Source organism: Cheilinus undulatus, linkage group 9 (assembly GCF_018320785.1).
Source record: "Cheilinus undulatus linkage group 9, ASM1832078v1, whole genome shotgun sequence".
Lineage (NCBI taxonomy): Eukaryota > Metazoa > Chordata > Actinopteri > Labriformes > Labridae > Cheilinus > Cheilinus undulatus.
Genome location: NC_054873.1, coordinates 16,440,189 through 16,699,460, shown reverse-complemented (window position 1 = coordinate 16,699,460; position 259,272 = coordinate 16,440,189). Strand labels below are relative to the sequence as shown.

The following is a 259,272-nucleotide window of genomic DNA, read 5'->3' as shown; positions in this document are numbered from 1 at the left end:
GAAAGAGGAAATGTGGGATTTTTCTTCCAGTAACGGATTACTTTTATGAAAATGTAACTAATAACAAGATTACTTGATTTGTAAAACTAACACATTATGTTACTCGTTAATCCAAAAAAGTAATCTGAGTACTCTAACGGATTACTCTGTAACGCGTTACCCCCAACACTTGTACTCAGGTCTTGCCTGACCATCAGACTGGGCATGTAGGGCAAGAAAGATTCATCAGTCCAGACCTTTTCACCCCTGGTGATGCCCTCAGAGGTCACCATGAACATTCACAGCACAACCAGAGGCTCATGACAACCCTACTACCTGTTAAAACAGCGCCCTAGGTCATGTTTACTTGCCTCATCCAGCCTGTATGCCACTCTAGAAATGTAGACTTTATTTTTTCAACATTTTTTCACATGAATCTGTGAGTTAATGCAGTCTCAATGTTAGCCCAAACATGCTTGAAAGTTACGCACAATACTGTAAATTGTAAGCCTCATTGTCCTTCATTAATGATTTACGTGCCTGGTGTGACCTGGCAATCCGACACAACTCGTTTTTTTTTTTTTTTATTGACTTGAAATCACAGAGTGTACGCCTGGCCTAACACCAACAGCTGTTTAACTTAGCTTACTTTAGTGAAAAGCAATCACTTGAAATCAACATATTTTCTATTTATGTAATCCTCACTAAAACCAAAGTGTAGAAAGGAGCGTGTTGCGCATACAGACACTATTTGTAAAACCAGTTATATCCTGTCTAGAGTCTTGACAGTGCTGCTGAGATTACTATGCAAAGATTCCAAGAAGTGGCTGCACCTTTAAGCGGGGCGTACACTGTTCAAATTTTATCTGATTCAGACTCTAATTTTGAGGCCCACAACTGACTTGGAAGACTTTCATGGATCATGCATCGATTGTCTACAGTGTGTAGAAGAATATGACAGACGACTACAACTGGTCAGATCGATTTCTGACATGTTTGATATTTTTGTCGTACAACTGCAGAACTACGAGCAGAATCCTCAACTTTGAGATATTTTTTCTTTGACTTCTTCAAAGGAAACTTCAGACATTTTTGTCACAGTCTGTCCTATTTGCAGTGTGATCACTCGGATCTTGCACAACCATCAGACCGTATAGTGTTAGCACATAAATCATGCCAGATGGTTGTGCTTCATAAGTATGAGCTGGCATTTCACCACGAATGTTATAGAGTCAGCTTGAAATCGCACAGTGTATGCAAGACTTAAGTCAGGCATTTGACTTTGCTTTGAAGCAGGGCTGTTTCCCTGTTTGCAATCTTAAAACTAAGTTGAACTAACTAAATGCTAGGTGACAAAAAAAGACAAATTAGGTCTCTCCCTTTCATTCAGTTGTATGTACTGTGATGTGAAACCGTCCCATACATTTTGAAACTAACTACTGATTTCCTTTATCACCTTCCTAAAATCAAGGATCAACCTTTAGGATAATAACCACACATAATCTTTTATTGTTTTATTTCTAAGTCCTATTTCACAAAATAGGCAGTCCACAGACAGACATATGACTGTCCCATTATGAGGTGCATTTCTACCAAGCGGTCGAGTTCAGTTCAGTGTTAAAAGCTGGGAAAGGTACTAAATTAACCAATCAGTACCTTCAGTCTTTTTTTGCAATCTCCTGTTTGAGCACCAAGAGTATATATCCGACCCTAAAGAGTGATGCTAGAGACAGTAATGTCCTCTACCATCTAGCAAGTAAGGGCTGTGGAGACAAAAGCAAGATAAGGGTTTACAGTCCCAGACTGTGCTAAACAATACCGAACCTCTTGGTGGAAACTCACCAAAAGAGACAAAGTAAGCTCTGGTGCTGTGAGGAAGTCATGAAATACTTCCAAAGTTAGCGTGAAAAACGTTCTCTTTGGCTTTTAAAAACCATGTGGGCTGATTTATTTCCAGAGTTGTATTCTAATAACGCCACCAAGACAAAGTTCTCATCTGTTAGACCGTGACACAGTATCAGGTGTGTTCTCTCACTCGTCTCACACCCTACATCGGGCCTCCTGTAGGTACCTGCAATCCCTACCTCTCATAACACATCCATACTCTTCTGAGAAATGTGTTGTAATATATTTATGTTTGACCATATTTATTCTGTAACGTCTGTAGATGTTATTTTAAGGGTACAATGACTACTACCAAAGCAGAGGACGTCGTCAGATGTCTTCGAGTCCTCTGCTTGCTTTGCTAAATGAGGTATTACCCTACTACTGCTTGTATTGAATAACCACTAACCTTGTATGAGGATCTCTCCCATGGTGCTTTCAAACTACTGGAAATACCTCTGATCTTGAGAAGGAAAACACTGGCTTCTGTCTCTTCAGCAGACGTAGGATCTGCCTGGAAAGCATGTTATGGTCCTCTTAATAATGTTGCTGAAAATCTAGCTGCAAGGCTTTGTGAGTCGAACCACAGCATTAGGAAATCTGCTCTTGAGTCGTACTAAACTCATCCTCTTATCGTGACCACTACTACAACTACCAAGCAACCCTAACATGCTCTGATGTTAAGCTTTAACCAAAGTTAGAAGATAGATGCAGGTTTTTTTTGTTCTTCTCGGACGATGCAGCTTCTTTTGATTTAAAGAACGGCTGAAAATAAATAAAAATAAGTCAATGAGCAGCTAGAAAACCTTTGACTGTCATTCATTTTTATGATGGTTAATTGTTCTATGAGGTCTGTATCAGAAAGTTAAAGAATACTTGATGCACTATGTGCCATAAATTTTGTAGAAATGTAATCCTGTTTGTTCTTTTTTGTTGTTTATTTTTTGTAATAACCGTTAAGATTTGTAACTTATGATATATGTGTATTTTTAATATTCATACTTGAATTGTAAACAGTGTGCTAAATATTGAATGGGCATTGGTACTGAACGGAGAAACTGTGTGCTTGTTTGCCAGGCTTTATCCAAAGATGTGTTTTTAAGAATCATATATACCGAACAGTATGTATGTTTGTAGCCTGTACAAAAGAAATGAATGATTGATTCTGGTGCTATGGTTACTAACTGTACCAATACTGTATGTCTTGCTACTCTACTAACACTGTAAAAATAAGTAATAATAATAAAAACGGCTTTTCAGCTGACTCACACAAAGTGGCTCGTGGCTGTTTTATTTCCATTATACACTTGTAAAAAACAAACACTTTTTTGTCCTTATTTTTGTGCAACATTCTTAGTCTTCTGAGGGTCGACCATACTAAATTTCTTTACTTTGCTGCTACAGAGCGCGTCTTAAAATTCAGTGTGTGAATCAGAAGGATAATTAAAGCATTAGTAAAAAGATAACTCCCCATTTACAAAGCATTATTAGAGTGTTTTAATCAGAAGAATGATTATAAAGTCTTCAATGTGGTCTGAAATCAACATCTGATGCAGATCTGGGACTAGGCATCAATTTTCTGTAGTTGTGGTGAAGCTTAAAGTAAACTTCCAGGCATTATTTCTTTTTTCCAAGAGTAGAAAAGTTCATCTGATGAGTCAAGATTACACCATGAACTACTTAAGATACCGCAACTCTACCTGTGCTCTCTTAAACTGTCTAAGCCTGAAAGAAGAGATGAATTCAACTTGATTTTCTCAGAGTAGAGATGAACAACATTTGCCCAAAGACAAAAAATGATGCAGACTCTTCAAAACTAAAAAGCCAAGCTTTGTCAGGTCTGTTCTGAAAACCACTTTTTACCTGTAAACTCCTTATACAGGTGAAGAATTGTTGGTACCCATCTCTATGTAGAATCCTGAAACAGATACTACTGATGCTTTACTGAGCATTCATAAATACTTAAATCATTATTGACTAAGTGTTATGCCATTTATTAACACAGCTAAAGATGATGTTTACATCACTAGTAAGGTGTTTAGGGGTTAAGTATTATTAATGGAATTTAAATAATTAATGATGATTTATAGATAATACCTTGAGAATTTACAAATGTTTTATTAATGCTAAACGTGTGTTGTTATTACAAGTGTTACCCATAAATTAATGTTCTACATCAGGATATGTCTGTTTAAGTTTGATAAACCTTTGATTTGTCAGTAAAAGGATTAAAATTACATCTGCATAGCTTCTTGCTACATCACTAAAAGTAAAAATACCTTAATAAAAAAGGCTTTCCTGCTGCTTCACATTTTCATTTAGGAGAGGTTGGTTGTTACAATCATTATATCTTGCCACCAGAGGGTGCTGTCTTCCAATTTTGGTAATTTCCATAGTTGAGACCAAAGCTCACCTACATAGTCTTCTCTGGAGTCAGACAGCTGAACTTCAGGTGAGAGGACTTTTTGTGTTTCATGTCTCATTGTAAATATTCAGCCCTTCAGTAGTTTTCTCCTACGCTTTTACACACTGGGTTTATAACACAACAATTATTAGAAAAGTGTGAAGTGAAATCTATAGTTTGATTGTTGTTTGTTAGCTAGCGAGTTGTTAGACAGTTGTTAGCCTTGATGCTAGCAAAGAATTCCAGTCAGCGAGTTGTCACATGTGACAGTGTTGCTATAGGCCTATATGCTGGCCTAAAGATGTCCCTGTTCATGAGCCTTGCTCATTTTGTGTTAAGATGCATTTAGTTACGTATTTGTCAATCTGTCAATCCAATTAAAGTTTCGAATTTAGTTCTGCCTCCTTGCCTTTTTATAAGATTTTCCTCATTAAAATAAGGATTGTGACAAACAACCCCTCAGTGTGTGTGACAACCATCCTCGTGATGGGGTTGGTTGTCACAATATGAGTGTATTTGATAGTTAATAACCTTTCTGTCACAATAAGTTGGAAAGCGAGAGGGATACACATTTTAAGCTGACACCTTAAGCTTCAACTTAATGTAGGAATGACTACTGAAAGATATTTGATAACAAGCAATTCACACTAGAGTAAAATTGTGATGGCTAACCCTGTTCTCTCCTACAATTACTTGGTTTATTCCCATAATATGTGGTTTAAAGTAAGCAAAGCTTTTTAATATGTAATCTCCTTCAGTGAGAAGCCATAAAGCTGTTGTTAGCCATGCTATGGTACAGCTTAATGAAAGAGGATGGGCAATTTTGGTTATAAGGAGCAAAGATATTGCTTTCATCATGCAAATGCAAATGATAATGTCATTTAGGACAGTTTCTGTGATGCAGGAATAGCATTATTACACTATATTTACTTAAATATCTTGTTTTTTAATAGTATATAAAAAGATTTTTACAGCAACTGTTAAATCCAATTATATCTCTATTATCTTGATAACATATAACAGTAATGAGAGTTAGTTATAGAAGTGTTTCTGTTTTTTTAAGCTTTCATGGCTGATTTGATCGCGTTTTCCTAATTTTTACAATTTCTTGACATTTGAAATAAATCCAGTGGGGTCCACAATCACACCAGTGTGATGTCATCATCTGCTATTTTTGTCACATGATAGCATGAAAACAAAGCAACATTCTGCATTGCAATCACTTAGTGTGGGAAGTGTGATTTTTAAGCTTTCTTTCATTGTTTGTTTGACATCAATAGGCCAAGTAAAACAGGATATATGATCATTTGAATTTGACATAAATATTAATTTTACATATAGAGGACAGTGGACTATACCATACAGGACTGGTACTTTTTTTTGTTATTTTTTTGTTTTTTGTTTTTTTAATTTCAGCACTTTGTAATTTCTTTTTAAAAAGACAACATATTGTTTTAAATAACAGTTTTTAATTTTTTTTTTTTTTTGGGGGGGGGGGTGTTTTTGGAGGTCGTCTATCTAATACAATAAGAAACTTAAAAAATATATAGTTTTTATTTCATAAAGTTGAGGTTGTACTGAAAATATGATACAAGCATGAGCATGGTATACATTTTCTGAGTTTTCATTATCAGAAGAAAAATATTAACAAATGGCAAAATAGCCGTGGACCTCTAAGGGTTAACTTGAGAGCTGCTTTGAGAGAGGAGGAGGCCTATCACTGGAAGCCAGTGTTCTTAGAGTCAAATTCTCAAGAACATATTTATGCATCTCCTTTGAAAAATTAAAATTCCCCAGATGTTTCCTCTCCAGCTTTTGGCTGGTAACTAAATGCCAATCAACCAATCAAAATTTTTGATTTCATCAACAAAATGTTTTTATTACTCTACTAAAGAGCCTATATTTGTACCAGTAGGTGCTTCAAATCACCATATTATTTGTGTGAATGTTGCATATTTGACACCAGCTGGCCTTTAAAATACTTGTGATGTGTCAAAATGAAACTCATCTGAACATGTGTTACATTTCAAACATATTCTGAGATGCTACAGAGAAATTCAATCCCTTCTCATGAAAAAAGTTCTTCTCTGGGGTCACACTCTGAGCATTCATCATTCTGTAATGTGGTCAAACATCCACGTGATGTAACAATAAGAAAAACACTTATCCCAGTGCCCTGAGGATTATTACCTATATTTAAAAAAAAACTGGTACAACAAATGTTTATGTCTTGAGCAGAGTTTCAAAAGGCTGATGTGTTAATAAAGAAGGGCAGCAGGTCACTTCTGGCTGCTTTCCTGTGCTCCTCACATTGATACTTCATGTGTTTCCACTTAGCAGTGCAGGTTGCATTTCCACAACATGACTCTCTAAAGCTCAGATCCACTTAACAGACACATAAACAGAGCAAATGCCTTTAAATCCATTTCTCACTGAAGTCTACATCTTCTCCAGCCCTGGAAACAGCTGAAACTGTCAACTGCCCAATGACTCATCAAAGTGTTATGTCAAATCAAAGAATGAGCTCATTTCTAAGTAAGCTTTGAAAGCTGCACCCAGAGGTGAAAAGTACCATTTTCCAGGAATTATGTCACCAACTTGAATCGGTCATAAAAGGTGCAGGTACTTCAGGAAAAGGCCAACTGTTTATACCAAAGCCACTTTTCCAGGGCTTTTTGCAGGGAGATAACTTTGTACATTAAGTGAAAACAGATCTGGTGGTCCCTCAAGAGCTGCTTTGATTTCTTGCCAGGAGCCTGCCTTGTTTCCTAAAATCTAATCTAAGGATTTGGAGGAGTCCCGGAGCACGACAACACCCCCCCTCAGAATCAGTTTTCCAGGGAAACATGCGACTCTCGAGGCCGTGGAAACGTTGGCCGTTTTCCTGGCCTTCCTGCTGTAAGCATAAACCAGACATCTTTAATGACTGAGCTGAAAAACACAAACCTGCTCCGAGAATCCTCATAAAAGACGCTAATGATTGATGTTTACCATGAAGAGCAGTCTGCTTTGAGGTTACAGCACAAACATTCCTGTACAATCTGCAGCTGCAACCTGCTCTCAAAGCCCGTATCCACAAACCACCACTCGTCTGGTTCGCGCTGACGCACAAAACAAATGCACTTCGGCTTTCAGGCATATAATTTTGGTCCTGCGTGCTGTGGTTTACATACTGTGGCTTTTCAAATTTTCACAAGATTATACACCAGAGGCTTTTATGTGTCTTTGACAGGTTACAAGGCAAATTCATAGTAAGGATCAAAATGTTATTACAGTACAATCTGCAGCTCTGGTGCAGTTTAAAATGATGTAAACTTACAGTCTTAACATCTAAGACAACACATCAATACTTTATCAATGTTCAGTAATAACATATTTTATATTTTTGATGAATTCTTTTCCATAAAGGTAACAAACTGGTTTCCAAAGGAGCCATATTCTTCCTTAAACTGAACCAACAGTGACCCCTACAGTATCAAATCAAACCTCACACCCTTCATGCTGTGCTTTTTGAACTATTATTTAAACATAAGAACAAAACTGGCTGAAACAAACATCAAGACAAAGACATATATGATAAAAACGGGCATATAATGTCTAAAAGCAAACAAAATAAGGTTTTCACTTGACATTTTAAAGTTAAATTTAGACAAAAATGTGTCTTTTTTCCTAGCATTGAGGACTTAAGACATATTCTGCCCGTAAAAAGTATCTATTGATTTTATTTAAATCAACCACAGTCAATATAATTTGGCTTTTTAGAAGATATTTACAAAAGAGACCTCCTTAACATACTTTTGGAAAGTAATGTCAAATAAATAAAAAATTTGTACTGTGACAATAAGTGACTGCATAAATATTCATAAAGACACCTGTGTCTGGAAGGTCCAGTCACTGGTTAGTCGCTATTCCTGGCTACCATTGCACCATGAAGACAAAAGAACACAAGCAACTCAGAGAAAAGGTTATTAAAACTTACAAGTCAATGGATGGATACAAAAAACATACAGGGCGCTGAACATCCCCCAAAGTTCAGTTAAATCCATCATCAAGAAATGGAAATGGCACATGTGTAAATCCTAGATCTGAAGGAGTTACAAGCTTCAGCAGCTGAGATGGGTGAGAATCTGCATACAATTGTTGAGTTTCTTCACCAGTCAAAGCTTTATGTAGGAGTGGCAAAGAGAAAACCACTGTTGAAGAAAATTTAGATTAAATCTAGACTAGGGTTCACCAAAAGGCGTGTCTGAGGCTCCATGGTCAAGTGGAAGAAAGTTCTTTGGTCTGATGAGATCAAAATGGTGCTTTTTGGCAATCAGACAAGACGCTATGTTTGGCAGACACCAAACACTCCACATCACCACAAACACACCATTCCCACTTTGAAGCACGGTGGTGGCAGCATAGTGCTGTGGGGATGCTTCTTAGTAGGCAGCCTTGGAAGGCTTGTAAAGGTAGATAGTAAAATATACATGATAAAATATAGTAAAATCCTGGAGGACAATCTTATTCAGTCTGTAAGAGAAATATGGCAGAGAAGATTTATTTTCAAGCAAGACACTGTCCTGAAACATACAGCAAAAGCTAAACAGAAATGGTTTAAAGACTAGGTGAATGTTCTGGAGTGGCCCAGTCAAAGCCCAGACCTCAATCCAATAGAGAATTTGTGACTGTACTTGAAAAAGGCTGTTCCCCCACCGAATACCAGACATCCTGACAGAGCTTGAGCAGGTTTGCAGAGAAAAAGGGAGTAAAACCTGATTGAGACCTGTCAACACAGACTCAGTGCTGTGATTGCAGCCAAAGGTTCATCTACTAAATACTGACCTGAACGAGGTGGAAACTTATGCAGTCATTATTTTGCATTGTTTATTTGAATATACTTGGCATGACCTTGTAGGAATCTGTTTTTTGTTTGTTTTTCTCTCAGAAAAGCCACATTATTCTTTCCCATGATTGATTTTTAAAATCAATAAAAGGGTAAACCATCCCAGGGAGTGCATACATTTTATAGGCACTGTACAGCCCCATTGTTTAATTATGACATGGGTATTGGTCAATGAACCCTTTCTCTGTGCCCCTCTGGTAAATCTGCAGGATCGCTGTGTTAAATGAGTTAAAGGAGAGGTGACTCTGATTGGCTGTGTAAATGATTGTCAGTGATTGTATCAATCCAAGAAGTATGATAGCCTCAGACTATCATACATGCAAGGCTCTTCTTCTTTTTATAAACATCTACACTGCCTGAGATAATCAACATAAAATACAATAAAATCAAATAGCAAAGAAAAATAGAATGAAGATTTTTCTAAACAAAACTGTGAAAAAATAAGGCAAAATATATATAGAGAGTACATCTGAGGTGGAGCAGTTATGCAAAGCTTTTTTGGGCTACAGGTTTTTTAACAGCAGAAACATGGTGAAGAGTTCTGTGCTCATCATGATGCATTCTTACTACCTACCAGAAGATGGCGGTAGAGCATCATACACCCATTGGCCGGTTTTCTTTTCTCTCTGTCGAAGCTTATGTATTATCAGCTGTGACCAAAACCCCAAAATGTTGCCTTATGCCGTGTCTCCTGAGTAGTATTTGTTTGGTACTGTATTTGATGAGGCCTTCTACTTTATCTGTTTCAAAACTTTGCATCACAATTTAAGTTTTTGCAGCAGAGGAAGTTTATCTCATGAAATACTTTTCCAGCACCCTCCTTTCAAGCTTTTACTCACTGACATCCATCCTATGGCGGAAAAGTTGCCTTTAACAGTATCAGTTTCATCTTTTTATGCACCATGTCTGCCTGCAAATCCATAAAACCTCATACATGATCACACACTTCTGTCTGCTGCCAGCTGCAGCTATCAGTAGTTGTGGGTTAGAAGCTGCTGGCACTCTGCCTCACAGACGTTACACAGACCCTACTGTCTGCCTGTCTGCCAGTGCTTTTGAAGGAAACCCTGTCAGCTTTGACTTTAACTGGCTGAGACTGAATGAGGTCATTTTTCAGTATTGTGTTACACGTCTAAAGTGTCCACTTTGTAACAGCTGCATTCGATGTGTGGCAGATTGCAGCCTCGGCCCACAGCTGACCACCTATTCTTTGCACACGGCCGACTGATAAGTTATCAGAGACGGGCACAGTCATACTGGAGGAGGTATGAAGGGGGTTCGGGGGTCTGTGTTGGACCCCTGGGGTCCGCATGTATGTGCCAAATAGCCCATATGAGCATGTGTCATGGTGGAAAATGGGCTTGCATTGTTTGATCCATGAATGTGAGACTGTGGCGTAAATCACACTTTATATTGGTCTGTGAACAGACATTTGTAGAGATTTATGACTCCCAGGAGATTACTGCAAAGATTTCATGCAATGCAGTTTGAGATATGAGGAAAAAGCATACAGAGTTCCAGAGTTAAAAAAAAGTCTGATGATGGGGACAAAGACATTAAAAACAATACAAATCTATGCACCTTCAAAGATTTTCAAAAGCCTCAAGATTCAAGACACTTTCTGTTTCAACTGGCATTTTTATTTTTTAACATTTTCATTTTAAGAACTTTAAACACAACTTTTTCATTTTCTTTGAATATTAGCTATTCTAGTCCCTGAACTGTGATGTTATTGTTATCACTGGCCATTTACCACAAGTCATAATATAGTATTGTATCAATCATGTGTTGTCATTGAATCATATTGTATAGTAATTATCATGTCTTGTGTCCTATTATATCATCTCATATTGTCTGGCAATAAATCAGATCTTATCATAATGTGAATTACCCTGAGATTCTCTCTCCTCTGAGATGGCCACTTATTGCTAAGTTATCATTGTCACTATATGGGGCCAGTTGTTATGTATGGAATTGCCTACTGTTGTATTATGCAATGTACATATGTATCATATATTGTTATATATATGGTATGGTATAATTTTGTATGGCATAGTATGGTATGGTATGGTATAGAATGATATGGTATTGTATGGTATGGTATGGTATGGGATGTGATGGCATGGCATGGCATGGTATGGTATGGTATGGTATGGTATGGCATGGTATGGCATGGCATGGCATGGCATGGCATGGTATGGTATGGTATGATATGGCATGGCGTGGTATTTTCTGTTATGTTATGTTATGTTATGTTATGTTATGTTATGTTATGTTATGTTATGGCATGGTTTGTTTTTGTATGGCATGGTATATTATGGCATGGCATGGTATGGTATGGTATGGCATGGCATGGTATATTATGGCATGGCATGGCATGGTATGGCATGGCATGGTATATCATGGCATGGCATGGTATGTTTTGTATCGTATCATGTACTGTATATTGAGTTTTCCACCTTCACAATTTAAGGCTCTTTTATTTCTTTATCATTATGTATTTATTATTCATTTGGACTGTCTATATATCATTTCTTATATCATTGGTTTCTTTCTTTCTTACAAGTCCACATTTCTTGACATTTTCAAAGTGCACTTTCTGTTGCACCAATAAAGCCGTTTTTCCCACAGTAAACAATGCACACTAGTCATAAAACCTGCTTACACTCATTTAGTTAATGCACACAGTTATGAGTAGGAGACACAAAATACTTTCCCATTGTAAACCTTAAAGCTGTAAAGCAGGCTGGAAAAAGTTGCCCCGTGTCAGCACGCTTTGAATGAATGAGGCAAAGGCCAGACTGGGCTCTGGCTGAGAGCTGTGGGTGCTCTTTTGTGTGTGAAACTAGCAGGCAGGACATAGGGTAACATGAGAGAGGGGAAAAAAGCTAATTATTTTTAACAGCTTAACACTCCAATCAAATAGGCTTTCTGAAGATTTTAAACACTGCTGTGGCTCACGTCACCAGAGGATAATAAACCTCTTAACAGAATGTTGTCTTTGTGCCTGCATTTCACACTGACAAGAGGCCTGTGCAACATATCTACAAATGAACATGCACATGGTCATGTGATGACACCAGACAACAGGCTGTGCATGCAAAATAAAATATCCCAAAAAATCTAACCCTTTGTCTTGTGGCTAAAGGATCTCATTCTTAATGTGTGAGAAAATGATGTCTCATGCTGCATGAGTTCAGTGGAAAAGTTTGTGTGAAAAGGCTAGAAGTCATGAGGGAATACTTAATAAAGGAGACTAGGATGGATTGCGACAGTTGTTTTGTTTCAAAACTATGGCGACAAATCAAAATCTGTCAACAGTTTTTATTGTTATAAATAGAAGTGAATCTGCTCTTTTGTCTCAGAAGTCCCAGACTCTCCTTAAAAGCTCTTAAGAGTCAGTAAATGTAGTTTTCGCAAACAAGACGTTTTTAAAGTGTCTCATAAAAGGCTTATTTAATACCTATAAAACCTGGTAAACATGGAGGGATTTCTTGTTTAATGCCATCCTTGATGTTATTTTCATTTTAAAGCCCATTTCACATTAATATGTTTGGGAACAGAGAAGTTCAAATCAGTTGAGACACAGTGGCAAAGGGAGAAAAAAATCATATTCAAAGTTCCTCAGATGAACTCTAATGATGCTTTTCCACCACAGGAACTTCCCCTAAGAACTAGGAACCGTAAGAGGACCTTTGTGTCTTTGGACCCAAGGAACTGGGAATTAAGTTTAGTTCTGGGATAAAACAACCTATCTCCTGAGATGTCCTTGTTTAATAGGCTGCAGTAAGGAACATTTCTGATTGGTAAGTGAACACATCATAAGCAACCAAGTCAAGTTGCCCTGTTAAGATCAAGGTCTGGATAACCTGGATGACTGAAAACCTGCACAGACATTTGATAAGATCTTAAGTATTGGGGGAATTACTCAAAAAAGTAATCACTTACAGCTAAAAGTAACAAGTTACAATACTAGTTACATCACTTTTGCATTACACCTTGTCAACCAAGATCTTCTGTAGCTTCATAATCAATGAATAATACAGTGCTAAACCTTACATATCCCCCCACTTCAGTGCAATATATTGTAATGGCACTATTTCGTGTAAGGATACATAAGTGATGTCAACACAAGAAGTGTCATGTTAGGTCAAGTCATGTCAATAAAGTCGATAAAGATAAACGCTGCTACATAACACTACAATAGAAGGACTTACACAAGCTCCTTTCTTTCTGGTCTTTAAGACAAAAAAGGTGACAGCAAAGTTGTGAAATCAGACCAAAAAAGTACCTTGCAGAAAAATATCTCAATAGCAGGGCCACAGTATAGTTAACACTGCTTCTCCACCATATATGCAGCCATAAGCCTATTTAACACGACCCCAGTGTTGTTCTGGATGTCCTTGCATATTGCCAGGGGCATGGGAAAATAACCTGTTAAAAAACTGACAAAGTCACACCTTCAGGGTGGAGTTAAGGGTGGATGTGGAAAGTAAGCATAGCCTAGGGTACTGTCCCGATGGGTAGTAGGGTTTCCAGGAGCCTCTGGTCATGCTGTGGATGTCTGAAGGGCCCAAAAACTGCCGGTGGTCTCCAGGGGTGTAAAGGCCAGGAAAAAAAGTACTGCAACCATGCTTGACCTTGGCTGACCCCCTCCAAGCCTGGGTTGTGGCACATTCTTAGTGCACTACATGCCTGAAACATGTGCACATGACATGCTGCAAATAATATTGATAAACTACATATTTACTAAATGGATGTCTGATTTGGATCATCTACCTGGGACTTCAGAGGTTGTTGGAAACACAGACAATAATGGGACACAGGAACCATTAAGTCCCTTGAAGAGAAATTCCTGGAAATATAAGTTATGGGTACTTTTGGTTGAAAACCTTAGGTGTGTGGTGATTTGGTGCTCCCTGGACAAAAGCAGCATGGCTCATGTATTTGTTGATTGATTTGTTTAATCCATAAGCACGTAAAGATCTTCAGATGTACTTTAATCTCTATTAAGTAGGGTCCTGTTTCAAGAATAATAATAAAATAAACATAAACCAGCATGCAAGCACAGTGTGTTATTTACTGTAACTATATTTATTGACTAGTTTTCTAGGAGCTGAAGTCAGCACTGATGTTCTCAACAAATATACAAAACAATACCAAATAACCAAAAGTTAACGTCTGCAATCTTATTACAACTTCATGGTGACAACAATGGGAGTGAGAACTATTTCGCCAGCTCACAGAGGCTGCAGAGAGCAAAGAGTGTATCAGTGTGATCTAACAGTGGTAGGTGAGACCATTTGGAAGTGATTTATGTCCTGTTTTGCACTGATCCATAACCCTGCATTTGACAAGGTTAGCTCACATCAATCACTCCTCTGATGGTCCCTGACTCTCACGAACCCATTTTCTTTTCTCTGCACCCCACTAAATAACCAGTTCTGGTTTCTGGTACCCAAGAGACACGTAGACTAGCTCTGCACAGTCAAGAGAAGATATGATCTCTGGACAACAGACAAATGGAAATTCCCAGACGCTCAGACATTCAGTTGCATGCTCTCTATCAGTGTGAATCAATGAAAATAACTTCTGTTGTGATTATCAATCTTTTTTACATGGGGGTGTGATAGTATTTGCACCACAAGAAAGGCTGGGTATTGTCCAGCCTTCAAAAGGCCCTTAAACCACAACAACACCCCCCCCCCCGTAAAACCTGTCCACCCCTCTGTCTACCTGCTTTAATGAAGAGGCAGTCTGGGTGCTGCAGCCTTGTGTTGAGCATGTCTTCCTGTCTGGACCAGTCAGAGTCTGTGTCTGAGTATCTCTTTGTATAAGCTGATTTGCTTGACTCTTTGTGTGCTTTAAACCATTAAAATATACCCACAACGGCACACATATACACAACCAGTCTATAGACTTACAAGAGAGGTACTTACTACCATCACTCTTATGCTAGTGCTACTCAAAGCCTCTCCAAAGGGCCCTTACAATAAAGCTTTTATCTCACTGACAAAGCTCTTCAGCCTCCATTTGCCTTTTAAACATGTTATAATAGAGTGTACTTGTATTCAATTACTTGCAATAATTCAGTGCACATCTTTAGCCATTTACTATGCAGGATTTAGGGTTCAAGCTTGTCTCAAGATTGAATTTTAAGTGAAAAGAACAGATTAGGAGGGCTTCCTAAATGTGCAGTTTAACCCTTATTTTACATGTCTATGTTTGAAGTGGATTCAATGAGTCTGAAAGTTGACGGCTAGCCTATCTGCATTATGCAGCAGGTTTTGTCAGCAGTATGTGATTAATTGACACATGTAGGCTACTGACAAATGTGCAGTAGTTGGTAGTAGTTATGTTTTAGTTACTGGTCAAATAGCAACTGCTTTGGCACTGACATTAATTGACATAAACAGACAGATAGTGAGAAAGCGATGCAGGCATGGTGCATTGTTTTGCTATTTACATTTCCATTGGATAAAACTGTGACAGCAGTTCTGCAAAAAACAGAACATTTTTGTCTGGACACGGGCAAATTGGGTCTTATGGTCACCCTAGGTAATGAAGAATCAAAAAACTTGCAGTTTTAACATGCAAACAATAGCTAGCAATAGCTGGGGTTAACATGCTAACAATAGCTAGCTAACCTACCGAAAAGAATGCTGCTTCTTTTTTTGAACCTTCTTCTTCTTTATTATAAGAGGTAGCCTCACAAAACTGACATTTAGCTGTATAGCTGGAGATATCAGCCTGATAAGGTAGGCTGAGTAAAGTTTCAGCTAATATGTTCAGCTAACAGAATCAGTTAGCTTATAGTGACTTACAGTACTTGCAAGCTGCTCCTGTGTCTGAGCTGAGCCCACTCAGCAGTTATCATTTCTGACTGACAAAACCGACTTGAGGTGAAAGGTTGACATGTTTAATGACTTTCTCCGGTAGCTTATAGTTTTCCCTTTGAGAGGACACAAATTTTAACCTTAGTGAATGTTTTTCCTTGAAATACTCACCATCTTTGGCTTTTAGATGTATCTTGAACAATTTTTAAACAAACAGTTTGTTTAAAAGTAATCTTTTAATAAAGTCTAAAAAAAAAATGAGCTATGTAGCAACTTTCCCAGCTCAAGTTTTAACGTATTGTTTTCAAAGCTCCCTCAAACTCAAGCCTCATGCCGTTGCTCCTGGTATTTATATGGACATCCTTTACACCCTTTAATGATGTGTAATGTGTCTTTGACTAAAGATTCATGAGTTTCTCACATGCCGTGGTGGCAGCAGGATTTCTTGATGCACTTTAGCACTCCATATGGCTCCACAGCTTAACAACGTCCACCATGCAGCTGTTAATGACACATTTATTGGCAGAGAGCTCTGCATCAGAGGCCACTTTCACCAGACTGTCAGTCTGTCAGTTGCCATAAGGACACGTTTTGACTCTGATTAATTGGCTCAGAAGTCTTGTTAGACAAATGATTAGATGTCCTCTAATTAGACACCCATGCTTGGAGGAGTATTAACCCTAGATGACTGATTTAGAGATGGGAATTAGTATATTTCCTATTTAACTGTCACTGATCATATATCATAATAAGATAATGAGTACTTTCAATGCATGAATATGGAAGCCCTATAAGGACATACTGCCATATATTTAATTCACTCCTTTTTCTTATGGTAATGGGTAATGGCTAGTTCTCAGAAGATCTTGTCATATTCCCCATAAAATCTGATGTATGAGATGTACTACTTTATTTAAAATGTTTGCAGTGACCTATAAAGTGATGCAATCAGCATAGCAGTAGAAAGTCAGATCTGTGCAGTCACAGCTATAAATGCAGATGTGATAATCACGCATTGCACACTCCTAACATGACTAGAAATTTGCCTCTTTCATCTGTAAAGCTTGTGATGCACCGTTTGATTGAAAAGATGTTTCCATTAAAGATAACATGTAAGCAACACTGGTATTGATAAATGTTATCAAAAGAGGTCTCAGGGTATAGAAGTAAATCAATTATTCCCAGTACGGGCCATTCAAGAACATAGATTTTTGTCTCCCCTGGGAGAGGCCCTTCCCCAGTTTTGACTTGTAGATAATATCAACAGATGTATGTTGGATCAGAAGCATGGGAGCTGGTGTCCTGGCTAACAGTTACTTCATTTTGGAGAGGAAAAGTGTGTAAGTTGTTATTGGGTTCTGACATTGAAACTATTTACTTTTCACTGCTCATTCTTACCACTTTTTCCCCACTTCTAAACCATGTTTGACACTTTTAACTAATTTTTGCAACCTATTTTTGTCCCTTTAACCCATTTTTGCTGCTTTTTATCTACTTTTTAATTCTCCTTGCCACTATTTTGTCTCATTTTTTCCACTTTTTCCACTTTTAACCCATATCAATCAGGACCACTTTGTAAAAAACACACGATTTATAGCTATAAATATTTCTTTATTAGCTGTTGTTAATAAGCTCTTATGCTGTTTGGCTCTCCGGCTGTTTTGGGATACCCCTGCCCTTCCACAAGCCTACATCGAAGGCATTAAGCAGGAACAGCACAAGTTTCTGCTTTACCTATGCAGATAAGAAAAGCCTGAGGCAGGCTTCAATGACAACAGAATGACACTGATTAAGTCAAAAGCAGAATAAAGGAGGAGCTGGGGTGGAGGACGGTTACAAGGGCCGCTTGCAGAGAGAGCAGCAGGCAAGGGCAGTAACCCTATATAAGGCCGCATCAGAGCGATTAGCCAATAGCATGCTTGGGTCGAATCAGCTGGCCTACACCTACACTCATTATTGCCTCTGTAACCCATTTTTGCCACTCTTTCACCCATTTTCACCCGTTTTTCTGTCAATTTCCCACTTTTAACCCATTTCTGCTCATTTCTACCAATGAGGTTATGTGATCTGCAGGGTTTGTTAGTTTATTTGTTAGTTTGTTAGCAACATAGCTCAAAAAGTTCTGGACAGATTTGGATGAAATTTTCAGGAAATATCAGAAATGGCATAAGGAAGAACTGATTAGATTTTGGGAGTGATCCAGATCACCATCTAGATCCAGGATTTTTTTAAAGGATTCTTCACTATTGGGAGATAGGGCTAATGGCAGAGGTCTGCGCTCTCTGAGTGCTTTTCTAGTTGTAATTATGCAATTATTTTTTTCCTTAAAGTTGTCTCGGCTACTTCTACTTTGTTCTCTGGCAGTTTACATTTGTGCACATCATGGCTTAGCTATGAAGTATAACATTACTTTCCACAGGGTTTAGTCAATGTGCCCATCTGCATTTTTAACATTTTCAATTAGAGGTCATTATTATGCACCTATATTCCAAATTGTATGTTATTTCATTATCTAAAGTTAACAAAGCAGGTTTACTGACGATTTTAAGTAAATTTCTTCTTTAAAAAAAATCCCAGGAAAACCAGCATTGTTAAAGCAAGATAATGAGATAGATAACAGACATGCACCTATCACTGGAAACTGAGTCAAATCAAATTTAAAGATACATTTTCTCTTTGAGCTCCTGTATATTATTATATTGTTTTGTGAAATTATTTCCACAGTCTGAAATACCCTGTCTGCAACAAGTCAAAAACACAATTAAAGTGCCTTTTTGCAAATGCGTCATACTTTGTACCACTTACTTTTCTTCTTAGGCGCTAAATCAGTGAGATCAAAGACAGAAATTGTCTCATAAAGCAGTAATTTCATCTCTTCGTTTTAATTTAAGCTATAATATCTATTTGCTTTGCTAAATTTGTCTCTGTATGTTTGCTTTATGTCTGGGTTGTTCTCTTAACCATTTTGTCTCCATGGTAGCAATAAATAACGTGTAAACACTCCTTTCCCCACTAAGCTCTTATGTATTTTGGAGATAAACTACTTTTGAGTGGCTATTTTCCAAAAATCTAAGCACATTTCAAAGAAATTTGAAAAACCTGAGGCTGCACAGAAAGGCCACTGCAGTGTTGTATTGATGCTTTGTTAGATAGGCAAGGCTAGCCAAAACAAAGCATTGTGTTTTATGCTCTCTGTTGTACCTTTACACCTCTCTCATCTTGAACTATTGTTGCAGGGCCCATCACTGACATGCTGTTATCACTGCAGACACAATAAGGTGCAAAGGATCCTTTTCTCTGGCCTCGGATGGGGACAAAGAATTCAGACAATCCCAATGATGTCTTCTGGGTGTTCCTCAAAGGTATGATAGTTATCTGGGAGAATCATCCTAAATGCTTTGCCTACATCTCAAATCAAAAGCCGTATTGTTCAAAATGCAGAGGGATGCCGTTTTTTCTTCTTCTGCTTTGCCAGGTTGTAATTTGGTGTTGGCACACAAACAGGCTTCATGCTGCAGCGATGTTTGATCTTTGCAGGAACGTTGGTTCTGTGCTCACAAGATGCTTATTACCGCAAAGGTTGGAATTTTTCCTGCATCTGATTTATATCAGGCGCAGGGCCGTGGATGGGTAATTTGACTGATAGAAGCGTTTTTATTACAGAGCTCTGCTTGTGGTGGAAATGATAGACCTGCTTTACTGGATTTGTAGAGTTTACCCCAATTCTTTTCTCCACCGCTGATTCTACAGGAATGTTTGTTGAACACGGAAAACAAAATCAACTGGAATTTAGAGCATTGTCTGACAGGGCCGCCCACAGAATTGGCTGGGCCCCTGAGAAACCCAACGAATGGGCCCGTCCTTGTTGTAAATCACTGATGACAACTATGAATGTGTGTTGGATCAGTATTGGTGGCAGTGTCCTGGCAAACAGTTCCCTTATTGTGGAGCTGAAAAGTGTCTCAAACTGTTTCTGGGTTCTGAGGCTGGAATTAATCAATCATGCTACTTATACTACCAACCTATTTTTCACTAGTACTGTGTGCCACTTTTAACCCTTTTTAGAAGTTTGTTGCTCATTTATGCCACTTTTTGCATAACCCATCAAACCAATTTTTGCCACATTTTACCCATTTTATGTCACTTTTTGTCATTTTTTTCCAAAGCATATTTCTGACACATCTTTTTGGTACTTTTATCCAATTTTTGCTGACTTTGGTCTGATTTTTGCCCCTCTCTGCCCAATTTCATCACATTTTTGCCTCTTAAAACCCATTTTTTCTGCTTTTTACCTATTTTTTCCACTTCTTTTTTTTGCCAGATTTAACATATTTTTGCCTTTTTTAAGCCTTTTTTGAAACGTCTATTTAGCAACTTTTAACTCAATATTGCCTTTTTCTGCCCAGGTTTATCACTTCTTTTTTGCCAGTTTTAACTCATTTTGTCACTTCTTGGCTATTTATGTCACTTTTGTTAGTTTAACCCATTTTTTGCCACTTTTTTTTTGCCACTTTAACACATTTTTGCCAGTTTTTTACCAACTTTTCTTCAGCTTTTTTTTTGTTGCCATTTTAACCCATTTTTTGTCCGTTTTTTTTGTTGTTGCCAATTTATCCTCTTTTGCAGCTTTTTGTCATTGTGTCACTTCTTGCCCATTTTTTGCCATTTTTTAAATAATGCTTTTTTTTTTTTTTTTTTTTACCAATTTTAAGCAACTTTTTTTGGTCACTTTTCACACATTTTTGCCACTTCTTTTTTTACTCTCTAATCTTTTTTTTTTCCCATTTGCCACTTCTTACACATGATTGCCATTTTTTTGTCCCTTTATCCCACTTGTGCAGCTTTTCATCCTTTTTAACTCCTTTGAACCAAGTTTTGCATGTTCTTGCCCATTTTGCAATTTTTTTTCCCTTTATTGTGTTACTTTTATTTTATTTTATTTTATTTTTTTTGGCTTTTGCCACTCATTCATTTTGCCACTTTGCCACTTTATTGCCATTTCCACCCATCTTTTAGCCTGTTTTTGAGCATTTTTCCCCTCTTTTGCTACATTGTTGCCACTTTTTGCACATTTTTTCCTCTTTCCATAAATATTTTAACATTTTTCATTGATGCTTCCACAGTTTCTTTACTTTAATTTCTGGTATCCTGAAGTTTTTGCACATCTGTGAATTCTGTTTCTTTCAATCATTTAGTTCAGTGCATCCCTTCACACTGTCAACATTACCAGTAAAAAGGTAATTCTGTTTTAGGAAAAGGGGATCACATTTTTTAAAAGTATATTTTGTACAACTGCATAAATAAATGGCCTTTATTTTTGTTGCTTTGATAAGAGTGGTTATTATTCAGGTTAAAAATAGAATATGATTATCACAGCTTAACTTTACTATGGACCATGATTTTGCTGACCACCATTGGCCCCCATGTTGGCTGGGACCCAGAAAGCTGTCCCCTTTATCCCCCCTTATGTGCAACCTTGGGTATGGTACAGATTGCCTGGGGGGACTGCAACCTTAGAAATGTAATCTAAGTCCAACTCAGGCCAGAAACCTTCTTGTGCTCTAAGTATTGCTTTGGCATCTTAAATCTGAATCTGGAGGAATTCTGCCTCCCGTAGAAGCCATTGCAGCTAGTTCTGCAAATTTGTGAAACCAGTTTGGTGTTTTGCAGACAGCCACAAAGCTAGCCCACACACTGCATGTGTGATGTGAATAAAAGGATGTGAAAAAGTGTGAGGTATAAAAAGAGGTGCTTGGTTTGATGATGGGAATTTCTGAGTGAACATCAAAAAAGAAATTTGACAACATTATTAATATTGTGCTTTTAGCAAAACCACTCCCAAACCTCTCTTCTTTTTTCCATATTGTGAGACTTTTAAAGATTACTGCTGCAAACAGAGTGGTTTTCAAAGCCGTTAAATGTCAGTTTGATTTTTAAGAGTTGTTTCAAGAATGCTAACAGGTCATAAACTCTGTATTTTCTGACCAATCTGATGAAAAAAGCCTCTTTGCTGCATGGCCAACCTTTGATTTTCTGATTTGGTTTCTACTTTTTCCATACTTGGCAGTCTGTGACAACAAGAAAAGTGTAGCTGGAATGATCTGACATGAGTATAAATACTTTTCATGGGTTATTGCCCCTTTTCCTGGACGCACACACTGCAAGATCAAAAGGGTATATCCTCTAGACTCCAAGAGCCGCTGATTAAACACATTTCACAAGTATTTCCTCTTCCATATCCAGGGCAGATCTGGCAAAGGCATATGAGATGTGTTTCATTAAGTTTTATCATGAAATATAGTCCCTTGTGTGTGTAGGAATACCGTAAGCCTATGTATGTGCACATGTGTCACTATATCTCTATGGTCTATGTATATGCTGCACATTTTTAGCTGCTGAGGGGAAGTAACGTGGCGAGCTGCCAGCTGAATCTCAGTGTTTCTCAAGAAAGACAAATGGCATTGTTCCAGGAGCTGATACCAGCTTTACTGGCAAATCCCCGCCGGCTGGACTGAAATTTCAGGCCTGTAACGCGAGCAGGAGCGGAGCAGGACCCGACAAAAGATGACATTGGCTTGTAAGTTTTAGGCGATGACGCTCAGGGGGAATCCATTATGTGGCTGTCACACAGCATTAGGCCAGACAGCAAACACTTTCATGTGTGGATTACCATTTACCCATCGGAGATAATAGATATTTGCCTTAGCTAATCCATTCCTCTATTGATTTTTTTTCCCTTTAATAACTTCTTGCAAGCAAGCAAATTTTAAGGAGTGCAAGAATGCTGACGCGTAAGAAGCTGGGACAAAAGGATGAGGTTGACACAGATAAGCTGCTTAATGTAGTTTTCCACACAAATTTAGATATAAATGATGAGTTTACACAACCTTTATTAATTTCAGACACTAGATGTCAACAGAGAGAGATAGCTGATTGTTACAGAGAATATTTGTGTTAATTTTAATAGATTAGCATGTACGGTGAGCACTAACAACAGTCGTGCTGCTAAAAATAGTCTTCATTGTGGTCATGTTCACATGGAGAATATAGGTCAGATAGTGAACAGTTGTGAAACAGGAAAAAAGGGGTCAGAAAAAGGTCAGATATTTCTGTCCATTGTTTCTGACACATCAACTATTATTACCAAAAGGCAAAGTCTTATCATAATAGTATTATACATAGTATAGTATATTATTTTACTATAGTATTTACCCTACAGTGTTTTAGTAGATGCTGGTTCTTTGTAGTCTCCCCTCATCCACTTTAGACATGTTTTTTTCCATGTACAGTATTTAATGATCTTGTGTGTTCCTTTTGCATTGTAATGTCATGCTGGGGAAATCTGACATAAGAATTGTACTGATGAATAAAATTAATCTGATAAATACAATTATGATGAAAAACATCTTTAATGAAAAAGTGAAAATAGATTTCTGCAAAGTAATATCAATTAAATACAAATATGTAAAATAAGTGACTGCATAAAATTCACCCATTCAAGTCAGTATTTAACTGCTTTGTAGATTTAGTTTTCATTTTTCTAGAAAACTTAGTTTCTTTTAATTGGTTTAATTATTTTTTTTAGGTAATATGGGATATTTGTCAGGGGAAAGACCCATAAGAGCCAGAAAAAGTAAGTATCATACTATTTTAACCCCTTAAAGCCTGAAAATACAAATTATAGCCAGAAATTTTTTTGGAACTGAAATGTTTATTTCACTTTCTACTGAAATCCAAATAATCCAAATTTTGATAAAATTTTAAATTTTCTGTATCTCATTTGATACATTAGGTGTTTTTGGTAACTGATGATCCACTTGAAGGCATTTTTATCATTTTTCAGATTGTATTTAGAAGTTGTTTTTTTTGTTGTTGTTTTTACTAATTTATGATCATATTGATTAGATAGAGGTATCATAAAAGTATGTATCAAATATGAAACAACAGGATTCAGGGAGTTAAAAAATCAGTTCAAACTGTGGATGTTCAGTGCCCAGAGGTCAGTGCAGCGAGGAGACTCCTGGTTCAAATCTCACTCAGAGGTGGAGTTTGCATATTCTACCTGTGCATCTGTGGTTCTCTCTCGACACTCTGACCAAAAACATGCCTGTGTTGTTAATTGGTGATTCTAAATTGCCCATAGATGTGAGTATGAGCATGCCTGGTTGTTTGTCCTTATATGTGGATACAGGAACATATTTTAACAACATCAGTTTATGATTTTGCTCCTATAAGTGGTTATGCAGGAGTCAATATGTGAGAATATCATTGGATGCAGGAATATAAGGCAGTACTTTCAGTAAGGGATGACCTGATTGCTCAAAATTATTCATGTTAGAGTTTGATCGTTTTTAATGTGGCTCTTAAAGGATAAGGTAGAGTTGACTGAGGTGAGTCAACTCCAACAGATGCCAAAGGAAGAACAATACTGCCAGAGGAAATCCTTTCCCAAAATTCAATGCACACAATGACAGCATACATGGAAAAGCATGTCTTCATTTCTCCAAAAATTTTAGAGTTTAAGGTGTTTCTTTAAGCAACACAAATATAGTAGACACTAATGTTCATTAAATGAAATTAACATGTTGTAACATGCAGGGTTCCTTTGAAAAACCCCAAAATTGGTCTGAGCGGCTTTTAATTCTCTATGAAAATCCTGAACATGTGAGTTATTTAATAAAATATGAATCTGCACAGCAACGTGACATCATAATGACAAATGCACCTAAAGTTGTACAGCACTTTTTTAGTCTTTGCATAACTCAAAGCACTTTTACACTGCAGGTCATTCACACCACAGTCACACACTTACAGACAATGCTGAAGTGCCAATGAGTTTAACTAATCCCACTCAAAATTATTCTTACTCTGCTGAAATAGTAGCAAGAGCAGCTTGAGGTGCAAGGACACTTTGACATGTGCTATAGAAACTCTAACCTCTGACCTTCTGGTTGAGGGACTCTACCACTGGTCCAAAGCCACCTGCATGATATGAAATGACTTTTCCCAGCACCCCAAACTGTGATCGTCATTGAGCAACCCTGTGTTAAATGTTTAATCATTTGATCTTGAAATCAGTGGGCAGAAGAGTCAATGATGGCATAACCGTTACTTCCAGACTGAACCTTATTTCTTTATCAGTGAAATTAATGAACCAACAGCCTCCTCCCTTGTCTTAAAGTTATTTTATTCCAAGAAGACAAGCCTAAAATGTCTACAGATCAATAACTATTAAATAGCATTTTAAACATTACAAATAGAAAAAAATCTTATCAAAATTAAGATCCACCACAATCCTAAATTTCCTAATAAACAGTAGAGATCATGCAATGCTTTTTTCAAATGCCAAAATATTTCTCAAACCAGACCAGTAAAAGGCTGAATTTTTAACACAACTTCAAAACAAATGCAACAAGAAATCCCATTTAGCTCAGAGAAAAATGGGTCAGTTGCTTTCTCTTTTTCCATTTTGATCTTTTACTCCTTTAAACAACAGAACAGCAGTATTAACAGAAGTGGTAACAGCTATTAAAGGTCAACAGCAAATCAATCTGAAGTCCATGTTTGCAGTACTGCTGGCACTTTATGTGTGAACCAGACTTAATAGAGGATAAATGACACAAACATACATGTTATTATGTGCTTTTCTTCATTCAGGCTCAGTAGCAGGGCATCAAGCTAAAGCATGTCTTTTCCTCTAACTTCCTGCCGTGATAAGGGTTGTAGGCACGCTTAGATGTTTTGCATCTGAGGGCCTTTCCTCCTCGGCTTTGGCACCGGTGAAGGCTGTTGTCCCTCAGCAGCGGTGGACAGCTGAGGAGGCTTGTTTTCACTCTGAGCTTCGGGCTGAGAGACATTCTCATAACACTCCCTGACTGAGGGTTCCAGGATCGCGGGTGAATCGTCCTCATTTGGGTGCATGGTCTCGTATTCTGGGCTGATGGAGTCCTGCTCCTGTTTGATCACAGGAAGCATCCTGATTGCACCTGTATCCTCTGGTCTCATTTGGTTTTTCCTGAATTTGTTGCGGCAGCATAACACAGCGATGGTGATGAGCAGAAGCAGAATGAGAGTGGCCCCTGCTCCGAGCACAGCCACCACAACAGCGGGCTTGAAACAGACTAAAGGTGGCGGTGACGGCAAAGGAGCTTTGCAGGTTGGACGGACTATGTCACTCCTCTCTTTGCTGACTTTGTTTTCCACGCTACAAGTGAAGCTCCTCTCTCCTTTTAGCTGAGCCAAGGATATACTCAGGGTTTGTCTTGTCTCACTTGTTAAAGTCTTCTCATCCAGTGTCCATGAGAACACCAAACCCTGAACTTTAGCCACATCACAGTTCAGTTTAACAGCACTAGCCTTGAAGTCACAGCTATAGGTGAGTTTAGGTTTCGGTGCCTTCTCCATCATGCAGAGCTGGCCAGACCATGTTTTAGAAAATGTGCCATTGGGGAGCAACACGTTTGCTTGATACACTCCAGCACTTGATGGTTGCAGGTTCTTCAGGATAAGTGATCCGGTTGGAGTGATGTCTGCTTGTTTTCCAACAGAAACCCTGCCCTGCTGCCTGTAGAAAACAATGGTGCTGTTGTGAGTCCATCTTAGCACATGTGATGTTGTCAGTCCGTTGTAGATAAAAGGAAGAGTCAGGCTCTGTCCGACGGCAGCGTAAAAGTCACAAGTGTCTGTTTTTGCAGCTGAGAGGTTGATGGATCCCAACAGGAAGATGGCACCAAACACAGCAGAAACAATTGCCATAATTAAAAAAGACAACCCAATGTTTCTTCAGACAAATCTCTCCTTTAGCCTTGAGTCTAAACTGACAAGCTGCTTAAGAAGCCGTCCTGCTTCTTTGAGACTAGAGTGTAACTAGCACACTGATGGAGCCCTTCAAGGAGAAGTGAATCTTTAGGAAAAAGGAAACTGTTAGTCAAGAGTCTGCTCTTAGTTCTCTTAACACAGCAAAAATGTCAATTTGTGTAGCAATGCACATGATCCGTGACTAACGTCTTGAGTCACCTCAGTGATGCAAATGGGACCAAATTACAAAACAAGTGTGGTCAAAACAATTCTGAATATATCACATGACCCACATAACAGTTTTTGGCTAAGCCAACGATTGTTATGGTAAAAACATTGATCAAATCAATTAAAGGGATATTTCAGTATTTTTTAAGTCCTTGAGGAAGGACTCACTGGTTGTACCAGCCATGAAGCTAGGCTATACATTTCTCATAGTACATACATTTGAGCCAGCACTGTTTTGTGGCCCATTTTTAACAAAAACTCCCTAAATTCTGTGGAGAAACTGTACGCATCTGTTATGCCGTACAGACTAGCTTCCTGGCCGGTACAACAACAAGTTCTTCTTAGAGGAGCAAGCTCCCTGAAATCACTAAAGGCTAATACCAATACTACTATGGAACTTATACAACTCAACTTCAAAAACACTGAAATACTCCTTTAAGGAATCCACAAAACCATAATGTTACTCTCTGTTCAATGTATGCAGACTGCCTTCAGGCACATATAAAGAGATATCAATTGCAGGCAGAAGTACGCTTGTTTTATTTGGAAGGCATGAAAGAACTAAAAGAGGAATTATGAAACTACACTCACCAGCCAATTTATTAGGTACACCTTGCTACTACCAGGTTGGACAGGTATTCTTCATACTTTAGTTGTGACAAGTGGCTATTTGAGTTACTAAGTATATCTGAGTTACTATTGTCTTTCTATCACCTTGAACCAGTCTGCCCATTCTCCTCTGACCTCTGACATCAATTTCTGCTCACCGGATATTTTCCCCTTTTTCGGAACAAACCCTAGAGATAGTTGTCCGTGAAAATCCCAGTAGATCAGTGGTTTCTAAAATACTCAGACCAGGCCGTCTGGCACCAACAACCAAGCTACGTTCAAAGTCACTTAAATCCCCTTTCCTCCCCATTGAACTTTAGGAAGTCTTCTTGACGATGTCTACATGCCTAAGGGCATTGAGATGCTGCCATGTGATTGGCTGATTTGCTATTGGTGTTAACAAGCAATTGAACAGGTGTACCTAATAAAGTGGCAGTTGAGTGTAGTCTTTTGTCTTAACATTATCCAGTGCTATATATCGTACTAAAAAAGTCTTTTGCACCATGCAGTTGCACAGAAACCTGAACAGGGATCATTGAGGTTTTATGATGACCTCATTTGGCTCTGTGGTTTTTATTCCTGCATGTCTCAAAGTGAAGCATTTCTGATTTTACTTGGTGGATCTGAAGCTGAGTATGCATTTTTCATACCGTCAAATACAATTTTCAACTCAAATTATAATAATCTAGCAAGCTTTCTGTAAATCCCCTGCAGCATTTCCAGTAAAGCAGATCTATTGTTGGGTTACCATTTAGAAATACCCATCATTCCTTTATTTATTGCATCTACAGCCTCTAAAGTATTACCATAACTCTGTTAATGCAAGCTACAATACAGTGACTTCATTTTGCACCCCATGACTATAATTTCATGCAATTAGCAGTGATTCACAAACTTTCTGTAACCCTCAGCACCTTCAAAGACACCCATAGCAAGAAGAACACCTGTTTCTTTTAGTCTAACCATCATTACACGTTTTCCTACCCTGAGGGAATAGTTTGATGTAAAATGTTAGCTTTTCAGAGGGGGCGTACATCGAGTTAAAAGCAATGAATTCCTTGTTACAAGTGCTATAAAGATTATATCTCCAAGAATTTTCCCTGCATGCCAGCTCACTAGGAAGGGCATGAGTGTAGATGTGCATGGAGGCACGCGTGTATTCAACACATAGAAGAAAACTGGAGCAAACAGATGGTATCCTTGTGTTTTATATCACAGCTGACCTGAGCCAAAGAGGAGTCTGTTTCCAGCTCTCCACCTCTGAAATTAGAGTCTGCAGAACTTCACGCTGCACAAGACAAAAGCTGAGGAATGTGTTGTTATTTGTCAGCTGAAAGAGTCACTGGCGCAGCGTTTGAGTTTCCCTGTTTCAGCATCCATTGCAGTTGTGTCAGCACCAAAGTAAAAGATCAGTGCATTACAGAAATCATGTTGCACTGTAACACATTATATAAACATCCATTTGGAATTAACTGGTCTGAGGATCTTAATTAACAAATAACAAACTAACTAAACTGACTAAACAACTGTCATTTATAAATCACTGCCAGTTCAGAGGATAATTGCTCTTAGCGAGACAAAACAGATTTTCACAATTGAGATTAATATTGTGTCTAAGAGCTGTAAACCTTCTTAAATGTTTTTCATGTTACTTGATTTGCAAAAGGTTTGGACAGCCATCTTTCCCTCCTGCTCACCAATACTTGCTGCACAGAAACTCTCATCATGTCGGTCTGTCCCCTAAATGAAGTTGTTGTGCAACCTCTCTCATCATGTCAACTTCAGCCATTGTTTAGTTTATGAATTTATGATAGAACTCTGTGAAGTTCCCATGCTGGTTCTGATCAGGAATTAATTGACACCATAGTACTTCCTCATGCAGATCAGTGGTTTAGTAAATCAGAATCAAATGAGTTGGAAGGGCCTCATACCAGAGTCTTCTTAGGGCCTCACTTTGGCCAGGGGCTTTTTTCCCCTCAAGACATGGGAGAACAATAAAAAAAAGTCCTAGTCATTATTGTTTACTGTGTTTTCTACAACAATCTTTGAGTTTTAATTTCTCTTAATTTTTCTTTTGTCTTTATTGTCCCATACCTTTTTTTAATTCACGTGACATTACTGCAGCACACATATTCTTAATGCCCAGGTTATTTGTAGCATGTGAGCATGGTAAATAGATTAAATTAGTGAAAAGTACAGTAAGTAAATTAATTTAAACATTCTTGTATAAGAGGTGAGGTATTTTACCACAGTCTTCCTACAACATTTGAGTTACTGTGAATAGATTGATTACTTGCAGCTTTTGTGATGTAAAACAGATAGCTTTAGAAGTGTGCTAGGTAGATTAATTTGCTCAAATATGTTTGCGAAGTTGGCATTTTACTGCAGAAAGCCTTCTTATGGCATTTGAGCTGTTGTTGTTTCTAGTAAGTAGGTTAGTGCAAATATGCATATGAAGTGAGGCATTTAACCGCAGTAATTTGAGTTACAGTTAATAGATTAGTGAATGCAAATGTGTATATGAGATGAGGCTTTTACCACAGTGAGCTTTCTTACAGTATTTGAGACACATAAGTATGATATATATTACATTAAGCAGGGCCAAGGTGCTTGTTAAATGAAAGTTCTGTTGTCTGACATTTTTTGTTGTTTTGTCTTTTTTTGTTTGTTTGTTTGTTTTTTTGCACAAGGCATGCTTAAGACCAAGCAAAAATCTCAAGGCACACCATCAACACAAAGAAGCCCCTTTTAAACATGTTACTGGACTTAAATCGTTGTACAGTTGTAGTAATAAGGTATGGTTGTTCAAACACACTGATGTACATATCTTTCCATTTGAACACCCACAAACGCCCTAAAGGCTCAAAGCCACCACTTTAACCTTCATATCAAGTACTTCATTTTAAACCCAGCATGCGGGGTAATAAAAACATACTAATACTTTAACCCTGCTCAGTATGAGGATACATCCTTGTCATATTATCAAGAGGCCCTCATATGAAAGCTAAAACATCCGCTGTCTGCAGCTTGCCAACCTACAAAAGTTTATCCTATTCAGAGTCAAACTATATTTTTGTTTTCTTGTATAAAAATCAGCTTAAATCATCAAAATCACAGGTCAAAAACATGATTACTTCATAGAAGGGGAAATAAATAATGTGTCTTTTGTCTGTGACATGATTGTCTAAATATTACCTATTTGTTGTGCAAGAAAGCCTGGCTTCCTCTGATTTCCTCACACTGAGGGAAAGAGGAACTGAGCTGTAGAGTCTGATGACACCCTGACATGATGTGACAAAGTTTCTGATGTCACGTCGAGATTTTCCGTGTTCAGTACTCCACAGTTTAGTGAAAAGAGCTCAGTTATCCTGGCATTACTGTAAGCAAACGTTGATTTGCTCGAGTGGACCCAGTTGTTAATGATTACTCTGAATGTATTTACTCGATTTATGATGACTGCAATCGTATCCAGCAACAAAGATCTCTCCTTCGGCTCTGTGATTTTATGCAAACAATACTCTGTTTGCCAAACCCTAATCATTTTTTCTTCCTTTTGATCCCTTTCTATAATATGCCCACTTAATTGGCTACAAAGTAAGGTCTGAATAGAGCTGGCCCGGGTTAATTGGCTTCAGTTCCCGGTCCCTCAAGCTTTCAGGCGGGGAGCCCGTCTGCCAAGCTGATGTTTAATTCAGAGGCCCAGATGGTGGCGTAACAGCCTGGCTCTGAGATCCTTGACTCACACCTTCACCAGACGTCGCTGAGGCCCCAGGGTGAAGGGGGCTTTGGGAGACCCTCCTGTTCTCTAAAGTCAATAAAATCGGAGACAGAGATGTCACTCAAAGTGAAGGGCTTTGTGCTGGAGCAGTAGCTTTCTATGAGCCATGATAGTATATAGTAGTTTGTAACAGACCAGTGTATGCTGACAGCAGGAGAAGTTTATGGCACGAACATCCTCTTTACAGAGTACTCTTTATGCCTGTGGCAGGACGGTGGGGCAGAGTCTTTCCTCTTCACCAGCCATCAGAGGGAACAGAGGTGGAGAGGGTTGAGTGTGCGCCTCAATTCCATTTCTGCATTAACTTTTTTCATGCTGGGGAATTCTTCTGTGCACCTGTTGAAGGGAAAGATGAGCATAAAACAACAGTAGATCTTTAAGATGGTACTACAGTTAATATCTGTGCCCTGCTTTGGACAAAATATGATACGCATCAGGTACATGAGGAGATTCTGGACCCTGTCTAAACATGCTTTTAGCTGCCTTTTTTCAGAATCTCACTCCGTCCCTTTCTTCTATGGAGCTTGCTGACATTAGTACAGCTGTGGTGGTGGGTGGAGATCTATAGGTAAAGATACCAGGTGAGCTGCGAGTACTATTATAATGATTAATGGTGACATGACAAGTAGCACAAACTCTGAAGAGTACCCTAACCCTGAATAACCAAATATACATTTTTGAGGGCCTTTATATTGCCCTATAAATGTTCAAAACATGGCAAATGCTTTCATTGATGCCCTCTAAATCAGGAGAGTCAAACTAAGTCACAGTAGGAGCCGGATTCTGAATTTAGGTCTAACCTGAGAGCCCAACAGGGTCAACATAACCATAAACTGGAAACCTCATTTTCACTGGCAATGAATTATGGGGGAAAAAGTCAAAATGATAAGTTTAAAGACTCAAAATCTGAGATAAAGAGTCCAACTTTTTTGTTCAAAAAGTCAAAACATAAAATTTAGAATTGAAATAATTATTTCAAAAGGCAAATTTATGTGATAGAAAGTCAAAATCATACATTTTAAAGGTCAAAATATGAGATAAAATTTAAAATTCTGAATCTAAAAGGTCAAAATGCAAAACAAAATGACAAAATCATAAGTTTACATCTTAATTGTCAAAGCAAAATTTTAAATCTGAAATGAAACACAAATAAATTTCTCTCATTCCTGACTTCTTCATATTTTTATGACTTATTGAGGATATTTTAAATCATCAAGTTTAAATTCATATTTTTATTCTGGAGGAAATCTGCAGACCTCATACCAGTGGGCCAGTTGTAATAGGATCTTGCTGGCTGTGTGTAACCGTACCATGGGCGGTGTTTGGCCCTTGGGTCTTAAGTTTGACAGCCCTGCTTTAAATAGACAAAATATGATAAATTTCTTCTTTGATGCCCCTTCAACAGAAAAAAATGGACATTTGGTACCCTTGTTGGTGTCCTCTAAATGGACAAACTTTTACAGTTTGCCCTCTTTTGTGCCCCTCTGAATGGACAAATATGTCAGGTTCCCAATTTGATGCCCTCTTAATGGACAAGTTTGAAAATTTTCCCTCCTTTGTGCTCTCTGGAGGACCAAAGAATCTGAAATTTGACTTCTTTGGTGTCCTCTTTAAAGCAAAACTTTTGAGAATTTGCCCTCTTTGGTTCCCTCTACAGGGCAAAAGTTTTGATAATTTGCCCTTTTTGGTGCCCTCTAAATGGATAAGATTTAATGATTTTTTCCTTTTAGTGCCCCTTAAATCGAGAGTACCTGGGTGCAGCCGAGGACCTCAACTCCCTACCAAGTCGGACTAGTGCCACCATATCTGATCTTCTAATACCGGAAGTCACTTGAACTGAACATCTTAAAAAAAAAACCCTGTAAAGCCATATAAAGCAGGTGACAGTTTTATTGTTTTCACCCCTGCCCCTCAAACATGAAGTCAACTAGCAGTGGTAGCTAACGGCTAATCAACCATGCTGTTTAACTCATTCATGCTCTGGATGTTCACTATCCAGTGCCTTCAAAGCTGCTTTTCAACAGGAAACAGTGAACTCACAACATCGAGCAGTTCTGTGACTTTTTCAAACCTTGAAAAAGGAGAAGAGGGTGAAACTTCCCACCCTAACAGTGATGCTGGGAATATGCTTGATTGGAAGGCTAAAGGTTCAAACAAAGGTTGCATGTTAACTGGCAAACATAAATACATTAGTATAATGTTAGAGTATTAACCAGATTCATATTTAAATGTAATCTCATCAGCCTACAGCATGAGCACAATAACCATATTAACCTTACATTTACATAATCCTGCATAATCCCTCTCACAGCTCTATCCCATTAACCTTGTAATTTGTTTGGATTCATGCAAATGGACAGAAAGTTCACTCTTTTCGGATCCCGGTCAGTGTATCTAAAGAAAAAGAGTTCCTGTTTAGAAAATAAACATTTCACAGTGCAGCTGAGACTACAAAAATAAGATCTTTTGTTCCTGGCAACCTCTGCAGTTGGATCCTCGCTGACCCCGTGTCATTCTGCCCCGGAGCGCCGTCAGCTAAATCCAATGGGAAATTGTGCATCCCGTGAAACTGTTTACCTCCTCCTTGGGCACCATCCAGGAAAATTTCCTCGTTTTTAAAAAAAAGATTTTCTGTCCATATGTTGGGCCTGGAGTCACGGCAGCCTTATCCTGTTTGACTCATGTTTAAGTCATCTGAGAAGCATCTTTATTTTGCTGTTGTGTCTTTGTTACATCTGTAGATTGGGAGATACTGAAAGCTTCACGCTGTCTAATTTGTTTCAGGAAGTGTATGAGGATTTTTATCACAATGCCTGATGTAAAAATGAGATCTCCATATCTGCATCAAAGGAAGTTATTTGTCAGAGTTTAACTGGAGCGAGGACTCTTCTCACATGTATATCATTTTTATGTCTAATCACATCCTGCGCGGCTCTGTTCTACTTCTCCCAGTCTCCCCTCAGTGACATGAAGGCATGTTTGAATGCTTTCACAGATCATTCGCTGTAAGTTTAAGTCACTCCCACTACTTCCCCAAAATGGCCAAAGAGACAAAAGCCAGACCTTTCCTTTTGACAGAGTTCAAGAGATCACAGTTTATATTTCCTCTTGCATTACACGAGTCTCTAAATTGTCTGGTTTCGGTGGAGCTGGATGCCGTGGAAGGTGGGGGGAGGACACGGCACTTCAAACACAATATAGACTGGGCCTTATCATCGCTGACTGCTGTGGTGCCGCCACTGCCGCTGAGGAGTAGGAAGCTGCTTATATCATCTTTGTTTTGCTCAGGTCCAGCTGTTTTCGCTCGACCGTCGATCGTGGAGGACCTTTGATGTGCAGGGAGGGTAGGCATGCTGGGGAATCACTCTTACACCAATGACCCCAAAACTTACCTCCCATCAACCCTCTGGAGTTCAAGTTTAAACAAATGAGAGGGTTTGTTTTTGTGTTCTTTTTTAACGTCTGCAGGGCATGTGCTCTCTGTTGTCTCTGCAGCCAATGAAAACTGAGAAGGATTTAAAGAGAGATATTTTGTGGCTGACCATAAGCTCCGGACAGCTCTCCGTTAACTCTCTATTAAGATAACGTAGCTGCAAGTTTGGAGGGACAATAAGAAACAGGATTTTTTAGCCCTGCAAAGCCAACTGGGGAAATTTTGTTAAAGCCATATTTGCTGGACAGCTGGAGAGAATGAGCAAACACTTGTTTTCTGAGATTCCAACAAAGATTACAGCATGTGTATTCGCCTGAAGGTTTTCCTGTGGTCTGAACTTTACTTTTATGACTAATGAACAGTTAATCCTTCACAGATGAAGCATCACACTTGTTCCAAGGCCTTTTCTTTTGTTTTCAGTGAGATCACGATGCAGCCAAACAAGAATGCAAGAATAAAGGCCATTCTTCTGCTCACAGTCTTCGACTCTTATTCTTATTCTCTCATGTGTCCTCATTCTTTGTACCTTTATCTTCTAGTTGTGCAAAACCTCACTCAACACTTGTTTAAAAAATGTTTGAAAATGGCTCAAGGTATAAGAGTGCAATGTGAAAGCTGATGGACTATTGTTTTGTTTTTTAATGGTGTTCCACAAGGGTGCATCTATTCATGATTTATATCAAAAATCTCTTTGAACCATCACTGCAGCCCTCCACAGATCTGGGCCTATGGCAGAGGGGTGAGACAGAGTACCTGACCCGCTCGATCGACTGCTTCAAACATCCATTGCATGGTGGATGGGCTTTTTTTTTAATTCTCAGAAGGCTATTGGAGGAATGTTCTGTCACATTCATGACAGGCCAATCAGAGCGACAAGAAAAAATGATGTTGTACACATAATGTTCTCTCAAGCTGATAGGTTACTGCTGCTGTAGATTTTTAACGGTGGAGCTTCTCCGTGAACAAAATTGATGCCAAGGCCAATCAGGAGACGTGCATAAACATGTTCTCTCCCAGGACAATGTTTCGATGCGGCTCCTTGCTCTTGTTTTGAAAAGAAATGTGATAAAGTTCCAATTAAACTGCTGCTACATCTGAGCCAATAGCTACCACAGCAGCAGCCATTGTATACAATTGCACCTCACCTGATCACAAACTCATGTCGAAACAGGCCTTCTGAAGAGCTTAAACATCTTTCCCATCATGAAAAGCATTCTGTGTTGTTTTAATTATCTATGTCATGCAGAAACGTGGCCAAGTTCTGGTCCATTTGACGGTATACTAGAGCTTTTTGCAAGCTAATTCGAACACTGGAGAAAGCCATTGCAAATGGCTTCAAGTACAGCTGAACCCCGCCCATAGCTACTGCCTCATTCTCCCCAAATGATGCTGATTGGTTTAGATAGTGTTTGGTTTGGCACAAACGTTGTGGATTGGAGCTTTTCAAGATGAATTTGCCTGATGGCCTGAGTCTGGAAAATTCATCCGCTTTGCAAGGTAAGAAGCCTCTCCACTGTGCAAAACACACAAAAGCCCACTTGAAGTTTGAATAAAAGGATTCTCTGGTCTGATGAAACCAAGATTGAACTGTTTGGCCTCAATTGCATTATGTCTCGAGGAAACCAAGCACTGCCGTTCACCGGCCCAATAACATCCCAACAGTGAAACATGGCGGTGGCAGCATCATGCTGCAGGGGTGTTTCTCAGCCACAGGGACAGGAATACTGGCTAGCATTGAAGGAAAGTGGAATGGAGTAAAGTACATGGATATCCTCAATTAAAACTCGTTCCACAGGGCTCAGGGTCTCAGAGTGGGCCAAAGCTTCTCCTTCCAACATGATAAAGACCATAAGTTTAGGGACGACTCTGTGAATGTCCTAAAGTGGCCCAGAAAATGGCTGTCCACCAACGGTCCACATCCAACCTGACTGAGCTTGAGGAGATTTTCTTTTTCATAAATTTGCAAAAATATTTAAAAATTCTGGTTTCATTTTGTCATTATGGGGTTCTGAGTGTAGATTAATGAGAATAAAAGAATTTAACCAACTGTAGAATCATAAAATAAAAAAACTGATGGGGGTGTGAATACTTTCTGAATACACTGTTGATAACTAACATTTTAATCCTCTAGTCTTCCTTGAATCTGCTTTTGTTGGTATAGTTTTTATCCCTTGTTTCCTGCCTTTGCAATGTTACTATGTTCGTAAGTCAATAACATATAAACATTAAAGGCCCTCCTTTAGAATACTCATTAAAAAACACTAAATACATACTTTTACACTTGTCAGCCTGCTATGGTTGTCCTCAAGCTATGAATTTTTTAAAATGTCACTGATGGTGCTAAAGCTGGAAGTTTTGGATAAAGGGTGAGGGGTTTATCCTGAAACCTGTGATTAAAAGCTTGTATGTCTACTGAAACTGCTCAGTTTAACAAGCTGAAATACAGTTAGTGGCAGACAGGTCAGCGCATATGCAGCACCGGGTGGTAATTTATTACACAGCTGGAGGTGAGAAACAGCAGTCCAGCTGAGTGAAATGACAAATGGAGGACTTGGTCATGTTGACAACCCAGCAGAACACGCTGTCAGACTTATTTACTGTGAAGGTCTGAAGTCAGGAGAGTGGGAATACTGCTTTGTCAGCAAAATATCTCTGCAAAGCAAAGTTGAAGTAAGTAGTTGCAAGCAGCTTGCAGAGGGAGCAGCAAAGCATAGCCAGGCTAGAGCAGTTTAAACATGGTAGCATGAGTGCAATTAGCCAACAGCTGGCTTAGAGCAAATTAGCTGGCAGTCAGATGATGGGGGCTGATCAGCTGATCTCAGTTATATGGCAGCACTTGACCCTGTGAACTAATGCTATACACTCAATGTATGAGGTCAGGCACTGATGTTGGGTGAGAAGACCTGGTTCACAATCTTATTCCAGTGTATCTCAGAAGTGATTGATAGGTCAGGGCTCTTTGGTGCTAGTCAACTTCTTCCACACCTAGCCTAGCCCAAACCCTGATAAATAGCCCATACCGTTATCCCTCCTACACTAAACTTCACAGTTGGCAGAGAAGCTTGATTCATCCTCATCATCCCGCAGAACTCATTTCCACCGCTTCACAGTCCAGTGTCAGCGAGCTTTACAATGCTCCACCTGATGCTTGGCTTTGGCATTGGCGATGTGAGGCTTGCATGCAGCTGCTCAGCCATTGAAATCCATCCCATAAAGCTCCCGTCCCACAGTTGTGTTAATATTGATGCCAGTGGAAGTTCACAACTCTTCAGCTTTGGAATCAGGAGAGCGTTGTGGTTTTACGTGGTCTTCGGCTGTGTGGCTGAGTTGCTGTTGTTCCTAAACGCTTCCAATTTCTAATAATATAATTTACAGTTGACTGTGGCATATCCAGCATGGCTTGGCTTACAACTCTTAAATTTCAGTATGGAACAATTTTTTCTTCAGTGTCTGTAAGAGTATGAAATTTATAACATCAATGTTTTTATACTAAAATTTAATTTTTGACACAGCATGAACAAAAGCTAAGGACAATTTAGGTCTCCAAAATTGCGGAAACATTTCCATCAAACATTCACTGGAGCTTCAAAAGTCTATAAATGATGGAAAGAAACAATTTGGACATAAGACAAACACAAAAGTAGCAGTAATTTAGCACACTGACACGGTTCTCAACAAAGAGTCTGAGTGGAGTTTCGAGACTTCACAGTCTCCCCGTCTGGCACTGCCATGCTCTGCATCTGTTCAGTCAGCCCATCCATCAGTCTCCATTCCTCTCCTCTGCTTCCGCCTGGCTTAGATTAGCTCACACTGAGACAGGATGCCTTATTCTTCCTTGTCTTTGCAGCCTTTTGATGTGGCTTCATATGTGAGAAAAGATCAAGAGATCAAAACACCGGCTCTCATCCAAAGATAAAGCTGTCGGTCATGTCTGTCAGTTGAATTTGACAGAGCTGCTTTAGGACGCTGATGTTTTTGATCCTGTGATAACGTAGGATGGATTTAGGTTACAACAAAAGACAGTTTGATAGTAGGGTGTGGTCTGGACTCATCAAATCCACATAAACAGCTATTTACATACAAGAAATTCCTCTGAGAAAAGGATAAGCCAAAAGGAAACCGGTGATTGTGAAAGTGATTGTTCTCCTCCCCTTGCTTTGAAGTGCTGAGCTGATGTCTTTAATGTGAGGATGAGGAGGATGGAGCTGCTCCAAAGATAAGTCTGTATTGGGTTAAACATCATTCTGCTCAAAATCAATCTTACTGCTGAGACACTGCCAGGATTCCTCGTCCTTTTATTTTGGAAAATTATAGCTCAGATTAAAACATTTTTATACTCCATACTATCTAAAATAAAGGGGGAAAACAGAGCTTTTTAAAGCTCCTTTTGCACAGCACACTGCATATGTTACACCTTCATTATTCACCGTTCTATATACTATATTATTCAGTGTGATGAAAAAATATTCCCTCCCCTCTTGATTTCGATTTTTTTATATTTGTCAAACTTCCTCAGTTACATTGTATTAAAGATAACCTGTATTGCTACAAAATGCAGTTTTTAAATGATGATTCCATTATTAAGGAAAGAACCCAACCCATCCAAACCTACCTGGCCTTATGTGAAAAAGTTGTCGCCCCTAAACATGATAACTGATTGTACCATCCTTGGCAGCAAAACTGCCACAACTCTGTGGAATAATTTTGTCCCAGTCTTCTACAAAGCATGTAAAGTAAAAAAAAAAAAAGTAAAGTAATAAAATAAGTTCTTTTGTATGACAGGCCACAGTGTTATGAACCACCAAGTAAAATTTCAGCTATACAAAAAATCTCTAAGTTTATAAAGTAAGCATCAAAATCATAACAGGAGGCAGTAAAATCTGCTCTAGGATCTTGTGGGCGTGTCCGTCGAATGATCTGAAGCCACACCCACTCACAAGAAATATGATCCTGTCATTTAGAAAACGATTCTGACCTGAGTGCAGGTGCCTGGCTCTGTGCCAGAGCAGGGACAGAAGTTAGTGATTATGTTTACTGTTTTCTGGCACAAATCCCCCTTTAATGTTATTTTTATTGTCTTTTATTGACCTGTAGGCCCCAGTGGCTGATAGATTTATGAAATTTACTGAACAAAAACATAACATGTTGCTCGGTAACCCTAGCATTGATGATGCTAGTGATGTCATGGGCCATTATGTACCCTGCTCAAATAAAACCAAGCCAGGAGAGAGGTGAAAAACTTTCTTATGGTCTAGTTACACATAGATCTCAGTGTTTTCACATGTTTACAGCAACCTTATTCCAACATATCTACTGTTATATGTTGGAATCATATCATTATCATTATCATAATCATTTTACAAGGACTCTACAGTGACTCTGACTGTGTTTCAAAAGATTCATTTAACCAGGAAAAATAAAACCTCAAATGATTTTTAAGAGGGACACACTGAGCTGAAATCCTCTCTGTTCATCTGTGATACTTTAATGTAGGTTAAACAGCTTTCAGTGCCTGGTATGGTGCCCTGCCTCTGGTAGCAAGCACTGTTTATGAGACATGATGGAGGATTTAATTCAATGCAGGATAAAATCTACTCTATCACTCCCTTATAATCCTCCTGCTCTTCTATTCATGGATTATAGTCAGACTTTACAATCACCCTTGCCAAAAAGTCCTTATATACTGAGGCTTCAGTGTTGTTGGGTGGGTTAAAATAAGACAGAGGAGCCCGTTGGCTGTGTACAAGAAAGAGGATCTTTTGTTGGCCCCTGGCCAAACAGGGAATGGAGTAGTACTTTCCTTTTTCTTCAGAGAGGATGTTAAAAACTGCTTGATTGATCAGCTGCAGTAGGGAAAGAGATAAATAGTCTTGAACTAAAAGACTTATTGGATTTCCTTCTTGCTTTGATAAAACTGATCCCTCAAGAAGAGTCTCAGTGAAGTTTCAATCTATACAGTAAATGGACATTAATTATGATTGATTCATCTGTTATTGATTTTAAAAAAACACAACTTCTGGACATTGGCATGTCAGCAGTAGTCTTTCAGTGCAATACCCAAAACTGGCATCACAGGCAGTTTTGCATTTTTTGTTTCACGTGTAAGATCAAAGAAACCAGACAGCACATGACAATGTTAATCTGGTAAATAGCAAGGCCTCCTATGAGGGGGGATACAGAGGAACAAAGATGCGACAAAGGGCAAAGAAGTGTAAAATAAGTTGCAAAAATGGGAAAAAAATAGCTAGACAGTGGGAAAATATGGGGTAAGGAGGGAAAAAGAAGTGGCAAAAAGTTGCAAGAAACATTGCAAACATCGGGTAAAAGTGGCAAAAATGGGCAAACAGCAGCAAAAAAAGTGGCATCAATGAACAAAAAGTTAAAAAAAAAAAAAAAAACTGGCAAAATATGCCAAAAAGTAGGCAAAAGTTGCAAAAGCATGTTGCGGTATTGGGTCAAAAAGGGCAAAAACTGGGGGAAAAAGTCCCAAAGAAGTGGTTCAAAATGGGCAAAAAGTAGCATAAAATTGGCAAAAAATAGCAAAAGGTGGCTAAAGTAGGTAAAAAGTTGTAAAAACAGCAAAAAATTGGTCAAAAGTTGCAAAAAGATGTGGCAATAATTGATGGAAAAACTGGTTTTAAAGTGCCCAGAATAAATCTCTTTAACATTAGAGCCTATTAATAAATGTAGCACAAAAAGCACGGATATTTGTGTTTAGTAGATTATTTCTTTGTTGTAACAATGCTTCTTGGTAATAAATCTTATACCGTTGGAAAGCCTGTTTATTACCCTTTTAAGTGGTGCCACATTTGTAAGGAACATGCATTTGTGGGATGAGCAGCAGAGCTGAATATGTGGGTTGTGCCCATGAAAAATTTGCCCCCCCCCCAAAAAAAATGCTCAACTGTGGGTCAAAAAAAAAATTTGACCCACATTTGAGCTCCAAAATAAAGTAACTGTTAGCCAGGATGCTAGCACCAATGTTACTGATCCAACACAGATGCACTGATATCATCAATAAATCATAACTGGGGAGGGCCCATTCTCTCAGTTATTCAGGGGCCCAGCTAACTCTGTGGGCAGGCCTGGTAGATCCTGGTAGATAGACAAGAAGTAGACTCACAATTTTAAAAGACCAGTTAAAGCCAGTATTGTAAAGACATTAAAAAATTTAGACTCAAATCTCAATGCCTTGGGGGGGGGGGGGGGGGTAGATAGAGACCATTATTTTGACAGAGCTGCTGGTGCAAAGGTGAAAACCAGACTTTTCCTTGACAGATTTCAGCCTTGTGTTGTGTCAAAGGGGCAGCAGTAAATGAGAGAATTTCAAAGTGTGTTGCACCTACAAATCACAGAGATAGTGGGTGAATAGTAAATCTTGTGGATGGAGTTAAAAACGTGACTCTGTCTGCCCTGTGGAGGAATGCAGCGTTGTCTCTGATAAGAACGAGGTCTAGCCATTAAGCCTGAACACGCCATGGGGGCTGAGGCCTTGGAACCATTGCTGATCTAATGATATGCTGCACTTTTACTTTGCACGTCTGCCAAAAGAGAGGGAGAGATGGAGAGAGAAGGAATGAAAGCAAAATCCCCTGTTTAGAAAAGCATTACCTAGAAGTATCACTTGAGAAACACTGAAAACTTTAGCCAAGGAAAAAAAAATTCTTTAAGAGGCAGAGTTGTTTTAAAATAGCTGCAGACACTTCTCAAAGATCCTCTGTTTATTTTGGAGGACATTTGGATTCGAGTCACAAAAGCATGAGGTCACATCAATCTATAATGAAATTCTTGAAGCAAACTTCCCCTGCCATCTATAGTCAAAACTAATAAATTACAGAAATGAATGAAATCCCTCTGTTATCTGAAATAATAATGAAGTAAAGGCCAGCGATGTGTGCCGTTTGACCTTTCTGTGTATCAGCCCTGGCTGCCAAGCATGGCTTAGCAGCCACAGGTAACGGAGAGTTCAAGTATAATCTGAGGATAGCTGAGGTCTTATAAACTCTCAGCATGCTGTGTTTATGATAACTCTACCGAGAGCCTTGACAAAATATCGCCTATGGTTCAAAAATCAGCCTGGAGCAATTGAAAGTAAATTGATGTTTTTCTTTGGACATTCTCAAAGACTTTACAGCTCTACAGATACTCAAAATGCAATCAAATTTGGCATGTTTGGAAAGGCCTGCAAACTGTTGTCTGATACTACACTGCAAGCTACTGTAATTCCTTTGACTCAAGTTCTCTCAAGACGGTGTCTATGGGAGATTTTTGAGAGTCAGAGTTTGGTATGTAGTGATAAAAATGGTTCTGGAGCAACTAAATCAAACTGGGATTTTAAAGGTTTCCATTTTTGCACAATTTAAAATGCTGCCATCATAAAGAGAATAGAAAAACATTTCTAGGACAGGCAATTCAGCTTTGTGACATCATCCACTGATTTATTAACTTTTGGTATTTTAAAGCCTTAGTTTGGTCTTGGACATATTAGTTTGAAGTAATGATGACTGCACAAAAGGCTGGAGTTGGAAAGGAGTTAGGGTTGGCTAATGTTATTAGGGCTCAGCAGTTCACATCCATGAGTGATTCATTAGCTGGAAGAGGAGCATGGATTGTATAAAATATATAGTCTCACTAACGTCCTTCCATTGGTTTCTGAAGTGGAGCTTTGAAGCCCAGCGATGGTGGTTGACATGTTGGGAACTGTCCCAAAAAACTTTGGGTAAATCTTAACCTGGCACGCAATATAGACAGTTTCATATGTAGATTGCATAGTATATATTTTGCATTCATCTAGGTAACCTTGCAAATATAAAGTGTTTGGAAAGGGCAGGACTTTTCAAATCATTCTCTGAAGGTAATTGTATGAATGTTCTGTCTTTCACATTCATTATGGGTCAAGCAGAGTGAAAAGACAAAATGAGGTAGTATGCATGCTGCTCTGGTATCAACCTGGGCTTGGCAGACTGGCACGTCAGAACCTAGCCCAGCCAAGGCTGATCAGGAGAAGTGCAAAAATATCTTCTCTGCCAAGAAAAGTTTCAACAAGGTTTGATCTTGTTTTAATAAAGGAATGTGCTGCTGTATCTACTGTACTAAAACTACACCTGAGCTAATTGTTAATTGTGGCAATCATTATAAAAAATATATATATATATTTTCTGTCATGAAAGCTTTCAGTGCTGTTCTTTGTCAGTGTGCTGTGTTACTGCCAATTTTGTGTTTGTGAGTTTTTTCCCCCTCATTTATACAGTTGCAGCCTCATTGAATATTTGGGCTTAATATTTCTGCAATTTCGGAGATCTAAATTATCTTAAGCTTATGTTCATGCAGTGTCATAAGTTAGATTTTAGTATTAAATACTATGTTTTTTAAAAAACTTTTTTATATAGAATTTGAAGAAACATTTGCTGAAAACTGAAATTAAAATGCTGTGAGCTAAGAATGGGCATCAGCCAGTTGGCCATGTCGACACAACACTCCCTGTATGGTCAAAAGTATTTGGCTACACCAGTTGATTATTAAATTCAGGTGTTTCATTCAGACTCGTTGCCCTAGGTGTATAAAATCAAGCAACTAGCCATACAGTTTCCATTTGCAAACATTTTTGATACAAAAAGGGTCATTCTGAAGAGCTCAGTGACTTCAAGTGTGGTACTGTGATGGATGCCATTGTTGCAGTAAGACGGTTCATGAAATTTCATCCCTGCTGGATATTCCACAGTCAACTGCAAGTGATACTATGAAATGGAAGTGTTTAGGAACAATAGCAACTCAGCCAGGAAGCAGAAGACCATGTAAAATCACGAAGCGGTGTGTATAAGTCACTAGCCCTCTACTGATTCCATTGCTGATGACTTCTGAACTTCCATCCATCCATTAACTACACTGCTTATCCCGTTCCGGTTTGCAGGGAGCTGGAGCCTATCCCATCTGTCCTTGAACAAGAAGCAGGGTATACCCTAGACTGTTCACCAATCGCAGGGCTGACATACAGAGACAAACAACCAGGCAATCTCTCACCCACATTTACGGCCAATTTAGGGTCACCAATTAACCCAATTAGCACGTCTGGTGGTAACTGGAAGCTGGAGTACCCAGAAAGAACTGTGCATGCACAGGGAGAACATGGAATGGAATGGGTTGGGTTTCCGAGCAGCTGCATTAAAGCCTCTCATCACCAAGTCCAATGCCAAGTGTTGGATAGAGTGCTGATAAGCACACTCACACTGGACTGTGGAGCAGTGGAAACGTGCTCTGTGGGGTGACGAATCATGCTTCTCTGTTTGGCATTCATATAGACAAGTCTGGGTCAATGGTGGGAGATCATTACCTGCCTGATTGCACTGTGCCTACTGTGAAGTTTGGTGGAGGAGGGATAATGGCATGGGGCTGTTTTTCAGGGTTTGGACTAGACCCCCTTATCTCCAGTGAAGGTCAGTCTTAATGCTTCAGTATACTAAGACATTTTAAACAATGCTAAGCTTCCAACTTTGTGGCAATGGTTTGAGGAAATTAATTATCTATTCTAACATGACTGTGCCCCACTGCACAAAACGAGGACTGTAAAGTCATGGTTTGATGAGTTTAATGAGGAAGAACTTGACTTGTTCAAACAACCTCAGTTGAGCAACGGAGATTTTGAGCAAGGCCTTCTCATCCATTATCAGTGCCTAGCCTCATAAAAGCTCTGAATGTATAGGCAAGAAGTGCAACTTCCAAGAGTGGAGGCTGTTAGAGCTGCAAAAGGGGGGTAACTCTATATTAAAATACATGTACTTGAATACGATGTCATCACAATCGCTGTTACCTCCAATTTCTACATAAAGTGACCACGCCACAACCCGCCAGTGAATCGTACAGCTGAGCACATCGCTCCCTCTCTAGTCTATTAGATCAGTTCCACAGCCTGCACTCCAGTCTGGCAGCAGCGTGTCCCAGCACCACTCTGCTCCGCTTTGTTCGAGATACGCTGCAGGTGTATTTTTAGCACTGGCTGCTGCCAAACTGCATCAATTCCCATTGATCAGAAAGCTTGAAACAGAAAGTCACGGGGTAGAATACATGGTTCTTTCAAAATACAACACAATGCACAACCGCTCTGACCGCTGTTTAGGGCTGCGTGGTGCAGCGCTCTAAACACGCTTCCAGTGGGCGAGGTTGCTCACTTTCGGTTCGAGAAAACCTGCGGCACTTTGGTGCACGGCGCAGTCATCCTATGTGGAAATTGTGGGTTAGTGTAACAGGTGGGTTCAGCCTTTTTCAAACAAATCTGAACATCATATTCCCGGCTAGTGCTCACTGCAAACCACCTAAGTTGTCACTCTCACCTTGTAGTCAAGAAAATGTATGTGAAATACCTCCATCCAAAGAGCACAGGAATAACTACGCTCCATCATCCTGTTTTAAATTTTACACAAGATGGAACAGGGATTTAGGTGTTCAGCCTTTAAATGTCAGTCTATAAGCACCAGAAGACTGATGTTGATTTGCCTTGTGTCTCTACTTTAAAATAGAGAGAGCTGATAACTTTTTAAAGTGCTTTCTGTTTGAGACACTCAAGCAGTTAGTGAGGATAATGAGAAGTCCTTGAATGGTTACAAACCACTTTCAAAAAACACTTCCAATTTGGCCAAAATGTCAGCTTTTGCGGCCTCTGTGGGAGACTCAAGTACGAAAAGGGCTATTATTTACATTTCCCCTCCATTCATCTTAAAGTCTTTCTGAGTTTAACAAAAACACTGAGGGTCTGCTTGCTGTACAGTCAGAGCGTTCATTATGAGGATCAATGAAGCCCCAGCAGCTGAAAGCAATAACCCCAGAGTGAATGAAAAACACTGACTAATTTTGTGGCATAATCAGACCCAAAGGGAGTGTTGTTGATTATGTCAGCGCTGACAAACCCTGCTGAGTCTGAACTTTGTTTGGGCAACTTAAAGATTTATGAGCAAGCACATATCTTACACAAGCATATTTAACAGGAGAAGAATGCTCTGTAAGCTGCTTGATTAGCAAGCAGAATCGGCAGGAGGTCTAGAACTCAACACAGCTGCTGCTGGTTTAAGATCCAGTCCCTTATACTTACAAACAGCCCCAACAAACATTACAGAGCATTCCTTTTGGTTTCTTTAAGACTGAGAGCTACTGAATTAAGATTGAGAGCATGTGTGACACCAACTGGACTCTCAGTGCTCTGGTAAAGTCAAAAGTGATCAGGCCCTCAATGCAAGTTTGGCTCTGTGCTGCTTTTCACGTCCATGTTTACAGGTACATCGACTCTGCTCTGACCTTACAGACATTTGGTTAGTAATCCTAGCTCACTTCAGGACTGGGGTCAAGTGGGCAGAAAGGAACAGTCGGGTCAAAGATCAGCCTGTTGATTTCATGCCCTCAATTTAGGCTGTCACACACATTATGACTGCATGGACACAAGCAGAGAGTAAACTCGAAGCAGAGTTCTCTTTGATTCTTTCCTAAGAAAAGCTCAGAGTTGCCTGTTACTTATTACTGATGTAAATGAAGCTTAAGATCAACAGTTTACAAAGGTGCATTTAAGGACAATTGCCACTTGAGAATCTGATCTCAAAATCTGCTACCCAAGCTGTCACATGGTATCTGCATGGAGATGTGTGCAGTATTTTAATGTCTACTGAATCTCTATGTGGACATTAAGAGTTTATGCAATAGTGTCAGGTCAGGTCAGGTATGGGAGCACAAGCTAGGTTGGTACTTCGCTGCGTCAACCTTGGTATTGTACTGCTCTGTCCTCCTGATGGTCATCGGCCCATTCCCCATGCCCCATCTCTCCAGTTATCCTCCCAGCATCAGTCAACGTAGTAAGACTTGTCTGCATGCTCAGATACTGGGAATGCCACACTGTCTTCGCAACAGACCCATCACTCCCTGCAGGAGTCCAAGTCTGCTGTTGATCTCAGCCCCACTGTCAGCTTACTGATGGATTATGCTGTCAAGGTAAGTGAACTGCTCTACAATTTAACAGATACAGATTTGATGGCAGCATCCAAGGCTTTTTTTCGAAGGGGACATATTATGCCAAAATCACTTTTTCAGGCTTTTCTAACAAAAATATGTGCCTCTGGCCTGTCCACAATCCCCTCAAGTACCAGAAAAATCCATTCCCTTCCCTCCACTCCTCCACCTTTCAGAAGATGTGTGCTAAAACAAGCTGTTCTCAGAATTTCCCCTCATGACTCATGAGGGGGGAGTAAGCACCATCCCCAGGTTTGGATGGCCCCACCCGCATGGAACAAAGTTCCAGCCTCATTTCGTGATCTTCCTCTTTACTGCCAGCTGAGATGCTGGATCGCTCAGTGGGTTACCCTGCTGACTTTGGTCTGGGAGATTGCTGGTTCAAATCCCAGTCAGGTCCTTAACTGTGGATAAAAGTGTCTCTAACATCAGGAGTTCCACATCCATTTCCTGAGAGGGGGTGTGGCCATGGGCGGAGTCAGACAGCTGATTAGCATTTAAAGCCACAGACACAGAAACGGCTCGTTCTGAGAAGGGCTGAAACAGAGGGCTCTTTAGACATGCAAAAATCCAATATTGGAGTGTTTTTTTCAGCAACAGGCTCATTTTAGAAGTAGTTAGACGAACAGTGGCTTGCTTAAACTTTGTTAACTTTAGGTAAAGCTAACATATCTATGCTACGTAGTTAATGTTGCTACATAAACCAATGTCGCTAAGTTAGCTTGAGCAATGTGAGCTTTAACAAACATTGCCAAAGTTAATGTAGCTAACATACGTAGATAACGTGGCTACATAGTTTACATAACTAATGTTAGCCTCTTAGCGTTGTTTGTACAGATATCCATATGCTTTGTGAGCTGAGCGTTGGCTATCATAGCTATGTGGCTACAATATCCAGGTAGCTTACACAGCTAACAGAGTTACGCAGGCTATGTTTGCAACATTAGAGTGTTTTTATGGGGGTTTTGCAAGTCAGGTTTTAACCTTTCAACTTTTGGTATCCTAACCTTAGCCTTACCGTAACCCTAAATGGAAGTTTAATCCACTTTTGTTTTGAAAGTTTTGCATGTATTTCCGTTCTGACGGTGATTGTGTCTCACATCAATGGTCGGTGAGATGTGGTGTCCAAGATGTACGGTCTGCAGCCAGACCCTACTCATCTGACCATTTGTTTTCAGTAAGGTTTCTCCACAGTTAAAACTGAATTCAACAAACTACTCAACAGAGATGTTGTCTGTCTTTATTAGGATAAAGATTTAAATTTTGGAGGAACATGCAACTGGACTTCTAGGAGAATCGTTTGGGGTTTCCAAAAATACAATTTAATCACAAATTTTAACAGTAAACTGTAACAAAATTAAGATAACATCTGTCATTAGCTGAATCAACTGTCTCTTGGGTTAAAAAATAAAAGCTAAAAGGACTGAATAAGCCAAAATATACAGATAGCATCACATTAGAACCAGATTTGAGCAGCTCTCCATGGACCCAACCACCCAAAGGCTCCCAACCTCCCACTTTGGCCCACCCTAGACACTTCCTGTTGGACCACTCCTCTACTCTTTAGTTGTGGGGAGCGCTGGATCTCAGCTGAGTCTGGCAGAGTTGTGCTAAGCATTAAGCACCATTGCTTGGCTTGATTGTGGCAAAGCTCTTGCATCTTGAGGGGAAGAGGTGGGTTTGATGCTATCAAGGGTCCTTGTTGGTCAGGGTTAGAGTCGGGGGTTGGTCTGCAACGTGGGCAGCAGCCCTCGGTCTAATGACCCTCTGTTGACTGGTAATTGTTGCCCTGGCTTATGCTAAAGTCTGTGCGTTCCAGGGGCCAGCAGTCATGATCAAAGTTGTTCTTAACCAAGCAATACCTTAATCCCTCCTGTAATAAACAAGGCTTGGTGACAGAAGCCGCTCTGTTTTCACTGTGGATTAAAGCTGCTCCTTTAAGGTCCAGCCTCTTTACTGATATCTTGTGTTATGGTTTTTAGTTGGACAGAACACTGGAATTTTCTCAGCAATCAGCAAATAAGTCCTTGATTTGATCCATGTTGGTCTGCCCCTCATGTCCAAATGATGGATACCTTGATCAGCAGACTCCCTCTCATCACCTGTGATATAGCAGGACTCACCTTATCTGAGTGGGATTACAAGTAGATGAAAGCAGTCTCATAAGAACGTCAGCAAGCTGTTTAGCCATTCCATAGATTCCACTGATACCTGGAGGGGGGAAGGTATGGAGATGTAAGGCTGAGGCATAGAGAAGAAGAGATATTCTGAGTTTAAAAATCATGAAGCATGGCTCTAAAAAACATCAGTTTGTTATACAATAGCTTTAATTTGGACATAAAGAAATAAACCTGCTTTCACCACGGTATCCATCAGTAACACTGTAGATCCATTCCAAAGTCCTGCTCATTACCTTTCCAGGAGAATTTAATATTTTTTAAACAGATACTGTGATATAAATTTTGTCAATATATCAGTTATCCAAGAAAAAACTGTGTCATGGTATAATAATTAACATAGGAGTGGTACTTGAGGGGAATATGGCCAGACCAGGGACACATGTTTTTTGTTAGAAAAGCCTGAAAAAATTATTTTTGCATAATATGTCCCCTTTAAATAGTCAATGGCAGCAGGAGCAAAAGATTTTTTTAGCCTTGTTGTCCTGCATGGTGGCAGGCTGAATCTGCAACTAGAAAGGATGGCTGTGATCAGCCAGGATAGACTTGGACTTTTTTAGGGTCCTAACTTTGAACAATTGAGTTAGGTCAGTTTTAGCACACATTCTTATCCTATCATGTTGTTATGTGTTGTTTCTTATATTGTTAGTTTTATATCAAATTCTACAATATCAGTGGGATTGTTATGTATCCTTTCATATGCAATTCTTATTGCATCATATAGCATCAGATGGTCAAACTGTACTTTATGCAGTTTCTGGAATAAAATGCTCCTAGTGCTCACTTATGCAGAGATGTAAAGCACAGTAAATGCCAGTCAAAAAGTTCCTGGACTTTGGAAAGTACCACCTTCCCAGCAGGGACTTCTGGGATAGGATAATGCTGTGTGATGGAAAACATACACACTCTCACTTCCTCTAAAGGTTCATAGTCCTTGTAGAGCTGGAGGCAGATTGTGTTGTATTGTATAGCTCTCAGATGAGTGTATATCTGTAAAGCAGTAATAATAGGCAGCAGTTTAGTACGTTTAATCCATTCTATTATCTCACTCAGTAAAAAGACTCAACAATGCTGAATCACTGAGGCCCAAAAGATTTCCTTTCCAAAGCATAAACATGTTATTGTGGCAGACAGTGCCTCAACAAACATTCAGTCACTCACTGGCCATCCAGCATGACTGACAGCAGCAGTGTGAGCACAGGCGGCAATTTACGACTTTTGAGTGTCACACAAAAATGTCAGAATGCTGCGAGAATCACCGCAGTGTTTCTCTGTGGAAACATGTGGTTTATCTTTGTCCTATAAACCAAATTTGCCTATGTAAACATAATTTTAATGTCTCCCATGAGACGATAGGATCATCATAAAACATTTTCCAGAGAGAGAGAGAATATGAATGAGAAATAGTCCACATGTATAGATACAGATGTACTGTAGACTGTGTCTGTCTCCATTTCAGCTTCAGCACTGGACACCTGTTTTCACTTAGGTAACATAGCAGTATCCACTTGCTCAGGCCAATAAACAGCTTGAGTGAATTATTGTACAGTAAAAAGCAAAAGTAAGAGCGCAGTCAGCACGCAGTTTTCTGTTTTAGAGTTTAAGAATGTTACAGATTTTCCAGCTCTGTGGTAAAAGATTTAGATTCGTAATTGGTCCAATGGAAAGCCCACTCCCTATATTTAACTCAAACTGTATGAATAACACTGTAGCGAAAAACTAAGGCAGCTTATCTCACTTTTGTATAACAATGTGGCACTGATGTCTTCACCAGTCCAGTTTAGAATATAGGCCACTTTCACTTTGGAATTTAGCAAAAGTACAAAAAATACTCATCAATTCTTTACTTCTCTGTGATCAGATCTGTTTTGGAGAATGGGCAAATTTGAATGTAGTATTAAAACAAACACAGTGGTTCTCAACTGTGTCTCCAACTGTACAATGGTGGGTATTAAAGAAAGACTTCAACTCCTTCCTTTTGTCACAGCCTACCTGCATGAGATTGACTGCCTGGCCATTACACTAATTGGGACTGTAAGGGCATCGTATTCACACAGACATGCATTTTTCATATGGAGTTGCTTGTATCCCCAATCTTATTCTTTCAGTCATTACCCAGAGTTCATGACCATAGGCGAGGGTTGGGAAATAGATCAACCCATAAATTGAGAGCTGTTGAACAGCCCCATACCATTATCCCTCCTCCACCAAACTTCACAGTTGGTGGAGGAGTTGGTGACTACAGAACAGATAAGTGTGATTCATCACTCCACAGAACAAGTTTAAATTGCTCCAAGGTCCAGTGTCGTGGGGCTATACACCACTCCATCTGATGCTTGGCATTTGTCTTGGTGATATGAGGCTTGCATGCAGCTGCTCGCCCATGGAAACCCATTTCATGAAGCTCCTGCTGCACAGCTTTTGTGCTCACATTAATGCCAGTGGAAGATCAGAACACTGTAGGTGCAGAAACAGCAGAGTGTTGGCAACTTTAAGGTGCCATGCACCTTAGCAGTCGCTTTCTTTCGGCGTTGCTATTGTTCCTAAATGCTTCAACTTTCTAATAATATTACTTACGGTTGACTTTGAAATATCCAGCAGGGATCAAATTTCACAAACCGTGTTAATGCAAAGATGGAATCCATCACAATACCATGCTTGAAGTCACTGAGCTCTTCCGAATGACCACTTTTGTATCACAAATGGAGACTGCATGGCAAGGTGCTTGATTTTGTATGTGGTAACAGGTCTGAATGAAACACCTGAATTGAACAGTAAACAGGTGTGGCCAAAAACCTTTGTCCATATAATGTATGTGATCGTAATGATGTGTCTAGTCAGGTATGGGGGGACTTGAAAATATTTTCATGGCATGCCAGATAGTTTGGGAACCACAGTTATAGATGATGTTTCAAAAGAGCAAAACCAATCGACTTTGTAGGGTTGATGTAATCTCTGGTCGAACATTTATCCATACATTCTACTTTGCACACTATTGCTGTGATAACTTGACAATTTTGGTTGTTTTCTTAAGATTTCCCCTTTATTTTGCAACTTTTTTTGGAAAACAAAGCTGAAAAATCAAGTGCAATGATATATATAGATTAGGGTTGTCAAGATTAATTGTAATGAACTCCATTAACGGTTAGTGCATACATTTTTTAACCCCATTTTACTGCATGCTTTGTTGTCGCTTTCAGCACCACAGCTTCAATGATGTAAAACACATTTCCCTTTTTTGTTCCCTAATTTCCTTTTCAGTCCATCACAAATTTCTTTTTCCGTTAAGTTTATGTTATAATCTTTGATCTTTCTATAAAAGCAGGTCTGTATCCAAAGTCAATAACCCTTAGTTTAAGACAATAGAAAAATTCAAAATGACACAAAAACAGTTTAAATGCATAATAATGGAATTTTAAAATGGGATTCAAAAGATGCGATTAATTACAATTATCTACAGAATTCTCTCTAAATTTGTGTGTTTGAAACTCTTCAGAATTTGGGTCATGTTTTTCTATTTATGAGGTGGTGTGTGTTCTGAGGCAAGACCAGCTGAGAACCACTGCTCTAAACAACAAATTTATATCCTTCATATCATTGAGTTCAGATGATTGTAGAAATAAAACAGACTGTCCTCTCTACAACACTTCATTGTTCCATGAGTGTTTCTCTTCTTTTATCCCGTTCTCTCCAGGGCTTGGCCGGTCATATGAAGCCTGAAGCTTATGTTGTTTTTCATCTCATCTCACGAGCCCACTGTCACAACCATCATCGCTCTGACACAAAAGTCACAAACAGCAAGCTCTTGGGTTTATTACTGTCTTTGAGTTCATATGATTTATTATCCAGCTGCCCCCCAAATATGTTCCAACTTGGCAGCAACTTCTGCTGAGGATTAGCAGCAGCCGTGGCTAACAGGGCATTGAATATTTATATACCACTGAGCAACAGCAAACAAAACCCTCTTTTGAGGGTCAGGAGTTTGAGCTGTGAAATCGTTCTATTTATGCTTTTGTGTACATAACTCTTGTGATATTTTCATGCCCAATGAATGCAAATTGTATCTCAATCATGACCCAGCTCAGGGGTTAAGTGGGGGAAAAAAATGCATGGCACAAAGAGCAGAGGGACGGGTCAAACAATCTGGTCCTTTTACATAAAGAGCTTTGAATTAGGGGTGGTCACCCTCTGGTCAGAATGGCCTTTTATATTTACTGCAGCCACTGAGGGCAGTGAAAGAGTGAACAGACTTAGCAGTAAGAGAGCAGTGAACAGCCTCTAGTCCCTAACCTGAAGGTGTGCATATTAACTTTGTCTGGCTAATCCTTATACCATAGAGAATAGAGGAGGATTAAGACTTTAACCCCTTCAGAGAGAAGGTCTCATTCTGCAGGGAGAAGGGCCTTCAGCCAGCGTCTCTCTGCTGGAGCTCCTCTCGGACTCTTTGTCCCGTCACAGAGGCCAGCTGTCAGTGTCCTTGGGATGAAGAGATGAATGAGGAGCCCTTGAGCGGTACGTCTGCTCCCTCTGTTTACTGAGGGGCCTCTTGTGGTGTGAATCATGACTTCAGGGCAGAACAAGGCTTTACACTGATATAAAAAAACATCCAATGACTTTGTCACAACAAGGCAGAACAACTTATTGTTTTCTTATTTCATTGCTTCTAAATTAGCTGTAACTGGCCAAAGCTATGTCCTCAGACTGCTACAGCTATGGTGTTTTAGGGGAATTTTAATCCGATGAAGACAAAAGTTAATGAACAAAGGCGTCCGTACCTAACATTTCTGCATAACATTCAATCACAAAGTATTTGTGTTGTTCTCCCTACAACCCCACCTGCAAAATACAGTCCCTTCATGACAACTTCAGACTTTTCTTGAAACTGTCTTCTATGTACTGCTGTTGAAAGCATTATGCAGTACTTACTATACACTGCATACTTCTTTTGACACTAGTATGTAGAATAAATGCCTGTTGATCATTGTTTTGCTGGATGTTTGGTTTGGCATTGCTGGTTTCCAGTCATGCAAGACAGAGGCAATAGCCAAGCTAATAGCAATGCTGCTATTTTTTCGGAATCAGTGAGACATATTAGTTCGTTAGCATACTGCACATCTGCTGTTTGTTTGCATACTGCATAATACATCATAGGCAAATCGGTCTGTTCTTCTAGAAGAGCAGGAGGCTCCAAATATGGCCATGATATCTTTATTAATTTTAAAAGTGACCATTACTATGTTATGGTCCTAAAGTTTTCAAAGACAGAGAAATTATTGATTTTCATAACTATAATGAGACGAGTCTTGCCATAGTAGCTGCCATATTTCGCAGGTTCAATCGCCCAAACTCTACTTCAGGGAACACCCTACATTCTACATTTCTGGCAAGTTAAGACCAATACACCTCAGCGCTGCCCACCTCTATGACCTCCTCCTAAACACTACTTCCTGTTATGAAAAGTCCACTTCCACATTCACGCTTAAAGCAGTCCCAGGATGCACATGTGCTCAAGTGTTGCTTCCAGTATACATGTTCTGGGACAACTTCTAGCATGAATAGGGAAGCGCAATCTTCAGTGCATTTCTCCCTCATGATGAGAAATTTGAGAATAACAACAAAAGTTGTTTCTCTATTTGGTAAATACACCTTCGTTTTCATTCAGTCCTCAACTCAAAACTAGTAGGAAACAGCGGATGTATAGAGATGGGCAGAGCAGGGTTGCACTGGTTTCTACTCACCATATTGTGTTGTTGTTTTGGTTGAGAGCCCCCTGGTGGACTTGAAAAATATTACCAGCTGTGGATACATATGTACGGAGAAACACAGCCTGTTGCACCAGCTATGCATAAGTTATGACTTAAGTTGTGGTGTAACGTCCACACTAAACTCCATGTTAAAAATAGTTTAGCTGTAAATTAACATGTCCTTTGGTTTTACCACTGTTCATCTTCACTTAACATCTAAACTAACCAAATATTGTCACAGATGTGGTGTTTTCAGCAACACTAGGCCCTAATGACCTTGTATTTATAGTAATATAAGTGCTAATTATGTGGTAATTTCTCAAGAAAAGGGTGATAATTTCTTTGTAATAAGTTACATTTTACCAAATTATAACTCAGAAATATGGTATGTTTAGGAAGTATTTCCCTAGTAATAATAAATCAATTATCATGTTGTTTTTTGTAATATTGTTGCAATCATCTTGTTGTTTGGTGGTATTTTACTCTTAACCAAACCCTAAAAATTGCTTGAAAATATTCGGGAAAGACTCACTTTGATTTAATTAGCCTAAATAAAGAAATTCCCTCAGATTTATCAAGAAATTTATATAATTATCATTTTATTTCTAAGAAATTACTTGGTAAAATACCATCTAATTAGCGGAGAACTGCCACAATATTACAAGGAATTACTTGATAATTAGTACATAATTAGGAGGTAAATATCTCATTCATATCACTGAGTTATTACTCTGTAAAATGCCAACTTATTTGCCATCTTATCTGTTTAAATCCAAGATACAAATGAGTAATTATTATAAATGCTGGATTGTAAAATTCTACATGTTGAATGTTTTTATTAATGGTGATTATTGTTCATACATAAATTCCAAAAGACCTTACAATACACTGAACAAAATGAAGAAATAAGATTAGTAATTATAAAAAGGAAACATAAGAATTTAGATGTTTAATTTTCTATAAAACCATAATGTACATGGATTAAAACATTTTTGCAAGAACAGGGTCCAGTGGAAAAACAGATGGACTCGGGTCGTTGTGACCACCTCCAGAGGAGCCGCTGCAGACACATGAAGTGGAATCTGCCTCCAAGTGGCTTAAAAGGTCTTTACCAACATTCTTTGACTGGAGACAGTTGTAGGGGCAGTAACATTTGGTTTCATAGAGATTTGCTGTACAAAGATAAAGACACAGACATGGTATGACTTTAAGCTGATTGCTAAGTGTCGGTACACCTGCACAGTTTATGAGGGTCTGTGATTAGCAGTGTGTCCTCTCTGGTTGGACTGTAGGTGGTCTGTTCGTCACACCTGCCTCTGAATCCCAGACCTGCCCCTCCACACAGCTGCACCACAGCCCCGTCACTCACTTCACACCATGTCTAAACAGCCTTTCTGCATCACAGGTATTCGCCCCCTTGGGCGGACGTGATGTGGAACCCGCGGGTGCTCCACTGAGTGATCAGCAATCAAAACACTCACTGATAAGGGTCCTCGCTTATTCCTGCGTTGCTGCAGGGTGAGGTCGATCAGTGAACCAGCAGAGCTAATGTGTAATGATTCGCTTCACTGCAGTGCAATCGGTGGTCTTCCCCTCTCCTCGACTCCTACATATCTTGCTTGACTTTTTCTTGTTTCACATCCATCGTGCCACCTGAGACCCCGCATGTGCCCGCATGGTCAGACATCTCCATGTCACCTTCTTAGGTTCAACGTACGGCCACAAAAACACGACCAGGGGAGAAACGTGAGGATTTCTCACAAACAGATGTCTGGAGAAATCCCCCACACAGGCCTTCACAGTCACCCTACAATCATACCACACTGTCAGAGCTCCCATTGATGGTGTAAGCGTGAGATAAGAGTAAAGTGTCTGGGATCGTGGTTGGCGGTAAGAGGAGTGCCCATTTCATTCAGTTGACTCAGCTCTTGCTAAGTGGAGTGAGGAGGAGGAAAGACCTAGACCAGCTGTTTTTCTGATGTTACCATAAAGGTCTGGACCCCGCAGATGATCCTCACCCATCCTGACCTGGAAGTCACTTCTGCTGTCGACAACTTCTCGGGAATGATCATGTTCAATCCTTTCATCTCAGAGTCAGGCTGAGATTGGCAGCACCATCTCATCACAGCCGTCCTCAGGCTTCAGAGTGAATCAGCAACTGTCGCCTGAGGGGCAACGTAAGCCGATCCTGCTTCTTACAGTCAGCTGAGATACAGTACAGTGTCCCATTCATACCTTCATTTGGACCAGAGTTTTTTATTTCTACAGGCAGCAAGGGAAACAAAATATTGACACGGTCAATAAATCAAATGTGTTAATGATGAAAAATGGAAGTGAAGTCTTACGTGCTGCCTGCATCCTGAATGACTGAATAATAAAAGAATCCTGCTCTTGCTAGTGCTAATGCTAAAACTAATACACTGTGCATGTGTGAATGCAAATGTTTGACTTCTTAATTTCAACTTTCCCTACAGTTTTCCCTGCCAGCCCCAAAGTGGATTCCCGTGGGTGAGGAGATATGAGAACGTAGCAGGAAATAATCAAAGCTTAAGAGTGGGAAGGGGTGATTACGTTTATTTCCTGTGACCAGTATAGTTTTTTGTTTTTTGTTTTTTTTTTGCAGATGACGCCACGCAGCAGCGGAAAACTCCCAATGGGGGGCAAGAAGTTATTTCTGCACAGAGAAATGTAAAAAAGCCATGCTTTGAGCTGTTTACAACAACAACAATGCCAAGCATTCAAAGTGTTAAAACAAAAACATTTTTAATTCTTTAGCTACTTTTGTGTCCCAAAAGTAGTGAAATATTCACACAAATATTCTAATATTTTCTTAGCTGGTGTCAGTCCAGTCTCATTCATTGTGACAGGAAATATCCTCCTAAAACCCTGCATCTTTCTATTAGGACATGATGTTTGGACTCCCTGCACCATTAAACTTAATTTTGCTTAAGTTGGACCTATTAGCCTTATTCATGGATACTTTGTCTACTATCCTGTGGTCACAAAGGCCCATTATATTTGTTAATGTACATCAAAGGTTGCCGCCATTCCCCTTGAAATGTTCTACTCTCAGTCTTGACACAAAACAGTTTTATGATTGAAACTTAGTTTAATATGGCATGAAAATTTGACAAATCATATCAATAGTAACAAGCTACAACACTACTAAACAGTAAGTACTCATGTGACACCACCTGACACACTGGTTGTGCCACTTGACATTTCAAATAAACAGGCAAATTGTAAGACATGTTTTTTCTTGATAGAAAGTGGACATATAAAATAAAATCAAAATATTTATGTTAAAATATTTGACATCATTTTTACCACTTGGCAGTGAAAGTTTACCTACCCACCTGTGACTGAAAATAAATGTTTTTATCTTTACTTAAAAAGAATCTATAAACCATCTCACCTTGCCATGAGTGTCAGCTGAAGTCAGATAAATGATAAATTATGTCACAATCTTTTTTATCACGTCCTTTCAAAATAAAAGTCCTGTGATTACAGTTGCACCACCTCGGCATTTAAGAGCTTGCAAATTCAAGGACAAAAGTTTTTTTGAAGATCTTATAAACTTTATATTGGCACAATTAAATCACATTTGTTTCAAAGTTTCAAACATGGAAAGGTTACTTCACACATCTATTTCTCAGGAAAGGTGCGTCAGAGGGTAAGGTATCCAGCAAACATTTCAAAGACAAACACCTGCACACTGTCCAACTTGCAAAAGAAAAGGAGTATGCAAGTTGGACAGTGTGCGGGTGTTTGTCTTTGAAATGTCTGAAAGATTTCAACCAAAAAACCATGCCTAAATATTCTCAAATAATTTTGCACAATTAAAGTGATATTTTCAATAGTGTCAGTAATCTGTTCATTTACTCTGACTGTTATGCCACCTGTTTTTTGTTTTGTTTTGTTTTGTTTTTTTTTTTTTGTTTGTTTTGTTTTTTTTTGTTTTTGTTTAAAACACCAAAAATTTCAGGAATACTGCGGATATATTCAAATAAATTAGGTATCATTAAATTGATAAATACCATGAATCAATCTTTTTTTTTTTCAAAAGGAAGATAGAAGATACAGACTTAACATATGCACCTAATGTCATCGACCCATTTACTGTTGAAAATTTCAACAGTTTAGTTTATTGGAAGATGCCTGCAGAAAACTTCCAAATACTGAAGGGGCATTATTTTTAGTTTTCGAAAAATGTTAAATGGAATATTCACGAAAAGATTTCAGGTAAATTCACAATGAAAATTTCTGAGTGATTCAGAAAATAATCTGCCAAGCACTTTTTTGTTTTCTTTCTGCCGTCAACAACTTAAACTACAGAAAAAATGTAAAACTCGCAGTTTTAAGTTTTCACAACTTAAATGAAGAAATTGTATCAACACAGTTCTTTTGAATCAAATGTATTTACTCTTGAGTTATATTTTATTTTACTCGTACACTTGTGTCAGATTTACTTGATTTGTTTACGTTAAACCTACATATATGCTCCTCGATTGCTGCAATTTTCTCTTATTTCTTTCACATTTTTTAATCTTCAGCATGGTTTAAATTTAAGCGACTAAAAGGGAAAATAACTGATAAGTGCACACTGAACTAGGAAGTCTTCTTCCATCATGTTAAGTATCCCCCTCATGATGTATTGTGGTTGTTAAATAAATTTGAGTATAATCACAAAAATACTTAGAATGATTGAGTACTGTTCACTTAAAACTAAAAATGTGTTCTTTAACTCAGACAAATAGAGCTGAACAAGCTGTTTTGGTAACATTTTGTTTAACAACCTTTAACTCTTCAGTTGTACAGTGAAGGACTAAAAGGGGTGTTCGATCAAGAATGTGCACTTTCAAAGAGTTTAATACATTTTCCTTGAAATGTTTTTCTTGGTGCTCACAGATAGAACGTGTCTAACTGAGTCAGTAACTTCACTCTTGGTGCAAAAGTGTCTAATGTCCAGCGGCATTCTGGGAAAACTCTGCAGATTGAGCAAACACCCAGGCAACCCTGTTGCGCTTTACCTGTCCTCATAGTTCTGCATAAAGAAACTACTCACAATTTCAAATCCAAATAGCCCACAAAAGTTCACAACTGCCACTAGAGCACAAAACTGGATTAGATTCATGCAAAACAGTACTTCAACAAACAGTGAAGACTTTTGGACATTTTTTTCCCCTAGCAAACATTTGCAACCCACTGGAAACAGCTTCTCCATCCACTTTTGGGTCCCAACCCACCAGTTGAGAATCGTTGCGTTACATTTATTCAAATATTTAGACTAAAAAACTTACGAAATTCCAAGTGATTTGATATATTAAAGATGGCTAACCGTGAATGCCCCCCCCCCCCACTGCCTTCCCACTGTTTCCAGTGCAAGTGCTCTCCATTTGTCTCTGTGGATCAAATGTCCCGGCACTGCTCTGTTGATCAGCCAGCCTCCTTATAAGGTCGCAGCAGAGAGTGCAAAGCCTTGAGAGAGAGCTCTTGCAGCCCTTTCCCTTTATTTACACAGACTCTGGGTGCACACAGGCATGGAAAATCCACCCTATCAGACTCTGTTCACAAGCTCCAGGAATATCTTTAATTGTCAAACACTCCTATTGTCACTGCAGTCTTTATTTCCTTCTCTTACACTTTCACCACATGATGGATGTGATTTACACAAAGTTATGTTTCAGCTTTAAACAGGCCATGCAATGTTTAAATTTTTTCATTGCCATGCCATTAAAAAGGCCTGTAAAAGTGAGTGTGTGTGGTTCAGTATTCAAACATGTATGAAAGAGTAAATGTCTGACATCTGGCCAAACACCACTCCTTCTACAAGACTTAGATGACTGATTTGATTCCACATCCCTTAAATTTTACACACTACATCCTCTGAGGTCGTTACAGCACAGATTCAGATTCATATTGTGGTGAACGCAGAGACGACAGAGTCCCTCATAGCATGTGAAACAGGAATTTCCTGCGCTGGAGGGCTGTTAACCTGAATCTTAGGGTTAATCTGTCTGGAAAACGGTAATATGACTTTTTTTTCCTGCTTAGATTTGGACATGTGACTGGTTGAGTAAACATGTATTCAGAGAGGGCCGTGCGTGAACAGTACCTGCATTCAGCTCAGCAGTCTCCCTCATGTCCCTTTAAACCACTTTCTCCAATGCAGACTAACAGAGCCGTGTATTTGAGTTTCATCTGAAGGTTTTCAAGAACATTAAAACAACTTTTGACATAAAAATACCAGGAGTCAGGCTTAACTTGCTGTTTTTCCTCACAGCTGCTACTTAATTTTTTCTTTGTTTTTTACATGCAGACTATACAGATAATCAACATGCTTAAAGACTCATGCATGCTCACTTTATCAGTAAACCACTTATGAAACTGCAGGTAGCGGGACTGTGGGAGGCCTCCCCGTCACTGCAGCTCATGTGCAATCCTTACATTTTAATTATCAGAAGTTCCTGTCTAGGCGGCCCAATTAAAAATGATGTATGGTTTTATGTTGAGACGAGTGCCGACTTTCAGGAAACGCACATCCATCAAGCTAACAACACATTCATTTACCATGTAGGCTGAGGAATGGCTCACTCTGATTGGCTGCTTGAAACTGAAGTAAAGTTGTGGGTATAAGGGTTGTTTTTGTTTTGTAATGAGGCCTCAGGTAGCAGTTAACTATGAGCCTTTTATCAAACAATGATTGACCTTCATAGTTTCTTTTCAGTGTTTCATGCTCCAGTCACTGATGTTGACAACATAATCTTTGGTGTTGTTTAATGTGTCCATGGACTCTTTTACCATTGTATGCAGATTCAGATCCCTTTAGTGAATCATCTGCTCAAGAGGAGTCCCAGCCTTGCACACACTCGGTACATTTACATGCACAGCGAAGTTAAGCTACAGGTAAAATCTCAGTTAGGTCATTTATATGGACTACTGCTAATACTGTGAGAGGTCTGGCTGCAGACAACAAACCTCTTACGCCCCGTCTTGCAGACCGCTACTGTGAGACACTGCCTATGTCAGAATGGAAGTGTCATAATAACTATTCAATTTTATTCACAAAGTTATTCATTAAGTCATCACTTTGCAAACTTTACCGACTAAGCAACATTTCATGAAAACATAAAAACGGTCAGAGGTCTAGTCCAGAATAAGATTATGTAGAGACCCATTTAGCTTTAGCTTTGATAGCTTTAGTTAAAGCTACTGCAGCTATGCTAGTTACAAAGTTAACATTACTACATAGCTACATTAGCTTTAGCTTTACACCTGGTTTCCACATACATATGAGACTGATGTCTGTATATCTTTAAATATACAGATGACACCCTAGTGTCCAACTTGAGGAACTGCACTTTTTACAGATGGATAAAAAACTGATTTTCTACCTGGCACCATTGGGGAAAAATTATGGACTATTTCCACATACAGCGACCAGTAAATCGCTCCCTCTCTAGTCTATCAGAGCAGTTCCACAGCCCGTGCTCCAGTCCGGCAGTGGTGACGGAGTGCCACTCCGCTCCAATTTGTTCGAGATACACTGCAGGTCTATTTTCAGCGCTGGCAAACCGCATCAATATCAGTCAATCAGAAAGCTCCAAACAGGAAGTCACAAGCATAGAATATCCGGTTCTTTCAAAATACAACACAATGCACGGACTCTTGATCGTAAATCGTCACTATATCAACATTATGTCTCATCCTGCAAGAACCACAGATCCTTTGAGCAAACACGAACCTTTTAACTTCCTAATGTACTCACCCAATGGCGGAAGCAATAATATCATGGACTTATACCGGAATGGATGATAAATTAACCCCATAAAGTAAAGTAGTCTGCTGTTGACATACTATTTCTGTGTGAACTTGCGGAGCAGGCTCTAATCACGCTTCCAGTTGGCGAGGTAGCTCGTCTTCGGTCGGAGAAAACCCCTGGCGCTTCGGTGCATGGTGCAGTTGTCCTATGTGGAAATTGCAGGTAATAGTTCTGATAAAACAGGACTAATATTGCATATTGATTGCGTTGGACCAAACCTTGTATCTCCATTTGTCCTGATGTTTTTTCTATTTATTAGTGCTATTGGTCACCCTTTTTTACTGTCAGTGGGTTTTAACCAATTTTAAAGCAATAAAAAGTTTAAAAAGATGCCAACTATGACCATTCAGTGTTAAATTAATTGAAAAATACAGTGTTTTTGTTCATTCCCTGACAGGTGGTGATTTTGTAGATATTAGGGTTTTGGCCCGATGCCAGCGATATGAGGACGTAAGCAAAGAAGTTGGCTAACCAGGGAAGCAGCATATATTTAATATAAAGACATACAAATGGCTTAACAAGCTAAGCTACGGTAAGTTGTTGCAAAAGAGCATGTGTCTTTCTGTGGGAGAGAAAGAGGGAGACTTAAAAGTCAGGATGATTGTATTTACATTGAAAATTCTTCCCACTGAGCTTTGGCCAAGCTTCACTTCATTACTTTCCAGCCAGTAAAGCAGATTTAAACTGACTGACTTGATTCCCAGTACTCCATGTGAGATTTTTTTCTGATCAGATTTAATGAACATCAGAACATTATCAATATTCTAACTAAATCAGTGAAGCCAAACAACCAACATTTTCACATCCCAAAGGTAAATCTTCATGGCTGGGATGTTTGTCTGCATTGTGGAGACTTGGCTAGCCCGCTGAGCTGCAGGACTCAGACATGCAGTTACACAGATAATGAGGGAGCGGAGCCGGACAGGGGACAATCAGACCTGTGTTTGTGTATGTGAGCACATGTCAAACCAGCACTGAGTCCTGCAGACAGGAGTCCAGCAAAACAGGAGCAGAATTCAGAGATCAACACGCCTAAGAGCATGTACATACAAGGGAGAAAAAGTTTCTTTTGCACAAATGTTGTGCATAGTTTAGTAACAGAATGGAAAAAGCTGAACACATCCATTAAAACACCTTGAAGCTGCTTTCCATTAGAAGGAATCTGTCTGCTTTGACTCTGACATTTATAAAGGAGAGTTTACAAGACCCTTGTGAATGCACTCTGATTCGTTAATGTGTGGTAAACCTGTTAGGAAATACATGTATGTGTCTTTGTATGTCTGTTAGCTAGTAAAAAGCAGCAGGCCAGTTAGCCAGCCAGGCAGTGAGCAAGGCCCTGGGGCAGTCTGGGTAATTACTGGCAAGTCATGAAGGCCAAATGGAATGTTTACTCTACCCTGGGGTCAGCAGGCGTTATGAGAACACGCTTCCAAAAGCCTTGACAAGATTTGCAATGGGCCACTTTGTTGTTGCTGTCCCTCTCTAAAAGATAATTAGCTTCTCACCATGGCGAGTTTAAAGGTTTAAAAGCTTTGCTGCACTGTATTCAAACCTTTTTATGGACTGGAAATTAATCCTGAACGCTCCAAAAGCTGTTTTTGTCATGCAGTCACATTTCTTTGACTTAGTTGCCTAAAGCTTCCTGTCATTGCTGTGAAGTATCCTGTGTGTTGTAGTTTCAGAATAATAGGCTGTAAATTGTATTCCAGGGGCAGGACTCAGGTAAACACTCAGGCCATAAACACATTTGTTTGACAATCCCGCCCATGCTCTATGTAAACCTCACAAATCAGCCCGTGAGTATGATCTTTAAGCATAACTGTCAGCTGCTGAGGCTGTGCCCTGGCCCCGGGCTCTTGACCTTTGACTTCTAGGGACTGGGTTCACTGAGTGGTGAACCTCATGGCTCTGACGGCAGACCCTCCACAACTGGTCAGGAACCAGGCAGACGCCCCAAGGGTCAAGGGGAGACATTAGCTTCTGTGCCCACAGACTAAGTCAGGACTGCAAAAAGAAACAAATCAAGTTTTCCCAAGTTCACCACTGATGAACCCTTACAATCATTTTGTAAAGGGGAAAGCGTTTATGTTTGCATGGGAAATTTAGCATGAATGCTATCTCCCAACTAATTTTCAAGATTTAGTCACAAGTAGATACTAACACAGCAGGAGAGCATCAAATATTAAGTATTTCAGTGGACAGAGAGGCAAGAGAATTGTGGTTTGGAAGTTGTTTTAACCGCATTTCTATGATATAAAATGACAAAGTAGCACATTTTACAATAAATGATTTTTACCTGTAGTCATCAAAATAAAATATGGATACACAGATACTTAAGTGAGGAGCACTCTCGTCATACATTTAATCATTTTGTTTCCAAATGGATATACAGTTTGACTTGGAAGAGAAAGCTCTGCTCAAAAGATGCTCCCTGGGTTACTCCCAGGTAGTGCATGGCTAGAAACCCTCATATGGATACATTTATGTCAATGCATATTGATAAAATTAGTTCAAAAGCAATTAATGCATAGTAGCATAAATCTGATTATGAGTGAAACAAGCTTTGTGCTATAAAAGAGGAGGCTGGGGTGGAGGAGGCTCAGCATCAGTATTAATGTAAGCAGGGATTAGCAAGAAGGGTGCCAAATCTAAATACTCTGCTGTTATGAGAGAAAGAGGTGTGGGAGCTAGAAGGTGATAATTGCGATCGGCTGGCCGTCAGCTAGTTTAGTTTATATCAAGGCTTGGAGTCAAGTATAAAATTGCATTAATTGGCTGAATTGACAGACAAGTTGGTGCATTGTAGCAGTTTAGGAGTAGGCTTACCACTCATTTTATCCATTCATTTTCTACACTGCTTTTCCAGTTGAGGGTCGCGGAGCCTATCCCACCTGTTACTGGGTGAGAGGCAGGGTACACCCTGGACTGGTCGCCAGTCAATCACAGGGCTGACATATAGAGACAGACAACCACGCGCACTCACAATCACACCTATGGCCAATTTAGAGTCACCGATGAACCTGATGAGCATGTTTTTGGTGGTGGGAGGAAGCCGGAGTACCCGTAGAGAACCCACGCATGCACGGGGAGAACATGAGAACATGCAAACTTGCACCGCTGTGCTGCCCCCACTCATTTCACTTGTTTTTTATTATCGAAAGTTAGATAGGGGTAGCATTTCCAATGTTGTGACCACTGGTGACGTCACTAAAACTACATCCATGTTTTATAACATCTGTGAACCAGTCTTGGAAAGATACAAACCAACCACTCCATCCCACATGAAGCTGCAGGGGTTAACGTTCATCATCACTTGCATCACTGGATTATAGAAACTCCAACCAGAAATGTGCTAATAATCCTTTATTTAATTTCTATAAATATAGAGCAGGTCAATGTCTCTGGATGTTTATATCACAGTTATCACATGATAAGACCCTGTATGCCCTGCACCTCCTGCCTTTGGAAGAACTCCAACAGAACCTATCCTCCAGTGAATTATGTTATGTGAGTTCTGCGTGATCATCCGCCACATAAAACCTAAAATCAATTCATTGTTAATTAAACTCTGGCAGTAAATAGCTTGTTCCACATGAGCGGGGGACTCATTTGGAGAGTGACAGAATGATCGTGTTCCCTCAGCTGACTTGCTGTTCTTGGCACAGATCAACACATCCCATCCAGGCCAACGTCTGGGCGGTACTAATCATTTTCCCTTTCATTCTGAGCACGAGCTGTGGCCTTCAGCTTCTTTTCAACAGTTTGATGGAGCCAAGAATGTGTTTGATAGCTGGTCTTGTTACAGTGGGAAGTAGCTTTTCTTTCTGTGCCTGCTTTAACAACTTCTTTTTAGTAGCGCCAAAAACTTAACACAGTTTTTAGATTTCTAGTGCTGTTTTTATATTGGGTTTGTGGGAAAGTTTCAGCTTCAAATTGCATTGCCTACCACGTATCTCTCTATCTGCTCACATGATGTAATGATTTGAGTCACTGTTGCCTCTGCAAACAGTAAATAAATATGGGTTAAGTTACCCCCATGATAAGGAAAGATAGCATCTGTTTCCGCCGGGGTAAGGTATAGGGGAAGTGTGATCATACAGTATCAACTGGTTCAGGGGATTTTATGTGAAAGCCTCTCTTGTTGGCTTTTCCTGCTGTCCGAAATCCATGTGACAGAGATCTCTGCAGAGATATCAGCGCTGCTTCCCACCACAACAAAGCAAGCCGGGGCCTCCTGCTTAAAGGCCAGTACTCCAGCAAAAACTCTGCTGGCATATATCCGCTGGAAACGGAGATGAGGAGCATTTCAAGATCCTAAAAGAAAGGAATATATGTCAGCTCAGACTGAACTTCTTCGTGTTTGGGGAGAGTGACCAACCTGGGCTAAATACAGAAGAACAGACTAAAAACAAGAGGAAGAACATTTTAAGTGTGATTTTACAGCCTATAGTCTTATCCTCTGGTATCCTGCTGGTGCTGGTACAGTAGAGACTTGTTCAGCTCAAATCACACCATCAGTGAGAGGAAACGGAACAGTCAGCGTTGTTATAAAAGCCGGCCCTGTTCAGAGCTGTCTGTGTGGTGCTAGAATCTCAGCTCTGCGTCAGGACAGCGCATCTCTCTGGTATGAGGTCGCCTGTGAGATCCGGGGTGTCATAGGGGCAGCTACCTTACTGAGAGATCAGTGATGCATATTCTTGGAAATGAGATATGCAGAGGCATTTTTTATTCCTTATCACACCAGAAATTTGCAAAAATCATTTAGTAAATAGTCTTGGATTACACAAACAGTCCCATACTGAATTTTCTTGACTAGAAAACCTGTTTTCTTTGTAAGAAAAAAATGTATACAATTTCTTTTTTTTAATACAGTGAATTCCACTGCATTAAATTAAAAAGTTTCTCCTTTATCGATGGTGAATGCTTATTGAAAACTCACAGCTATGTGACTACTCTGACATCAATCACCAGAGTGGATGGCAGAAGAACCAGTGTTGTTTAGGCTACTTTGCATTTTGGTCAGTAATTAGGCTGCATTGAAGTTGTACAAGGTATAGCTATCAAATAATGAGACTGTGTTTATGAGGATAAAACCACATGGTTCAAAGTCACACTGATTGTCATATATTAAAGCCAGGCTATTAATTGGAGGCCCTGGGGCCTAATCTGGCCCCCAAGGTCATTTTTAGCAGCCCTTTAAAGATCCAGTATGTAGAATTTCTGCCCCTAAAAATCTATTTTCATTTAAAGTCAACATTCCTATATTTTATACTTTTTAACTGAGGTCTTACAGTATCTCACATATTTCCTAAACCTCCTCCTCTATTCTAGTTTTGAGCATGGTTCCTTTACCACAGGACTCGCTGGTTGTACCTGCCAGTAAGTTAGGCTATACAGCGTAACAGATGGGTACAGTTTCTCCCCGGAACTAAGCGAGTTTTTGTTAAAAATGGGCCACAAAATAATATTGCATCAAATTAATGGTCTATTAACATTTTTTGAAGGGTCAACCTAGAAAGCCTCTGTGTTTTTGTCAATATTTTCCAGTGCAAGAGCATGCAACCAGTAGGCACAGCATGCTGGGAAACCCTCCAATGTGGCTGGATTAAAACAATTCTACAAAGAAGAGTGGGCCAAAATTGCTCCATAGTGATGTGAAAGACTCATAGACATTTATCACAAATGCTTGCTTAGTGTTGCTGCCACTAAAGGTGGAACAGCCAGTTATTAAGTGTAGGGGGCAATGACCTTTCCCCCCAAAATTAGGACAATGGTGAATACTTGTTCACAGCATCACAAAATGTCTCTCAGGCCCTTGCTTCTTCAGGAAGTGGTCCCCATTCCAAACTAATTGAATAGCCCTGTATTAAAGGTTTGGTATTATCACACAACTGCTGCAAGTTTCCCGTGACGTCTTTCGTTCACTGCTAGCGACTGATGGAAGTGCCTGTGTTTTTATAGTGTCTGGCAACTGGGCCTAGTGCCAACTGAGTATGAGCATTAAGAAGAGAAAACGGTATTTGATCCACAGATTTATTTTGGATTGGTTATTGGACCACGAATGTCCATACAATATTTTGTGCAAAAATATACAATAGTTGTTCAACTGTTTTAAAGGATACAGAAAACAAGTTTTCCTATTGGTTGAAGACGCTGCTTTCCAAAGTGGGAGGCACTGCAGGTGCAGGTCATTTGCTATAAATAATAACCTAATTTTTTTAAATAATGTTTTAAATGCTAAAATAATTCTAAGTCCCAGAATCAAATAAACACTATCAGAAGAAATTGTGATGGTTCTACTATTGTGCATCACATTAACCCTTTACAGGGCACTCATTGAAATATTAGAACTTCAGAATTTCAGCCCTAGAATATAATTGTTGTATTAAAGGTAAAATGACACATGGTTCCTTTCCCCATAAAGGGTTAAGATTTCTAGCAAGGCATTTGTAGAGTCACAGAGTTTAGAGATAAATATTTGAGAAGAAAGTATAGTTGGCTTTGCTGATACCTGCTCAAAATATACTAAACGCCTTGGCTTGTTAATGTATTTGTCTGTAAAGGCATTAGCTACATAATTAACAATACAACAAGTGAGATGTAAGACATAAGCCAGTGTAGCTACAATAGCTTTAGCAAAGTCAGTGGGGCTAAAGCAAGGCACCATTCGCTAATGTAGCTTCATTTGCTATAACTACATTAGTTATGTAAATTACCTATGTATATGTAGCTAACATAGTTTTGTTAGCTTAAGGTTTAGTTAAGTAGCTACATAGCTTATGTCATGCACATAGCTTGCATAGCCAATGCAGCTTAGTTAGCAATGGAATATGCTACGTTATCTACATAGCTAGGTTATGTATGCAGCTAACACAGCTTCGTTCCCTATAGCTTTAGGCATTTTAGTTATGTAGCTATGTTTCCTACATACTTGCGTACCTAACATAGTTTCATTAGCTTTAGATTAAGCTAAATAGCTATAAAACTCACTAGTTTATGCAGCTTCTTTGGCATTAGATTAAGCTACATAATCTAATTATGTAGCTTTATTGTCTATGCAGCTAACACGGGTTTGTTTGCTTTAGCTACAATAGTTATGTAGCAACTTTACCTACGTGGCTAACATAGTTGCCTGTAAAGCCTTTTCTACTAATTTTGATGTCTTCAAAATAAATTATCTCTATATGAAGTTAAAAAAAGGAAGTAATGCTTTGAATCTCATCTTATGGTGTATGAGGGTTTTGGTAGTTCCTTAAAGATTTACGTTTCACTTTGGGCCGAAGCATACTCAATATTGGGAAAGGCTGTTTTCGACCATCCACATATGATGAGTTGGGAATAAGAGTTCTTTGTTTTAAGCCTGGTCAGCCTGGATTTGCAGAGATGTGGTAACCTAAATTACAAGGGAGAAATGCTAGAGGCTGAAACAAATCATCCAGTCACATCTGGAAACAGCACCTTACCAAAGACAAACACAATCTATGATGTGACCCACAGTGTTGTACATAAAAAGAATGAGTATGACTCATCACCCAAATCCTTCCTAAATGCAGTCCAAGGATGTTGTGCATCAAGACTAAAACATGATGAGAGGAAACATAAGCAACACAGACACATGCAGAATGAAATACTCCAAAAGAAATATGACCTGAAATCTGGAACCAGGCCTCAGTAGGTATGGTGGTACGGTTAGCTGAAGGCAGAAGGTGTTCTGCCAAGTCTTATTCCGGTAAGACGGTTGTGAGATGATACAACACATTCAGCTCGGACCATCTGCAGAGCTGCTGGACAAACTCAGAATGTGCCAGAGCATGCCAACTGCTTCCTGTTAGCCCCCGGTCCCAGAATGTCAGAGGATGTCATCTGGATCAAAGCAGCGAGCCATCAAGGAGTCATTAGCATTGACATGGAACAAAAATGTAATGCCGGCCTTGATTAAACCATGATGTGTGTTTCTAGTGAGCGGTCAGCGTGAGTGTTTTTGTTAGCTTTATAGTGAAAGCAGACGTTTAAATCCTGACCTCAGACTGTCTGCACAAAATGTGGAACTCCTTCCTGGAAAATGTGTGTAACTTTATTTGGGAGAGGATCAAACCGAGGGTGAGTTTCTTAATGAAAAGCTAATAAATGAATGTGTACTGGAGGAAGTCTCATGTGTCTTCAGTCCACGTTGGGCTCTGATCAGGAATGTTGGTTCACTTCCTTACCTTCTGTATCTGACTGTAATTACAGGCCTGGATGTTTCCTGCTCCAGTTTACAGTGCTAACAGAGAGATAGGGCCTCTCTGTGAGAGAAAAACCTATGCTCACACAGCATTTGTCAGCAGTGCTAATAGCCAACATAAATGTACATTTCTCTGGTAAATTAAGGATTAAAGAATGTATGTTTAATAAGGCTTTACCTTTAGTTTGTTTGCATGTCCCGTCCGCCAGTAGGCCTCAGCACAGAAGAAACAGCACATATTTTTAGTAGTTGTGCTGCATAATTGAATAATGTTGGGTATCAAATGAAAGGCTACAGTCCAGGTGTGTGTAAAAGTAAATGCTAGCACTTTTTTTGCTGGAATGCAAAGACTTGAGAAAACATTTTTTGTGCACCTAGTGAAGGTGGGGGGAATGAAAACAACTTGGAATGAATGCAGGGCCTCAGAGCACCGTGTCCGGCATGTGCTGACGAGAGCCAGAGACCAGACCTAATCCACACGACCGGATCCAACAGACAGAAGCACATGCATACAGGCAGAAAAGTGCCTGCTCATGCACAAACAGGGCAGAAAACTGCTAATGCTGCTCAAATCTTGTTAAAGGGAGTGAGGGGAAATGTGGCACCAGGCTGCCAGGCTCATTTTCTCATCGGTAAACTAGACATTATTCAGTAATATATTAAGCTTACTCTTTATCTCCTTCGTTCAAATTAAAGTTTCAGCAACTTTTTTACACCAGGTCCTCAATAATCTGATATTTGTTCACTCTCAGCACTGAATGAAGTTATTAAACTTTGTTATATTATGCGGAAATTTCAAGTTTTGCTTCAAATACTTGGCAAAGTCCAGTAAGAATCTTAATGCAGTGTTTGTAATATAAAAAGTCACAGCAACTGTTTTGGGAAGTTTTCTCCTTAGTTGTGATAGTCTTTAAAAAATCTTCTTAAAAATGTAGGATATGTGAAGGTGGATCTGAATTTTTGTCTGGCTGCAGACCCCAGATCTTAGACACCCCTTCTTGCAGACCACTGCTGTGAGACACTACATCTGTCAGAATGGAAGGGATGTAATTTGCTGGTACAACTTTTTAGAGTGGGTCTAGCACTAGCAGACCTTACAAAATCTAATTGAGCTAATGGAGCTTTATTTGCTTATAAAAATACATAGGTAATGTAGCTACATTAGTTATGTAGCTATATTATCATTACTATGTATTTTATGTAGCTAACATAGTTTTGTTAGTTTAAGATTTGTCTAAGGAGCTAAGTAGCCTTGGTAACTTACATGGCTCTTATGCAGCTTCGTTATCAATGGATTATGCTACATTACCCACATAGCTGTTACCTATGTAGCCAATTTGACATACCTAACATAGTTTTGTTAGCTTTTGATTTAGCTAAGTAGCTCTACAGCTAACTAGTTTACGCAGATTCTTTGGCACTAGATTAATCGACATAATTTATGTAGCTTCATTATCTATGCAGCTAATGCAGGGTTGTTTGCTTTAGCTAAGTTAGTTATGTAGCTACATTACCTATTGTAGCTAACACAGCTTTGTTTGCTATATAGTTTTGTAGCTACATTACCTACTTAGTTGGTAGCTAAGGTAGTTTTATTAGCTTTATTATGATTGGATTTAGCTACGCTATCTATGAAGGTAATGTAGCTTCATTATATTTAGCCCTTGCTACATTAGTTGCATTAGTGTTTTCATGGAGGATAAGGGTTTTTTTTCTATTAAGGAAACTGTTTAGTCAGCTTTATTGAACATAGTGTTATTGGGTTTTGCAGGTCACTTTTGATATCCTGACCTTTACCTTTACCCTTAAACTTACAAGAACTTTCACCTAATTTTTTTTTAACTTTTAGGGTGTATTTTGGTTCAGACCGAAGCGTCTATCAGTGATATTTTGTTAATGATGTATGTATTTCTATGAAGAAATATCTATCAAAATGTGCAGCAAATACACCAATCATTTCAGCTTGAATGAACAGTCTGACACTTTGTTGTGACAGCAAATCTGGTCCAATTCCTGATGTTCTGAAATGCACCAAAAACGACTGATCCAACCTCAACTCTGCAATTTAGAAAGTTCTCATGGAGACTGACCTGTATTGACAGATATGCAATCTCTACACCGGGGTCGTGAAATTGGCTATGTCAAGTCTTCTGGTTTCCATTTGCAATACTATTGTAGTCAGTGCTGTATTGACTGTATATGTATCAGCAAGCTGTTCACAGCACTAACCAGGCAGAATTTCGTCCCCATTGATGACAAACCAGCTCCCACTGATGGCATTCTTATACACATTTTTTGTTATTGTTTAACCAAACATCTGAACCAAAGTACAGCAAACAATCCATTATCAAGAAAATATTTAAACTTGAGCCACAAATCCACTTGACACTTTATAGTGAAAGCCAATCAGCAGTTACATTTCCTAACAACCTGAAACACATCAGAATGCATCAAACTGACCTTTATTTCAGAAACTGCTCTGAGGTTGTCAAAATTAGATTTGCACATATCAACTGGACATCTTCCATCATACATCACCTCCCTACTGAATAGTCATTATCACACTCATTCAAGAGACTGGATAATGCTTGGAGTCCCAAAAGCAAACACTGAAATTGGGAAAACATCCTTCAGCTTTGTGCAGCCAACACTTGGAACACTGTACAGCAAACATGAAACTTAGTCCAATTGTTGCACAGGTCAATTCAAAACATAAGATAGTATAACTAACTTGACTGTAAGTGTTTTTAACTGCATTCCACTTCCTGTGCTATGTTGTTGTCCTTGTTTGATGTGCATATGTCTATGTTTTTGCAACATTGAATATATGTTCATTGAATCATGTTTTTTAAGACACAAGTAACAGGCTCTCAGAGGCAAAAAGCTGGGTTCCACTGGTCCAGTAGTTGGGTTGCGCCCCATATATGAAGCTTATCTTCAACGCATACGGCACATATTTTCACCTGACTTTTGGCTCCTCTACAGCTTGTCATTCCCCATTCTCATCCCTGGATTTGCTTCACCATCCACTGTTCTGTCCTCTCTGAGTAAAGGCAAAACAACAAAAAAGTAAATTGTTAATCTATCAAGGGGACTTCTGAGATCGGTAAAAAATCTGCATCATAATGCTGCTATTTATGCAAACTTCTGATTGGTTAAATGCAAGTCAATTACCCCCTGAGCCCTATGCTATTTTTCAACCATTTTGTCTTGCCTGGACTTATTGTCTTAAAAAGCTTGTAAAAGACCCTGTGGTGCACAGTCAAGCCCTATACATCTTTTTTTCAGGGCAACCTGGTCTTTCAGAATATGTGTGCTGCAGTAACACCACTTGAATTTAAAAAACTTATGGGGCTATGAAAAGGAAAGAGAAAGTCTCTCTATCGCTCTTTCTCTTATGACCTATTCAGGCTGTCTCCTGCATTAGCTGCCCAGTCAGATATGTGCAGTTTAACATGGCATGATGTGACAACAGAACAGCCTGTCATTGGTTGGTAAAGCCCTTCACAAAGCATTGTATGATATTATATAGTTAGTATGCTAAGCCAGCAGCAGAAATTATCAAAAATAGATTAAAAATAGATAAAAGGATGTTCAATATCAGATTCATAGGTATGGATTTAATTCTTAAAGACCCCAGAAAGTCACTCAAGTTCCAGGCTCGCTATAAAAGCTTCTGTAAGGGCTATGAAGGCATGGATAGCATCACTAGAAAGGCACAATAACAAGCTTCAGTGGGGAAAAGTGAGTAGCTATAAATTATGGTTCAAGGTTATTTAACTTTTGGTAACCTGTGTCTTTTCTTATCATTTACAACAATGTAGGTACTTTGCACACTGAGTCCATTTTTTTCATCCTTATTTTTCACACGTTAAAAAAGAAAATTAAGCCTATTTTGTTCTAATCATGTTTGCACACCAGCGCCAAAATTTTCGCTCATCATGTTTTTTTCGTAACAGGTTCGATTTTACGTGATGGCCTCAGTCCAAGCCATTTAGATGGGAGACAGATGAACGCCTGCTGCTCCCTTCTCTCTCACTCACCCTGACCTGCACCCCCTCTCTCACGGAAACCTCACTTCAAACACTGTAATAAAGGGTGAACCTTTGGATGTTCATTGTTGGGTCGGCAGATATAGATGAATTCCGGCCAGAGAGTCAAGGCCCGGAGAGAGGATTCCCAGTTCTCATGTTTCACTTCGAGTTGCAGGTCATGTGTGTAGTTCTTGGGAAAAAGTAAATGAATAATACGCATGTATACAACATAAATGTACATCATGAAAACACAACAATCGGCAAAATGCCCTTTCAAGCAATCACTACACACTGAAAAGACCAGCTCTTAATGGAATTAGCTAGTGTTAGGAGCATCACTATATCCTAAATATTCACTAAGCAAACTGTACAATAATAATCAGAAAAACATGTAGCTCAACTCACATTGTCTTTATAAATGCATGATAAGGAGAACAAAAAAAAAACCTGCCTGCTCGCGTGGTTCCTGTCACTTGGTTCAGTGCGTACGAAAGTTTCTTAGACTGAGCTTTATTGCAGGGCATACAAAGGAGTCTGTTGGCAGGCTCTCTCAAAAACACAGTGATTTGACCACATATTATGTGGGTGTCAACTATAATATAACAGATAAAGGCTGAAGTTTATTCTCACAGCCACGTAGTAAAGACTGAATTAAAATGTTTCTCTCCATCTCTCTGACCTGGCACAGCTGTGACATACGAGCTGGTGCTGTATGAAGCGTTCTGTCAGGATGGATGGATGCAATGAGTTTTTCAGGAGTGTTGCAGTACAATACAAATTTCCACATTCTGCAAATTTTCGCAGTGAATACAAATAAAACGCAACGGACTCTATGGGCAAGGTTCAAATGGCTAACAATTATCAGTTTATGAATCAGAAAAAAAAAACACATCGGAAAATAACAGACCCAATGTGCAAAGACTAAGAGTGTTTAGGACTATGACTTAATATTTTGCCCTCACACTGCTGAAGTTAGCCACAAGTAAAACCTTTGTTTAACCCATCATCTACAGTTGAGGCTCACGAGAAACAGAGTAACATGCGTCACTCCAGAGGGGGTTATGGACCAAAAAATATAGCATAGAAATTGAGGTGTTTGCAGGAAGTCTTAGAGAAATTGGCATCTGTTCCAGGAGGTAAATACTGTATTCACCCCACAGCGGATGGTTGCCAATGGCGTCCAAGAATGACATAATAACAAATTTACATAGATTTTATTCCTTTTCCATTTCTAACTTTATCCAGAGGGATTATAAGAGAAGTAAGTGGCTTAAAGGCATATTTCCCTATTTTTCTTACATGCTGAAATGTCAGTGGTTTGGAAAGCATTCCAGCAAGGTGAAGCTCTGATGATGACTCATTAATAACTGGAATATCTTTAGTTTTCGCTGAACAAAGTCATAAAACATCCTGTTCGTACCAGATAAGCTACAGACCTCTGCTCCACGCCACACGTCGATTTACACTGTGTCTGGGGCATTTATCAAACCAACTTTTCATATAATGAGACCACGCTCTCACCACAGGCTTTTCAATTTGTTTCTTTTTGATTTGGCTGTCTGGAATAAAATACAGGGCTGCGGTGCATGACCGGCTGAAACCCCACAGGACTCAAGGCCATAAAGCATCCTCTTTCTTCCTGAGAGAAAGCTGCGCTGCGGTATGAGTGGGAGCTCTGGCTGGACCGCAAACACACTGGCTGGCCTTAACTCACGGAGAGCCCCACCCTCAGCCTTCACATGAGCATTTCTGCACAGATGAGAAAGAATTTGGTATGCAGCTATGATACCTTGATGAAGAGTAGAGGATGTATGGCTGGAATCCTTTCGTTACTGTGGATGATAAACAGACTTTCCTGTGATTTCTCACATTGTCTATCATCTGATTCTCTTCCAGACATGTTAAAGCAGCTCCCTCTGTTTCCTTCTACATGATCTACGTAGCCGCGTACCACCTTGTTCCTTAAATGAACCAGTATAAGCCATGTCTTCATGAAAAGTAAGCTGACTCGCCCCATTCTGATCACAGAGCAGTTCATTAAAAGCTTTCCTTCACGTAGATACACAGGGAATTCCTCTCCTCTGAGTTCTGTTGTGACCTAAATAGAAGACCACACCTACGAAAATGGAAACATGAGCTTTTCACAGAGCATGTAGGAAAGTATATTCCTCAAAGTGAAACCATATGACTCAATCCTTGCTGTTTTCAGCTGCAACATCGCCAGTCTGGGGAAAAGGTGTCTTGGAAAACAGAGCTATTCTCGGCATGTAGTCGACTGCAGGTTTATTATGGCGTTCCCTTTTAGGCCCTCTGCTTCTTGGCAGTTATTAAGACCATTTCCCCAGATCCCTGTGTGAGGAGAGATTGGATTTGGGCTACATTATGCCCATTCACAGGCACAGGTTTCTGTGTTTACATAGTTTACATGGACGGTGAAAGATTACTGTCAAACACAATAGAGGGGCAAAGCTTCCATATAAGTTCAGTTATTGCATGACCAGGGCAAGTCTGCAGTATGTGGAGCTGTGCAAAATCAAAATATATCTGCCTGTAAAGAAGCATTTCCACGGTATGGCTGGTAGACGTGTGATTGTTCAAGGGATACTTCTTGAACTCTCTCAAATCTCAGTCAGTCAACAAACATGGCAGACAGGAGGCGGGGAAATTTTTTTTTGACTGTTAGGACATGTTGTGGATTATGTTATTATAAACATAGGCACCTTAACACCACAGTGAATGTGGCAAAATAATCTTCAGGACCCTGAAAGATCAGAATTTTATTAATTCAGAGAACAGCATGATTGTCTTGTAGTGTGCACCCACAGACTATAGAAAACACTGGATGAAGTCTGAGTTAGCCATGTGGTTACTGAAGGAGGCTCTTAGGCCAATCTGCATCAGCTGCCATCTTAAAAAGACCATCCCAAACTATTTTTAGATCAACTGAGAACATTATGGACATGAGCTTGTTTAGTGACTTTCTGGCACATGCAACTGGCACAGCATTGGGCGCTGCCTGGAGTTCAGTGTCTGCAGGGCTTCCTATAAGGGGGGAGCTTCCTGGGACCCAGCCAAATGGGGGGCCCATAGAGGTCAGCAAAATCATGGTCCATCATAAAATAAAGCTGTAGTAACCATGATTCATTTTAACCTGAATAATAACCACTCTTATCAAAGCAGCAAAAAGAAATCAGATTTATTTATAGCCTTTTTCAAGATGTAAACCCTTTTCTCAAAACAGAATTACCTTTTATTGGTGAAGTTAAGAATTTGGATAAGCGTGAAACTATGTCATTTTGAAAGTAATGTCAGACGTTACAATGCCAGGAAATAAAGTTAAAGAAACTGAGGCAACTTTAGTGGGAAAATGATTCAGTTGTTACAAAATGATGCAAAAATTAACCAAAAGTGGCAAAAGTGGGATAAAATTGTCTAGAAAAGTGGCAACACATGGGTATTAAGTGGCAAAAAAGTTGCAAAAAGGGTTCAATTGTGGCAAAAAAGCTATAATCAGTTGAAAGTGGCGAGACAATGGCGCAGTGATGAGTCGTTCATGAACAAGCCGGTTCAAAGAGCCAGCTCTTTTACGTGAATGAAAAGAGCTGGGTCCCGTTTGAGAGCCGTTTAATATTTTTATAACTTATAATTATTTTTATATAGATGGTGTGTGTGTGTCTGTGTGTTATTTGATAGATTAGTAGCGATGATCTTTTATCCTTTACCACAGACATACCATGCATAAAGGATTTGTGTTTGATGGCGTTAATGTTTGATGTCAGGTGTGTCAAACATCCCAACTAGTGAGCAGATTTTTTCTGACCCACAGGTGTTTTGGGGAGACGGTACATTTTAAAAATAATTACATGTATTTTCATCAATTTTAAAAACTGAGCACAGTTGGTGTAAAATACCTGCCCAGATATCAGTCATATGTGATAATATTGCTTAAATTGGTTGGTCAAATGAAGCCAGACTGGTACCTGAATGAAGAGCCATTTGGGAGCCAAAAGAGCTTACTCTTTTGAGAGCTGAGCTGAGCCAAATGAGCCAGATCACTAAAAAGACCTGATATTCCCATCACTACAATAGTGTATATGGGTGTACAGTGGTAAAAATGGGTTGGAAGTGGTAAGAGAAGTTTAAAGGAACTCAAAGTGGGGGAAACTGGTATTAAGTTGAGATAATGGATAAATGGTGGCAGAAAGGGGTAAAGTGGGTTAAAGCAGTGGTGAAATGGGTTATAGTGGCAACAAAGGTGAAAAAAAATTGGTATAAAATGGGTAATAAGTGGCAGAAAGTAGCAAAAGTGTAGTAATGTAGCAAAAAAGAGGCAGTAATGGGTTAAAAGTGGCAAAAAATGTGCAAATTAGTTAATTGTGGCAAAAAAAGATGCATGATTAGGTATAAGTGGCAAAAATGGGTTAATAGTGTCTAAAAAGGGCGTAAGTAGCAGAAATAAAGGCGACAATGGGTTAGAAGTGGGAAAAGGGGCAAAAAGGGTGAAAGAACTAAAAAACTGGCTACAAACGGGTTACAAGAGGCAAAAGTGGTGAAGATGGTTTCATATTGGCACAAAATGCAAAAAATATATATTTCTATTAAGTGGCAAAATGGGTAGAAACAGTGGTGAAAGGGGCTAAAAAGTTGCAGAATTAAATCATTTCAACATTAGAACCCTATAAGAATTTGATGCATTTTTCAGCTCCAACATGAGGGGAATAGCCAGGGGGCTAGTATCACAACACACATGCACTGACATTGTCAATAAATTACAACTGGGGAGGGACCTTCCTCTGGGTTTTTCAGGAGCCCAGCCAATTTTGTGGGCAGGCCTGAGTGTTTGACCAAGGACTCATCCACATGTGACAGCAGAAGCTGGGGTTTGAACCTCCAACCCTCTGACTGAGAGATGATCAACCGGTGTGCATGTAGGGCATGAACTATACTAACCAAAAAAAAAGTATATCTTAATGATTGTTGACACCTCAAATACAACAGTTGTTTATTTCCATGTTTCTTTTTAGGACAGAACTCTCAGTGAGCCAAATGCATAGATTTTTGGCTATTTATTGCTTTTTGAGTCTGGATTAAAGATCGGCATGGTTAGAGTTTAGGTTGGGGGTTGTTGTGGTTATTTCTGTGCTTAAAAATGTTTCCTAATTAGAAGTTACATGTTAATATGTAAACTGGACTGCATGACCAACCCATTCCACATACTCACCGGGTATTTGATGTTTTTGTTATTTTAAGAATGGCTTATATTCGTTTGAAGAGTACAGTGCACATCCTCTGATCAGAGCAGACTTGTGCTTTTATTTATAACACATGCTCTCCCCATTCTTGGGTAAAACTACTTTCCAGGCTGCTGCACCAAAATACCCTCCCTCCCTTTTACACATAGCTGTGAAGAATGAATTTTGCATTCAGTCTTTAAGGTACATCCCTTCTCCATTATTATGCTCATGCTCCAGTGCATTTGGGAACAATTGAGCCTGTAGTTTTTTGTGGCAGTCTCTCATTCATAAGTCTTTTGCCATTACTCATCGGTGGCATTCAATTTGTCAGCGTAGTTCTGCTAGTCATCTATTAATGTCTTCTTGCAGATGCTGTGCAGCCCCCTGAGCAGGGATTGCTTGTTCTCCCTGTTCAAAGCAGACACGGTCCCTTATCACAGCTCGCTGAGCTCACATCTATTAAGATACACCATCTGCACTAAAACATCTCTGTTAGTCTGTCCAGGCTATTCCTTACAGTCCGTCCTCTGGATCTGTGCTGGAAGGATTTATGTGATGTGGAACCAAACTCTGACATGTCAGCCATAGATGCTTTTTATTATTTTGCCCCTCTTTTTGCTCGACATGCATAGCTCATTCAACTTTGAAGACAAAGTGAATAAAAGAGTCTCATGAGTTTGCTTCATACTTGTTCCTTTTCCACTACTCTGTATTCCTGTAAGTTGATTTAACCTCGGTATGCTTGCAGAACAATAGTGGTAGCATGAACTGTGATGCCAGTTTCATGTAAATAAAGTTTTTCTCAAGTATTTTTCCATTATTCACTCTAATTAAACCCTGTTTTTATCCAAAAGAGGCCTATAAGGTGTTAAAGTATTACATTCATTGACTGGAAGAAGTTGACTTTTAAAGTTAAAGCTAAATGTCTGCAGCTACTTCCCCTCAGGGCAGTTCAACTCTGCTGAACATTACACTAGAGCACCGGGAGAAAATGAGTCGTGTTCCAGTCTGTTATTATGGTAATAGCTCAGAAACAATGCCAGACAGATGTCACAGTGAGTGAGACAGTCCATGATGAGTGGACTGCAGTCAGTGTCATGAGTGGTATTGTTTAACAGACGTGAGTCACTCTGCAGACTGGGCTCTCTCATACTCAGCCATCTAGCTGGCTCCTGTAGCCAAACAGGAGATGTCAGCAGCGTGGTTGTTGGCTGGAGGGTAGAGGAGGTGTGTGTGGATGGAAAACAAAGAACAAAAGACAAAGGGAGAAGCAAGGTAATGAACTCAATGTGGTCACTGTCATTTGTTGAAGCTTCCTCATCACGAGACTTCAGGTTGATGAATAAATCACTGCAAAGAACTGTGCCAACATCCAAATGAAGACACAAAATCCCCATAAAGTTAAAACCTTTTAAACGAGCTTCTTTACAACTTAATCGCCTAAGAGCCTCATCTACATATGAGGACAGTGTAATTTAGCTGTCCTACAACATAGTAATCATTTCTGCTATTAGAATTTGCGAGATAATTGTCCAAAACATCCACTAAAGTTTAAGTAACTGGCTTTAATTGATGGAACAATTACAATTAATTTTGAGGATTTTTCATGGAAACTGTTAGGAATTTGTACATTGGGGGTTTTGAGGTAGTTTTGCTTTGCAACTTTTGGGTATGTTCATAGGAATTCTGGAAATTTGTTTGGATGTTTGGGGGAATCTGAACAAATTCAGGCATTTTCATGGAAATGTGGTAAATGTATTTGTAGTTTTTGGAATCTTTGTTTTGAATTTTTTGGGAGGAGTTGCTTTTTTTTTTTTTAGGTATTTTCATTGAAATTTGAGAAATATGTATATATATTTTATTAGAAGTTGAAAGGGGGTAGTCCTTTGAAATTTTCAAGAATTTAATGGGCATTTCAGGGAATATATTTGGATGCAAGTTTTGTTGTGATTTACTAAGAATTTTTGATGGAATTTGCTTAAAATTTGCAGGAATTTGCATTAAAAATTGGAGGATTTTTTTTTATTTGAATGTTTAGTTTTTATGATAAAATTTCACTGACACGTTTGGGGAATAGTGGAAAAATATGTGGGGCCACTTTTTATAGGATACTTTGAAAAATGTTTTCAAGACATTTAAGATAATTTCTTTGATTATTTTCTGGAATTTGTTTGGATATTTTGGGGAATTTGCATTGAATTGTTGAAGTATTGTCATATAATTTTGGGAAACATGTTGAAATATTTTGGAAAGTATTGGAAAATTGGAGTAACCTTCAGGTATTTTCATGGCAATTTGGGAAATTGACTTGGATGTTTGGGGGAATCTGGAAATTTTCAGGAATTTTCTTGGACATATGATTGTGTTTGATCAAATGTTTTGGGAGGGGGTGAAACTTAAAGACATATATATGGAAGTTTGAGAAATGTGTTTGAATTTTTGTCATTGAGGGGTTAACTTTTCAAGTTTTTATGCAAATGTCAAGGAATTTGGATGTTTGGAGGAATTTTTCATCATTTGCAATGTTTTGTTAATTTTATATGTTATTTTAGGGAAATTTTCTTTTCAGTTTTGGGGAGTTTGCTCAAAAAATTCTGGGAATTCACCTGGAATTATTAGAGTGTATGTTTAAATATTCTGAAGAGATTCATTGGGAGTGTTGGGGTAGATTTGATTTGATTTGCTCTGAAACCTTTGGGTATTTCCATGGGAACTTGGGAAATTTGTATTTTTTGCAAATTTTATTGGTAATTTCAAGGGGGTTGAACTTTAAAATTGTATTGATATTTCAAGAAATCTGATTGGATATTTGGGTGAATTTTCTGTCATTTAAAAATGTTTGTGAATTGCACACAACATTTTGGGGGAACTTTGCTTGAAAACTTTCAGTAAATACATCAAATTTCGGGGATATTTTTTAGAGAAATTTTAGGTTGTATGATAAAGTTTTAAAGAAACATTTTGGGAATATTTGAAGAAATTTGGGGACCTCTGGGGGATTCTTAGAAGTGTTAAAGAATTTTTACAGACATTTTAGGTAATTTCTTTGAAATTTTAGGTAACTCTTATGTATTTTGGAAAGGAAAATTTCCAATAAATTCAGAACTTTGGTGGAAGTTTTGTTCATGCTTGGCTTGAGCTGGACCATCAGGAGATTTTAGGACATCATAAAAATGCATTCCAAACCAAAGCTCAGGTCTCAGGAGGTTAATAAGGCATCATTTTATTACATTATGACTCATCTAAATTCTACCCTGCTGCCTTAATCAACCCATGATATCTGTGGTTGCCTTTAGTGAAATACTGAGCACGTATTAAGGGTAATATGTCATAAAGCCAAATTGGAAACACAACAAGGTCTGAGAGTCTGTGCAGATTTATGTCAGGGTCATGCTCAGAGGATTTACACCCTTTTTCCTGAGCGCAAACCACAGCTGAAATGATCCAAACCCTCAAAACAGTCAGTGCCACTTCAATTGATGTAAGAAAGTAGCATGAATTTTATGGAGCTGAATCTTTTAATGTTTTAATGAAGAAGAAGAAAGAAGAAATGAAACTGAGTCATTTCCCTGGATATCTAAATAATCAAGTGGAATAACAAATGATTTTACAGTAGGGACACAACCAGAGGAGGCTCTCTGTGCTGTGTTTTGTGCAGAAGGGGACCCAGAGGTTGATATCTGCTTCATTTTTGTCTTTGTCAGAGCTCACAGCCTATCCACCAGCTGTGTCCAAACGATCCACACCCTCAGTCTGTGTCTGGGAGCTTAGACCGGGGCTGGTGTCAGTGCTGGTGGTGGGTGGTGTGCGAGGGTGTGGGTCAGCTGAACCTTCACTCTCTACGCTACAGTAACTTCTGCTTTTGACATGTGGAGACCCTGAGACCATCCATCCTCCCTCTGACAGCTCAGCTGCTCTCACAGTGATGGTGGACAGACTTGGTGTAAACGTGCAGCTTTCATAACAATGTGACATGAAATGTCTGCTGTCTCTTTAAAATAACACTCATTCTTTAAGGCAAGGAGAGATTAATGCATTAATAGAACAACACTAAGTTCTTTAAACAATAAAATCTATTTTAAAAAGGGCACTGAAATTGTTATATGGCAAGTAAAGGACATATAAATTCAAACTATTTTTAAAATATAAGCCTAAAAATGATTCAGTCTAGCTACTTAGCATTGTCTGAGGCTTTTTTCAATGACTACAGCCAGTGTGCTTTTAGAAGTCTTCACCCTCCATACTCTGTCCTGCATACAAATGATAGCCAGCATGGGAAGGGTCAGCTGCCTGATATGGGAATGGCAGCTGTGCTTGCCTGATCCAGCTCTGAACATACTGGGTGCCCAGGACCAAGAGTGCTGGTCCAGATGCACATGCATCATGGAGGTGGCAGCTGGGAGGATGTTGGAGAGATGGGGCATGGTTCTGGTGCAGGCCTGGAGGAGGCCAGAGTAGTACAGGAACATGGTTAACGCAGCAAAGTGGCGAACAGGCACACGCTCCTCCACCTGACCTGATCATTTGGCTCAGATCATGGAGAAGGCCTGGGTCTTCATTTGGTTCTAATTGACTTGATTAAATCAGTCAAATTTAGTAACGCTTTGACATATGATAGGTGTGTATATTTTGCTCCAGTTGGGCTTTATTTTTTTTTTAATTAATGATCATCTCATACATTTATTTTCTTCAAAATGACATCCTGTTATTCCATCAATAAATGGTTACAAAAAGAAAGAAAGAAAAAAAAAAGATAGAAAAATAGAGAAGGAAACCAGCTCTAAAACTGACTCAAGATATACTCAGGATAAGTATATCTGCCCATAGAATAGGCTGCATGGGCACCTAAAAAAAACACACTAAATGGGCGAGCCCCAGATGTGATTTATGCATTCATTTATTCATGCGTTTACTGATAAAGTAAATGCATGTTTGTTTGAATTGGTGCTAGCATCCTGGCTAACATTTACCTTATTTTTTAGCTGAAAAATGTGTCAATTTATCATTGGGTCCAATGTTAAAATTGTTTAATCTTGCCACTTTTTAACAACTTTTCATCATTTTTGCCACTTTAACATCTTTTGGCCATGTTTAACTTGTTTTTTTGCCCACCAGTTTTTTTTTAGCTACTTTTGACCATTCCTACCACGATTTTCCATTTTTAACATCTTTTTTCCATTTAACTCTATTTTTTTGCCATTAAATTGCCACATTTAACTCAAATGCTCAAATATGCTCTTTATACTTTAACCCATTTTCACTTTTTGCCACTTTCAACCCATTTTTATCCATTTTAACCCAATTTGACAACTTTTATGCCATCATCAACCCATTTTGCTGCTTTTTTTGTCACTTTGAACCCCTTGTTCACATTTTTTTTTGCCACTTTAAATCATTTTACTCCTCCTTTTTGTTGCCCACTTTTGCTTCATTTTTCAATTATTCAGTTATTTTTCACTTAAGCTGTCACAGCTTCTTCTACTTTGTTTTCTGGCATCCTGATGTCTGACATTACTTTTCAAATGGTGTGGTTCAGTGTGCCGATCCACGTTGTTATAGGATAAAAAAGGTAATACTATTATAAAAAAAGGGATTAATATCTGGACAAAGGCTTTATTGTACAGCATTAAGAAATAAAATTCATTTTGTTGCTCTGATAAGAGTGATTATAACTCAGGTTGAAAATTAATAGGGATATCACAGATTAACTTTACAATGGGTCATGATTTTGCTGATGGGGCCCCATATGGCTGGGCTCTTCCCATTTGATGATAATAGCAAATAATTTTAGATTACAAAAGGCTGATTTCTGTTTAATTTTTATCTAATGGTGCAGCTTTGGCTTTGCTTCTCTCTGTTTGTCTTTAAAACAATGCTGCCCAGTCTAAAAATAGGTCTTCTTGTGAAGCGTGTGATAAAATAGTTGATCATTTTTTATGATGTCTATTTTTTTGCAGTGTGATCCTCTCTTGGCTTACTCTCTGGAATAAACCGTTGCCTAATATAACCCAGAACAATACGTTTACTCTGACAATGAATTATGCTCCCAGTTTACCCTATATTTATATCTTCATACTGCACTGATTGGCCCCATTGTCAACCTCGATTGCTGTTTTGCAGGATAATTTGTCTTCATCCAGAAAAGTGCCTGCAGAAAATGTGAACACTTAAATGGACCTGAGTTGTTTTTCACTCTTGTCGGAATAGTTTTAAATCCCATCCCATTATGATGACAGACTATATCCACAGTGATGGAGACAACCCCAACACGCTAACCCTCACCTCACTGACCTGACGCTGTGTGTTGGTGTGTGTGTGTGTGTTTGTGTATACAGTGTCCTAAATGCGGGTTGATCCTGACTGTGTGCTTGGATCACTCCACACTGTGCTGATTATGCAGCAGACAGTGAAGGAGGCTCGGGTTGAAATGATGGATAAGCACTTGGACAAGAGAACGAGTTGACAGGCGGTATAAACACAGTCGATATGCTACACAACTACGCTGGCAACACCTTTTGTTCCCCTGACAGCTCCTCAGACTTTGCTAAAACTGATCTCCAAGTGGCTGCTGCTGCTTTTGAATGAGGGGCTTTAAAACACTCAAGTTCACAGATTTGTTTTGCTTGATCCTGCAGAGCTGAGGCTTGCACCAAGAAACAAATCTAGAGTAAACATTTATGATTTCTTCAACATCACTGTTGTCCGTGCAGAGGAAGAGGAAAACTTTTTACTTTTTCTTTTACATTTTTTAGGACACTTTGACAAGAACTAGAGTATGAACGACCTCAGTATGCCCCGCTATGGAAATCAGACCCAGTGTGTGGTGTAATCTGCATAAAATTAGTTTCTTAAACAGGCTGAATTATGCACACTCAAGCTAAAGTGTTGGTTTGTGCTGAGGGTTTGGAAAGCCTGTCCTTTGTTCCTCTCTACGATGGTTTCCATATGGTTAAAAAAAATTTACACAAGCTCTTTATGCATTCAGTTAAAAGAATACGACACGTCTACAAACAGGAGGGTTTTTATGGTTTCATGATTTGAGATTTTTAATTGTATTTAAGAAAACCAGCAATATGTCACATAAACACGTTTTATATAGAGCTGTCAAATGCATAAAAATTTGAACTGCTATTTATCTTTAAATATCTGTAGCTAAATGTGATTAGTTGCAGCTTTTTAAAAATGCATTTTAAAAAATCACTTATTTTGCATTCAAAACTGTTTATGTGTCATCTTAAGTCTTTCTTCTGTCTTAATCTAAGGCTAATCGACTTCCTGTCTGGATACAGACCTGCTTTTGTCAAAGATTTTAACTAGGGATGTTTGTATGCGTCTAACTGCCTGTTCAGCTAAATGCTCATTTAAATTTCTTTAACCCACTGAGAAGAAAATAATTAGAAAACAGTCACGCTGGCCACGCTGTACAGAGTATGTTAGGCTTATATCATACTCGCTAACATTAGCAGCTTCCTCCACCAGCCTTCATTCCTCTTTGATATGTGGCGTTTTCATTTCAGTTGAGTAGTTATGCATGAGTTCAACCCTCTACAGCCTGTAAGTACCACTTTATTTTTATTTGTTACTTAAAAAAACTCCCATACTAGTTGTTTCTACTACAAGCTAACTGCTAAGCTTCTCATATTTACGTCCAGTGACATGCCGGGGGAAAGTTCAGACAGGAAGGCAGCAGCCATTCACTGAAGCTACAGTGGCCTCTAGTGGTGGGAGGTTTATCACAGTTTAAAAGAGCATTTTAGACCAGGATTTCAAGCCTATATTTATAAATATATATATAAACCTTGTGCTGGCTAATTTGATAAACAAATGTAACCATTTAACTGTGCACATCCCTGATTTTAACATGAACTTAAACATGAAAAGGAATTTGTTATGGATTGAAAACGAAATAAAGGAACAGTAAAAAGATAAATCTTTATTAACACAAGTTGCTGATGACTTAGGAGGCGTCTGACTGCAGGCTGTACATCTCTGATGGCTCCTCTTGTAGACAGTCCGTTTAAGATGCTGTCTCTGTCAGAATGTAAGTACACACTTAAATTTTCAAAATATAATTTGATTAAACTCCAGTTAATGGTAATGGGAAGGGTTAGGATACCAAAAATTAAAATTCTGACCTACCATACCTAGTTACAAAATATTTATTAAATCCTAGGAAACAGTCTTCTTACAGGAAAGCTCTCCATAAAAAGAAAAAAAAACTATAACACAGTAAACATAGCTATGTTAGCTGCGGAGTCTATGTTGATAACATAGCTACATAGCTAAGCTCACAAAGCAATTACATTATCTACATAGCTATGTTATCTTTAGCTGTTAGCTAAACCTAGCTCACATTGCTTGAATACATAGTTACACTGGCTCATACAACTAGCCTAGCAATGTTAGCATTAGCTAAAGCTAATGAAGCTAAAGTGAGCCACTTTTCCTGTAACTAGCTACTTCTAAAACAGGTTTTCATCTAACCACTTTGCCATAAAGCCCAGATCAGTGGAGGGCTGCAGCGATGGTTGTCCATTTGGAACTTTATCTTATCTCCACACAGGATCTCTGTAGCTAAGTCAGAGAGACCATCGGGTTCTTGGTCACCTCTTACTGAAGCTATTACTGTCAGTATTACAGAATATAAAAAAAATCGGAAAAAAAAATTATTTCCACGTATAAAAAAAGAATAGGCTTTGTTCAGGAAAAGGACAGTCATATCCCCTTATGAACTCTTATAGAGGTAAAAATAGCATATTTTAAAAATAAATATATTTTAATGTATTTAAAAGACACATCAGTTCCTAGGTATGATTTAGGGAGGAAATGGGGAACCAGCATTTGACTGATGCATTTCACCAGACGTAAACACTCCATCACTGTTTCCTCTGTCACAATCCTCCATGTGTCGTTTCCCCTGGAAAACATTTATCTAATTTTTCCTCACATGGCAGCTTCTGAAAATGAGTCATAAATATTATAATAGTGTTTGTCTCCAAACGTCACAGAAGACTGAGTGTTAATGGGCCAGTGTGACCCCTGAGTCAGGCTCCGTGTCTGTGTCTGTGACTGTCAGGGCTCCTGCGAGCATGTGTCCCAGTTTTAAGGTGTAAACTGAGGCAAACATGCACTCACAGATGTAGGATCAGAGGTAATGAGTGTTTTCTTGGATATCAGATTAAACTAATCTCCTGCTTGGCACAGGTGTTGGCGTGTTTTCCAAATTTTAAAAGGTTAAGTGTGTTTTTAGAAGTTAATCCCAGAGGAGAGCCCTCTTTTCGGCTAATTAGTCAGATCCATCCCTCAGAGGTCCACGTTTGGCTTATTCCAGATTTAAGGAGTCGAATCTCTCTTGTGACACTTTTAATGAGCACAGTGTACAATGGAAATCACAGTGTGGAAGTGGTAATGATGCACATGGTCCAGCTTTCTTTCTTTGTCGCCCTCCTCATTAAGTCATACTAAGAAGGAGACGAAGATCACCGAAAGAAAAGAAGCTCAAATGAAAGCACAGATACTGTTTCTGATGATTGACAGGCTAGCTGTCTATGTGAGGAGGCCGCTGATGCCATCTCTGATGTGTTTATGTGAACGCAGAAACGGAGACTGACAGAAACCGGTGCAGTGAGATGTGTCAGCCATCTCTGTTCTGGCCTTCTTCAGAATCATGCATCTGGTCATCAGTTTTTTCTTGGCAAAAATTCAACAAGGACATTTTGTTCACAGCTAACAGATATGAGAAATGCACTGGAGCATTGTGAAACAACCAGAATGGTTACAAGTAAATTTGTTTTTATATTTTGTGGTTCTGATATGAAGTCAAGCAGAAAGGACATTTCGAACAGGCAAAAACACTAACAGCTGTTGGTTCACATGCCTACAACAGTGGGACCCAAGACCCACAGGAATTCAGAAAATGATCAGTTACTATTAAAAAAAATTAACATTATTTTAATTGTTTCATAGAAAAAAAAGATTATATGTTTTTATATGTCTAGACCCCAGGTTGGGAACCAATGGCTGAAAACATTCCATGTAAGTATTTGATGTCTTGACGTCAAGAAAAGGTACTTCCTGTCAGGATAATTCTGACCTTGAAAGAAATAAGGAACTTCTACTGGCTTGGCAGTACAACATAAGTCCAACCGTGAGAGAAAAAAACTTGCTTTGGATAGAGAATTAAATAAAAACAGCTAAAAAGAACACTAAAAAGCTAAAATGCTTAATATCATAAAGGGCAGATTTACTTTGAGAAGTATCCGGCTGCTGACCACAACAGAGATAGTCTTTTAAGATAGTTTGTCTGCAGGCCTGTATGGGCCTGTTTGGTGTTGAGATAAAGTTAGTGATTATTACCCATCAGGAAATCTATGTTCAGTTTTGTGGAGGAATATAAACAAAGAAGAAATGGTGGGAAAAAGGACAGAAAAAAATGAAATAGCAAGCAGCTGACTTCACATATGTTGTCCTGTAGTTGCTGCCAGTGGGAAGGGCTTAGTTGGATTATCACTTTTTGTTCTTAATGTACTTTCTGACTTTTACAAGTTTGTGTGTGGCCATGCTTTGTGTTTAGTGGTCCACTAAAGAGACTCATCCAGCCTGTTTGTCCTCAGCCCAGAGGGAGTAAAGGTGACACTGTTTAGCTTGTGTTTTATATACTGCTCAACATACTTTCCATTATCATCAGCATCACACCATGAAGGACGAGCAGGCGCTTTTACATGTCGTCTACATGCGGTCTATTTTCATCTTCTTTGTAATGCCTGTTCTGTAACTCTCGCTCATTGGTGCACCATCCACCGCCCTCTCCTCTCACTTTCTCAGCATTCAATCCCTCCGCCTCCACTTGTCTCAGGGTTGTTTTGACATTAACGCTGTTTACCTCCTCCACAGGCACAACCATCTGAGACCGACCCCGACCACATTGTGTTGTCCCCCAGGCACAGACCCGTGTTATTACCATCCAGAGCGGCATTGGTGAAGTGGAAAAGGATTGTCACAACCACAAATACACCAGTTTCACATTATGGGGACTGCGGAGCTATAGAGGGAAGCGCACACAAATCCCTCATCCTGGCTGAGTGCTTGGTCGGTGAAATAAAACAAAAGGCAAACAGCGAGCCCGAGCAAGGGATGGGGCTGCTGATAAAGATCTGTCAATAGAGCATTTTCACAGGACAGGAGGGAGGGAGAGAGGGAGAAATAGTTCATGTGATTTTGGAAAGCGGCGCAGTGATGGAAAAGTTTTCCAGAGTTGTTGAAAGCATCTCTGATTGAAACATGTTCCTCTGAAGCAGGTTGCAAAAGAATTTAGGGAATGAAGCTGCTACCTACAGACTACCTTTCCAAGACCCCATCCCCCCTAAAACATTCCTCCATCAGCCCGTCTGTCTTGAGGTGCAGACAGAAGTGGACTGGTGTAGCCGTCAAGATCATGACCCTCAGGATACAGATCTGCAGGAATATGCAAATGCATTGCAAGAAGAGGCATCTTTCATCAGAGTGCAGAAACCATTGCCTGCCAGTGCTGGTACTAGAACCAGGGCTGTAAATGTGGTTATCTGGCCTTTTCAGCCCTAAAGAAGTCTGTAAAAAAGTACCTAAAGTGTCGTTGAGAAGGCCGTCTGACCTCGTTTCGTTAATGTATTTTTTTCTGGCGGAACAAAGCTGTTGATGGTATTTTACTGGAGCAATATGACCCGGCGCTGAATTCCACAGGCACACATTAAATTACAGCCTAGTGCTGCTGAAAGCTGCGCAGGATTGCAGTTGAAGATGTACAGCCGCTGTTATGAGGGTAACAGATACTATCCATTGGGTCGGCCCTTTTTTTTGCAAATGCTTCCAAGAGGGGATAATGTTGGGAAGGGATTACATACAGCAGAGTAAGAATTTGTACAAATAGCTTCCAGGCAACATCGCTCAACTAGAGCCACTCTCAAGTTGTGTTGAGTGTTTAAAGGTGTGAATTTCTTCATCATTTCAAGCCCTGGAGATGGAATCATGCAACTGTGGGTATATCTAGATGTGAAACACTGCCCGGAGTGAGGCTTCAACAAGAGTATGACTGCTGAAGGAGTGATCCCTCAGGAGGTGTCTATTGCAGTGTGGGGTGCCAAAAAAGCAAAGTGTTAAAGAGCCACCAACAGTGATGCAGAAACCCAACACCAGAGCCAGTGTGCTTGGTCTGATTGGACAAGGTCTGAAAACTCAGACATGGAGAGAGATGGACTATAACAGGAGTGAAAGAGGAGACACGGGAGAAGAGGAAGGAAGACGTTATTGAGAGAAAAGACGGCAGAGAGAAAGCAGAGTTCCTTGTATGTATCCTCTTATCTGGGTAACATAAGGAATCTTAATAGTAGAGCAGGTTGTGTGCTCTGCGCTATCTCACAAGCGACAGAGGACCGGACTGGGGAATGCAGCATGCCTAAAGCAGCTTCATTCCTCCGCTGGGGAATTAATAGCAGAAGTACTGTGATGTCTGGGATGATAGGAAAGGCTGAGGGAGGACACAGATGGAAAAAGAGGTGGAAACTTGCTAACATAAAGGTCTGATCCTTTGACAATTCAAGGAACTACTTTAAAAAACAGCGGGGAAACTTGTATTCAATAACTTCGATGCTGCCTGAACTGTTCAAAAAAGAGAGATAATATTGTTTGACTCTGATGTATTTGTTGGCACAGCCTGGTTGAAGCCTCCCTGTGTTTGTCTTACCCTCAGCTCACTGGTTTTCCTGCCTGGAGGCCTACAAACCTTCCTCAGTCTGTGTACCTGAGACTGGGAGAGCATTGTGTACATCGCAATCCCCTCAGCTGCACATAGGCATTGCCGGCTGAAATTATCCAACTTAAAGGCCTGCAAATTGGCTTAAGATTAAAGTGGTGTTAGTCAGATGCAAATGCACCCAGTCAAGTCTGAGAGGAGTATAGCTGGTATATGAAAAGTTAGGTGCCTAGTTTTGAAAAACTAGACCTTCAGTTCTTCTCACACATGCACAAAACTCCTGAAATTTCCCTAAATTTGTGGGACAAGCTGCATATATGAACACAATCGGCCAAATTTTTTAACCCCAACTTTGTTAGTTGAGATGCCTCAACTTCCCCCCTTTTGCACCTATAACAGCATCCACTCTTCTTGGAAGGCTTTCCACAAGCTTTTGGACTGTTTCTGGGAATTTGTGCCTATTAATTCTGTAGATCATTTGTTAGGTCGGTTACTAATGTTGGACGAGAAGGCCTTGTTTGCAATCTCCATTGCAGTCCATCCCAAAGGTGCCCAGTGGGGTTGAGGTCAGCTATGTTTTTCCACTTTGAACTAATCAAAGCTTTTTTGTCCTTGCTTGGCAGGCATGTTGGAATACAAAAGGGCCTTTCCCAAACTGTTTCCATAAAGTATAGGAAGCATAGCATTGTCCAGAATGTCTTGCTGAAGCATTAAGTTTGTCCTACACAGGTGGTAAGGGGCCTATGTAAAACCCTGAAAAACAGCCCCATACCATTATCCCTCCTCCACAAAACGGCAAAGCTGGCTCAATGCAGTTAGGCAGGTAATGTTCTCCTGACATCTGCCAAACCCACACTCACCCATCTGACTGCCAAACAGAGAAGCTTGATTTATCCCTCCAAAGAACACGTGTCCACTGCTCCACAGTCCAGTGTCGGTGAACTTTACACCACTCCATTCGATGCTTGATATTGGACTTGGTGATGTGTGGCTTGCATGCAGTTGCTTGCCCATTGAAACCCATTTCATGAAGCTCCACCACAGGTACATTAAAAGCAGTGGAAGTTCTGAACTCTTCAGCTATGGAATCAGCGGAGCATTGGCGACTTTTACGCACCATGTACCTCAGCAGTTGTTGACCCACTCTGATTATAAGGCATCTTCTGCTTCGTAGCTGAGGTGCTGTTATTCCTAAATGCTTCCACTTTCAAATAATATCATTCACAGTTTGCGGTGGAATATCCAGCTGGGATGAAATTTCACAAACTATCCTATTGTGAAGGTGGCATCCATCACAGTACCATGCTTGAAGTCCCTGAGCTCCTCAGAACGACCCATTTTGTACCATAAATGGAGATGGCATGGCTAGGTGCTTGATTTTACACACCTGTGGTACGGGGTCTGATTGAAACACCTGAATTCAATCATCAAGAGGCCAGGGATAGCATATGGGATCCGGGTTTGAACAGTAGTAGAAAATAGCCTCTTAGGTGGAGTTTTCATTTCTTACTTTTTATTTATGGGTTCTTCCTGGTACTTCAGCTTCCACCCACTTTCCAAAGGTATGCTTGTTAGATCAACTGATGGCTCTAAATTGCCCATAGATGTGAGTGTGAATGTGAACATGGCTCATTGGGGGCCAGTCCAGGGTGTGAAATGCCCCTAATAACAGCTTAAATTGGTTACAGCCCTGGATACCAAATGGGATAAGCTGTCGTGGATGTATTGAGGGATGAAAAATGCAGATTTGGTTCCATGAGGACCCGGCTGTCAAACCCTGAAGATCAAAAATCTTTGTTTTGTGTGAGTCCTTGAAAATATTTTCTTGTTTGGGAACAACGTCTTTACGATGTGTTTCAGTTCTGGGCAGCAAAAGGGCCTTGGGTAAGATGTTGTCCTGATTTTTTCAAGTGTAACTTTATGAAAAAGAAAGTTACACTTCTGACAAAATATACATTAGATCTGTTAAAATCCTGTTTTATCCCATTTTTCCACCTATTCATAGAAAAGTTTCAACAGTGCTTTCAATAAAGCATAACAATGAATAATCCCCATCCCTCTCCATGATGTATGAATATTGTAAAGGTTTACGTCCTGCAAGATATTTGGAAGTTGAATCAGAATTTTAATCATTTTCATGGATAATCCTTGCTCATAAATCGTTCTTGAGAAGAAAAGCATAAGCATGATTGCAGATGTCAGATACAATAGCAGGAAAATACATCAATTTTGAAAAACTGCTGAAAGGAGCCTCTCCGCAGTGAGCTAAAATGACTTGTGTAATCTCTGTGGAGGGAATAGCTGAAAGGAATCGCCTCTCATTTTGGCAGACACACCTTTTCAATTCATTTACAAGTGTTACGTGTGAATATTGAATCAAATCTCACGTCCGTATGGTGAAAATGAAGCTGGAGCAAAGAGATGGTTAGCTTAGCTTTGCTTAGAAACAAACAGTTCACAGCGGTACAAAAGCTGGAGTGTAGAAATGGCAATTTGCAGGTTTTTGGAGGATTGTGAGACAAGCTTTTTCTTGGCGCGGCCTTAAAGGGTTTCTACAGAGAGGGATTCACATTCAATCCAAGGAGGGGGCAGAGAAAGCATGTATCCTCTCCATGCCTGAAAAGAAAGCATCTTCCAAATGGTTAAAGCATTCCCTTGAACTCACTCCTGCTTTGCTTGCAGGCCGCTGACAATCAATTATAATAGAAGTAAAGCCCAGTAGAGATACAGGGAGTAGATTTCCTGACACTAATATGAGCAGTTGGTTTCTACTTCTACCCTGAAACAATTCCATAATTAGCACACAGGGAGCAAACAAGCCTTCTCTTGTTTCAATGACTGTTGTGTGGTTATTTTGGGAACGCCTGAGCAAGAGCCAGTTAGAGACTACAAAGGCTTAAGTGTAGCATATCAATTATAATGGAGAATGCTTGATTAACAAGCCAAACAGAATACCAGTAGATCCTTTTGTTACTGTGTTAGATCATGAAGAGTCTGTGTCAGCTTCTCTTTGACACAACCCAATCAGAATCTGACTCTCTGTATCTCCAGCTCCTGCTTTAGCTTGTTTGTTTAAGTAACGAGAGCCCATTTGTCAATCCGTGGCAAGCTGTCCAACAACAAATCAAGTCTGAGTAAACCTGGGCCTTTTGGGGCTCCAGGATGACTACTGGTCCCTAATTGGTCACCAGTGTTTGACTATGGCCAGCAGCCAGGTGACTGGTCAAGAGGTCCAGCTGCTCTGTTGACCGGTCCCGCCTTTGCCTTCGGCCATCAGCCCCAGCCTTGGTCACTTGTTTGTTTGTTTTCCTGCCTTTGTTTGGACTGGTGATTTCCTGTGTAAACTCAAAGAAACAAAATCCCTTTGGAAAGAAAGAACCCCCTCTCAGTCTGTTTGAATGCACCTCAATGTCCCTCTTTTTGAGGGAGTAATGTAGCAGCACAAGCAATTAGCACACATCTCAGGCTAAACTGTGTATGGGGTCTGTTTCTAGGGCAGACACCCTCTCCATTTGTGTCTCTTTATCTCTCACATGTTCTTAAATGCAAATACCCTAGTAGGTCTTAGGAAGTTGTAACTTGCATAGTAAAAAAATGGAACCATCTCAGCAAAATTAGCACACATGCTGCAGCTTCATTTTCAAGCAAACATGCAGCGCACATAAAAAGTAGAGCAAACATGAAAGGCTGAGCTACCACTTGATTTAGACCACACTAACACTCCTGTAAATATCCTCACCCAACATGGCAACTGAGGATACATCAACACTGTTTGGTGGTTTTAAGTGTTAAACACAGATTTATCTCCTAGGAAGACTAATCGCAAGCCAAATATCAAAGACTCCTTTCAGCAGAACTTTTCTCCCTGAATCTATGCCACCATCTCTCACGCAACCGGATACATTTACACATCCCTGGAATGAAATATACATGCAAATGGGATTCACTACGGCTACATGTAGAATTCCCACAAGGCTGAAACTGGGTCTTAGAGTCAGTGGCCTGACTTTGGAAAATGCTCCATTACTGTTTCTTCAAACACCAAGGTTTGAGACAGGAAGTGTTTTTAATTATTAACAGACAAGAGCTTCAGCTGATGGTCAGATGTTCTGACTAGAGACAGCGATGCCACCAGTGCCAGCACCACAGCAAAGCTAAACTGGTAAATTACAAAAAACTACACTTTCATGACAACTGTCACTCATTAAACCTCCAGCCTCACTGGTAAAATTACTGCTCATTTCGATTTCAATTTTGACATCTTTTCTAATTTTAATACTTAAGGTGTGGAATTTGTTGTAGGTGTGCTTTTTGATCTTTGAAAAATTTAACCTCATTCACTAAAACTTGCCTTTAGAACCCTGTGCAATAAAAAAGTGACATTTAGCATGTTAAGGAAAAAAATGTCCTCATTAACTTTCATAATAACATCACTTTTTGACCCTTTCACTATCAAAGCATAAAATCATGTTCTATGTTTGTTTATGTTTATTTTTTATCCAATATAAAGCTAAGGCTCCAAATTTAATTTTTTTGCTCTTTTTTATGGCAGATAAATATAAGTTTTGCTTGCTCAAATCAATTGAAATTAAAACTAATTGGTTTAATAAACATGAATGAAGCTGATCAAAAGATTTGAGTCTTTTAAAGTAAAATTGGTTGATTTATATTAGTTGTATGGCAGTTTTTCTGCATGGACAGTTTTGGCACTTAACAAATGGGATTTTTTAAACCAATTGTACAGTGCAAAAAAAATAAACGTAGCAAAATCAGTATTTCTGTGTACAAAAGACATGTTCTGTACTTTATGATATATTTAAAACAATCTCATCTTGCATAAAGCACATGGACATTAAGCAATTTTGTGTATGTTTTTTCCAAAATAAAATCTGTCACAATTTGTGTGAAATATGGAAGTTAAAGAGTTAAATCAATTGACATAATTACATCACTGATTTTTTATAAACATGACTAAAGCTGATAAAAACATCTGAGTCTGTAGAACAATTATTTTGATTTTATGGCAGTTTTTCAGCATGGACAATTTTGGCACTTAACATAACAAATGGGATTTTTTTTTTTCAAATTTTACACTTCATAAAGTAATTTTGCTGTTCATTAATGATGTATCCTGCACTTTGTCACTGATTTTAAAACAACTCATCTAACACAGTATGTGAAAATTAAGTATTTTTAAATAAAAATTGGTCACATTTGGTATGTAATCTGACATTTAAGGGTTAAATCAATTGAAATGATTTAACAAATACATTTCATAAACAGGGTTGAAGCTGATGAAAATATCTGAGGCATTTAAAGTGGGAAAATATTGATTTATTTTAGTTTTATGGCAGTTTTTCTGTTTGGACATTAAACAGTTCATAAGGAACTGTTGATTCTAAGGCTTGAGTGTTAAAAACGTTCAACTAAAATTGTGCTACACCCTGAAAATGAGGATAAATAACATATCAGAGGAGAGAGTTTAACTTTACTTTGTAATGCCTGGACTCGCATAAGTAGCCTATCCTCACCACCGTCTTGTTACTCTTGATAATAAACCAAGTCATTACAGCTGCTTTGGGCATCAAACAGTGTACTTTATTGCTGCTTTTTTATTCTAACACTGAAAAATAAAGTGGAAAATCTCACTTGACACTCAAAAGTTTTTGAGGTACTGTCTTTAAAAAAGATAGTCTTGGGGGCCCTGGGTAGTCAGTCCAAAATTTCTCCAGAGGCACTGCTTGTCAACAGGCAAGGCAGGTGAGGGTGTGGGGCCGCGGCAAGTAGAGGGGCCCCCCAAGGCTGACAGACTACAAAACACATCTGTGGCTCAAAATGTGCAAAGTTTGAAATGACAGTAGGAAACCTCCCTAAGGGGCCCCATCTGACAGCACTCACTTATTTCATTGTAAATGACTGAATGTTGCTAGTTTGGCCTTCACAATGGGGGAGAAACACTTAAATTGCATTATTTCTGCCAGCGTTATACTATGACATTTGTTCTTTGACAAGTTTGTTTTCCTCCATTTCTTTGTCAAGTCCTATTATTTATAACAGTGGTGAATGTTGACTGTAGGGGCTCCCTGGGAACTTTGGCCTGTGGCTTCACCGCACTCCAGAATTGACACAGAATTTCCCCCCTCTGCGATCCTTATGAAGGTCGTGCAAAAAAAGAGTTAATTCGTGGTACCTTGACATGGGTTTACATTTTTAAAATATTAACTCAAAGAAGAAATCATAACATATGGCATTGTTATTTGCACATTAAAATAAAGAGGACAATCTTATCTTTTGGGCAAGTAACCTCTATCACCTTTTCTTTAGAAAAAAAATAATGTGCCAACAAGCTCACCTAAACTAAGTTGTAATTTGAGCTGATTTACTGGAGAGCCTTGAAAACATTTTGGAAGAGTCACATGTCACATTAACAAGAGGAGCCTTGGAAAGCATGCAAAGCATCTTTATGGTCCAAAGTCATGTAAGAGATGCTGCTCTGAGTTTTTACCGGCACTGCCATAAATCTCATTAGATAAGCTGGAGATAAGCTCTGAAAAGAGGCAAGATAAGTGATCGAGAGGGGTTTTAACATTCAGGTCTAGCCAGTCAAACATTTCAGTCCAAGGCAAAAAGGCTTCTCAAAATAATCCGTCTAGAACGGAGACAACCTGGAGTATTTTCTTACAGTCATAAACACAACTCATTTGCTCAAACCTGTCCTCCCCTCAGATTTTGTGCTTTCTCAGATGAAGAACAAAACCATCTTTGGCCCACTTTATCATATGCATACTTATTTTACTCCTTTGGTAGACTTCAGTTTGCATCAATGTTGGTGCCTTAGTGGACAAATTTGTCTTTTTCATTTTGTGAAGATTTTTTCAACAGAAAAAGTAGTTCTAACTGTCTGTTTCAAAGTTGTTCCACCAATATGGCTTCAACTGGAAGAATGGTGTCTAACCCAGAGCGCCCCAGTCACCTGCTTTGAACACTATCTAAGTCACCTTGTCTGCTCCTGTCCTTTTGCAGAAAGTGTGTACATCTTTACAGTGCTAGTTCACACACCAGCCTTCAGCTTAAAGAAGCCAGTTAGTGAGCCTCGTTGCTCTTGGCTGAAGCTGAGAGATGGAAGAGGACAGTAACAGATGAAGCTAAAAAAGAGAAAGGCTAGGCAAGACACTGCAGTGAATGTTGGACATGCTTTGTGAAGAATGATTTGCAAAACAGTGGACTGTTTGTCAAAAGCCACACTGACTATGTTGCTGTTGGAAAGTTGTCTGATGGCAGACAGGGATGTATTTATATCCTTTCAGATATTATTTTTAATTGATTAAGACATAGAATTAAGCCTCAGCTCCTAGACTCTTCTACTGTGAAGTCATGCTGTTGTGACTGATGTGGTCATTGGTTTAGCACTGTCTGTCTGAAATATACAAGGCCTTCCCTGAAAGTGACATTGTCTGCATGGAAGCATATGCTCTAAAACCTTTATATACTCCTCAGCATTGATACTGCCTTTCCAGCTGCCTATATCATCGGCACCAGTGCAACCCCATACCACTGAAAACAAAGCTGGATGGTCCCTCTTCTCTTTGGCCTGCAGAATTTCAAATTTGGGTTCACCTGACCACAGAACAGTTTTCCATTTTGCCTCCATTTTAAATGAGCTTTGGCCCAAAGTAGACAGGGGCATTTGTGAATTGTGTTTACATATGTCTTCTTCTTTGCATGTTACAGCTTTTATTTACATCTGTAGATGGCACGGCGAACTGTGTTGACAGACAACAATTTCTGGAAGTGTTCCTGCACCCATTCAAGGATTTCCAGTATAGAATCATGCATGTTTTAATGAGGGCCCAAAAATCACCAGCAATCAATGTTGACCTTTGGCCTTGTTGAGATTTATCTAGATTCTCTGAGTTTTTTGACGATATTATGTACTATAGATGGTGAGGCTTTACAATTCTGGATAGAGGAACATTTTCCTGAAATTTTTCCACAATTTTTAGACACATTCTTTTGCCGACTTATGAACCTCTGAGACTCTGCCTCTCTACAATGTTTCTTTTACACCCTGTCCTGTTACTGACCTGTAGCCAATTAACCTAATTAGTTGTAGAATGCTCCTCCAGCTGTTTTTCATTGGATATCATTTGCCTTACCAGCCTTTTGTTGGCCTGTCCCAACTTTTTTGAGATTTGTTGCTGCCATCAAATTCAAAATGTACAAATATTTTTCATGATATGTGAAAATGTCTCAGTTTCAACACCTGATATGTTGTTTATGTTGTATTGTGAATAAAATACGGGTTAATGAGATTTGCAAATCATTGCATTCTATTTTTGTTTTTCTCTGCATTGGGGTTACACATAAAAATACACATAGAGATATAGTCCTAACCTTGAATGATGGTTTGTTTTGCTTTTTTATATCAAATACACCCATGAGTATTAATTTGTTTCTGTCTTATAACCAGATCAAAACTCTTCACAGGAGCTTTCAGTGTGGTTTTAAAACATAAAGTAGGAAGAATAAATGACAGGATTAGGAAAAAACAATCCAGACTGAATTAGACACATCACAAGCACAAATAGGATATCTGAAGGTTAGTTTAAGCTAGTCCTTTGTAACTGGTTACCTGTCTGATGTGAGGTAAAATGATGGAGTCAACACTTATCTGAGTCCTCATTAACCCTAGCTTTATTTCTATGACATTTCTATCTGCAGCTCAGATATGATGCACAGCACCAGTTTGCTGTAAAGTGTGATACTAAAAAGTAGCTGACATCCATCTGGTCCACATAAGATCTGGCTCTGCAATGTGTTCTAATTATTTATGCCAAGTTTTTGCAGAATGACTGACAGCTTTGAGCTGACTAAAATGTGTTCTTACTTAAGCTGAATTCACACAGTCTGATCTATGCGACAGTCAACGGGTCATCAGCCAGGTCAACCAAAGATGTAGCGTCTGCTCAAGGAAAAGAGGGAGCCATAAAGGTCAAAGGCAGCACAATCAAATGAACACATTTGTCACATTTAAGCTTCATGTGTCGACTGTTATGTTTTAGAGGCAGATCCTGTTTTAGTAAACATCAGATCCTGATTTGCTGGAGTTATTTTGGGATGCAGTGTCACTCCTAATGTTGAGGAAAAGCCCACTCTGGGTCACAGCAGGTCAGGGAGCTCTTTAAAGGTTCACCTATCAAAAATCTTATCTTAGTTGTATTTTGGCTGTGAGCACATGAGGTCATCTGTGCAACTGATGTAGGACCCATAGGCAGTGTCAGGCATTCAGGGCTGCAATGATGCCGTAAATTAACACAGCTGGTTAAAAAAAAAAACTCTATAGAAAACATGCTTTAACATATCAGGCCTGAACCGGAATCTTTACTTTTGTAGCATGCATCCTGTGCTGATTTATGGGTTGTGGCCACCTTTTAAAATCTTTCATCGTACTAGAACATATTGTCTGACTCAAAAGACAGCAAGGGAATAGCCTCTTTCAGCCTTTACATATAGACTTACCTTTCATGGCCACTATAAATAGGAGTTATGTTACACAGTCTTTGTGGGAGAGAATAAAACACTTTGTGATTTTTTTATATAGATGGCAAGATGAACAAATAGGTTTGCAAGAAAAGATCACATTTCAACACAGAAGACAAATTGCATGTGGAAATGGAGGTGCAAGAGAGGACATCTTTGCATCTGCATCTGTGTAACCTTCAAATATAAAAGACCTTACAAAAATATAAGGAAAAAAATCTGCAAATATTACTAAGTTATCATTAAACATGACATATACAGCTATGTTAGAGGTATTTAAATACAGGAGATAATGAGTTGATTTATCAAGTTTGAAGTTTTTGTATGCTCTGTGTCAGCAGCAAAAAAAACAAACAAACAAACAAAAAAACATGCAATTATAATAATCCCATAAATTAAACCTAGATAAGAATATCTCCCAATATACAATAAATCCAAGACAGTCTGGCTGCAGACCACAGCTCTGAGTCACCCCCTACTTGCAGACCACTACTGTGAGACGCTGCATCTGTCAAAATATAGGCTGAAGCTTTAGAAACAGGGTAAGGGTTAGGGTATGGGTTAGGATACCAAAAGTTAAAAGTCAAAATCTTAAATAAAGCAGACTAAACAGTCTGTTATGGGGAAAAAAGCAGTCCACCATATAAACACTCTAACTATGCTAACATTGCTAAGGCTACAGCTAATGAAGCTATATTAACTATGTAGGCTCTGTAGGAAAAGTAGTTAAGTTACTAACATAGCCAAAACTGAAGCTTACGAAGCTTTGTTAGCTTATGCTATGTTTGGTAAATCTTACATATTCACAATAGCTTTAGCTACAGCTGTGTAGCTACATAGCCCACATAGCAAATGTAGCTGTGTTAGGTTTTGCTACTCTGCTTAAGCTCATTTGCTAAAGCTAACATAGCTACATTGGCTTAAAAAGTAACATTAACTTGCGTAGCTACAAGGGGATGTAACAGTAGCCTATGTATTTGTCCCAAGTATTTTCCTGCCAGCTTTGGCAACAGTAATGTTACAAAGTGTTTGTTAACCACTATTAAACAACCAACAGTCTACGCCTTCTTTTCTTCTTGGTCGTCGTTTGTCAGGGTTGCCAGGTCTGTGTGACAAAACTAGCCCAATGGCCGATAAAAACTAGCCCAAAACCAAGCCCAGTGCTGAAATTCTAAAACTTCTGCCACACTGCATATATTGCGTGATTGCCCACAGACATTCTGCTTCTCTGTGGGTGGCGTGTATGTCTGTGTGCCATATTCCATATTTTCCTGCCTCTCTGCTGGTTGTTGTAGTTGTACTTAAGTGTAAATAGAGTAGTTTGTTCTGCTACAGAAATTAAATACTCATACAAGACATAAAAAATGGGTCTGCTCAACCCGCGGACAAAGAATCTACCCACGGCAGTACGTTAAAAGTAGCCCAATTCCGCGGGTAAACCGCAAACCTGGCAACCCTGCCGTTTGTTTGTGCTCTAAAATGCACATATTTTAATTACAAATTTTTACATAGTATTTATTTTTCATTCTTTGGTGAGAGAAGCTATGTTAGCTTTAGGAAAAGCTAACAGAGCTATAGCTAGCTACTGTGACTAACTTAAGAGCTCTGACTTTATTCAATTTATAAAATGTTGCTTAGTCTGTAGTATTTGCAGTGTGGTTATTTCTTTAGTGTAACTGTCAGCATTTGTTTATGAATACAGTTAAATTTTAATAAAAACATCTTAAAGAGGGCTTTTGTACGGCAAATTAGCCACTTCCATCACAACAGAGGTGCCTCGGTACAGTCTGCAGGGATCACTATAATTGAAGTCTGTTTTATAAGCACTTAAAACTCCTCACAGGAGCTTTAATAGCTGGATATGAGATAAGTAGAACTGTCAATATTTCATGCACATCATGAATATTTAAAGTTATCGGTTCGTACGCAGCCCAGTTAAGGTAAAAGTTCAGTTAAAGGTAAGGACAGCCTGTGAGTAAAGCCAACAGAAGATTAAGTCACTAGTATCCGAGCACTCTACACAAACATTTCTCCTTTAACTCCCCACATAGCTGCAGCAGGAGTTAAACCCACAGGAGCGTTTGTCCACCGTGCTCCGCGGTGCTCGGTCTCTCCAGGATAGGTGGGGGCTGCCTGTTTAAGCCAATAGGCAGGGAGCAACGCTAATGTCATCTCGCTGTGACCGCCGAGAGGAGCACCACAGCGCACCGTGCGCCGCCGCGGAGCTGAGATGTGGTGACAGTGTGTGAGAGAAGTCAGAGCAGCATTCCTCTCCAATGCAGCCAGGAGGATCTGGACTTTAAAAGCTTATCTCATAGCAGCAGCAGCTCTGGGTTCAGCTTTGTGGCTCTCTCTTTGGACTTTTTCATCTTATGCAAATGAGACGCAGCGCGAATCGCTTCTCTCTCTTCAGGAATATTGGATCTGGATACTCTGTTTACAGCCAGTTAACGCTTTGAGGGTGAGTGGGAGCATTTTTATTTTCTTTTTAATTTACTTTATTGATTTTGCTAGTTTATCTGTCGGTTAGCCATTTCTTTTTGATTACTTTATTCTAAAGTTTTGCGGCGCTCATGTGAAATGCGCACTTTTCTTGCTTTGCAATTGCGTTTACACGAGCGTGTGCGAAACAAACACCTAGTCCAACTATGTAACCAAACTTTTGTAAAGTCTACTGAGGTCACTCGCTACTTCTGTCACCCAAGAAAGTCATAAAACTAGCGTTAATTCCTTCCTCCCATCCTGCTGCTTTGCGCTTTTACGCAGCAGTGTGTCCAAAGATTTCACTTTTCCCTGCGCGTGCAGCCACAGTAACCTCGTTTCTTTCTGACACTGAGAGAGAAAAAAAAAAAAAAAGGCTTGGCTCCAGACGTGGGGAAGAGGGTGGAGGTGTGGAGGTGCCCCGGGGCCTCCAGATGTATGGACTCAGCTGTCGCCTGTCACTTTGGTGACAACTGGTCTGCTGCTCCATGCCCGCTGCCTGTCCGCTTCTGCAGGGCTGCATAGCTGTCAGAGAGGCTGTTGAGTGAGGCGGAATGTGCTCACACAGCCCGGCCACGTACAGTATGAAAAGTCACACTCACTTTCTGCATTTCATGGCATGATGGATAAGGTGGGAAAGGCCCGAGAAAAATGTACCATCTGCAGGAAATATGCGTTCAATCAATGTAAGCTTAGTCCTGATATGTTTCATTAAAGCCATCTGTCTTTTTTCTACTAAAGAAACCAACTTTTAAAAGATTTTCTTTCAACAGTGTGTTGCTCCATCCAAACCTAAAACTAAAATAAAACTGAACAATTATTGTGTAGTGGATGATTTTCAGCCTGAGGGAGATTTATTAGGGTGGAGATTTTTCAAACAACGAGCACCCAGCAGGCTGCCTGACTGACTTCATCACCCCTTGTGGATCTCTAAACATGTCATAAAGTGTTTCCTACGGAGAACAATGACACACCCTTGACTTTTAAACATTTCCATCCTCGGCTGTGAAGATTTCTAAGCACGGGAGAGCAGTCCCTGTCATAGAGAGATAATAATTTGCTCTCATTGGAGCTCAGGAGGCATCCACATAGGCTTCTAAGTCCTGTGCATGCTCTCTTGGGGTGGCTGACAGATTGACAGACCTTCAGGGCTCAAACTGGCTGACCTGAAATCTGTCATTCTGGAGACAACTGGCAAAAAAGAGAGAGAAAGCTCTGCTGGATCTGGGGCGTTCGAATTTAAAGTCTGAGAGCCAGGTGAGAAGACTGACTTTGGTGGTTTTATGGCTTTTACTGGAACATATTTGATAGATAAAGCGAGCAAAATGTATTTATGCTGAATCAGAACAAAAGAGGAAGATACACATCAGGCTCTGCACAATGTCAGTGATGCCACTTCAAAGTGAAATGTGTTCACACAGATCTTACTGCTTTTTTTACCAGAGGGTATTTTAAACTCGTTTGTGTTTGTAGCACTGTCAACATTTGGGATTTCAAAAAAAATCTCCTTGGGACAGTCAAGGACAAGAGGAGATGCAGAAGTCCTCTGAGTGGACAGAGTCACAGGGAGGGTGGCGAGCAGAACAAAGGTGGTAGTGTCACCTAGTGGTTAAATGTGAGGTTGACATCTTTGTAGCTCAACAGTGTCAGAGTCACTGAAAAATCTTCCTCAAAATCAACTCTGATTGAAAAAATTAGCTGTATAGACATATTTTCAGTGTGCAGGTGTCTTTATTCATAATCTATTTAATATCTGCCATTAGGAAGAGGTAGTACAAAATGAAGTCATGTGAGGCCAAAGGAGATTTTAGGCCCTTTTTAGGGGAACCCAAGCATGCCCTGATTTCACCTCAGCACCCCTGAAATAAATTAAATTTAACAGAAACTTTGCAGATTTCTAAATATTATTTTTTGCAGAAAAACACAAACATGGCAGCTTAATTTTGTTGAGATAATGCTTGATTATAAACTATTTAATCTATTTCAGTGTCAAGAAAAAGACCCAAATAGTTTTCTTAGCAAAGTAGTAATTTTGAGTAAGTTAGTAATGGTGTGTATTGTTGTTACTTAAATGATGTATTAGTATTAGGGTCAAGGCCGCCCATAAAGGGGGGATAAAGGGGAGAGCTTTCTGAGGCCCAGCCAAATAGGGGGCCAACCCAGGTCAGGAAAATCATGATCCATTGTAAAGTAAATTTGTTATAACCATATTTAACCGGAATAATAGCCACTCATAACAAAGAAACAAAAACAAAATGTATTTATGTATGTACTTAAAACAGACATACCTTTTTATTGGTGATAACAGTGTGGATTGGCACATTGACTAAACCATTTGGAAAGTAATGTCAGACTTCATAGCTAAGCCATGATGTGCACAAATGTCAGGATACAACCGAATAAAGTTGACGTTTTAAGTAAAAAATAACTAAATATTTGCCATATAAAGGTGAAAAGTGGTGAGAAGTTGTTAAAGAGTGTAAAAATGGGTTAAAAGTGGCAAAACATGGCTGAAAGTGTCAGATAATTGGGTAAAGGTGACAAAAAAGGGTGGTGAAAATGGTGGAAAGCAGTTTAAAAAGTAGCAAAAATGTGTTATGAGTTGCAAAAATGGATTAAAGGTTGCAAAATTGGCAAAATAAGTAGTGAATTGTAGTTAAAGAGTGTAAATAATTTTGTTAATATATACTATAAAAAAGATAAAGCAGCAAATAGGGGTTAAAAAGATGTCAAATATGAGGATTAAAAATGGTGAAAAGGGGTTAAAAGTGGCAAAAAAAAAGGCTTAAATTTGAATCATAAATAATTTTAACATAGCAACACCACTGATCCAACACACATGCAGTGATATCATCAAGAAATCACACCAGGGGAGGAGGGCCCTTTCCCTGGGTTTTCAGGGGCCCAGCCAGTTCTGTGGACAGGACTGATTACACAGCAAAATCTGTATAGTTGAGCCAACACTGTCAGAGTTAATACTGACACTTTAGAGTGTCTATATGGACGTGTTGATTCAACCTTTTTAGACAGTTAATAATTTAACACTCATTTTCATTATTAATTGCTTATGGAGTTAAAATTTAACTTTTCTTAACAGTAACCAGTGTTATTTTACTTCAACATTTCTTTGTAGTGTTCTTAATTTAGTCTGTCAGTGGATGCTTTTTAAGTATTAAAGTGTCGTCCTCAAATTAACACTGTAAAGTTTCAAGAGCCATTTTCTATTATTATTTTTATTTTTGTTTTTATTTCTATTATTATGTAATTAAAAATATAATAATAATAATAATAATAATAATAATTATTATTATTATTATTATTATTGTGTGTCTGTGTGTTATTTGATTGATTAGTGGGGATGATCTCCTCACACTGCTCTACCACAGGCATATCATGCATTACTGACTCATGCTTGATGGTGTAATATTCATGTTTTATATCAGGAGTGTCATACAACCCAGCCACAGAGCAGATTTAATCAGACTACAAGGTGTTTTATGGTGACAGTATTTTCTTAACTATTACATTGTTTTTTTCATAAATTATTTTCTTCCAAGCATTATTGGAATAATATACAATCACAAATATCAATCATATGTCATGACATGATTGATAAAGCCTTTATGTGTTGGACACCTGTGGCAAATTAGGTGGTCTCTGGTAAGGAAGAAGCAAAAAGAGACATGCAGAGCTGTGAGACCCCCTTTGATGACAATCAGCACACCACTGTTTCCTGTAGAACACCCCCTACCACAGGTGATAAGTCACTGGCTCAGTGGATGAATTCATTAATGGTGCAGGACTGTCTAACATCAAAAACAATAATAATTCACCAGAAACAATAGTAAAGGAATCTTAGCAGTGATCACTGTACAACAGACAAGACCTTAACACAACTTTGCACATAAAGAGGCAAAAGTTGCAAATAAATACAGGCTATTTAAGGATTAAACCAACCAGGAAGGGTGTAGACTGAAGCTTTGCTATACGCAAAGTTCATGACTTGTAATTGGAACGATTAATACATACGGCAAAATCATGTCTGATACTTTACAGCTGCAGTGATTTAACATTTTGGAGATCTAGTACATGTGAACTGAGCTTATTCTTTTCACAGATCAACTGCAGGTGATATTCCTCTCTGATTTTTAAGGTATTAATAGATCAAAAAGATTTACAGGTTGCGTTTGTGTTCATTTCCAAAAACTTGCAGTGAATCAAAGTAATGATAGAATCAAGTTTGTTCTTGTTTTGAGTTGGGAGGCAGGAAGGACATAAAAAGCTGGCCTTATTGTAAATTTTCTTGGCCAAAACAATGGGAAATGTTGGATCTTCTGGGGCTTGTTTGATGAAAACAACTTCTTGCTTCATAAATTTGGAATATGTTGATTGTTTGATTAGGATCAGGGCCATGCTGCATGAAAACAGATTTGTGTGCCATGTCCTTGGTGCACAGCAGGAGCGCCAGAGGTGAAGACAAATCACAGACATGAAGCCAGTCTCAGACATAAACAGTTGGGTTGATGATGGCCAAAAGGACAGAGAAAAAGTGGTCACCTATGGGTGTGCATAACTGTAGGTGTCAGAAAGTCTATGCATGCATGGCAGACACCCAGCTGTATGTAGGCCCCGGTGCCCGACAGTATACGTTCCCCTGTGTTGATTTAAAGGCCCAGTACCAGTGAAATGTACACAGAGGCCTGTTTGTGCAGAGCTAGAATGAATCACCCTCACGTCCGTGTAAATCGCCTGCAAGCCAAACACTCTGGCAGCCTTTTATCCCCAGACGTGGTATGGGCTCACCACAGCAGGACTAAAAGTGGAGCGGGACAGGCCCCGAGTGTTGTGAGGAGCTGTCAGAGGAGGCCAGTCTTTCACGGAGGAGATGTGGCATGGAGGCTGGTTGCTGTAGACAAACTGCAGAGAGCGGAGCACACTGACTGTAAACTGTTTGTGGTAGGTTGGCAGAAGGTTGGATGAAGTATGACTTGTTTGAATGCCGGTGGTCCTTGAATGTGTGGTCACAGGGTTTTGACTGGTATGGATGGTCAAATTAAGGGCACTGGTACAGTCAGTACGTTTACATGATGTTAAAAGTCTGACTGGACTTTTAAACATGTTAGTCTGTCTGAAAATCATAGACTGAATTTCCCGAGGTCAGACTAACAAGCCTAGATCACGCAGTTAAAGGGTCTATGTATGCACCTCAGTCAGCCTCAAACTGGAATAGGCTACATATGCTGAGCTTTGACCCAGACATCAATGAGCATAAATGTGTAGAAGAAGAGATAATTTTACCCATCCATCCATCTTCTTCCACTTTTCTGGGGTTGGGTTGTGGCAGCAGCAGGCATGGGAAGTCAACACAGATATCCCTCTCCCCAGTTACATTTCCCAGCTCATTGTTGGGGATTCTGAGGCATTCATAGGCCAGATGGGATAATCCCTCTACCATGTTCTGGGTCTGCCCTGGGGTCATCTCCACATTGGAAAGCCCCAGAAGACCTCCACGGGAGGGAACCAAGAAGCATCCTGATCAGATGCCAAAACCATCTCAACTGGCTCTTTTGCATCTAAAAAAAATACGCAAGGGAAAATCTCATGAGAGAATTGTGTTTATGGCTCTAAAAATTAAATTTGAAGAAGACTTGCACTGAAGAATCTAGCAGTGCTACCATGGAAGACACTTAGAGATCTGTGAAGTGGAAACCAGACTTGGAGGTCATTGAGATTTCAAAAGAAACACCTGTCAAAGAAGAGCAAGGAAGAAAGTCTAAACTTGAGTGGGCTGTTTTTCAGACTACTGGCACTTGGGGAAAGCCCTGGAGAACCACACATTTTGGACAGACAAGGAGACATTGCATATGTGGTGTCAGCTGAAGGAATGAAACATTGAAGGGCATGGAGGGAGGGAATATGTAAAAAAGGTACACAGCTGTTGTCTATGGCTTTACTGTTTGTCATACAACCATTTCTGCCTGTTGCTAACCTTTTTGTTATGTAAATGTTTGGTGGATACTGGAAGAAAGTCCAAATAAGGTTATCTAAATTTTGGATGGTTTGATACTTTCTGATAGCTGGTGCTTTAAATCAGAGATTCACAAGTGGTCAAGTCTCAGAACTCATCATCAAAGTCTTAATGAGGACCCATAACTCAGATTTCCAAAAATGTTTTAATGACCTCATAATATTACTGATGGGATAACACATGATTGGCCAAAGAGATGGGACAAAAAATAAACATATCTGAAAAGCATTATTACAGAAACCCTGAAAGGATAAGCTATGCAAGAGTGGTATCAAGCAAAGAGTTAACCTCTTAGAATTCCAGGCAAAATTTGATTTGCAAGAAAGAGCAGAAGTCTATAGAATATTTTATACTAAAGGTACAATCCATTTGGCACCATCATAAATGCCTTATTTTGAAATTGAGGTGAAGCTCATGGACTTCCTGTTTGGATTTGGCCATGGGCCCAGGAGGCTTATTTGTAGGTCTGATGATGACCCACACACAGACCAAAAATCATAAGCCTAGGCTGAATGGTGTGCAGGGGCTTAATATTTAAAGGTAAAATAAAAAATATCAGATGTTCAATTGCAAGAATGGGGTGCTGAAAAGCATTAAAAAGTTATACACCATTATTGGTGTATTTTCACTACAAAAAAAAAAAAAAATGTACAAAAAAGTAGTTTAAGTTTTGGCTCTGGTCACGGCCCTGCCCTGTGGTGAAAATCCACAGTTTGCACAACTTAAGATCCCTGGGTTGTCTACTATGAGCAAAGAAATTCTGGAGTCAATTGAATAAAATACCTTGGACAAGTTCTTTAAAGTATAAAACCTGTGAATCCCCCTAAGAAATGCCGAAATTTGAATTTTGGCTGTTGGTAGTGCACTTCCTGTTCCTGTTTAAGAGGATGGCCCCAAGAGACTTTTTTTTTTTTGTTGTCTAATTATGATACATAGGTGTACTAATTTTCATGAATGTAGCTCTTACCCGGTCCCCTATATCTCAGTTGATGGGCCTGCACAATTCCACCAAAATACAAAAATCACAGTGGGGCACAATTTTTTGTAATGTTCAGTGAGTTTTTTAGCATATGAAAGCCCCCAAATTAGCGATTGTTTGGACAAAAAATGACGCATACGGATACAATAGGGTCCCGTACAGGCTTCCGTATGCCATTTTGCCACAATGTTAACCATTTTTTTGCTTAGTTTCCTGTAACATTTAAGACCCTCTGTACTCTCTTTATCAAATCTCCTTTGCTTTAATGATCCAAAAGTATAAAAGTAGCAAAGATTTAAAAATAATCTTACATAAGTGCATTGGAGAGGAATGAGTCCATCAAATATTGCAGGCAAATTTCAGTAGACTGTCTGAATTGCACATCCTAGTATTATGACAACCTTTGGTTCAGTAGCTAAAAGAGGAGATATAGCTACCACAGTAGAGCTGGATTGATTCTCCCTATGGAACTATAGATAGTTTAACAAAGACAGTTTCATCAAGCTACACCTGAGCATGTAAACGTACTGAGTATGGCTGTGTAGATTAGAACTCTGTCTGTGGGGGAGATTGTTAACTGTGCTTGCCATGCGATTCACATGTAAGAGTCTGGGGGATCTGCCTGCAGCAGTGGCACACATTGGATCCACATGCTAAGCATTATTCTAAAGTGATTAAAGGTAGCTAGTGATTTAGCGCTTCCAGGCACAACTCCATTTATTAGGAGCTGCGGGTCGCTGTTAAGAGGGAAACGGCTTTGGCTCTCACACTGGAGTTTAATGCCCCTGCAGATCTAACCACACTGCGTAATTGTGGGGGTAACCATCAGACCACCATGATGATGAAAGTTGTTCTCGACACACATGGTTCATTATCACCACCATGTATAGGCGCGATGCAGAGTAACCATGCTGCAGTGCTGCAAAAGTGGTAATTATCGGTAAGTCTGTCTTTGATAAAGGGGAAGAACAGATGTAGAGATGCCAAATGTCAGAAACCCCGCTGATGGAGTTTTTTTGGAGAGTTTATCTGACCAAGCCTGACACAAACATGGCTGCCAGCAGGAGGGCCATGTTTTCTCCTCTGTCTTCCAAAAATACAGAGATCCATCCAAGCAATCGCAGGCATCAAGGGCTGGGAGCAAAAGAAAACATATTACCCTGAGATAGTCATTAAAAAGCCAAGCTCATTTCCCCGGCACACAACAGGGGATTCAGTTAAAGCTTTCCGGACCCACGGCTGGAAATATGCAAAACACACATGTCCCCTCCCCTTCCCTGGGCTCTGGTTCCTCCTGCTCCGCTGGCCCTGTCACAGGGGTGGAGTCAGCGAGCGTGGATGATATGGAAAAGGTCAGCAGGGCTTAAAATGGACTCTGCAGGGCAAAGGATTTTTGGACAGACAACAAAGGAATTTCCTGAGCTTTCTCAATAAAGGTTACAGCTGTAGACAGTGGGTGCTGTGTCTATCACTCTCAGTCAGTAGGTTTACATGGAAAAGTTAAATAATTGTTTTAGACTGACTAAATCTGGCTTTTAAAATGTACATAAACATGTTAGACTGATATCAGAATAGAATCTCTTGAAGTCAGACTACAGGCCTTTGCACGCCAAGTCTGTTTTTTTCTGATGGATTTTTTTGGATGCAGAATCTGATTTTTTTTTTAAGTCTTGCGCTGAAAGTTTGCACACCAAGTCTAATGTGTTTATTTTTCCATTCATTGCTAAAGTTCACTCTAACTCTGGGTCCATCCATCCTGACAGAGCCCTCCATATATTTTGCTTATTTGCACAAGCTCATGCATCAAGGTGCTCTTCCAAGATGGGGAGAGAGCACAACCTTTCAATTGAGACTCTTTGTGTTATACAGTAAGTACCAGTTCTGGTCTTTATCTAGCTTGTTCCATGGTTGATATCTACAAAATACATAATGCAGATGGAGAGATTTTCTCTTCTGTGATGTTACTGTGAGTGATGCCACTTTTGCAATGAGATGGTTCATGAAATTTCATCCCTGCTGGATAATCCACAGTCAACTGTTGGTGATAATATTACAAGGTCGAAGCGTTTAGGAACAACAGCAACTCAGCCACGAAGCAGAAGACCATGTAAATTGGCCGTGATCAGCTGACGGCCATCTGAACCTGATTATCGCCTCCCAGCTCTCACAGCAAATCACAGCCCTTTCTTTCAACACAGCGGCCCATTTAAATATGACATACTTCTCACTAATCTTGATGCTGATGCACCACACTGCTGCTGGCAAAGCTAAACCTCCTCCACCCCAGCCTCCTCCTTTAGAGCATAAAGCTTGTTGCACCCTCATATTCAGATTCATGCTACTATGTATTACTTGCTTTTGAACAGATTTTATTCTATTCAGCACCAATGTCATTAATGTATCCATCCATGTGAGGGTTTCTGGCTATGTGCTCCCTGGAAAGTCAAAGCATGCTGTTTGACTAACACAGGGAGCATCTTTTAAGAAGAGCCTTCTCTGCCAAGTAACACTGTATATCCATTTTGCAATAAAATGGTAAAATGTATGTAACAGAAGAGGGTCCATATTCTGATGTAGTCCAGTTAATTGAGTCTCCCACTGTGCATTCATACTGGAGCAAGGACAGTAGACCAGCTCAATTGCCCAATTAAGCTTTAACTGTAGTTTACATAACTGTGCATGTAAATGTATTCGCTCATTGAAATATGATCATTAATCATCAATGTAAATAAGCCTGAATTAGCACAATAGCTAAATTTCAACTGTTATAGTCCATCTTTTGTAATGATAATGCAGCAAAAGGACACATAAAAATAAAAAATAAAGCATTTTATCAGGGTGTGTTGCACACTTTCATTGTTACTATGACTTTCCCTGCAGTCATGATGTTCTGTGGGGGAATTAGGGCTTGATATGGGCTGCTGTGACTCACTGTTGTCCATTTTGAATCACTTCCTTTCAGGCATGTACTAACAGCTTTTCTTACTGCTCCACAATTAGTATCAAACATTATTTAAGTGCTATTTTTAGTCTATTTGATGCTAGAAATGACCTAAAAGTCGAGAGACTGTTGCCTCTTCTCTTACTGCCAGTAATGATCGGTTGAAACTACTTTGAGATTTAAGGTCTATTTTTAAACCTGCTCTCTCTAGAATTCACTTGAGAGGGAATGTTTTATTATCATTTGGAAAACGATCACAGTAAAAGTTTATGTTGTAGGCGAACTTACAGATGGGTCAATATTGACAGAGGCTAACTGAGGACATGTCTTGCAGAGCGGCACCCTGAGGCCCGCTGAGCTGACACAGAAACAGTTCGTTTGGCCACAACAACCTGACGGCAGGTCCTGGTGAGAGGCCGGTTCAAAGAGTCGGGCTTTTGTTTGCTATGCTCGCACCGTCTTCCTGTTAGGGGCTGGGCTCTCAAAGAAAACAAGAGCGGTGGCTCACCAGATGTGTACATCTGTGTGTCCTGTCTGCAGGCAAACATACGGGGAGAAGGTTTTATGATGTTTAAAGGGAATAAAATGTGGGAGAATAAGTTCTCTTGGGTTTTATGAGAGGAGTTATTGTGTGTTCCTTTATACCTGCCTGTGATGATGACTTTAAATGGTTTGGTGTCATTAATGAGCTCAGTATTAACAGCTCCAAGAATAACACACTGAAGCAAACAGACGAATATAAAACAGGCATGAGGGTTCTAAGAATAAGCTCCACCCTGGAGGACTGATATCCTTCATTTGGAGGGTGATAAGAGAGCCATTTGTGTCCTTTTTTCCACTGCACATACATTCTCACACTCACATCCCAGGCACTAATGACCCCATGTCTGGCCTATATATCTGTGCAACAGGGTAAAGACTGCAGATCAGGCCTGACTTAGTTAATACAAACCAATATATCACAGCTGATGTCCTTGACCTAAACATGGCAGCTTTAAATTAAACCTTTTTGGTTAACAGCATCATCTTAAATGTCTATTTCTGCCTCATATTGCATTCATTCACTCACAACAGTCTTAGACTTCAATTTTCAGTGTCAAAGTTGTATCTAGGTTCCTATTACCTTACATATAATATACTGTCATTTAGTCTCTATCTGCATAGCACAAAATCATTACAAATGTTATGACAAGACACTAGAAAGAGCAGGTTTAGGCGATACTCTTTGTTACATTTATTACAAAGACTGGACAATAATCCAACATGACCCACTATCAACTCTTCATTGAGCAATCGCAACTCAAATTCCCTAAACTTTAAACAAAATCCAATGTATTTAACAATGAATGCTTAATTTTGTGACCAAAGGAAGAGACAGAACAAGCCCATCATTATAGAAGCCCTTAACTGGTATGCATGCACAGATTGTATTTTATTTCTGATTATAAGGGGTGAATTTTGGATGTTTTCTAGAAATTCTGTGAAACTAAAACATTTAAGCAAGAAAGCTAGTTTTGTGTTCCTCAGAAAAGGAGTTAAATAGGTTTAGATCTCCAGAAAATTACTAAAATCTATTCGTTATCATGGGAAAACAGAGTAAAATCACATGTATGAATGTATTTTGGCTTTGGCCCATCATAGGTCATGGACTTTTAGATGCAGTTTTTCTCCACAAACACCTTCGTGACCCACTGAAAACAGCTACGCAACCCACCAGTTCAGAACTACTGACTTAGAAGGCTCCAAAGAGGGCACTTGGTAAAATTTGTTCTCTGCGAGGACACTTAAGTAGGCACTTGCTCAAATTTTGCCCACTAAAAAAGACATTTTATCTCATTTTGTTCATACTGAGGGCATCCTAGAGGACACTTTATCATGTTTTTCTTCCACCGTCTCTGTCCCCCCTTTTGAGTTCACCAGTGGTTGGTGATCAAGTTGGAGCCTCCCCAATTTGGAATTGGAGATATTTATGACTCCAGGTCGATCTACTCTTGATGTTATACCCACATTTAAATGAGAGTAGCCAGCTGACCCAACAAATGTTGAATACTTTTGCAGCTCACAAACACAACTAAACACTCTGCTCAGCCAGGGTTATGCCCATATTCTTTCATTCTTTGTTGGTTTTGCACCGCAAATTAGAAAGCATGCCAGGACAGCCAGCTGAGAAAGTTGAAGGCCCTTCATATTTGTTTATCTTCTGGAGTCACATATGATCACGCACTTTTTTATGAGACACAAGTCATCGGCACCAACGACAGGCGGGAGGTTTCATGTTAAAAATCTATTGAAACTAGACTTATATTTGTGGTCTGCATGTTTTTAAAATGGATTAAGGCTGAGAAAGACTGTCTGGTGTGTGACCAGCCTTACAGGAGTAGAGACTGCATGCAAGCACCAGAAGAATGGTTTGTTGGGGTTGTTTACCAGAATTAAACTTAAACCACAAACAACTGCATGTATTCTTAAATGGTCAGATCAGGTCATACAATCCTGCTTTTCCACCTTAACTAGGGTAAAAATGGCATGGCTCAACAGTTCACTTATTTACTTCTGACTACAATTATGTGACTCTCTACAGTTGAGGAGTACCAGTGTTGACATTAGGCCCCTCCACGTTTAGTCAGTGCTTGCATATGTGTATTTGGGAGCCGTTAAAGTAACAGAAAATGTAACAGGTTTAGTATACTGAGCATTAATGTCAGTGACTCTGTTCTCTGGAGGGCGCTCACAAACTGGACTGAAAGAGGCAGTTATCTTAAAGTATACAAAAGCTTTAATGCCTACTACCTGTCCACATGAATAACTTGTTTAGTGTTTCAAAATGAGAACTGCAAAGATTGCTGTGGATACTAGTTTAACACTAGTATCCTGTAAGTAACAGACACAATATGGAAAAAATATTCAGCTGCCTGGCCATTACACCAACAGCGACTGTAAAGACTTTGTATAATAAACATACTTTAAGAAAGAGTTTCCCCCACTTTTTGCAGCCATGACAGCCTCCACTCCTCTTTGAAGGCTTTCCTCAAGATTCTGTAGCTGTTTGAGGGAATTTGTGCCCATTCATTCTGTAGAGCATACAGGCACTGATGTTAAGTGAGAAGGCATGGCTCGCAATTTCTGTTGCAGTTCATCCCAAAGGTGCTCTATGGGGTTGAGGTCAGGACTCTGTCAAGTTCTTCCACTCCAGGCTCATCAGACCATGTCTTTATAGCCCTTGCTTTGTGCACTGGGGCACAGCCACGTTGGAATAGAAAAGGGCCTAACCCAAATTGTTGCCACAAAGTTGGAGGCATAGCGTTATCCGAAATGTCTTGGTATGCTGAAGCATTAAGACTGTTCTTCACTGGAGATAAGGTAACGTTCTTGCGGCAACTGCTAAACCCAGACTTGCCCATCTGACTGCCAGACAGAGAAGCACAGTCCAGTGTCGGTGTGCTTTACATCATTCCATCTGACACTTGGCATTGGACTTGGTGATGTAAGGCTTGCATGCAACTTCTCAGCCATGGAAACCCATTCCACGAAGCTTCTGCTGCATCGTTTTTGTGCTCACATTAATGCCAGTGGAAGTTCAGAACTCCTTAGATATGGAATCAGCTAAGCGTTGGCAACTTTTTAGGTTCCTTTCTGCTGTTGTTCCTAAACGCTTCCACTTTCTAATAATATCACTCACAGTTGGCGGTGGAATATCCAGCAAAGGTGAAATTTCACTAATTGTTTTATTGTAAAGGTGGCATCCATCACAGTACCACACTTGAAGTCACTGAACTCTTCAGAACGACCGATTTTGTATCATAAATGTTGGCAAATGGAGACTGCATGGCTAGGTGTTGATTTTGTGCACCTGTAGCAACAGGTCTGTTTGAACTTGAATTCAGTAATTAACAGGTGTGGTCAAATACTTTTGTACATACAGTGTATCTCCTTTGCCATCCAGGCTGGGGCAGGATAGACATTGTGATGGCAGATGCTAAAGGTCAATGGGAAATTTCATTCAAGTGGCCATCAGGCACAAACAACTCCAAGCATTACAAGGCATTAGAGAAACATATTTCAATTAGTAACAATGAATTCCCCAAAGTCAGATGAGACTAAATCTACAGTCAGACATGTCATAATGAGGATAGCACTTTTTCTGTACATTTCATTCTGTGAATCACATGAGGAGGTGAAAGGGTCAACGGCATTACAGCAACAGGGAGCCTCACAGAGGAGATCATTGGGCCTTCTCCTCTGCTCTTTCTGCTGTTTTTACTACCATCTTAATGACTTCAATTGTGCCCAATTAAGAAGAGCTGGAGAGAAGCATCCCCGCTCACAGTCGTCAAGAGTTCCCTCTGTGCTGTGGCGCTGGAGCATGTGTTTAATTAGAACGCCTTAAAAAGACTGTAACGGCGTGTTTCTCCAGGAATGTTAATCATTAGTGGGATCCTGACTGAGCAGCTCTTAACTGTTTCAGAGTATTGTTGGATTCCACGGTTTGCCTTTTGAAGCTGTGCGGCTCAGGAAAAATGCTTCCACGTGTGGGAATCGCCAACTTTCTCTTTTTTTTCTTAAAAAAAAAGCTGCATCCTCTCCTTTTTCCTACAGCGACCTGCTCGTAGCACTTGGATGATTATTGCCTGTTTTGTTACGGCGGTCTTATTCATGTGTCCGTTTGAGCCCGGGGCTGGAAACACAGGAAATAGTTCCCTTGCCATAAGTAGGATATACGGTTGAACTTTGTGGAGAGTTGAGGACTAAAGTCCAGATGTGTGAGGTGTGAGGTTTAAGTGTTGTGTGAGTTAGACTCTCTGAAAGTGTGAGGTCATAAGCTGAAAATGTAGCGAAGTCTTTCAGCTTGAAAGTGTTGAGTGTGAACATTGACAAGGTGGTGTTTGAACTGGAGTGATCCAACTTCACAACGACAGTTTCTCTGGAAGTGGAGAAAAATATTGGAAGTCAGGGCAGTCCCACTAGTTGCAGGTTCAATCTGGGCTCATCTGTTGCAGACCTCTACACTGGGGCGGCCTCAACCGTGGGACGGGAAGTGGTGTACATTACCAAAGCTGGAACCAGAATGACGTATATTACCCACAGTAAAAGGTTACGATGTGTGTTTTTCACAACAGCAGGATTTTATCAGTGACAATCAAACCTTTAATGAGGGAGATAAATTTAATTTTACACACCACAAACTAAGGAAAACCCAATGAGGGTTAGAGTTAGGCACCTGAACCCTAAAGGTTAGGGTCAGGTTAAAGGGGATTGGAAGGGGTATGAAATTAAAAATATCACATCACAAACTAAGGATGATTATTATTATTGATAAAATGTATTAAGAAAACGAACCTACTAAGGCAGGGGTGTCAAACTCAATCACAAGAAGGACCAGATTCTGAATTTTGGTCCTACCTAACAAGGTCAACATTCAACCATAAACTTACAACCTCATTGTCAACAGAAATAAATTGATAAAAAATGATTTTGAGATTAAAACAAAGTCAAAATGATAAGTTCAAGGGCTCAAAATCTGAGATAAAAAGTCAAACTGATTATTTCAAAGGGTCAAAACAAGAATTTATAAGTCAAAGTAACATTTTCAAACAGCAAATCATGAGTTTTAAAGATCAAAATAGGAGATAAGATCTTAAATTATGAGTTTAAAAGGTCACAATGGGAGATACAATTTAAAATAATGCATTTTAAAGGTCAAAATATGACATAAAATTCTAAATCATGAGTTTATAAGGTCAAAATATGAGACAAAATTCAAAATTATGAGTTTTAAAGGTCAAAGTATGTAATAGAGTTTGAAATCATGAGTTTCAAAGGTCAAAATATGAGTCAAAATGTAAAATTGTGAATCTTAAAGGTCAATATGTGACTTAAAATTTAAAATTGTAAATCTAAGAGGTCAAAATATGAGATGAAAAGTCAAAACTATAAGTTGAAAAGGTCACAACGTGAAATTAAAGTCAAAATTGCAGTACTAAGTCATAATTGTGAGATGCAACATTGAAAATATGAAATGAAAACCAGATTTTTTTTTTTTACATTCCTAACTCTTTATCTAACTTTTTTACTCTTTACTTTTTCAAATTCTTATGACTTAAGGATATTTCAAATAATCAAGGTTAAGTTTACATTTTATACTGGAGGAAATCTGCAGACTTCATCCTAGTGAGCCAGTTAGAATAAAAAATATGATATGATCTTGCAGGCTGGGTTTAACTGTACTACAGGCCTGAGCCTTGAATTTGACACCCCTGAACTAAGGAAAAACCCAGTAAGGGTTTGTACGTCACTTCCCACCTCATAGTCGAGGCCCCACTGTAGAGGTCTTCTTCAGATGCCTCTCGAAAAATGTGGGATAAAATGTGAATAAATGAAAATGGCAGTGAAAACAGTGACAAGTTGCACTAAGTCATCGGTTTAAGTGGCTGTTTTGTAACTTTACATTGGTACTCTTCCCAGGATGCCCTTGGAGACCACACATGACAGGCTTTGCCCTTTGCCGATCCGCTGCTTTTGTCAATGGAAGTGAGTGGTGCAAGAGCAGCCCATTCATCCTCAGCCCTCTCTGTGTGCAGACAGCCACAGGCTTTTGTTGAGTTATAGTGTCCTCAAATAAAGGGGCTTCCTCCCTTTAACAGCCCCAGGAGCTCTGTCGCTCCACTTCCCATTGTTCCCCAATGAGGTCCGGCTTTTACAACTAGGTGAGAGGGTGTCAAATTGAGGGTGAAATATGAGCGCTCCCAATCGTACATCTCTGCGATGTTTGGCAGTTGGACAGTGGTGAACATTTGATAAGGTGAAGAAACAACTAGTGAGCTGACACCATGTTGTGTTGTGTCATGTTTTACAAGTTGCTCAGAGGAAAGTGGATGATAGATTACATCAGAGAGACAGCACAGGGTCACACCAAATTTAATCAAAAAGAAATAAAGTGCTGGAAAGGTGGAAACCTTCCCATAGATCAGCCTTGTTCAAACTGACATCATTAAAATACTGTTGGTTTTGTGCATTAGCATGACACAATGTAATCTAATAATCTAAGACAGAATTATGGACTTGGATTGAAGTATTCTGACCTTTTTGTTGCTGCTATGCAAGTCAGATAATTTGATTTTCAGTCAGAGTTGAAAAGTTGAGAGGTAACAGTACCACACAGCTAATTTAGCCCAATAAATCTCGATTTCCACCCCTTTCTTTGTTTAATTTTATTCTTATTTAGTGCTCTTGAGAAACCCATTATCATTTCTGAATACAAGGGTGGATTTTCTACAAATGTTTCCTGTCAGAAAGTGCTCTCAGAGCTACGCCTTGCCCTCAGCTGCCTCTAATGTGTCAAAGTGAAACAGTAAATGGGGTTACGTGAGGGTTATAGGGCTAACAAGCCCACGGTCTGACCTGAGTTTGTCAGCGCCAATCTAGCTAAGTCAATATCAATGTGCTGACTGCTCCACCAGTTGACCTTTTCCTCCCTCTTTTAAGGCGTAAAAGGACTGTTATTACAGTAGAGTGATAGGCTTTTATTGGCCTTTATAACTGAGGCTTTTGTTGGGCCTGTGTCCTGCTAATAACCATCGGCAAGTCATTTAAACCTTGAGAATGCCAACTTTTTATAAGGTAGCTCACACACCAGTGAGAGCTGCTCTCAACAATAGTCAACAATGACGGTTAGTTAAGGACTGACCTTCCCTTTGCCCCCTGGTACCTAATTTTATGGCTCTTCTCAGAACTGAAATGTGTCTCTTTAAACAGACGTTTAAAATTTGATGAAGGCTGGAGGAGGTATTCCAGTTGGGGTTTGAAAACATGCCCAAAACTTCTGCGTCATACAATGTCCAGTTACAAGAAACAGTTTCAAAGGCAAAACATGTCATTATAGTGGATTTAGACAGCTTTTTAAGCCCCCAAACTGCCCCCTTTCACCAAGGAAAACTTTTGATAAATGTGCTAATAGGAAACTCAGGAAGATTTAGGGTCCAAGCTGACCTAAAATTAAAGAAATTTATAGGAGTAAATGTGTGGAAAAAAGCTGAAGATGCTATTCTCAGCTCTGCCTGGATTCTTGGTTTTATGGGTCCCCCTTCTTAAGAACGTGTTTGGACCAGAGAAGAATGCAGCTTTATCGTGGGGCGTTGGTTCTGTTGATCATCATCCCCATCCTGTTATTGTCAGGGCATGCTGGTCATAGACTACCTCGCCGCTAGCATTGGGTGGGTTTTTTTTATTCTTTTACAGCAGTGAGAAGGTGCAGACCAGGTGTGAGGTGCTGTTCAGGTCGTTGTGACTATGACAGGGGAATGGGCCATAAAGTCCCGGGGTCGTGGATTTATGGGTCATCTGGGGATCTGCGAGGTCAAAGGTCAGGGATGCATGACTTGTCTGAATTAATATGATTCAGCGATGTGAGGTGAACCTTGAACTGCTGCTTCTAAGTTTAGATTTCAGAAAGAGACTAAAGATAATCAACAGGTGTGGTGAGTTCATTGTCAAAGCCTGCTGAGTTTCTTCTGCTGCTGTTGGGGAAAAAAAGTTTGCAGCATTTGATTCAAACTTATCTTCCATCACTGCTTTTAGTTATTGAAACCCATGGTTCTCAACTGGTGGGTTGGGACCCAGAAGTGGGTCACTGACCCTTTTAAAGTGGGTCACAGATGTATTTTTGGTAAAGAAAAAGTCAGGGCAAAAGTCTTTGTTAGGCAGTATGTTAGGACTAAGTTGAGGTGAGAAGAAAACATGCAATAATATCGTGTCCCGTCTTGGGTCCAAGCTGCATCGTTCGTCATTTGATTGTTTAATTATAATTGGGTGATGATTGGTCATCAAAAGGTAGGGCTGGGCTTTTAGGTTAAAAATTAGGTATGAAATATTGCCCATCTTTATTTCCTTCTGCTAAACCAGAAGAGCTCACTGATGACAAAGTAATGCACAGCTATGGCCACACTGGCGCAAAAAAGCCCAGTCCACAGGATATTTGTGCCGCTGTGACATTATGGAGGATGAAGTGATCCCCCCTCAGGGAAGACCTTTAAGAGAGGCAAAAAGGATCAGTGATGCACTTGCTTTTCTTCATGCAAAGCCAAAATGCATGGTAAAATGATAAACAGGGACATGTAATATTAAGCTATTAGGGTATCAGTATGAATGTCTCAAGGCATAAAGACAATTGTTCAAGGCAGGCCTAAACTACATAATACTTTATGTGTTAAATCAATCAAGTAAACTTTATAAAGAATCACCTTTCATTCACTTTTAATTGAACAGCAGATTAGCTGATACCCTTGATGTACAGGAAATAAGTTATTAAAGATATCTTTAAAAATGAACTTTTTCCACTGTTTGTATTTTTTGAATTGCAAATATGTGTCCCTCACTTGTCATGTTCTTTCTTGCATCACTCAATAAAAGAAGAAAAAAAGAAAGAACTTTTTAAACTCAGTGATTCTCCTTGTTTTGAAAAAGCACACTGTAAAAGAACACTTTAGGTTGTTCATCAATGATCAGTTCAACAATGTGAACATCCCATAGAAACATCCTGCTTCTGATCCCTAGGTACTGAGTATGGAACAAGTATCCTTTTCAAATTTAGTTTATCATTTTAATGGGCAGTATTATGATACTAAACTAGGTATCGGTATCGAAGTTCAAATTTTGGTATCGTGACAAAACTTACAACAAAAATGGACGACTCACGAGTTTTGCTCTTGCTGCTCATTCCTCCATGAATTGTTTTTAAATGTAATTGATTTGTAGTAGTGTTGTAGTACTCCGGAACAATCTTGGTCTTGGGACCGGTCTCGAGACCACATTTTGAATGTCTTGGTTTTGTCTTGGACTCGAGAGCATTTTTACTCTGTCTTGTCTCGGTCTCGGACTGGTCAGACTCAAGATTTTTCATCAAGACCAGTCAAGACCAGCACTGATCTGCTATTCTTCAACTTCATTAATGTGATAATAAGGATAAACACTTGCTAGAACAACAAATAGCTACACCTGCAAAAACTCAGACATCAGGCCATCTTATTTCTAGTCAGAAACACCTCTTAACAATTACTTTAGGCCCCATTCACCTGACAAATCAAGATAAACATCTCATTTTCAGATATTTAAAATACATACAAGGATTTAATTTTTACAAGAAGTTAGTTGAACAAATTTGTTAAGATTTAAGTTTTTGCATGTTGTGCTTTGAAAGAGTTGCAGATACCTTGTTTTCTATCGTTCAAATTTGTTAATAAAAAAAATTAAATTAAAGAGAGATTGTTCTTTAACTGTTCAACCTTCTCATGGTTTTTTAAAAGTGATTTTTATGGACTTGGTCTTGTCTTGGTCTCGGCTTGTCTCGGTCACAGCCAAGACTCCGGCGACCCCCAAAAGTCTTGGTCATGCCTTGGTCTCGGCGCACTCTTGGGCAAGTCTTGGTCTCGGATAGTGCGGTCTTGAGTACAACACTACTCTCTAGTTTAAAGCCACTTGAGATAGCAGTCCCGCCCCTTCAACTGTAAATTCCGCAGTTAACATGTCAGAAGTTTTTGTATGTTTACGCCTCAGTACCTTGAAGAAGAAAGCATGTGTTGTTTCATTTTAAAGCTACTACCGACTACTAGCAGGATGCACACTACGGCAATTTTGCCAACTCCTGTGCACAGCAGTTTTTATTGAAACATCGTTGTCTGAATATGGACATTGTTTATAATTTAAAAAACAATTATGATTCTGTCTTTAGTAGATGTTTCCATGTAAACATGGAATTGATTACATGTTAAAACTTCCCTGCAGTGATATATAGCCTGAACTGCATCCTGTGGTTTCCACACTTACACTGGACAAGTGCTTCAAATAATCTCACTTAAAAGGAATCAACTATCTCTTTGTATCTATTATTTTCCTTGGACTTCAAATATGGCAACAGTAGTCTCACACTAATGAGGCATTCAAATCATTTCAACAATCTGGCTCAAATATGCATCCTCATCCCAGACTTGCTGAACAGGCCCTGTAACTTCTGTCAAGATTTGTTAACCCTCTTGACTTTGCAACTCATGAATCCCTCCTAAAAAGCAGGATGCTGTGTTGTCCCTCCCCACTAAGAATTGCTAATGGAGCATGGTGCAGAGATTCCTTTAGACCAGGACAAAGGCGTTAAGTTTGTTGTTAGAGGGTGCCTCTACTCCCTGGACTTGGCTGCTACAATGGCTTTTTACAGACCAATATGCATCCAGGTACATGCAACACGTGTGGAGACAGATCACTAATTATACGTATTTTCTTTAAACATATATTTTGTTCCAGATACTTTATTTTTTAACCCAAAGGGAGATCAGCCAGTCTGAGCTGCATCATTTTTATGTAAATGATAGTTAAAAGACAGACACCGACACCCCCACGCAGTGATATTTCAGCACATACTGGTGTGAATGTGAAGATGACAAAGTGCCAGGATGGCAGCTCATCCTGTCAGTCATGCAAAAAATAATCAAACATGATCAATAATATTTAAGAGTTTCTTTCTAAAGGATGCTGACGATCTGCTCTGCAAAGTTGAACATTTCAGTCAATCTAGCACTCAAAATGCTGTGGCTTAGCCTGTGCTGCAGCAAAACCTTTTTAAAAGGAGTTTTTTGCCACATGATAGTTTTGGCCTTTGTGAACCCTGTTAATGAAGCCTCTAAAAGCCTGCAGTGTACATGGTTCACGCATGTGTTCTCATTTACAGAATTGCACCCTGACATCATCGCCACAAAATTAAACAGCTGCTAAAATGTTCATAAAGAAACCAAATTCTAGCTGGGTTAATAAATTCCTTCTCTTCTAATAAAATGTCCAACTGCTTTGTTTTACAGTCTTAAAGTTTGTTAACCCTCTGCAGGTAAAATACAGTGTTGAACGATCCTTGCAGTCCCTTCAGACAGGATTATGTCCACTATAAAAGCTGCCCTTTTGGGAGAAAGTAACACTTTGCAACTTAACAACAATAAAAAAAGGATGCAAAAGGTGCAACTGTCCAGAGTTTGACCTGAAACTGGCCACTTTTGTTTTCTGAGGCAACAGGAAAGGAATCGTGTTCTGACATTCCTGCAGAGGTGAAGGAGAGGCTGAGGTCAACTGCATCTTCCTCTTTCTGTAGGCAAAAGTAGCTTCAAAAGGCCCCAAACAAATCTGAAGTTATTGTTTTTCATACTACATTCTAAATAATGAATTATATTCTTGGAAAAAAATGAAAAAGCTCAACCTGACAATAAACTAGCTCGTCTGTACAAATACAAATAAAGAACAAGAGGAGCAGATCATCAGACAGCTTAAAATGTTAGTAAAATGTATCGAGGAAAGCTCGGCTCTTAAAATGGGTCTCTAAACTAAAACCCTTTAAAACTGCCACTGTGCAATAGTGCCATAACAAAGCTCTGCTTAACTCTACAGTAGAGTAGTTTCATCAAAATGTAAATGTGAAATTCTGCAAAATGAAATGTCAATCTGTGCATGTCTCCATGATAGTCTGACTGCAGACCACGGATCTCAGAAACCCCCTGTTGCAGACCACTGCTGTGAGATACGGCCTCTGTCATGATGGAAATACAAGCTTAAACTGTCAAAATTAATTAGATTCAACTTCCAGTTAGGGTTTTGGGTAAGGATTAAAGTAAAGTTTAGGAAACCAAATGTTAAAAGTCAAAAACCTGATTGTAAATCATTTTAAGCCACTTCCAGCCACAGTCTGGAAAATAAAACATGTTCTCCTTGAAAACCCTCTAACATAGCTAACATGGCTAAGGCTGTAGTTAACAAAGCTTTCGCTAAAGAAGCTCCATAAGCTACATAGGTAATGTTGCTACATAGCTAAGGCTAACAAAGCTACCTTAGGTAGGTTAGCTAAGGTTTGCTTATACTATGTTAAAGCTTGTTTTGTAAGTCCATTTAAGCTGACTAGCTATGTTAGCTTTCACTTTAGCTATGTTAGCTACATAGCAACATTGTCTATGCAGCTAATGTAGCTACGTTAGCTTTAGCTATGTAACCTAAGCTCATGTTAGTATACTGTAATACTGCTATTTTACTTTAAAAGAAAGGGGCAACAGTTTAGCTGCTTACAGTGTTTTTTTATAGATGTAACTGTCTGACTTTGCGAATGAAGTTGAATATAAAAAATGTAAACAGGTTCATTGTTTTACCGCCAATTTTATTCTGACAGAGGCAGCGTCTTACAGTTGTGGTCTTCAAGAGGGGATGAATGATATCTGTGGTCTGCAGCCAGACCTCTCTTTGATTTTGTGAATTCCGTTCAATTTTCTTGATATGTACATTGAATATGCATGGATAGAAACCCCACTCTGCAATGGTGGAACATTTGAGTCCCAGTGTGTGATTTTACATTGTGGTAACCCTGCCCTCTCTTTCATTTACAGTAATCCCATATGTCCCTGTTGCTAGTTTCTACCCACTACTACCTGCAATGCTGGCACAGTGGACTTGGATTTGGTTCCCTCATGAAGTCTCAGCAACACTTACATTGGTTTAGTTTTCATCCACTAGTTTATATGCACGTTTTTAGTACACATGTAAAACACATAAGAGAAAAAAACTGTAAGTTGGAAAGAAAATTGAAAAATCAAACTTGGTGGAAGTGGAAAAGTTGCATCGTCCTGCAGTGGTAATACAGTACATTTAGCGAATGATGTATTATATCCCTGGATTAACAGGTTGCTTAAGTGAGCACACAGGGCTCTTAGAAATCTTACAAATGCACATAAGTTGTTCAAAAGTCTCCATACCATCTATAAAAAAATTTTTGTTGCTCTAATTAGTAGCCCTTGAAACCTGATGAAATGTGGCCTTGAGCCCTATTCTTCTACAGTGGTGGATGGTAACATATAAATTTGCTGATTTCCATAAACTTATTTTAAGTTTGTGTCACATTTAATGCAAATTCCCACCTGAAATGGCACCCTTATCCCTTTTTGTGTGTGTTAATTGGACTTATTTGATTACTATATGTAAATGTATATATATATATCAAAGCAACACCACTGTGTTTTGGTGCATTTGTAGCCATTGCTTTAAAGAATTTAAAAAGATCTGGCAATATAAAAGGGGCCTATATGCCTACTTTGTTCAACCCTAACCTCCAGAATGACAACACATAATCCTATAGCATAACGACATTATACATTGAGCATGACTTAACAAAGCTGAGCTTAGCAGTGATGGACATTTTCAACCCACTCTCAGGCTATGTTAAGCTGATAATAACAGCTTTGTGGTTTAAGTAGTTCCTTTCAATAGGCTGTGTGTGATTCATATGTAATAAGACTCATGGCTTTCAGACTTGCTGACATCATGTTCAGTCATAGGGAAGGGTTAAGTGAGGCTAAACTAGGGTGGGAAGTTTTCTGTGCAGTAAGATACATAGGGAATCTTTTGTTCCGTCCATCAGTCTATAATCAGAGCTGAGAACAGTGAACAGCTCTCTGTGACTGTGATAATTTAGTGTGAGGGAGAGGAGAGACAAACCACTGGATAAAGCCTAACTCTGACTGTAGCATTCACCACCTTCACCACATCTTTGGGAGGTTGGAGGATGATGACCGTCTAGTGAAAAGTGCTGTGGAGATCGGGCGGTCAATGTGGTAAAATGAGCTCTGCCATCACTGATGTGCTTCTCTAAAGCGCAGTTCCTGTGAGCGGGAGCTCCACCGATGGTTCTCATTTGAAAGCATATGTTCAAAGCACAAGGGGAGGGTCGCTAAAGAGGAGGCGTCTGGTTCCTCTATACCCTGTCATGACTGGCTGCTCTGAGGTGAAAGGGGCCTGGCTACAGTTGAGAGGGTTGGGTTGTGAGGAAGGAGGAGGAGGAGTGGTGGGTGAGGGTGGGATGACCATCTGGTTGAGCTCCTTCCATGTACACGCACACGCACACACCCATCTCAAACACTCTCTCCCACGCACTCAGACAGACACTCTCCCGGACTGGTTTACAGTCTTTGGCTTTGATATGGGCTGTTACTGCGCTGACAGCTCTGCTTGGAGAAGGCTGGCAGCTTCTGTGCTGGAGTTTTAGCTCTGACGATCTTTGCATAGATATGGAGCCCAGAGGCTGGAGGAGAATCTAGGGCTGGTGGATAGAGTTGTGATAAGATCCTTGTCCTGCTCGCCTCAGGAGACTTGGCCTAAGCTAAGGTAAGACAGCTAACTGAAGATGTAATCTGTTTTGTTTTCTAAAGGAATGTGCCTTTATTTGCAGAAAGTACTGGAACAAATGGAGATGCCAGACTTTTGTCTTGAAACTTAGGCATTAGATTTAACAGGCCTTTTAGAATATCATTAAGACTTTCAAGGACATGTAAGTGAAATCAGCCTCCATACGGATAATTTAGGATACCAAATGTTGCCATTTTTGCTGTTTTCTGCATCTTATGGGGATATAAATGAGTGTGATGGCTGTTGTGTGACAGCAGCACGTGTGCTGAGTCTGGCAAACTTGCAGGTGGTCTCCAGAGCGTAGATCTCCGTAAAGACATTACTCCCATCCATTTGGTCTTAGAAAAACACCTCCCTGGAGGAGGCCTCAGTGAGATGACCAAACTCCAGTCATGTAACACCTCAACACTCTTTAACTAAGGCTCGTCTTTGGGTGTCCTGTCTGCAAAACTCAGACTTTTTTTTACAGACAATGCTCTAATATTCTGCAGACATAAATAAAGCCAAAGGATGGTTATTTAAGTGGTTTATTGGATTATTTTAATACAAGTCTAATCATAAAAGCTGCCAAAAAGTCCAACTAATCTGATCTGGCCTGCAGTTTGACACTTTTGGTTTCTTGCATCAACTTTGTTCTCCACTGGGTTCCAATAGTTACCAGGCTGTCATTTGAATAGATTTCTTTTAAAGCAGGGGGTAAAAATATGCTTCATATTTTTTCTTAACTTAAGACATATCTTGTCAGAAATAAAAACAGATTTGTTTGAGTATGAACTCAGAGGCACCGTGAACAGAAAATCTTGTTTTTCTGTACAAGTAGAGCCTATCCTGGACTGCTGAGCTTGCAGGAGCCAAGTCAAACATGTTGGGCCAGTCCAAACTGACAGAGAGCACTGTGTTGAGTTGTGTGCATGTCCATCATCCATTTCCTAAAGGGAATAGAGTCAGTAATTCAGACCAGAAGCTTTATATTTTCCTCTGCACTCTCTTAAGAGTTGTTAATGCGATTCACAAATGCCTGGATTTCACGGATCCTGACTTCAGTGTTGGAATATTCTTTCTTTGTGGGTACACAAAGTTGAAGGTGATGTTTACTGGTGAAAGCAAACCTTTGGTTACTTGACTTGTAAAAGCCTCCAGTACAACTATACTATCAGAGTCATTGTGCACTTTTTTTCTGGAGCACAGTCCTCTTCATTCATTCAAGCTAGCATGTGGGATGTTTTCAAATCTTCAATCACTGGAAACCATTCAAAGCAGGCATGTGTCCCAGCTTCCCTCTTCCACCTACCTTGACTTGAATTTCCCCTCTTTTGTTGAATTAGACACATTAACATTCTCTTACAAGTCAGTCCCCCCACATTTCAGCCCCAGTCTGATATCACCCCCCAACACCCTCTGGCCCTCTGTGGGCAGATCAGTCAGATATGCAGGCCTTCAGCTCCCAAAGCCATGTTAACAAGCACCTTTACAAAAGAGCGAGGGGCTGTTAAGCATCCGAAACTGCAGGGGTCTGGCTAGTGTGGGAGGAGGGCAGGGCAATGGGGGAGCGGAACAGTGAGAATAAACTAATCTCATAAACCATAGGCTCCTTGTTGGGAGAAAACTTTAAAAGCCAGGAGAAGTGATGACTCAGTGACTTGGCAAGTCAGTATAAGCGTGAATGTGCTAGTTAGCTCAGGGAGGCTGTCATTCAAAATATTAAGGAGGCATGATCGGCAAAATTAAAGGAAAAATTAGCATGCGACCAGATGTGGTCCTGTGAGAAAGAGTCTTTCCTTAACATCCTTTATTCCTCTGCAAATCTGGCCTTAGATCAAGTCTTACATTCCTGTGAGTCAGATCTGGCTGATGCATCCTTACAGATTGGCCAACATGTGAAAGCAAACATCTTTCAAACAAATGTGCATGAGTGAGCTCGTGTCTGCTAGGTCTCTAGGCCCCTGACTCAACCTGCCTATAGTTAGCCATCTCCCAAATGAAACCCAAGCTCAAACAAGGCCACATTTTTGCAGGTTATTTTGGTCTCATTTGCAAGTCAATAGATGCGAGTAGAACAGGAGTGTCTTATTTCTCACCCCCCCATTCTTTCTCATCTGAAGACAGGTTATCTTAGTTTGAGGGCTTCAACTGTCATGTATGAGAGGATAACGCCATATCTTCAGGAAAAAAAAAAGACTAAATGGGAGATAAATATCCCCTTGATGGAACAGGTCTTCAGTGGATTCCTTTACAAAGGCACCATTGTTTGGGACATCAGTGGCATTGTAACGGGACGTGTCTGCCTGACTTGACACATTTGTGGGACAATGCAGGCATGGATCCAAAAAGGGCCCATGAAACTAATGACACCACCATCTTTCATTCTTGATTCTGATGGGCAAGTTTGGCACTGACAAGGCCACAGGGGCTGATGTGTCCTTGGGGAAGATGAATAATATGAATCGTCAGTAGTAGACTGGACTGTTCAAACAGCAGTAAATCATCCATAAAGGGGTTTACTGTGCCACTATATGAGCAAGAGTTATCAAGCAGGACGCATACAGCTGAGTGACAGTTTAAGTCATGATATGTGTGCAAGTGCAGACCAGCTTTGGCTTTACTAGCTTGAGTGAATGTCAACTATATGCATTCCCTCCTCATGTATGCATAGGAGCAGCACACTCCCAGGGACAGCCAGGCATGCGTATCATTCCAGGAGAGAGCCCAGATTTAAAGGCCGGTCTACTGTCACGCCGGTGTTCAAAGGCTGCACTCGATTGCGTCTGGTTTTCTCAGCTGCCTCCCCGCGGCCCTTAGTGGCCTCTCCGGCCATAGGGGGTTGAGGTTTTGGGGGAGGTGTTGTAAGGGCCAGGCTGCCGAACGCTGGCTGGGTTTCCATTTGATCTCAGCCAGAGCCTTTGGCCTGTGAGAAATGACCACAACTGGACACACATTCATCATCTCTGTCTACTCAGTCCCTCAAGAGCAGCTCAGGAAATAAAGTTGGCTTAGTGTGGTCCTCAACTTACGATTATACAGATTTATCTTAACCAAGTACAGTTTATCAATTGATGGTCTTAATAAACTCAAGGACAGAGATGTTTCCTTTGCAAAGAGGTCACTGAATCACTGGGTTGACAAATGGCAGCATTTATAAAATGAGACTATGTGACCAGTTAAAGGGAAGAATTCTGCATCCTCCCTCCTAAAATAATTTGCTTTCACTTGTGCATGTCAATAAACTTAGTGGTTTTGCTGCTAAAGAAAAACTGGCAGCATTGGGGCTACTGCAAGGCTCATACTACTTTTAAAGATTTTGCATGAACAAGAGATAAGTTACTGTGGACAACAGCTATGCAGAGATTTTCTTGGTTTTTATCCTTGTTAGGAGAGACAAAGTCTGTACAAGAGTCTGGTATTTAAGTTACGTATTTTCCTGTGTGTTCATTTTTAATTATCCAACGATCAGTTGAGCCAATCCATCCACACTCCCTTCTATCCATCTCTCCCTTTCCAACAACCTCACCTGTCTGCCATTGTTCTGTCCATCTCAGAGATGAAAGGATGATCAGACACTCAGTGCAGCAGGTTGGAAAACAAACTGTCCAAAGAAAAAGGAGAGATGAAGGGAGAGACCAGGCATGTGGACATTCCCCATATGGTGGTCGTGTCTCTGTTTATGCAGACCTCAGGCTCAACTGATCAGGCCGGCATCAGATCTCCTCAGGTGGCCGCCCTCTTGAGACACTGGATGACGTAGCACCTCGGCAAGCTGAATGATGACTCACTCAGACCTCAGCTCTGCAGACCAAGAGAAAACGTAAAGACTAAGCATGCAAGGTTTGGTTGCTTTTGAGCAGATGAAAAAACAAAACAGTGTTAAAGAAAAGGAAAGAAAAGCCTGGGAAACACTGCTTACACAAGCAGCTCTAATTTGGCTTTGCAAGAATAGCTGAAGGCTTGTTCTTCCTGCATTTTCCCAACATCACATTACAAAGCCCTGGGGGTTTCCTTATGGCCTCTATATAGGCAAAACCACATGAGGAAGGCATATTTAAACTGCCACCACAACAGCAGTGAAAGAGTAAAGTTCTCTTTATGAGCGCCTTTATCACACGACTCATCACCAGGATGAACCAAGAAAGCCTGCTCAGATATGTTAATTGGCTTTTGAGGGGGCTGTTGCCCTCATGAAAGAGCGATAGTGTGATTCAGCGCTCTGAAAGAGAATAAAATTAGATTGAGTGACGTTTGACTGATGCAGTGACTTGTTGAATAACTTGCCTTCTCTTTCTCTCTCTTCCCTCTTCCTATCCTCACCCCATTTCGTCTTTCCCCATCTCTCTCTTCATTTCCCCCTCCAGTAAAGAGAGAGTCTGATGAACCTGGCGAGTGCAGCAGTGTCGGCGGCTGGCCTACAGGGCGGGGCGCGCCAGCGGGACTTGATGATGGAGCAGAAAGTCAGTAAGCTGACGTCAGGCTTCCAGCGCAGTTCCACCTCTGATGATGACTCAGGATGTGCTCTGGAGGAGTATGCCTGGGTACCACCTGGTCTTAGGCCTGAACAGGTGAGTAAGACATTGGTTATAATGAGCTCATCTTCTGCACTGTTTTAAAGGCTCATGAAGGTGTAAATGTAAATAACCTCATTTTTCAACTAAAAAGAAAACCTGAAGCATGATATTTTTCTTTTAACTCCTTTATAGGGCTCTCATTGAGCTGTTTGGAAATTAAAAATTTCAGACTTACAATGTCATTGCTGGGCATCCCAGACTTTTGCACTTTTACATTTATTTTCATTATTATAGTGAAAATAAAGGTCAATGGCTCCTTGCCTGTTTATTGGTAAAACAAATCCATAAGCTGTATGCATATCAAAATTTTTTATAAAGGAAAAACATATATAGAGTCTAGAGTAACATATATATAGAGAGAGTCTAGAGTATTTACCAGCACATCAAAAAGTTATTTACATACAAAATATTAATTCTACAAGATATGGTGAGGTTGCCGTTAGATTCAGACCTTTTTTAGAGGCAATACATGACGACTATCAGGATATTGAATAAGCAAGGCCACCCATAAGGGGGGATAAAAGGGGAAGCTTTCTGGGACCAAGCGAGATTAGGGGCCCATAAAATCATGAGAGAGCTCAGGGAATCTAAGTAACTAAAAATTTAACACATCGCCAAAGAGGTTTAAAGGTATTTTCAAAAAGTGGTCAAAGGAGGCAAAAGTGTAACAAATGGTGTAAAAGGCAAAAATGGCCGGCCACAGTGATGAAAAGGGGTTTAAGAGTGTGATGAGAACCCAATAAGACTTTAACGCCCTTTTCAGCTCCAAAATGAAGTAACCATTGGCTAGAACACATACCAATTCTACTGATCAAAAACACATGCAGTGATATCATCAATAAACCACAACTAGGTAAAGCCCATTCACTGAGTTTTCAGGGGCCCCACCCACTCTGTGGGCAGGCTTGTGTAAAGGAAAAGGTGTTACCACTAGTTTTATCTCAATTCCAACAGGAGACCTATAATTATCACAAATATTGAGTAACAAAGTTTATTTTAACAGCGATGAGGCTCAAAATAAAAATTGATTTATTCCATTTTATTATAATGAAACTTTTATACAGTTGTAAAACTGGCTTAAAATCTCACATCTTTCACAGTTTATACGACCTATTTTTTCTAATACTTCCATCTGAAAATGTAAGAAACGTCACAATATTAAATGTCTAAATTAATGTAAGTGGAAATAAGGCCCACAGTAAAATAAGAAACTGATATAAACCACATAAGTTTAATAAAACTGTTATAAAACGGACCAAAAATCACACCTATTTTACTATTTATACCTTTAAACTGTTAAGAAATTAGTGAAATTTAACTCAGAATTACTCTTTGTCTGCTCTTGGGTTGTCAAAATTAGAGTTGCAAATATTAAGTAAAATGTAAAGTTTAACACAATGGTCTTTTGGTAAGAAAAACCTGAGAAGAGCCATTTCCTTGGGGTTTTATCAACAAAACACTTAAATCGATGCTGTCTTGGAAACAAGTAGGAGGGGCTCCAAGGGAAAATGGTTGGGAACCACTGCTATAGAGCACTGTTATATCATTATAAATTATTTGCCAAGAAAATACCCTTAGTCTGGTTGCTAGACGAATTGGCCATATGTCTTACGGGTGCATGTCCAAATATGGTTCCTCCAGTTTTTTTATGCTAAAATTGCAGTAATTGCTAGAAATCCTATGCAAACAAAACCCATCATGACCCTCATCATGTGTGACTTTCATCAACTTATCATAGTAAGTTAGGATTTTAGAGCCATTTGTTCTGGACTATAAAAGAAGTAAAATTGCATATTACAGGTTCTGGAGGATACAGGAAGTTTGAGAAGCTCTGGGCCACTGCTGATTGGTCAGATGGTTTTCCATGATGTTGACTGATCTCCTCTGATTGGCTTAGAAAAATCCTTCTGGTTCTAATGTATCACAGAGAGTTGGGGGGGAGGCAGTAAAAGATGTCGACCAAAGTGATCAGGGTTCCTCATAAAGGGTTAAACGGTGATGCATACTTCATTGGTTCAGAAATCATTGTTTTACAGATTACCTCAGAGAACAATACTGTATCCTCCTGACAGGGAATAAAAACAGCTCTGACCTGGTTTTAATCCCTTCTAGCCTATTTTCCTGGCCCAGATAAATGCTATCAGCACATCAGTGAATACAGCATACCAGCTACAGTCTCTTGATGATGGCACTTTAGAGACAGTCAATATCTCCAAGACTTTTGCTTGTTTGTAGCAGACTTGTCAGGCCTTAACAATGCAGCCACATTATTGCAGGATGTTTGTACTTTTCTTTACAAACTGTGGTATAGCAAAGTCTGCTTGTCATTATCGGAAATCTGTTAGAAGACAAGTCGGTGGGTTAGCCAACTGCTGGTGGCAGAATCAGTAATCAAGGGGCCGTCTTTTAACAAGCCTTCACAAACACAGGCAGGGCTGTTATAGCTGTGTCTGCAGGGCAGCCAGTGTGATGTGGCACTTTTCCCAGTCAGCCCCATTTTCCTCCCATTTTCCTCTCTTTTCTTGCTGTGATTCCCTCTTCCTCCCTATCTTGTTCCTTGTGAAACTACACACATGGAAGCAATGAGGGGGAGATGGGTTCACGGCAACAGAGAGGACCTTAAACATGCAAGGCCTTTTGTTTTGGAAATGCATGGGTCAACTGTAATGTCTTTACTGCAGCCATTGCCTTGAATAGGCCAAGTATTAGGGGTCATCATTACAGTGAGGACACTCATGGGGGCTCGGTTGATAGCGGACTGTTCTCCAGCCCCAAGGGAGCTGGATGAGGGGTAATAGCGGCATCAAAATGTGCATAATTTACGGTGGGGGGGCAAACACTAGGTTGATTGTAAATTGCTGTTACCCCCCTACAGACGACTGAAGCTGCAGGAAGCCACCCCATCACACAAGACAAGCACATCCCACCTTTTTATCTGGCAGGCTGTAATGGCCCCTTCCTCATAAAGTTAAGTTTTCAGTGGTCAGCCCCAAGGGTCAAAGTGCCACTGTGACAAGCTGCTTTGTCCCATCCCTATAGAGACAAGCATATGAGTGGAAAAACACAAACTGATTTGACCTGTTGACCTGTTTTGACTTAGCACTGATTTAAGTGGAATCAAACTCCCCCCACACGCCGTCAACAAAGCATTCATGCGATGGGTTTCATTTTAAATCAAAGCGGATTTTCAGATTGAGGAAACCCCTCGACACTTTAATTAAACAAAGCCAGTCTTCCATTTATTTTGCACAGAGTGGTCCCAGAATGTGTCTCATTAGAAATGAATGTGTTAGTCTTTGGTTTCTTGGAAAACAATTTGTGTTCATCCAAGATAATAACAATGATATATTCAACAGATGACAGTTTCTGTTTAAAATAGCCCAACTTTTTGGAGAGCCGGTAACAGATATATGTTCGTAATTGATGACCCTACAATCATGAAAATATGTAACTTGGTATGGATGCCAGTTTCTTTTATGGTCATTCACTGAACCTCACAAACTAGCAAAAGTATTCACTTTAAATATATCACTGAGGCTTTTTAAAGTGCTTATACACACAATGCTGCATTGTGGCTGCGGCTGAGTGAGAGTCAATTGTATCTCAACTGTAATATTGGGGTTTGACCCCTAGCTCCTGCAGCCAAGTCAAAGTGATCGCTGGCAAGGCGCATACAGTGTCTATAAAAATTATTCACCCTCTTGGATTGTTTACCCTTTTATTGATTTTATAAATCAGTCATGGTCAGTGTAATTTGGCATTTTTGACAAAAAAATGTCAAAGTGAAAACAGATTTCTACAAGATAATTAAATTAAAATATGTATCAGGCTTGCACATCTGGACACTGCACTGCTCCATTTTTCCTGCAAACCTGCTCAAGCTCTGGGCTTTGACCCATCCACTCCAGAACATTCACCTTATTGTCTTTAAATAATTTCGGTGAAGCTTTCACAGAATGCCTCCGGTCATTGTCTTGCTGGAAAATACATCTTCTCCCTAGCCATAGTTCTGTTGCAGACTGAATACAATTGCCCTCCAGGATTTTCCTTTATTTTGCCACATTCATTTTACCATCTACCTTTACAAGCCTTCCTGGGCGGGCTGCTGAGAAGCATCCCCACAGCATGATGCTGCCACCACCGTGCTTCACAGTGGATGGTGTGTTTGTGGTGATGTGCAGTGTAGTGTCTTGTCTTATGTCCAAAAAGCACTCACTGGCACTCTCAAGTCGAGATTTAATATGAGTTTTCTTAACTCTGGCTTTTTCTTCATCACTCTGTCATAAAGCTTTGGCCAGTGAAGAACAGTTGTCGTATGCAGAGTCTCTCCCATCTCAGCTGCTGAAGCTTGTAACTCCTTCAGAGTAGTTATAGGTGTCTTGGTGGCCTCTCTCACTAGTCTCCTTTTTGCACTGTCAGTCAGTTTGTGGAAATGGCCTGATCTAGGCAGACACATGTGCCAGACATCCCTTGACTTATACTTTTTAATAACCTTTTATCTGAGTTGCTTGAAATGCTTTTTTGTCTTCAGGGTGTAATGGTAGCCAGGAATACTGCGTAACCATTGACTGGGCCTTCAAGATACAGGTGTCTTTATACTAGAATCACTTGAGACACATTCACTGCACTCAGGTGATCTCTATTTCACGAATTGTGGCATTTAATTGTCATTACTTTAGAGAAATCTGTTCTCACTTTGACATTAAAGAGATTTTTTTGTAAAAAAAAAATAAAAGAACAGTTCATGTTAACAATGGCTGATTTTTTAAAATTCATTAAAGGGTAAAACATGCAAGGAGTTGAAAACATTTAATAGGCACTGTAGCAGACTTTGGCATCAGTGTGTGAATGTAGTGTGGATATGTACATTTGACTGCAGTGGGAAGTCAGATGGCTAGAAAAGCACAATACAAGCCGAAGTCCATAATTTTTCACTCTGATTTCCTCAGGTCCAGCTATATTTCTCCTGTCTACCTGAGGATAAGATCCCCTATGTGAACAGTCCAGGAGAGAAGTTCAGAATCAAGCAGCTCCTCTACCAACTTCCACCACATGATAATGAGGTAAGACTACTTTGTAAGCATGTTTGAATGAAAGTACAGATTTCAGCCCTTTCAGTTCTGCATGCATATTTTTATCTGGTGCTGTCATCTTAACCCACAGCATTAATAATTGCAGCAACCCCACTTCTGGGAATTCTTGGCAGTCCCACTGACATCACACTAGGGGATTTTTGTCCCACAATCGTGTAGACATGTAGAGTGGGCACAATGTGACTTTTGACTTGATGATTTTATGATGTTTGCCAGGAGCCCCCACCAGCTGGATTCCTTTCATAGCAGTGGTTTTTACGAGGACTGCTCAGCAGGAGAGAGGGACTCTGGTTAAAAGAGGCCTTATATGATGCCACCACCGCAGTGGCACCGCAGTTCGACTTGGCTGTCTCTCTTCCTTTGTTGCCCGTCCTCTTGATTTCACTCTAAACACAGGCCTTGTTTGTGTAAACGTCTGCTTTGCCTCTTGTTAAGGCTTAAGGAAACATCAAAAAGGCCCGTTGTAAAAATGATGTTCTCAATCAGGGGCTGTGGGTGGAGTTATTTAGGGGGTGTAGGAAGGGCAAGCTGGGGTCAAGAGTTACCTTTGTTCATCATGCTCTGGTATGCACACTGTCCTCATCATGTTAGCCTAAGTTTATACCCTTTAAATGGCAAGCAGTCTTGTGACTGAATCTATCAAGAGTCTTAAGATGAAAAGGCCTCTTGAAGCACCACTAAATTTTGGTAGCTTTGGGTCTTTAAGAAAAGGAATCTAATTTCTTGATGTATAAGTTCAGCAATGTCCTTACTCATACTTTGGCACTTTTCTTTCCAGGTGCGTTACTGCCAGTCCCTCAGTGAGGAGGAGAAAAAGGAGCTGCTGATGTTCAGTGTCCAGAGGAAGAAGGAGGCTCTAGGGAGAGGCACAGTAAAGCTGCTGCCACGCAACTTTCAGAACACCATTTGTGAGCATGTACGTAACCTGTCTTGCATGTACCCATGTATAATTTGCTAGTAGTGGCCAATCTGGACAACTTAGATACAGAGGGGGTGCATTAGTAAAGATCTAAGAGTCTGCCAAACAACTTATGACATGCTTTATGGCTAGTAGGATATGCAGCTCTGTAGTGAAAAAGTCTTTCATGGTGAGTGTTTCCTTTATTGATGGATGAGCAGAGGGTAAGGTACACATGCATGCCATAAGACCATAGTCCCATATGTCCAACTGAGGGTGCATGTTGTTTATTGCAAAGGGCATGTCCTTACACTATGGACCGGTCCAAAATAGATTAGGCACTGCAGAAGAACTCCATGGGGAGACACAGACAAGGACAGACCACATTCTAGCAACCTCAACAACAGAATGACTGAACTTCGGTTTGGACAACTGTGTGTGCTAAATGACATTGTAACTTGGAAGACACCATGTGTATATGGCTATACAAATGAGGACTAAATTACTTTATTTTTATGAAATAATTTTATTTTGGATGCTGTCATGATTTTACTTTGTACACAGAAACAAAATTATTTCACAAAAAAAAAAAAAAAACCTACCAGGGTCAACATTATTACACCCCCTGATGCCAATAGTCAATCGTCTCAGACATGGCTCCTGAGAAATCCAAGCCCATTCTGCTTTGGCCAATCCCTCAAGCTCCACCAGATTTGTTGGTCTTCTGGCATGGATCTTGGTTTTCAGTGGGATTCCAGTCAGTAATGTTCACTTTGGTCTTCTGGAGGTCGTTCTTCCCAAGGAGTGACAAATGTTTTGGGTCATCGTGTTGACAGACAAAGCTCACAAGATTCCTGTTTGTCTCGGCACCTCTGTGGCCAAAGAGCTCTAGTTTGGTAATCTTGCAAAGCAGATGGATTTGCAGGACTAAATGGCTCCAATCCATAATGCTTGTGCAGAGCCGAACACTGTTTGGACCAATCAGTGTCGTTTGAGGAGAACGAGGCGTTACTATGGGATTTAATTGGTATCAGAGCTGTTTGCAATGGCTACCTCCAGTGTGGTGATTACCTTGGATGTAGCTCTAGTGTAGCATTAACTTAACCTGACCTTGACCAGGTTTCTGCATGTATTACAGAATAAAAACAAACACTAAAAGCTTTTCATGATAGGAAAGGTGTTTTTGCTTTTCTGCAGACCTGCTACGGCATGAGTTCAAGAATTTGGTCAGAACTGGATGACATTTCTTTGTTTAAACAAGAGCAGAGAGCAACACTGAAAGCTTTTTTATGATGGACTTGTCATCAAGACTAATGAAAGATGTTTTATGACATCTTTCCCTAGTTTTCTTTCCAGAGTCTGAAATGTTTCTCTTCCTACCTCTGCCAGGTTTGTTCTGGACTATGTGGCTCTCTTTGAATTTCTTGATACTGTTTGTGTGTGCAAATAAAATAAAATAAGGATACAAAATAAAACTAGAATATTTGGAAAAGCTAAGTTTAAAAATTCTTGTTTTGTAACAGCAACTGGGAAAGATGTGATATTCTCATAGCGGGGCTTATAATCTTATCCTTATGTTACATGAAGAATAAATTCAGATCTGGCCAAAGCCGTCCATTAAGTTTCATAGATTTAGCTGATCTTGTCACACATCATTTGCTATTGTAGTTTCAGAATCATTACATGATATTTTAACCAATTATTTGATCATTTCTGTATTTTGCAGTGTGGTGAAAAAATCAGTGGTGGAGAAATGGCAATCTCGGCCTCGAGAGCAGGCCCTGGACTGTCCTGGCACCCAGCATGCTTTGCCTGCTCCACATGCAGCGAACTGCTCGTGGATTTGATCTACTTCTACCACGATGGAAAGATCCACTGTGGAAGGCACCATGCTGAGCTACTCAAACCACGCTGCTCAGCCTGTGACGAGGTAAAACCACAAGACTAAAACACTGGAGGAAAACAAAACAGTCAAGGAAAAACTGCTGTTTGACTTTTACAGCCTTTTAAAGTTCCAATGAGGAAGCAATAACATTTATTTTAGATCTTCACTGCAGTGAATAAATCCAACATGAACAAAGAGACTTGAACTGACAGGTTTGTTTAATCTCTCTGCAGATTATTTTTGCTGATGAGTGCACGGAGGCAGAGGGGCGCCATTGGCATATGAAGCACTTCTCCTGTTTTGAATGTGAGACAATTCTTGGGGGACAGCGCTACATCATGAAGGACGGCAGACCATACTGTTGTGGTTGCTTTGAGTCCCTCTATGCAGAGTACTGTGAAGCCTGTGGAGAACATATTGGTAAGATTTCAAGGGTGCAGATGAAATATCTTAATTAATGATTGTTTATCCGAAGAGTGGCGGGACTAACCTTCTTTATTCCCTTTTGTCTCAGGCGTTGATCATGCACAGATGACCTATGATGGACTCCACTGGCATGCAACTGAGAGCTGCTTCAGCTGTGTCCAGTGTAAAAGCTCACTATTGGGCTGCCCCTTCTTGCCGCACCAAGGCCGCATTTATTGCTCCAAGGCCTGCAGCATCGGGGAAGATGTGCACGCCTCAGACTCCTCCGACTCTGCCTTCCAGTCAGCACGATCACGTGAATCACGCCGCAGTGTACGCATGGGCAAGAGCAGTCGTTCAGCGGACCAATGCAGGCAGTCGCTCCTCTTCTCACCTTCTGTCAACTACAAGTTCCCCGGCTTCAGTGGAAACACTGATGACACCCTGACCAACAAGCTCGGCCACATGAACTTATCTGATGAGCATTTCTGGAGGGGACGTGGTGAAGAGAACGAGGCGCCTGAGGATCAGGAGGAGGAGTGGGCTGAGCATGAAGACTACATGACTCAGCTGCTATTAAAATTTGGGGAGCATGGGGTCTTCCAGCAAGCTAAGGATTCCAGACCCACTGATTTCTGGATTGCTGAAAAGGAGGCCAAGCTAAAGCAGGAGTCTTCAACACCTGGTATTGGTGGTGGAGGAGTAAGGGGGAGCCTGGCGAGTAAGAAGTACCAGGCTGACATGTACTGGGCCCAGTCACAGGATGGACTTGGGGATTCGGCCTACGGTAGTCATCCAGGCCCAGCTAGCAGCAGAAAGATTCAGGAGTTGGAGATGGATCATGGGGCAGAGGGGGGCTTTCAAGGAGAGGAGCCACAATGGTATAATGACTCTTTGGAGTGTATCACAGATGAGTTCAAGAAAACAGATCAGAGTGTCCGGGACTCTATGGACTCATTGGCACTCTCCAATATTACTGGTGAGTAGATGTGAGACAATACATTCAAATGAGATTTTAACTTTATGTTATTGTTTCATTGTTTTTCTTAATCACATGTGCATTTTTTTCTCTTCTCTTCTCCAGGGGCCTCTGTAGATTGTGATAGTAAAGACAGACCGTTGGTATATTCCCTGCAAGGATTCCATGAGCCAGAGATAGAAGACTGTGAGAAAACCAGTAATATGGGAACCCTCAACTCCTCCATGTTACACAGAAGTGCCAATTCCCTGAAGAGCCTTGTGTCAGAGCAGGAGGAAGGGTTTGAGGAAAACGTTCCAGAGGAAGAGGAGGTGCCTCTGCCGGTGGACCGTGCCAAACCTCACGTACCCGCAATCAGGAGGACACGTTCACAATCTAGGCCCCAGCAGGTCAAATTTTCTGATGACGTGATAGACAATGGGCATTACTGTGATATCCCGGTGCGCCAGCCCCCTATGAGTGAAAGAACACGTCGCAGAGTCTACCACTTTGAGGAGCAGGGCCAGGATCTTCACTCTGGTCGCCATCATCACCACCATCGGAGGCATCGCAGTCGCAAGACTCGTTCTGACAATGCTCTTAACCTACTGCCCAAGGAGAGGGTCAATATGTGCTACAAAGTGGACCATAGAGGGAACGCCCTTGGGCCCAAGGGGCACCAAGCCTTTCATGGCCACCCTAATCCTGCTGCCATGTCAGACTACAGGCTGCAGGGACCAGCAATGGGGAGGTTCTTGGGGCTGTATGGGGAGGATGATGATTGGTGCTCCACGTGCTCTTCTTCCTCCTCTGACTCTGAGGAAGAAGGCTTTTTCCTGGGTCAGCCCATCCCTCAGCCGAGGCCCCAAAGACACTACTATTCCAATGACTTGCCCAGCCCTGTGGCAGGCATGTCCTCACCTTCTTATGGCTTGCGGACTAAGTCCAAAAAGAAAAAAGGACACAAGGGGAAAAACTGCATAATTTCATAACAGTTTGTGGCTTCTTATCTTCTGTTTTGTATTGCTCTGCTACTTACATTTGCTTCTTGTGTCAGCTGTTAAAATGCAGTAACAGTTTGCTTTCCATTAAATGCTTCTGCACTCAACTTACAAAATGTTGATGCTAGACACAGGTTCTTATTTTGAAACTATAATAGGTGTACTTTTAGCATTACTGTTTGCCAGTAAAATGACAGAGTATTTTAGAGTAATACATATTTAAAACAGCTGTCTAAACTGTGTTTATTTAACAGTGAATATATAAGTGTATATATTGTAGAATTAAAAAAAACAAACTAAATGGCTATTTTTATACCCCCACATTCATGATATGCTTCGTGCAACAAAAGCATTAGCATATAATTTTTGGAAGTTGGTACAGAGCCATATTTTCAAGACAGTGTCAAAAATTAATTGACAGACCAACTATGGCCCAAGTTTTTTAATGTGTTGCCTTCCTAGCTAAGGCAGCATGACCATGAGAGAAACACTGTGTATTAAAATGCTTGGTTGAGTGGTGTATTTATGGGTCACTGTATTGTAAGCATCATTGTAATCTGTATAAATGTAAAAACTGGAATATAAGGCTAAATAGATGATAATTGTAATAAAAATATATCTATATCACTTTTTTGTTTTGAGTTTTCACTGCATAAAATTGGTAGTATTGGATTGGCTCAAGATTCAATTCCAATTCTGGGGGTCACGATTTGATTCAGAACCAATTCAAACCAATTACCAATTCCCTATTTCTAATAAAGAGGTGACAATTTTACCATCTGCTCCAGTCTGTTGTGCATTAAGGGGGTGTACATTGTTTATTTGACATTAAAAGGCTTAATAGATGTGGTCAAAATAATGCTTTATGGCATATTTGTAGCATTTTTAAAAACATCTAATTGCAGTTAAAGCAAAAGAAATGTAATTTGTGCTCGAATTGAGAAAACTGTTTCAATATTGAATTAAAGGTGTAGGCTAAAGCAGGAAAGGAATATATTAGAAACTCGTCAACGAAAAAAAAAAATCTAAAGCCTTTACTGTTGACGATGCTATAAGAGAGTAGTGTTATGTTTTAATTTGTGACAGTGTTAGCCGGTGACCTTTCAGCTGAATTTGTCAGCAGTTGTTCTAGTTAACCTGTTAAAACACATAATTTTCTGTTGTCTAAGATGTCCTTAGGAGATATGGATTTATTGAAAAACTGAACGAAGGGGCTCTTTATCTGTTATAAACCCAGACGCATTTGTATAGTCGCCAGTTAACACAGTCACTTAGAACCGTAACACTTGTTATTGATGTAACACCAGATGAAAGATACAGTTGTTTTTACCCTCCGTGCTGGTCAGCAGATGGCTGATATTTAATCTGGGTGAACATATGTGTATGATGTGAATTATGGACTGTTCCTGAAGCAGGCTACATTACTTTAGTTTAGCATAGTAAGCAGATAGGCTGAGTCAGGCTTCCTCTTTCCCTGGATTGTAGAATCAACAGCGAGTCTTAAAACTTCTCTTTCGGGATAACAGGACTGGCGGAGTAACTCAGAGCTCCTTAGACAGAGCAGGCGGTACATAAGTGTCTCAGGCACAGCACAGCACTGTAAAATTACCAGTTCTAATGTTGTGTTTACACCAGACGTGAGTAAAATCAAAGTTAAGTGCATGCAAAGTCAATGTAAAGATGTGAGTAGTTGCAAGCTCATCAGGTAGTACAGACGCTGCAATTACGTGCAAACTGAACTAGTAATTTGTGCAAATTTGCGTCACTTACAACTTAATTCGCTTATTCACGAGACTTGAAAAATCTGAACTCAAGAGAACCACTTGTGCTTCGATGGCCAGTCAACATGGAGATCCCTGAGGATCCCCAAAGGACCAGTCTGGGGGAGGAGGAGGAGGTTAATTCAACTGGAAAACGGAGGAGAAGCTTGTGGAGTCTGTCTGTGGCTACCCCAAGCTTTATGACACAACGTGCCTGTTCTACTGGCACAGGAATAAAAAGGAGCTCACTTGGAAGAAAGTGAGTGAGGGGGTCCGATTGCCTGGTTAGTTGCGAAAACTTTTCACTTTTAACAGCAGATACAAAGCAGCAATTCTCTCAATGTTGCCCAGCTCAGCCATGTTTGCTGACAGCTGACTGAAATGCCAGAAGAAGACTGCATCACACGTCTAGTGAGCACTAGCATATACTTGATTTGATGCACAAGTGGAGCTCGTTAGTAGCACAAATTTAAAAAATAAAGGGACTGAACTTTGCACGTTCAGATACAAGCAAATAGGTGATCATTTTGCCTCTGGAGTGAACATTACACAAGACCTAGCGCTGCTAAAGCTAACAGCGCAGCCAACACGATATACACCTCCTGCAGCATTAGTGTCTGAGACAGCACACGGAGGAAAATACTTGGAGCGGACCTGCAGTTGAAAATACACTCAGGATGTAGTAAAGTACGTTTAGAAATATCGATTCTGGTACATTTTCAATCAAATTTGGGGAATCATAGACATTAATATGTTATTTTGACTGAATCAGTTTTTTATAGCACCTGTATGGATTGGTACACAAAAGGAGACACCACTGAACTGTTAGGGCATCAAATTTTATTTACAAAAGATCACCAAATAATCTAAAATACAGTAGTTACAAGCTTTTGGATTACAGCTCAGCTTATAGAAAAATGATCAACAGTTTTTACCTAAATGTCAACATTTTTTAAAACAATAATACATCATTGAAAATACCTCATAGATGGGAACCCTTCAATACTGGTTTAAAATATGTGTGCCCCAGCAGGCATTCGTTCTATCTCAGCTGCAACAGATAGATATTCAAAAGGAAAAAATACACTACATGTCTCCACAGACTCAGTTAACAAGAAGATAAAAGTGTAATAACTTGTCTTTATTTTGCAGAATTTTCAAAACATTAAACCTCTTAAGACACTAATTTCAGCTAAAGAAGGAATAATTGACAGCACATTGAATAACTGAAGGTTTTGAAGACAGTTCATTGTGGTTCAAATGTTCTTTTCTCATAGACACATATTACTTTTTGGTTTTAATCATAATACTATATGTAGTTTACTGTATCGTCATTTAACAAACTTAATCTTGGTCCTGTTATGTCCATGCATGTGCTATATTATCTACATTAACATCATGAACATCATGTTTTTCCTTGAAGCTGGATAATATCATACTCACCGTGGAAAATGAAAACCAAGGCTCTTTTAATCTACATGCAGTAAAATTCAAAAGTAGCAGCAGACATTAAAAATAATCATAAAGATATCATACTTCACTAGCTGATGGCGTTGTCTGCTGAAAGTGCAACCACCTGATATCTTGAATGAAAAGAATCTCATGGTCTCCTAAACATACTGTTGCCATTATTTAATTACACATCATAATTAAAACAGCAAAAGTCTTCAACACAAGAATTTGATAGAAACTCCATAAAGTTATTTCAGTGTTATGCAAGCTGAGGCCTCTGCTTAAGTGTCCGGTTGCTCTAGTACCTCGTCAAGCTCCTTCACAAAATGTTTAAGGGAGTCCAGGCAGCGCTCTTTGATCTCAAACAGGTTCTTATCTAGTGGAGCCTGCAGCAGATTTTCCAAACTGGGCTCCTTGTCCACCAACATCTTCACCACTGTGCGAAATGTCTCACAGTCCTGCCTGTAATGCTGAGCATAAAACAATCACATCAGGAATGTCAATATTCATATGGGTAGAACAGATTATGTATAGGTGCATATAAAAAAATTTGAATATCATGTTAAAGCATTTTTTTTCCCATAAATTACTTCAAGGGTGAAATTTCCATGCATTCTAGATGTTTTTTTGATGATTACAGCTTATGGCTCATACAAATCAAAAATCCACCATCTTAACATAGAAGTGTAAAAATCCAATAGGCAAAGGTTTCCTGAGCCTTCATTCTCTCACTCTGGTTCAGTCCACATGACTGCAATCACGGGGAAGACTGCTGACAACCTCTACAAGGAGGATAAGCTGCAGAAGATCACTGCTAAAAGGGCAGGTTGCTCTCAAATGCTTCATCAAAAACACATTTATGGAAAGCTGACTGGAAGGGAAAAGTTTGGTAAGAAAAGTGGACAAGCAAAAGGTATGACTTCAACCTTCAGAGAATTGTGAAACAAAGTCGATTCAAAAACCTAGCGGAGCTTCAGAAGGAATGGAATAAAGATGGAGATAGTATAAGATTAACTACACACAGATGTGTCCAGGAAATAGGCTACTAGTGGTATTTTCTAACTGTCAATCCAGTCCTGAAACACAAAAAAAACGGTTAAAGAAAAGAACTGGACCTTATGGTCTCAGTGGTCCAAAGACCCCATTTCCTTTATGGTCTGATGTTTGTGATATTCTAACATTTTAAGAGAGTGGGTTTTGATTTTTGTGAGCTGTAAGCTGTAATCAACAACATTAAAATGAAAAAGGCGAAGTATTTCACTTTGTATGAGATTAATCTAGGATATATGGAAGTTTCACACATCAGACATCACACATGTTTCTCTGTCTTAAACAACAGAGAAACATATGACATCAAATGCACAGAGAACAGTAAAAGTAACACTGTATATCTAAAAGTTGGTGTTTTGTGTCAAATTCATGTGCAAATTTCAAGATAATTTCACAAATACTTCAGCAGCTCTTTCGGTCACTACTTTGAATTCTACAGACCGGCATTAGCATCAACACCTTGCTGTGACCTTAATGATCCCAGCTCTCCTAAATTGGTCTATTCCATTAAACAGGTGTGTGAAAATGTATGGTCAAGGCCTGTTCAAGTTCCACAAAAGGGACAAGAGGTGTCAAGAGAATGTTACTTGTGCTATATCATTCTTTCACACCGTCTTGTAACAAGCTCTCACATCCTTCTCAGATTTTACTGCTGACCTAAAACGGCTGTAAAGTTCTTTATTACAGTCCCAGGTGCAAGCTCACAACATCTTTATCACCTGGGGAAAAACAGGCTAAATGTGGGGCCATTAAGTAAAGTCACCAAGGGGTTTAGGGCTACGACAGTCAATCAAGGAGCAGTCTGAGACACTGGGGTCCTCCAAGGTTGAGTTCAAGGCTCAGATCAAGACTGCATTCTTATCAATACTTACTGAGACAAACTAAAGACTGGTGTTTTCTTTAACAATGTTCTTGGCTATTACAGCTAAGAAATCAAATTTACTGTCTTGTTCTGTAACGAAAACAAAACATCAATAACCGTTACTGAAATGTTTATGCAGACTATGTGTCAACAAGTTTTAATTTTACACTGAAGTCAGAAAATAATGTTAGACATGACATAAAAATCTGGGCCAGAACATGAAATCTTTTAACACATTTCATAAAACTATGCGCTGTTTGATTAGTTTGACTGGTTTACTATTTTGACTTTAGTAGTTGAATAAAGAGGCTAAAGGACTTGGTGCAAGCAGGGAAGAACTTAAGGTTAATTGCATTTTTATTTTCAGAGAATTGAAAGAATTATGTTTATAAATAAACTGACTTCAATTTCATGTCCATAAAAAATATACAAAAGAAAGCATGATGAAATAGTATTATGACCCCGGTATCATGATTTGTACTGCATTGTGAGTTTAGAGTATTATTATATCCTTGATAGATGGTCAACTGTCTGTTCAATTGAAATCACAGATAGCTTGTCCTGTACATGAAATGGAAGTTGGAAGAATTCCCTTTCCGCCAAACAACCCATAAGGAGTCCATTCTTAGACACACATAGAAAAATGCATCTGATCTGACAAACACTGGCTTCATTTGCCTGAAATGCCTGAAAAAATCCCTCAAAAACCTTTAATGAAGTGCTCTAAACATATCCCAAATTTCCACGAAAAAACATTTAAATGTTTGATAAGATTTGCAACAATAACCAACTAAATTTCACAATTACATTTTCCAAATTTCCAAGGAAATACCTCTAATTAGCAAAGCAAATTGCCTCCCAAAAATCCAAATGAAATTCCCCAAAAAAATCACAGGGAGAAAAACACTGAAAGTTTCAAAGCAAACTTTTGCCTTACACTTTTAATGAAATGCTCAAAAATGTACAAACATATCCCCCCCAAAAAAATCAATGAAAAAACTTGAAAATTTTGCAAGCAAATCTGCAAAAGACAAAAAACAAAACAAAACAAAAAAAAAAACTAAATTTTCCTGACGAGAGGGTTCTAAGAGCCAGCTCTGTAACATGAATTACAGGAGCTGGCTCCTGTTTGAGAGCCAAATCTTTTTTCTATTGTTGTTGAGGTTTAATAGACTTAAAGAAGCAAAGATGGTACCAAAAGAAGAGCTGTTTGAGTTGGGCCAAACAATCCAGATCTGCATGAAATATCAGGCTTTATTGCATCAATTGTGCCTTATTCTAAGAAACCAAACTGGACCACACAGTGGAAACACACCAATTCTTCACCCCCTGTCTCAGCTCCTTTGAAAGAAGATCAGGCCATGATTTTTCTGTCTGTTAAGAATCTGAATAACACGAAATGTAAGATGTACAAAGGGGTCTGGTTATATGATAATATATTGCTGCTGTCAGAAGGTGTTAATGTGGAAATTATTAAATGGAATCTGCTGTTGGTGTAATTTTCATATTTTATGTACCTACAGGTCAGGGTCTAAAACATATTTCCCCACAGTGGCATTAAAGTCCATCTCACCTTATAAAACAGGAATTTTTAGAGTGTCAAAGCATTAAATTTCCTTACATAAAAACAGTCATCTTTGCATCAATTTGCAGAGGATTTAAAAGACCCTGACAGCCTCTTAGAGCTGCAGCTTCCTGAGAGGAACTGTGTTTCTGTGTGGTGTTCAGAATGCATAACCATTAAAGGAATGTGGGTCATGCATGTCTTAATCACAGGATAAAATTAATTGCCACTATCTTGTAGAACATTAAGTGTCAAATGCAATAAAACACAATCTGTTTTTAACCTTAAAAAGAAAAATGCTGCCTGTCAACCTAAATCAGAGTCCAGTCTGGAGGAGAATGTGAGGTTAACCGTCTCAACGGCTTTATTCCAGGTTTCTGTCAGTTTTGGGGAAATTTAAAACCACAACTGCAGTTTCTTTGCCTAGACACACATTACATAATGTGCATGTAGGCTAACTCATATTTGTGTATCCATCAATTTGAACAGCGATCACAAGAGCTTTTATGAAACCATGACATCCCTGTCACAAGACGTAACTGTCCTTGATGACAATTTTATGGTTTCCGGGAAGAGAAGGTTCAGCAACATATGATTTACTGAAGAGTATGACTAAAAGAAAAGGGAGAAAATCAAAGGTGCCACAGTGATTCTTCCATGCATTTTAACAAAAATCTCTGCCACAGTCAGTATCAAGATAACCTTTCATTAAAATTGCAGGAGGCAGGTTGGTGGGGTGCTGTATTTATTACAAAAAAGGTCAAGAAATAAAAACAAGACAACATTCATCAAAGAACAATAACGATGGAAATGATTTTTATCGTGGGAACCACTCAGGGAAAAACAAAAGGTCCACAGTCTTGGTTACAAAATGCTTACAAAAAAAGCTATAGAGGGCAACAATAGTGGAGGAAGACAAACAATAAACAGGTGGAGTATCTGTTGTATCTGTATGGCTGGGACCAAAGGAGAGTGAACATGATAATTAGAGTTTAAAACTTAGAAATGTTACAAAATCTTTGGAATGAGCTTCATTTCTGAATGCAAATGGCCAATTCTGTTCACCCTGAATTTTTTTTACATATGAACTGAGGGTTCTAACTACTCTTTTCTGCTAGCAAGTATTCTTCACCACTTACCTGATGATCTACCTAAACCAACTGCAGCTCTGAAGTAAAGGCAAAAACTGCTGTTGACTCTGTTGCTCCATCAACCAATTCAATGTTATCCCTTATATATCATGCCCTCCCTCCTGAGACCCTGTCCTGTCTGACAGGATTAGCCTCTTGATGTAAAGTATGTTATGAACGACTAAGTCAAATATTTTAATGATGAATAATGGAACACAATTAGGAAATTGCTGAAGATGCAAATGGCTAAAATAGAATAAGAAGTGGAAGGAAAGAGAATTTTCAGGTACAGACTAGGGTATTTTCCACCAAGAAACTCTTTCAGTGCAGCTCTTTGCTTTTCACTTCATTAAGAAATGTTGTCCAGTTGTGATAAAACTAAAACACCACCACTTTCAGGATGGAAATACACTAAAAACTTTCAAAATAAAATCCCATTAAACCTCTGGTTGAGTTTAAGGGTTAGGGTTAGGGTAGTGGTTCTCAACTGGCCAGGCCATAGGACCCACCACCACTTCCATAATTTGAAACCGCAATCCACATTTCTGAAATCTTTAAAATAAATATAGTGGAAATGTTTTGGTGGTTTGGACCCTGGATGGAACAAAGCATATAACTGAACAAAGAGACAGGCCAAAACTTTTGGGGATTTTGTTAAAGATCTAAAAGAAGTTAAAAGGAACCCTGCATGATCAGACAAGTTTTTCTTTTTGGATAGATATTTGTATCTCTCAAATGTATATTGAACTAAAAATCTCCCCCAATACCCCACATATCTGCATTTCAGTACATTTGAGCTCATAAACTCACTACCATGTTTTGGTCCGTGCTGGTAGTGCGACGTCTCACCAAAACATGGCAGCCTCCTGGTGAGTTTATAAACTCAAATTACTCAAAATGAAGACATCTAGTGAGTTTTTTAGTTCAATACACATACTAGAGATACAAATATCTATTCAACAAGATGAACTTGTCTGATCATGAAGGGTTCCTTTTAACACATTATTGTGGGACAACCTACTTTCTTGAGGATGTTTTCATCTAAGACAAAAGGATACTTGAGTCAAGATCTAAGGTAAACATCCAGAATTTACTCCTTTTCCAACAAAACAGATCAAAATACAGTATACGTCGGCTTATCCTATGTTAGCTTTAGCTATGTTTGCTAAAGGTAAGGTAACTAAGGCTAGTTTAGCTATGTCAGTTATGTGGCTACATTACCTACAAAGCCTACAAAGGTATATCAGCTTTACAAACAATTTGTAAACTAAAATTTGCTAGAGCTCAAGAAGCTACTGCAACTCCATTGGTCTAAGTTAGAGCGTTAACTATGCAGTAGGGATGGGCACGGTTAAACAGTTAAATTTATCAAATTAGCCAGCGCAAGATCTATGAGTTGGTTAGACTAATTATTTACCAATAATTTTTTATAAACACGGGCTTGAAATCCCTGTCTTTAATGCTCCCTTAAACTGTGATGAACCTCCCGAACACAAGAGATCACTGTAGCTTCAGTGAATGGCCGCTACCTTCACTGAGCTTTCCCCTGGCACTTCACCGGATGTAAATATGAGAAGCTCAGCAGTTAGCGTGTAGTAGGAGCAGCATGGTATGACCATTTTTTTAAGTAATAGATGGAAACATATGAATGTAGGCTGAAGGTTGAACTCGTATCTAATTACTCAACCAAAGTGAAATGGCCACATATCAAAGCATGACATTAATCTGCAAAGAGAGACAAAGGCTGGCAGAGCTAGCTGCTAATGTTAGCTACGCTGTACAGTGTATCAGGCTGACACAATGACCCTGTGATGAATCTGACTGTTTTCTCTCTTCTTTTCAGACTGGTCGGTTAACCCCAACTTAACTTGGCGTTTAGGCGAATGGGGAAATAGACGCAAAAGAACATCCTTTCTTTATACAACACTCAGCCAAACTCCATTGTCAATGTCAACAGTTTAGAACATGGCTGGTTTCATGTTGATCAGATAACTTAAAAAATAATGGCAAGAAATTTATTGAACGTCAAGGACATCCTTAGCATCTGTGGGTGTGCTGTTTTGCCCACCCACCATTTAGGAGAGGCTATTTTTGATATGGCATGCTCTTTGCAACATGTAACAAGGTATTGTTGCATTTCTGTTGTATGTGGATTAATATGTTTCTGAGAGCATGGCATGGATGGGTGGTATTATCTTGCAAAATGGAACATTTGTTTAAAAAAAAAACCTGTCAAGGATAAGGCCTGGGACCCAAAAAGACTAAATAAGGCAATGTGAACTTACTTAAACACAGGCAGAAACAGTGGGGAAATGGAGAGTCTTCATTTCTAATAATTCCAGTCCAATTAAAAAAATGTAATGCTTCCAGCTTCAAGATCCCTTCACCTCTCCTGTGTGGTTTAGTTGATGCAAACCTGTCTGTTCAATCCCACACCCATAGTCCACATTCTCTGCAAAAGTATATGACTTTGGAGAAATGTTTGTTCCAGTTACAGGAAGAATTATCAAACGCATATCTACGATGACCTTGAATTTTTACGATAATAATGTCGTAGTATCAAGACATGCTTTGTGCACACAAGAAAGGCAAGTCACGTCAACTCCAACAGGAATATCCCAGACTGTGGGATTGTTTGGACTCGGTTGATGATTTAATGTCTGCAGATCATGTCAAGCGAGTTTGCGGCCCCACATAATGACAGCCTTCAGCCTAGACCACAAGGAAGTGAGAGACGCACGACACGTGTGGCCAGCAGAGCTCAGGGCTGACTTTGTTTAACACACAGGTTTCCAACACTCTACATGCTGTATGAGCTGTACTCTCCCAGGCAACTTTGAACCTTTTTATATCTTAATTTACAACACTATCTAGATTTCCTGTGGACTTCCATGATGCTATCTTTAAGTGCAGCATCTTTTTTTTCTGAGTGAGAATTATTTAAGAGAGAAAATTGCTTCCAGGTTTGAAGATGTTAGAGGAAACACAGGCTAAATGAGACACTCACATGTGGTGAATGTCCCACAGAGCAGTGCTCCTATAATCACTTAGGCTTGATTATGTTTGCCATCTTTCAAAACAAAAAGGTCCTAAGCTGCTCCCCAGATACACCCTTTGTTGACAGTGGTTATATTTTTACTTCATTATATCCCATACACACAGTCACACACTTAAAAGCCTCAGAAGAGGACTGGGACAAGGTTGAGAAAGTAAATGGATTAAAAAGATTCCCCTTGATGGCACTGGGGCTTAGTGGTCTGTGAGCAATCTGTTGGTAACATGCACATGACCACGCATATAAATTTGTTAGAGATGGAGTGCATCACTCCTCACTTATTAACAATTACAAAGCGACTAAAAACAGGCTGCTATTTTTGTCAAAACTGCTCCAGTGTTACTTGAACAAACAGGAAAGTCACTTTCGACCTCAATAAGCTCTGCAGGCTATGAGAAAAGGGTGCAGGGAGGTTCTGCTTTAGTTCCTGTCTTGGATTTGGAGCCATGAGCTGATCTTTAAGTCTGATACTAAGGGGCCACACAGGACGGGCTAGAGCCCCAAGAGAAACTGCAACACCATGGGCCCCTAAGGAGGAGCCTTTAAAAGTAGGCTTCTGCCCAAATCCTTTGTTTGTGGAAGTCTATATTGTGAACATACTAACAGAAGTGTGTGCTGGGATGCCATGTGGGGGTTGGGAAAGAGGGAGTTTTGAGTGAGTCTATACATAAGGTACTCACATGGACGTTTAGTGAGGCTCTGTACAAATGAGCGCTGATGCAGGCAGGGGTCCTGCATAATAAGGGAAGTAGCGTAATGACTAGAGGGCTGGTACACATTAGGGGATATTAAAAGAGCCATTTTAATCACTCAAGCTGCAAAGCGGACCTCTCAGTGGAGGGGCTAATGGCTGAAATGGATATGTTTCATTTGTGCTGATTGAAATGATGAATGGACTTCTCTGAAAATCACTCCCAGACACTGAGATAAGTTTGATTGGATATTTTCTGATTTGTTTTTATTTTACATGCTCTGTGGTTGGCCCTTTAGAACAACAAATAGCTCATTTGTCATCATGCACAAACAAAGAATGAAGTAATGTGAAAAACAAAATAACAGCAACCTGCTCATTAAGGCTGTAATAAGATGATTTAACCTTGTGAAACATGATATGGTTAGCAGTCTCATGAAGAGATGTCTTACAGTGTGAATAGAATTAAGGCTTCCAATTTCATGCTATTACCCTGAAACACCCACAGAAAATATGCACAGCAACAAGCTCTGAATCAGAAAACCAGTTTGGCTGGTGCAATGAAGCCATTTCCATTTCCAGGAAGAAAATAAAGGAAAGGATAGTTATGATACAGTTTTTTGTACTACTGACAAGGATCAGACCATGTACCATCTACAGACTGATGAGTGGGCAGCACAACACCTGGGCTGAAGTGAAGCCAAAATCAAGCCTAACCTCCTCCATGTTAACAGATGGGACATGAAGTAAACTTTAAAGTTAAGATAAGCATTAAATAAAAAGTTCTTAAAACTGGTTTCTTTATAATGGTTAATATCATGCTGGTTTGGGCTCAAAACACCTGTTTCCCCCCTAAAGTTGGCCTTTAATTAGCTATATGATGTAATATAAAGAAAATGCCTTAATTAACAGCTCTGTTGATGAACATGGCGTGCACCAGATTAGTAGAGTAATGGAAGAACAGTGGAAGGAAACTTGATTTGTTTTTTAAATAGCTGCGTGAGCCTGCTTCAGACAGGCAGAAGGACCTTTTCTGCAGAGAGCAGCACTGCCCTGAGGGATCTTTGATGTTTTACGGACAGGTCAAAGCAACACAACACTTTCATCTGATCCCTTCTATTCATACATTATCTAGAAATGCATGGTAAGTCGACTAGAGGTGGGAATCTTTAGGCACCTCACGATTCAAATCGATTATGATACATAGGGCTGGGATCAGTTCATAATCGATATTGATGCGTTTTGATGCACTCTTTTTTTTTTACATTTCGGTTGTCCTCAGTGTGTCAAACATAATAAAACATTACATTTGTGTTTAGAAAAAAAGGGATAAATTAACTTTTTAATTAACAATCTGTATCTAAAATTTCAAACATAAAAGTGTCCTCTTCCACAGATGAATAACTGGTAATCTAAATCTTGCTGTTACGTGCTGAGTTCCACCTATTTATTTGCTATATATATGTATGTATGTACATCTATATATACATCTATATATACATCTATATATACATATATATATATATATATATATATATATATATATATATGCATACATTCATTCATACATATACACATATATATATTTTTTTTTTTTTGGGGGGGGGGGGTATAAAAATTTGCCTTAAAAAATCAGAATGAAAAAAGACTCATGATAAAAATCAAGATCGTGGTGCAGCTATAAAAAAATCCCGATGTGATTTTTTTTGTCTATAAACAAAACACAAGCTTTATTTATGTTTCATCTAGTCAGGCTAAGAGTGATAAAAATAGTGTCTGGCTTTTTTTAAGGAATTCTGATTTTTTGTCTGAGCACAGCAATAAGAGCGAGTCTTACGGCTCCCTAGTGGCTCCTCATTTGGTACATTTTAGTGTTTTTTTTTCTATATCTTCAAAATAACACCAAAAAATAAACATGGGAAAAAATAGAAAACAGTCTTTCAATAAGAGGCCAACTTCTGTCACTCAGAAAAGGAACCAGCTCTTACAGTCAGCTTGTCTGTGAAGGATACATCATGACTCCCTGGTAACCATAATTCAATCTAAGACAACAGGTTACCATGACTCCATGGTAACCTGTTGTCTTAGACTGAGTTATGGTTTTAAACTACTTCACCAACATCTCAGTTGCAGCCATGATAAGAAGGTATGGGCTGCTGTTTGCATAACGGGCAGGTGAGTGAATTTCAATAAGAGGTCATCACTGAAGAAGCATTGTTAGTGCACAGTACGGATGTACATTTTAAAATGCAAAACGCATAATGCAAAATGTACAGAGAGCCTCGGATAAAGCTGTGCACAGTTCTGCAATCCAAAGCAGCGACGGATCATTGCAAGTTTAACTGAGCCTGGGGCAGATGTTACAGTAAAGACACAGAAGAGGGTTCTGCCTCTCACCATGTCTGTAGGAGAAGTTGGAACTGGCAGGGTAAGCATGTGTGAGCGAATGCCAAGAGACGTACCACGCTGTGGGTGGGCCGCCTGCATCCTGCAGGGCAATTCCTGCCCTGCTTTAACGGGAACAGATAAGTGGTACTGTAGTGTGGCGAAGCGATGATGGGGAGGGAAAAAAGTGTAACTCCAAATAGCAGACCACAAGAGGCATCGCAACCTCGGGTGTTAAGGACTTTTCTGCTGACTTATCCTCCTTTGCTTCACCAAAAGATGTTTTTTAATTATAAGGTGATCAAACCAGGGATCATTATACAACTTTTACATCAACCCTTTGACTATCTGCCAAATCGTAAAGCCAGAGTAAAACAGTTGTATGAACACATGACGCAACTTGAGTTCAAGGTATACAGACCACACATGTACTGTCAGGTTATAAGACAGTAGGATAGACTTATTTAGAACCTCAGTTTTAAGGCTACAGCTTCCAAGCCGCAGTTTAGGCAAAAGATGATTTTTATACTTATATCAAAACATCAAATGCAAGACAATATGTGTGTTATGTAGGATTTCAGGGCCTCTGACATACTCTTGGATTTGTGCCATTGTCCTGTGTATTCTGATTGGGATCTTTAAGGTCATCAGTGTAGTGTTTAAAATTAAAGATGGGTCAGCATAATCAACAAAAATCACAGAGGTGAGTTAAGCCCACAGGTTCACTTTGTTTTTTGTTTTTCTATTTTAAAGACTTTCAAAAGGATTGTTAGTACCTTAAAATCACATGGAACAAAGATGATTATGTCTGTATTATGAGGGACATGTCACTTGAAGATAGCAGTGTAGTGTTTAAAATTAAAGATGGGTCAGCATAATCAACAAAAATCACAGAGGTGAGTTAAGCCCACAGGTTCACTTTGTTTTTTGTTTTTCTATTTTAAAGACTTTCAAAAGGATTGTTAGTACCTTAAAATCACATGGAACAAAGATGATTATGTCTGTATTATGAGGGACATGTCACTTGAAGATAGCAAAGATGAAAACTCAGATCAGTGCTTTGAGGAAATAACATTCTGATATTTTATAATATAGTACACAAAAACACTTCCGTTATCTGAGCTTCTGTAGTGCAAACAACACAGGGTCAGAAATTTCACAGAAGTTAGGTAATCCATGGAGCAAATCTTACTACCTTCTCGATTTCCAGAGCCTTTGCCTTAATGGCCTCCAAACGGCGAGCCTTTAAGTCATCATCTGGTGTCGGCTTTGGCTCCACGCTGGCAGCCACCACCTCCTCCGTCTCCGCTGCAGGAGCAGGAGTTTTTTCCTGGCAGGCCAAAGGTGAAGGGGTTAGAGCTGAGGTCACTGAGTTTAGAAGCTGGTTCTGATTTCAAAGTGTTTCAAATGGAGACAACTCCGCTCACTTATGGGTGTTGATTTCTTGTTTTCGTACATGTGTCGTTGTGCATGCCATGTGTCAACGGTACACCAGAATGTGGTGCCGCATACAGTAGATCACTCTGATTGAACAATCTTCAAGGCTTTCTATATCCTCTTTGAGTTTGAGGAAACAGCCTAAATCTAAGAATTCAAAATTTATTTTTTCTGCTGCATTTCACTTTATAAATCTTGTTTTTCTCCTCCTTTTTGCTTCATTACTACAATAGAAGGGTTGGGGTTGAAAAAGACACCTTTGATATTTAAACATTTTTGGAGGGATTTTGCATGGCTTAAAACACTACAGCCTCCATTACTTGGCTACCAACAGGCAATTAAAAAGTAGTGTAGCTTATTAAAATGTTGCCCCCATTTCTATGCAATTTAAAAGGTGTGCAGGATTTTGCTTGCATTTCTTGTGAATTAAAACAGGAAAATACCTAATACTAAGCACCTGTTATGGTTCTATTACAACTTAATTCAAGGACATGATTGAAAAAAAAACTCTTATTTTCCTTCAGTTTTAACTAAAACTGCATTCTTAATATAAACCTATGTTTTCAGGATGACATAACTCTTTTTTTATAACTGTAAATTATTCTGTTACATATCCTGAGAATTTATAGTTTGGTTCACCTTTAATTCTGGCTTCGGTTTTGAAGATCCAGAGCTGTGTGAAGACTCCTCCACGGAGCTGCTGGGAGTGGCCGTGCTGTTAGGAGTATTCGTGCTGCTGGGAGTGTGGCTGGTCGTCGCGTTGGGTTTATCTATGAAGCAAGAATCATGACAGAGAAATGGAAGAGTAAAGAACAGTGAGCAGAAAAGCATAATATTACTACAATAAAAGTTCAGACAGAAGGGAGTCAACTATAAAAAGTGGTTCATATAAATAATATGTAAGGGTGACCACTGCATTCTTTGATTAAACTTTGATTTGTATGTAGATACACTCTGGGGGAGCGTCCTGGTGGGTCAGTGATCTGGGACACATGCCGAGCAACATCCCCCAATCAGATGTAGATAGCAATCTTTGTTTTATTTTATTCCCCTCTTTCTGGTCATGTTTCTTGGCTCTCTCTACTGTTTAATAACTGTCCAATAGCTGCAAAATACCACAAAATGATATATCTTTTGAATACCCAGAGGATCAATGTAAGGGATGAAACACTCACTTATCATAATGTACAATCACAAAAAAAAGAGGACATAAAGCAGCTGAAAGTATAAATGATTGTTTTATTTAATATTCCCATATTGTATCCTCCCACATAACAGTGGTCGAGGAGTTCTGCCGTGCCTGCGTTGAAATATTGTCCTCTGTTGGCTCCAGTTTGTCTAGGGAAAAAAGCAAATATGTTCAAGCTGTTTGTTTTTACAGAAGAAGTCCCTTGTTGTGATTAGAGAGGGCCTAGGTAAATCTTAATCTGAGTGCCCCAGCAGGACTAAAGAGTCCCCAAGTACTGATCTCCTCAAGACCCCCTAGGGCCTGACTAAAGGTATGCTATTTAGAACTTGGAGTAAGGACGTCAACAAGATGATCGCTCAAACAATATGTAAGTTAAAAACTTGGAGCCCCTAGTATGAAAGATAAATGATGTCAGTAACCCAACTGCATGACAAAAGCATTACCTGATGTTCTCATATTAGAAATAATTAATATCCAAATCTGGCATACACTGAAAACAAACAAGTCCATCGAAATGCAGCACGATGGACGAGTTATTAATGGAAGGCACTTTCATGCTGGGAGGGAGAGCTCTGATTGTCTACTCATCAAAGTATATACAGAAAATCTGAAATTACATTTCATTCATTTTAAGACCTTTGTCAAGACCCTCTCAATATACTAATGCATCTCAAAAAATATAAACATCTTGTAAAAGTTTATTTTTCCTATGAATTACTTGAAGTTAAGCTTTTATACATTCTAGACTAGTCTCATATAAAGTCAAATATTCCAAGACTTTTTTTTGTTTTAATCTTGATGATTACAGTTTACAGCTCACAGAAATAAAAAAATCCACTATCTCAAAATATTGAAACATTGTGGAAAAGTCTAATTTACCAAGGTTTCCTGAGCAGTCATTCTCTCACTCTGGTTCAATCCACACAACCACAGTCATGAGGGAAAACTGCTGACTTGGAGTGGGCTGAGACTGGAGTCAGTGTATCAAGAGTCACCACACACAGACATGCCCAGGAAGTGGGCTACAAGTGTCTTGTTCATCGTGTCAAGCCAATCCTGAACCAAAGACATCATCAGCATCTCACCTGGGCTAAAGACGATGAAAAGAACTGAACCATTGCTCAGTGGTCAAAATACCTGTTTTCAGATGAAACTAAATTTTGAATTTCATTTAAATCAAGGCCCCAGAGTCCGGAGGAAGATTAGAGAGGCATAGAATCCAAGAAGTCCATTGGGAAGTTTCTACGGTCAGTGAGGGTTTGGATTGTCATCTGCTGGCGTTGATCCACTGTGCTTTATCAAGTCCAGAGTCAACGCTGTCAGCCACCTACCAGGAGATTTTAGAGCACTTCCTGCTTCCATCTGCTGAGACCCCATATGGAGATTCTGATTTCCTTTTCCAGCAGGACTTGGCATCTGTGCACAGGGAAGTCAAAACTACCATAATATGGGTTGCTGACCATGGTATTACTGTGTTTGATTGGCCAACCAGCTGGCTTGATCTAAACCCCATAGCTAATCTCTGAGGAAATGTCAAGAGGAAGCTGACAGACACCTGACTCAACAATACAGATGAGCTGAAGGCTGCTATCTGAGCAACCTGGACTTCATAACACCCCAGCAGTGCCATGGACTGATTGACGGACTCATAACTGCATCAACACTATGATAAACTAGTACTAAATGAGCAACAATTTAATCTCTAAAGCCAAAGTAACATGTTTTTTTTTCTCTGATATTCTCTTTTCCATCTGCTGTACTACACTCTGCTTCCCAAATGGATATGATGCAGTATGGTGAATATCCTCAGAGGGAGTAACACACTACAGAGCAAGCACAGACACAAAAAAACAGTCCCAACTTTCAAGGCAACGTTCCACACTTTTGACTCCAAGTCTTGCAGGTGGTTAGCCCATACAGAAGCTGCCCCTGGGCTATAAAAGTCATCTTCCATCAAGATTTGTCAAAAAGACATTGTCCACAGCTTCTGTGTGCATGGCAAAATGCAGTATACCCCCTCACCAAAACCCCTACGCTTGTGTACTTAGCTGTGATGACCTAATTAGTATACCAGATGGGTTTAGGAGTCAGGAGGTATGACTGCTCTAAGTTTTATTGCACCTTCAAAGGGTGGTGTGACATGGAGCTAAGCTCTCAACACATTAATATGTTTAAGCGTCCTAGAAATCAAAGTAGTGGAGAAAACACTTTCCTCTCTGCTTTACCTCGGACTCAAATTCTTATGTCAGAGAGCTCAAAATAAGTCTAAAGTTCATTGACATTTTTACACCTCAGTATTTTTAATTAAAGTCTTTCAAAGTAACAAAAGAAAGTGTATGAAATAACAGATCCAAAGTGGTTTTGGAAACATTGTAAAGACAGCACATTACCTACTTTCTCATTTAAAAATGGGTCAGGTTTTGAATGTAAAGTCAAACAACCCCAGTAAACCGGGGGTATCCTTTTCCCAGCCTCTAAAAGTGTGTATGATGTGAGGGTAATTAACATCTTAACATGTTGCAGCACACCTTGACCCTTCACATTGCACACCACCTCTGAAAACAGATGCTTCTCTTGGAATGGCTTAATGCCTCAAGACTTTACAATGATGTGTACGGCTTTTTAAAATGGGAAAGCTCAGTCTGTTGTTTCCAACAGTTTTAACACCTCTAAGCACAAACTTTGCATTTTATGGACAAGAGGTTTTGCATGCTGTTGGAAATCTACCACACTATGCTTAAATATTGAATGGGCTTTCGTTCAAGTACTGAGCGGTTTTATATACAGCAGGTTTTAAAGCAAGGGTATATTGGGCATGGGCAACTTCTTCTGTGTGTATGATTCATATTTATATCTCCCATTTGCCCTTGTGGAAAAAAAGCAGGATGATGTTAGGATGGTATAGCAGGGAAACCTAAGAGGTATAAAAGTGTAATTTCAAAGATTACTATATCTGTCCTCTATATCTGCCACACCCCTGTTGCACATACATGTAATACCCAGTGATTCAGGCTGGCACTGTTATGTTGTATTAAGCATAGCACCTAGCAGTGTATTTCTGCTATCAAGTTTAAGTTCTCTTATGAAAATTTCTGACCAAATTTGGAGGCATAAACCTCACAAACATGTCTTGTCTAGAAGCACTTTCTTTCATTTTTCATCCGACCACCATGTGAGAGTGCGACAGCGTTTTTAGTGAATATGTAAACTTGATCTGTTGGGAAGTACAGAGGGCTTAACACGTACGCTTCTGGGCATAGCTCTTGTCCCTGTCAGGAGAGAAGCTCCTGTTGCTGCTGTTGGATCCGGAGCGGACGGATGACTGGGTGGTTTCCCTTCTTATAGGAGACCGGTCCCGTTTCATTACCACAGGCGGAGACCTTCTGTAGTCCTCTCTGTGGTCCTCTCTATGAAAAAAGCCACAGTGGAAGTTAAATAAACTACTAAAGTTCAATGTTTGCAAAAGTTTAGATTCTGTGCAGCATAATAGTGTAATGGATGTTAGTGACAGGTCATGAATAGCTGATAAAACGCACTTAAGTTGTTTTGAGGGATCTCTTTATTTCTTCACTGTAAAGCAGTGGTTCCCAACCTTTTTCCATTGAGCCCCCTCCTTCACATATCTAAGAAGAATTGCGCCACCCAGGAAAGAATTGACATATAGCTGTCAAAAATACAAATGAGTTTGAATTGTTTTCATTGTTTAAAGCCGAACACAATAGCCCAGACCTCAAGTGTTATTAGAAAAGACCTTGGTATGAATCATTCTAATTGGTTTATCATGATTTCAGGTAGTTTGAGTGAACCTAATTTCAACCACCTCAGAGCAGACGAGCCATTGCGACACAATATGATACAATACAATATAATACGCTATGATATGATACGGTCCAATACAGCACGATGCAGCATGATATGATACGAGACAGTGCAATATGATACAAAATAATATAAGATGATATAATATCATTGCATTGTTATTATCATACATCTTTCTCTTCACCAACATTTTTTTTTTGCCAATGATAGTGTTACAGTCATCATTGCTTTCTCTATTAACATCATTCTTGGTTTTATAATCATTACTGGAACCATTCATTGCATCTAAGAGCAATACAACTGCACTGCTGTATTTATTAATAATAGTTCTGTCCATGTCATTACCCTCCTGGCTGCTAACGCTAATACTGCATTGTTTCATTTTCTGTTTTCTATGAATCACAGCTGTTACTGCTAATTTTGCTCATTTTTCACATGTTGCTACTATTATCAATAAATTACTATCAATTTCCTACAAAATGGGAGATAAGTTCATGGCCACAACCGCCATGAATTTGTCTTTCATTTAGTGTTTTGTTGCTTCTCTTGTCCCTCTCCACTTCTTGTTTTTCTCCAGACTTACCCCTCATTCTAGCCCTTTCCACACTCAGTGCAGCTTCAGCAGAGCAGAGTCTGGTCTGCTCGACAGTCCTACTCTCTAATAGGGAAGGTTTATGTTGCCACTGTAGCGGCACTAAACACTGCTAGTGCTGTGCTAATGATGATTATGCTGGTCTTTATTATAAAAGGTTGTAGTCTTTATTATAATATTAATGATCAACACTAGTCCATTATAGTAGGCCACAACAGAGTACGGTCTAGACCTGACCTCTTTCTAAAGTGTCTTGAGGTAACTTCTGCTATGAATTGGTGCTATACAAACAATGATTGATTGATAGATTGTTACAACACAAAATCTTAAGCAACAAAATAATATGGTAGTACATGATATGATACAGTATGATGCAATACTGCACGGTACAGTACAGTACAATGCAGTACAATATGATACAATCTATCATATTTCCCCTTGGGAAAAAATTATCTTGGATGCCAAGTGCTGCACTTATACAGCTGCCACTACAGAGTTACAATAGCAATAGGAATCGCTTGCGTTCTGAAATTTTTTTTTTTTTTTTTTTTTTTTTTTTTTACCTGAAGAGACCTTTGGCTTTTATTCTCCAGTAACAACATCCCTTAAAATCAAACTATAGTCAGCACACCTTTTTCTTTAGCTGAATAAAATATGCAATGGAGAGCTGGCATGATGGACACATCTTTGAAGAGTGAAAAAAGACCACTTTGTTAATCTTCTCAAAGCAAAAAAATTCTCTGGTTCTGCACAGAAACTGCCTTAAAATGTCTTACATATATCCTAAAAAAAAACCTACACGGATGTACTGACCTTTGATGAGGACCTGATCCTCGGCCTTTATGGCCATAATATGGACGCGCTCTGCCAGTTTTCCTGAACAAAATCAAAAAGACAAACAAATAATGACCATTAGAGCTGTACTGTAAAACTTCATGAGATTCACTGAGACACTATGGCCAGCTGATCAATGTGTGCAATGAAGGAAATCATTGACTTTGACATAATTAACATTTTGCAAACACATGGGGTCTTTCTTACTAGTTTGTGTGTGTATAAATGACTGATCCACAGTTAAACTAAAGTCACAAAACACTGTGATTTAACCTGTTACACTTCACTGTAATGCCTGTAATGACTAATTTCCGAGCATTTACCTAACATGTGACAGACCTCGCACAAGTACTGAAACGTCTTTGTTCACTGCAACTTGTTTTAACAATTTTCCAGACTCTGTTCTTGTGTTCGAACAGCAGCCTTTAAGGCCCAGAGGTATAAATGACCCAGAGGCACCTGGTTGTCACGACCTCTGGCTGAACTCCAGTCACATCGCAAACAAAGAGCAGGTCTAACAAGGCCTCAAACTTTTACGACTTATGGTCTGTTTGAAGTAGCCAAGACTCAGCCTGCCATTTGCCAAACAGTGAAATACCATCCAGAAGAAAACCAACATCAAAGACCACAGGATAAGAAAAAGAGAGATGTGTACCTTATTTTGGAACAAACACAAGCTCTATAGAAAAGCATAATCATACATTTTACATCAGACAATCAACCAGAAATAACACAGGCTTAAAAAAGGGAATGTTTTGATACATAGGCATAAATAAACCGTGTGGAGTACAGCCTCACTGCTAATGTTTACTCTGCTAAAAGCATATCAGGACAATGCCATCATTTTCTGAGTCATGGTGCCCAAAAAGAAACCAGTCACAAGAGCCAAAACAGACTCAAAATAAGTTTTTCATTTTTAGTTCATTGTGCAAGGGGAAGTTTTTCTTTCATTAAAGCATATGATGCTAAGCTGACTTAACATTTAATTTTAATGATACGGCAAAATTCATTCACTTACCACTTTAGGATATGGTTATGATTTAAGGGTAAAACTATGAATGTGCACACAACAAGAAAGGGTTTTTTTGTATTTCTGACTGTGGAGTGAACTTATGTAACAGTTTGAATGTGATGCTCAAGGAATATCCAAATATAGACCAGCTCAAAAAAAGGTATAAAGTTATGATTTGTACAGGAGGTTCAGGACTAGAGAAGGTGTTTGGCTATCAAGGATTTCTTGTTCTTTATTGTTTACCTTTCATTCTTTTACTGTGGATGACAGTGTACATTTGGAGGGATTACATTTATAAGGTGTATTGTATTGGTTCACAAGCTGAGGTCCAGGAACCCCTAGGGCAGTGGTTCTCAACTGGTGGGTTAAGACCCAAAACAGGGTCGTAGAGCAGTTTTTAGTGGGTGGCTACTAGGGGTCTGAAAAAAAAACTGGTGGCAAAAATCCAGAAGTCCTTACTGGACGTGCATCAATGCATTTTATTTTACCTTGTTTTACTGTGAAATTGGGTCAATTTAAATGTTTGATCAATAATCAAAAAATTTAACACCTTTTCTTGCAACAAATGGCTTCTTTACCATGATAATGAAATAATTTTTCAAGATCTCTGGAAAACTGGCAAAAATGGACGCATAATGATGTGGAAAGAGGGTATAAAATGTGTCAGTTTTTCCTGGTCATGTCTGCTCTGAAGTTTTCAGAATTAAATGTGCACTTATTTTTCTTTTCAAATCAGGGCTAGGAATATAATGTATAATGGCATATAAGAGCCACCTTGGATGATAAAAAATAAAGAGGATCAGTTCATTCATTACAAAATTTGACATTTCTTAGAAGATTTTTTTCATTATAAAGTTGTGTATTTACACGAAACAAAACAAAGAATATCTGAGTTTTAAAAGTTGTGCATTTTGGTGAATATGTGTACTTTTTGTCTTTATTTTTTTTTTTAATTTCTCTCTAATTTTTTATGTGTTTTTGTTTGTTTGCTTGGGGTTTTTTCAGTAAGGGTTTACTTATGGCGTTACGTCATGTTCTGCTCATACTTACTGTGTTCCCATTTAATTTAGCTTCTGACTACATAATGGATGTACTATTTCATATTCACCATCGTGTTTTTGTTTGTTGTGGATGTGCATCCAAGAAACTCAGTAAAAATATATTGGAAAGAAAAAGTTCAAATTTTGATAGCATTAACAAAAAAAAAAAAAAGTTTTTAATGCCAAAACTTTAGGACATTGTAAAGTAGACTTATGATAAATTTAAAACTTTTTAAACTACTAATGTTTTTTTTTTTTAAATTTGAAATAACTAATCATTTTAAGTTTCAGAGTGGCCCTAACACATTGTTGCTATAATGGATAGTTTACACCTAGATATTTGGTCAAGAAGAAGTGTGTGTGTAGGCCTTTCATGTACAGATTTTGTCAATGAAGACATCAGTGAATAAATCAATCAAATCATATTTATTTTTTTAAACTTGGGGCAATTGACTTCCTGTTTGGATGCAGATCTGCTTTTATGCTGAAAGAAAATAGGGATCTTAGGATGGATCACACATTATGACATGAACTTACCCTCGGAAAAAGAAACTTGTAATGGGTTGATAAGGGTAAAAAAAACACCATTAAAAAGGTAAATGTTTGATAACACAAGGTATAGATTATTTTTGACTTGTCCACTGAGCTGTCTCTGAGTTTCATTAAAGTGAAACACAATGGTGGACTTATTTTGAATCTCTCGCTGGAGTGGCTTAAAGTGTGCTTAAAGTTTCTGTTTTAACATATTAAAAATAAACTACTATTGCTGCTAGGACTACTGCTACTGCTGCCACTACCATTACTTTCTTAGGTATCCCTGTTCAACTGCTCATTGGTGTAAATGTCTAATCAGCCAGTCATACCGCAACATCCAATGTATTTAAGCATGCAGACATGCTAAAGATGGTCTAATGAATTCAAATGAGCATCAAAATAGGGAAGAAAGATTTAAGGGACTAGTTTTAACCTGTTATGGTTGTTGGTAATCTGACAGGCTTTTATCTTGTTTATTCAGATCCTGTTATACCTTTCTAGTGTTGCAGCTGAATTGTAGACTTGTCGACCTGGCGGTATTTTTCCAATCTTCTATTTACCCTGTTGGTAAACTGGTCAGAATTGTAGCTTCAGTTTCTTGTTCTTCGGAATAGCTCCTGATGTCTGTTGTCTTCTGCTGCTTCAAGGTTTACAGTGTGTATTTAGAGATCTGCATCTTCTGCCCAGAGAACTGCAGCTCATGGGACATTTTCTTTATCAGACCATTTTCAGTAAACCATCAAGATGGTCATGCAAGAAAATCCCATAGATCAGCAGTTTGTGGAAAACTCAGACCAGCTCATTTGGTACCAACAACTGAGGCACGTTCAGAGTCTCTTAAGCCATCTTTCTTCCCCATTCTGACACTCAGTATCAACTTCAGCACATGGTTGCTGCCGCATGATTGGCTGATCAGATATTTGCAGAAATGAGAGGCTGAACATCTAAGAAGAATAGAGAATGCATATTGTAACCAGATCCTGCAAAGACCGAAAAAGAGATGCATCTAGACATATTCTGGTTAGAATCTTTGAGATGTGTGTGGGTGTTAAACTGAAGAGGGAGTGGTCCAGCTGTTTTTCCTCTCAGGGTGGGGCACATGTGGGGGAAGCGGGTTATTGGGCTGAGTGAGTAGACACTGGTGCCCTTTGTCCCTCTTTCTACCCTAGTCTGACTCCTGGAAAGGGGAGCCAGGGCCCGTAAACTGTTGGTATGTCTAAGTGAGCAGGGTGAGAAGAGCATGTGTTGATGTAGGAGGTATAAATAATGGCTGGAGAGATTCATTTATGAGAAGTGTGTTAACAGAAAATTGAAAAATACTCCATAGGTGAGTGTTTAAGAGCAAAGGTTGTGCAATCTGTTAGTTAAAACAAATATCTCCACAGTAGGTGTTAAAATTTAGTTACTGGAGAAAAAATTAAACAATAAAATGAAAAATGTTTGTGTTTTTAAAGCCTATGACCTTTATTAATCTAAATTTACCTCAATAACGTAACATATAAAAAGACACTGAAAATGAAAATAATTTCTTTCATGGCAATATTATAATTTTGAAACACTGAACTCTGCCTCCACCTACTGGCCACACAGCTGCAATACAATTATTTTGGAAAGCGACTGACTACCCTTCCCTAACTTAAGAAAATTGGTTATTTATTCAGAGAAAAATCATTCTTGATTACCTCGAAGCCAACTGATGCCTCAGATCATCTCTGCCATAACCCTGTTGGGAGTACGGCCCATCCTGAAAAAAAGAAAGACAAAGTGGAACTGAAAAACAGCACAAGGTCATTGTCTTCTTTATGTCAGTCACAAGAGTCGCATATAAATCACACAAAGTTATCATCAAGTGTTTTCATGTAATGCTGCCATCCTGTGCATACACAGACAGTTTCAGAGAGGTTGGTTCCAGTTGCCAATTATTGATGCAGCTTTTAAAATGTGTTGTAAAATAGAACAAAATTAATCTGGGTTCATTTGTGATCAGAGAAAAAGTTGAAGTGTTAGGAAGGTGTTTCCACACATGAACTTAAATCCTGAAAATGTCCCTAAATTTTTGGGGGTGTCTGTATGAACCAGGGCTGAATGATGTATTGTTTTACAAGCAAGATGTTGTGCAATAGTCAAATAGTGAGGATGACCGATGTTTGTCACATGACCTACTGCAAGTCAGACTGCCCCTACTACTGTATGTTGTTGGAGGAAAGCCAGAACATGACTTTTCTCATTTTCAGGGACTGATTTACATTTAAGTCTGTTTGAAGAAAGCCTGCTGGCTTTGACTTGAATGTCCTTAACCGTGTTTTTCAAGTGAGAGTCACACAGAAGGCAAAGGCCATCCTGGGAGACCATAGATGGGTAGGGGTGGGGAGTCTGACCTGAACCAATTCCAGAACACAGACCACATTAGGCCACTCTGGAGCCCAGGCAGAGACTCCAACCTCTTGCCTGGGGCAATGTGTGTAGGTGCAGGCCAGCAAAAGACAATGATTCTTCAGCACAGTGTGAGGCATTTCTTGCCCCCTCCTAGGTGGTTTTTGAAGAAGCAACTTAGGAATATTTCAGGGGATGGCTGTCTTGTAATGTTCTATAATTTTTCAGGGGTTCATTTAAGAAAACAGCTTAAACATTGTAGTAAACCAGACATTCCAATGTTGTCTTACGTTTCGGGGTGGAGGGGATTTTCTGCGAAAATGTCCATAGTTGGGGTTATCATCGTAGTATCGACGATCACTGTGTGGGTAACCATAATCTTCGTGATACTCTCTGTCTTCCTCATAACGGTGAGGTTCACTGTACCACTGGTCATCGTCATAACCTCTGTCATACTCATACCCTGGCTGAGGCATTGGATTCCTCTTATCAACAATATTGACGACTCGATGGACTGTCACCTGAAATAACAAAATTACATTCAGGTCAAAGTGCTGCAGAGTTCAGTGACAGGTTCACAAGTTAAACAATGAAAAGACATGTAAATACTCAGAAACAGTCTGACCATTCAGTACTGCTAAGCTCTAATGAAGACGTGTCTGCATTCAAGCACAAGAGGAAAGTTTGACCTTTGTTGTCTTGAATATAAATGCATGTTTTGAAACAGACTTAAGCCAGACACATAACAAAAACTGATTACAGAAACAGACTGACTTGAAGTACTTATGAAAAGACTGGAACTTAAAACACAGCAATGGTACAAAACCCTTCAAGACCTACATTTTCCTGCTTATTGCTCAATGTGGAAGGCCAGTCTTATGTATTATACAGCACATCATCATTTACCTCTCTTGAATCCATTCCTGAGAAGCGCTGTTCATATGCCTCTCTAATTGATGGTCGGCCATGTCTGTAGGCCACTGAAAAAGGACAACAAAAGCAGTGTATTGGTCAAATTAGAAGTTTAAATTGCAGGAGTACAAAAATATGCACATTTTACATAACATTTAACAAAGCTTTTGACTTTTCTATTGCAACATATGTGAACTGGGCAAGGACTAGGAGAAAGGTACCACTGTTTTACAGGCAGACAAAATAAGAGCTGCACTGTGGTATATTTGAGCCGGATCCCTGGTAAGCAATGTGCCCAGCCTCCTGAGCCTAAAGACACAAGCTGAGTTACAAAAACTAAGCACCTAGTTTATTCCAGTTTTTGAAGAATGCCCTTATTTAATACGTTAGACGTCCATAGCAGCTTTGTAAATTCTAACAAACCTTCCAGATTATAGACCAAACCAAAACACCTCCACACATTAACAGACTTCCTCAAACTCGTGAAACAAAATCAGACCTTGCTCTATTGGCAAGCTAGAGATGTCTAGCAAAAGATGACCACTGTTAACATAAGAAGGAAGGTGGTAGAAGTGGCTTGCTTAGCATCCTTCCATTTACCTGTCGTCTTTGATCTTCAAGACAGCCCACAAAATTAGCATCACCCATGTTATCATGACTAAGCTTAACAGGCATGTGCTTTAGACAGATGTAACTAGACTCAAGGGTGTCTTAGTATTGTTCTTCTCAACTTGATGTTAAAATGCATTTAAAATCACATCCCATTGAATTCTTACAAAGTTGAGTTTCACTGAGTTGGATAGACAAACACAATACATTACAGCCACTAAACATCTGGCAACTTTTCATCCAATATCGCAATGAAATTCCCTGTTACTACAGAATCACTGCAGGTTAGATTAAAAGTTGAAAACCCCATGGTGCAACTGACACCATATCAAGACAAATTCACGTGGAATTTCAAAATAAAAGCCAGGTGAAATACATCACATTCACTACACATCTGGAAAGACTTAATCTAAGAAAAAATCAAACTCCCTGTTACCACTTATTTCAGTTTAGATTGAACGTTTACACTCCCACAATGTAACTGAAATGAAATCAAGACAATCTGACATGGAATTTCAAAATAAAGGACATCTGAAGAAGTTCCATATCAAGGCAATTTCATGTGGAATTTCAAAATAAAAGCAATGTGAAATACGTTACATTCATTACACATCTGGCAAGTCGTAATCCAAGATAAAAATCAAACTCCCTGGTAGCAACTAATTTTTTTTATTTTCCACAAAAAAGTGAGACTCCCTGTCACAGACTCACTGCAGTTTAGACTGAATGCTGACAACCCCACAATCTAACCGAATAATATTAATACTGTATTTATACTGAATTTTACATATTTCAGATGGCTTTTGTTTTGAAATTTTGCATCAAATTGTCCTGATATCCTTTAAGTCGCATTGCTGTTTTATTAACCTTAATATAAACTGAAATTAGTCTGTGGTCACAGAGAGTTTGTTAGTTGTATCAAATTTAAAACTGCCTGATGTGTTGTGAATTTAATCCATCTCAGATGGCTTTTTTTAAAAATTTCACATCAGGTTGTCGTGTCCTTGAGTTATGTTAAGTTTGCCCTCACCTCATAAAAAGTCGTAGAACCAGCACAGAGGACTTTTTTTTATTTCAGTTGTTTCATGTCTTAAACACAATGTAATTTCCACACTTGCATCACAAAATGTTGTGGTGGGCTGGCATGACTATAGTTTCAGAAGTGGAGGCTCGCTTCACCACAGTTATATTGGGAAGCATGCATACCTCCCAGTTCCCAAACATTTTATCCAAAAATATATAGACAAAATAACCTTTTTATGTTTCTTATACTTGTAAAAATGCTGTTTGCTCTTACTGTTGAGTGATTCACTGGTGTGCTGTCTGGCGTGTAAAGATGTTTCCACAGATGATGATGAACCTGCAAGAGGAAAAAGGATATCAAACCTTTTTGGTCCCCATCAGCAAGGTAACTAACCTGGCACGCCAGATGGATGTGTTTCACACATCCATCTGGCTGGATTCGCCAGTGAGAAACACGGAAACAGGCGCATCCATCTGCTTTGCAAGATTACAAGGTAACATGAACTGTGAGTGATACATAAAAACAATAATCCTTTAACCACAATATGTTAGCTCATCAAACAGTGAAATACTATGGCATCCATCACTTGATTCATGTTTGTCGAATGGGACAAGGTGGTCAGGGCAATGGCATACCAAAATAATACTATTCTAGTAAAGGTATCTAACATCTGAGAGCCTCAAAATTTGAGGCATTATCAACTTTTTAAAAACTTATTGATCCTTTATTTTAACAGGGAGGACCCACTGAGACCGAGGTCTCTATTCCAGGGGTGCCCTGCAGTTATACAGAAACAGAACAATGAAAGCAATAACACAGCAATAACAATAATTATCAATTACAAACAAGCTCATACAAAGACACATTTGTACTTAAAAAAAAAACATTGCCAGTTTTGCTGCTGAAACATTTTAAAACAGTCACAGTCATTTTCCTTGAGAAGTTCAGACACTAGCGCTTTAAAAACACCATAAGAAACAATAGAGGGCAGCTTATCTGTCAACTGGAAATTGTTCCACATAGTAAGTGCTGCAACACTAAAAGCTGTCTTACCCCATTCAGTTCTAAACCTGGGTGTTTTTAAAGTGATCCAGTTTTGGGTTGCATGGGTTGAAATGTTTATAGACAGAAGTGAAGTCAGGAGGGAGGGTAAGGAGTAAGGAGGGAGTTCAGCAATGAGGGCTCTGTAAATAAACAGAATACTGTGCTGTTGTCTACGCTGACTCAATGACGGCCAGCCAACAGATTGATACAAGTCACAATGATGAGTTCAAAATCTATCACCAGTGATAAATCGAGTGGCACTGTGATACAAAGCATCCAAAGGCTTCAAGACAGAAGCAGTTGCATGTGCATAGAGAGTGTCACCATAATCTAAAACTGGCAGAACAGTAGCCTGGACAATCTTTTTTCTGTTTGACAAAGTCAGACAGGATTTGTTTCTATAAAGAAAAACAAGTTGAGGCCTGATTTTCCTTATCAAGCAAGACGTGTGTGATCTAAAAGACAAATCCTGATCCAACCAGATACCTAGGAATTTAAATTGTTGAACACATTCAATGTCTATATTTTCTACTGTTGACAGTGCAACAAAGGGGTCAATGTTTTGTCTATTGAAAAACATATAGTTTGTTTTTGGGGGTTCAGCATAAGTTTAAGGTGGATAAGAGCTTGTTGGAAAAAAATAAAATCAGTTTGTAGCTGAGACAGGGGATGGTCATTAGAGGGTGCAATAGAGTATAATACTGCGTTATCAGTGTACAGATGAATTTTAGAATTTTTCATTTAATTTGGGATATCATTTATATATATGTAAGGTCAATAAAAGTGGCCCGAGGATAGATCCCTGTGGTACACCTTCTGACCCCCATAAAAGATGACTTGACATTATCTACAACTATAGCTTGAGTTCTATTGGTTAAATAGTTGGAGAACCAGTTACATGTCATTTCAACAAAGCCAACAGAAGACAATCTGTTTAACAAAATGGAGTGGTCCACTTTATCAAAGGCCTTCGAGAGGTCAACAAAAAGGGCTACACATTCATGACCTTTATCAATGGAGCTTACATATCATTAATAAAGTGATGCTGCAGATATTGTGCTGTGACTCGGTCTAAATCCTGACTGATGGGAGGTGAGGATATTATTTATGGATAGAAAATTACGCAATTGTTGATTAACCAGTGATTCTAAAATCTTTACCAGACATGAAGTTTAGAGATTGGCCGGTAACTGTAAAAACATTTGGGTCAACCCTTTGCATAAATTTGCAGCTCTCAATAATACCAGTAGGAATAAAACTTAAAACGCGTACGGCTTAACATATCAACACTTCACTTCTGTCCTCATTTGCGGTTATTTCTTCAGGAAACACAGGGGAAGTTTCCCTTTTTAATGACTGACAACAACACAAGTACCGAACGATTGATAGACAATGTTAACTGTTCGTACGCAGTATGACTTCAAACAAAAGCGCCAATGCTGTTAATGGCGATATATGCCTGCGTTTAGTTCCTGTGTTAATTGTTATGATATCCCTGTAATGTGAGCAGTTGTTAGCAAATGTAGCTCATCTATTAGCATCATTCCAAAAAAGACAATCATAATAAAATCGCTCACCAAAAACTGACGTCAAAATTTCTGCCTGTTTCCCATGACTTTTCAGTCGCTAAAGGACACTTGTAGTTGTAAGTCAGTTACACAAAAGTCCAGACTTTTTTCGTCGTTTACATGTGTATGTGGAAACCAAAACGATGCTCATTGGGATAAAGCGTTACTTCCTGCTTCTTCTTCTTCGTCTTTTTCTTCTGCTGCTGCTGCTTCTTGTTTTTAATGGCGGTTGGCAAACAGCTTGTAGGTTCATTACCGCCATCCTCTGGACTGAAGTGTGGATCGGAATGGTTCTAGGATAGTACTATATTCTTCATTTTGTTTTTCTAAAAATTGAAAAAAGCTCTGTATCCTATATTTCCCGAATTATATCCTGATTCCCTAAGCTCCAACCTAATGTAATCTTTTGTTAATTTATTCTTCAAAACCGTTCTTTGTTGTTGATATTTTTGACACTGAATAATTACATGCTCCACAGTCTCTTGTGCCCCACAATATTCTCACATCCCCGTTGGGTGTTTATCGATGATTTTTAATGTACTGTTGAGGAGGGTATGTCCAGGACGCATTCTTGTAATGATGTCGTCTCCCCTCTTTCTGTTAGTTCCCATCATTCCTCCTACTTTCCTTTGGATATCATAATAATGTCTGCCCTTATGTTCATTGTTCCAGTTCTCTTGCCACTTTTTCTCATCTCCCTCTAATCGTGCTTTTGATTCAATCTTTCCTGTAGTTTATTGTCATATTAATCTCTGGTTTTGTTGCTGCCTTTTTTGCCAATTTATCTTCCAATTCATTGACTTCAATGCCTACTATGTGAGCTGGGATCCAGATGAATTTTATTATTGTTCCTGTTTTGTTAATGTTGAATAATGACTGCAGGATTTCTAGAATGATATCCTGTCTTGCCTGTGACTGCATGGTTTTGATACATGTTAGTGCACTTGCAGATTGTAGTTTTGTACACAGTGAGAGATTCTTTTTGGTATGAATTTGTAATTTACAGTTGTATAGTTTTTCTAATCTTTGCTTAGCACAGGTTTAGTTTGACAACAATTAAAGGCCTGTCCACTAGAGCCTTAGATAGAACATTTTCAGGAGCATAAACATTACCGATATAATGTGCACAAGTAGTGCAATAGTAAACAGGAGTTATTGTACAACAATCACGACAGTGGCAGTAATGAATTGAGATTAGCACCTGTCTTAGAGAAATAATTGTTTTTAGTGTTAGCAAAAATATTGTTCTTGTAGTGCTTGCATAAACATGTTTTGAACTATCCCATGCAGATAAACAGATCATCCATACTCACACCGAGCTTCACCACCTCCACATTTTCGTCTGCTACCCGTGTGTGGGCAGCTGTCTGTGTCCATCCATGAGTCATTCATCAGTTTGACTAGCAGTCCGATGACACACTCACAGAGGCCTTACTGACCCCGTCAGCAGTGTGATTATCTTGTGATGAATAATTGAGGAGGGATGCTGAGCAGGGAGCCAGAAGCACCTAGCTATAAGATTGAGTGGAATTACAGTAAATACAAGTCTAATGTGGGTTAAAAAATGAGTCATCGGAAACAGAAAATGTATCTGGAAATCACAAGCAAAGCTCTAGTTGTGGATCTGGTTGTTTTCTAAGGCTTTTTGTGTATTTTATTGTGAGTTAAAGGAGTGGATCCGACATGATAAAGATTACTAACACAAAATTGCATCACAAATTACGCATAGGAAATCAGATCAGGTCGGGTATGGGAGCATATGCCAGTTTGGCACTTCACTGTGACAATCTTGTTGCTTCAAGAGCTACAACACACAGACATATCCGAGAAATGGGCTTGTGTTTCTAGTGTCTAGCCACTGTTGAACCAGAGGCAATGTCAGAGGCATCTTAGCTGGACTAAGGACAAGAAGGACTGCTCTGTTGCTCAGTGGTCCAAAGTTTTCTTTTCAGATGAAAGTCAATTTTGCATTTCATTTGAAAATCAGGGTCCAGAGTCTGAAAGAAGAGATGAGAGTCACAGAATCCAAGTTGCTTGAGGTCCAGTGTGAAGTTTCCACAGTCAGTGATGATTCGGGGAGTTATAGCATCTGCTGGTGGTGGTCCACTGTGTTTATCAGGTCTAAGGTCAGCACAGCCATCTACCAGGGAAATTTTAAAGCAAGTCATGCTTCCCTCTGTTGACCAGCTTTATGGAGATGCTGATTTTATTATCCAACAGGACTTGGCACCTGCCCACACTGCCAAAAGAACCAATACCTGGTTTAGGGACCATGGTATCCCTGTGCTTGAGTGGCCAGCAAACTCACCTGAAGTTACTACAACATTCAACATCAAAGTTTAGTAGAAATAACAACCACCACTCCCTTATAAGAGTTTTAAAGACCTGACTCTCTGGAGACTAAAGATTTATTTAAGTGACTACTTCCTGGGCTTGGTGCTACAGATATTCTTAAATCTTGGGTGCAGCTGCAACTCTCAGTCAAATTTCAATTCCTAACTTTGATTTCTTTTTTTTTTTTTTTTTTTTTTGGTCTTACTTGGGGCAAAAACTGAAAAAATGGCCCACTTGGGGAACCACTGGTGTAGAGGAGGATGCAAGACACCAGACCCAACAATGCAGAGCAGCTGAAGGCCACAATCAGAGCAACCTGAGCTCCATAATACCTCAACAGTGCCACAGACTGATTGCCTGCCACACTGCATTGCTGCAGTAATTCATGTAATTCAAAAGGAGCCCTGACAAAGTATGGTGTTGTACATGTTCATACTTTTCAGTAGTCCCAACATTTCTGTGTTAAAGATCCTTTTATATTGGTTTTAAGTAATATTCTACTGGAGCCTATGCCAGCTGTAATTGGGCGAGAGACGGGGTACACCCTGGACTGGTCACCAGTCAATCACAGGGTGGCTGCTAACTCAAACACTGAAATGCTTTTCAGTACACTCTGGTGTCAGTCATGATACTGAAACAGAGAATATGGCTGCCATTTTTAAACATGTATTATGATGCAGTTGCTTTGGTAATAAAATGTGACATACAGGTCTACATAGAAACAGATTTCTTCATTCTGATGTGTGTTTACATGGTTTAGATGAGAGTATATCCAGTCTAAGGTATATCATCTCCAGCACAGCCGCTCACACACTGGCTCATTGTGCTTAATTAGGTCAGTAGAGCTTCTTTCCTGGCAAACTCATGAATTATTGATCTGAGATAGTCTGCCAATTTAGGAACTCCACTTTCATTGGAGTTCTTTCATTTTCTCCTGTGACTTTCTGTATAATGGGGGAGCTCACATTTTTAATGTGCATGTAATTCTATAATAATTAAAATAATTTAACTGTGCTTTGGTGAATAAGAATTAGGAACTGCAATCTAGTGATAATGCCATGCTCTTGAGTGTCTGATACAATGAACTTCAACCCTTAAAATCCCACACTTGAGCACAGTATATGCAAACCCCTAAAATGACTACAAGAAAGTAGTTTATTGATACAGACATGTTGATTTCATTCCAAAATAATGACCATTGTTGTGCTTAATGAAAAAAGTGTACATCATTCTATACTCTCCACATGGCATGGGACACATTTCACATCCATCTGGGCAACGGTCCACAGACTGATATTGGACAAACATTCTGTCACATGGGCCATGTAAAGCAACAAAACATAAGATGTGGAAGGAATGCACTGCTGTTGAGGGGTAAACTATGTTACATGGGCTTGACAGGCAGCCATTGTCATGTCACAACACAATTCATCACTTTTAGTTAAGCCAGGTAGCTGTTTTTTTAAAGGATATACTGGCCAGTTCTGATAAACTGTTTCTATAGATGCATCCACTCTAATCCCCCCCCCCCCCCCCGTTTACAGGCTTGCAGCCACTTCAAATAAAGCACAATTGTAGCTATAGTGGCTAAGGCTAAACTTAAAGCCACAGAGGGCTACATAGACGGTCTAATTGACTGATTAATGCCCTCACTGTGGCACTGATCCTGAACATCATGTGAAATAAGACAGTCCAATATCCTCATTCTTTTATGGAAGATTTATTTGTCATCCAACAATGGTCTTCGATGCTCTTCACATGGAAGTTTTCTATAAACTCTCTTTAAAAGATTGGTGGTCAAAAAAAACTGTATGTGCTCCTCCGTCTAGCAACACCTGACACCTCAGTGAAGGTTCCCACCTAAAAGTGATCTACCTGTACCCAACGGTGACACCTTCTGGAGAGATCTGTGTATTACACCTTATGGCCTCTAAATATGGCTCCTAAAAAACAACAGTGACTTTCTGTTCAGTGATGCTGATTGGCTGAATCATTTGCTGATTAGGAACAAGCAATACAGCTTGATGATGGACATGGAATATGCTTTGCACAATTAACCCTCGGAACCCCAAGCCAGTTTTTCCTATTTTTGTCCAGCTGGATTTTTTATGCTAAAATCCCTCTAGAATCTCAACCCTTTTAAGAACAATAAAGATATAGACATCTATTTTTTCAGCCCAACTTGGACTATCAGATTATGTGTGCTGCAAGGATGTCAGATTACCGTATCAAAAGTTATATAACCAGAAAGACCAAGTGAAAGAGCAAAGCAGAAATGAAATACAATAGAACTTTATATAAATCACATCCAGATCAACAATGAGCAATCCTTCTCCATCTGCATTAAGTTCCTACAGGTCTCATTTATCAGGAGAAAAAAAAACTTTAAAAAAAACACAACAGAATTTTCACTATTATTTATCTCTGTAAAACCAATTCAAATTTTATGTGGTATTTTATGTGTAGAACATGCATAAATCCTATTTTAGGAGCACAAATGTCCTCTTTCCATTATCTTGGCCAAAGAGAACTTTCCTTTCCAAACTGGCAGACAACTATCTTGTTATCTCTATCTATCTCTAACTATCTCTCTTGTTGATCTTTGCCTGGCCCTTACTGGGGCACTACAACCAAGAAAACAGTAGAAGATGAAATTGGAACATCACCATTAGCCAATAGGCTATCAATAGTTGGCTTTTACTGCCAGTGTCAAAATAAAGGACTGACAGGATTTTGCTATGTGGGTTTTTAGTATGAGAGCATCTGGATTAGAAATGTTCTGGAAGAAATATCAACACCAGAGCCATCTGTAGACTGGCAAAAAGTTAAGCTTCAGCTCACAACATACTCCATAGAGATCTGTCTTATGGTTCTTGAGATGTTGTAAACAATGCACACCTACCAGTTGGGATCATTGGAGATCCAGTGAGGTTCATAGTCTTGGTCTGACCTCATATACAGTCATATGTGTAAGTTTTAGGCATGTAGGGCGCTAGCGATTCATCATCTCAAGACATTGCGCTTGCAGCAAGGTCAAGCTCGACAGCATCTCTCTTGTCTAGGCCTCTTTGCTCCTGGTGATATGCCTGGAGACCACTGGAGGTTTTCAGGGCCTCAGAACATCCACATTACAACCAGTGGCTTGAGGCAACCCTACTACCCAACTGAGTGGTACCCTAGGCTGTGCTTACTTGCCACATCCACCCCTTATTCCACCCTGAAGGTTTGGACTTTGTTATTTTTTTCGACAGATTAGTTGCCACACCCCTGGTGATTTGCAAGGACATCCAGAGCACAGCCTGGGTTGTGTCAATCCTCTTCAAGCCAGTAGTGTCCTCAGGCAGGCGAGCCTACTCACAATTACATGCCTTACTTCCACCTCAATTTTTGGCCCAAAAATGCCTAAAAGGTCTGCACAGTACTGTACGTACAAATATCTCATTATAGTGCCCCCCTCTGGCTGTCTAGTAGAAGGACTCAGTAATCATTCTTACATCAAAAGCAATTTCTCCCCACATTTAATATGAATGATATCAGACTTGATCAGATCAACACAGCAGGATCTTTCTTTGATATACTGCCACCTAGTGTTGGCAGCCAGTACTACCTCATATACAGAACAGTGAACACTTGGCTTTTCATTTCAGATGTTTAATAATTCCCCTGTGAGACTCAAAGGGGCCTCTCTGCTGTGGTGGAGCACACACCCCAGTTTAGCCCCACCCTGTGGCTGCTGCACTACCTGTGGTTGGGACTCATCCTAACATTTGCTAAGGTTTGAGGGCCAGTTTATCAGTGCTTGCTGCATTCATCTAAACTTAATACAACTCTTGAAATATGCATTTCTGTACAATTATGTCTGTTAATTCTTGGTTTACTCAAAAATATCTGACTTTAGGGTTGCTTAGAGAAGAGGATTCTGTCAAGACGGGGGTGTTAGCCAGGAAATCTTTAGAAAGATAGATTTGAAACACTTCCAACATGAGCTGAACAGCACTAATTTATGAGTCCTTAAAAAGGACACCTACTTGTCATGATAAATAATATTTTTATTTTAAAATTCACCTCTCAACACTGTCTGTCCTGGAATAGAAAGGATCCTGAATGTACGATCAGTGGGCTGGCTGCTGCAGACAGTGGGACTGTATAACAGATCATTTAGTGAGCTTTACTTCGTCAAACTACAGCTCTGAGTGTGCCGAAGTCCTTGCAGTCCATGATGTCTAGACACACATCCTGGTGGGTTGGCTGAACACCTGGCCAATCAGACTGAAACTGACTTGCATGTCACAAAAAATAAACAAATAAATTAAAAAAATGGAAAAAATGGATATAAAAAAAAACAGACAGAAATCAGACATGTGATATTCAACAAATATAGCCTGATATGACCTATTTACAGTGACAGATCTGGTTTGGCTTAATTATGGTGGTAAATGAAACCTCTTATTTATTTCATGGAGGAACTGAGTTCATGACAAAAACCCAATAAATGCTTTCATTTCGCTCCAGTGACAGTCTGAAACTGAACTCAGTTTGAGGAAATTATGCTAGCAGTTAATTTCATGTCTCAAATTTCTGCTCAGAGCATTACTTATTATTACAATATTTTCCCCTGATCTAAATTGTTGGTATTGTATTCATCTCTTATTTGCTCGTTGCTTCTGGTCATTGTGTGGCTGGAAAATGCATCTTCTACCAAGCCGCAGTTCTCTTGCAGACTGAATAAGACTGTCCTCCATTATTTTCCTATATTTAGCTGCGTTCATGCTACCCTCTACCTTTATGAGCCTTCTGAGGCTGGCTGCTGAGAAACATCCCCACAGCATGATGCTGCCACCCCCGTGCTTCACAGTGGGCATGGTGTGTTTGTGGTGATGAGCAGTGTTTGGTGTCCACCAAACGTAGCATATGTAAGTCTCTTCCATCTCAGCTGCTGAAGCTTGTAACTCCATCAGAGTAGTCATAGTTGTCTTGGTGACCTCCTTTACTGGTCTCCTTCATGATCAATTTGTGAAGACAGACAGATCTAGGCAGATTTACAAATGTGCCATATTCCTTTCATTTCTTGTTAATGAATTTTACTGATCTCCAGGGATGTTCAGTGTCTTGAAACTTTTTTTTGCACCCGTCCCCTGACTTATCATTTTCAGTAACATTTTCCCTGAGTTACTTGGAGTGTTCTTTTGTCTTCATGGTGTAATGGTAGCCAGGAATACTGATTAACCAGTGACTGGACCTCCCAAACACAGGTGTCTTTATACTACAATCACTTGAGACACATTCACTTTGATATTAAAGATAAAAAAGCATTATTATTATTATTATTATTATTATTATTATTATTATTGTAAGGGTTTCTTCTGTATAACAGCCTTGGTTTTAGACCCTTCTTATTTATAAGTGATGTTATCAGGTACAGAAAGCATGCTGCAAGTCAGCTGACTGCACTCACATTCTCCATTCTTTACACACACCAAAGCCAAACCCAGGAAGACAGAGAGAAAGAGAGGGTGGAGTAAATTATATTAATGTGCCCTATTTTCCAGTAATTTTATGCTTTCTCCTAGAGAATCAAGTTTAACAGGAAGGGGGTTATTATTATTATCTGGGAATAATTCTTGATCAGAGGTTTTGACCTTCAACAGAGTTACAATTCAGCTGTTTTAAGTGTAAACCCACATGCTCTGTTTTACAGCTTAGACTCCAAGTCCTACCAAGGTGTCAAAAAACATGTATACTACAAATGTATATGACTTTATATCAGTTGTATGTGAATTTGTAATAAACATGATTGCTGCTTATAAATGTTGTTGTAGAGGTCCTGCTTTCCCCCTATAAGCACACTGTTTACTCAGATTTATTAAATGTTTTGTAATCGAGTTTTGTGGGGAGGGTTTTTAACTTTAACTTTTGGTATCCCAGCTGTTGCCTTAACCTTTGACCTAAACATAAAAATGGAAGTTTAATCTGATTTTATTTTGAAAGTTTAAGCATGTATTTCTCTTCTGAGATATATGGCATCTTAGATGAGGGATGCTGTCAGATGAATGGTCTGCAACCAGACTGTCTTGAAATTAACATTCTGTTTTCGAAAAAGGTGTTTAAGTTTGGGGTGTTTAAATTTGGAAAAAGGCTCTATTGTACTACAGTATAAAGAAATATTTTTTGGCAAGTTTCTTTGATAAGGGTGGTTATGTTTTAGGTTAATAATATAAGGTTATCACAGACTGACTCTGCATTGGACCATGACTTGGACCCCCCTCCCCACTCGACTGGGCCCCAGAAAGCTCTCCCCATTATGGGCAGCCTTGAGCCCATTTGGTGTCCATGAGATTTTTTTTAGTAGGCCAATGTTTGGGCCCCACTTTCCACAGCCCTCTGATGACGTCACGCAGCCCTTTGCGGCACCTTGCCCAGACAGAAGTAACCTGTGGAGGGATTACGCACCTTTGACCTGCAGCTCTGTCAACAGGACTCTAAGCTGCTCACGGAGACGCCAGAGCGTCCAAATCCACCAGTAGCAACCGGTTAGTCACATGACCAGCGTGCAGAGCTGCTGTCTGTGTGTATGTGTATCTGTGCTGCTTTTATTTCCGCGTTCACCCAGGGAGAAGAGCAGAAAGAGCCGAGCTGAATGAGTTTTTACGGCCGCCTTGTGTCTGCACATTTGACGCCGATAAACTGCGTCGTCGTGCGGGCGGGAACTAACGCAATCGCATCGCTGCTGCAGGACCATGCTCACGCGGGTGAAATCGGCGGTGGCCAATTTTATGGGAGGTATGATGGCTGGTGGATCCAACGGTGACCATCCCGGTGGCTCGGATCTGCCGCTCAGGTTCCCGTACAGCAGACCGGAGTTCCTGGGACTGTCGCCGGACGAGATTGAGTGCTCGGCGGATCACGTCGCCAGACCGATCCTCATCCTGAAGGAGACCAAGCGGCTGCCTTGGTCCACCGGCTACGCAGAGTGAGTAACCTGTGTGCGTCCATCTTTTTCCTACACAGCATTCAGCAGCATCCTCCTGGACCAGTGTTAACACTCAAAGGCGAAAATATGAACGCACACGCCGTCTTTGTTATCTTTATAGAGGCGTTCACGTGAATATTGCATTAAAATAGCTGCTGAAGCTGACATCTCCGTCTTATAGCCTGCACTAGAGTGTAAACATTAGAGGAGGCCAGCACCTCAGGACATAAACACACCTCTACCAAGCTGAAAAGGTCACTATACACTATAATCTTGTATTTATAACCATAAAGAAGCGCCTCATGATGCCGGAGGCGTGGTAGAAGGAAAAATAACTTACAGTAAGGTCACTGTTGGTGCAGACTCTTTGTAAAATAAATCCCACTGATGCGATCTTTTGTTAACATCAATAAACTGCACCCTCAAGGTAGGATTTTGAAAGCAATAGCAGTTTTTATTGGCATAAAAACTAGCTCACCTGGGTTCACCTGTGCCACGGGTATGTTGTGTTTGCATAGTCTAATATTTTTTTTTCTTTTTCTGTTTGTTGGCAAAGTAGAGCAGGTAAAACCTGACCTTATGGAGATGTCATACACACAATAATCAATAAAAAAAACATTAAATGTATTTCTCATTCACTGTTGTTGGATAATAAAAGTCCTCTTTTTAATTTTAGACCCAGATAAGAATTGCAGCTGGATCTTAGATGATCTATTGTATTATTAATGTCACTTATCTTATGTTTGGGGTGCATGATCCATTTGGCTCCTTGCATCCTCCTCCTAAGGCTGTAATGAGGCGGCTCTGTTGTATATCAAAGTGACATATTATGATCACAGTGCAGCAGCATAAAAAGCAAAGTTTGCTAAAAGCAGAGGTGATCTATGCAAACATGGTAAAATGTTAAGGGAATACTGTGCCTGGTTTATTATGAGGTTGTCAAAAACTGCAATAATTTGAAATTTAAGATACAATATAATCTCAATGAACGGTAGTATGGAGAAGTACCCTAACTCCCAAAAACTATTCCTGTATTATAACATAACCATATAGGAGAGAAATGAATCTGTCAGGCATTACAGGCAAGCTCCTGCACACTGTTTGAACTACAAAATAAAATTTGAAATGTGATAATTTATTGGTGCATTTTTAACTGTGCAGGAGTTTCCCAGCAATATTTGGTAAATATAAGCAAGAAATTATCCAATAGCGGGTGCATACTTCTATTTTTGTCGCTCCTTTCTTAAAGCAGGTAATGTTACATTTTGACTAGCTTCATGCAAAGTAGCATGACAATCCTATTTTCCAATGGAAACAAACAGGAATTGGAACTGTGCTAACTTAATTTGCATGCAGGTAGAATACGATTTGCATACAGCTAAAATAAGATTTACACCACACAAACAAAAAGCAGATCAACTTTATCTTCATCTAGTATGGAAAGACTGATAGATATAGCTTCATGATTACTGAAATATGGTGTTATAGCAGCTGTACATACACTGTGGTACACTATGAATAATCTCATCCAAGAAGATAGACACATGTTCAACAACAAGATGAGGAAATATCACCACCAGAGAGCACACAAAAGAGCTAAAGATGTATAGAACTACCTGATGTTTGGGAAGTCACAACGTGAGACACTTCAGGAAGTTACTAAGATGTGAATTCTGAGTTTAGAACTAAAATAATATTAACTTAAGTAATCAATAGTAACACCAGATCAGCTCAGACTGATGGCCAGTAGAACACATCATGCACATGTAGTTTCTCCAACATTTTCATCCACAAATGGACTTAAATGCTCCCAGTGTATTGGTTTAATTAGTGACCATGTAAACTGATGGCTTCCAGCCAACTGCATTTGGAGATATTGGATGCACAAAAGACAGAAAGAGTGGCAAAAATAGGCAGGAAAAATTGTGAAAAGTGGTTGCAGAGTGTTAAAAATGGGCAACAGTTGGATGAAAGTCACAAATATGGGGCAAAAAATGTCAGGTAAATGGTGAAAAGCAGTTAATAAGTGACAGAATGGGTTAAAAGTGGAAAATAGGGTTGTAGATAGTGATGAAAAGGGGTTAAAAAGTGGCACAAATAAGTAATTTAAACATCAGAACCCAACAATAGCTTGACACATTTTTCAGCTCAAATTGAGTTAACTGTTAGCCAGGATGCTATAACACCAATGCTACTGATACTACCCACATGCATCAACATCATTAATAAGCCACAACTGTGGAGGGCCCATTCTCTGGGTTTTTCAGGGGCCCAGAAAATTCTGTGGGCACGCCTGAAAACAACCACAGATGCACTTGACTGGAAGTCATCACTTTGCATGGTCACTATTTTAACTGCAACAGTGATATTATTTTCATTTTAGTGATGCATGATATTGGATTTTGCCGATATCTGATATTCATAAAGTCATTCCAGCTGATAGATATGTCTATGTGGGAAACACTGAATACACTTTAAATTTAATGAAAACTTCAAGAACTTGAACCCTGGATCACAAAAGTTGCAAACAGCCACACATGAAATGTACTGAGTGATTAACTCATGATAAGGGCGTTGGTTTTATGTCTTGGAACATTTTGAATAAAAAAATATTTTGAAATACATCTAAAATGTACAGAAAAAGAAAGCCCTTATTTCTTCGTCAAACTATTTTATAAATTCAACAATCTGAAAAAGGAAGCCGGCTTTAATTAAGCGAGTAGTCAGCTGTTTGGCTGGCGCTTATGGAAAGACCTGGTTATTGAGTGTCTATAAGACTCCTTTGTTTGGTGCTGTGGCATCAAAACAGTTATCTGCATCATTTAATCTTCACAGTATATCTAAGTTCAATATTCTGGCAATGAGACTTTTCCATAATGTTTAATTTGCACAAGCACGTAGGCATCAAACCATTGCTATGTGTGCTGTATAGACAGCATCCTCTATTTCTGTCTGCAGGAGTTTATGATAAACCAGGTCACTGGGAGTATAGTTCAGTAGAGACCTGGTGGTAGGATCAGATCCTGATCCTGGCACTGTCTGGTGCTTGTCTTACCAAGTTTCTTATTTTTCCGTGCTTCTTCTCTCTTGTCTTGTAAATGCAAAAGCCCCAAAATCTTTGAAAAGCAACTGGAGAGCTAAGTGCTCACAAAATTAGCTACATGCCTTTTTGATAATATTGATCATTAACGTAAAGGGGATTGTATTGGTTTAAAGCACATGGTACCAAAAAAACCACAAGTACTGAAAATCTTCATAACACCAATTCACTTCTATCTTTTATTGTAGAGGTCAAAGAGTGTTTGAATGCAGTCAGCGCCCTGAATTCATTAGTTCACAAAGAGGACTGGGTTTGTTCAGTGTTTTGCACTTTACATTAAGCCTTATCCCCTTTCAGTGAGGGCCTGTAATGATAGAGCACTTATTTCCCTCAGCTTAATTGTTTAATCGATGATGTTATACAGACACTCAGTAAGAGCTCCGTGTGCAGAAACTCCCCCGCTCTCTATGCATCTAAAGTTTCAACTTCAGCCGTTCTCCCGGCTAACCCACTGTGGATGTGTGAATGCTTGTCAGGTTAGGTCAGACAGAGCTGCACCATCTCAGTCTCGCTCCCTCAGGCTAGTGTTCATTTTTCCAGGAAATAAATGGGACAAAGTTACATTTTAACAGCACCAAAGGATAAAAGGACGGTTATTGAGCTTGTAATTCAGCCCTGTTGTTTTTTTCTCTCATTTACAGCTCACCTTACTGCCTCTTGAAACATCATAAAATGGAGATAACTGTTGCACAGTTTTTCAGAGAGAATGTCATCATAATGCTTGTTTAGTCTAACAAGCAGCCTATATTCAATTTGCTGACAAAAAAACAGGAAAAGCAGTAAATTCCTACAATTCAGATGCATTTATCAGAGTAAATATTAACTTTTTGTTCCTCTACTATTGATATCTAACCTTGCAAAGCAGATGGGTTAGCCAGATTCTATGGCTGTCATCAGGCAGATCTATCTTGCAAAGCTCCAGTCTGAATTGTGCCATTTCTGAAAACAGACCAAAACAATCAGCGTCATTTGAGGAGAATGGGTCGGTAGCTATGACCAGGGTTTAGTTGTACTGGAAGCAGGCCTAGTGGCTTGTGCAGGTGTAGCATTTAGCTTGGATGTAGCGACACTTTATAGATAGTATAGCAGCAGTTTAGCAGAACTGGGCCACAGGAGCAAATAGCCACACCGAAAGCCTCTCTTTTTTCCATTTCTCCAGACCGGCCTTGGCATGAGTTTTATCCACCAACAAGCTCCACTGTTCATAAACCACGGCAGCGCCTGTCTGCTGAGCTAAGTTTACTACCAGAGCTGCACATGCCTTACTCATTTTGTCTTGTCTCTCTGATAGCATCAGTAATGACTTCAACCCTCTTTGCATACACATCCAGACGCTTTTTTGTTTTTTTTTTTAAAAACAACACCAAGAAGTTGTGGCGAGAGATGAGACGCAGGTCTTGTAGCTCCACCATGTCTTCTTGTTAGTTGCTCCTGCAAATGATGAAATTATTATAATCTGTGTATGTGATGGGTAAAGTGGATAAGCACAGTCATAAAAGTCACAGATGAAATGCCTCTCTCTAATGTCCTCTAAACGTGCATTTTCTCTCCTCTATCTTTCGGAACCATGAAGTCATTATGAATCAGACTCTGACCAGAAACATCCCTCCCCCCTTCCTGCTGGTCACAACTGTAATTTGCTTTTGTCTGCATACGGCTGCCTGAGTGAGCGTTATATTACTGTGAGATATTGCACCTTTATGTTCATTGTGTTGTTTCTGTTTTGGCTAAAGTGTATGGCTGGCTAATGTTTAGCTAGGTTATCCTAACTTTAGCATGTTAGCATTTAGATAAGCATGACCGATAGAACAAGGCACGTCATGATAAGTGGGTTGAATTGAAACAGGGAACTTGCGGAGTTATTGACTTTTTCGCAAACTAGTTGTAAACTTGCCGTTGAGGCAAACTGTTCTCTTTAACAAATCTGATGCTCAGCCACGCTGCTCTGAGCTCTAATCACTCTGCTAAAGAGGTCAATTATTAGCGTGTGACATGAAAGGAGTTGGAGCGCCCTCTACTGGATAAATAATGGAACACATCATGTCTAAGTGAAACGAAGTCTTACCCCTGCTCTTTAATACAGAACAAAACAAGTTTTGACATCGATGTCTATTGGCCAACTTCTGGCTGATTAAAGATTACTTTTAATAGGATAATCAGCCAGTTAAATCAGCGGGTTGATCAGTCAATTGAGCCCTAAATAATAGCATGGCTGTTCTTAAAATTAGCTTGAAAGTAATTTTATTTTCCTCAGATGGCTTTATCCCTCCTTTTGACAATTTATCAGTGCATAGTTTTTTTTCTCATGTATGTATTTCATCCTCATATAAATTTAAGTATCACCAAACTGCAGACATGGCTCTAACTTTGACATCATACTCACGTAATGAGAGGCATGCTCTAAAATGATTCTGAGTACTGTATCTGCAATATTTCATGAGCACTTGTATGCATACCTAGGCTTGCTGCTGACACTGATACCCGATTCTGGTGTCTACTGGTGTCTGGGCATCTCTAAATCTCACATTATGTAAGTGGAACAGTAGACAACTTTTGTTACATTAGAATGCCACAGCAACAACAACAGGCACTGAATATTGGGTGTTTTCTTGTTTTCATTTATCAAAAATTGCAGGCAAACTTCAGCACAATGTCAAACTTTTCCTTTTTTAAATTTAGACAGTGTGCTGGAACTGGCCTGCAATTACTGATGGATTTATTTTGTTTTAAATGTACTTTTCAATATTATTGATCACAGAGATTTAACTGTTTGTAAACAAGAATTAAATGCTAATGGCATGATAAATTAGCTGAAAATTGTTAGATAAAAAAATCTCCGTAGATTCATTCCTTGTGAAAGTGGTTATTTGTTTTTCCAGTGCTTTAAGAGATCTTTACGGTTACTGCCTCCTATAGAATGAAGAAATCCCCTGAACCAGTTGGATTTTTTTCACACACCCTCCTCTATCCCTCTTCATGCTAATCTCCCATGAAGAATCTGTAATCTCTACTTGGAAAAGAAAAGACCATAATTGGCCTCTGTGAAACCGTTACCCGTTCATATGTGCGAAGTGGGGTGTATGATAATGATAATCAATTGAAATGGCACAGTTATTTTACTGACTTTCTGTGTCAACTCAACATGGAAGTAAAGCTGCTGCCAGGGTGTTGTGTGTATGGCTGTGAGTGTGTTTGTGCACATATGTGGCAGCTTGGCACAGCATCCGTGAGGACTGAGCCAAACCGGGATTTGTCAACAGCTGGGCGACCAGCAGGCCTGGATGTAGTGAATTCTCTCTGTGAACAGAGAAAACCTGAAAATACATGATATGATAACATCCATACTGAGACACTGCAGAGTGTTTAAAGTGTCTTACTATGACATCAGATCTCCTTATTAAAACATAGAAAATCTAAAGACGGAGACACAGGTAGAAGCTGGTATGACTGATGTTTCCATAGAGCTATTGCTTTTAAACTGATTTATATTTAAACTACACTTCACTACACAGTAGTAGAGAAATCCTTTGATTCGTTTCCTCATGAGTGAACTTGTATTAGTGTTAATCCTGAGTGAATCCTGCCTATTTTGGTCAAGATTACAGCCGCACAGAGATTATTTCAGTATAATTATTTGTAGCACTTTTCAGCTTTGCTAGCTGGATGGCTGTAAGAGTGGATTAGTACGTTAGATTGTAGCTCTATTTTCTGGTCCAGGCTTAAATATCTCGGCAAGTGCTGGACAGGTGTCAAACAAAGTTAGTACAGGAAAGTTAAGAGGGCAATGATAATTCTCCAACATTTTCTGCATTGACTTAATTGTTTAGGTGTTTTAAAGTATCATCAGATCAGGAATGTTTTACCTTTGGTTTATTGGCAAATGCCTGCAAAACAGACGACATATGTACCTGCCTTACATGCTTTGAGTTTTCAGATAATATTGGTATGATAAAATGCAAGACAAGGTGTATTAAATTTGGTAAACACATGTGCCTACTTGCCGGTGACATTAGCATTCAGTTTATAACACAGATCTCCATGACACAGGGCTCATAACCTGGAGTTATAGGAGTCAAGCTCAAGATACAATACATCATCTACAGGAGATATTGCTCAATTTAAATTATCATTGTTTTAAGCCAAACAAAATAGCCTGAAACACAAAAGGTATTACCAAAACCTTGATATGAACCATTCATATGTTTTTTTAATCACAATTTTAGATAGTTTGAGTGAACCTAATTCTAACAACCACAGAACAGACAGACCCTCGTGCCCCGCCTGAAATCTCTGGCACCCGCCCAAGGGGGTCCCTCAATCATATCCTCCTGAGACCTGAGCTTTAGTTTTGGAACCATTTGTAGTTTCTCCCATTTATTTGGGATAAGTAGGATCTGAAAGATTAAAACATCAGTCTGATATTTGAACAGGAATTTCTTGGAGATTTTCCTTTCCAAATTCCACACAAATTCCCCCCAAAATTCAAGGAAATTACCTAAAATTGCTGTTAAAATTCTTAAACATATTATAAAGTATTACATAAAGCCTTTTTTAAGAGTTAAAAAGTAAAAAAAAAAAAAAAAAACGTTTTCCTAAAAAATCCCAAAATTTGAAAGCAAATACCCCAAAAATTCCATAGTAAATTCCTTAAAACTTTATAACTTTACAAAAACATTCTCCAAATTTTCATGACAAAGACAAAACATCCAAACATTCAAACAGATCCTTTGAAATTTCCACAAGAATTCTTTAGCGTTCTAAGGAACACCCCCCACCTCCAAATTCCCAATCAAATTCCTACAAAATTTTAAATTACTTTCTTTGGTTTCCATAAAAAGGGCTGAAAATTTCCAAACAAATTTTCCTGAACATCCCCCCAAATTTTCCCTTATTCCCATGAATACGCCAAAAGAGAAATTTCAACCAAATTTTCACCAAAACTTCCAATCCAACTCTCCAAAATGTAAAAACATAAACGCCAAATTTCCACAAGAATACTTGAAAATTCCCAAGCAAATTCCCTGAAATATCCAAATGCCATATTGTCTCAAATTTTAAGCAAATTCCTTAAACTTTGGTGAAATTCCAGACAAATATCTCAATATCTAAAGCAGAAATTATGTGTATGTTAAGAAAGTTAAAATGTTATGTCCCCATATGTTCACGCAGGGTCTTAGAGGAGTGACACATTGTGATATCTGATTAACTAAAGAATATAAACTGGCATAATCCCAATGTTTTTCCTCCTTCCTCTATCCTGACATCAGCTTCTTCTTTGGCCAGTTAACTTCTGTTCATGTTACCCTCATTTTTGCCATTTAGAGCAGCAGTGGCTGGGATAAGGGTCAGCACCTCCATGTTTGAGGTCATGGTTCTCTGCTGAAATATGGTGCTCCTTCTGAAAAATGCTCCTTTTTTTAAAGGGGAGTGAGTCTTTGCCCCAAATGAAGAAGGGTTTGTTCATGAGTGAGGGCAGAAGAGATCGAGTAACAGACAGATTTTTGCGGTGTCTGCAGTATTGCGGGTGTTGTTCTGGACCATTGTGGTAAAGATGGAGCTGAGCTGGAAGGTAAAGCTTTCAATCTGCATTTTGGTCCTTTTTTTTTTTTATCCTCGCCTATGATCATGAGCAGAGAGTAGTGACTGAAAGAATGAGATTATTGAGATAAACAGTGGAATGTTTTTTCCCACCCCTATTGTTTGTAGAATCTCAGTTTTTTCCTTCTTTCCTCGAATTTATGTGGTTTATATGGCCAGCTACAAAACAAACTTTAATTTATTTGTTTCTTTGAAGTGAAAATAAGCATTTTTTTGTAAGAAATTTTTGTACATTTTTAATCATGAGAAAGTATTCAGTAGTGTTGGTTTGCCAATATCTACAGCCCCTCAGTAGTGGAATTTAAAATCAAAGTCTGGGATCACACAGGATGAAAAGCACGTGCCTCCTTCACTCTGTTTTTCTCCTACATACCCCTGCCTGTGTGAGGCCTTCCTCAGCCTGCTGGGGTTATTCTGGGTTATTGTGTTGCTCCCTGTGGAGGAAAGAGGATCAGTTCTGCTTTACGATGTGGATTCTGATGAACAGTCTCTGGGTGCGTGCATTGCCTGTCAGGTCCACTGAGCATGATCATTTGAATGGATCACTGAGAATTGCTCACTCTGACTTAGGTCACCATTTCTTCTCCAGCACACTTCGGGGCGTCAGTTTTGCAGACTAGAGTTAACGCTACTCTCCTCTCTGGTTGATTCTCCCCTCGTCATGCACAAACACTAGCACTGACCTCTAATGCTTCTCCTTTTTCAGGGTCACAGTGCTGCAGCTTTGAAATCAGTCTACTTTGATGGATTGAAATGCTTAAACAGTTCACGACAGCAGCTTTGTGATTAATCCTAGCTTCTGTGTTTTGTGATGTTTAATGTACTGAATTTCTTTTTATTTAGAGAAGTTTCAAGACCCCCCTCTTTCCATAAATGTGTCGCTTTTCTTTCATACCATAACTGCATCATACCATTCTGCCTCCATACCTTTTTTTTTGCAGATACTGAGGTGAACAGGCAAAGTAAAGGTGGTTTTAGTTTAGAGATTAGATTCTCTGCCCTAGCCCGAGATCAGCCTTACGTGGCCCACAGCCAGATATTAAGCCAGGTCAGCGTCCCCACTTGAGGGGAGTCAAAGACATCCTGTCTATTTACCCTGTAATAACTTTAAAACAAATTCCCCTAAAACAAGCATTATACCACTGATTTCGTTCAGTTGTATTTTTTTGACATTATGAGGGAGAAAAGCTGTTTAAAAAGTGGCACTGCCAGCAGGCACGTTGCAACAGGGCAGGCAACCCAGGCAATTACTTAAGGCCTCTAGGTGGAAGAGGGCCTCCCAGAGACGGCTGACACTGGTCAGTATCAATGAATCCATGGAATTCTATTTAAACTGTAAAAACAGCCAGCAAGAAGGCTGCTGAATACATGTATTTGTGATAGATGGCAATAATTGATAACTGCCATGAAGTGAATTCATGGCAGAGGATGACAAGAAAAGACAAGACCCTAGTAAGTGAGAATGTGTTTCATTAAAAACCATCTGAGACTGGGGTTGTGGCAAATGACAAGAAGAGACACATGTTATTTAAAGTTAGGTAACTTTTTAACCATAAATTGTAGTCAAGTGACTACAATTTTTTTTACCCACTGGAAACCTGACATTTGCCATTTCGACATGACGTTACACATGTCGCTGTGGCACTTTGATGGCTTTTCTAGCAAGTCTAGAACTTTGGTGACTTTCCGGGCTTTCATTTGTTTTCTAATCCATTTTTCGATTGTATCCAAGGTGCCCACTGCCTGGGGCCTTCAGAGAGTCTAGAAACACACCTGTCTGCAAGCCTGCACAGGTGGTTTAACCTTTAGATAAAGGTAGACAGTTGCCTGGAGCCTCCTGCTCCAAGGGGCCAAAAAATACAATCATTATATGAGATCTACATTTTAAAAAGTCTTTCAGTGATTAAAATGTGTTTCTGAATGTGAATAAAGGCTCAGAGTGAATACAGTGGCATCAAAATAGATTTTCACTATCCACCTGATCTAGAGATATATTTAGATAAATATACATATGTTGAGGCTGAGTTCGGATGATCTTGAAAGAACTGATGAAGTACTATTGGATATTTAGTTTTTATATTTCACACCTTGATATGTCCCATAGTTCTGGCTTTGTCACCTGAAAAGAGCTGCCTCAAAATAATTTGTTCACTCGCTTTGATTGCTCATAGCAAAACGGTGAAGAGTCTCATTAACTGTCTTTGCCTTGGGCCTCCAAATTAGTAAAACTGCCCCTGCTAGCTTGCTCCACTCCCCGAGCACACTAGTGCAAATGGGGAAGACTGGGAAAGGGAGCATGGCATGCAGTTATGCACAGGTGAAGAAAAAAGAAGCCAAAACATCAATTAATCAGCTGCCAGCCTATCAGTTTATCATTGATTTAAAGAAGGAGCTGTGCAGACTGAAGCTTAGCCTGGTTACAGTGCACAGTGATGCCTGCAGGTCCACTCCTCATCCTCACAGCTCTGATTATTACAAACAGGTAATACAGCACAACTATAATAAATGCTTCTGTGCTGTTTCATCTGAAAACATTTCTGTCATTAACCAAGTCTGACTAGTTTAAACATTAATTTAACAGAAAACTTCAGAGAAACCAGAAGGCCAGGTTTAATCATGCTTGGGCACATATATCAATTGATGGGACAGGCTCAGAATAACCGTGCAGTATACTGGGTAGGGTCAGGCGAGATTCTTCAACTTGAGCCAAGCTCTACTTTAGTTACATGATTATTATAACCAGTGCATGTTCAGGCAGATTTTCTCATTGTAATGGTTGCCATTTGGCTTGGCTTCATCTTTTTTGCTTTTTGAAAGAAGAACAGGAAATATTTAGGATATGAAGACATGTGTAGTTTAAGTTTAGAAAAACTCAAAAGTGCTCTTGAAAGTAAATCAAGGCTACAGTTAGAGTTTAATATGGCTTAGACAAAGTTTCTGTCCAACGGTAGAGCTGTTACATTAAAGCCAATTCTTTGAAAGTACCTAAAAGGAAAGGCGTGTTAAAAGCACATCATTAAAGGCTTCACCCTCCACCTGCCTAAACTTGCATGTTTGAATAGGACGGCATTGGCATTGTGGGAGTAAATAAGTAGTGACAAAGCCTTCCCACCCACAGTCATTCATTCATGCTCAGCCACCACTACCTCTGAAACACACCCTGTAACCTCAGCACTCCAGTCAATGCTTAATCAATATGCGTGCTTATGAGCTAAACTCTTGCACCACTTCAGCTCTTAGTATGTTTAGTCTGCAGTTTGGCAGAGATGCATGTGTGAGAGGGCACGTCCATGCTTTGGATCATGACTACAGCTTATTCTCAGCTTTTATATTTAAGTCAATAGTGCAAGGATTAGTGGCAGGTCAGTTGTTATAAAGTATTCTGATCAGATTACGGCTATCAGGTTGGATCAAATCTTGAGAACATGTTAATGAAAATAAAAAATCTGATTAGATGATAATCCAGTTGTTTTTTTTAAATTTGGATGAAACCTTCAGACTGAGATAACTGACCTCTGACTGGGGATATTTGTGCAAAATTTGAAGGAATTCCCTCAAAATGTCCTTAAGATATTGTATTCAGAAGCAAGGAATGAACATGAGGCCTTGACCTTTGACCCCCCCCCCCCATAAATCAAATCATCCCTGAGTCAGAATAGACATTTATGACAAAGTTTGAAGATCCATCACAGTGTTCTTGAAAGGGGTTGCACTAGGGATGCACGGTTAATTGTTAAAATGGTTAACTTTGTTTATTAAATTAGCTGGCACGGGATTTACGAGTCTTTAAACTAATTACCTTTCATTTTTATAAACACTGGCTTAAAATAACAGTTTATAATGCTCTCTGTTTTTTACGGTTCATTTTGGGCTTTTTGTGCCTTTATATGATAGAGGAGGACAGTGGATAGAGTCGAAATAGGGACGAGAATGTAGGGGGAAACATGCGGGAAAGGGCCACAGGCCGGATTTGAACCCAGGCCGCCCGCTTACATGGGGCGCCCCCTATAAGGCTCTTTTAAACTGTAATGAACCTCCCGCCACTAGAGGCTGCTGTAGCTTCAGTTAATGGCCGCTGCCTTGCTGTCTGGCACTTTACCGGATGTAAATATGAGAAGCTCAGCAGGGGCTTAGCGGTTAGCATGTAGTAGGAACAGTGCAGTATGACAGTTTTTTAAAGTAGTAAATGGAAATAAACTAGTATGTAGGCTGTGGAGGTTGAAGTCACGTGCAACTAGTCACCCGAAGTAAAAAGAGGCCACACATCAAAGCATAATATTAATCTGCAAAGTGAAACGAAGGCTGTTGGCGCTAGCTTTTAATGTTAGCCACACTTGGGCTAACATCACACCCGCTGACACAATGAACTGTGAGGAATTTGACTGTTTTCAAGGGATTATCTCCTCTTTAGACTTGTCTGTTAAATGAAATTTAAATTTAACTAAACGGCATAATAGATGCTTAGAAACATCCTTAGGTTGCACTGTTGCTTTGGTTTAACATCAATATTGGCTGATATCAACAAACATGGGCCTTCTGCAATCATGTGGCATGAACAGGTATCAGTTGCAGACGTTTATCTGTTGTGTTTAGAAAACTTAATGCTGGCTGCTAGCTCACATAACTGCTGATGTAAAGAGGGGATTTTTACTGGGCAGAAGTAGTCACCTGTTGGACAAACTCTGATCTGTTTCATGGTAAAACCCAAGAGAAAATGTTGGCACAGTGGGATCTGATTTTTTTCTTGAAAGAATTTTTAGTGGATGATTTGGTAACCTGTGATGTATGTCGACAGTTACCTTAACGGTTATCACCCATTTTTTTCTCCAAAAGTTAATTTCACCCACAGCAGCCACAGTCAATATTTGCAGCTCCACCAATCTGACACACTGACACTCTAGGATTGTGGGTAATGTAGTGCTGTTGACTAAGATCACGTATGAAGCATGTTTTTTCTTCAAATTTGATTGATAACAAAAAAAATCGTCTTCTACATGCCCATAAATCATTGTTTCACACTCAGGTACCTCTTGGTAAATCTGCATAGAATGGTTGTGACATTTTCAGAACTGAAAATCAGCATGGACTGAATGATGTGGTGGCTTATTAGGGACAGCAGGAAGAAGGGAGTCTAATCCCTCTCACCACCCACCTCTGTCCATGACTTTATAAAGGCTTTTTTTAAACTCCAGGGTAGACACACTTCTGCTGAGGTTTAGTAATACTTTAAAACATTGGTGTCTGCCCTAATTTTAACAACTGGTGCACCTGTAGCTCTTGAAATATTGTGTGTTTCACACAAAAGGAAGAAAACAAACAGCAGAAGCTGACCAAAGAGGGCAACTGTGGCTCAGTAGGTCGAGCTGTTTCTCTCAACTAAAAGGTCAGTCGTCAGCTCCTGCAGTCAGTCACATGCTCATGTGTCCTTGGGAGAAACAACTATCCTAAAGTTCTCCCACTGTTGTATGGATATGTGATGCACCAAAACCACATTTTTCCAGACCAAGTATGAACACACTACTTACATTTGGGTACTCACAGATACCGAGTACAAATACAAGTACTTACTGATATAATGAATGTTCATAAATTGTTTTGAAAGTTTGTTTTAATGTCATCAGTTACTAATGAAAACTTTCCTCATCCATCCTCTTGATAATTTATTAATGCATAGTTGTATTTCTCCTCTGCTTTTATCATTTCCATTAATGTTAAAATATCAACAGACTGCAGAAATGGCACCAACTTTGATCACATATTTACATGATAAGAGGCTAACATCATGCAGAATAAAGTATCTGCAATGTTTATTAGTACTAGTAGTTGTTGGCACCAATTACCTCCTGAGACCTGAGCTTTTGTTTGGAATGCGTTTTTAGTTTCTCCTACTTATTTGGGATAAAGAAGACCTGATCAGTTTAGATTTTTGAGTTTTTTTGTTTTGGCTGTGTGCCGGCCAGTTGGTCAGAGAGGGATAGTGGAGTCATTTTCTTGTTATTTTGATGGTGGACCACAAGGACTTGTTTAGGCCAAGCATAAACAACATTTCCACCAAAGATTTCTGGATTTCTTAAAAAATTAAAAATTCCCTAAAATCTATGTGAAAATTCTTACATATTTGTAATACTTTCCATAAAAAGAAACCCCAAACTTCTTCAAATATTACTGAAGTGTTTCAAAGAAAGTTATGATGGTGGCTTAAAAAGTGAAGAGAGCCCAGAAAAAAATCCCCCCAAAATTCCATATGCATTTCAGAAAATTTTGAAGCAATTTCCCCAAAATTCAAAGAAGTTTCACACAATTTGCGCTAAACTTTCGATCAAATGACCCATAAATTTTCTTATCAAATTCCCATAAATGTACAAAAACATTCCTTAAAATTCCATGAAAGTAAAGGAAGTCATCAGCCGTTAGAGCATAATTCAAATGTTTTTGAACAAACTTCATAATGATAACCATTATTTTTTTAAAGATAAAAACCTCAAAATGCACTGTTCCACATTATTAAGCAGGCCACAGGTTTCAAGCAATATGGGAAAGAAAAAACATCTCTCTGCTGCTGATAAGCCTCAAATAGTGTAATGCCTTGGAGAAGGAATGAAAACATTAGATATTTCATGAAAAATTTAATTGTGATCAACGTACTGGGAAGAAATTTGTGGCTGATTCAGAGTACAGATGGGTTCATGCAGATAAAGGCATAATGAGGAAGGTTTCTGATTGACAGTTTCATCAGATTAAGAGAGCAGCTGCTTAAATGCCACTACAAAGCAGCAAACAGGTATTTGAAGCTGCTGGTGCATCTGGAGTCCCACCAGCCTCAAGGTGTAGGATCCTCCAGAGGCCTGCAGTTGGCCTGTGACGTCAGCAAGGAGGTGGCAGTCATGTTTTGGGCTGGATTCATGAGGAGAGAGCTGGTAGGCCCCTTAGGCTATGTTCACACTGCAGTTGAAAGTGACCTGAATCTGATTTTTTTTGCTCACATGTGACTCGTATCTGATTTTTTTCTGACAGTGTGAACAGTGCAAGTCACATTGAATCTGACCGTTTTGAATCAGATTCAGGCCACTTTCGTATGTGGTTCTAAATCAGATATGTATCTGATCTTTTGGAAGTTGACTGCAGTGTGAACAGGCAAATAAAAAATCAGATCTGAGAAAAGATCAGAATTGAGCATTAAGGCCTGCAATCTGAACGTAGCCTTCGGGTCCCATAAGGTGTGAAAATAATCTCAGCAAAATATATAAAGTTTCTGACTGACCACTTTCTTCCATGGTACAAAAAGAAGAGCAGTCCCTTCTGTAGCAAAATTATCTTCATGCATGACAATGCACCATCTCATGCTGCAAATAATACCTCTGTGTCATTGGCTGCTATGGGCATAAAAGGAGAGAAACTCATGGTGTGGCCCTCATCCTCCCCTGACCTCAACCCTACTGAGAACCCTTGGAGCATCCTCAAGCTAAAGATCTATGAGGGTGGGAGGCAGTTCACATCAAAACAGCAGATTTGGGAGTCTTTTCTGACATCCTGCAAAGAAATTCAAGCAGAAACTCTCCAAAAACTCGCAAGTTCATTGGATGCAAGAATTGTGAAGGTGATCTCAAAGAGGGGCTCCTATGTTAACATGTAACTTTGCCTGTTACGATGTGTTTGATTGAAATAGCTTTTGATTTCAGTAAATATGACCTCCTAATGCTTCAAATTCAATGAATAACCATTTTCAGTTCTTTACAACCTATAAAATCTTTTAAAACTCTGTTTTGCATAATAATGTGGAACAGTGCATTTTGAGGTTTTATTGTTTTTTAAATAACGGTTATCATTATGAAGTTTGTTCAAAAACATTTAAGTTATGCTCTAACGGCTGGTGACTTGAAAAATATTCTGACTCTCATTTGCATTATTATTTAGGAAAATAAGAGAAAAATGTCATTTGCTTAATAATGTGGAAAGCGGTGTACAAGCCCATGTCCATTTACCATTAACTAAAGGTTGTACACTACATAAAAGATCAGCACTGAAGAACCAACCTTGGTTTGAGGGATAAAGGCATAACAGAAAAGACAGAAACAGAAGACAGAAGGGGATTCAGCCCCTTTCTCACAGTGATCGAGGAAGGAGGGCTGTTCCACACTTTAAAGGCCTTCAGTGTAGAAGAAAGGTCATCTATTTGTTCAGGTTGAGAATGGCATACTGTCAGGAGTCCTGTGTCAGATGATCTCAGGAGCCTTGGGGTAGATTAAAGGAGGAGGTCAGTTACACCGGAGCAGACCAGGTCGTTTTGAGATTTAAACACAAATAACTCAACCTTTAAGCCAACCCTGAAGTGTTCTGGTGCCAGAGTAAAGAGACTAAAATGTGACTGATGTGATCCCACTTCCAGTCAGAAGCTGGGTTGCATCGTTATGGACCAGTCGCAGATAGGATTGGGTAGAAGAAGTCACAGTGAATTTGCACTTGAATTGTTGAATCTGTGACTAGATAGTAAAAAATTAAAGGATTTCTTCCCCATAAAAGAATCCAACATGTAGTGTATTGTAAAACATGAAATATTTGATTTAGAGAAACTTTGAGGAACTTGTAGTTTGGTTTTTATGTTGCATTTAGTCTGATTCAGAGCAGAGGAAGTCCATATTCGGTCATTTTGACAAGGTCTGTTTTTAAATGTGCGAAACAAAAGTTTTTTTTTTTCGGGCAGTTAGTCTTAAAGATAAATGGTTGATAACGGTTAATTCTATTAAGATAGCAAGAAATAAATATAAAGAGAGCAGGTTTGCGACATTTAAAGACTTTGTGCAGGAGTTTGCATGCAATTTGATTGTTACTGAAAACAAGAAATTACCCAAATAGTTTGTCTAGGTATTCAGTTTTGGAGCTGTGTGATAAATAAGCAATGATAATGTTTAATTTTGCTAAAATCATGTTGAAGTTAAAATACACAGTGTCATGAAAACCATATAAAAGAAGTTAAATCAATGTATGCATTTTCTCTATAAAAGACCTCCCAGTTCTCTGTCAGTCACATGACGCTGCTGCACATGATAATCTGTTATTTAACCTCTATAAAATCACCTCCCTTTGAGACAGACACATCAATGTAGTTTGAGTCAAATGCCATTTTCTTTAATTTATAGCAGAACTTTGAGCAAGGGCTGCAAAGATGTGATTCACAGTGCTGTGATTAGATCATTTGATGAACTCTAAGTGTGGAAATGGAGACGCTACAGCAAACTGTATGAAAACTCAGGAAAGTCATTTTTTACCAGCCATGCTTTTATTATAAGAGCTTTTTACCCTTTCTTGGATATTTCCAACATGTACTATCATAACTGGTTTAAAATGACCTACTGGTGACTAATAATGCCATTTATAATAAAAACCTTGATATAAGAATGCATTCCTGGAAGATGTTCACTGTAGACTTCAGCTCTGACGAGGTAATTAAGGTCACACCATTGTCTCTAAAGTGAGGAAGTGAAGCCGGGTAAGTGAATACGACAGCCCTGCTTTCGGACAGAGCTCGTGCCTCAGGGTTTGGATGGTTTTCCCTCCCGTGTCTGAAATGAAAGGCCTCGAAAGCTCTACTGTTGTCAATCATGTGATGGTTCAGAGTCAAATGAATGTCAGTCTCTGCAGCACGCTGCTCTCAGACACGCATGATAGTGCGTGAAGTTTGTGGACTTAATGTCATGAACTTAGAAGAGGAGAATGAAGACACACTGTTAGTTTTGTAGATTTTATTCAAGCATCTAATGACACACTTGTACTCCACATACCTTCATTCTCTAGAACAACAGTACCATCTTTTCAACAACCAACTTAGAAAATTGTGGAGAAACTTAAACAGAGTGCAAAAATTGAGACTTGGACATGTTTAGAAACTAAAACAAACTCACAAAGTGAGTTAATGGTAAAACCAAGAAAATACTATAGCAAATACCAAAAAAAACTGTAGCTCCTCAGGTGTCCACTTGAGGCCAGTTTTAAAAATTACGGACTTTATCACCGGGAAACCAAAATACTTGCACAGGTCAGATTTAAGTCACTGGAATCTCAAAAAATTTGCCATTTGGTTCTTCCTTGCCACAAGTAGCATCCACCATTTTTGCACTGTAAGGCCCAGCCAGTGAGTGGAGTGTAAAGGATGATGGTAACTGTAGTTCCCACTTCCCTTCGCTCTGCTCAAATAAAAATCTACACTTTTTGCCCTGTAGACACGTCGTTTGAAACTGGCACATGCCTACGGCAGTTAGGGTTAGTTACTGAGATGCTTCTGTCACCCGATACTGTGAAGTTAACGATATCATTGCATCTCTAGTTTTTTATTTTTTGTGAAATCACACAAGGGATTCATTTTTATTTAACTTTTAGCCCGTGTAAGTAGAAAATGAGACCTTCCATTGTCAGCAAATGGTAGGAGACAGCACCTCCAAGTCCGAGGCCATGGTTCTCAGCAGGAAAATGGTGGAATGCTCTCTCCATGTGGGAGTGGGTCTCTGCCCCGAGTGAAGGAATTCAAGTATCTATGGGTCTTGTTCAAACTGAGGGTAAAAGGGAGCGTGAGATTGACAGTTAAACTGGTGCCGTACTGTGAGCGTTGTGCCAGACCGTCGTGGTGAAGAGGGAGCTGAGCCGAAAGGTAAAGGTCTCCATTTACCAGTCAGTCTGCCTCCCAACCCTCACCTATGGTCATGAACTCTGGGTAATGACCGGAAGAATGAGATCGCGGATGCAAGTGGCTGAAATAAGTTTTCTCCATAGGGTGTCTGGGCTCAGCCTTTGAGATAGGGTGAGGATTTCAGATATCAAGAGGAAACTAGGAGCTGGAGCTGCTGCTCCTTTGCATCAAAGGGGGCCAGTTGAGGTGGTTCGGGTATCTGATCAGGATGCCTCCTGGGCGCCTCCCTGTGGAGGCCTTCAGGGCAAGTCTGGCTGGGAGGAGACCTCGCAAAGACCCAGAATGCACTGGGGGGATTTTATATCCTGTCTGGTCTGGGAATGCCTCGTGATCCCCAAGAAGGAGTAGGAAAGTGTCACTGGGGAGAGGGATGTCTGAGTTGACTTGCTTAGCCTGCTTTCACCGCCACCCTGCCACAGACATGCGGAAGAAGATGGATGGATGGATGAATAGATGGATGGCTAATGGAACGGGTTAGGAATTAAAGATACTATAGGGTCTTAAATTATATAAAGAGGGTCTTTAAAATGGCCCTAATAAGTTTTAAATTTAGTGTCAAATTTTGTGTATGTAGCAGGCACTATATGCAGTTCAGTTAAAATTCTAGAATCCAGTGATGGTAATAATATGGGATTTTTTTTAATGTGTATTTATGTATTCTCTCTGTTTTTTCAGACTAACCAATTAACTGATTAATACAACTATTTTAAAATTAACTTGACTCCTTGCTGTGCTTTTGTACTTGTGAGGGTAAAAAAGATAATAATAGCATTCCCTTGAGTAGGTACGCAGTGTTTCCTTTCAAACTGTCTTATTGACACACTTTAGGGAGGGTGCTATTTCTAGTTTATATGGTAGGGAAGTGGGAAAAAGCCCATTGTGTCAGACCCCAGTTAAAACCAACTTCTCACAGAGAAGGTCCGCTTAGATAATATCTTTTCAGATTTACCACTGACTGTGTTTTCTAAGCTGGAGACAGAGGGTCCCAGCCCTGCGTGTTCATCCTCTCGTCCAATTAGGATTAAATATAAAAGATCCGTCCACGGGGATGTCATTAAGACTCTTATAGCCATATAATGTCTCTCTGAGTTTGTATGGTTCTCACAATACTCTGAGGCTGTGATTAAGAAATGTGTTATCATATGCTGAAAAAGAAACACAAACATTACCAGGAGGGCAAAGGAAAAAGAAAAGACATCAAACCACCAGGCTTGAAAAGTGAATATGTGTCGGTTTATTTGAAGGCAAAGTGGGCTGTACAAACAGACAAAAATAAGATAAAAACAAATATGAAACGTATTAAAATTCCAACAGAATCAGGATAGGATGGTACACACTAAGTATGTTTTAAGAAGAGACCAGGAGGTAAAATCCTAAGCAGCACAAGGAATAAAATATGAGATATGATGTTTGTATCTTAATTTCCCAGGCCACAGTAGTTATTATAAGCCCATTGTTGTCCTAACATCGCCTACAGTGAGTCTAAAAAGAGAATGCCTGGAGTTTTGCAAAGCAGCGTCTGCTTGTCTACAGCAGCCCGCAGCAGCATCAGCAGCAGTGCACCATCTGCCAGGTGTTGTATAATGCAGTATTTATGTCCTTCTGCCCTCTGCCCTACAAGCATGGGCCTCAAATTAAAATGTGTATTTAAAGGTCGTGTACCTGCTGATATTGCCCTGCACTGTCTGGCTTTGTCATGCAAAGAAACGGCTGTTCTGAAGGGAAAATCTTTCACAGATATTTGGTAAGGCTTTGTAGTCTGATGTACATTATGTGGATTAAAGGTCGTGGCTAAATTTTCAATGTCAAGGATGATGATAAAACGCCTTGAACCTGTAGCTTTGTTTCAACTTTCACCCACAACACTGAAGAGATAAGACAGAATCACAATCAGCCTCTGAAAGGTTAAATCAAAGACACAGCTGCTGCTGAACTGCGTTTGATTCTGATAGAAGGAAGTGATTGAAATGATGTGAGTAAAAATGACAGCTGATGGCTTCAAAATAGTTCATCCCTCTGATCCTCCAGGCTCTGTTGTGCATGTGTGGAGAGTGATTATGAATTATAGATTAAGATGCACACACATAGCCAGAAGTTCTTGCTCATGACCTCCTGTTTGAGTGACAACATCAGTAAAAGGCTCCACATCTGATCTATTTAGCATGTCTCAAGTAGGGGTGTGCAGGATGATCTTAGATCATGAAGAAATAGCATGTATCAGTGCTTAGCCAACACTATATGGACAGAAATATTCAGATGCCAACAGAGACTGCAATGGTGTTGTATTAAAATACATGCAGTTTAATATGGAGTTGCTCCCCATTTTTCAACTAAAACAGCCTCCACTCTTCTTGGAATGTTCCAGTGTTACAATGTCATTTAGCAGATGTTCTTGTCTAATTTACATCTGGACAGGTGTTCATGGCTTTAAGAAGCTTGCCCATGGCAATCCCATAACTGGGATTTGAACCCCTCAATCTCCTGTAACAAAGTCAGCAATATTAGCTATCCAGCCAGGAATGCTTTCCACAAGATTTTGGAGTGTTTCATGTATTCAAGTGATTTTTTTTTTTTTAGCTATCCTGTTTAACTGTTTAATCCCCTTTTGTCTCTTGTTATCCCCTCTTTGTCCAGGGTCATCAATGCAGGAAAAAGCACGTTAAATGAGGACCAGGCCTGCTGTGAGGTGCTGGTGGTCAAAAGGAGGCCTGCAGGAAACTCCACACCTAACCGGACCCCCATGGCCCGTAGGAGGTCCTCCCTGCCTAATGGAGACGGTTTGAACATCAGAGACATCCAGGTGGGTCAAACTCTTAACGTTTTGTTCTGACTATGACTGTGCATCATAATTTTAACTTGACACACTGCACAGTATGTCTAAATTGTCCTGCTTGCTTTGTCTTTTTATCATGGACAGGTGTATTGTTCATTTTACTATATGGGGTGTTAAAAAGCTCACTAATCTTGTGTAGAAATAGTTTCAAAAATTGCCAGTTAACTAGTAGAAAAAAATCAATGTTCCAAGTTCAAGGATTAATTATCAAATGGACTGGTAGATTCTATATTGTAGCTTTTATTCACTGATGAAATCCAGGTTATGAACAGAGAGACTGTAGTGTCTCTGGGGATTGCTGGGATCACTGTCCCATCTATTGTCCCATCAGAAGTTATTGGGGCGTACAACACAGAGGAGCTCTTTACACATCTAAGTGGACTTTGACAGCTCTTGACAGCCTCTATTGCAGACAGGCGAATGTGCAGTTGTTTAGTGGACCACATCAATGACATACAGAGTAAAGTCTGATGGATGGGATTGATCTATAGTATGCTGTTATTTAAGAAGGAAAAATTCATCCACAGACAAGGCAGCTGATAAAAGGGTATTCAGGTATTAAATAATAGATGAATAGATGTGTTTAACTCTTTTTTTTTCACAGATTTTGCATTAATGTAAATTTGCACAGACACTTAGAGGCTACTTACTGCTACAGATTATGTTGCATTACTATTCACTGTCAACTTATTGTAGTGCCATTCTCAGTCTGCTTACCTGAACTACTTTGCCACATGTGCTGCAGAATGTGGTAACATTTTTTTAAAGTGTGGAGCCAGGCTGCACCTTGATGGATAAGATAAGACATGCCCTGTTAGAATTAAAAAATTAAAGAATTTATCTTGGTTAAATCAAAAACAATACATTTGGGGCGCAGGTGGCCCGGTGGTTGGGGCGCACTCCGTGTACGAGTCCGGCCTGAGGACCTTTGCTGCATGTCTCTCCCCCACTCTCATCCCTGTTTCCAACTTTGTCCACTGTCCTCCTCTATCAAATGGAGGCACAAAAATGCCCAAACTAAACCTTAAAAAAACAAAACAAAAAGAACCAAAAAACAATACATTTAAATTATACATATTGTAGCTTTGACATGGCAGATTTTAGTTTTCATCGGTAGTAGACCGAATCACAGCCATCTCTCCAACTTTGCTCCTTTTATTCTCTCCCAACTGTGCAAATTAATCTTCTATGAGCTCAGAATTGATCAAACCTACGCTTTAAGGCAGGCTCAGACTGCACAAATTCAGTCAGGTTTTGGCTCAACTGCAACTTTGCAGCTGAATGTCAAATGTCGAGCCCCAACTTGAGTGTTGGGAACAACAAACTCTTGTATGGTAACACAATCAATAATGCGTCCCAGATACCCCATGGCCGCAATTCAATAAGACTAGCATATCAGAATTTTCTTTGCATCCTCGTCAACTTTGACATCCTGACCTGACATCAAAAACTCACTAGATATCTAAATTTAGTCTAAATTTGATCTTATACACTTACCAGGAGGCCACCATGTTTTGGTTCACACTGGAAGTGTGACATCACCTCGCCACAGCTCTCCTCAACATTGCCTTCACCAACCGTTCAGACTGGCAGCCTATGTGAGGGCTGCTGCTCACACGCTTATACATCCATCTCATGCATGGAGATTTTTTAGATTTGACACCTCTACAGTATGTTTGTCGTGCACCATGAACTGGCGAGAAGCACCCAATGGATGAATCTATGTTTTCTTCAATTCAGAGCAAAATACAGCTAGAATCACATAGACAGTCTGTTTTGGCTACGACCGGCCTCCTCGACTACCTGTGAATTCGCACACAGTCGCAGGGGCAGTAGTAACGACAACATAAAATGAGCTGTCAGGATCACACTTGAAGTGTTGCTGAGCTTTGGGCGAAGAGGGACCAAGATTTTCATTGCATAGACTGATGTGCCAATGTGAAAGATCAAGAAAATCAGGTAGTCTGAGCCCGCCTTTCTACATTTATTTACTAATTTTCCTGTTTGTGGAAAATCAGTAAATAGATATTTTAAGCCCTGTGCATCATTGACACGTGACAGTCAGTGTTGCTATCTGTGGGATACTTTGTCAGAGGGACTCACAGTTATGCATAAGATTTACCAAAAATCCTCTCCCTGTGGCAAACATGTGAGTGTGTTTGCTTTAAAGTGTGATTCTGCATGTATAAGAAAACTTACACAGAGGAGAAACAGAAACAACGGCTTTGTCTCCCTCAGCCCTCTGTCTGATGGAAAAGTTTGTTTAACGTATCAGAAAATGCACGGATATTAAAGTGTGGAGAAAGTGTGCAGATTCCATGTGTGGTACAAGCTCAGTTATCCTCATCTTTCTAACTCATCCTCTAAAAAGCAGGAACATACTTCAATCCACACTTTGGACTTTTGACCAGGAAGACTAGGGAGGACAGATGCACTGCCTGCCAAAACTCGTCTTTGCACAGGGTGTGCAAAAAGGCCTATAGCCTTTCAAGTTAGCTCTCCATAAATGTCATTTGTAAAGAAAACCTCTAATCTAAACCAAGTTTATGCAGTTTATTATCAAACTATATTCATGTGCAGACATTGATGTCTTTATCGCTCTTTTGCTGTCGGGCTGACAAATCTATTAAAGCCATAAGCATTTGTGTCTTTCTCCTGTGATTTACTTTGTCTCTATGCTTTGACATTCACTCTCTGCTTCCTGTATTTCCAAATATAATCTTCTGTGATTTCACTTCCAAAGGCAACATGTACCTATTTTAAGTAATTCTGCTTTTACAATTTCCTCTCAGCCCACCAGTACTTTGCTCAGGAGCCTTCAGCAAACTCATGCAAGTACCATGACTCACTGCTGCAGTGATACCAAACCAATGAGAGTAGAGCAGGACCTTCCTAGTCTGCTTTGTGTGCTCCATGGGCTCTTGTTGTAGAAACCACCTGGACTATATTTGTAGAAAACCAGACCTGCTAGCTACTCAGTGACTAGATAAATGCAGTATAACATCCCTGCACAGAAAGTCAGCCATCTGCATAGGTTTGCAAATATCTTCCCCTCCAGCTGTAGAAATTATTGCAGCAAATTGGCAAAATGTCATAATTATGTCTTAAAATGGTTATCAAGGAACAAGCAATGAAGTCACCATTTCTACACGTGCTTTCTAGAAGTTAGATCTCAAAAAGTTCACAAGAACCTATCGATAACTAGATGTAGCAGCTTGGAAGATCATAGAGATGCTGTAATTTTTGAAGGCGGCAAACTGAAAGGTCAATCATCAATGTATAACCAGATCACAGGACACTTTGTACATCAAGGTGAGTCTATTAAAACCCGCTGATTGAAGCATTGATAACAGAGCATAGATTAGCCTTTCAAACACTCCCATCAGACACCTACAGTATGGAGTGAATTGAAATGCACTGATTGAAGCTTTCATCTATTATGTCAGGGAAATATCCCTCCATTCATTATCTATACGAATGGGAGCCTCGGGGTCTTGTTCACAAGTGAGGGAAGAATGGAGCGGGAGATCGACAGGCGGATCGGTGCGGCGTCAGCAGTGATGCGGTCTCTGCATCGATCTGTTATGGTGAAGAAAGAGCTGAGTCGAAAGGCGAAGCGCTCGATTTACCGGTCGATCTACGTTCCCACCCTCACCTATGGTCATGAACGTTGGGTAGTGACCGAAAGAACGAGATCACAGATACAGGCAGCTGAAATGAGTTTCCTCCGCAGGGTGTCTGGGCTCTCCCTTAGAGATAGGGTGAGAAGCTCGGCCATCCGGGAGAGACTCGGAGTAGAGCTGCTGCTCCTCTGTGTTGAGAGGAGTCAGATGAGGTGGCTTGGGCATCTGGTCCAGATGCCTCCTGGACGCCTCCCTGGTGAGGTGTTCCGGGCACTGGGAGGAGGCCCCAGGAAGGACCCAGGACACGCTGGAGAGACTATGTCGGTCGGCTGGCCTGGGAATGCCTCGGGATCCCCTGGGAAGAGCTGGATGAAGTGGCCGGAGAGAGGGAAGTCTGGGCTTCCCTGCTTAGGCTGCTGCCCCCGCGACCCGATCCCGGATAAGCGGAAGAAGATGGATGAATGGATGGATCATTATCTATACCACTTGACCCCATTCAGGGTCCCCAATCCCAGCTGTAACTGGGCAGGAGACGAGGTACAGGCTGGACTAAACACCACAAAAAGTCTATGATATACAGAAACCCTAAGTCACAAGTGTCAAACTCAAGGCCCGGGGTCCAAATCCGGCCCACGGAATGATTACATCTGGCCCCGCAAGATCATATCATATTTGTATTATAACTGGCCCACCAGTATGAGGTCTGCAGATTTCCTCCAGTATAACAATGTAAACTTCAACTTGATTATTTAAAATATCCTTTTTAAGCCATAAACATCAGAAAAAGTAAAGAGTAAGAAAGATTTCATAAAAAGTGAGGGAAAAAATTAATTTGTGTTTTATTTCATATTTTCAATTTTGCATCTCAAGATTATGACCCAAACTTATGAATTTGACTTTTCATTTCATGTTTTGACCTTTTCCACTCATAATTTGGACTTTATGTGTCACATTTTTATTTTATAGATCCCCAATTTTAAATTTTAAGTCATATTTTGACCTTTTCGACTCATAATTTGGACTTTATATGTCACATTTTTATCTTTTAGATCCCCAGTTTTAAATCTTAAATCATATTTTGACCTATTCGACTTATAATTTGGACTTTATATGTCAAATTTGTATCTTTTAGAGCCCCAATTTTAAATTCTAAGTCATATTTTGACCTTTTCAACTCCTTACTTTGGCTTTTTAGTCCCACAGTTTGACTTTTAAACACATGATTTCATAATTTTCTCATATTTTGAAATTTTATATTCATTATTATTACATTTTATATCATATTTTTACCTTTAACACTCCCAATTTTGAATTTAAATCATATCTTTAACTTTTCAAGTTATCATTTTGAATTCTAGCCCATATTTTGACATTTTCAACTCCTAATTTTGGCTTTTTAATCCCACATTTTGAACTATCAGGATTACAATTTCCAATTTTAAGTCATATTTTATACATATAGTTTCAAACTTGATCTCATATTTTTACCTTTCAAACGTATGATTTCAACTTTCTCCTTGTATATTTGCTCTTTAAAAATATTTTTGTTTCTATTTTTAATATCGTTTGCTGATGTTTTGAACCAAAAAATTGGAATTTTAATCTCAGATTTGAGCCTTTAAACTCATCATTTTTACATTTTTGAATTTCCAAATGATTTATTATCAGTGCTTTTTTCATATTTTATTACTGGTGAAAATGAAGTTGACAGTTATGGTTAAATGTTGACCCAGTTAGGCCCTCAGGTCAGACCCAAATCCAGAATCTGGCCCCTGCTGTGATTGAGTTTGACACCCCTGTTGTAATTGTATTTCAAAGTGTGTCTTGATTGGTGCTGCACTTTATTCAATCATTATCAACCAAAACTGACCACTTGCAGACGATGTGAGTACTACTTCTACTCACTGCAGTGGGAAAGCAGAAACATTAGTATTGACAGTAGACAACTATATGTTTTAGTTGTATTATGTTCAAGGTGTACTTCAAATCCATAAAAGTAACAGACAGTTACATAGTTGAATTAGCCTTCCTAGCTAGGGTGACTGTATTGACTATATTATAGACAAAGGAGTCTTATCAACAGCTCTGATTGTTCAGTCAGCATATAAATGGATTACGCTCCCAAGTTAGGTGAGCTGCTCTACAACTTCCACGCTCTCACCATTGACAGACAGATTCAACGGCACCATCCAAGCCATCCCCAAATGCCTGGATCTTTTTTTTAGCCAAGGAGAATGCCTCCTCACTTAGCAAGTTAAGAGCCCCCGCAAGGACATCTACAGTCTCTGCAAGGATCACAGCAACATCCTAGACATCGCCAAATGACACTACACAGTTCACTGCACCTTTTACCTGCCCCATTATCCAGTCTATACAGGTACTAAAGAGCAGAAGAGCTAAGACCCACCACTGCCTCACTGCAACAGTGAATCAAAATGCACAAACATTAGAAAACCTCCCTAAAGGAGTCCCATCTGACAGAAGACAGTCCTGTTGCACTGCTAAGTTGTGCATACCTTATTTCTATAAAAACAGGGGGACAAAAAGGGCAAGATAGTGATGGTACCCCTCAGCCAAGGCCCCAAGGCCTTTTTTAATCTTCCTCTTGATTTGGACTGACTTCATAGCTTTGATCACCATTTTATTGGGAGTCAGGTTGAGGACATCAGCTGTTGACTTGTCGGCTTACCTAGCAGGCTGAAATAAACTAAATAAGCTTGTTACATTATTTACACTTTAGTACTGGGCAGAGCTACCACTGGTGTTGCAGTACTTGAGAACAGTCTTGGTTTAAACTTTTTGGTGTTGTCTCGGACTCGAGAGAATTTTTACTCGGTCTTGTCTCAGTCTCAGACTGGCCGGACTCAGGATTTTCCATAAGACCAGTCGAGACCAGCACTGCTCTGCTATTCTTCGATTTCATTAATGTGATAATAAGGAGCAGCACTTGCCAAAACAAAAAAGAGCTACACCTGCAAAAACTCGGACATCAGTCCATCTTATTCCTAGTTAGAAATACCTCTGAACACTTACTTTAGGCCTCATTCACCTGACAAATCTAGTTAAACATCTCATTTTCAGATATTTAATAATTATTCCAGACTTGTCAGTGGCCTTTAAATACACACAAGGGTTTATTTTTTACTAGAAGTAAGTGGAACAGATTTGCTAAGATTTGAGATTTTTGCATGTTGTGCTTTGACAGGGTTGCAGACACCTTGTTTTATTTGTCAAATTTATTTAAAAGAAAACTAAAATTAAAGAGAGAATGCTCTTTAATCGTTCAACCTTGTAATTGTGTTTACAAATGGATCTTTATGGTCTTTGCCTTGTCTTGGTCTCGGCTTGTCTCTGTCTCAGTCTTGACATGGTCTCGACCCCCAGAAGCCTTGGTCTTGTCTGGTCTCTAGCAAGTCTTGGTCTTAGATAGTGCGGTGTTGATTACAACACAAGTTACCACTCTGTTTTTCATAACAGGCGTCTTTGCCGTATTTAAGTTTATGTCATAATCGTCAATCTATGCCCAGTTCCTTAATTAGCAGGTCATTTTTTAAATCAACTGAAGGGAATTTTTTCATCTGTTTGGGGCCCCTAGCTGGAGAGTAAGGGGCAACTGAATGCTGAGAAACTTTAAACAGCAGCAGTGAATGAAAATGTGCAACGATTGCAATGACAGTAGAGGATCGCCCTATGGGGGCCCCTTCTGACAGCACATGTTTTTTTGTTTGTTTGTAATATGGACATCATGGGTCCCTGTCCTCATCCAACTAATAAGTAAAAACCTTTTGTATGGTGTAAGGTGGACATTGTATCAATGATAATCACAGTATATATGGACACTTTACACTCTAGAGTTGTCAGTACAGTACAGAAAGTCTATTCTAAGAATTTATTCACTTTAGGTAAACACTTTTATTCATACTGCAACAAATGGTTTTTTTTTTCTAGTTTTTTTTTTTTTTTTTTTTTTTTACGGGGTGACAGGAGCTCCTGGAGAAAACCCTTCACAGACACAGTGGACCATGTGCAGCCCTGACAGACAGAAAGCTACCTCCTATCCATCAGGACTTTCTATGACCCACTGTGCTGCCCAGGCCTGTTACAGCCTCCGTGAATCTGGAGGAGGGAGAGGGCAGAGTGTGGCCACTCTCTGCAGGTCTTGCTGCATCTTCTCCATCTTGTACTGGCGCTGAGATGGGGGGGTGAGGGCCTTTTTGAACTTCCTCCATAATGAATTGGTTTCCTCCACCTCTCTTATTAACTCGGGCACCTCTCTCTGCAGGACGATGCAGCAGGACGTCTTCTCCTCCAGCTCGTTCTCCAGGCTCTCCAGCCATTTGTTGACCGCGTCTCTGCTGGAGGCCTCCACGTTCATTTTCTGTTCCAGCATCTGGATCCTGTCCTCCGCCTCTGATAGCTGAAGCCTGACACCCTGTAGTTGGTTTTTCAGAGTGTCAGCCCTCAACATTTCAGCCTGCAGATGACTGGTCTTAGATGTTATTAGGTCTCTCCCATATTCAGTGTCTCTCTGCAGGACCTGGATGTTGCCTTTCTCAGTCTGCAGTTTGAATTCCAGGTCAAGGGCGTAGCTGGTCTGTACCTGCAGCTGATTGGTCAAGGACTCTATCTGCAGGGAGGTATCAATGTCCTTTCTAGAGGCTTCTCTCTGGAGGTCCCATATCTTGTTCTTGAGAGAGTCTATCTCGGCCGACAGGCTCTGTCGGACCTCCTGAGCCTCTCTCTGCAGGGAGCCAGACCTCGACACTTCATCCTTCAATCGATCATTCTGAGAAGACACAAGATCCAAGAGCTCTTGTATTTTCCCAGGATCAACTGATTCCTCCTCTGGTGCTCTGGAGGCTGGACGTGAGCTGGTCTTTGGTTCAGTTGCCTCTTTTGGAGGTTTTTCAACTAAATACAACTCTCCATTCTCATCAAACCTCACTTCCTCCTCGTCCTGAGTGGGAGGCGCCGCACTGTCGTCCCACATATAAATCTCCAGCTGCTTTCTGAGGTCTTCTATCTCCCTCTCCTTGTCCCTTTGGGCCCTTTCCTGAGCTTTTATTTGATCACACTGTAACTCCAGCTGACCCTTTAAAGCTTTCAGCTGCATGGCTTCTTTTTTGGAGGCCTTTTCTGGCATGGTCTTGTTCCTCTGCTCCAGGACCTCTTTCTGAGCTCTCAGGGTCTTGGTCTCCTGCTCCAGGACTTCTTTTTGAGCTCTCAGGGTCCTGTTCTCCCGCTCCTGGACCTCTTCCTGAGCTCTCAGGGTGTTGTCCTGCTCCAGGACTTCTTTTTGAGCTCTCAGGGTCCTGTTCTCCCGCTCCTGGACCTCTTTCTGAGCTCTCAGGGTCTTGGTCTCCTGCTCCAGGACTTCTTTTTGAGCTCTCAGGGTCCTGTTCTCCCGCTCCTGGACCTCTTCCTGAGCTCTCAGGGTGTTGTCCTGCTCCAGGACCTCTTTTTGAGCTCTCAGGGTCTTGTTATCCTGTTCCAGGACCTGTTTCTGACCTGTCAGGGTCTTGTTATCCCGCTCTAGGACTTCTTTCTGAGCTCTCAGGGTCTTCTCTTGGTGTGAAACCCCTGAGGCTTTGTCCTGGCACTTTTTATTCTGAGCTTCAATGACCCCGATGAGCTCCTCTTTGGTCTTATATGGATAAAGGCCAAAGTTTACCTCAGTGAAGGATGGATTCAGGTGCTTTAGCTGTTCCTTCAGCATCCTGATCTGTTTTTCACTCTCCATCCTCCTGTTATTCTCCGCCTTCACCGCCTCAAGGAGATCATTAATCTTTTTGTCTTTTTTGTTATCCTCGGTCTCTAATTTGGCTTTTGATTCTTTCTTCTCTTCCAGCTTGGAGGACACGTCTTTTAGCTCAAGGGACACCTCTTTGAGTTTGCTGGTTCAGTCTCTGAGCTTACTCTTTAGACTCTCAATGTCCTGCATCCAAGGAGGGCGATCATGGCCCTGGAATGGTGGGTGAGGGGGTCCATATTGTTGATAAGGGGGTCCATGGTGTGGTGGACCAGAGGGACCTGTACGGCTGATATGAGGGTCTGTTATTCGGTGGGGGAGGGGGTCCACGGTTGGGATATGGTGGTCGTGGGGGTCCATGGTAAGGGTAGTGTGGACGAGGGGGTCTCCGGTAGTGATTGTGGTGCTGCCTGGGACCTCCTTCCTCACTTTCTTGGGGAGCATTTTTTTTGCTCCTCTGTTGGAACTCCTTCACCCTGGATCCAATCGCTGCTTGTCTCAGGCGTTGTATCGCCCATTTTTTCATCCTCCATGTCCATCATATCCCCCCAGTTCATTGAACTAGACTCTGTGTTTTCATTTTCCCTGTCCATTAAATCCCCCCAGCTAATTGAACTAGTCTTGGTGTTTTCAGACATTTTCTTTTTTTGAAGAATAGCCTTGAAATCAAAAAGTTGGAAGACTTCTTGCTAACCCTTGTTTACCAATTTTAAATCAAATGTAAACAAACATGGCCGCCCGGCATTAAATGCCAGATGCAACACTAATCAACAATTCTATCTGGAAAAATAAAATGACTAGTGCTGTCAGTAAACTGTGTTTATTCCGTTGTAACTCAGTAGTCTTTAAAGCTCCTGTGAGCTGTTGACATTTTCGCAGGCAGATTCATGAAATTCAGGAAATTTTATCCCGTGTAAATGGTCAGGAAGCATCTGAAATCCCAATGACAACAGAACATTGAAAAAAATACAACCCCATTTTCAAAAAGGTTGGGGCACTGGGTGTAAAAGGAGCATTCTAGAGAGGCAGAGTCTCTCAGAAGTAATGATGGGCAAGAATGACAGTGTTCAAAATTATAAACCATGTTATACCAAGAGCTGTGAGTGTGGCAACAAAGGGTCTTTTCACACCTGAGAGCCAAGATCAAGGTTCACATTTTTGGTGCGTTATATAGAAACATGGCACAAAAAGTAAGAAACTCTCTATTTCGTTGATTATTTGTTGTTACATGTGTAAGGAACATGCATTTGTGGGGTGAGCAGCAAAGCTGAGTATGTGGGTAAGAAGCTCAAAACAAGAGTCAGTAGCAACAGCAGAATAAGCTGTTTGGCATTGGTAGAAAAGATTTGGCAAATTTTGGGGCTCAACCCACATCTAGGTCGTTTCGTCCCAGAAAATCAGTTACTGAACAGCATGTGTGTAGCATTACATTTATGAACTGATGTTGCTCAAAATTTCAGTTTTTGTCCCTTTTGGGAGCTTTTTTGAAGGCCTGTGATGTTGATTAGTTAATGCTTTACAGCAGGGGTGTCAAACTCATAGAAGAGGCCAGATTATGAATTGAGGTTTGCCCAAAGGGCCCAACAGGGTCCACATTTAATTGTCAACGTGATTTTTCACCTGTAATAAACTATGGGGAAAAAATTAGCAATGATGATAAATGATTTAGAGATTTAAAAAGTCAAACTTATTGGTTCAAAAGGTCAAAACACGAAATTAAATGTGAAAATAATGCTTTTAATAGGCAAACACATAATAAAGAAAGTCACAATCATGTTTTTAAGGCATACATATGGCTTAAATTTGAAAATGGTGCACCTAAAAGGTCAAAATATGACATCAAGGTTGAAATAATAAATTGAGAAGGTCAAAATATTAGATAAAAAGTCAAAATAGTCAATCGAAAAGGTCAAAATTTGAGATAAAACAGTTAAAATAATAAAATTACAGTTTAAAATATGAGATAAAAAGTCAAAATCATAAATTGAAATGGTCAAAATATGAAATAAAAACCCAAATTATAGATTTAAGTTATAATTGTGCAATGCAAAATTGAAACTATGGAATAGAACACAAATGAATTTGTTTTCCCACATTTCTTTTGATCTTGTTATTTTTACTCTTTATTTTTTTTTCATATTTTTATGACTTAAGGATATTTTATATCATCAAGGTAAAGTTTACATTTTTTTATTGGAGGAAATCTGCAGACCTCATATTTTAGTTCCAGTTATAATAATGATGTAATATGACCTTGCGGGCCGGGTGTAACTGTACCACGGGCTGGATTTGGTCCCCAGGACTTGAGTTTGAAACCCCTGCCCTAAGTGGACATACATCCATACTTTTACGCTTCGTAGTTTCTCTGTGATAATGAGTACATTTTATTCATTTACCCAAGATTTACCGTTTATATCGTTTGCTTTTTGATAACACAGCTGATTTTTCTGAAAAAAATGAAGTATTACCCACAGAAATTACCTTCATTAACTATATTCTTTTCAGACTTGTTTGTTTTGTATTATCTCTTTGTTTAATCATGTTTTTGTTCCATCTAAGGCCCCTACTGCAACATTTTTTATTAAACACATTTGTGTGGTTGAAAATGTTAAATATGGGTCAAAAAGGAAGTGATGGGTCCCAAGACGTGACCAGTTAAGAACCACAGCAACTAAAACTTTCAAAATATAAATTGGATTCAACTTCCATTTAGGATTAGTGTTAGGGTAACAGAACACTGAAAATTATGTTAAAAACCTGACCTGCAAAATCTGATAACAAAACGTTTAATGAAGCCGAGTAAACAGTCTGTCCATGGAAAAAAGCGTGTGCTTCGTGAGAAAATGCTCATGCAATAAGCATAACTTACATAGCTGCATAAACTACATAGCTAAAGCTTAGCTCACAAGCAGATATGCAGCTAACTTAGCTAGCATAGCTAAAGTAGCTAAAACTAAGCTCACAAAGCAGCTGCTTAGCTAGCGTAGGTAATATAGCTAAGGTAGCTGAAGCTCATAAAGCAGTTATTTTAGCTACATTGCTAACATAGCCAATGTAGCTAAATCTGAGCTCACAAAACAGCTACGTATTTACATTGCTATGCCAGCTTTAGCAATGTTTGCTAAAGCTCACAGTGCTTAAGCTAACTTAGCTACATTGGCCTATGCAGCAAAGTCAGTAACATAGCTAGTGTAGCTGTCTAGCTTTATCTGGTGCTAACAAAGCTAAAATTAGCACCATTTGCGCAACTACTTCTAAAAGGAGTCGATACATATTTTCATTTTGGATTAGACCTTTGATCTTTTTCTCTATTTTAATAATGAAATGTTACTTAGTCTGTAATGTTTGCAATGTGGATATTTTGTGAATGTTACTGCTAGAAGTTGTTTTTGAATGAAGTTGACTTTTTTACTCTACAACTGGAAATAAGATGTTACAGTTAAATTACGGCACTTCCCCTTTGACATAGATGGCGTTTGATATGAACAATCTTGGCGAGGGGTCATCATGATATGGTCTGCAGCCAGAATGTCTGTAAAATTCTCATAATACCAACATTTCCTCTCAGAATTTGACCATGAAAACAAATCAGAGATTGTCTAACAGGTCCCTTCTACTCAAAGATATCTTGTTTGATTCAGCAGTTGGGTAAGCCAGATAGCACCATCAATTGGACAAGAGATTGACATTGGCTGCTGCCATCGGTTCATGTCACATTATGTACCAATGGTCGATGTTTGACAGCTAGTCCAAAAGCCATGTTAAAATCAGTGCATCGGTGCATCCCTAGTACAGCTATCTGGGGAGTATCTGTGGTAGCTGCACCCTGAAGGACTGGATGTGACACACCATGGTATTAAATTAAGTCTTCTGGTCACTGAGATAGTTTTACTAGTTTCACAACCATAGCTACTCAGTGATGACCGCCCTGGATTATAACAGGCCATCAGCTGTTCTGTCATGTAATTTTTAAAATGTTTGTGGAGCCCCTGGGAGTAAAATACCCTCTACTTACACATAAAACAACTATTTGAGGAAATCCACTTAAAAAAATTATTTGTTCACCTAAGATTTACATCTTGAGTTTGGTTGGTCCCTCCCAGATTGAAGCTTTGAACTGTTAGGACAGCAAAATCTTGTCAATACTTGAAAGCAGTAAGACAGGCCAAATAACTTATGATTTATTGATTAAAATCCTAACCTCCTAAACCACATTGAAATGAACTTGATGATATGAATATTTATTTACTGTGGACTGCAAGTGACTAGATGAAGTTAAGCTATGGCTAGTATCATTCTTAGACTCGTTTGTTGTTAAAAACCCATAAAAGTTCCGTCTGTAGAAAACTAAGTTTCTGTCTCCATCAGAGAAGTGCATTATCTCACAAGCCTCCAGTGTTTACAAGATACATCTGGCAGGACAAGTGTTGAAAATGTTTTGTTTTGTGTTCAGGACTGCTCTGAAGATCTAACCTTACACTACTGGGCGCTGTTTGATGGACACGCTGGCTCTGGTGCTGCTGTGGTCGCTTCTCGCCTTTTACACCACCACATCGCCCTGCACCTTCAGGAGGTGATGGAGATCCTCTGCAACCCAAACCTTCAGCCCCCCACGTGCCTCGGGGAGGAGCCCATCAATCACCTCCTCACCCCGACGTCCCAGCGCGCCCTCACTAGGGCCGCCTCGCTCCGAGGGGCAGCAGGAGCTCCGGGCTCGCCCAGCACCCCACCGACACGCTTCTTCATAGAGAAGAAAGTTTCACATGAGAGCCTGGTGATCGGAGCCATTGAGAACGCTTTCAAAGACATGGTAAGAGGGAAATGCTTAGAAAGTAGAAACTGTAGAAAGATGATATTTACCTTTTTGCAAATAAAGCCTTACCTAGTAGCTCTCCAATGTGAAGCAAACTTAGTCTACAAAACCTTTATCGTAACTTGTTAATTTAGTGCTTAAAGAAAGAGCAACCAAAGTCCTTAAACAGTTCATGGATATTACTCATAATGCATGCACTGATTCCTATGGTAAACTGTAAAACTGCACAGTTCAAAAACTATGATACACCGAAAATTCAAGCTTCTATTTACATCACAATCAGCTTTCTATCATCAGCATCTCTGCACTCATAGAGGAAACTGATATGGTTACTTGACATTAAACTCTTAAATATGTACTATATCAGTTCATATTGATTCAATTCATTGGGATTGTAAAGCAGAATGCCCACAGGTCTCACAGTTTTCTGCCGCTGGCTTTCAGATTTAAGTGTACATTCATGACTCATGTCTCTGTTGAAGCTGAGCTGTGGATGAGGTACAAATAGAGTGTACTGTATAGCACAAACATTCCTGTTCTATTACATAACTCAACTCTTAAACCTTGTTAAGCTTACTCCTGTTGAATGCTCATAAAGTAGGGGTAAAAAGCTTATTTAAGCTCATTAAAAGCTGATGTACCCACACTCACCAGATTGATCGTTTCATATATCTGTTGCATGGGATATATTTCACATTTATCTTGGCAACCTCCCATGCAAAGTGTTTGGGATGGGCAGGACGTTTCAAAAAATTATCAGAAGGTAATTGGACAAACGTTCTGTCTGTTACATTCATGAAAGGCCAATCAGACAAAACGAGGTTGCAGGTATGCACAGCTTTGGGAGTAACATTAACTCTGCAGGGCAGGCGCTGTCGTAGTTTATAAACGGTGGAGCTTGTTGGTGGATAAAATTCATGTGGAGGCCAGCGGGAAGGAGTACAAACATTTCTTCTCCATCATGAAAGGTTTTCAGTGTGTTTTTTCGCTCTTGTTGTAGTAAAAACATGTGGCCCAATTCTGATCAAACCCCTGTACTCTAGATGGTGTGACAAAAATTTGAATTTTGAGCATCATACTACAAAACTTATACAGTCTTGTTTTTATTACCTCAGAAGTTTTTAACAGATTCAATCATTTTTAACTTTTAAAGACACAGAGACAATTTTACATGCTTTTATTTAATCTTGTCTGGATTATTGCAGTAGCCTTTTTACTGTTCTTAACCAAAAATCCCTGAACAGGCAACTGATGGTGTAGAACTCCCGGATTTTCACCAGAACTAAGAAGCATGAGCACATTACACCTGTTTAAGTTATAGTTTGATCTGCTGTGCATGGTTCATGTTCTGTAAAGCACTTTGTAACATCTGTTTTTAAAAATGCTTTATAAATAAAGTTTATTATTATTATTGTTATTATTAGTGTAGCTACATCCGAGTTAATCGCTACACTGGCAGCTGCCATTGTATTTAATGGCTTTCAGAACAACTAAACCTGGCCTGTTATTATCCAGACTTATGCCAAAGCAGGTCAGGAGATGGGTAAAAACATCTCTGTCATGAAAAGCTGTTCTTTGCTCTTCGTATAACAAACAAATGTGGTCCAGTTCTGATAAAAGAGCTGCTATACTTCAGCTAAATCTGCACAGAACACCACACCACCTGGAGCCATTGCTATTGGCTTCCAGTACAACTAAACCTTGTCTGTAGCTACTGCCTCATTCTCCTCAAATGACGCTGATTGGTTTGGTCCGTTTTCAGACCTGGCACAGTTGTTTCAGAATGGAGCTTTGCAAGATGGATCTGCCTAATGACAGACATGGAATCTGGCCAATCCATCTGTTTTCTCATGGTTAAAGCTGGTGGTTTGGCCAGTCTGAATTTTGTTAGCTAGATAACTGTCAGTCAGAAGAACTTGGGTCAATCATGGATTATTTTCAGGAAAATCTGTCAAAGCATTCTGGAGATATGGCATTTATGAGAATGGCCCAGATAGGTGGACAACCTGTAAACATACTGCCTCCAGCCAAGGCTGTCCCCAGTGCAGATATATAAAAGCTTTACATATGTGTATGGCCTCTGTGCAGGTTTTTGTGCTTTCATATTGGCTTCATTTTTAAGCACCAGATGTTGCATCTTGGTGAAAACAAACAGGAAACTGAACAAGAAAACCCTTAAACTTAATACAAAGTAACTTTCCAAATTCATGATGTGTGACTGTTTGGCTTGGACTGGAAGTATATGGTGTCAGCCAGCCCGCCGTCAAACAGCTGCAAGTCAGATAACTAATATATTTTCCACTTCTCGCTGCTTCAGTCGTACACTCCTGCCATCTGGCCGTGCAGTAAGTGGATGTTGGAGACTTAGCTCATGCAGGGGCCAAGAGATCAAGACCACAGCCAATCAAAACAGTGCTGGCCTTCTGCACGGGCGGTAAGAGAGAAGAGGTCAAAGCTCACGGGCCTCAGTTTCAACATCAGGGCTTTTGAACAACAGACTGTTATTTTTGTCCTCTAAGGAGAAAGATCTTATGAACCATTGGACTGTTGGATTTAAGTCAAAGAGGCTTAGCCCAGTGTGGTTCATAATAAGCCATGTACTCATTATAGTAATGGACTCCTGCATATTTAAACAGGCAAAGTTTAATTGACTATGATAGATTAGAAAAAAAGAAGAGGGAGGGGTTGTTAGACAAATACAGGGATAATAGTCATTTTTGTCTATTTTGGAATTTATTTATGGAATCAGGACAGAGTACATTATCCAGTATATGAGCAATATAAGCCTAAAGTTCCACCAGACAGCACACTCAAAAGATATATAGGTTAATTAACAAATAAGGCATTTATCCTCACTGGCCACTTTATTAGGTACACCATTTCAAGTGCTCTTTAATGCAAATATCAAATCAGCAAATTTCAAGGCAGCAATTCATGCATTCAGGCATGTAAAGGTATTATCATGATGTGCTGAAGGTTAAACTTAGCCTCGGGAGAAAGGAGATTTAGGTGACTTTGAACAAGCCGTAGTTGTTGGTGGTCTTTCATGTTGTTTAGGCCAAATCGGTCAGGGCTCCTTTTGCATGAATTACTGCAGCAATGCAGCATGGCATGGAGGCAATCAATCTGTGGCACTGCTGAGGTCTTATGAAGTCCAGGTTGCTCTAATAGTGGCCTTCTGCTCTTTTGCATTGTTGAGTCTTGTGTCTCATATCTTCCTCTTTAAAATACCCCAGAGATTCTTTACGGGGTGTAGGTCAGGCGAGTTTGATGGCCAATCAAGCACAAGGATACCATGGTCCTTAAACCAGGTACTGGTACTTTTGGCAGTGTGGGCAGGTGACAAGTCCTGATGAAAAATAAAAATCAGCATCTTCATAAAACTGGTCGGCAGAGATACGTAAGCATGAAGTGCTAAAAAAATTCCTGGTAGAGGGCTGCGCTGACCTTGGACCTGATAAAGCACAGTGGACCAACACCAGCAGATAAAATTGCTCCCCAAATCATCACTGACTGTGGAAACTAACCCTCAGGCAACTTGGACTCTGTGCTTCTCTAGTTTTTTTGCCACTTTTGATACATTTCTGTCACTTTTTGCGAATTTTTTGTGGCCTTTTTCATAATTATGTAATTATTCTCCATCAATCTGTCTTCAGTTTTTATGCTTTGATTTCTGGCATCCTTAGGTTTAAACATCATGGTTAAGCTATGAAGTCTGGCATCATTTTCCTTAATCATTTAGTTCAATATGCCTCTCCAAATTAATAACATTACCAAAAAATGCTTGGTGTTTTAAGAAAAGGGGTTTACATTTTGAATAAAAGCTATGTTGTACTACAGTATAAATGAAGAAAATTCCTTTTTTTTAATTCTTGTGATAAGAGTGGTTACTTCAGTATAAAAATGAAATATGGATATCACAGATTAACTTTAAAATCAGTTTGACTGTGCCCCAGAAAGCTCTCCCCTATATCCCCCCTTACAACCAACCTTGGTCACACAACCCACATATTTTCAATTCGATGCTTATTTATAATGTGCTATATAATCTTGAAAACAATTTGAGAATTAAAGCAAATTGGATATAAGGAGGATTCTGTGGATAGAAAGAGGAAAAATGAAAAAAAGAGTTGACAAATGACAACATATTACTATCATTCTACTATACATACTGCTACCTTTGCCATTGACTAAAGTAAAACCCAGCCTATGTTGCCTCAGAAAGACAAATATCGACCTTTCACTAATGCTTAATTCATGTCAGCACCGCACAAATTCAATGCTAATAGCTTCCATGTGTGTTGCGGTTTAAATCACTTGGGGAGGTTAAATTTGATCTTGATAGAGGGTAGTGCAGATCGATGTCATTAGAAATACAATATCTCATTATATCCTGGTGCTACTACCTTTTAGCCACATGATGGCAGTGTATAATCAGCAATTTTTTCTTTGGCCGATAGAGGAGGGGAGGTGTACTTGGCACTTAAAGCGTGTGTAGTGTGTATTGTGCAGTTAATTCTTCTTGAAGTATTTGATAGTGTGTTGTGATTTGTTTGTTTTTTAATAATATCTACATTCCTAATCAAATTTGAGTGTTGCGTGGAGATGGCATTCATTTATACACTTTTGCAGTACTATGTAGAAATGTAAGCAGGATTTGTATCAGAAATATGAAATCATAACCCTTTGTATACTGTAAAGCTTCTATGAGCCTGACTCTGTTCTTCTCTCTCATCTTTTCCAACTCAATTATCTGCACTTTCTGCAATCAGCAACCATCTACATCTCCATCTGCTTCCTGTCTCTACTCTCACATACCTCTCTGGCTCTTTATCTTACTCTGAATCTGTACTTTTACCTTACATGTCCTCTCTCCTTAAAGGAGAAGTGCACTGAACTCAACCATTAACATTGCATACACTATCACAGTCAATGTACTTCAAATTTTACAGCCACAAAACTGCCTACAATGGTCACAATGCATTTTCAGTTCCTGTTCAGTGTTTTATTGTTTTCCTAAGTGATTATGGTGATTTCCCTGATTCTGTAGGCTCTAATTACAGTGCCTACCTTCCACCACATCTGTCATTTATTTTAATCTCGGTAATTTTGTCAAATTAGATGCAGTCTGTTTCAAATGATACATGCTTCCGCAGGGAAAAAGAAGCTGTCACCCCTGCTTTTGCTGAGTATTACTTTTATGTCAACTAAGGCTAAAAACCCACCCCCGTCTTACTTTCTAATGAAGCTCATCCTTTAAGAAAATGGGAAGTGTCAAAGAATCATGGGAAGGTTTGCTATCCCTCTATATCTCTGTCTCCGAGTTCAGTGAGCCTCTGTATCTTATCAGCTGGAGCCGCCTTTAATTCTCCTCTGACACGACTCACTGCATTCCTATAGAAGTAGCTGGTGTGCGTGTTGAGCTGCTGCTGAAGCCTGATAAACACTCGGGGATGTGTGATCTAAAAATAAAAGTATGTTGCTCAAAGAGATACCCAGAAGCCAACATTTTAGTGGATGTGGGACGAATGTATAGAGATATGATCCCCAGTCTTGTGTGATCCTCAATGATCTACTATAAGGCATTTATTTGTAGCCCCTATGGACCTTTTGCATGTGATGTCACAATGTTGCACCCCAGCCTGGACAGCTAAAGAGACATGTTGCCTATTGGATACCAGAGCTAAATTCTTATCCCCTGAGTTGTTAGATACCTTTAAAACATTGTATTAATTGTGGAAGAAAATTTTCCATAGCCTCATTCACAACAAAAGCACTAAATGGGTTATTAAGTATTATCTTAAAATGTGGCCCGTTTACTGATGCCTTTCAGCCGAATGAAAAAACTGAGAGAGTATTCATGAATGCCTCTTCATGTAGTTTTCATTGAATACATAAACGTATCCTGGCATTTACATTGAAAAGGCAAACAAAGACGCAATCCCAAGGTCAGCTAAGTAGGAAAAAGGCATTAAGGCTTTCGTGTGCAGCCTGTGTATGGAGAAATGTCTTTACTCTGCCAAGCTAGCTGCTCATAGAACCTGACAGTGCAGAGCTGTAGAGTGTTGTTTATCCATTTTCGTCTTTGCAAGAACATTACTACCCAAAAGTGTTTTTTTTCCTCCCAATAAACGCATTTCTGCCATGTTTATCATCTATCCAAGCTATTCATTTCCACTTTTCTGTTTGTTTATTAAGCAATGCAGCAGCTCAGTAGCTGGTTAGCTTGTCAGTACCTAAGCTTGGTCAGAATCAAATTAACCATATAGGTTCTTGGTGACGTCTTTTAGCAGTGGGGAACTCCTGAGGGGCAAGTAGGGATTTCTGCATAGAGAAACAATACTTAAAAGGCAGATTTTTGAGCTGTTTATGCCAAGCATTCAAAGTGCAAAAATAAAAACATTCTTAATTCTTATGCTACTTTAGTGTCCCAAAAGTAGTAAAATATTCAGACAAAGAAGTTTAGAAAGCACACAGAGAAACTGCAGCCCAACTTCCTGCCCCTCATTCGTCATTCAGGGGTCGCTGGAATCACATGATTGTAAACAACCTGTACAAGGGATGGCAAATGTTTTTCAAATATTCAGAGAGTTGTTAGTTTAGAAGAAATCAAAGGTTACATATGAATGTTATCTCCACTTTAATCTATAATTTTCTATTTTTTACCACTCGCCTGGTCATAAAAGGGTACTACCCCAGGACTGTGGTATCTGGAAGCTGTTTGCTAACTGCTATTAGAGAAGAGAGAAGCAGTTAGCAAACAGCTGACATTTGATGACAAAACTGAAGTCCTAAGCTAATTTGGTTCTCTCAATTTAAGATAAAAATCAGTTTTTCATACATTTTTATGTATATGATCAGTTAAACCATCAAAGTTTTTTGAAATGAAAATGATTGTTTTTTAAATTTTGATGCAAAGCAATACTAGCTTTGCACTGTTAAAGGCAATTTTCCATCATTTGCTATCAAAGTTATAGGTGTATCCCAGTACGTCTCTTAGAATCTTTGAAGTTTCTTTGAATAAGTATCTCCTGAAGAGCAATTTTCCTTGAAATGCACATCCCTACCATATATTTTCTTGACAGTGCACTAAGCTAAGCTAAACTAAGCTAACTGGTCACTTTAAGTAGCTTCATGCACTGTCAAGTTTGTTCTTATCTTGCCATTTATCTCTTTTCAAGGGAGTCAATATACTAAAATAAACTATAATGTCAAACCAAACGCCTTTTTAAGAATGTTGATCTGTATTCAAACACAAAGAAGAGAGCTTGCAGTTTCCCTCCCAATTAGGCTAAGCTAAGTGAAGCTAATTACCTCCAGGCTTCAACCATGAAAAACCCCTGTGAGTGATTTGATCTTTTGTGGTTAGTCATTTGGACATGAAGACTACTTAGGAGAATATTTTTATAGTTCTGTTGTGTTTCAAATTTTCTAAAGGCACTCCAGATGTAATCATTAGCAGTTGAACCATTAATGCATAAATATTGTCCTTCACATTTGCAAAGTGTGACGCGTGTATCGTCAGCAGGTTATTAATCCTGACTGCTTAAGTGACATTAGCTCATTTTTGAAAGGAATTTGCCTCAAGGTCCTTTCTTTCACTCAGAAACAGCTGATATGCAGCAGATTTGGCTAGGATGATTAATTCGGTTAATTACCTGTCTCAGTTTCCATCATCACAGTTTTCCATCTTTCCACTTCTTTTTTCCCATTTGTTTTTTATCCTTTTAAAAACACATTTCAGGGCCGTGCGGCTTAAGTCTCATTCATTCTGGGAACTCATACAGACACTGTATGTTTTTTAGGCTTAGGTAAATGTGATGTGGTGGGAAATTTGCAGTCTTATGGTGTCAGACTGAACACGATGGCTTTTTTCCTCCTTTAGCACACAGTTAAAGCGTAATACAAAGAAAGTGCAACATGTTTTATGCTCTATGATGGTTTAAGAATAGGATGTAGAAGGCTGGGCACTGCATATTGCTCTCTACCTGCATTTTATTTTGCCCCATGATTGGCTCATTCCTGTTGGCAGAGCAGAGGAGAAAGGTGCAGATGTTTATGCAGACATTTTCATTATTAAACACTCTGCCTGCAGCGAGGGGTGTTGTATACAGTGAGGATAAATATGTATGGCTCACTATGGAGTCATGATTCATCCAGTGTAAAGGATGCATTTGTTCAGTCTTCCCTTCACCCACTTAAATCCATCTTTTGTTGTCGTCATGCCCCTAAACTCTTTGAATTGTGAAGCAGCAGCATTGGTGTGTGTCTGTTAGCAGTAGGGAAGGCAAGCTGCCTGGGAATAATATACACACATTCATCCAAGAGACATTGCAGTTCCTTATTATATTACATAGTCTGAAAAAAATGTACTTACACCTACACAATATGGTGAAAAGTTTTTGGCCACAGGTGTATAAAATCAAGCACCTAGGCATGCAGTCTTCATTTGCAAACTTTTCTGTTTGGTAGTCAGATGGGCAAGTCTGGATTTGGTGGATACTGGGAGAAAATTACCTGACTGCATTGTTCCAAGTGCAAAGTTCGGTGGAGGAGGTTATCATTAACCTTGCAAAGCAGATGGATACGCCCATTTCCATGTTTCTCACTGGCAAATCTATCTTGCAAAGCTCCTGTCTGAACCATTTGGGCCCAGTTAGAAAGTGACAGAACCAATCAGCGTCAAGGGGCAGTACTTTCAGGCACGACGGAGTCGTTACGTGAACAAGCAGCAACAAGAGGCTGGTGCAGTTATGGCAGAAGACATGAGTGTGGATGCTGCTAAAGCGCCAGTTTTATCAGAACTTGACATTTCTTTGTTAAAAGAACAAAGAACAGCAGTGAGTTGTTTTCTTTTCAAAAACAACAAAAGTCGTGTACTGACATGTCTACAGTCGCCATGGTTGGTGTTATTCCTCAGTAGCTGCGCACGCGCGCCTCGGTCACGGCTGTATCACGTGTTTTGTTGCTCTGATTGGCCCGTAAAGACGTGACAGACAGAATGTTCATCCAATCACACTCTGAGTTTTTTTTTTTTTCAAAGCCTGTGCCCTTTCCCAAATGCTTAGTATTGAAGGTTTTCCAGATGGATGTGTGAAACAAATCCATCTGGCGTGTCAGGTTTGGTTATCACGGTATTGGGCTGTTTTTCAGGGTTTATCTCCAGTGAAGGCCAGTCTTAATGCTTTAGCATATCAGGGTGTTTTGGACAATGCTGTCAGTTTTTTGCGCTGTGGGGGGGCAACAATTGCAGTACATGTATTCAAATATGGTGTCATTAAAGTCCCTGTTGATGTAATTGTACACCAATACTTCTGTCTATATAGTGTCTTTATGCACACATACAATACAATTCACCACTGGATCTTTTCAAAGAGATGCACAGTGTCACTTGCATCTTTAGATTGAGAATCATCCCCCATGGAAAATCTTGTTGGGAATGACCAAGCTGCTGATTGTTTGCCAACATCTCCATCCTACTCGATCATAGTGACCAAGGGATGCGAGGGAGAAGTTGTAGCAGTCCTCCATTTTCCTTGTGATAAATCCCTTCTTTTGTTTTATAAATCAAACCCCCCTTCAGATGCTGCAAACCGCAGACCAACAGGAACACAAAAGGGTTAAGCAAAGTGTGCGCAGCTCCATTCACATTTACGTTAGCATTTTGATTAATTCCTTGACAGGTTAATTATTCATCTAGTTAATGAACTGATCGCATGGGTTTTTTCAAAAAAAATTTTTTTTAGGTTTAATTAGCAACAAATTAATCCAGGCTAATTAACTGGTGTAATAACCAGCGGCCCCTGCAAACTTTCTCTCTAATTCTTTAGGTCTCCATAATGTTTTATTGCACCATTGATAAATGGATTCATTATGGTTTTATAATTAATAATAGCATCAGGGCAGGTGGAAAGTATAAGGTAATATTTTACTCTGTATCAAGTTCTCACTAAAATGCTTTGTGCTGCTTTGTGATTGGAAAAACTTTTTGAAGGCTGTTATGATGAGAATCATGATTATGAATCTGCTTAGGGCTCTCTGTCCCACCTTTTATGGGCATGTTTAAGTCTGTTTCATTTTTGATGTTTTCTGGAATGTGTGATTGTGTGTTTTTGGATCAACTTGCACAATTTGGCAGAGTTTCAAGACAGAGAGTGATAGGCGGTAAACTATAAAGCCAGTCGCTTTGATGAACACTACAGTTTTTTTCAGGATTATGTGCAGAAGATGGGCCTGCATGTATGTATTCATCAGAGGGAGACCAACATGTGATTTTATGTTGTCTTCCACTTTGTGCAGAGTTGCTGTTGTTCCTAAATGCTTCCACTTTCTAGTAATATCACTTACATATGACTGTGGAATATTCAGTATGGCTGAAAATTCATGAACCATCTTATCGCAAAGGTAGCATCCATCACAGTGCCATGCTTGAAATCACTGAGCTCATCAGAACAACCCATTTTGTATCACAAATATCTACAAATGGAGACTGCATGGCAAATGTTGCCTACATTCAGTTAAAAGAAAACTTGATGCTTTTATTTGGAATGATATGCTTTATTTTTCATGTTACAGTATATGCATTGCAAAAACACAAAATATCAAAATGTACCTTTTTTACATTGTTGTTGATCCCCAATCAGAATATTAATAAATGTGAGCATCTTTTTTTATTCAGGATGTACAGATAGAGAAGGAGAAGGCACTCTACAACATCTCAGGTGGCTGCACAGCACTCGTGGTTGTCTTTTTGCTCGGAAAGCTCTACGTTGGGAATGCCGGGGACAGCAGGTAGGATTAAAAACACACAAATACTCACACTTATTTACATAAAAAGTGTGTATTTTACCCTTGCATTGAACCTATAGGCGTCTTTTCTCTGTCGCTCACAGCGGGAGAAACAAAGTCCTAGCTTAAACAAACAGAGCTGTGTTTTGTCTGCTGCTCTCCCTCAGAGCTATCATTATCCGAGCCGGAGAGGTCATCCCCATGTCAGCGGAGTTCACACCGGAGTCAGAGAGACAGCGACTGCAGTTCCTGGTAAGAAACAACCTTCCTCACCTCCTTTCTCTCTCTCCGGCACAGCTGTCAGATATTAGCAGAGCTGACCTCCCCTCCCGTTGAGACACCGGCTATGCTTAGCTCTGTCTCTCTTACACTGCAAGCTCTCTCTGCCAGCTTAATAGAGTATGGAATTGTTTTTCCTATCCCCTGGGTATGTCAATCTTCTTCTTATTCTCTTCTTTTTTCCCTTTCATATCAAAGGCCTACATGCAGCCCCACTTATTAGGGAACGAGTTCACACATCTGGAGTTTCCGAGGAGAGTCCAGAGAAAGGAGGTGGGGAAGAGAATGCTGTACCGTGACTTCACCATGTCAGGATGGTGGGTTGACTCATTTCTTCATTTTTGGACCCACCGATTTAGTTCATCTTAATTAGAGCCTTATTGATGTATTTTGGGACTTTGTGAGATATTAAAATTGGTTTGATGATCCAAAATATTTAAGGTGATGAATATGCAATGAAATAAGGAATGAGAAAGGGGACAAATATTTTGCTGCATGGTATCATTCTATTCTATGTATTTTATATTTTGATGATCATAATATTTGGTGGATTTAACCCTTTACCTACTGAGGCAAAAAATGGCAATTTGGACATATTTTATTATTCTGGCCATAAAATAGTCAGGAAATGCCCCAAGTCTGAAAGCTTTGGTCCCTTTTCCCAGGAGTACTTGAACTTGACTTTTCAACATCTGGTTAATGATTCTTGCACATTATATGGAATTGTCAGCAGTTCAAAAGAAGACAAACAAGAAAAATGGATTTGTTTTTCACTGCTTTTATGAGAAGAAATTTTGTTATTGCTCATGAAGTTTTGACTTGACATTTGAAATGTGAACCTATACATGTTAGGACAATCACCAGTCATTTTTTGAGTCTAGGACTCTGGGTGTGCAAAAGAGAACTATATTTGCTCTTCACATACCTCAGTTCAGAAGATGCATCCTCCAAATCCCTGTCCTTCTCTATGAACCGTAGTGGCTGTTCTGCGGTTCTTGATGGTCTTCCCGACATTATAAATGTGTGTAATAAAAGACAGACATGCACAAATGCCACTATCTAATGCTATTTTTTGAAAACCAAACACCACTCTCGCTCGCTCTCCTTTTACTCTCTTCCTTCTCTCTCCTTTCTCACTTGTCTTCTGCCAAAGCTGCCATTTTCGCAGTGCTGTTCGACATTACTGTAATACATATACCACACATCATATATTGCCGGAAAGCACAGATTCTCAGCTCTCTGTCAGCATTGGAATTTTTTAAATTGAGCATACTTTCGAGGAGTTACGGTGTTGAGAATCCGTGTAGCTGTCTCTCCAAACTTCTGGTGTATTGTTATGAATGCCCACGTCATATGGTTGTGAGTACCGTAATGAACCATATATGTGCGCATGCCCACAATTCTCAGCTTTCCAACACCGTTGGAATTTTTCAAATCGGACAAACTTTGACAGAGTTGTGGTAATAATAGTCCAGACATATAAAACACAGTGCCGCCACTGGCTCCGTAGGTAAAGGGTTAACCTAGGCTGAAGAATATAAAAAAAAAATCCCTACCTGTGACTATTTGACTCATTGTAAATTTGATTAAATTGATGTTTTGAAGGGAATGATGATTTTATGCCTCATTGTTAGTAAGACAAAAACAAGGAAGGTAGGATTTTTTTGCAAATAATTCTAGAACAAAATGTAAATTGAATGTTTTTACAGCATAACATTTGTCTTAACTGTGTATTTTACTGGTATTTTGAACCACATTTCAGGTCAAAGATATGCTATCCTATTCTATCCTATCCTATCCTATCCTATCCTATCCTATCACATCCTCCTTCCATCCTATGGTATGAGAGTAACCCTTTTCTTTCCACCTGTCCTTTGACTATCTTGGATTTCTTCAACTTAATAGTGTACTACACTTCCAGCTTTGTCTGCAGCACATGCAGCAGAATATCTTTGATCAACAATGGTCTTTATTGTTTAAAAAGCATCTTTTATGGCCATTTTAGTTTTTCAAATTGTTTTCTTTTCAGCTATGAAATGTTTGTTTTTTTCAACTTAAATATTCACAATATCCTGGGTATTTTTTTCCTGCTAAATTCAGCCTCAGATTTAAAAATTCGCTCTCCGTGAAGATCCAACCTCTGTCTCATTCAACACACAAGTGAAACCGCATGCAAACCCTGAAGTAAGTGCAGTACTCATTCAGTATGTTAGACACTTACTTTCTCCTCTCTCTTCCTTCTAAATTATTTAAACCTAAACACACTGTTGAAAATACTGTTCCTTTTTTCACATCCCTACACTTCCTGTGCATCAGGCTGAATCCAGTTATGAGCCCTTAGAGAGATGTTTTTATGTGAAAATCATTTCTCTTACCTCGTATAATTAGGCCTGCTGAAACATTAGTTTGTTTCATTATCTGCATTTCAATGATTCTCTATTATGTTCCCTTAATGAAAACAGCCAATAGTGGTAATATCCACCCATTTCAGTGTGCAGTGATTTAAAAAAGCATCTATAGCTTTACTGTCAGAGGGAGACCAGGAAGTGGCCTTGACATTTCTGCTTCTGTATGTGAGAAGGAGGTGGGAAAGAATCCGTGGGCACAGCAAGGACTCACTCTTTATCTGACTGAGGAGATAGAAAAGGTCAAAAAGTGAAAAACTTATGGGAAAAAAGAAAAGATGTCAAGATTACTGAAGTCAGAGTATTTCATTTGATTTTATAATGGAGACTTAAAGCCAGAGCAGAACAGCCGTTGTTGTATTAACAGTAATAATGTGGCTACAGTGGGTACCATTTTCAAGTATTTGGACATAAATTTGAATGCTGAAAATACTATTTTTGATTTTAGTCATTTGAAATTTTGGCACCTTATGAAAAACAGTTAAAAAGTATTTTACATCACAAAATAATAATGCACACAGATTAAAACAACGTTAAAAAAATTATTGAAAGACATTGAGCACAAGAGCTGAGCTTCAAAAGAGTGAGAGAAAAACAGTCAGGTTACACAGACAACAATTACAATTAAATAGAGACAACTTTAAATATGTGACAAGGTATAAATAGATAATAAGATAAGCAAGATATGCATAATACACAGAGGTGTATGGGTGTTAGTAAATCTGTGTTTTATGTTTGGGAGAGTCTGTGCAATGCTTTAAAAGTAATGAGTAAAAATTTAAAACAAACTTTATACCTGCTTGGTAGCCAGTGAAGAGAAGCACTAATGGGGGTGGTATGGTCTCGCCTCTTTGTGTTTGGTAGAAATCCGGCTGCTCAATTTTGGATGAGTTGGTGACAGGAAATCAATTTTTGGGTGTTGGCAGAATAAAGTGAATTGCATTAGTGATGTGAAGAAATTAAAGCATGGATAACTTTTTGGGAGGTCTGGATATGAGAGAAAATGTTAGAATTTTGCATTGTTTCAGATCTGGAGAAAACTTGATTGAGTGACCTTGGTTATTTAGCTGTCCAAGTTTAACTATGAGTTAAAAAAATACAACTAAATTGCTGGCAGAGTATTTCAAATTTGGTGTCAGGTTGCTGAGATTGTTTTTGAGGGTGGTGGTGAAGGGGGGCAGGGAAATAACAGGACTTCTGATTTTGTTTCATTGCGCCTAAGGGAGTTGTAGTGCATCCAATACTTAATGTCTAGGAGATGAGCCATTGATCAGGTTGGCTACCAGTCAGGGGGACATATCATTGAGTGTCATCAGCATAAAAATGATGTTTTTATATTCTAATTCTGAATAAGGCGACCCAGAGGAAGCATGTAAATGGAAAATAACAGGGGACCAAGAATGGACCCTTGTGGTACACCACAAGTGAGGGGGGGCAAGGGATGAGGAACATTCACATATAAAAAAATAATTTAGATGAATAATAATTTATTAAGTATAGATGAGTGCAAATTGGCTAAAATTAGTTTGTGTCATTTAAAGGGAGAAAAATGGGCCAAAAAAACAATACTGGCTTAACTGTACATTGTATCGACATTTTTTGAAGTGTTTCATTTTTCACTGACAAAGCCTCTGTTTGGCACTATTTTGCACTTCAGCTACTTGTGCTTTTCCGCCTCAATAAATCTGGCTGGGTCTGCAGGCCTTGTCAGAGGAAGTAACAAGTTACCAAGATAAAACAACACAAAACAGCAATTTGGACTTGAGTGATGACGTGCTGTTTACTGTGGATAAAAGGGGATACTTTTATGAGCAGAGGAACTTCTATAGATGGGGACTCAGCAGAGACTCAGCTTTAGTAAAGATTGGTTAGCAAGAGAGCTATGACCTAACTGCTGGTACAAGTGTGGAGACTGCGAGCCCATGTCCACGATAGCTATAGCTGTAATGAGTAGGATTAGTTACAACACTTCTTCAGGACATTTCTGATAGACGACTGCAGCCCGCATCACTCCCCATTCAGAGTTCCCTGCCTTACTTAACGCTGGTGTTTTGCAGACCTTTTTCAACTTTTGGAGGATAAATTAGAGAAACTGCCCCCTACCTGAAGTGCTGAATGGAATTTGTAAGTTTATGGCTGTTGCTTTATCCCAGTAATGGATGAAAACTAGACAAGCTACTGTCGGCAGGATATGTTTACTTTATGAAAACATAGTGTCAGCTGTGGAAGTGGAAGCTGAAATAGCACGTTTCAGAATAGTTTGTTGTTGTTTCCTCTGACGAAGCCCACAGACCCAAACAACGGTTCAGATATGCTGAGGCAAAAGAGTATGTAGCCGTTAGCTGAAGCTCACATTGCAAAATCGTGCCAAACACAGAGGCTTTCTGGGTGAAAAGTGTTATTCTTTGAAAATTTTAGCTATAGCATACACTTTAGCCAACATTGTTTTTTGCCACATGTTAACCTGAACCTCGCTAAATTGCACTGCGAAACTATACCCATCTGCTATGCTTCATAGCCTAGCTTCTCAATATGTGTCCTCTTTGAGGGGGCAGTCATCACTGAAGTCTCTGGAGGCTAATACTGCTACTATCGTCAAATACCTTATACAGCCCCACTTCCAAAATACCAAAATATCCCTTTAACAATATTTCATTGCTCTGGTGCTGTGGTATCAGTTAAGACGGTCATTTTTTCAACAAGTCAACACAATATTAAAAGGCAGGATTACAAGAAATCTGTACAGGCTTCTTAGAATAATTTGAGGTTCTGTGTTTTTTAAGTGTTTGATTAATGTCCACTTACATTTGGCAATGGGCCATGGTCATGTATGTACTACAGACTGTATATCCATATATTCAATAGGTGCAGCAGGTAGAGATGAGCAGAGTTTCCTGACACCACCCATGTGCAGCAGATGTAGGTCAGTCTGCAGCTGTGTTCCTTGTTGGACCCAGAACTCGCAGCCTGTCGTCTGCCTGCTAACCGCCTCGGCAGTGCAGACGGCCTGTGATGTATTTTTAATCAGGTTCTACCCATAAGCCAGTTCTGCTCGTTTCACCCGGACTGAGTCTGGGTCTTTTAAATTAGTAGCCTGTCAGCTGTGGCTCTGACGTTCGTGGATTTGACTTAACTGTGTCATCTCATATGGATGCACTTCAGACAATCTATAGGTACAGAGGATCTTTTTTTAAAAGCCTTGGAGCTCTCTGTCTGAACATATATGCTCTCCTGTCTGTATGTGCAGCCAGTGTGCCCACATGCTGCGTATGAGGGGGTGTATGTTGGCATCCAGTTCCCTCAAAGGCATCCATGATCAAGGCCACGCTCTAATGAAAGCATACAGGTCTGCAGCCCACCTCTCTCAGCTCTGTCGTCCTCCCTCGCTTTCTTTACATCCCCTCCTCTGAGCCACTTAGACAGGAGCGTGAACTGGCGTTGGCGTTGCAAACAGTAATGGTGGTTGCCTAATGGAGACACCTCGGAGTGATGGATGTGGAGTGGTTGGCCATGTTTGACATGATCCAAATGTAACTGCAATAAAGCCAGCCAGGCAGAGGGAAGCTGAGAGAGGATGGGTGGGTGGAGAGGACAGGGAGAGAGTAAAAAATAAGAAAAATGACAGAAAAACAAAAGATAAAAATAGAGATTAAGTAGGAGAGGGAAATGGTTAGTAAGAGTTAGGGTGTAGGACAGAATCGGGCAGTGATAAATGAAAATAAATGGCACTCAAGCTGTCTCTCTTGAAAGTCCCTGCCCACTGGGGTGCCTGTCCTCCCTCTGATCCAGTTGACAACAAATGAGAGAACAAAAAGCCAAGATGCACCTTAACTCCACTTTTACACCACATACGAACTCCTGAAAATTTCAAGAGGACTTCCTCTGAAATCCTCCTGAGTTTTTTTGTTCACATTGGCACTTCACAGTGGGAGACTGTCCCTATTTGACAGAGAGGGGGTTGGGCAGTTTGAAGAAGCAGCAAATGACATCAAAAAAGAGGACACAGAGATGACGGAGCATGAATCTGTCATGTGATGCTTTAAGGAGAGTTTTAGCCTTTATATCGTTGCTACTTGTAGTATGACACAAGCCTTATATCAGCAGAAGAGCTGAGAAGAGCATGCTAGCAAACAAAAAGCATCATGAAGCAGTTTCATTACAGAGATCGCATTAGTCACTTGCAGTCTATGGTCTAGTGCAAGACAAAGGATATAAACTTTACCAGCTCTCCCAGCCGCTTGCAGTGACTTTTCCTGAATAATCTCTGCCGTGTTCACACATTAGTTCACCTTGACTTCATGCAGAAAATATTCAAGGAGGTTGGCTGGAAAGAGTCCACATGGAAAATGCATACAGTATCTGCCAATGCTGCTTCTATATCTCTTCCCCCACCATTGTTGGGTACCGTGACTTTAAAAGTATAAGCAGGCCCACCAACAGAGTTGGCTGGGCCCCGGATGAACCCAGTGAATGGGCCCTCTTCAGTTTTGATTTTTGAAAGTATCAGCGCATGTGTGTTTGATCAGTAGCGGTGGTGCTAACATGCATCCTAACAGTAACTTGATTTTGGAGCTGAAAAGTGTGTCAAATTATTATTGGGTTCTCGTTGAAATTATTTTATTGTGTGTCTTTTTAACTCATTTTCACAAGTTCTCCACCCTTTTTGCCTCCTTTATTTGCCACTTTTCACCAGTTTTAAGGTTTTTTTTTTCAGTTTTGCCACTTGTTTTCCCCTTTTAATCCCATTTAACTACCTGTTATGCCCATTTCTGCTACTTTTAAGACCTATTAGCCACTTTTAAAACCTCTCTGCCACTATTTTTGCCACTTATTGTTTCATCTGTTAATCCATTTTTGCCACTGTCAACCCCTCTGACCAATTTTTTTGTCCATTTTTTACCAATTTTGACTTCACTTTATTATTTGTTATGCCTATTTTTTTTTTACCCATTTTTGCCACTTGTAACCCCTTTCCATCATTATTCTGCCAGTGTTTGCTATTTTCAACCCATTTCTGCCTCTTTTTAAAATCCCATTTTAAGTTGTGCCCTATGTGGAGAAATGTGTCTTCTGATCAGGTGTTCAAGGTTTGAGTCAATATGTCACTAAATCAATCCCTTTTTTTTATACAGCGCCAATTCATAACTGAAGTTATCTCAAGACACTGTTACAAAGAGGGCAAGTCTAGACCGTACTTTCTGATGAGGCCTATTAAAGATAGACCAGCACTTATCACCGTGAACACAGTGCTAGCAGTGCTATGAAAGGGATAATAAGAGGAGAAGGGAGTGGGAGAAAAGCAGGAAGAGGAGAGGGACAGGAGAAACAACAAAACAACAAATGAAAGTCACAGTTTTTGGCATAAACTTATCTCCCATTTTTGTAGGATATGGCTATAACGTAAATAATGACGTGGCTTCTCTCCCGAATGCCATTCTGTCCCTGATTTTGTATTCTATCCATTGTCCAGTCCTTTCCAAATATAATTAAAAAGCCTGGAAACATTAATCTAAGCAATGTTTTCTTGCTCAATATTTTCTTGGCAGCATTGTTTACTCAAATACATCAAAAATACATAAAACTGTCCATACTTTAATGGGATTTCATCCTGGTGGCTGTGTAAATGGAAGAATCTCTACTACTGTAGATATAGTGGTATGTTAGCATCGCAGAAGCTAAGGTCTGGACAGGACTTTCCTGACCTTAAATACTGTCCTTGTGCTGTAAAAGGGTCCAAAATAAGAAAAACTTGCTTACAGATGAAATTGCCTGGTGGCTCATTCCCAAGCTGTGGTCAATGGTAGCTACTACTATCCTAAACTCTTTTTGCCCTCCAAGCCTCCATGCCAGTCAAGTGACTGAAGCTGTCTAAAAAATTCAAGATTATATTAAAAAATTGAATTTTATCATTTCACTTGCTAATTTGCTGACTACTCATGTACCCTGGCACAAATGTAGGTTTATCTTCCACTGGTATGCAGCCACCTGCCCAGGTGGGAGAGAAACAGAAACAGTGCAGATGATTTCATTTTTCTTTTTGTAGTTGCAACAAATGAGAAAGGGAAATACAGCATGAAAAGTACTTAAATTGGGCACAGATCACCTAGTGGTTTAAGGCACGCCCCATGTACGCGGGGGCCCGAGTTCAAATCTGGCCTGTGGCCTTTTCCCACATCTCTTTCCATAGCTCTCTCGTCCCTGTTTCCAATTCTATCCACTGTCCTCCTCTATCATTAAAGGCACTAAAAGCCCAAATCTTTTTTAAAAAGTATTTAAATAACAGTTTGCCTGCATTGCAGAGATACCGACTTACATCAAAAAGTAATCGGAGTGCTCAACTGAATTACATTGTAACACTTTACCCCAAATACTGCCCATGATGCCTTTTTACCTCTATGACTTACAGGCTCAGTTCTTGCCATTAATGGTGGCCTACTCTGCTCCTGAACCCACCACTCCATCAATAGAAAGCCCATCAGTGACGTTTATCCAAACCGGGCTGTCAATTGCTCCGATTTGTCCGACTCATCCGCTGCTGACACAGAAACCCTGACCACAATGTCACCTCGAAGTCTGTCAGTGTGTGTGTGTGCAGATTTAGCTGCATAGCACACACTGCTAATATTACCCTGTCACCCTTTTCTGCAGCGAGCGGAGATGACATCACTCCTTTCCTCTCCTGCCTGTCTCTTATCACCTTCAGAGATGATGATACAGCCTCCTCCCACTTCTCCCTCCCTTCCTCCCCTACTTTGCCTATCTCATTCAGTTCCTCTTTGTTGAGAATAAACAATGCAGCTCTTTAAATGTGAAATGCTCAGTGTTGTGGTCAAACAGTTTGGCCGTTGAGCTGACTGTCCTTGCCCTTTTTTTGCACCCTGTGTCCCAGAACAGGAAGTGGGTATCATAACAGGATTAATGTGTTTGTCTGTCTCTCTGTCACACACTTGTTATCTCAAGTCTGACAGGGTGGATTCGCTGTAAACACAAGTCTCAGGAGGGATACTGTCCCCGACAGCAGGCTCTGGGGAATTCTTTCAAGACATCGATGAATAAAGACATAAAGTGTGTCTCCATGCGTCATTGTTCTCTTCTTGAAGGTGAAATATCTATATAAAAGGAACTAAGGAGCTATTTTTTAACACATTTGGTGGTTCCTCTTTTTAAATAGAGAGTGAAGAGTTCCCCTAGTTCAATGAGTGCCTCTTTTAGTGCTCAAATTAGGTTTCATGTCATCAACCTGCTGTTTGAGAGTTTTTTCCACTCCATGAATATTGCAAATGTTAGTGAATGAACTCGTCTACCAGTCGTTATTTTGTGCAGCAGCTCTCCGCTCCACAGATCCTCAGGCTGAAGACTGTATTTCTGTGTTTGTGGGCTGCATTTGCTGTGATAGTCCTCGCTCTGCACACTGCTATAAAAGTGCTGAGTGCAGCAGTATAGCGCTCGCCTAAGGTGGAAACATATGGTCTCTCTGAGTGAAACCAGCAGTAATGTTAAAACCATCCCAGTCCCTGCTAATCTTCTTCACAGCAGCTGAAATACATTGAATAACGTGTGTGGGACAGGCCTGCATCACTTTTTTAATTTTATATATTACTTTGGATCTTTTTAAAGAAGCTTTTCAGACCAGATTACAGTTAATGTCTAAAGAATTGTACCCGAAGTGGGCACAGTTTATCAAAAAATGTAACTTTTGTTACATGGATCTTTCAATTCTCAACCCACAGACATAAGGGAAGGCACAATTACACACCCCAATGAAAAATCAGTTGTCCAGACCAATGTCCAATCAGGGAAAAGGTTACATCTATAGAGATCCCCATATTGCTCCAATCTACAAACAGTAGAAAAAAATCTTCGTAAACCACACTAACTTACACTGAATCTGATAAAAATAAAGGGTTTCGATGTTTTTTTTAAATTAATGGTCGTGTTAGAAATTGGTTAATTATATCATGCCAGTAATTAAAGGTCACATATTATGCAAAATACACTTTCTCAGGCTTTTCTAACAAAAATATGTGCCCCTGGCCTGTCCACAATCCCCTCAAATACCAGAAAAATCCATTCCCTTTAACCCTCTCTATAACTGAGTTGTGCCCAGCTCTGAGGTAAAAAATAAATAAATAGATAAATAAATAAATCACACTTCACCTTGGTTTCAGCCGTTTCCGTCTTTATTTCCTCTATTATTTGGAATAAAACAGAGAATAACTTACATAAATATATCTTAAATAATTTACCAAGAAAGGGACTTGTTAAACAGAGCTAAATATTTCCATTCCACCTGCTGTGAGTGGAGAATTAAAACCTTCCTGTTTCCATTTTTTTTTTCGTTTACTGTACATTGACAGCACATCATTGGTTGAAAAGTACACCTTTCTGAGCAACTTGAAGGGTTCACCTTAAGTTCTTGAGCTGTAAAGGTTAAAAAAAAAAAAAAAAGTATATCCTAAGGCCTGGCATGAACACATACAGTACCACAGTCCTTTTTTCTTGTGCTGCTGCTCCGTCTGGTCTCAGTCTGAGGACTGTAAATTATTCATCAGTTGGGGAAGTTTAAACACTGCTCCGAGAGCAGGGGAATGTAAACGTGGATACTCTTGCATCATTCAGCTGCTTTACATCTAAACCTTCAGAACATGTATGCAGGCACTCACCAAGCTGCAGTGGTAATCCAAGGGTGTCTCATACATGCACAGATGTCTTTCTTTGTCACCAGGGAGACTTTCACAGGATTAGTAAGAGAGAAGAAGAGGGAAATATGCTATGGGTCTGTGTTCCTCTGTGTGATTTCTGGGTGGATATTTTTTTCTTTTCACATGCTCTTTTCTCTCCATGCCAGTCGCTTCAGCAGCAAGGTCTGCAAGGGAACGGAGGCAATGTATCTGAGGCACATGTACCCTGCCTGCCATAAACCAAAAACTCATTAAAGTGTCTTCTCTCACCTGCACAGGGCGTACAAAACCATAGATGACGATGACCTGAAGTTCCCCCTGATCTACGGCGAAGGCAAGAAGGTAAGATGTAGTTGGCCGCCACTTGCTCACTGTAATCAAAGCTCACAGGGCACTTTTTTTCAACCCTGATTCCTCCTGTCCATTTGTGGAGCAGCCACTCACTAAGAAGCACTCTGGTGTATTTCTATGCAAAAATTCACAACCTGCACCCGCCTACAGCACAGAAAACATGTCATATAATTCAGCATACTCACAACACAGCTATGTCCCTCTAGTATCACAAATATGAAGCTCTTGTGTATTCACCCTCTTAGATGTTTTACCTATTATTGATTTTACAAATCAATCATGGTCAACATAATTAGACTTTTTGACCAAAAACCTCTTTAATGTCAAAGAGAAAACAGATTTGTACAAATTAACAACACTGAGTCTCAATCAGGCTTGCACATCTGGACACTCCATTCTTCTATGGAAAACTGCTCAAACTCTGCAAGTTTGCAAGGGGACCAGGCATGAACAGCTCTTCTGGTCTCATCAGACCAAACAACTGTCTTCCACTTGACAGTGGAGTCTCCCATGTGCTTTTTGGTGATCTCTACTTCAGATTTAATATGAGTTTTTTCAACAGTACCCTTTTTGGCACTGTCTGATAAAGCTTTGACCAGTTAAGAACTCAGGCAACAGGAGTTGGATGCAGAGTCTCTCCCATCTCAGCTGCTGAAGCTTGTAACTCCTTTAGAGTTGTCATAGGTGTCTTGGTGGCTCTCTCACCAGTCTCTTTCTTGCGCGGTCACTCAGTTTGTGAGGATGGCCTGATCTAGGCAGATTTGCACATGTGACATATTCCTTCCATTTCTTGATGTTAGATTTAAATGAACTCTAAGGGATGTTCAATGCCTTGGAATTTTTTTGTATCCATCCCCTGACTTATACTTATGAATAACCTTTTTTCTTAGTTGCTTGGAGTGTTCTTTTGTCTTTATGGTGTAATGGTATCCAGGAATACTGATTAATCTGTAACTGGACCTTCCAAACACAGGTGACTTCATACTACAATCACTTGAGACACATTCACTGCACTCTGGTGATCCCCGTTTCACTAATTGTGATACTCCTAGAGTCAATTTGTTAGACCTCTGTTAAATTAGGTCAGTCACTTTAAAGTGGGTGAATATTTATGCATTTACTTATTATAACATAATTTTGTTTTATTGACAATACTTTGTAGAAATATGTTTTTACTTTGACATCAAAGATTCTTTTTTCAATTTCCTAAATCAAAAAGCCAAATTGTATCGACCATGACTGATTTATAAAAGTAATAGAAGGACAAAACATCCAAAGGGATGTTTACTTTTTATCGCCACTGTTTATGTCACACTGGTATATAAGACAGCCTGTTTTGGAGGTTCTCCCTGGGGGCAAATAAAACTGCATATTGTGGTTAGTCAAATCCACAACATGCAGTTTCCATTAGGTTGTGTAGTTCTTTTTATTCAGTTTTCACTTGACAGAGTTTTTGAAGTCTTGTTTTATCATTAATGTAGTTAGGCTCTTAGCCTATCATAACTTTGATAGTACAGACCCACAGCCAAAAACTCATGTCCTGAGAGCCATGCTGCCCACCTCCTCTGGTGACTTGTCTTCTTTTTAGGACTTTTTATTAAAACAAGGACTCCACACATATTATCAACTTAACAATATGATCAATAATTTTCTTGAAATTCATTACTAACCCTAACCGAATGGGGAAGAAAAGCTGTTAAAAAGTGACGCCATCACCCTGGTTGATCTTGCTATGTATCCATGCACACATTCTTCAGTGAAGTGACTACTGGAAATACTCAAAGATTGGGGTTGAATTTTCAATTAAGTCAGGTTGCATGCGGAGAGTGAAGATCGCAATGGCTGCACTTGTAGTAATAATGGCACAAGGACAGCATTTTGCACTGATAATTGGTCCTAATAGTAGATAAGACACAAGGCACTTTTGAGATAATAATAGCATAGAATCTGAAGGTAACAGCATTTGAGTCTCACACTCACTTACTGACTCACTTAATAGTTATAGTATTGGAGGAACTTGGCTGAATTTGATCAACAGGCCTCAAAATCCCACATCCAGTAAATGTAACACTCACTCTAGCACTGCTAGCTTATCAAAGCCATCTAGTAGGGGTAAAAAATACGATAAAAGAAAAGTGTCCAAAAGTGACATATGTTAATTGGAATACGATGTCCCTGAACCACTGACTTGCAAGAGAATTTTTGTGACTATTTAGACAGGAGACATGAAAGAAAAGGTCAAGAGCACTGCTCACCGTTCATGACATTTTCCTTCCCCCCAGTGATGCTGTACATGTGGCACTGTGCAGCATCTTGTCCTTGTTGCACTGAAAAGGTCAGAGAGGATACCCGATAGATAGGACTGAATATGTTCACTCTGGCCTCCTTTAGTTTTAGTTGAACCCAGACCGACAGCACATTTACGTTTGACTGATGACTGGGGCAGATGTCACCCTACAGCGTTCTCTGCCTGCAACCACGTTCGAGTTCACCCCTGCACAGTCAGCCGTGCCCACGTCGTGTCCTCTTCCCTTTGAAGTGAGGCGCAGAGATGGCTGTCTAGATAGAAGAGTGAGGGGGCTTTGTGCGAGGCAGAGGAACGCTAGAGCACTTCAAAGCCCGGCGTGCAGCTCGCCGGGCCCCAACGCTCAACAATTAATCCCAGGATGTTTCCCCTTCTCCGCCGGAGGAGCTTTGCCGCCACTTTCAAGCGCTCTCCCCTCTCCCCAGCTCTCTGTCTCCTTCCCTTCTCTGTCTCTGCGCTGAATACTGATTCAAACTCTTCACTACCAGGCCTCACTCGCCCTCGCACTCCTATCCTCGTCCTTATGTGCCTCTGTGCTTCACACGCTGTACAGTAGATTCAATTAGCCCAGTTCCCCAGCAGCCATTTTTAGAAGCGGCAGTGGCGATCTATGCAGACAGATAGAGTCAATAAGAGTTTTGTAAAGCTTACAAATGAGTTTGAAGGGGCTGAGGGAACAGTCGTTAGGCACTCACACAACTGGAAGATGCTGACACTGGGCTTGTGTTTATTTGCTTAAACGCTGCTCATCCATCCAGATAAGGAATCCTGCTGGGAGAAGTCTGTACCCATCAGTTAGATTACATTAGGGAGGCTGCATGCTGAAAATTCTTTACAATTATTAGGCATGAATGCATGGACTCACAGAAGGCTCACAAAGCCATATAGTATCATATCCTTTATCTAGGAAGATAACCCCAAAGAAGAAATTGTTTGCTCTTAGGTGGTATAAGGTGCTCATTTTACAAGCACCTAATTAATCTATTCACAGTAAGTCAAATACTTTCAGAAAGCTCACTGTGGTAAAATGCCTCACCTCATAGCAGATTTATGCTAATTAATGTATTTACCATAAATCAGATACTTATAACAAAGCTCACTGTGGTAAAATGCCTAATTTCATATGCACATTTACACTAAGTAATCTATTTAATGTCAGTCAAATACTGTAAGAAATCTCACTGTGGTAAAATGACTCACCTCAGATTCACATTTGCACTAGATAATCTATTCACTGTAACTCAAATTTGGTCAGAAATCTCACTGTGGTAAAATGCCTCACCTAATATGCACATTTGCACTAATCAATCTATTTACTGCAAGTCAAATACTGTAAGTAAGCTCACTGTTGTAAAATTCCTCACCTCATATGCACATTTCCACGATTGATTTAAACTATTTTACATTATCTGATCTAGTCTTTCTGCTTTTACAGCTCACAACATGGCAATTCTATAGCTTTTATAGATTTCACCCAAAGTCTTTCTTGTTTTTCTTGCAAAAAAGACCACATGCTGGGACATCCAGCTGAGGACGTTATTTTCTTCCTTAATTGTTTTTCTTCTGCTGCCATGTTCTTGTGTACTACTCTGAAGTTGTTACCACAAAGGACAGTTGGGGGTTTCATGGTCTAGCTGAACCATTTAGTATGCAACTTTGGAGGATTATAATATTTTCAAATCCTGTCTTAAAACCCATCTATTCAAACTGGCATATTCAGTCTGACTGATTTCTTTCAGTCAACCTGCACTGTTTAATTCATTGTTCAATTCATTCATTCATTTCACTTATTGCTAACTTGTGTATATTTTGTGGACTAATTTATCTGTCTTGTTTTAACCTTTTCTTGTAAGGTGAACTTGAGTGCTTTGAAAGGCGGCTATAAATAAAATGCATTATTATTATTATTATTATTATGTAAAAAATCTCCTGTCTCGTTTACACCTCCCCCATCAATTAAGGCAAAAATGCAAAAATACGTCAAACCGGCTATGAATTCTTAAGTTGTGATCTGAACTGTCCTTCCAGACCATCTTCTCTATTTAACTCAATTTCCATGCTGTAGTTGTGTGAAAACAGCTTCCTTTGCGTGTAGCTGCAATTAAAACATGTTTACCACATAATCAAGTTTGTCTTGTTTTCATTAATGAGAAACATAAATGGATTTTGTGTTTGACATGCTGCTGGTCTTTTGCAGGCTCGTGTGTTGGCAACCATCGGGGTCACCAGAGGTCTCGGGGACCACAACCTCAAAGTGCATGACTCAAATATCTACATTAAGCCTTTCCTGTCCTGCTGCCCAGAGGTAGGCTTTTATTTTACCCTTCATTACATTATCCTCAACTTTTGTATGCAGGTAAAGAGGAATAACTGTCATTGTGTAACTTTTTGTAAATTCTTGCAAGATAATCTTTAGAACTATTAGATAATGGGCTTTTGCTGACTTTGGTAAGAAGCATAGGATCAGGCCCAAATTGGTCCGATCCTTCTGCACTGTGTACCCTGCCTAAGTTATGTCAGGTATGTGCTATTGTGGTTATTCAACATTTAAGGCAATAAATTCTATAATCCTGCATCATTTGGACTGTCATCTTTTGTTATAGTTTGGACTAAGAGACTAATAATAACAGAAAGGTTAAACATTACAATCTTATACTTGTTTTAGTAGTTTGAGAACAATGGCTATGCCCAAAAAAGATAAAATGACTCTGCTGCTTCACAGATGCAGTCATGAAAATGTAGCTATTTGAACAGAACATTATCTGACAGCCAAAGGGTAAACAAAGCCTCCTGTTTAAGGGTTTGTTCCTGTTGGATGTCCAAAAGTAGAGTTTGGAAGTTGTTTTTCTAACTAAGTCAGAATACTCTGACTTTTCTTTGTTGAATTCTTTTTTTTTGCTCATATCAGTAGCTTTATTGATATTGGAGGTTTTCTGTGAATGAAATAATTACACATATCTCTTACTATATCATCATGCATTTTATGCTGGAACTTTTCTTTAACTTTCCCTCCTAATCTTACCTTTCTGTTAAAATGAGAGCGCAGAAGTTACATTGTATTACTGCCTTCTGCCATTAACAGTCCACACTGTGAACTGCGTGGTCAACATGCACATTAACATTCCCCACCGGCCGTCTCTCTCAAATGACTCCTTCCCTTCCCGGTGTCTGCTGCTCTTGATTGCTGCAGTCACAAAGCCCACGAATTCTCTTGATCTTTAATTCATTGCCCTCTGAGTTCAGTCACAGTTCATCCTCCTTTTTCATGTTGTATTTTTTTTAGATGCACATAGTGTCTATTGTTTCTGGATGTAAACAAATTTTGCATACATGTAAGTCCGGAGGGGAGTTGAAAGGAAGGGAAAAGTATTCATTTATACATGAAGAAAAAAGTGTGGGAGAGCTGAGGAGTGCCTTGGAGGGATCTTACAAAAACCCCTTGTCAATATGTAGAGTTAGAAATACTAACAGCTCTCAGGATGTACAATAAAAAGTCTAACAAAAGGCTTACCTTGACACTCACAATCATTAGATTATCCTCATGATCAGATCAAATATTTGTAAAGGGTCAGAAATGAAAAGTCAGCACCTCTCCTTCAGAGAAATTTACCGCTGTTGATATCCTGGTTATAAAATCGATTTTTGGCTCTTTCATAGACTGAAAACCTCCGTCCTTTCCTCTCTTGAAAAGCTTGACTTGAATCACAAGGTTTCCTGAAAAATTCAGAGACTCCGGATGCACACAGGGGTTATCCTGAACCCAGAAACCTCAGCAGATTGTTGAAAAAGCTGCTGTGAATAGGCAACTTGCACTGTAGTAAAGAAAAAACATAGAGGAACCAAGCTACAGCAGAGTCCAAGGCCACCAAGGTTTTTTATTGCTCTACATTTTTTGTTCAAGCAAAGCGTGGACCACAGAGTTTCCACAGTAGAATTTCTCTAACAAAAGGACATATTTGAAAGAGAGTGCCATCTTAAGATTAAAAACAATTCATGGATGTTTTCCCTTGTATTGATTTTATAAATCCATCAAGGTCAATATGATATGGCTTTTTTAACAAATAAAATTAAAAAAAACTCTTTAATGGCAAGGTAAAAACATGTTTCTACAAAGTAATGTCCTTGAAATGAAACTATGTAAGGTAAAATAAAGGAGGGTAAATATTTATGCAACCACTTAAAGTGACAGACCTAATTCAATAGAGGTCAGAAATTACAATTAGTGAAACTGGGATCACCTGAGTGCATTGAATGGGCCTTAAGTGATTGTATTATAAAGACACCTGTGTCTGGGAGGTCCCGTCACTGGATAGTTATTATTCCTGGCTACCATGTAACCATGAAAAAAGAACACTACAAGAAATTGAGAGAAAAGGTTATTGAAAAGTAGAAGTCATGCGATTGATACAAAAACAATCCAAAGCACCAAGTGGACATGCATCCATATCTTTTAGTTTACTCTGTTTACCTATGATGATGAGTAAAATTTGGCTTTGTTCTCAAGAACTAGGACTCAAAAGTATGGTTCAGGAAGCAAAAATCCCATTAATTTTCTCCATGGTGTATTTGATAATTAGCCATATTATTTAAGTATCCAAGTTAAACCATGTGAGTGAAACCATAGTATATGCTCCTGTGGAAGGCAAAAGTTTGTAAGGTATCAACCTAGTTTAAAAAAAAAAAAAACAATTTTATTCGTGATCTCGGCCAAAAAATATTACAATACCCACCATCCTTTAGTGTTACAGTGTCCTCTCAGATTGGTTTTATTACATTTCTTAAGAATAAATAAATGAGGAATATAAACCTAAAATACAACTAAGTTAACCCTTAATTATATTATTTATGCGAGGATAATCTCAATGCATTTGAACAGTAAAGGACAACTGAGCAGCCAAGATGATCAAATTACTCACCTCTTATATCAACACTGATGTTTGATTTTATAGTTTATAAACTGTTGGAGTAATGGTTTTCAATGACGCTTGTAAGGTAGTTACAGTGCTATGCATATGTTTTGGGCATGTTGTGGCCAAAGACTGAGGTTTATGTAAGGCGTAGATGTGGCAAGTAGGCTGCCTGAGGGCAGTATTGTGCAGGAAGGAGGACTGGCAACCCCTGTCCTGCTCTGGATATCCTTGCATGCTCCCAAGAGCATAGGAAAAGAATCTGTTGAAAAAATAACAAAGAACACACCTTTAGGGCAGCATAAGAGGGGAATGTGGGGAGTAAGCATGGCCTTGGGTATCCCCAAAGTCCTGGTCGGGACCTAAAGTTGGGTCAAACAAAATTTTTTGGGGGGTCGCTAAATGAATTTTCATGATGTCTTTGATTCAGCATTCAATGTGACATTTATTTGACATTTATTTTTCCCCAAAAGCCACGTGGGGGGGCTCTACCCTATAATACTCCCCCTTTGCTTGGCTAATAAAAAGAAATAGACCAGAAGGCCACTGAAGGCCCAAGGAACGAAGAAGAAAGCCTATGTGACAGAGTGAAGTGGCTTTCTCAAGGCTTGAGAGTGCCAGGTCAACCCCAGACTGAGTCCAGAATTAATGTTATCCAAGCTAGCACCAGCCATCACCTAAACCAGGAAGCCAAGGATAGCGCAGAAGGCAGGCTTGATCAGCATTATCATACGGAAAAACAAAGTTGTTTGATCGCGATGGATTGTACCTTATAAAAAATGAGTAACCAGAAAAAAGTTTGGGAAACACTGACCAAGGGTACCATCCTGGCAAAAAGGACGGTTGCCACAAGCCCCTGGTTGTGATGTGGATGTCCCAAGAGCCAGAAAAATTTGAGCGTCATTTTATCAGGTGTGAAAAGGCTTGGGCAAAAGAGATGCCATCAAGCTTGACCTTGGCTGCAGTGATCTGCATTTGTGTTGACCTCTGTTGATCTTGTATCCCTCTGGCTCTGGTATCCCCTCCTCTCCTGTCCTGGGTTGTGGCACATCGGGCCCCGTGATGAATCTTTAGTACCCTACATACCTCGAACTTATGCCATGACTGAATATCAAATAAATTACAAATCTACCAATGATAGAATTATAAGGGTTAGTATGTAGTAGGGTGACTTAATGCTAGATTTACATAAATAACCTACTTTTATTGTTATGTTTTGATCTGGTGGGCTTACAAAGTCAGCACCACTGCTCTGCTACTCTCTAAGAATAACACATGAACTTTATGTGCACTGACAGTGTGTGAACTTTTTTATTCTGCCAGGTTTTGTAGAAGAATCAAACAACAATTGATGCACCAAGTTCTACTGGTTCCTTGAATATGTTTATCTCTTTTCCTCCCATACTCTGTTAGGTGAAAGTTTACCCTCTGGCTCAGAGCGAACATGGAGCTGATGATGTTCTGGTGCTGGGAACTGACGGTCTGTGGGACATCCTCTCCAACCAGGAAGTAGCTGAAGCGGTCACCTGTTTCCTGGCAAACTGCGACCCTGACGACCAGCACAGGCACGTTTCACTCATCACACAGCTGTAGCCGCCTGTCACTGCTGAACTTCCTCCCACCCCTGTCTCTCTCTCTTGCAGTTTTTTTTGTAGAGCTTGAACACTGTTATCTTGTTATGCAAATTCCCAAACATTTAGATTAGTAATTTCTGTGATGTCAAGGAAGAGCTTTAGAGACTTTTAACAGGGCGCTTTTTCTCTAAAACTCTTGTTAGCTTAGTCGATAGTGTAGTTCAGAAGTTCAGCATCATTCACATTTTTGGCTGCAGGAGGGTGATTCCTAGTCAAAAACTGTGCCTCATAATTAAGAAATTTAACACTTTTTCATGTAGTCATTTTAGTGCTATATATGTGCTTTGATATTTCATCTCCTGTTTTTTCATCAGGTATACAATGGCGGCTCAAGACCTGGTGATGAGAGCACGAGGGGTGCTGAAGGATCGAGGCTGGAGGATATCAAACGACAGATTAGGCTCAGGAGATGACATCTCTGTCTTCATCATCCCGCTCATGTACGGCAACAAGCAGAACTAGCAAAACTACGAACAAGGAACTGAAACTAAACCCCTTCAAAGTTATCTCCTGAATTTGTCCCTATCCCTTGTGCTCCTTGTTAAAGTGCTTTATTGTGGACTTCCTCCTCAGCTGAGGGATCCAAGACATTTCTGGTCAGAGATGTAGTCTCTGTCCTGGCTGTTTTCCTGTCAATCATCTTCAGGTTAGATGAAGTTTTTAAAGAAGCTGTTGGTGAAGCTGAATCACTAAAAGAAGCCATCTTGAATAAGGGTAATGCCTGAGTTCTAGAGCATGGACTCTCATGGATGTGATGGAGACGTGCAACTCAGGATTGCTTCTAAATGATTGCACAATATTTATAAGTGTAAAAAATGTAAATACTTGAAGGCGTGTGACTTTTGCGAAGTATGTTTGTTTGAACACCTGTACAGTGTAAAAAACTTACCTGAGGACCGATGTCCTGCATTATAAATCAAACTTCCACTGTCCCATGTAGAGCCTTGAAATTCTCATGACAGTTTGTCAGCTGCTTCTCCTAACAGCTGTTTCAGAGCGGGTGTGTGACTGCTGTGTAACAGCTGTATCATGGCTTGATTTTCATTTTGATGTGCATGCTAACAAGTCAGGGCTTTCAGACTTAAGCACCACATCTCCCCCCTGATTGTCTATTTTTTCCACGCTCCGTGTTCGTCCCTCAGACAAAATGGACCAGTAAATGATACACAGAAAGCCATTTCGCCTTGTTTTTCGCAGATATATATGTCCACATTGGTAGTTGATGTCACAGAGAAGATGAACACAGTACGGCTACACTTCGGATCTGTGCTTTTCAAAGTTAAATCACAATCAGGCATTTATAGGTTCTTTGCAGATGGCATTACCCAGCAGAGGAGAACCTTTTTAGTAGTGATTTCTGCATGGAGAAACGCTACCAAAAAAGCTATTTTTGAGCTGTTTACAACCACAAAGCCGTCCAGTTTGGTTCAGTACAGTTTTGTCATAGTTAAGCACATTAACTCTGATCTCACCCATGTTTTCTCAGCTGATGTCTGTCCAGTCTTGTTTGTTGTGACAAGAAATCTGTCTCTTTTAAGAGATCCAAATCATTGGCTCAGCTCAGTAGAGCTGGTTGTGTGGCTCTCAAACAGTGCTTTATTTTATTCAAATTTTAATTAAGTAGAGACAAAGGATGGAGGAAAGGAAATTGGCACTCAAACGGGAGCTAGGTACCAAGCTTGTTCATGAACAGCTCATCATGTTTCGATTGCCTACCCCACAAGGTTTATTTGGTTGATAGTACATCACCATTTAATTAAAAGTATGTTTGTGACAAAACAAGATTTTTTTTATGTTAAAGGGGCTCAGCTAGCTAGCTCCTCAAAACTCTTGTCTCCCTTCATCTGAGAAGACGGCACCAGACACTAGGAGGTCTGCCGGACTGAGAAATTTGTGAAACGGATCACTTCTATGCCAGGCAAATTTGTTAAACTGTGGTAAAAATGTATACAGAAAATTTCTAATGAGAATTTCAGCATAGAGGTCAGTTTACAGCTGTTAAGTACCAACTTTCCTCCATTCACATTCATTCCCAATGGCTGCCCCCCGCTTCCTGAGCCCCAAGGGACAAACAACTTGTACAGAGAAACATCTCTGTGCACAATGCCTTTATTCTGAATTTTTTAATGCTCAGTTAAACGAGCCACAGCCAGCATGCACCCTGTCTGAAATGGCTGTAATGCCACAGTTTTTGTTCATTAATGCCATAAATATTTTAGCCTCTTACTACTGAAGGAAAATGGCTTCCTTTGAAACTGAAGAAACACATTTATGAAGAAAACACCACCGAAAAGAGCGAACTGAATTTCCCACCTGAAACACAAAATATCATCATTCCCCGATATAATCCTTCAGGGATTTTTCTCTGAGAACGTACTTAGTGGACACAGGCCTTTAAGCTTGCAATCTAACACTGTTTTTGCCCTGGCAAAGCTTACTCTCTGTACAAAACCATCACAGTTACAGCACCCTCTGTGCAAAAACACCTTCACTTTCAGCTGTTTTTTTATTGTTACGCTCATATCTAGTTGAAAATAGTTCAATCCTTGGAACACCACCAGACTCAGCAATGTCACTTCTCTCTCACCAACCAAATAAAATCAAACAGGGGTTGGACTTGAAAAGACAAGTCAGATTTTTTTTTTCCCTGCCTTCCTTGTTGACATAGCTGATATTTTAAGAGTACAATTTCCTGGTCTAGTGTTAAGTGTGATGTCGTAGTTGGGAATGACATCACACCCGAGCTGACTTCATTCCAGTTACTATAAGTTTGTAACTCTGGGAACTGATGTTCCTCCAGGTTTGTGAGTCAGATTTCCAAGTTGAGAGGGCATTTGGGATGAGGTGTCTAGTTGGCATCTCTCCAAGTTCTGAGATCAGCTGGAACGAACCAAAAAAGCTGTTAGTTATGACATTATCCCGTTCTTTCATGTTTTAACTGCTGAAATTTCCTTACCATAACAATTATTATATGCAGGGAGTTTGGTATGCAGATAGCCTAGAAGTTAGGTTGTGCCAGGCAGCCCCGGGTTCAAGTCTGACCTGTGGCTTTTTCCTGCATGTCATTCCCCACTCTCTCATCCCCGTTTTTGACTATCTTCTGTCCTTTTCATCAGTGAGGAAATAAAAAACCCTGAAATAAAAATCTTAAGAGTATACAGGGCTTTTATAATAGAACTTACACCAAGGCAAACCAGTTTTGACATTAAATTTGACTCAATTTTTCTGTTGTAGTCATTTGCCATTAGACATCTACCTCATAATTTCCTTCCTTGTTTTAACCATTCCAAATGCTGCCATTGTCCTTTATATGTGGCTGTTAGCATGCTCATCAGCAGCATCATTGGCTCCTACACCTGTGCCATTATTGTTGGCACTTTAATCAGTATGAATGTTTCCAAGAAAGCACTAAAGAAAACCACAGCCAAACAGGGAGCTGTGTGATTACTGCTGTTTTATAGAACATACATTTTTAATCTATTTTATGCTCCCTGCCCTGTCATGCCCATGTTTTTCTTTACCTTTTCTCACTACCAGTTGGATGTATTTCCCCTCTTAAGACGAATTTTTCCTTGAATTGCAGGTGCCTCTAAAAATGTCCTTTTATCACTTAAGGTCTGTAAAGTCTGTTTAAATGTCTGCAATGATAGAAATGTTTATGTCTTTTCTGTCATTTTTTCCTTGACTCTGTGGTCTTCCACTTTAAGTTTGTTGTGGTTTTCCGCTTCTGAATATTCTTCTGGCACATTTTTATCTCTGAAATGCTGTAGGGTTGACTAAAACTGGTAAAAATGAAACAGAGTAATATATTAGTGTAAAAATGTAAATAATGTTTTCAGTGGATTCTTCTCTCCTTTTTATTACTGTAAGTGATGTTCACCTTACTAAAACAAGATGTCATTTGTTCCGTTGTAGAGACCAGGAAACAGAGAATAATGGATTACATGCTCATTTTTTTCTGCTGTATTAAAACTCAAATGGACAATTTCTGACCTTTGAACATCATTTTTCCCTTCCTTTTCTGTGTCACTGATTTTCAGTGGGTATGGAAGATGTTTAGAAAAAAAATGCCCATATACTGGTATAAAATAATGACACACCAACATTACCACAGGTACAGTGCAACCATCAACATCCCCCATATGGCCTGTCGTTATTGAAAATCTGCCTCCACTCATTTTCACTCACAAGCAGTCATGTCGTGGTGCAAATTGTGCTGGGATACAGACCTACATGGACTGGGCTGGAAGGACCATTTTTTAACAGCTTTTCTCCCTTAGGTCATAACCCTGCTTTTAAAGACAGTGGTGCTAAACTGCTTAGCAAGTAAACCTTGCCGAGTGCTAGTCTGATTGAATCACATATAATTATGAGGGATATATAATGCCTGTAAAAAGTATTCACCCCCTTGGATATTTTACCTTTTTTTGGATTTTATAAATCCATAATGGTCAATATACTTTGACCAAAAAAAAATTAATGTCAGAGTAAAAACAGATTTCTACAAGATAATGTCAATTAAATAAAAATATGTAAGGTAAAA

At 39.6% G+C, this 259,272-nt stretch overlaps 4 protein-coding genes across 5 annotated transcripts; 2 read left to right on the top strand and 2 right to left on the bottom strand.

Moving 5' to 3' along the window:
• Nucleotides 1–25,022: 25,022 nt before the first annotated feature.
• Nucleotides 25,023–26,869, bottom strand: si:dkey-11f4.20. Its single transcript, XM_041795906.1, has one exon. The coding sequence runs from the start codon at nucleotides 26,744–26,746 to the stop codon at nucleotides 25,724–25,726; it is 1,023 nt and encodes a 340-aa protein (XP_041651840.1). The 5' UTR covers nucleotides 26,747–26,869; the 3' UTR covers nucleotides 25,023–25,723.
• A 78,636-nt stretch (nucleotides 26,870–105,505) lies between these two features.
• Nucleotides 105,506–146,340, top strand: prickle1a (prickle homolog 1a). Of its 2 annotated transcripts, none has more exons than XM_041796172.1 (8): nucleotides 105,506–105,786; nucleotides 135,293–135,496; nucleotides 140,452–140,565; nucleotides 141,374–141,511; nucleotides 143,220–143,423; nucleotides 143,612–143,798; nucleotides 143,893–144,762; nucleotides 144,868–146,340. In XM_041796172.1, exons 2-8 carry the CDS (start codon nucleotides 135,308–135,310, stop codon nucleotides 145,731–145,733), a joined length of 2,568 nt encoding a protein of 855 aa, XP_041652106.1. In that variant the 5' UTR covers nucleotides 105,506–105,786; nucleotides 135,293–135,307; the 3' UTR covers nucleotides 145,734–146,340. The 2 variants fall into 2 exon arrangements, with proteins under 2 accessions (XP_041652106.1, XP_041652107.1); XM_041796173.1 differs by lacking the exon at nucleotides 105,506–105,786 and adding an exon at nucleotides 130,728–130,925.
• Nucleotides 146,341–148,325: 1,985 nt separating this feature from the next.
• On the bottom strand, nucleotides 148,326–177,861 carry LOC121515385 (periphilin-1-like). Its single transcript, XM_041796125.1, has 10 exons — nucleotides 177,688–177,861; nucleotides 175,340–175,402; nucleotides 173,428–173,501; nucleotides 172,812–173,042; nucleotides 171,831–171,892; nucleotides 167,542–167,604; nucleotides 165,564–165,724; nucleotides 161,768–161,898; nucleotides 160,887–161,021; nucleotides 148,326–149,424 (listed from the first exon to the last, which is right to left on the bottom strand). Coding segments are annotated over exons 2-10 (1,047 nt in total). The 5' UTR covers nucleotides 175,341–175,402; nucleotides 177,688–177,861; the 3' UTR covers nucleotides 148,326–149,235.
• An 8,598-nt stretch (nucleotides 177,862–186,459) lies between these two features.
• On the top strand, nucleotides 186,460–258,719 carry ppm1h (protein phosphatase, Mg2+/Mn2+ dependent, 1H). The gene is made up of 10 exons (XM_041796591.1): nucleotides 186,460–186,982; nucleotides 208,996–209,161; nucleotides 223,020–223,376; nucleotides 234,058–234,170; nucleotides 234,335–234,419; nucleotides 234,645–234,763; nucleotides 245,811–245,874; nucleotides 250,386–250,493; nucleotides 254,509–254,660; nucleotides 255,044–258,719. Exons 1-10 carry the CDS (start codon nucleotides 186,750–186,752, stop codon nucleotides 255,189–255,191), a joined length of 1,545 nt encoding a protein of 514 aa, XP_041652525.1. The 5' UTR covers nucleotides 186,460–186,749; the 3' UTR covers nucleotides 255,192–258,719.
• Nucleotides 258,720–259,272: the final 553 nt, after the last annotated feature.

Excerpts from the sequence above, each read along its gene's own strand:
- si:dkey-11f4.20 (XM_041795906.1), bottom strand. The coding sequence starts at position 26,746 with ATGGCAATTGTTTCTGCTGTGTTTGGTGCCATCTTCCTGTTGGGATCC.
- prickle1a (XM_041796172.1), top strand. The coding sequence starts at position 135,308 with ATGAACCTGGCGAGTGCAGCAGTGTCGGCGGCTGGCCTACAGGGCGGG. Across the intron at positions 140,566-141,373 it reads TTCCACCACATGATAATGAG|GTGCGTTACTGCCAGTCCCT; the intron begins GTAAGACTACTT and ends TTTTCTTTCCAG. Across the intron at positions 143,424-143,611 it reads GCTGCTCAGCCTGTGACGAG|ATTATTTTTGCTGATGAGTG; the intron begins GTAAAACCACAA and ends ATCTCTCTGCAG.
- LOC121515385 (XM_041796125.1), bottom strand. Across the intron at positions 171,893-172,811 it reads AATCCCCTCCACCCCGAAAC|GATGGGCCGTACTCCCAACA; the intron begins GTAAGACAACAT and ends TCTTTTTTTCAG. Across the intron at positions 149,425-160,886 it reads AGGCTCTGGAAATCGAGAAG|CATTACAGGCAGGACTGTGA; the intron begins GTAGTAAGATTT and ends TTTTATGCTCAG.
- ppm1h (XM_041796591.1), top strand. The coding sequence starts at position 186,750 with ATGCTCACGCGGGTGAAATCGGCGGTGGCCAATTTTATGGGAGGTATG. Across the intron at positions 223,377-234,057 it reads AGAACGCTTTCAAAGACATG|GATGTACAGATAGAGAAGGA; the intron begins GTAAGAGGGAAA and ends TTTTTTATTCAG. Across the intron at positions 254,661-255,043 it reads GACCCTGACGACCAGCACAG|GTATACAATGGCGGCTCAAG; the intron begins GCACGTTTCACT and ends TTTTTTCATCAG.